This window comes from Bactrocera tryoni, chromosome 2 (genome assembly GCF_016617805.1).
Source record: "Bactrocera tryoni isolate S06 chromosome 2, CSIRO_BtryS06_freeze2, whole genome shotgun sequence".
Classification (NCBI taxonomy): domain Eukaryota; kingdom Metazoa; phylum Arthropoda; class Insecta; order Diptera; family Tephritidae; genus Bactrocera; species Bactrocera tryoni.
This window is the reverse complement of record NC_052500.1, coordinates 1,164,905-1,435,343: the sequence shown is the minus strand read 5'-3', so window position 1 is coordinate 1,435,343 and position 270,439 is coordinate 1,164,905. Positions and strand designations below refer to the sequence as shown.

At 38.7% G+C, this 270,439-nt stretch overlaps 12 protein-coding genes across 22 annotated transcripts; 8 read left to right on the top strand and 4 right to left on the bottom strand.

Moving 5' to 3' along the window:
* Positions 1-6,120: 6,120 nt before the first annotated feature.
* On the top strand, positions 6,121-25,023 carry LOC120768485 (homeobox protein goosecoid). Its single transcript, XM_040095200.1, has 3 exons — positions 6,121-7,404; positions 8,917-9,269; positions 24,412-25,023. Exons 1-3 carry the CDS (start codon positions 6,639-6,641, stop codon positions 24,700-24,702), a joined length of 1,410 nt encoding a protein of 469 aa, XP_039951134.1. The 5' UTR covers positions 6,121-6,638; the 3' UTR covers positions 24,703-25,023.
* A 9,766-nt stretch (positions 25,024-34,789) lies between these two features.
* LOC120767585 (cilia- and flagella-associated protein 251) lies at positions 34,790-35,545 on the top strand. Its single transcript, XM_040093732.1, has one exon. It carries the CDS (start codon positions 34,790-34,792, stop codon positions 35,543-35,545), a length of 756 nt encoding a protein of 251 aa, XP_039949666.1.
* A 4,241-nt stretch (positions 35,546-39,786) lies between these two features.
* Positions 39,787-41,215, top strand: LOC120769552 (WW domain-binding protein 4). The gene is made up of 4 exons (XM_040096600.1): positions 39,787-39,824; positions 39,892-39,964; positions 40,022-40,746; positions 40,840-41,215. Coding segments are annotated over exons 1-4 (1,020 nt in total). The 5' UTR covers positions 39,787-39,822; the 3' UTR covers positions 41,060-41,215.
* A 6,614-nt stretch (positions 41,216-47,829) lies between these two features.
* LOC120768130 (calmodulin-lysine N-methyltransferase) lies at positions 47,830-81,593 on the top strand. 4 transcript variants are annotated; one of them, XM_040094685.1, is made up of 2 exons: positions 47,830-48,398; positions 79,763-81,593. In XM_040094685.1, the coding sequence occupies exon 2, from the start codon at positions 79,912-79,914 to the stop codon at positions 81,139-81,141; it is 1,230 nt and encodes a 409-aa protein (XP_039950619.1). In that variant the 5' UTR covers positions 47,830-48,398; positions 79,763-79,911; the 3' UTR covers positions 81,142-81,593. The 4 variants fall into 4 exon arrangements, with proteins under 4 accessions (XP_039950619.1, XP_039950621.1, XP_039950620.1 ...); XM_040094687.1 differs by lacking the exon at positions 47,830-48,398 and adding an exon at positions 49,656-49,849; XM_040094686.1 differs by lacking the exon at positions 47,830-48,398 and adding an exon at positions 59,601-59,683.
* An 11,949-nt stretch (positions 81,594-93,542) lies between these two features.
* LOC120767584 lies at positions 93,543-111,171 on the top strand. Its single transcript, XM_040093731.1, has 6 exons — positions 93,543-93,885; positions 108,252-108,576; positions 108,740-108,939; positions 109,048-109,303; positions 109,529-110,139; positions 110,259-111,171. The coding sequence occupies exons 1-6, from the start codon at positions 93,543-93,545 to the stop codon at positions 110,525-110,527; spliced, it is 2,004 nt and encodes a 667-aa protein (XP_039949665.1). The 3' UTR covers positions 110,528-111,171.
* Positions 111,172-133,608: 22,437 nt separating this feature from the next.
* On the bottom strand, positions 133,609-135,145 carry LOC120769049 (peroxiredoxin-6-like). The gene is made up of 4 exons (XM_040095899.1): positions 135,063-135,145; positions 133,963-134,337; positions 133,818-133,893; positions 133,609-133,749 (listed from the first exon to the last, which is right to left on the bottom strand). Exons 1-4 carry the CDS (start codon positions 135,143-135,145, stop codon positions 133,621-133,623), a joined length of 663 nt encoding a protein of 220 aa, XP_039951833.1. The 3' UTR covers positions 133,609-133,620.
* A 3,862-nt stretch (positions 135,146-139,007) lies between these two features.
* On the top strand, positions 139,008-140,485 carry LOC120769710 (peroxiredoxin-6-like). The gene is made up of 4 exons (XM_040096849.1): positions 139,008-139,223; positions 139,570-139,944; positions 140,014-140,089; positions 140,158-140,485. Exons 1-4 carry the CDS (start codon positions 139,141-139,143, stop codon positions 140,284-140,286), a joined length of 663 nt encoding a protein of 220 aa, XP_039952783.1. The 5' UTR covers positions 139,008-139,140; the 3' UTR covers positions 140,287-140,485.
* A 388-nt stretch (positions 140,486-140,873) lies between these two features.
* LOC120769709 (rho guanine nucleotide exchange factor 7) lies at positions 140,874-167,896 on the bottom strand. Of its 5 annotated transcripts, XM_040096848.1 has the most exons (12): positions 167,329-167,887; positions 154,774-155,273; positions 154,495-154,695; positions 154,240-154,438; positions 154,076-154,172; positions 153,883-154,007; positions 153,560-153,820; positions 148,801-149,137; positions 148,510-148,746; positions 145,765-146,649; positions 145,672-145,710; positions 140,874-142,795 (listed from the first exon to the last, which is right to left on the bottom strand). In XM_040096848.1, the coding sequence occupies exons 2-12, from the start codon at positions 155,109-155,111 to the stop codon at positions 142,608-142,610; spliced, it is 2,907 nt and encodes a 968-aa protein (XP_039952782.1). In that variant the 5' UTR covers positions 155,112-155,273; positions 167,329-167,887; the 3' UTR covers positions 140,874-142,607. The 5 variants fall into 5 exon arrangements, with proteins under 5 accessions (XP_039952782.1, XP_039952781.1, XP_039952779.1 ...); XM_040096845.1 differs by lacking the exon at positions 140,874-142,795 and having other exon boundaries at positions 143,719-146,649; positions 167,329-167,422; positions 167,853-167,896; XM_040096847.1 differs by lacking the exons at positions 145,672-145,710; positions 145,765-146,649.
* A 286-nt stretch (positions 167,897-168,182) lies between these two features.
* Positions 168,183-169,023, top strand: LOC120769085 (mediator of RNA polymerase II transcription subunit 11). The gene is made up of 3 exons (XM_040095945.1): positions 168,183-168,372; positions 168,427-168,674; positions 168,737-169,023. Exons 1-3 carry the CDS (start codon positions 168,294-168,296, stop codon positions 168,917-168,919), a joined length of 510 nt encoding a protein of 169 aa, XP_039951879.1. The 5' UTR covers positions 168,183-168,293; the 3' UTR covers positions 168,920-169,023.
* Positions 168,946-170,821, bottom strand: LOC120769084 (nuclear fragile X mental retardation-interacting protein 1). Its single transcript, XM_040095944.1, has 3 exons — positions 170,579-170,821; positions 170,263-170,528; positions 168,946-170,198 (listed from the first exon to the last, which is right to left on the bottom strand). The coding sequence occupies exons 1-3, from the start codon at positions 170,771-170,773 to the stop codon at positions 169,025-169,027; spliced, it is 1,635 nt and encodes a 544-aa protein (XP_039951878.1). The 5' UTR covers positions 170,774-170,821; the 3' UTR covers positions 168,946-169,024.
* A 542-nt stretch (positions 170,822-171,363) lies between these two features.
* On the top strand, positions 171,364-173,307 carry LOC120768990 (la protein homolog). Its single transcript, XM_040095824.1, has 4 exons — positions 171,364-171,446; positions 171,509-172,231; positions 172,302-172,625; positions 172,683-173,307. The coding sequence occupies exons 2-4, from the start codon at positions 171,518-171,520 to the stop codon at positions 172,875-172,877; spliced, it is 1,233 nt and encodes a 410-aa protein (XP_039951758.1). The 5' UTR covers positions 171,364-171,446; positions 171,509-171,517; the 3' UTR covers positions 172,878-173,307.
* Positions 173,308-173,404: 97 nt separating this feature from the next.
* On the bottom strand, positions 173,405-255,141 carry LOC120768988 (protein spire). Of its 4 annotated transcripts, none has more exons than XM_040095820.1 (19): positions 254,989-255,141; positions 252,598-253,643; positions 229,708-229,748; positions 206,473-206,590; positions 205,325-205,437; positions 201,567-201,684; positions 201,323-201,399; positions 193,028-193,057; positions 192,523-192,653; positions 192,207-192,318; positions 191,471-191,603; positions 182,083-182,300; positions 180,139-180,376; positions 178,836-178,889; positions 177,337-177,527; positions 176,871-177,275; positions 176,596-176,799; positions 176,211-176,521; positions 173,405-176,155 (listed from the first exon to the last, which is right to left on the bottom strand). In XM_040095820.1, the coding sequence occupies exons 2-19, from the start codon at positions 253,250-253,252 to the stop codon at positions 175,942-175,944; spliced, it is 3,363 nt and encodes a 1,120-aa protein (XP_039951754.1). In that variant the 5' UTR covers positions 253,253-253,643; positions 254,989-255,141; the 3' UTR covers positions 173,405-175,941. The 4 variants fall into 4 exon arrangements, with proteins under 4 accessions (XP_039951754.1, XP_039951755.1, XP_039951757.1 ...); XM_040095821.1 differs by having other exon boundaries at positions 255,012-255,141; XM_040095823.1 differs by lacking the exon at positions 178,836-178,889.
* Between the last annotated feature and the right edge of the window lie 15,298 nt (positions 255,142-270,439).

Here is a 270,439-nt window from a genome sequence, read left to right as displayed (position 1 = left end):
CTATGCAGGGGATGTTTCGCCTTCTCACTTTAGCTCACCTTCGAACGGATGTTCTTAGGCTAACCAGAGGATACTTGGTCAAAGACCGGAAGTCGTGAGCTGCTTGAGTCATATGTAAAAGAATCGTTTCTGGCCACTCCCAAGTGAATGGCGATCAGAGAACTTTCCTCACTTGCGTGAACTTCTACACATGACCCCATCCTCCATTTCAGTCACTTTGGTGGGTATTAATACGGGGGTACAAAGGGAACTATTTTTAAGCCGTTACAAACATTTACTAATAATCAACAGGCTCTACCGTCTAAATTTTGGATTAAAAATATGCTTTTATGCCAATATAGCACAAGTAAATATTACATATGTATAACATTGTACATACATATATACATAAGCTACCACCATTTTGAATTCGCCTGTTTGCTGTTCCGATAGAATTTCTGATTCCGATGTTGGTGTAACAAAAATATTAGCTGGATTTAAGATGTGAATGTGTATGCAAACATAGAACCTATGCTGCAATGCATTGTTAAAAAATAATTGTGTGTATAATGTGCATGGATCAACGGATAAACGTAAGCTGCAGCAGGCTCGACCTTAATGCTCACATACATACATATACATATGTATTTATATCATTGTATATGATGTACTATATATGTATATACCCTCGATTGCGCGGGAAAGTCTATTTACATTTATATACACATATACGTGTGTGCCTGTATGTGTGCATGTTTAGTATTTTATAGGCATATCCCTTATTTGAGCGCCCGTGTTAATAAACACATTTAAAGGCATAAATAGTGGATGTGTTTCGTTTCCGTGTGTTCAGTATGAGGTGAGGCGTAAATTTAGCGGTAAACAAGCGCTGATCTGCCATTGACATTAATCCAATGGTGTATCATGCGGATTTAGTTGAAATCCCTGCCGGCTCAGTTGAAACTCCGGCATTTAGCAATAATAATACGTATAATAGCTAATATATTAACTGCATTAAGCATGATTGTAACTTTGATATTTAGTTACCCTGGACTTACATAATTAATCGTGTGTGCGCTGCGAACAAATTACTTGCGCTGCTTTATGTGAACCCGTTGGGGTATCGGCGGCATAAAAAGTAGCAATAGATCAGCATTGTTTGCCTTATTCGATTTGATCTGGACTGGGGCTTAATTTTGTGTCCGTACATTGAAGCTGACATTAGTGAAGTTGTATAATTACTAGATATGTGGAGGGAAGGCTATTAACAAATATTATTAAATTCTTTTATTAACAATAAAATCCAAAAAACTGTATTTTTTTAGTATTCAAGGATACACAAAGATGTTATTCTGATTTTGATTGCTAAATTTATATAGCAGCTATAAGCTATGGTATAGTGATCAGATCTGAACAATATGTTCGAAAATCGCAGCAATGCCTTGGATAATAAGTGCAAAAATCCATGAAGATACCTTTGACAAAGGGTTTTCGTACAAGGACTTGAGTTTGATCGATCAGTTGTATGACAGCTACATGCTATGGTCTCTGGTCCGATCGTAACAAAATCTGTGGAGGTTATAGCAATGCCTTGAGTAATACTATCTACCAAAAATACCTCGTCAAATGAAAACTTTTGCATACAAGCATGGTTCCGATCTTTCAGTTTTTATGCCAGTTATATGCTATTGTAATCCAATTTGAGCAATTTCAATAGCTTTTGTCAAATATCTTGCAGATACCTCATCAAATAAAAAAGTTTTCCACTTGTGCAAAGTTTCAGACCAATGTCTCAACAACTTTGAGATCAGTTATATTTTCAGACTGATGGACAGATGCTGATCACTTATATATATGCTTAATGGGTCTACAACGTTTTCTTTTTGAGTGTTACAAACATCGTGGCAATCTTGATACCCTGTTCATGGTATACTTATTTTTAGCTAATCAACATACGAGCACATTTATCCATGCGATCGATGATAACTAATCTAATTGTTGTATAAGTTCCTCAGTTATCAAATTATTTTATTTTATTTGCAAGCAAAATGTATTTATAACAAACCTCAAAATATTTCTGGAGAACTATCGTGAATTCATTCCTGAACAGCCAAGTCAGAATTGCCGAATTTTGCCGTAAACAAATTTAAGAATAATTTCAATGCTCTTCGATGTCATTGTGTACCAAATAATTCGTAATCCCACAACAACTATCATATACTTATATAAATGTAATTATTAATATATAGCTCGTAATAAACAAACAAAACGGGTTTACATTACTCATTTCAATTATATAAAATATCTTCAGGCACAAATTTGCATTTGATATATTGAAAAATGAAGTACATATTGTTGTGCATAATGAAACTAAGAGCATCCAAATGCCTTTTCAACTTAATTAATTAGCCCGCAAATACATTATTCAAAACGGAGAAAGATACATACCTACATATATTCTCGGTATCTACATTTTCGGGCGAGGTTGGGTTGAATAAAAAATCTGTTTATTTCATGCATAAGTATAGGAGCGTTGGTATACTGCCATAAATGCAGATAAACATGATATTGGAATGCATCTACAAATTGCCATGGCGACGCTACCCGTTCAGCTTATTAAATATGTAAATGTACACAAACACCAACAAATTAACGATGTACAAAAATGAGGAATAAGTAAATAATGTAAATACCTGTGATGGCATTTTTTAAGATTCTCAAACAATATTTTATTAATAAGTACAGTAAAATGTGTTCTTGATTTTGTTTCAATTTGGACAGGGGGCCTCCACACAAAATTTCCTAGAGCACATACATAGATAAAATTATTTTCTGGCTTTTTGGAAGTATAAATAAGTTAGAAGATAAACATATATGTATATACATATGTATATAGATATTAAAAAAAAAAAAAAATAAGGCAAAAAAAGGACATGAGTAATATAGTTTTATTAAATTTAATGATATATTATTGTACAACTTTTGAAGTATATTAGAACAAATTTTCAATGAAATATTAATATATAAGCCTGTGATGGTGAATCTCCAGAAGCGCTTTGAAAAAAGTGGTGAACATTACAACTCGTTACCGGATCATCAGAAACAAAAAATTGTATATGCATTTTAAAAGTGATGTATTTCTCGAGGTAATCAGAATTTGATCCCCGCTTTGTTTCACGCGAAGTGAAGTGTGGTGTTGGTACACTCTACATTGTAAAAAAAAGGCTTGTTGCCATGGGCTGAGGAAAATTTACCCGTTATATGGAAATTCCAACAAGATAACGATCCAAAGCATACGCCAAAATTGACAAAAAGGTGTTTTGATGAAAATTCCAACAATGATTTGGAGTGGCCATCGTCCAGCCCAGACTTGAACACTATAGAACATCTTTGGGGTAATTTAAAAAAGCTGTAAGTACCAATAATATGCCAAATATGGATGTTCTTTTTGATGAAATTAGGACGACATGGCAAGCAACACCAGTGGTGCCCTGTCAGAGTCTTATAATGCCAATTCGCAATACATGTGAAGCAATGTTAAAGTATAAGCTAAACAGCAAAATACTAACTGAAAAGAAGCAACTTTTGTTATATTATTATTTTTTGCTGATAAAATATTTTCGTTTCTAATTATTATAGTTGTCGCACTCAAATCTTTGATTCCATATGCTGTTGTTGAAATCTTCCTAACAAAAACGAATTTAAAAAAAATTTACCACAACAGTTTAAGTTTAAATAAGTATCAATAAAATGAGTAAAAACATATTAACAATACGGGATTTATTGGAAAACAACATCATTTACTTCAAAATAAGTGGCGTTTCTAATTAGTTGTCAACAGCTGTATTATATGATCCAAATATTTAGTCATCCATTTTAAACATTAAGCAAATCTGCGTGCTTAATTTCACAATGTATTACGAATTCTGTTGAAAATATGATTTTTTTCTCTGGATATTTAAATGTACTAACATTTATAGATTTGTTAAAGAAAGTTAAGACTGTTATGTGTAGAAATTTTAGTGTTCTCCTGCAAATTATTTGTACTTAATGTGCACATGCATAAGTAATACTGCGAATTTCTGCCACGCCAATAATCTACGTTTGCCATCTGCACGAATGTTTTGATATCAATGCCGACTAACTTTCCTTATAGGTTAGAATCAAGGGGCGAAACGTTCAACTTCGGCGGATTCAACGCTTAATATTGTTTATGCATTGCCAAAAAATATAAAAGCATTAATTTAGTCATTATCTACTTAAGACGTGTGGAGCGTATTCCAGATCCGAGCTGGGTATCTTGTGTCTCAAGCAATTTCAGCGCCGGGCCGAGAGGTGCGAACGAGATAAAGTATACTATTAAAATATCTGCATGTATAGCTACACATATACCTACGAATGTGGGCTTTCAGTTTGAATAAATAGCATCCGAAATCGCAATGAGCTGAAGAGAATGTGCATGAACATATATACCCTGCCATTGAGCAATCTTAACTATAGCTTTGTTATTGTTGTCTTGCGCAAGATAATGGCGAGAAGAACGCACGTCGTTCATATAAATATATAAAGATACATTTGTATCTGTAAATGCCGTAAAGAAGTGCTGCTGGCGCCAATACATATCAATTTATAACAAGCACACATACATGCTGACATAAATACCAGTAATATAATATCCAAGCAGTTATTTTCAACGGCTTTGTACTTGTATCTGTTCAGCCGAGCGCATTGTACCGCCCATTATGTGCAACGGTGGCTCCCACGAGAGTGATGTGATTGACAATTTGGTTCGAGGTAAAGTTATCTCACAGATATCACTGCAGAATCTTCATATTAAATACTCGTTGGAGTCAGTGAGCATTTTACTGTGAATGTAAGGCTGTTTGTACTCTTAAGGAATTACTTAAAAGGAATATACATACATATGCTTGCATAGCTATATTTATGCGACATAGAGATATGTTTGCTCGAGTAGGCGTAACCTGCCAAAGCAACCCCAAATAATGTCATGCAAGTCATAAATGAGCTTATGAACATTTGACAGCTGTCGTAAGTGAACCAGTGATGTAGATTACAAATTGAGATTGGATCAAATGTATCATAACCAACGGGAGTGGAGTTAGAGCAAGGCAGTGTGGTTTATTTACACATTAATCCTTTTAATGGAACCAATGCAATTATTATGTCACAAATAATCGCTCGATTTCAAATAATTTAAAATATATAAATTTCTGATGGAAGCAGAAAGAAAGTTGCATTATTCTTTCAACAAACCGCCTAACCAGGCAAACTCAAAAGGCTTGCACCGGCATAGTGACGGCCATACCGGCCAACGAGCTAAAACACTCGTTTCGACATGCTTTTGGACCGCGCAAAAAGCTGTCTTGAAGCAGAAGGAGATTATTTTGAATAAAATAAATTGCTTTTGCCCAAAAAACCATTTGTTCTGTTCTTTTTTTTTTAGGCCTGTTTACTTTGGAACGCACCTTGTATATGAAAAAACCCATTACAATTCTTTATTATGCTTCATATAATTATAATATTAAATCGTCTTTCCCAAACTTCGTGCACTGAAGGATCCACCATAAATTTTAGTTAGAAAAACAATCAATCAGAAATTATGCCTCATTTATAAACTTCACATCACTGTTGCCACTGTGTAATAGGATAATAGTCCGTTTCGAATGAGGGAAAGATAATAACCACCCCTATTTCTTGTTTCCGTGGCGTTCTCTTCAGAGAGTTGCAACAATTTTCCAATATGGTAGCTAACGAATGGGTGTGCCTTAGCGGATTTACTCTCTGTGCTCGAATAAAACAACAACATCGAGCTGCTCTGATTGGTTGCAATGGTTGGCTTTGCTTAAGCGAATGTCAGAAATGCTGTGCTCGAACTGGTTTTGTGTGGAGGATGGCAATATAAAGATGTCGTCCGGTATTAGAAGCCGTTTGACAGGTTTAACATATGAATGAAAGCAGGCGCTTTTATGGTGGCGCGTATGTATAGATGGTTGGCTGCGAGATGCCAGTGTTTGTAACGCCGCCAAAGAACAGATAAAACAGTTTCGAATTTCGAGTCAGAAGGGTTGGTTGACTGAAGATTTACGCGCAATTTTCTGGATTTAATTGAACATTCTTTCATTTTCTAAATTGAAACGCGCGTGTATGTAGACGGTGCAGTGGTGAATCAGTGAATTAACTGTGTCGTTTTATTGAGCGCGTAAGTGCGTGTGCTCTTGTTAATAAAGTGTAAGAGATTACCTGATTACCAGATTAGACCAATGCTGATTATTATATGAAAAAAGTGAATAATTACAACAAAATCAAAAATAACTCAGCTTTTGCTGACAAAAAGTTTTAAAATATAGAAACTGACTCAGTAAATAAGAAGTATACAGATTTTTAGTGTTCGAGTACAAATAAAAACCGCCAAAATTCTGTCCTCATTGTGGAATGCGCCCACCCAGCTGGTCGGTGGATTGGATTCAAAAGGCGCCAAGCATCCAAAATTCAAAATAACAGTGGTCAGTACACCGAGTCCATCACCGACGTCGCCTCCACCAACACCACCCCCATTGTCGTTATCGTTGCCGTTGACATCACATAACGCAACCATTGCCATCAGTAATTCAGGTTTGCTTCATAACAACAACAGCGATATGGTTGAGACGACCACTCCGCCCAGTGGAGTTGCTGTGAAGCGTTATGCCGTCGGCATAGTTGGCTCGGGGAGTCCGCTCAGCGAGCACCAGCTTCAGCATCAACATTATCACCAGCAGCAACAACAACAACAACACCAGTTGCAGCAACAATTTCAACAACAGCCGTCTAACTTACAACATATGAGTCAAAGTCGTCAAAGTTCGCGATCTCCACCGTCAAGTACGCCAAATGCCGCATATTTGACCACCGCAATGCTTTTAAACTCGCAACAATGCGGTTACTTGGGCCAACGATTGCAATCGGTATTGCAACAACAACAACAAAATCAGTTGCAGCAACATCAACATCAACAGCATCAGCAATCGCAATCACAAACTCCCTCTTCCGACGATGGCTCGCAATCAGGCGCCACCATCATTGACGACGAGCGCCCACACAGACCAGCGGCTGGTACGGCTACAGCGGCGGCAGCAGCGGCTTCGCTCTTTACAATTGACAGTATTTTAGGTGGTTCAAGATCTACAGTCAATAGTAATATTATTAACAACAGCAACAACAAAACCAACAATAGTCATATAGTTATCGGTGGCACGAAACGTTCCGATTCCCCCGCCTCACCTAGTTCTAACTCGAGTTCAGCTGCAACAAGTCCTATACGACCGCAAAGGGTTCCTGCCATGTTGCAGCATCCCGGCTTGCATTTAGGTCATCTAGCTGCAGCGGCAGCTAGCGGATTCACCGCCTCTCCATCCGATTTTTTAGGTGAGTATATGAGCTGAGAATAATATTTACTAACTTTATGTTCAGAAATTTATAATCAGATTTGTGCTTCTGTATTTGTTTTATACTAATACCACAAAAAAGTCATATGTAGATGAAGAGAAGAAGTAGAAGAAATAATTGTATGAAAGTGTTTTAGTTATTTTAACGAATATTGTATGTAGATTTGACTACTAACTGTAAGATACGACGTTTTACAAAATATTTACATCAGATTTTAAAACTTAAGAAGCAATATGCATCGATTTTTTTGATGAAGAGCACTTCTCCATCACTTTTATGAAGAAATTCAAATACTAGTCTACATTATGTTGAGCTTCTTGACCAATTCTGTATGTACCTGTAGCAGTACTAAGCTTGCAAGTTTTTTAGCCTCCGAGAATTCTTTTAATCCAACGCAGAATATATAGCCGCAAGAAACAATATGTATATTTGAGTGCGATTGTAAATATGAAAACGCTAGACACATAAAAAGCTTTAGGTCTCAGCTCTCGTCTCTGCTCTGAGTAATGCGGTGATCAATTTACTACGCGTGTAAGTTTGCAGGCATATTTAAATATTCCTTTTAACAGACAACTCTTAAGTAACGCGCTTACAAATATCCTCCGCCCACCAACTCTCATGCCGCACAGGGCAAATTAGAGGGAGGAAAGTGTGAGCTTATAATATATTATGGCATTTGCTCTGGTTTACGCTATTTTTACAGCAATACTTGTACAGGCATTAGCGTACCTATGCAACATAATTCGAAACCTTTCCCGCCCTTTGCATTCGCACTGAAAAGGATTTAAGGACTGAGTTAATAACACGTAAATATGCAATGAACCGCAAAAGATGATTTCAACGATTTTCTATGGGTAAGATGGAATGCTGCTGGGTAGCAGATTTACGTGGAATCGCTGAAGTTTAGAAAAAAAAATATTACGTTTTATATTATTGGCTCTTATGAAGGAATGAATTTATGAAGATGCCACAAATTGTTTTGCATGCTGCCACGAAGAAAGCGTATTAAAATTATCCAGTCAAGGACTTACGCTTACCCAGGCGAAAGAAGGCGTTAGATTTCACTTTTCAAATACAAAGTATGCTTACAACGGCCTACAATTTGAACCAACGCCAAATTATTCAAACGTTAAAAGTGAATGCATTTTCCGTTCAGATTTACATAAACGAACCAAAAAAAACTTTTAAATGTGCGCACAAATTTAATTGTAAAAAGTTTGGCGGAAAAAATTTGTACATAAATGTGAATGCACTTATGGCGATGCTTTTTCGTCGATTCTTTATCCTGCAACTTTTGACGAAAAATATCACGTTACATCGACAGAAGCATAAAAATCTCCACTTTTGTATATTTAAAGTTTCTTCAGTGCTCAAATTTCCTATGCCAGCTCATTTTTGCAACGCATATTTTAATTTGACTGACTACCCATTCCGTATTCATATGCATGCATGTAATATATTTTTTGTGCTTTCTCCTTGACTCTTCCGCAGTTGCTTACCCGAACTTCTATCCGAATTACATGCACGCCGCCGCGGTCGCTCATGTGGCTGCAGCGCAAATGCAGGCACATGTCAGCGGTCACGGTGCCGCGGCGGCCGCATTGGTAGCGCACACACATCCCCACCATGCGCATCACTTGCACCATCCGCATCACCCGCATCATCATGTGGCGCATCATTTGGGTCATGGGCCGCCCCCGAAGCGAAAGCGCCGTCATCGCACCATTTTCACCGAGGAGCAATTGGAGCAGCTGGAGGCGACTTTCGACAAGACACACTATCCCGATGTGGTATTACGTGAGCAGTTGGCGCTGAAAGTGGATCTTAAAGAGGAGCGCGTGGAGGTGAGTTTGAAACTTATATGCTCTACATTCGTTCTCGTACATATCATTTATAAAAGCGTATATTTGTAAGAAATTTTTTGCTTACGAAAACTAATAACTAATACTTTTCCACGCTGCTTACTCTACTCAATACTGAAATTGCTGAGTTTGAATTTTAGTAATTATTGCCCAGCTTTAGACTCGCCCAAATTTCAAAAAGTTTTTATAACTGACTACGAAATATTATTTATAGAGGCCTATTTGTGGATCAATACATTAAGATTTTGTCTTTGGCGGCTTTCTTTGTGGTGTATTGGATGCCAAGCCAGAACCAAACTCATTATTGTGGCTAAGATTGTTTCCAAATGGTCTTCTTTACTTCTCTTAAAAGAAACTGCCACATGTTCAATGTCCATATAGAATTAGATCTACACATAAATCATTCATTAGCACTTTTAGTATTTTGTACCAGATCTGTTCGCTCGAAAATGTCTCCTTTATACGTGAAGAAAAAAGCGGAATTGCTTTGATTTCATAATATTCAAAAAATTTCTAAACTGCCAAATATAAGCCCAAATTCCCAATCGAGCTAGCGATATGTATGTTAGTAAGCACTTAACTTTGAGAGGTTTGTCTGAATCCCCTCATTTAAATGCAGGGAAATAATTTCCGCCGAGGTTTGCTGATTTTTCGCCGCGAAACCAATTGAGTGCAGTCATTTGAGAAAATCACTCTGTTTATTTAGTTGTTCGCTTTAATTGAGAGGCTTCCGACCACGACAACAATTACAATAAAAACAATAATAAGAATAACAATGGCATGCATGCCACAAAGGAGTCGATAGACGCCAAACGTTTACACGCATACACATACATTGCATATACATATATGTGTGTGTATATGTGCATAAATCTGCTCTCGAAATGTGGGAGTGAGCGGACGTAGGACGTGGCACATGGTAAAATGAAAATTATCATTTCACTTAATTTCAATAATGTCGGGATTGTTGGACTTGGCCGTAATTTACAGAGATCGCATTTTGATTTGCAATGTAAACAAAGTCGTTTGCCGGCTGTTGGACGTGGGACCTGGCAGATGGAGTGCCGAGGATGCACAGCATAACCGTCACACACACACACACACAGAAACACCCGAGTGCACCCATACGCCCGCTCTTTAATGCATGCTAATACAGGCGAAAACAAGCTGCGCGGAACACAAAAGTTGCCAAGCAGTCACACAGCGGCGGATAAGTCTGAGAGTGAATTGCGTGTGTAAGATGCGTTAAAAGCGAAAACCGACAGTGATACATACCAACAACATCATCTTGATGCGAACAAGCAAAGTAGCAAAAATTATACCCGCGGGGATAGCTTAACGCCGTGGCAGAACAGGCCATGCGGCTTGCAGGGCGTTCAACCACCCCTGGATGATGTGTTTATTTTAAAACCAAAACCGTAAAAATGTATGCAAACCTTCTGAGTTTTTGCTGTGAGCGCTGTTGTTATTATGCTCATTGTTACTCACCGCCAATTGTTGTTGTTATTTGAAGAAAATCCCACAAATGGATTTGGAATACAAATGAACGTGCAACACTCAACGTTTACCCGTGTTGTTGTTGTGCTATTTGATAGATCCATTAATATAACGATTTGTCAACAAATTAACAAACATGGGTCGCCGAGTTGACAATTCAATTTGTATTATATAACATGAGATACTGTAAGTTTATAACACTGGCATGTGTGTGTGTGTGTACGCAATAATACATATCTACATATTTGTATTTGTTGATTGTGTGTTTAAATGGCATTTAAACACCATACGTTTTAACACCGACCAAATTTTGTGCGGGGTTCGCGGAGGGCTGTGACTCCGGCGTAAGCTCAGCGCTGCATTTGTAGGGATTTGCGCAGAGATTGTAAGCTTCGTTAACAACTAGTTAATGTTAGATAAGCAGTAGCATGCAGCCACAACTTCACACACACACACACACATAGACACGCATACAAACGCATAAGCACACATCGTCGGTGAAAGGGTTTTGTGTGTGCATTTGTTTGGCTTGCACATTCGACTAACTTTTGCTCGCACTGATAAATAGCATGCCAGCAGAGCAGTGGTGGGGGTTTCCTTGACTTCGGTTGGCGTGTCAACACGTTTGTGGACATTTGTGCAGTAATTAGGCTTATTACCTTGAGTGTGGATAAGTTGTGCCAGTATTAGTTGCTTTGTTGTGTGTGTTGTTTATCTAATAGTAATCAGCATATCTACTCATATCTTGATGCGCACACACACTTATATATAAGCAAATGTGTATGTATAGTATGTGGTATTTAAGGATATGCTTAAGTAGACGCCAAAAGGCATTTTATCACTTTCAATTTGTTTTGTAAATTTTGATAGTGTGCGAGTAGTGGGGGTGTGCAGGCAACGGGTGTGGCCCGGAAATCTGTCAAGTGCGAAAGTAATGCCGCCGTTTAATGTTATTTGACCGCAGGCTAAGAGCTTTCGCATTAGCATTTACGGTGCTAGCTTTGTCACTTCGATTCCTTGCTTACAGCCTCGAAGAAGTGGCGGAGTGGGAGAGTGCACTAAAGTGGGTCGTTGTTTGATGAATGTGGCATCGGGATGCGAACTAGTGGTGCGAATGAGATCAAAGCTATTTTAGATGGCGATTACGTAAACCTGGGAACAAACTCAGAATTATTTTATATTTCCAATGATCGCTTATTTTCGGAAAATGATTAAAGTCTTTGTAGATTACTTTGTCATGCTTCTACTCTAGATATTAGATTTCATGTCAGCAACACTTGGTGGTTTATCATTATCTCCAGTGAGGCGGCCGCTATTAGAAACAAGGGTTCCTAGAATTTTTATATTTTTTCGGTGGGTTATATGCTACTTATGGTATAATAGAAATACGACATCGAAGCATTTTTATGTCAACAAAAAGGTATGCGAAACTGCTTCTACTTATAAAATATGCGTATGTATGTTTGTATGTTTGTATAGTTGTAGAAGCTGTATGACTTGGCATTTTCTCACAGTCAATCTTCAAGTGTTAGCTACTGTTTGACTCCCTGCGCTGTCGAAGGGCTGCACAATACCACTAATCTCACAACTGTATTGTTTGCTTTGATCTTCGCGTTTGTGCTCTCTCATACACACATATGTACATACATGTAAGTATGTATGTGTTTAAGTACAAGTACGCAAATGCACACTCTTATGGGTGATCGTGAAGAAACCTTATTTAAATGAAAATAAATCATTTAACTGCTGCAAATTGATATTCCTCTTTCTATCCAATGGCTTTTTCACAATTTTTGTTGTTTTCTTTTTTTAATTATTATAGATGATTTTAGATATTATCACAAATTCAACTAATATTTGATCAGTTCGAGCCCACACAGTAGCACCAATATTTACAATATTTTTCACCTCCTCACTATTCACTTGTTTATACATATGTATGTATGTATATATGTATATGAGCCTATAATAGACACACATACATACATATATACATATAGGCAATACGTATTTCGGTATTGAGTATTTAGGCATAGTTAAATATTTTTGTTTGTCAATGCGAAAGGCATTCCGATTGTCGAGGCTCGTTGGCTGAGAACAAATTGTGTTCACATTCACTCTTTCACTTTTTTCCAAAGACAAATATTTGCAAAGCGCTTCTCTTCGGCACAAACGAGCATGGAGCAGTAATAAGTTAACAACGATTCGACTGTTTTTTATGTTTTCAAGTCAACATTCAAATCACGCCAAACACTTGAACGACAGGATTAGTTGAATTTGAATTCTTATGCTTGATTGCCGACCGATGACTTTCGGATTTCACTTGTCTCTGGTGTTTTCTGTTTTCTGTGTGGCCACAGTGGAGCTGACATATAAATTATGTATGTGTATGCTGGCTTTTTAACGTTTGCTAATAAATCTCAATTACCTTTCGATCTATAACTGACTCAAAACAAAAAAAATTTCGAAAATTGTATCTGGAAATACGTCTACCTTGCAAAGCAACCTAATCTCTTGATGACAAAAGAAGCAATCAACGCTAATAAGTATATTAGCGCTCACACAAATATACATACATACATACATCTATGGGAATCTGTACACACCAAAACCTACAGCAATACGATTAATTAACATATTAAAGTAAATGATGTTTTGTGAAGGTATTCACACAGACCTACAGCGATATATTAACTCAATGTCATATACATACATACATATGTATACATATGTATATGTATGAAGCTTTACAGCTCTCATACATTCGTTTATACATACATATGTATGTATGGATGTATGAACGCGTAAATTACAGTAGCTCGTACTTTAGGTCTTTCGAAGCTCTTGACGTAATTGCTTATACAAGTACTCCAAATCATTTATAAATGCATATACGCACATACACACACACACACATCACACACACAATCCTAAATGCACTTGTATTGAGTGAAGTCACTGCCTATGTGTGACTGCCGTTGCTACTGTTTAGCATAATTTTACTCAAGCAAAAGTGTTGCCACTTGAGCCGAACAGCAAAGAAAGAATCGGCCACGGACCAACAACAACAACAGAGGCATTTCAACCGTCCTTCCAAGCGTGAGGCAGCGAGGTGCTTGGCCAACGCTCGGGCAGGAGCTGCCAGCGGCACGAACGCTGATCACACATGTCGCGACTAGTGTGTGTTAAAAAGATTTGTGCGGCTGTATGCTGATTGGGGCCTAGGCAGTAGTGACACAATGCGCCATGGAATTGACATAAGTGGCAATAATTATTGAAAATCTCCCGTTTAAGTATGCAATGGAACAAATGGTTGGAGCAATGCACAACTATACAGATGGGTAACTTGCTGACAAAAGGGGTACACATACATATGTATGTACATGCATGCATATGCGTATGGCTACCGCTTACGTTTGTCATTTAGCCACTCAATTTGCCTGACGTTGACAGCGAAAATGCCCAGTTAGTGAGTGGCCCGTTAGTGCCAAGTCATTGTGAAGCAGGCGTCGTTGCCATTGTGATGAGGAAATATGCAAATTGCTTTGGAGATTTTTCTTGAGATTGTTGAATATTTGCATATTTGTAGTTGTGCTTTTATGTGAATATGTGGAATTTTACGTTTTCTTATTTACTCATTTTGATTTCACAAATCATTATTATTTTAATTTAAACCTCAAGTATTTTAAAAGTATAAATCCAGAGTGGCGAGAGAAACCAAACTGCTCGCATAATTATCATATAAATGTATTAAATGTGTTTATATGTATGTGTAACGATGAAGGAATATGCTTAGCGAACGCTTTTTGACATGTATTAGTAATACGAGGTAGTATCCATTAACAGTTTTTGATAAGAGACACATTGTAAATACTAAAATTTGGTTGAAGAAATTTAAAAATGGCATATATACGCAAATATATCAATATATACAATTATCTATCTAAATATGTACTTTGGAGCGAGTTGGTTTACAGGAAACCAAATAAGCGGAATTTTTAGGGGTCCTAACAATTAGTTTGTCAGTTTTTGAGATATCCGAATGAAATTTAATACGTAGGTGCATTTTGATAATCTGTTGATCATTTGTCGGAATCAGTTAGATCGTACAACTATAGCATATATCTCCCATACAAGTGATTATTAAAATTGTTTAAGCTTTGCCTTGAAGTCGCAGGGTCGAAAGCGGTTTTATACCCATAGTCTCTTAGGCAAAGTTGTTCAGAATGATCCGTAAAACCTTTCCCTCATACGTGCCTTTATAGAAAAAATCGATGATGTATATATGAATGTACATACGTATGTACGCTTTGATGTATATATGTATGTACATACATAGTATATCTAATAAATAATTTTATGGCTCATGACTGGCATGGAATCGGCTTAAGGATACTGAAAATTGTTGTCACGTTTTTCGACTCAACGCTCTATTTTGTTTTAAAATATTTCTCCCACATAAAATAGGAAATTTTTAACCTAAGTGTAAATTTATGCACTCTGTCTGGAATGCTGGGAACACAAATAGCTAATACAATAACAACATTAACTCACTTTGTCAATGTTTTCCTATGGATTGCACTTGCCGGCGGATCGAATTTGAAAGTATAGTAAATGGCAAAGCTTGATTCGTGGCCTGCTAGTTAAACACTTGAGGGCATAATTTAAAGTTACTCCATAAAAATGTTTATGCGCTGCAAGGAAAACAAACGGCAACAGCCGAAACCTTAAATAACAGCAACTCCCCGAGGAGGCAGGTTAGAAGCACTCACGCATCCACTTGTTCAATGCTTCATACACACAGGTACAAATATATGTATGTATGTATATTTTTCTAATCTTACATCCCATCGGAGTTGCAGAGCTTGTATGTGTGCGAGCGAGGGTGTATTTGTGAAATAGAGTGATCTAAATAAGCGAAATTATGAAAATAATAATTCAGCTGCAAGTGGCATTTATTGTGAAACCGCAATGTGTGGCTCAAGTGCTTTAATAAAACGTAAACACGTTCATACACACATACGTACGCACGTTGGGCGCTCGAAATTGTTGGTGAGGGTGTTAACAGATCTGTCGCTTTAGTGGTGGTTTGTGCATAAAATATGAATGCTCCGTTATGTGTATGTGTGTGTATGTGCGAGAGTGTGAGAAACGCGCGTGTATGCTGTGCGAGATTGAGGTTGTGGACACATTGCCGGCGGCCACTTGTTACGTTATTAAAATCAACGAAAATCTGCTGATTCCAGCTCATTGAAATTTAATTTCATTTAATTCATACAAAAATAAACAATATTTTAATTTGCGCCATAAAAGTAATGAAACAAGGAAATATGAGGGTTTTCACACAGTTGCATATGTTGTAGAAACATTTGTTGTAGAATAAATTCAATTTGTTGAATATAAATATTATATATGTATATACAGATGTTTACTGACATATGCCGAGTAAAAAGTATTGAACAAACATTATGTTTGGTACAACAGCCGACATGGTGGTCCATTTACTTCAATTTCGGTGCTACTTCTATTTATAATTGTGTGCACAAATACACCTTTTCGAGCGCAAACTTCAAAAAGATATCGCCCAAAACCTAAATGCGGCCAGAGAAAGCAATTGCTGCTAATTGTTGTCCTTTTGTCGGCCTACTTAAGCCTTGCTTAGTTGGCTTGAATAAGAAAAAAAAAAACAAGAAAAAAAGGAAAATTATAACAATAAACAAGTGGCATTAGTACGTACATACACATGTACATATACACACAACACACTTAATAGCAACGAAGTAAAAAACAAAATTTTCCGAAGTTGCCCCATAATGCTTAATAAGACACTCACACATACACAAATATACCATATACAATATGACAGTCTATTAAGATTGTGAAAAGATGATTGTGCACTTTGTTAAACATATTAATACCCTTTGTATCGGGACTACCTATCCACATTGAGCCGCAGTTGTGGAGAATGTTTCAATAGGCTGGCGCGTTTAGTCCTTTCAAAACACAAATAAACACACGCTCCTCAGACGATGACATGAATTGAAGATTTGGGGATAAGACGTGTATATGTATATGTATATATGTACATATATATGTATATATATATATATATATATATACATATAGTATATCTTTTATCTTGTATCGAAAACGTTTGCATTTGACAAGATTTATTTACAAAATTTGGTATATATTATTTTCTAAGATAATAATGTAATCTCCGAAGAAATTATTCAGATCGGTTAACTATAACATATAGCTGCCATACAAACTGAATGATCGGAATCAAGGGCTTTTATGGGAAACTTCCTCATTTGACGATATGTCTTCACGAAATTTGGTATGAGTTATTGTTCATAGAAATAATGTAATATCGCAAGAAATTGTTCAGATCGGCTTACTATAGCATATAACGGCCATACAACCCGAACGATGGGAATCAAGGGCTTGTATAGAAGACTTTCTCATTTGACGTGGTATCTTTACGAAATTTGACATGGATTACTGCTTAAGATAATAATATAATCTCCAAAAAAATTGTTCAGATCGGATTACATTAGCATATAGCTTCCATATAAACTGAACACACAGTTAATAAAGGAAATGCACATATGAAGGGTATATTAGCTTCGGTGCAGCCGAAGTTAACGTTTTTTTCTTGTTTTAATTTTTTTTGATTTTTTCGAAAATCGATCTATCGTTAAAGGACATGTATAAAGCTGATCTGCGTATTTTCTGAAAAAGTTTAAAAATTCTGAATTTACATATGTAAATTTATTCATTTTACCTAGTGTCATTGCGGTAGTTTGAGTTTTCTACTTTCAATCACATCAATTTTGCAGTTAAGTTTTCCAGCGTTTTCAATCAGATGAAACCGTTTGAGCTCGGGTCTTGCGCCGAAGTAGCACAGTTGAAGAAGCTTGTAAACATTTTTGTTGTCGTTTATTCGACGTCAGCTTCTAATTAGACCGTACTCCCTGTGTATTTGCGTGCAAGAGGCAGCAATAGTGCTGGAAAATTGCTATTCTCCATATAATTTCTGGGGGAAACTACTTGTTTGCGTCTGAATAGATGGTGGCATGACAGCTGCTGAGATTAGCCAAGCACAAAGTTGTGACAATTTGCAGCCAAAGCGGCAACGCACTGCAACCGACACTAGGCATCCAAAGCACAACCACAGTGTGCACACGAACTCAAACGCGCACACATACACATACACCTGTGCAACCTATGTAACCTGTCGACCTGACTTGTTTGCCTAAAATGCCGAAATATAGTCAAAACATTGGCAGTAATTTTTGCCTCGGCGTTGTTATTGTTGGTGGTTAGCTTTTTGCGCTGCACTCGTTAGATTGGAGGCAGTCATGTATGCATCTACGCTTTACTTGCAACATACATGCAAAGCCACATTCAAGTGAGTATATACATATGTACCCTCATCGCTGCAGCATCGGCAGCAACTTTAATCCATGGCGCCACTTTAGTTTGCACCGGATGCCATTTGGGGCAGAGCTGCTGCCAATATGTGCTGATGTGGCTGAAATTGCCCCACGCCCGTGTGGGAGCTGTAACTAAGTTTGTTTTTCGGCCCAAAATCTCTAGGCTGAAAATCGACGAGGTGTCGAGAGGCAGTTTCACTGAATTTTTATTAAAACAACGTTTCTGTAAAATCGGCAAAAGTGCACGAGTGTCAGAGTTGGTTGGTGTATTCATGGTTAAGTGTGCATGTTGGCGTTGGTGAGCGTATGGTGATTATGTTTGTCTGTTTGCTTGTGGCCTAGGCACATACGTATGTAGGTGTGCAAATGTGTTTGTACGTGTTCGTGTATCGCTATCGAATCCATTGGCTCGTTTTTTGTTGCTGTGTGTGGTTATTGGCGACGGCGCAAGCTGCTTGCTTACTTTTTGCTGTGGCGAGTAGTTAATTAAAAATCAACCGCTGCTGGGTGTGTTTGTTTAATGGATTTCATGCACGTTGCTATTGCTGCCGCCACAGCCTACGCCAGTGTCAGCGGCGCCGACCCGCTTGGCCGCATCACCGCCTTTTCGCATACAAAACTTAGCGGCGCAGAGTATCAGCGATTTATACGCTTTAGAGTTGTAAAATCCGCCTATACACACGCACACATATGTACATATACAGGCATATGAAAATTTGAAACACACACCGATATGTATGCACGCACGCTGCAACATACGAATGCTCGCACATACATACTTATGTACATATGTAGATCGCAACGCTTGCGGCCATTTTGCTCACCATCACTTGCGGTGCGTATTTTGTTCTTAGGGAATTGAGCGCTCAAATTGAACCGTGCCGCAGCGCTGAAGCTCTGAGGTGGTCGTGTTGATTTTGCAGTTTTCGCTGTTAAGTGAATTGTTTAAAAATTCAAATAGCGCCGATGAAACGTGTGGAAAGCGCGGGAAAAATGGCGCAGCTTAAGGCAGGCGGCTCTAAAGCGATTGTCTGAGTCAGCTGAGATTTTTCATGCTTGTCAAATCGCATCGAGGTATTGAGCTTTATGCAAATGGGCTTTCAGTGCGGAGAGCCATTAAAGAGAGTAATATCTGAAGATGTGTTGACTTCTGATATCTTAAATTGCTATGATTATTCTCTATAGAAACCGTTAAGTATGTTTTATATAAAAGTTTACACAAACATTAAGCTCTACAATAATTTCCAGTATTTTTTCCTACGAGTCACATATAAATCATCCTATTTGTATGAAAATATGAAATTGTAAGTTAGAACACTCTGTATTTGCATATATATGTAAGTATGTATGTATATAATAGGGTACATTTTTAATGCACTGTGCTGCACCCGCAACGCCCGTGGCTGCCATAAAGCGCTTAACATTCGTGTTTATTTAATTTGAAAAATTGAGTTTGGATATTTTGCACCACTAAGCCAACATTTTCATAACAATGGCCGCTTACCGCTATTCCAAAACACACTCACACACTTGGTCGCGCCAAACCGTACATGAGCCTCTGTATAAAAATATACGCATGTATGTACCATATGCGGAGAATTAAATATACTAACCCATAGAGGTGTTTAGATATACATACATATGTACATATGTGTAGTATGTGCACATGTTCTGTTTGTGTTACACGTGCTTACACATGTGTGTATGTACATATATTTACACCTATTTACTGACCAGAAGCTTGCGGTTATTAAAATTTTATTCTAGTCAAGCATTTTTTATTATAGCCGTCAATAGCACACAACCGTTACACAGTTACATACGTGTTGATGGCAGAAAGTGTAGCGACATGTTATGGCGAAAAAACAGCGAAAATTCTGTTGATTGGAAAAATTATGAGATTAGTTCGCGGCAGCCAACTGACCTTGCAACGCTGATCCATTTTAATATGCAATTATTACGGAGATTTTTTATATTCTATGTACTTATATATGTGTAAATATTGGTATGTGGAAGATTTACATATTTATGGCTTAGTCGTTTTATTGGCAGATTTTTAGTTTAGCACAGTTTAATTTGAAAAATCAACTGACTTTAAGTATTTAAATATTACCGCTTTTAATTAGCCGCAAATTTTATAATTAATGTTTGCATATATATTTTTTGTGCGTGTTTATTTTATTTGTTTAACTTTGCACTATTTTATGGGAAATTAATGCGGACAAAGTACTTAATAATGTAATACATATAATTAAATTTTTTGCTGTTCGTGGCAAAATATTTACATAGTTAAGAGGCAAAATCCGCGAAAAAATTTAAATGCAACATGGCGTTATATATAAAATAAAGGATATTCGCAAACTAGTCTGTTGGTAGTTGCATTGAGCAATGCGTGATTTATTATAACGGTACTGCCGCGAATGTGGAATATTATACATAATAAAAAATAATTTTGGTAGTCGAAAAAGTCTTTTCTCTTTTATTTCTAATCAAACTTCAACTTAATTTTTTTTTTTATATTGACACTAATAAATAAATAAACAAATTATGTACCATTTTGGTCGACTACTTTTTACCATTTTTCCGCTAGAGACAATATTCCAACTTTAAAACTTTCATCAGTGAAAATCGAAATTTTGAAATTTCCAGAACGAAGCGAGCGAACCATTGCTGTGCTACACGAACTGATAGAGATGATTTTTGTACATAAAATTCAAAATATAGCGAATTTCTTCATTATTTTCACTAATTTTTGAACAGCTGTAACTTTTTTTCAATTTCCTCCCAATTAATTTTTTTTGGTTAAATGGGTGCTCACCTTTCCAACACTAAATGGTATGATACAATGTGATTGGTATCGCTGGAGATATACGACTGCAACAAAATCTATTGATAAAATACGAAAATACTTTTTCGACAACCAAATATATGAAAATATCTATATATGTACATATATACATCTGTGAAAACCAACAAAAAAGTCGCAAAATTTATATTTTTATATGGCTCTTGATGTCTCAAAAATCAACTTCGTCCAGTTTGTAGAAGTTTTCTAAGAGCATGCGTTGCAAGCAAAAAATCACCACCCTACCATTTCCAAAGCTCAAATGACCTGAGGGTCCATCGGTGCCCAACATTTATATGAATAAGTGTATCAGTTTGTGCTTGACTTAATTGTACATACATACATATGTATGTATATATGTATTTGGCAAATACTGCTCAAGTGATTTAATAAATCTGTGCCTCAAATTCACAATGTATAATCATTTAAATTGACAAATGCGAATTGACAGCGTGATTAAGACTTTTGAGAGTCTCCCGTCATTTTATATAATTTGTGGGTGAGACGCGCATGCAACCACACTACGTATTGTAAATATATGTATATACGTAGAACGGAATTGTAATATAACCACCACTATATAGACAACATACCGCCATACTGAAATGAATTCAATCGCTTTGATATCATCAAAGGTTGCCAAGGTGTCGACGGTATTCAGTTATATAGATATGCATGGACATATGTATATACAAGTATATGTACGTTAACACAAGCATTCGCAACGATACGCCTGCGAGGTTGCAAATTGTACAATGGATAAGCGAAAAAACTACTGGATTTCACGGTAAATGTCAAGTTTAATTAGTGATTAGAGCAAAAGAATCGTTATGGTTATAATATTTGTTTTTGCTTTTGTAAAGAAATCTTTTTGTTAGCAATAGTAAAGTTATTGCATTTTTTAAATTCCGCGCGAAGAAGGCTTATATTCTATGGAGGCTCAGTTAACTTTAGTGTGTTGTTTCCATAAAGTCACTCAGCTGCACTTTGATTTGGCATTTCCAAAAATTTATTTTGAAAATTTATTTTGTGAGCACAGAAATGCAGTTCTGCTGATAACAACAATAAACAAAAGTGACAACATCAATAACTATCAACAAGTAACATAAAAATAATAACAGCAGAGCGTCTCTTTTATTTTTCAATTAAAAGTTAGAAAAATACCTGCGAGCATTTTGTTGATTTTAAATTATTTTCTTTATTGTTTCGAACGTGAACAAGCATTAGGTTGTAAGGGTGCAGTTGTGCCCGCCGAAATCAGAGAGCGTGGGACGAGCGGATACCCCGACAGATAACAACGAAAATGGTGGCAAGTAAAGGCTGGACACAGCATCGCTCAATTCACCAAACCGTAGCGTACACTACTACAAAGAAACTGCCAAAATAGACAATACTGCAATATTGTGTATGTATTAGTAGATAACTGTAGAAACGGTCAATGCGCCTGCAACCACCCACCAACGTTTAAGCGAAGTGAAGCTCCACCCACACAGCGGTAAACAGGAGATGGCTTAAGTTCTCTGGCAGCTGGTTATGGAGGAAGATACGCCAGCACCAATCGCCACCGACTGACAATTCTGCACTCTGATGTATCAATGGATGTATTTGTACTGTGTGTGTTTCACCCTTAAGTTATTTACACATCCCTGTTATGTTTAAACAAATACAAATACAAATAACAATGAGAAAATGATTTATTTTTGAAAGGTAAACATGAAGAAAAGTTAATCCAAATTTCAGTGCTTGGAAATTAATTGAATGAGCAAACCTGCTCGACATAAAAAGGCCCAGTTAAATGAGGCAAATCGGGCGGAAACTCTTCCCCACGACACCCCCCACCTTGTGCCCTCCTCGAGTGGAGAGAGCAGAGTGAATTTTCATTTGCCATTTTCTTGAGCTTTCACTTTACTGTTGAGTTGTTTGCTTTTTTGTGCTTGTTTTTCTTGTGCGCTGCCTCCCGGTTGGCCTCTTGTATCGCTTTTGTGTCTTAATTAAAAGACCAATTTGCAACTTCCGCTTGAACGCTTCTAGAAAACTTCCTTCAACGCGGGCGGCTGCACTCGTATTAAGGAAAGCTCTACGTTGCGCATGGTAACTCATGCCCAGGAAGCAGAAAAGTATCCCGCGTAAACGTAAGAACCCAACTCAGCGCCAGCACTAAAGAATACCAGGAGGAAGGAGGCAGTGGCAAAAGCCAATGTAAGAAAAATTAATTACAATTATAATAAACCGCCTAATTAGGCGGGAAGCAAATGAAAGTACGCGAGAAGAAGCTCTAAAGAAAGAAAATTGTAATTTAAATATTACAAAAGTATTTCACGCGCGTAGAGCAGCGACGGCGCTGGCTGCTGGTGGCGGCAATGATGGGAACTGGGAGCAGCAAAAGGTCAAGCTTAGCTGGGCGTAAGCAGGAAATCTGAAGGCGCACACTTTAGCAACGCTTCAAACAGCGCGAACTTGGAGATATGTATGCAACCATATACATACACACATACATACCTCGTATGAAAGGTGGTGCTGTGCGTCAGGGATTCAAAGATAAGGCGACGTGGTTGGAAGCCAAAACAGTGTTAGCGGTTCAGCAGGAAATGGAAATACATAAATACAGTAAACCCAGAAGAGGAAAATAAAATCTGTGTTGCTCTTAAAAATAATATTTTTTGTTCAACGCACATTTATGTCATGAATAGAACGCGAGCGTCACGCGGCATTTATGCATAACCGCAGAGTTCACGTGATTTTTTTCATTTGCTGTTTTGCTTGCTTCCTTCTCCAACATTTGAAGTTTTTTTATTGAAATTTAATTTGAAAAACGGATGAAAGTGTTTTTGAAGCCATACGGATTCTTCAGCAGAATCGTTGTAATGCCATAAACAAATGCTGCCGTTATATATAAATATATATTTTATATAGATATGTGGATGTACTCCAAATCAAGAAAAGCATAAAAAAGACATTTTTTTGTTGGAGTATTTCATTTTTACGCGTTGCATATTTCTTTTAGTTCCGTTAAAGCAGCACAATTTGTTGTAACTTCCGGAATTTTGGTCTTCTGTTTTATGAAATTCCATATGCTGCGTGCTTCGTTGCCATGCGGATATTATTTTCGTATTTATGCGCTTCAATAAAAGACATTCTTTTCATTCGAGCAGCCAGCCAAGTGCAGCCGTTGCTCTGGGTGTTGAGGTTTTCGTAAGCAAATTAAAATATTAAAACGTAAATATTACTACCACACATACATACAGTTATATATATATTTATATTAAGATATTCTACTTAAAAATCTAGCAAATGCTTAAAGATGGTATTGTTTTCTAAGGTTTTCCTTTTAATTTCTTTCCAGGTGTGGTTCAAAAATCGTCGCGCCAAGTGGCGTAAACAGAAGCGCGAGGAACAGGAGCGCCTGCGTAAGTTGCAGGAGGAGCAGTGCGGCGGCGCCAGCAACACGCCGGCAGGGGCCTCGGTCGCCTCGGGTATTGCCTCGGTGAACGCCAACGGCGCGGTAATGGCCGCTGTGGCGAATCTGAAATGTGCCGCCGAGGATTATGCCAGTCAACTTAGTCACCACATTAAAACCGATCCGAATAGCTATAACAGCGATGCGGATGAGTCATCCGACCTGGAGGTGGCATAAAACTCTGTTCACCAGTTATTTGTACATATGTAGATTTCCACATTAATTTCAAAATAGTCTGTACCATATAATTTAGTTGATATCTACTTGGACCAAAATAGTATTTGTAAAGTTTCAAATTTGTGCATTTAGACGTTCCTACACACCGGTGTATATACTTAGATAAAAGCAAAACTGTATGTGAGTAAGTGGCGCATTTGTTTTTTGTCCAAAAAATCAATTTTATAATATAAATTTTGAATAATTTTATGAAACGCGTGTGAATGTCCGTCGCTAATTATGTATTTACTATTGTATATATGTATGTATGTGGTGTGTATGTTTCGGTTGTTATTTTTATCAGTTATTATGTGTTTGTGTTTGTTATAGCGCCTTAAATTATACTAATAAATTTTGTAATGTAAATTATGCATTGAAATGTGAAAAAGTGTGTTGATGTGACTTTTATTTTTTGTAGTAAAGGAAAATTTGTAAAAGTAATTGTTTAGTAGATGAAGGTGTGTGTGTTGCAACTTTTTTTTTATTATAAAGTGTTAAATTAATTGAACAAATGTCTTAGCCCAAATATGCTTAGTAAATATAAATGGAATCAATAAATCATTAATTGTAAGCATTCATTGAATAATGTCGAACTTAATAAAAACTAATATTAATTATAGAAGATTTTGAATTTTAATTATACTTTGCTTGAAGACTCGTGCGCCAACACTCCCTAAACACGGAATACTACCCAAATCTTTTTATACCTAAAGCTCTTCAGGAGACAATAATGGAAAACATTTGGGAACATTTCTGAAACATTTGGGATCATTTCTGAAACGAAAAGTGTGCTCATAAATTTCATTAGATTGTCGGAGGTGTTTAAAACTTGTTTCCCTTCATTGAATGTTAGTTCCCACGATGACGATATCTGCAAAGTTACACTAAATGGCACGCTCAGAGCTGATGTTGTGCCAGTGGCGTTGTTGCTTTCACACCATATTTCTTATATTAATATACTCTTAGCATTGCATCACTATTTTCCGCCGACTTAGCTGTGCTGGCTCACCAGAAAGTTTTCCAACAATGATTTTCTTATAAATTTCGGCTACAGATTTTCGGTTGGATGGTTAATAAATATTTTCTGGAACCTTTAAATTTCACTAATTTAAATAATGTTTTATTGAATTTCTCATTAGTTCGAAAACAGGGGAGCAGTTGATTTTCATTTTAAGGACTCATTTAATAAGATGTTAAAGAAAAATTAAAAAAATAACATGCTGCTCGATGCCCTGCTCCTTTTTTGAGTTATACAACATGTATTCAATATTAAATGTATACAATATTAAGTGAATGAAAGTCTTCAAGAACAAAGTGCAAACATTGAAGAATTTAAAGATTGGCGAGTAAAAGGACATTGGGGCCAACAACAATGGCATGTTGACACCAGAAGTAAATTTGATGTAACTACTGAAAAGAAGCATCCATTTTACGGCAGCTGACCTGTCCTTTAACGTTTGTTGTCTTATCTTTGCATTGTCGCATTGTCACTGGCTATTCGAGTTGTTGAATGTTGATCTCATATCCTTTTTGCTATTAGAAGTTTTATAAATAACAATTTGCATTCGACTTGATTGTCAAAGGATGACCAACACATTGATGCATTTATACAATGGATACTCAGTGCTGCTGCTGATTTCTCTGGCATGTGATGCATCCTTACAAATATCAATTGTCCGATTTTATTAACAATTTGCAAGCCACACAAACACATAAACATATATTTTAATATTTCGCTTAAGGAGTAACCATGTAATGCATTTCAATCAAAAATCATACAATGTATGCATTTTCTATGCTGTCAGTGATGTGCATGTGAGTAGGTCGAGGTGTGTTCTAAACTTTAACTAATATTCTTCTTGCCTGAAGGATCATCCAATTGTCAATTCTTTTATGTTTTATTCTGATGATATATGTATGTACATTTCGCCGAAGTACGATAAAATTTTAAGTGGTATTCATTACTTACTTTGTCTGTAGACGTGTTTTTAAGAGCTTGGCGATTTGGATTTGTTGAAATAAATGGATTAAAGAATTTTTTCTTCAATTCTTGGCAAAAATTAATACTGTAAAGATGCCCCAGTCTCTATATTCGCCAGACCTGGCTCCGTGTGACTTTTTCATATTTCCAAAAATAAAGAGAGCCTTAAAGGCCGTCGTTTTACAAGCAATTCTGACAAAAAAGGGGAACCCTGAAAGAGCTAAAGGCTATACCAAAAATCGAGTTTGAGAAGTCTTTCGACGAAATGTTGACAAAAGTTCATAACATCTAATTGGGACTTTTTGAAGGCGGCAACGTTAAGGTAGACGAATAAATAAATATTTTTTCAAATAAACGAAAATTCACCTTATTCTTGGAACACACCTCATATACAAACATCCGCATATTAGAGAGTCATACTTACGGTAAGTATCAGGGGCGGATATACGGGAGAGTTTCCCCACAAAAGTTAAAAGTTATACATTATTTCCAGTGACCCACAAAAATCATCATGGAACCAGAAGAAGTAATTATATAGTTCCCCTCCCGCCCCAAAATTCTGCCCTGGATCCGCTTCTGGTATATATAGAGATAGATAAATAGCTGAAAGGAAAATGAGCTGTCCAAAATGGTAAGCATTGAAAGTAAGAAATCATTACAAAACCAAGGAAATTAGGAACTTTTAGGAAAATATCTGAAGGTATTTTCAGTTGGGAAGGACCTTTGTCGGCCATTTTGTAGCGGCACTTTTTGCACCCATTCTGTGAAAATCATATAAGTATAAAAAACAAAAAATTACTGTCGTCCAGAATGAACGCAGGGAGTTTTTTGATCTTGACAATTTAAAAATGAAAATCCCGAAATAAGTGAATAATGTTCTTAACAAATTTTATCTGAAAATACTTATATATTATGCACCACTATAAATCTTTATATAAAAAATTACGTGTCACGTTGTTTGTCCGCAATGGACTCCTAAACTACTGAACCGATTTTAGTAAATTTAGCACACTGTGTACAGTTTGAACCAACTTAGGAGATAGGATAGTAAAAACCATTCATAAATAAAAATACAGTGAAATCTCTATTAAATGGACGATGTATTAAGCGGGCAACTCTATTAACTAGACAGAATGGCTGGTAACCAGACAATGAGAATGCAGCCCTAAATTATGAACATATTCAAAATTAAATCTCAAGTACAATCCCTTGGATTCTTATACCTAGAAAAACGTTTTCGCCTTTAGTCGTAAATAAAGTTTTCACTGTATTGAATAGTTTATTATGTGAATAATAGTATAAAATGTATACCACAGCAACACGTGGCCGGATCTAGTACTAATAGTAAGATAAATCTAGATTGAATAAAACGATACGAAAATCATTTTAAAACACAGTTATAATAGTAGTATGCACTGCATATCATTCATTCATTACTTAAGATTTGCTTTTTTGGTGATATCGGCGAATGAAAGAGTGACAACAAACCATAATCAAGCACGACAAAAGACAGCTGTCTTTATGTAAACAAACGCATGCCAATGCGCTGAAGTCTTCGCTTCAGTTGCCTTCCTGCATCTTACTACTGAGAAGCAATTGCAAGGCAGTCCTGGTGATCTAAAATATATCAAGAACATGTTCTCCACTTCGCTCCTTGATTTTTTCCCGGTCGAAGATCTTGGGTCGCATTTTGCATTTGCATTTGCTTTTTGGTAATGTTTACATGGCTTCCTATCGAATTTCCATGTTGTTTGCCTATCTATTTGACAATTCTTTCTTTGTTTGGGTTTTCGCTTCCGAATGGCTTGTTGGCCAAATAAACCGCACTGCATTGAGGGGAGCCACGCACAGTGACAATGAATGCCGAAGTCGATGCCCATTGGATGAATGAACGGTTGGAAGGCCGAATATGGGCAAGGGTGCCTGCTGGCAGTACTTCGGTGGTGGTAGAACATTTCGAATTCTCATTGTCGCTTTTGCTCCGCTCCCGTAGTTGCCGGTCGTGTTATTGTTGTCATGCATTTAATTGTGTGCGTTGGCTATTTGTCAACGTTAATAGTTCATGTAAAAATTTACAAATATTTGCAATCTATTAAAAGTTGATTTTTATGTAATTTGTTGATTTTTTCCTACGTTGAGGGAGGCCTTTGTTGAAATTTAATATGTGCGTGCTTTTCTGTGTGTGTGTGTCTGCGTATACTTTATTAAGCCGGGTATACGGTTTATTGTGGCCAAAGGTGCGTTTTCAACTGCATTTTTTTCATTTAAGCGATTTTTATGTATTTTTAATTAAACCCTTTTTCACATGATCGGCAGCAGTACATACATACATATGTATACACAGCTATATATATATATATATATATATATGTACTCGTTTGTATATGTGTATTGTGGCAATGTGAATACTCCCAACGACACCATGCATTTATATTTTTTAATTAGCGCGCTTAAATGTGGCAAAAAATTATTGAACAAACACAAATATGAATATTTCGTTAATTGCATCTTTCGCTTGAACACCTTTTGGTTGAGCCAAAGGATCCGCGAGTGTCCGCGCTGACGAATGTGGAGTCAACTGCACTGCCGGGCCATGGCGTGCATATGTGCGAATGTGGATTGTTTTCACAAAAGTCACTTAAAATCATATATTTTCGTATATAGCTATCTCGGTACGCATGTACGTGGTTACATATCCGCGCAACGTTTGTATATACATATATATATTTGTGCATACAAAGCATAACATGTACTGAAATGACGTTTTTTCTCGGCGAGTTCGAATACATTTGGAAATGCTGCACGCACATGTCGGTGAATGCATGCTTTTTCTTTTCATATGGTGTATTTAATATTTGCAATTCATTTTTCGCCTTTGATGGCTTTATTTATTGCGCGAAAAATGCAAATAACCCATTCGAAAAAAAATGCACGACCATTCTGTTTCGGTGAAATCCACATATACCAACTACAAATATACAAATGTACTACTATGAGCGAAAAATAGTAAGACTTTGTTCATAATTTTAAAATTCTTCACATATTCTTTAAAATCTATGTGTTCTCTCTCAAAGTAATTCCTCTTGGTCCCAATACCCTTGTGCCAACGTTTTTTCCAATCTTCGAAACAGTTGTTACAGTCAATTTCCCGAATAGTCTTCAACGCTCGTAGCGATTCACGTTTAATGTCTTCAATTGACTCAAAACGGTTTCTCCGAAGCGGTCGTTTTATCTTGCTAAAGAGCCAGAAATCACAAAAAGCTAAATCAGGCGAATACGGCAGATACGGCACGATATTGATTGAATTAATGCAGTATGCTACGGTGCATTAACGTGGTGCAAAAACCAAGAGTTGTCGGTCCATAATTTCGGCCACTCTGTACGAATAGCTTCCCACACAGCATTCCTCGTCGACAGTTTGGTCGGTCGGAAGGAGTGCGGAGTGCACCACACCTCTATAATCGAAGGAAACTGTCAACATAACCTTGATTTTTGATCTGCTTTGACGTGTTTTCTTCTGCTTCGGCTCACCTATGCCACGGTATTCAACCGTCAGATCGTCTGTTTCCGAGTCGTAAGCATAGATCCAAGACTCATCGCTAGTAATAATACTTTTCATGACATCTGGTAGTCGGAAAGCATTGTTTCATAGAGGTGAACGCAGAGATAAAGGCTACGGTGTTTTTGGTAAAAATTAAATGATTTTGGAACCCAAATGATCTTTAATTTTTACTGATCCTTTCTATACTCCAACGATGCAGCAAGATCACTGACTGTTAATCGTCGATTCTCAAGCACCTACTCCTCTATTTCATTGACGTGTTGATCATTTGTTGATGTTGATGGCCGTCCTGGACGTGGTTCGTCGTCAACGCGTTCTCGACCCTCTTCGAATAATTTGTACCAATTAAAATCACTTGCTCGATCACTTAAGGTATTTTCCAATATTCTGAACGTTTCGGCACCAGAAATTTGATTTCGCACACAAAATTTAATAGAATTTTCTTTGTTGAATAATTTCACTTATCGTAAAAATCGTCGAATGAACTTTAGGTACTTCAGAAAGACAAGCTTATACTTAACACCAATGATTATTTTGAAGTGACATTTTGCGCAGATGTCACTGCAGTTATGCCAACCTAGAAAAAATAATTCAACGAACGGATTTTCGCTCCAAATTTAAATTAAAAAGTCTTACTATTTTTTGCCCACAGTTCGGGTGTAAGGAAACGTTAAGCCTGTGCTTAGCCAAGCATTTTGTACTATTGTGGACTCTGAGATATGGTGATGTGGCTGTGAGTTATGAATAATTTTGTCCATTAGGAGATGAATCAGTGCATATAAAACTAATAATTGCGGACATTAACAACATTTCAATATCAAATTTTAAAGTAAATTTTCTAGTTGAGTTCAGAAATCATAAATGATGCAAATGTCTATTTGAAAGTAATGCTTCCTCTACCACTAGCTTTTCCTTACATCTAACTACATAAAAATAAGCTCTAGATATCAGGAATGGTTGGTTTTTCCTTACTTTCTTGAATAGTTAGTTTTTTCTTATAACCATATCATTTTGTAAATAAATCCTATTAACATTTGTGCTTTACTGTAAAAGCTAGAAACGTATAATAATGTAACATCAGCGCTCTACTGTTAAATACCATACATGGAAGGATGCTGGCACGACAATGTATAAGCAAATCGCCTCTGTAAAATTCGCAAAAATAATTGTAGAAGATATTGAAGTTATTTAGATACTCTGCCAGAGAAAATATATATATTTTATTTAAGAGATTAGGCCGCCATAATTGGAATCTATAAAATATTTGATTTCTTTTAACGTTGTTAAAACAAGTAAATGTCGCCGATGGCAGTTTTACATTAAAAATACACAAATCCTACTGTTCAAGCGACAGTATGTATCAGCAGCTATTATACGTATGTATATGTGCGTATATGTGAGAACTGTTATAATCAAGGAACTTGATTTTGACTTCTGAGGTCTAAGTAGATTTATGAACATAAGAGAGACGCATTCTAAGTACAGTAATGATGATAAAATGAAATATTTAGTAATACAAACTAATTTGAAATTTCTTGGCCAAAGGATGTAGGCTATGCACTTTAGCTTTGCATATGACGAAAATAGTAGTTTTCTTTTAATTTTCTTTTTGGGAAATGGCTCAAAATTTAGTAGACAAAATTTTAATAGATTTTAGAATATGGTATCTCAATGCGTTCAACAATATTGGGTAGTCGAAAAAGTCTTTTCGTATTTCTCATCAAACTTCAATTTATTTATTTTTTTTTATAATAATAAATAAATATGTACCACTTCGGTCGACTACTTTTTGCCATTTTGTCGCTAGAGACATTATTCCATCAGTGTAAATCGAAATTGCGAAATATCCAGAACGGAAGCGAGCGAACACGAACTGATATAGCATCGTCTCCGTAAACTCCACAAATTTCATTGGTGGCTTGGGTGGCGTTCTTTCCAAATTAATTTTTTTTGTTAAATGAAGCTTAAAATCTCACCTTTCCAACACTAAATGGTATGACACTATATGATTGGACAAAATACGAAAGGACTTTTTCGACTATCCAATATTATGCTTTAATATAATAAGACATCCAATTAGGAGTCAACCTTTCTTGGATTAATCTATCTTTGAAGCAAATAAATTCCATTGACAACAATTGTAAGAATGTTACTTTCTTTCTGCTATAATATTTAGCAAGACTATTATTGTACGACCATATTTTCGCTGAAGACTGAACATTTTCTATTTCTACATATGTACATATACATATGTATGTACATATGTACTTACATGCATGCATAAGAGCAGTATACACTGGCAAAATGGCTGGGTTAATATTTGATCATATAAAATTCAGTATATAATTTTTATTTGCATAAGTGATTTGGTATGTGCGCTTGTACTCGCCTGTTCGTTCATTTATATATGCACGTCAACTCGTTTTCCTTATTGGCTGTGATAAATTTTGTATTTTACAATCGACTAAAGCATGCAGCTTACCGCAGACGCAGTCAGTCTATGCAACACATAACGGTACATACATATATAGCTACATAAAATATCTCAAATACATGTACGCACGCGTTTATTATGGTTTTAATCTTCAAACACCCTCAGGGTGGAGATTAAAAAATTAATTTGATTTCATATGCACCGACTGTTCGATTGCCGATCGCGTTGGTTGGGGAAACTATGCAAAGATTTTAGACAGTTCCGGTGCCGGGATACGATTAATGCCTGTAAGGAAGCCATGTGTGCAGAGAATGCTTATATTTAACACGCACAACCTCTACGTATATATGCACATATGTACATACATTATTATATGAGTATTGGAGAATTATTTATTATTACGTTCGCATTCGAAATAATAGCTGCCGTACACACACACATACACCTACATACATACATATTATTATGCATAAGCCAGCGAGAAGTATTAATATATTACATACATATGTATGTATCATGCACAAATATGCATATGTATACATGTGTGTATGAATATGAGCGAATTTATACGAAAAACTGATAATCAACAAAATGGCCGAAAGGACATATGTCCATATGTCAATATGTATGAGCGCGACACCAATTTGATAACACTGACTGCCTCTTTATCCAACTACCTAACCGACAGACAGATGACTGCCACTGTTCGGTGGAATTGTCGACTGTGGCAGCAATGGAACAATCAGCAAATGGGGATTATTACCCTTTTACATATGCTGCGTTTGTATGGGTGAGATGTGGATTTGCGCTTGTATATTCAATAGCATTCAGTTTGTAGTATATGTGCATGCATGTGTGTAGTCTATGCATGCACTGTACGTGTGTTTTGCAGTCAACGCAACATAAATCCCATCAAAGGCCAATTTGAATTCTCACCTCAGACAAAGTGCAACGCCACGACTCACAGAGCAGCTGAACGCAAACCGCCAAGCGACGCACAACTGAACGACATTCGATGCCGTTGACAATGGCAGATGCCAAAAACAATGGGGTTTGACTGTTTAACTGGTGCACTAGTGCGAATCCAGCTTACAGCTCACGCTCATACTATTCGGTATTTGCTGCTCATTATTTCGCTACACTTTCCCCGCAGCCTTTCTCCTATCGACCTCTGCTACCGCTCGACTTGCGAACACACCGCATTTCGGTTGTTTTGTCTGGCTTATTTTGCACTTTGTGACATGTAGAAGCCAGCGCGTGGGCTTAAGCCAAATAAGTCTAGTCTTAAGGAACGACCGCTGGCAGTAAAGGATCATCTTTGAGAACTGTTCTTATAGATATTCTTGAGAAGGGGGTGTAGACATGAATGAGACACTGCGAAAAGACGCACAGCAAGCGACAATTGTTTGAGTATCAATTTGTGGGTTAATTGAAATCCTGTTTGCTCGTAATGAGATAGGAGCAAAGCTACAAGTCGTCAATATATTGTATGCGATCCTTTGAAATGGCTTCTTAGCGCAGCGCATGCTTCATATTCTCACATAAGTAGACCATAAGACCACATAATACATGCTAACTAAGAAGGTACACCAAAGAATCCTCTCTTAGACGTTGAAGATTATAAATATACATATGTATATTGTTTTATAATAATTTCGGGAAAATGAGCGAGTGCCCTGTGGAAAAATCGAAGAAGCTGCTTAGTAGCGCTGCAATGCTTGTGATAAGAAGCAAAAACTTCCTCTTCTTAGGAGTTGGTATTACGTTGATATATGTATGTAAACCACGCTGGGGCACCGAAGCATGAATTTTGCGTCATTCGATCGAAAAGCAAAACCGCAGTGGCAATACACCGGGAAAAATTCAATGCAAGTCGAGAGAATAACGGTATAATGTGCAAAACATATGTTGGTATGCGTTAAATCTCTCGAAATAACCAAATTTCTCAAAGTGTATGAAACGCAAACCATTCACCTATTACCTAACTGGTTCACTTCTTTGTTGGACGGTGAATTTTACTATAAAACTGCTGGAAAATATTGTCGGATTGGCAATTGGTACGCGGCTGAGAATGCGTCGTCACCTGAAAGTGTTTCTGCTGCTCGCACTCTTGGTCACTTATGTGACAGCAAAGAAGAAGGAAGAGAAAGAGGAGTCTTCCGAAGAGGAAGAAGAAGAGGGCGAGAAGTATCATAAGGAGGAGCACAAGGAGAAGAAGCATAAAGGAGACAAGGGTCATAAGGAGCATAAGGAATGGGAGGAGGATGAGAAGAAACACCACGAGGAGGAGGACCATGAACATAAATATGGGAATAAGGGTGGGAAGAAGAAGAAATACTATGATGAGGAAGAGGAATATGGTGAAAAGAAGGAGCATGGGGCGCATAAGAAGGGCGGTAAGCATCACCATAAGAAAAAACATAAGAAGGGCCACAAAGAATTGGAATACCACAAGAAATTCAATAAGGACGAGTATAAGAAAGAAAAGAAATTCTACGATGATGAACATAAAGCGGGACATCATAAGAAACACGGTAAGGATCACAAGCATGATTTAGAGGAGGAGGGTGGTCATAAAAAGGGTGAACACTATGAAGCCGGCAAAAAGAAGGAACACAAGAAACACAAAGAACACTATCAAAAGGGACATAAAGATGAAGATGAGAAGAAGTACAAGAAGAAGCACAAACATGGTGAACATCACGAGGAGCACGAGGAGTATGGCAAAAAAGGCGAAAAGAAGGCCAAACACAAGGAGGGTCACAAAAAAGAAAGCAAGAAAGAGAAAGAAAAGAAGAGCAAAAAGGAGGAAGAGAGCAAGCATTGAACGAGATAGAGTTTGGAGATTTGACGACAGCTCTAGTGCTTGAAAATAAAAGCGAGTATTTATGCAGAAGCAGAAGATGTAGGAAACATAGAAATTGTGATCAAACCAAGAGGTAGCAAGCAGTTCTTCATTGGGTGCTTGTGGCTCAGTTGTTTAATAAAATGACAATATTCCTAAATAAAATATAAAAATAACTTCTTTCTAAATAAAAATGCTTTACTTTGATTATTTAGTTTCGTACGGCGAGAGTAAATTCTGAGATATAATAAAAAGTATTTGCTTGATTATCTTTCTTACTCTATAAAGCGAATAAAGTGAATAAAATTGTATATCAAATGTATTGATTTCTTCTTCTTCTTTACTAGCGTCGACACCACTTACGCGATTATAGCCGAGTTAATAACAGAGTGCCAGCCGTTTCTTCTGTTCGCAACGCGGCGTCAATTGGAAATGCTAAGCGAAGAAAGGTCCTTCTCCACCAGGTCTTTCCAACGGAGTCGAGGTCTTCCTCCTCCTCTGCTTCCCTCGGCGGGTGTTGCGTCGAACTGGAGTGTTTTCGTCCATTCTGACGACATGATCTAGCCAGCGCAGCCGCTGTGTCTTGATACGCTGAACTATGTCAATGCCGTCATATACCTCATACAGCTAATCGTTCCATCGAATGCAGAACCTTTCTCTCGAAAACTCCTAAGGCGGATTCATCAGTTGTTGTCATCGTTCATGCTCTGCACCATATAGCAGGACGGGAATAATGAGTTTGGTCTTTGTTTGTCGAGGGAGGACTTTACTTCTCAATTGCCTACTCAGTCCAAAGTAGCATTAATTTTATATTTTATCAGTGTTTTATATTGAATATATGTAGATCATGTATCTATATATCTTATGTATGTATATATTTGCCTAAGCGGTTTTAAAAAGTGTTCCGAAGACTGCTCAACGAAAGTTTAGAGGAAGAAAAATGCAACAGTGTGTAAGGTATAAGGCGCAGTGCACGCCTAGCAGTTATTTAAAGGTTTGTTGGAATGTACTTCAGCCGAGAGATATTCAGTATCGAAACTTCGAAGGAAAAATAAAATTGATCCATTGCCCAACTACAAAGAGCTGAAGTCTGCGCCATTGATGCAAGATGGACATAATAAGTGCACTAAATGCAGTTATGTACAGTTAATGAGTATGCATACACAGACATGTAATAAAGCAGACAAAACGTACGTCCAGCTTCCCTGAGTCATATTGCTGCACCGAAGGCACTGACGTCCCTATAGAAATCACTATATGCATTCATGCTCTCGTGTGTGTGTATGTGTGATTGTAATGTCACTAAATATACATATGCATGTGTTGCATAATATATATTTACATTGTTTCTTACAAACATAGATATTCATATGAAGTTTACCTCACTTTTTCCTGCTGAAGGCTATTGTTTGTTGTTGTTAATGATGTTCTTACTCGCTTTGTAATTACCTTTGTATTTGTTATTCGCTGGCGCATACATGCACACACGTGTAAGTAGCTCTTGCATTTTTACAGCATTTAGCTGATTTGTCGCCTGCTTTCCTGTTGTCTGGCGCTGTTGTTGTGGTTAATGTCCCGTTGTGCGCCGCCCGCTGGGTAGATGTGGTTGGCTGGCAATGAGTGCTCGTGTGTGTGCCATTGTGGCAAGGGCATGGACATAGATTCATACAAACATATGTATATCAAAAAAATGTATGTACGAATGTAATGCGGATAGCCGGAACATTACTCTACAAACATATACATTTTAGTGCCGTTTGTTTGTTTCATTGCTTCACATTTAAAATTAGGAACACGACGGTCGTGAATTAGAATTTAAAATTAGATATAACATATGTACATATGTAAAAACAGTTACTACAAATGTTACTACAAATTCGATAAAGATTAAAAGAATGTTAGATAATTTAAATTTATGCTGAAGAATTTAAGTATTTTCGGCTTCAATTTAAGAAAGCGAATCTGCAGAAATTAAAGAAGGCCGTTGTTGTTATTGTAGTGCGAGTTGACAGTCCTTGTCCGGATGATAATGCGGGTCCGTTTCCGTTTACTTAGCCCGAAATTGTCGGCAGAAACTGAGATTTGTATAGTGATTCTTCAGGACTCAGGCAACGCCTTCAATTAAACCTAATACCTACCTACTTGTCTACAGTATTTAATTAGAGAATTGTTTAATTAGAGCACAGTAAAGCGTCGGCATTTGTATCTTAATTTTAAAGTTTTAAAGGTATGTTTTGAATGAATTGGCGTTTTAACCACCTGATTGACAGACACCCAAACTGGCAAGCTCCTAATCTCAGCTCAACAGCAGCTCACACGACCATCCGTGCCAGCTGCTCTGATTGTCGCCTTTGCCTCCCAATTTGTGGATCAAATTACGTTTGTACTCGTTTAGTGGGAGGACAGGTTGGCCTTTTGCCATACTGTCAAGCCGCTGACGGCTTTCCTCCCTCCCCCTATCGGACCATTCGCATTTATAATTATTACCTCCTGCCCACGTTGCCCGGTTTGGCTGTGCAGAGTTTTTAGCCGCCACAAGTACAGTTACTTACTGGATATGGGGTGGCTTTTTGAAGTAGGTGCGATTGAACTAAAAATACAAAAAGAAAATAAAAACATTTTAAGTGGAAAAAGATTTAAACATGCTGCACATGGAGAAGTAAGTTGAGTTAAGCTTTTTGTAGTATTTGGCGTCTAATAAGGTAAATGGAAATTATGGCTAGCGGTCATTGTCAACAGTTGTTGAGAAATGTCCTTTTATTCCAGAACTGTTCCGATTAAACGTATTCAGAAGCGAATCTTTATTTTAGGTAGCAAAAAATTTAACATAGTTTTGTAGTTTATTAGTAAGGTACTAATTTTTCCTTTTTGATCTATCTCATATCTTATTTATTTAATATTTAGCGTTATTTATTTTTTTGTGTCCGTTTACAGTCACCCGAATAAGTATAGTGTACAAACTAAAAAATGGTATTTTGGGAAGTATACAGGCGATTTTTAAAGTGAGTGAGTTTGTTTTAAATAAATAATCAAAAAAATATTTACCATCCTAACGAGTTTTAATTTAGTTCGTTTGTTGAGCGCACTAAAATTCAAACGATGCGGGAAGAATGACTACAATAATAAAGAAAAATATAAAAATATAAATATGTTCCTTTCTAAAAAATCTCTAAAGTTTATGGTACAAGAAATGACAATCCTCCAAAGGTCCAAACGATCGAAATGGCGTTTTCCAGCAAATTTCCCTTCAACCGTCGAGTTCAGCAGATTTTAAAAGGAGTTCCCAAACGCCTCAGCCTAGTTGCTACCTCGGCACAAAACTGCAAGGACCACTAGAAAAGGCATTCTAGAAATTTCAAGGATGGCTTTCATCAGACAAGACCCAATTTGTTTTGTAACGCATAAAATGAATTAATCTTTGATTTATACTGTTAGACAACGTCTCTTAATAGATTTTTCGGAACGATTTTGTGGAACCATGGATTTTTCAGCAAGGCCGCGATACACTATGGCAGCTGGGAACAAAACGTTTCTATGGACAGATAGCATTCATAGGACATAGGACCCCGGCTTTAACCTCTGGGGAATCCTTTCGCAGCAAGTTTATTCCGGTGGTCGACAATTTGTGAGTGGAAATGGAAAAGAAGAAAATTCGCTGAATCGAAACCGATGATATTGGTTTGATTTTAAATATGAATTTTTTTCGATTTGATTGAATTTTGGATTAATTTTATTTATTTAGTTTTTTTATTTTTTGGTGGAATTTTTTTGATAATTAATTTTTAATTAAATTTTGTTACTTGCGTCCCGGAGTGTCACAAAAACAAGGGGGGGTCCGTCCACCATCTATCCCCACAGGGGGGCGTTCACAAAAAAATTTAACTTTGTTTGTTTTTTTATTTTTTTTTATTAATAAAATTTAAAAATTTCGGCTGTTTTATTTCAAATATTTCTAGTTAATATGTTTTGAGTAGGTGTTACTAATTTTGTCTTTTTTGCAATTAATTAAAAAAAATAAATAAAAAAAAAATTAAAAAATTTATAATAATAATTTTTAGGCATTAATTATTTCCTTGTTATTTATCTTGATAATTTTGTCTGGACACTGCTAAGTAGCCAAGTTAAACACCATTTTTGTACCGAAAAGCTATTACAATTTTTGAACTGCCTTATCAGCATGCTCAGCTGTGGTTTTGACAGTTTCTACAGTGTCAGTGCATTTTGTTTACAAACAATTTTAATATTGATAATTTTTGAGAATGTAATATAAAAATGATATTTATTTTATCTAGAAATGATTTAAAACAATTAATTCTGTTTCTTCTTAGGGCGGACTATTGGAAGTCGAATGAGCGTAAATACTGCGACTTTTGCAAATGTTGGATTAGCGACAACAAAGCGGTTAGTAAAATGATTTGTGCAATAAATTATTATTTTTAAAAATGTACTTAATTTTAGAGCATTGCTTTCCACGAAAGTGGGAAGCGACACAAAATGAACGTCGCCAAGCGCATTACGGACATTAGTCGGAGTAGCGAGAAGGCGGAAAGGGAGAAGCAAAAGATGGATGCCGAAATCCGAAAAATGGAGGAAGCGGCAATGCGTTCATATGCGCAGGATATACATGCAAGTGGAGATTTTACAGCGCGAAGCATAAACGCCGTGCTGGATGCAAGCGTGGGCACTGTGACCGCTTCCACATCAACATCAGCTAAGGTCCGTGCAAAACAAGTGGATCCCGTAAGACTTCCCGGAAATTCTGATGATGAAGACGATGAGGGCAGAACTGTTAGGGTACAAAAAGTTATGCCGGAGAGTGTACCGAATGCATCGCTTTGGGTTGAGGGTGTTTCTGATGAAGGCTACACATATTATTGGAATGTGAAAACAAATGAATCCGTTTGGGAAGCACCGAAAGAAGGCTATCTCTCTTATGCCGAATATCAACGTATAAATGAATTGGCTGTGAAAAAGCAAGAATTGGAAGATGCAAGTGAGGCGAAAAAGTTTCGCGAGAATGTTAATGAGGAAGTAGCCCGCTATAATCGAGAGCGTTTGAAAATGTTCAGAAAACCAGAAACTCCACAAGAAGCTCAAAAGCGACGTGAAGAAAAACAAGCTTACAAAACGGAGGAAGAGGCCAGCGCTCAAACGATTGGTGAATGGCAAGTGGTGGAACAAAAGTAAGTTCCTAAATCAAATAAAAAGACATTGAAAAATACTAACTTTTCTATGCAGAGCTAAACGTTGTTGACAATAAACTTATATCTTTCCAGACCACCTCCTGTACCTATAGATTTGGAGCTACCCAAAGTTGATAACTTTTATATTCCACCGGTGGTGTCCAATGTACCATCGGAGCCACCAGTGAAGCGCTTCAAAGAGAAGGTCATTGAAACCTTGGATCCAACAACTGTAAATGACGTGCCAACTTCTTTCAAGAAACGAAAATTTGCAGCAAAAGCCAACCAACGTCAACGGCTCGACGTGGATTAACTTTTCCTTAGTTTAAATTTAATTAATTAAGAAATATAAAATTCTATCGACTTGTACCCGTAAATAGTATGTCGAACATGCATTTCGACGTCAAATATTCTAAACTGTAGGCGTAATTGTTTACCGATTATTAAAATCAACATATGCAACATGTCAGACACATTTATTTGCTTGTAAATAACGGAATTATCGTCAGCGTCTGGTGAATCATGAGTTGTGTCCTCTGCAAGCGGCTGTAATTATTTGGTCTGTAAATAACATATTTTCAAGTTCATGTGTGTATGTATATATATATATGTATATATATATTATATGTATGTGTCTTTACAAATATACACACAATTTTCTAGGATTTGATTTTTAGAACAATAATGCAAACATATTTACATTTGGTTTAACTTTGGGTGTATTCCTTTTCCTTCTCGTTTATAAAGCTATATGAAACAATTGCTCAACCACAGCAATCACAGTTTCAAATTAGTCAGCAAATGGAGATTTATGCATAGGTGTAGTAAGCATGTATAAGTTTGTCTATATTCTTTTAATGATAACCACTTTTTTCATTTCAAATCAGAAAAAATGAGAAAAAATTGTCTTTTTCCCGGAAAATTGTATGCGCACGTGCGTCCCACATTCATCCGTTGATTTTGGTAAACACATTTCAGACACCCACCTGCTGCCCAGAAAGTTGATCAAAACAAATATCGATATCTGCATTAAAGCGAAAGATCTTTTCGTGACTGATCTGCTTCCGAATAATTGTTTATTATTTCGTGTTGTGAATTCGGACTACACGAATACACGTTACAAATGTACGCGGGAATATCAAAGATACGGTCCACACATACATACATATGTACAAATGAATGCCCATACACAGATCCCGAATATTTAATTACACCACCGTTAAGTGTTTTGTTGTAATATTTAGTTGCAACATTTGCCAAAAGATGATTAAATTTTTGTTCAGATGGTACAATGTATATTATGTGTGTATGTACTTCCAACATAGAACCTTGTAATAATTGAGTCCAAACATAAATTCGTTTCAATTTCAAACTTTTATTACTCGTACATAATTATGTCTGCAGGTTTGTTTATATACATACATATGTATGTATGTTTGTATGTGTGCCTTGGGTCTTAACACCTTGCTGCTATCAGTTAGTGTCACTAAATACTTTCCACGCCTTCGTTTATCTCGTCCGGGATATGCTAGCCGCCTTTTATGTGCCTAAGTATTAATTGAAATTTATTGTTTATTAATTGTAAACTCTTATCTAATCAAGAATTCTACTCTTCTCACTGAGCAAATGTCCACAACATTCCAAACGAATCTCGCTTGTGTACCACATGTGACTATATCTACCTCTGTATGTATGTAGGTGTATCTGCTCGGTGGCAAAGTACAATTTTTAAATTAAAAACGCGCTTAACATATTTTACGTTATCAGGAATATATTTATATATGTATGTACACATACATATGTATTAATTAAAATATTTTTAACCGCGAACGATGCAAAATATTTTTGTTGCCAGAAAAATCACGGAGGCATGACAGTAAACAGGTCCCATCGTTATGCTTTATCATCATATGTATGTATGTACAATGTATTACATTTTAGGCACATTTGCATGTACATATGTACGCCCCTTACTTCTTTCATGTATGTACGCCGATTATTACCAAATGTTCCGCCAGAATCGGGAAGGACCTCTTCGAGCCGTTCGATACCAAAACGAAGTTTTAGACAAGGCGACTCCCTATTTCAATCTACTTTTGGCGACAATATTTGGGGCTGCAGAACTAAATAGAGAAAATACGATCTTATATAAGAATGTACAGCTACTGGCGTCCGCCGATCATCATTGGCCTTAACAACCGCGCCGTTAGTTGTGTTTTCTTCAGAATGGATAGGGCAGCGAAGGAAATCGGTCTGGTGGTGAACGAGTGCAAGACGAAATATCTCCTGTCATTAAACAAACAGTCGTTACACTCGCGACTTGGCTCCCACGTCACTGTTGACAGTCATAACTTCGAAGTCGTAAATAATTTCGTATATCTTGGAACCTCTATTAACAGCAACAACAATGTCAGCCTTGAAACCCAACGCAGAATAACTCTTGCCAACAGATTCTACTTCGGACTAAGTAGGCAATTGATAACTAAAGTCCTCTCTCGACGAACAAAGACCGAGCTCTATAAGTCAATCATTATTCCCGTCCAGCTATATGGTGCAGAGGCATGTACGATGACACAATCTGATGATTCGACGTTACGAGTTTTCGAGAGAAAGGTTCTCCGGAAGATTTATGGTCCTTTGCGCATTGGCCACGGCGAATATCGAATTCGATGGAACGATGAGCTGTATGAGATAGATGACTACATTGACATAGTTAAGCGGATTAAAAGGTAGCGGCTACTCATGTCGTCCGAATGGATGAAAACACTCCAGCCCTGAAAGTATTCAACGCATGTACCCCCCAGGAGAAGCAGAGGAAAAAGAACACCTCCACTCCATTGGAAGGACCAGGCTTCGCTTGGAATCTCCAACGGCGCCAAGCAAGGAAAAGGAGAACGACTGGTGCGCTGTAGTAAACTCAGCTATAACCGCGTAAACAGTGTCTAGACTAATAAAGAAGAAGTATAATTTTGATGAAATTCTCCCGCAGTCCCAGCTAAGTGATACAAAATTTAGAAAATATGATTATTTAAAGTGGATGAACATGAATTTATACAGCTTTTTATGAATTTCATTCTAAACTGTTCCATTGTGGGATATGTGACACTCACACCTTCTCTAATCAGACTCTTCCATTTGCCAGGGTTTGAAAAATAAGCATGAAGTCAACGCTACAAGTTTGTAGTAATTCGAAGCTATTACCAGCTTAAAATTTGCCAGTTACTCTATAGAAGAGAACAGGAACGAGAAATAGGTGAATTGGTTACTGGACTGGATCTGAGTCATTTCTTACCGGTGCATTCCTCAGTAGTGTACACAGATCTGAGACAATACATATGTAAGTGCGTCTGTATGGCAAAAAAATAAGTGTGCCCACCCATTTTACCTATGCACGAACATGTGTGTGTGTGCACATTCCAATACTAATTAAGTTCATTAGAAATTCCGAAACAAGTGAATGATTAATTTAGTCAGCCAAAGGCTGAAACGAAAATCGATGTGATTATCTCATTAAGATCGCAGCTTGTGGTTTGCGGCGGGGGAGCACCCACCCGCGCGCCACTCCCTCAGTTTAGGCATGCAAATGACCGCAAATCGAGAAAATCGAGACAACGAAAAAAATAAACACTCACAGCACAGCAAATAAAAAAGAATAAAAGAATAAAACTAAAAGAAAATCGTCTTGAAAATACGCGCAGTGCGAGCGGACAGCGGGGTAAACAAAGCTTATGGGCAGAAAGAAACGACATCCAGACAGACTGGCAGACAGGCAGCTGGGCGCATACAAATTGCGAAGTGAAACAACTACGATGGCAAACAGTTATATATCTAAAAAGATTCGAGTCAAAAGAAGTTTGTTGGTGAGCTCATGAAATGCAAAAGGTCGAAGAAGACGATGGAGTGCAATAAAATTGCAAAGCAATATAAAATATTTTATAAAATAGATATGGCGACTTTTGTGGAGGTTCTTGGTCATATAATAGTCTGGGTTCGTAGAACCGGCTGCCAATCTAATGAGTTACAACTTGATGGAAGTGGAATTATAGTAGATCTTCCGGAGGTTAGAGGTGTGGAATCAATGACAACGAAAGAAAGGTCCTTCTGAAGCGTTGAAGTTTATGGCACCCTTTAATATGTTACAGGGTTTGTCCGGAAATTAATAACACTGATTTTCTTCCGCCACGTCTGTACTTCGGGGCGTGCGCGCACCGACTGGATTCGGTAGTTCCGAGCAGTTGTCTGCGAGCACCTGGAGAGTCAGGACAAACATTTTCGCGCAACGTGTTTCTGTGAGTGGTGCAAGCCGAATATGCGCGTTCGTTAGAGCAAAGGTACGCGATTAAATTCTGTGTGAAACTCGGTAAATCTGCGACAGAGACATTTGATATGATCAAGCGGGTGTACCCAAATGTTGCTTTAGCAAGAAGTGGTGTATTTCGGTGGCACCAAACCTTTTTGGAGGGGTCGTAAAAAACGGTGCTCATAGTATTTTTTGTCATCAATCCACCATGAATTTGTTCCTCCGTCAACGCCAAGTTTTACGAAGAAGTCCTTAAGAGACTCAAACGATGGGTCAATCGGTTCCGACAAGACATCGCAGCCGATTGGAAATTGCACCACACTGCCTTTCTTGTGAACAGCTACCTAATCAAGGTCGGCACCACAACGCTTCCGCAGCCGGCATACAGCCTAGATGTGGCCCCCTGGACCACAGGTTGTTTCCTTGCCTGAAAAGGTCGATGAAAGGCAAGCATTTTGAGACGAAAGAGGGGATCCAAGCAGCATGCACTTCGGCTCTTAAGGCTATTTCGGAGAATGCCATCCGTGATGCCTTCAATGCTTGGAAATCGCGCTGGCAGCCCTGCCTCGACGCAGAAGGAGCCTATTTTGAAAGTTTTTAAAGAATTGTAGCGATTGGTTCAATAAATTTTTTTAAATCGACTCAGTCCTATTACTTTCCGGACAAACCCTGTAAATATGTTCTTTATATATACTATTTACTTTGCATAGATCAATTTGCACAATGCAGGGTGCATCGCATGGCATGCAGTGGTCACAAAATCGAAGGTCAAAGTTCGAAAATTTCAGATTAAAGTTCAACTTCTCAAATTTACTGCTTTCTTAGTATACATATGTACATACACATGACTCAACGAAAAGGCAAAAAGCTCCGTTGCTAAAAAGGACTGCTGGGTGTTTCTTGTTTTTTAGTATTTATAGATAATTTTAAATTTTAAAGAATTAGGTAACTTTTGTCAATTATAAACAAAATTTTCTAAACAAAGTAGACGCAATTACTGAAATACTAAAGAGTTCTCTTCATATTAAAACTCGCACACTGCTTAGAGTGATCTTTAAAGATATGCGACCAAGTACAAGTTTGTTGCACGGAGGTTAAATGAAATTTTTATTAAAAGCTCAAGATCAAAGCGTTTCGATTGTAACCAAAGCACTTAAGGCTTTGGAAATATAAAGAAATTTATTTAATTTCAAGAATAGATGTGTTATTAAGGGCGTACTCTAGGCTACTCGCACTCATTCTTCTAAACAATTTATGCTGTTAATAATCATATGAATGCTTACTTAAAGTGAGTCATTTTTGGAAGGCAACGGGTTTTTAAACAATTTCGAAATAGCACGAATTGTTTTTTGATCTCCCCATTTTGCCATGTTTGCCAATTCTTTTATTTTAGCCAAAGGGATGAGTGCGTCAACATGCCTTACACTTGCGCTACAAATATAGCACACGCATACATACATACACACCCATATTGGTATATATGCATGAGCGCAAACGTTGCGATATTTATGTGAACACATTTAATATTTAGTTGTAGTATTGTGGTACAAATGTTTATGGCATTTTAATTTATGATTTTTTTGCAGCTGTTGACGTTCTGAATTTCGCTGTGCTTCTTCTTCTTCTTATTCTACGTCTTTTTTTTTTGTTATTGTTTCACAGAGGTGCTGCAATTTGTTGTAGCTAAGCGACATGATTTTTACGAAACATCTCACCTTGAAAATGTGTCGTAACATTTATGATTATTAAATGTTTTCCTAAAATCAGAGACATCTCTATTATAAATGACTGCTGGCAATATTAAATTTGCTTCATCTGCGAAGGTGTATTTGAAGACACACGTATGTACACCTTTCTGCACCTACATCGCAATAATATGTAAGAATTTCGGAAGAAAATACGATTTTTAGATTGGAAAGCACTGATTTTTGTCATAAATGAAAGGTGCTAGAGTTTTAGATTCATTTGATGGACGGTTTCGATGTGATGCTGCCGATTTAACAGTCTTTGGCCGGTTAAAAATACGGGTCCGCTCCCTTTACGTAGATCCGACTGTTGTGGGAACGGATCCGACGATTTCAGTGTTTATTGCAAATCAAATAAATTCATTTAAGCCATTATGTAATGTAATGTAATAAAAAGTAGAAAGTAATAAAATAAAAGAGCCTCCTTCATTTTATCGCCATAAACATCAAATTAAAATTAAAAAACGCGTTTACTAAACAATTAAAAAGCAATGATCCGCAGAAATGTAAATAAAAAACATTCTCTAATAAAAAAAAATTTCTCAATAATTAACACAGCAAGCGAACATATAAGCGCATACGTACCCATATACATACACACTCACTCACACCGGCCATTCATTTCGCTCAATTCGCCCACGCGCTCCGACAACTACGGCCGCTTCCACCGGCCAAGCGCCTCGTCTGTCCGACCCACTGGATTTTTATGAATGAAAAGCTACCAACGCTGCAGTGGGACGAAGCGCCGAGTGCGGGTGAGCGACGTGGGAGCAATGTTCGCTCGCACTAGACGGCAGGCAATGGACGAGCTGAACTGGTCGTATGTAAAAGCGCTCGTGTAAACGAATGGCACGCATCCGGCGCAGAAAGGCAGTGGTGGTGGAGGAGAGGGTGCACCAAAACACGTGGAGCCGCACTGCAGGCAACATCGAACATGTTGCAAGCCAAAGGGCGAACGCAGCAGGCGAGCAATGTAACGCAAACATTGTAACGGTTAAAAAGCTTCGCAAAAATGGTAGCGATACACTGAATTGTCTGGCAGCCAACAAACAGTTCGTTGTGGAAGTTGCGGCGCTGTGGATGTGCGACCAGTAACGAAGAGGCACCTCGACGCGGCTCGGCCATTTACTATCTAATCGTTGGTGCTCGTTGGCTCATAAAATTTGGCGTACGCGCGCGACACGGCGGCCAAGTGCTCGAAAGACACGGACAGGAAGAAAGAGTGACGACTGGTTTCTTCAGTTTAAACAAACAATTAGTCGAATACGTGAATGGGTGTGGGTCCTAAGTGGGGAGAGTGCTGCTGAGTGAAAAAATCGGCATTTTTAAAATAGAAAATGAATGTGACATTTGGTTTACTGCTTAAAGTATTCAAATAAGGCAGTGATGCACTTCACTCAAAACAAAAAAAATCGAAAATTGTATGAAAAACATTGAAAAGTGATATAAATCTAATAAAGTGTAATACATACATACAAATATATGCTTACATATGTATATATATATTCTTAAAATTATATATTTATAAAAATTATACTCTGACAAAAAGTTATTAGTTAATTAGTAAGTAATTACTGCAAAAAGTGTTGGAGGCAACAAAGAGTCAGGTAAATACAGGATTGAATAAAACGTATACATACATATATGCTTGAAATAAAAAAATTAAATATTTACATGATGTTGTGTGCATATTTTATTACGAAACTATTTGTCGTTCAAATTTATTTATTTTTAATGCGCACTTTTGTGTTGTATTATGACCGATTGAAGTCTTATACAAATGTTACCCGCCTTTGTATTGAGCATGAGAAAAATATTGGCCATAAAAAACGCTTTTGAAAGCAGCAAAGGCCATTGGTGCGACCAGTTCATTGCCAAAAATTTGCTGTCATCACATTTTGGCCGCATTGGTGACATGCAAGAAATTGCGACCGCAGCGCTGCGGTGAACTGAAGTTGTCACGCGTGCAATTTCCTCCAACAACAACAACAGTAACAATAATTTTTAAACCATTGGCACTGCCCACTTCCGGTTGACGTATTTGCATACACATACATTTCCTCATAGACCGGATGTTGATGGCACACACGCCGCCGCCAACATAGCTCCACGTGCGCACTCGGCTATACACACGAACGTACATTTGTCATTCATACACATATCTAGCAGAATATAATGCGCCAGTCGACTGCAGTGTGACGCCTGCAATTTAGGACAATAAATACATTTTCTGCACCACAGGAGTCAAGCACAGCCAAACACTGGGTCACGTGACGCCAAACGCTACAAAATGAGCAGATAAACTGAAGCACACACAGCAGCAACAAAAGTCAGAATGTGGAAAGTTGCCATTTTTGGCGGCAACTTAACATTGTTGCTTAAATAAATAAACAAAAACAATAACAAATGAAAAATGAAAAAAATTGAGTTAACCGCAGCTCATTGACATTCTTCACGTAAGTATACATATGTATATATGTACTATGTGGCAACTTAGAAACGTTCAGCGCAAGCAGTTGCAAGGAAAATACGTTGAAGAAGCCCGACAGCGGACGGTAGCGGTGCCGCAAGACGGACAAAAATCGTCTTGGCACAGAGGTCTGCATAAGCACAGTTAGACATACATACATATGTACATGTTGCAGCTATTTTTGAGTATTGGCACTAGCAACGCAGCGCTGTGCTTTTTTGCTTTCTTGCCGAGATCAGAAAAATAATATTTCACGCTAAATAAATTATTATTAAATCAACATTTTCATTTCGGCCACCAACATCACACCAACACTCCGTTGTACATGCAACATGGCGCACCGCCGGCCGTACCACCGCTTTTAAAGCGGCCACAGCTTTTGTGCAGAGGCAGTCCCACGTTAAGCCGCGAACAATCAACAACCAACCGGTGTCCCAACGACAGCCGACCGCCACCAGCTAACGGCCAACAGCAAAGCGACGTCGTTCATAATTTTCCTTTTTCGGTGCTTACGAGAATTGCCAAAGAAAAAGTTTAATTAATTGCGAACGCGTTACAAATAAACTCGAAATCAGCAAGTGGAAAAGAGTACATAAATACACACATACATACTTATTTTGGAGAGCTTACATGCTTTTAAGTAGTGTGTGTGTGTGTGTGTGCGTGAACCGCTCACTTCAGAGTCACGCACAAAACTGCGACCGATTATATCAACAAAAGCAGTAACAATGCTGCACAACTTTTTAGCATTGGGATTTACTGAAAAATGACCCACTTGCTGTTTTGTACTGTGAGCTCACGTGAATGTATGAGTTTGTGCGCGAGTTGTGCTTATTTTCATTGAAACACTTTTAATTTATAAAGTACATGCGTGCGTGTGTGTGTTAGAGTGAGCGATGTAAATTAAAATGAATCGCGGATGTGGAAAATTTTTCAATTGCATGCCGCGCTTGTTTGAGCACAAGCTGAGGGCGTTACATGAAGCGCGTCGAAATCCTTTGCTTTTTGTGGGCGTTTGAATGTGAACTCGAGTTGCTGCAGATCACTTGCCAAGCGTAATTTCAAAAAATATGGATTGTGAAGAGCCAGCATATATGCTGGCTATGTCCAAAGTGTTCTTGTTTGAATTGCCAAAGTCAATAAAAAAGTTGTTTGCCGATAAAGTTTCAGTAGCCAGGATTCCATGTCAAATTACTAACTTTATGGAACGCTTTCCACGTGAACTATTTGTTCTTAATTTATTTCAGGAAACTGTATAGTATCTGAGTGCCTTGAATATCTCTCCGAAGTCTTCGTGGTTTTATAGCGAAAAAGTTTTTAATTTCATGGCTGTGTATAAAAGCCGAATATTTTTCGTAATATTCAAACTTTTGAAAACAGTTTCATTTCATAATGCAAACAGCCATGTAGTCAATAAATAAATGGTCATTAAAACCGTATTAAGTTCATTTATGGCGCGCAATTTATCGCAACGCCAATCAGTAAGCTCATTATTACGCAAAAGTTGCGTATACGCCCGGGAGCATGCCTTTGCTTGTACATACATATATGAGAGTGATTAATTTTCTGTCAATAAATTGTCGACAATTGTTCTTTAATGATGTTGTCGAACATAAACAAATGAAAATAAGCGAATATATGAAATTACTCAAGGACGATTGATATGTCAACATATTGGCTGTAAAAATGCCATATTTCACTTCTTTTTATTGAAAAACACTAATTACTCAATTGCCACTATGATTGTTTGTTTTTCTTGTAATTCGTTATTTTTTAGCGCTGGCGTATGCTTGAACTTCGTGCTCAAAACCAATTTATGCATTTCAGATAAACTTACGAAAAATATGTATAACAAGTAGGGTTTTATACCCTTAATAGATACCTTAAGTTTGCCACGAAGTTTGTTAAGCCCAGGAGGAAAAATTGGAGACCCTATAAAGTATAATAATATAAATACATATATTTTCGTGTTTCTGTTTGTATATACACTATTCTTAGTTTACAGGTTTTTTAGTACAAAAAAATTACGAGTTCGTGGATGGACGTAATCGGACCATTGTCACGCCCACAAATCGCCATTAACCGAAAACCTATAAAGTGTCATAATTATGCCCTAAATTAAGATAGAAAATTCTGATTTACACAAGGGATCGCAAGAGAACTCTTACGGATAGTGTGAAAATGGATGAAATCGGATGAAAACCCTGTCCACTTCCCATATAAAGGTACTGTAAAAACTACTAAAAGCGCGCCAGAAACGTAAAAATATTCCGTCGGGATGGTATGATACGGCTTTATAGGGGCCGGGGTAAAAATTGGACGATGGGAGTGGCAACGCTCACTTTTTGATGAAATCCCATATCTCGGGACCCGGCGATCCGATTTCGACAAAAATTGGTGCACGGCATTAGAGTGAAAATGAGCGAAATCGGACAATAACCACGCCTACTTCCCATACAGCACAATTTTTAATTCCACTTGATTTTCTTACTTCCCCAGTACACAAAAGGAGAAGCAATTAATATAACGGGAGTAAACTTTGCACGAATAATGTATTTATTGTGCACCGCCTTATGACCGGTGAATCGGACCATTACTTCTCTTAGCCCCCATATACTTAATATAAAGAATTTCGAACTTCCGTGTGAGTTCTCCCTATGAAAATAAGAGAGCGTGTTTTACTCATAGCGGTGTATCTTTGTGCCTAAACTAGATAAATTTGAGCGAAAAATTGGCCTAGCCCCCATATAACTAAAATCAGAATTTTTGAACTTCCGGGTGACTGTACTCCTCTTGATTGGTTTTACACCTTAAACTCTTTCCCTGGCTTTGATTCTTGCAAGTTGTAAGAGTATAAAATGTTCGGTTGCACCCGAACTTAGCCCTCCCTTTCTTGTTTGCTATTATTCTATAATTAAAAGTAATGATACAGACTTCGGTTTTATGTTTATTACTTATTACTTAAAGGTAAATTATGATGAATGGCAACTGGCACATCGAGTGAACCTTTTGAAGAAGTATATATTGTAAATTACTTTCACTGGTTTTATTAACATGGCACCGTTAATCAGCATGCAACCAGTACACTTATGCCACAAACTTTCTTAGATTAATATTCACGTTCTTATACTGATTCTTTATTACCTTCGTAATATTTATGGCATTCAACATTGGCACCGCCTAATTCCCGATTCATCACAAAGCAAGTGCAACTACTTCTCAGTTGTAAAAAATGTCATTAATTTGAAGGTTGCACAATGGTATTTTCAGTTAGGTTTGAAGCGTTGCGTGCTAAGCAGTGAATTATTAACTGAGCAACAGAAAAACTCAAACTTCCCTCCATATGTGCAAAAGTATACACAAACGCGCAAGTTGAGCACCGCCGTCATTTCCCCCTCCCCTATTGCACACTGTCACTTACCCTTTTTTATCATGTCGTAACTTTTTCTTCAGGCCACTTGATTTCGCTGTGATTGCAGAAACTCGAATAAATAATTTATTTATTTATGCAAAGGAATAAATGTGATTTCCAATCAAACCAAAAAACTAATGCAATAAGCCACTTGATATACTGCTACACATGCATACATATGTAATTATTATCTACTTTGGGAGTTGCAACGTTTTATATACAAACGTACATACATATGTACATATGTATATTGCATGTGTCTGTAGTCGAAAGTCTGTTTCTGTGTTTGTGTGCTTAGCTGTTTTCAGGTCAAAGTAATCGATTCGACAAGAAAAACTGTCAGCCGTCAGCCGTCAGTTCTGTTGAGGCATAGGAGTGACAGTCAACATCCTCAACTTGTCTATATGCCATACTCCGGTCATTTGTGAAATATTGAGCACCCCTGTCATTGCATTGTTTTTGTTGTGCAGTGATACTTTGATTTCAAACAAAGGCTATTGGGTTCAAGAAAAATTTACACACTGACAGTTATGTATGTGTGTGGCATGAGAATATTATATTCGGTAGTCGAAACAGTCTTTTCGTACCAAAATCATATCATATCAACCAAAATGGTACATATTTGTTTATTTATTTAATAATATGTACATACATATATAAAAAATAAGTTGAAGAAATAGGAAAAGACTTTTTCGACTACCCAATATTAACTTATCTTTTTTATTTCTGTTTATGGTTAGTATATTATAGCCTTCTTTTCCGTTCACCAAATATTTATTTTGTTCTATAGAAGACTATTTGGTTGGCGCAAAATGTTTACTTTTGTTCTATTCAAAAACTGTTTCGCTTTTAACTAATTTGCCAACTTTTTATCGAAGGACATAAAAACCAGTTAAAATTTTGTATATGAAATCCGAATCTCCGTTACATACACAAAAGCTTATTTTTACATGGCAAGCATGAAGCCATTTTGTGGTTGGCAAAACAGAAACTTAGACAACTATTTTCTCTGAAATCAGAGAAACTTTGCGGACAACAAATGCCTGGAACTGTTTATGAAACACAATGAACAAGAAAATTAAGCTGTAATCAAATAAAGCGAGAACTACATAAGAAAGAAGACGCATAAAAACTACAATGAAATGCCTTAATAACGGCCCGAATACACGACGATAAACTTAAAGGAATAGTACACGCACAAAAGTGGGCTTCTTACGGTATTCGGTAACTGTGATTAAAGCAAAAAAGCGGTAACTGGTGTTATTCTCAGAATTATTGATATATCTACATATACTCTCATGTATATAATAAATGTTAAAGAATAAGTCATAATATGAAAATGAGGGAACTTAGTTTTTATCAATACAGAATATGCAGAGAGTGAAATTCTCGAAAGAAATGTCTCCTAGATTTTAAAAAGTGTAAAGAAAATAGAGCTCCTTTAAAGCAAAATAATGACCTGACCGTTAACTGATTTTCGCTTACTGTTCCAAGTTCGATTAAAGCGTGTGCATGGCTTCTTTCCAATAACTACAAAATAGTTTCACTCAATTCTCATGCTTTTCCATTCCGTTCGGCGCCATAACTATGCTTCTCACTAAGTGGACGAACACACGCTGAATTTGCATTTCAACTGTGGTGGTGGGGAGGAAGAAAATAATAAATTGAGCGCATCTGCGAACCAAACGTGTTGAAGAGCAGCGGTCAGTACGAGAGCTCGCAGCAAGTAGTAATCTAAAAGAGTTTTTGCCACTTGCAAGCTTCGTCAATATGGATGATGATCACCAGCGGCTGCTGGAAACACTTTTGGCATCGAGTTGGCAACACTCAACTTTTTTTTTAATTTATCCACACACCCGCATTCGTAATTTGCATCCATAATATTTTTTACTTTGACGCCCGGCATGTGGCACATGCCGTCATCTGTGCGGCTGTCAGTTCAACACAAAAATGCCATCAACATTTCAACGTTTTCCTTCCCGAGTTGCGCACACTTTCACACCCACACACGCACAGTTTTATTTACAGGATACAGTTTGACATACTTTCACGTTGCTTATCATTTGTCAAATGCACTGCTGCTTACATGGATAAATAGTGATTCACAGTTACTTATTCACAGTTATTTATGAAAACACACCGAGATATAGTGCTGCATGCTACTTATGTAACGGTATGCCATAATATTCCGAACTCGATGTGTCGAGAACGTGAAACTATCGTCTGTGGCGCTAACTTTGTGGGTGAGTGAGTGTGGGATGAAGAATTTAAATCACAGTAGAAGCTTGAAAAGTGCTATACTTCAGCTTATGTGAAATAAATGGGCACATCGAAGAAAGATGCATTTTCATTTCAACGCGTTCGTTTTGAAAACTCAAGAATAAAGTGCTAGCGCTTACTCCGTTTCGATAAAATTACACTTTTCTTATAAAAAGCTTATAAAATAACGTCTACAAACCAGTAAACCCAGCCCGCGCGACTTTAAAGATTTGAAAAAACACTACTGCTTATCACATACGATTGCTGACTGACAGACCGACTGTCTGGCAAGTAGTTGGAAGCGCTGACAAACTGCTCACATAACATATAGTACATACTTAAGCTGATGTACACACGTGTCAAGCTCTCTTATGTGGATGCGTGTCGTCGGTTGGCATGAGCCGGGAAGATTTGTACAAATGAATGAGCTGTGAATAAATGAATGGCTGGCTACTTAACTTTCGCCGCTATGTTGCGTTGCGGTGCAATGTGCTGTATATTTTGCACAGTTCATTCAGAAATGTAATATTTCATACCGTTATTTGTACACATATATGGAAAACCAAAAGCATATCAACGTTCGTACAGCGGCGAATATCCTTCCGTACACGCACACACACACTAATATAGGTTAAATGGAATGCATGTGAACTATGCAGGATTCTGTGCTATTATTCGCATTCTCAAATATTCCAACATCAAAGATAGGTGTGGTCTAGCGTTGCCCTGCTGGAAGACGAAGCCCTTTCCCTTAATCAGTTCTGACCGTTTTTTTGCGATTGCTTGCTTAAATATCATCAGTTGTTGACAGTAAAATGTAGAATCAATCGTTCGACCAGGCTGTATCAGCTAATACAGCATAACTTTTCGAGGGGTCAATCCTGGCTTTGCGACCACTGTTGAGCTTTACCACGCTTGGACCATGATGTTTTTAGCACATTATTGTCGTATTTGATCCACTTTCCGTCTCTTGTTACCATTCGCTTCAGAAATTGTTCGATTTAATTTCGTTTCAGCAAAGAATCGCAAATGTTAATTAGGTCCGGTAAATTTTTCACAGACAATTCATGTGGTACCCAAACATCGAGCATCTTTTTGCTTCTTTTAAATGGTTCAAAACCGTTTGATGTTGAAAGTTAAGTTCCTTAGCGATGTCATGGCTGCTTATGTGACGGTCCTGGCCAATCTTTTCCATAATTTCATCGACTTTTTCAACGATAGATCGACCAGAGCGAGATGCATCTATCACATCGAAATTTCCAGAATGGAAGCGAGCGAACAATTGCTGTGCTACACGAACTGATACAGCATCGTCTCCGTAAACTTCACAAATTTCATTGGTGGCTTGCTTGGCATTCTTCCCTTTTTTATACAAAAATTTCAAAATATAGCGAATTTATTAATTATTTTCACTCATTTTTGAACAGCTGTAACCTTTTTTCCAAATTGCCCAAATTCACTTTTTTTTGGTTAAATGAAGCTTAAAACCTCTGTGATTGGTAGCACCAATGTATCTGAAATCAATATTTTATCTACGGCAACAAAACTATGTACTGTATACCAGTGTTATACCCAGCTTGACTAAATATTTTCTACACATAATTGCAAGAATAATAAGAAAAGATGAAGAGAACGCAAAAAATCATGTTGAGTATATAGCATTGTGATTTATTTAACTTTACGCTACCATTATGAGAACACGCCCTTAACCGCACAATTCTAGTACAACACTTATAAAAAGAATAAGCCTTTCATCTTTAGGAAAAAATGTCGAAACAAAAGTTGCAAAGACAATAGTTTGTATTGTCAATAGTCGAAGGACAAGGAAGCAAATTGAGAACTTTTCAATCCATCAAATGTACTCATATGGGCACATGCACTCGTATAAACTTGCGCGGCACTTACTTGGAAAATGAAAATTGTGTTTGTGTGAAATTTTTACCAAAAATATAGTATATGTGAGGATTTACGTGGAAGCGTGCCAGACAGCAAATACACAAACATCGATATCGAGAGGCAATTAAAATCACTTAAAAATGCTGCACCGCATTTGTTCAGCTGGAGACTTCCAATCGATGAGTCAACGCAATGCAGGGGGTAACTGAAATATTCGTTACGTTTTATTAGTGTACGGAGGGAGATCACTTGATGAAACCAAGATAGGCTGCGTTTTCTTATTTAAGAGTACTTGGCAGGCTATGCACACTTAAATGTGTATATTTATTTATATTATACAAAACTGTACTTTCTAGTTTCATACGATAGTTTCATATATACCATTTATAGCATTTCACAGCTTAAATCATATTCTTATCTTTATAAAAAACGATGGTTCAGAAAGGATAGGAAATCTCTACGTAAATTTATTTGAGCGAAAATAAACGAAAGGTGATTTAAACAAAAAATATGCGGTTCCTTCTCGTGGTATTATTCTGACTGCTAGTCACTTATATGACACGCAGAATGCGCCATCTTAATGCGATTCCAATCAGCGAGTGCTACACGCAACGGGCAACCCAAATAACGGATATGTACAAATCCAACACACGCATGTGCTCAGGCATTGTTGATTATAACTGTAAATGCAATGTTTGCAGTTGCATGCTACACGTTTTGCGTGAGAGGCTTAAATAAAAAGTAAATTTGCAATAATTAAGCAAGTTGCAAAAAAATTTCGATTTTCATATTTATTTCTAGTTTTTCTAATATTTTCAACATTGTTTCTTTTCTTAGCACTTCAAGTGTTTTTAAATTAGTATTTATCTTATTTTTCCGTTAATGGATTCACATTTTCGTATGTGTCTGATTTCTTATATTCTAGAAACTTGGAAATTTTGGCAACGAAAACTGTGCGACTGTGTCAAGTGGAAGCTAAGAAAATTCGTGAAGTTTTGAATAAGATAATTGAATTGCTGTTGGAAATATGAAAGAGTCATATATGTAAATGTTTATGCCACATATATTTTTATGGAATTTTAAATTATAACAGCCAACTCATTGCTATGTTTTCCAAAAATATTTAAGCTTTAGATATATGTATGTGTGATTTCCTAAGGGAATAATGCATTTAGTTGAGTTCATAAGACGTAATTACATTAAGACTCATATTTAAGCAATATGTTACCTAATTTTACCTCAGTTAAATCAGTGGCGAAGCGCTTTATGTATAGCAGCATATGACCATGGCGTATACGTAACTTGCATTGCCTTGCCTTTTGACCGTTTGCTGGCATTTGCATTTTATATTAATACTTACAACAATTCATCTTTAATCAGAATTAGCGCTATTTACGTTAGTTTCTTAGAGGATATGTGCGTATCGAATCGTTGACGTATTAATTTAGATTTAATTTACATTATTTTTCCGGTTTCAAGGCGCGCCATAAATTATCAAATAATTAAAGCCATTTGAAAAAGCATTAAAGTTCTATGTACGAAACGTGTGTTTATAATGTTAATGCGAATGAATTATGGCGCATTTTATACACATGGGCATATACTACGTGTATATGTTGAATGTTGCACGCTTCCGCGCATTTCGAACACAAAAAGTTAACGCATCGGTTGCTGGCGCTTCCGACTGATGATTCGATTTGTTCATATAGACATACACACATACTCGCATATATATATAGCATGGCAGCGTATGCCTGGAGCGTGGTCGTACGCGAGTAGCGTGCATTGCTCAGTGTTTACTTCCATGCACATGCGTGTGTGTGTGTGTTTGTGCCGTATGTGTGTGATTAAAGTTCATTTGCTTTTTATATATCCATAATTCTGCGATTTTCCAATTGTTACTCATGTGGATACCGTTGGTCGGCGATGAGCAACAATAGCGAGCTTTATTTACATTCTGTGGGCCAAACAGAAAACCACGAACACCATTCGTTGCTTTCCGTATTCCTGTTCAATTTATTTGCCTTTGATTTTGCTCACTGGCTTTCATTCAACTCGACGCAACAATATAACTCCACGGTGTCACAAGGCCATCAGAGCGAGTGTTCGAGTCGTAAAAATCTCACTTTACTCTTGAGTTTGACAAATTTCTGTGGTTTCCCAAAATTATGACAAATTACGGAAAGCTGCATATTTGAGGAAAATAGAAAGCAAAATTATGAAGTAATAAAGCTGTCATGTGTGGGTGTGTGGGAGAAAAATGTGAATATTCATCGTTGTGTTGTGCCAATAGTGCGGTGGTTTATTATTTTTGAGTCAACAACTTCGAGTGGGAAATTTACGAGTAGCGGTAAAATTTGTTTAGCTTAGTTTGCGGGTGTGCAAACATCACAAAATTGGAAATTACAATAACACAGATGTAAACTAATGCATAGGTTGATAGCGCAGATGCACCAGTGGACATGCCTCTTAAGAAATTGGCTAATACAGAAGTTGGATGTGCTGCTTGTTTGAACAGTTGCTATAGAACAATATGAGGAGAAATACAATTAAAACGGACGTTGGAACTTTCTCCACTTTGAATTAAAAAAAATCAGAAGAAAGTGTTATGATCTAAGTTTAGAACGGAACTAACATACCCTCTGAATCACGACTTGTGAATTTGGAGAAAATTTGATTCTTGTCGTATCGTTTCTTCGCTTCGTCTTCTCGCATACCTCGATGACCTTGTTTCAAATACACAAATCCACTTGCATTGATGGTGTGACTTGATTGTCTAGTAAACAGGTGTATCATGATCTTTATATTTAACAACATGCGCTCATAAGCGCCCATCTGATCCGGTAAAGAGAAAGGTGAGTGAACACAATGCATATATTGGGTAGTCGAAAAAGTCTTTTCGTATTTTGTCAATAGATGTAGTGCTGGAAAGGTGAGATTTTAAGCTACATTTAACGAAAAAATAATCAAATTCGAGTTAAAATTTAAAATTTGATTAGAAATACGCTCAAGACACGTGCGTGCCGTGTTAAATGCAAATTTACTGAAGATCTAGTAAGCAAATACATATGTATATGTAACTTATGTGTTAACATATATACATATGAAAAAGATTATAGAATTTACTTAAATAATTTCGTGTTGAGGTTTTTCTAGTGAATAGAAGCGTGCTGCATATCAAATGCATTAGCACTTGCAACACACAACAACACAAGTGTGTTCTAAGATTTAATGAGAAAATATCAATTCAAATAATGCACTTACTTTCAAAGGCGATGAAGCGCGCCCATACTCACATATCAATGCGCTTGATTGCAAGATTGCTTTCGGCAACACTTTCGTGTAAAAAGATTTGCGTTCGATTCCAAGCATTTCAAAAATCATCCAAGCGAATTTACACAGAATCATGTTAAGCCCGCCGCGCATTGTCCAAATTAAACATGACAGGCAGTGGAAGATGGAAACGGAGAGGAGACAATACTGAAGATGAAGTATAAGCAGAACGCTTTCAAAGAAAATTTGTTCACGAAAGCGATTTATGGCAAAAGTAGAATGTAAATGCTACTTCAGCTCTCATTTCCAAAGGCCGTTAAGCACATTTCACCGCTCGAAGGGGGCGCAGTCAAATCCTTTTGCATAAAAACATAATAAACTAAATACATATAAGCGTACCACAGCGAAATCGCGCAGTAATAAATTGTTAAACAAAACCTAGAGCATGCTTGCTTCTAAGTTGGGAGTGGCTGTTCAGCCTGAGAACACCTCAGCTACCTCCATGCCACAAAGGAACGCTTACGATGCTATTATATTTTATGCCGTAGCATAATGCAAAGTGTTGGAATAAATTAAAGTAGAATTCCCATAAAACCCAGGCAGCAACAACAAGGCTTCCAGCAGAGTAATCGTGCCAGAAATAATTTGCGTGGAAGTTACAATTAGAAAATCAACAAAATTATGGGGCGATAAAAATGCAAATGTCACATAACATGGCATCTGTGCAGGTGTTGGCTCAAGGTCAAATGTCTTTTAAGCATTTTGTTCCATAAAATCATGGTAGTAGAGCTAAATATATAAATGTTGGATATTCGCTTGCGCAATCTTCCTATAATACTCGATTTTCAAGAACGGTTTTGTTGGTTTTCTGTCATACGCAGATAACTTGACTTGACGCCCAAGTAATGAAACTAAGCGTACGAATATTTAATTTTGCCGAGCAAGGGGGAAATGGTAATAGGTGTGCCGCAGGCATACAGCTTAACTCCCACACACACATTTATGAGCAAACATCCTTACACTTGACATATGTATGTGTTCGCACATCAGTATTTTCATAATCGGCTTACATTGTAGCACATATCAACTTCTATACCTACTTACTACATACATACATATGTATATACACATTTTAACAAAACGTGGGACGTTCTTCGTTGGCTTTACTCTTGCGCCGAGTGTTTTCCGAACTTTTACCTATGCAATTCACATACCTAAACATTAGTTGTGGACAAAAAATAATGAATATTTAGAAACTTAGGTTAATATTCAAAAACATTTTATTGTATCAACTGCTGAATTAGGAATCCTCTCAGATCCTGCACTAAACACTTCTAAGTGACTTCAGACGGTTCTGCAACCGTGCTAAGTTCTTAGTTGATTCTTGCAGCGTTTTCATCTGCTGCTACCAACGAATTATTTGAAAAAATTATTTCGGTATCTTTTGTCGGGGAGCAATAATAAGAAATCAATTCGTAAATACTTATGTATTTGGATTTTCGGATTTTCAGTGGTTTTCTACTTGCTATACTTATTTCTTCGAGTACAGTTTGAGTCCTGCGTGTCACAAGTTCTTAAAAACATTTAAACGCAGCGATATTCAAAGTGTTTGCCTCTTCAAGTGTGTGTTTGTGTTTCAAGTATGTTGTAAGACAGCAAATTAAGTAAGCTTAAGTCTGTCAAGTGTTCCGGGGGAACAGTGAGCCTTTGATATGCCTTTGTGTAGCAAATGCGTGTGTGTTTTTGAGTAGAATTTGAACAATCTTAATCGAAATCTGGAAAAAGTGTATTTTTGGGGTGTGTTAATGTATTTTTTGTTTTTGTGAAGGCATGGCTTTACTGGGAAAATACCGTTAGCTTATCTCAATATGGCTTTAATGTGTCAACACGTCAAAACGCCCACTAGTACAATTAACGGATTGAATTATTTGGAAGTTACATACTTATGTATGTGTTTTATGAATGATTTTATTTTAAGTTATTTAAATATATTGTCCTTATGTCTAGAATGTGTTATTGTGACTTCAGTTAATAAAAAGGTTCTGGAAAATACGCCAGAATTCGTTAGGATTACCGACGCTGAAGCTTAGAACCACTCGAGTATTTCATGAGTACTTTAAGCTGTTTTGCCTGTGCATACGTAAGCTGACACATGCCTTTTCAGAAATATTATTATATACATATATACATACATATAGTATATATGTATGTATGTATATATTTTACTATTTGCACACTTTTTGTTGTTTGATATTAAATAAAAGAAAAACGAGATGAAAGTGAAAAATTTGAACTTTGCTCGATATTTACTTTGACTTGCACGGCTTTGCGCTTATTTACCCAAGCTGTGTTATTTGCTCAAGTGTGTGTGTGTATTTTCGTTTATTACATAGAAGTCTCGCACAAATGTGAATGAAGGAAAGGGAAAGGCGCTGTGTTAAATAAACAATAAAGGCAATTTAAATCCGTTATTGTACTTTTGTAATAAATTTCAAATTTATGTCTGTTATCCTGTTTGTGAAAATAAATAATTTCTGCCCCTGTGCGCGTGTGGCTAAGCAAGGCGATAGAAACGCGCCATATATGATACGTATCAGCGCCAACGAAAGATGGATCAATAATTGAATACATGTGTCAATAAAATTATGCCAGCTGTAAATCATGCGTGAAAACTGCTTCACTATTCCCTCAGAGTTTATATTTATTGTGTTTCGAATTCACGACAACGAGACGAATCAGAGCGCGTCAGACCGTCAAACCTCCAAAACACAATTGGCGTGCGAACGCAAACGTAAGAAGTAAGGAAGGGATAAGTGCGGGGGTAATCGTAAAATTCATACTCTTGCTACTGGCCAGAATCAAAGCCGGCGAAATACTTTCAGGTACGAGTACCTAAGGTCTCCTAGTTATATGATAGGGCAAGTTTTCACCGATTTTACACACTTTAGGCACAAAGATGCGCCGTTATTACAAAAAGACGATAGATGTGGTATAAAGTCAACCGGAAGCTCGAAAATCATTCATTATTTATATGGGACTAAGTATAGTAGTACAATTAGTAGTATTATCAGGAAGCAACTCTTTCCGAATTGCAATGATATATCGCACAGAGATTATTATTTTCGTCTTGTGGGCGTGACATTGCCGATTACACTCATTTCGAACTCGTCCTTACTTCTTTGCCAGAGAAAACGTTTAGTAAGTTTCATTACAATATCTTAATTTTTTCTCTAGTTGTCACTTACACGGACGGACAGACAGACAATCGCTCCGATTTCAACTCGTCTCATCTTCCTGATCTTTTCTATATAAATAGCCCGATATCTAACTCGATTACTTTTGGGTGATACAAACAACCGTTAGGTGAACAAAACTATTATACTCTGCGACAACATGTTGCGAGTGTATAAAAAGCCTGAGGACTAGACATTTTGACCTACACACACACACACAGCCATGCATATGATACACCGGCGAGCCCGCTCGAGAGTGTGTGCATGTCGGTTGAGTCAGCGCCAGCGACGTGCTCGAATAAAAATAAATAAATGCAAAAAGAAAATACACATTTGTAAACAAAATTAGAAATCCATAAAGTTTGCGCGGCGGCAGCTGAGGCGGCTTGACGGATGCTACGGTGGGATGGAGGGGTGCGCGGGTGTCGGTAGCACGCTAAATGATTGTCTCGTCGGACAAGCAGGCATATTGTTGCTTTGGTTTGTTTTGATCAAACACACAACGGTAAATACGACACAACAACAAATACAACAAGTGCGATATTTGTATATTTATTTTGGCAAGCAAATCCATCGCCGGGCGATCGAACGGCTGGAAGAGTGTGATTAATAGATGAAAACAAAAACAATGTATAAATAGTTAGCTATTCTGTTGCATTATTTGTTTTCATAATTAATATACATATCCGCAGAATCAACATTTAAAAAATTCCAACTAATTGCTTTAATTCCTCGGTCGCTTAAACAAATTGAAATTCGATTGCAGCTGGACACATAAATGTCTAAGGTTCGGTGTATTCTATATAATCAAGAATTTTTCATTAAATTGTTTTTATTTAGTTTTACTGAGGTTCAAAACCAGACAAATAATATTTCATATATTCAAAGTGTTGTTGCGATTTTATTTTCGAATTTAATGCATTTCTGAACTGATTTAGAGTCTAGAAAAATACTTATGTTCTATTTAAGGCGTCTAATATTCTTGCAGCGAATATCGCCAATCAAGCGGCTGATTGGCTGACAGCGCAACTGCTGTTCAATCGAATAAAAGCTTGCAAATGAATGTGCCACTCAATTGAAGGCTTCGCACATACACACACACACACACATCCGCCCTCTGCTTCCCCATGCCTTCGTGCCATGTATGGCCCATGCAAATGCAGACTAATAATCAGCGCTGTTCGCTTGTTTGTATGCTCGTTACTTTGCCTGCCCTTTGTTGCTTTCATCGAATTTCCTGCTGCCACTTCAGCAATTATTCGCATAGCTCTCAGGTAGCGTGTCGAATGGCACGAAGTTTGCTTCGGTATTGTTGAAGCGTTCGCTGCTCCAAGTTTTGAGTTTTGAGGACATGCTTATGAGCCTAAATGTAGGCAGTGCACTTGAATATGCTTGCGCCTACGAGCAGGTGAACAGTTTAGGCGCGGTGCTTCCAGTCAAACAACTTTTTAACTTTATTATGGCTTGCCAAACAAAAGTTTACTAATTTTATTAAGCGAAAGTTTTAATTATATTAATATTTTCGTGAAAAGTGTGTAAGTCAAGAAGTTAGTGGTTCGTTGTGGAATTATGCCGGTATTTATTGATATTACGATAAAAAACCAGCTTGGGATTTTTACATTATTATTAATTTTTAGTTCATTTAAAGATACATATTATCTTCTTTCTAAACAAAATTTAATTGATGGATTTTTTAGGGATTTCTCACTTTTACAGTTTTTGTAGCAGAATGCCTTTTAAGTGTACAGAATTATCAGCAATGGCTCTAGAATGATTTCTCCCTTTAACAAATTACTTTAAAAAGTGTCCAAGCATCAACTTAATAATTTGGTACAAATATAATTTGGTCAGCAGCAAAAACGCAACGGCGCCGCTCACAAATAGTAAAGAGCATATAAAGTTACTCATACGCCATGTGTAACAAATCGGAGTTCACTTATGACATACTAAGTCATAACCAGATTGTATCCATAAATCTAACAAAAAACACAATAAGCCTGCTCTACCGTGCTTAGGAAGTTACTTTACGAAACTCAATACCTAGGGTAGACCGGGCACTCATTCTTTGGCCTCGCTTAAATGTAGTATGAGAGAAAAATGTATGTAACGGTCAGCCAAGCGCGGGCATTCAACCGTGGATGTATGTTTGCGTGCAAGTAAGTTCGGAAAAATTGCATTATGCGCCTCTGTCGCTATGCCGCATTGAACTCTGAGTCTTTGTCAAATTCCGCAAAAGCGGCGAATAGCGACAAGAGGACAATGGAGAGGCGGCTTGACCTGCAATACCTGAAGTTGGTTGGTAGAAAAAGGCGCACGCAGCCGTTGTGGATATTAAGTGGCAAATTGAGTTACTCGGTCACACTAAGGTACTAAAGTGAAAACGAGCCTCAATATGTTGCCATCGAACAAAATCGATTTTTGAGTGGCACACATTCGGGAGTTGTTGTTGTTGTACAATAGTACAAAGAAGGCAGAAATGCGGAAATTGCAATTTTGTTAGTTTATGGGTAAAAGTCCTTATTGGTTCTAACCTCACAAATGTATGTAAGGACTAAAAATACAACAACAATCATAGTAAGCGGAAGCACCAACGATTTTATTTTTCAACTAAACGGGAACACAATCAAGCGGGCTAAGGAGAGAATGTCAGTTTTTTGGCACATTAAGTGCATTAGTTATTGATGGGCGTGGTGGCCATCGCCTGCTCAGCCTTACAAATATACATATAAAAATTACGAATTATTTCAATCTCGACTTGTAGAAAATTATCGAGCAATACATTTAATGTTCATGTCCAAAAATTATAGTAATTACTAGGCTAGGAGTAGACGTTTTTTCAATCAAAAGTGGCGCAAAGAAGCCAATGGCAGTTAATAAGCCGAAGACAATTTGCATTGTGCAGTAAATCAAAAAAAAAAAACAAAAACTCTTTCAATTCTCATAAATACGCTATGATGTTTCAATATTTTTATGGAAATTTCACAGAACAATAATACCATCCAAACTTAAGTTTCAATAAAAAGAATTCGAAAAAAATTATTTGTTATCATGAAAAATATTTTTTATTTATTTAAACCTTAATTTCATTTACAACATTCCAACGAGTGATTTGTTTACAATTTTTTGCCCTGTGCTTATACATATTATGTTTAAAATATATTAAGTCCCAAACAATTTACTGACCTTAAAGCAATTTGCCAACCCATTAATTATACTTCTTCAGCGAGCAAATCCACAGTACATTTCGTGCATTTCTACAAGGACCATAAATGTGAGTACACATTTCATACTACATGCCACAGACTACGTCTACATAAATGCCCACGCTCACATACATACGTACGTACATGAGTGCATAGATGGATGTGTGCAAAGTGCTGCTGACAGTGCGTGCCCAGATTCAGCTGAAAAATATTAAATACAAAATATAGTAGAAGCACAAAAATATGCAGACACAACAAGCAAGTGAGACTCAAGCAGCACGTCGCTGTTGCCAGACGAAAAAACATCTAAACCAATTATGAAAGCTGTGATTTTGTGTTCTGCACATTTGTTGGTTGTCGTGCCTCAGCACAAGTCACACATGCCGGCGCACACACGCTCGTAAATACACAAATGAGGTTTGTATACAATGCTTTGTTGCACACTCACACACACACACACACTCAGCTTAGTGCTGCGCGTTGCGTTTTTTGCAATAAATATAAATATAAAATTTAATTTGTTGTAAGCTAAGCAGCGGCGTTGCAAAAATAGAAAACTTGACGAGACGAGCGCGAAGGGTGCGAGGTAGAAGGGGCGCGCACTCGGTGGCAAAAGCAACAGCGCCAGCGCTTAGTACGAGCATTTATTTTGCATGGGAGTAGGGCATGCTGACGCCTTTGCCATCCCACAACCCGCCAACCGCCAAGCGCAAAACAAAAATTGCATAATTGAGTGTAAAATGTTGGGTAGAAAGCAGAAAGGGAAATGCAGCCAACTATGCTTATGCAAGGCAATCGCGTATGCATGTGTGTTTGTGTATAATTTGCCACAGATTATGACGCTCGTTTTGTTGTGCGTCTCAGCTCGCTGCGGCATCTTCAAAACTAACTTTTATTCCCAGATTCTTTCTTACGCCCGAGTCTAGACAAGGTTCCAATTGCCAATATGTGGATTGTATGCTTTCCCTTGACAGCGAATGCACTTGCGAAAAGATTAATGTGCCAAGAGTCTAATATGCAGAGATATGTGACAAGCTCTTCGCTAACGTAGATCCCCACAACCGAAAATATTTTCAGACGCTGCAAAACTTGCTCGATTGTTCATACTTGTTTTTGTGATAGAATGTCTCATTTCAATATCTTTCGCTGCTTACGTTTTCTTAATAATTTGCAAAATTATGTGATGAGAGGGCAGAGAGCAACATTTAGGGCATTTTTCATCTTTTTAAATTATTTTTAGACATTTCTTATAAATTTTGAGCCATAAATAATTTCTTAAGCTGCTTTGCACAGTTTACGGGTCGGAATTATTTGTTCTTCGAATGTGTAAAAGCCTATTTTTTTATTTATTATATTTATTTATGCTTCACTCAAGTGCAATGGTCTTTTAATTCTGCTGCTGCTTTAAGACACTAACTTTCGTACTCTCTCGTCGCTCCCAAATAATGTAACACTGGCCGATTTTGATGCTGCTTTCATATGTTGTCTTTAAACGTCTATGACTGTTCCACATTCAACATGTTTTTTACTACAATGCAAATCAGTTGGGATCCTGCTGAGCACTTGCAAATAATCCTGAGTCCTTGACCACTACGAGACACGCCGCATATCAAGCAAAGAGGTTCTTGAAAAACGCACATTGTCAGAAGGCAACAAAAAAGAACAAAAAGATGTGTCCATCATCCGGAAGGAGCTTACATAAATATGTGGCATCGTACACACCGGCTTATTGCTTTGTTGTTGTGCATATGAGGCCGAGTGTTTTGTGTGGCACAGTGCAATCCGGCGAATTCTAAGCAAAAGAACAATGCGGCTGCCTAGTGCCACACATTCGCACATGGCGCTTGCACGAGGCATGAAATCTTTTCATAAACTGTGAAATTGCACTTAAGGGGATTGCGAATTCGGTGCGAGTGTGGCAGCAGTGTAAAGCTTAGCTTGATTGAAATGAACGTATTGCGTTGTGTTTCTTATTTCTATGGACTCATAGGTTTTAGCTTTTTAGAAATCTTTTTATAAAGCTATGTTAATCGCGTAAGCGGTGTCTACGCCAATTAAGAAGAAGAAGAATGTTAAGAAAGAATGCAAAAATTTTGTAGAGTATTATTCGTAAAAGGTGTGAGGGATAATCAATTGCGTAACGTCTCTTGATGATGTTTATTTCCCGCAACGTATTCCTACAATGAGCTCATGGCTTTCTCTCTTGCAAATATTTATAAAAATTTGAAAAAATCAAAGTGATTCAAATTCCATAGTAAAAATTTGTTAATTATAATTAATTACTCTAACAACTTCGCGTTCATGACATTTAGTTTTCAAAAAAAGACCCTGGACCAGTTTTAACATATTTTTCAATAGAACGCTACAAAAGTTTTCAATAAAACTAAAATGGTTTGGCATATAAGGAAATTTTTTATTCTTGCGATAGTAAATTCGATGTCATTACATACAAATGGAAATCGATTTATTTTGCATGGCTACCACGGGCACGGTTGCAGAAGTCCAGACGCTGCAACCAATTTTCGACGGTTTTCAAGCATAAATCGGCCGTTACTGCTGCAACTTTACTTTTGATATTCGTACAAAGCTCATGAATCGTGGGTGGCTTGTTGGCAAAGAAAATACTTGATGTAGCTCCACAGAAAAAAATTTAACAGCGTCAAATCGCACGACTGAGGGGGCCAATTGACTGGGCCATTTTGTGAGATAACACGTTCACCAAACTTGGTTTAAATAAATCTATTGTGACATTCTCTGAATGGCTTGTGGCGCCGTCCTGTGGGAACCACATATTGTCCAAGTCCATATCATCCAATTCGGGCGAAAAATATTCAGTTATCATTGAGAAAATCGTTTTATTTTCGGGATGCAATGATGACTCATGGAGTTCGTGTGTATTGCTGCCTGACCAATAACGCATATTTTACTTATAGACGAAGCCATTTGCCAAAAATGAGCCTCATCGCTGAAGATGATTTTTCGATAAAATTCCGGATCATTTTCAAGTTGTTGCTCAGCCCAATTCACGAATATTCGACGATTCTGGTGGTCAAGCGGCTTCAGTTCTTGCGTTAATTTGATCTTGTAAGGATATAGGTCAAAATCTTTTCACGAAATTCGCCACAAGAACGTCACAGAGATGCCCAGCGCTTGAGAACGTCATGTGAGAGACTGATTTGGGTCTTCCTCAATTGATGCGCTAGCGGCAACAATCTTCTCGACACTATGTACAATTCTTTCTCCCAATTAAAAAATCCGTTACATTAAAATGAGGAGAAAAAAGTTAACAGTTTTTCTTCTATATTTTGACTTTAAGTCATGCCTAATATAAATATTTCTTTTATTAAAGTTTATTCATTAAACAGAATAATTTGAAATATTTAAAGAAATTACAATTCACCGACACATAATAATAGCGAATCTCTATCGCTGGCACATCGCTTGAATTTAATAGCAATATACATGTTACATAAACAAAAACATTATTTGCAGTTATCAAAGGCATAGTTGTCAAAACCTCAAAGTGTGTATTTATGTGTTATTAATCTCTATTTTAAGTGTCCCTAAGTGCAAGGCATTAAAATTATGAGCGCTCACATGGGCGACTATAAAATGTGAATTTCTTAACACAGTGCGCGCTTATGCAGAGATTCACAAATGAGTAAGGCGAAATCGACTCGACAACAGCGAAAGCGTTCTGCATCATTTGAAATAAATTTATGAAATTCTTTTTCCTTTTTTTCGCGCCTCCGACAGTGAGCCATAAATAAATACGGACAAGAGCGCCATTGTATTGAAGTCTGCCGCAGCCCGCAGCTTATTACACATAGTAGCATATGAAAGGGGGGTAGGGACAGCCCTGAATTTTAAACACAAAATCGTAAATAAAAATACAAGCGACAAAATGCGGGACATCAGTGGAGAACAGCAACCAAGCTAGGCGGGTGGAAGGAAACACCGAGACGCAAGTTTAAATATATTATGTCGTTTTGTTGTTGTCTTTATGTGAACAATATATCCATGCTGATATGTATGCGTGTGTGTATAGGATAAGGCACAGCAAAACACACTCATTGAGGCTTCTGTTTTGCGTTTTTTGTGTGAAATTGTTTTCTTTGTGCACACAAATGCGTTTTTGTTAGGCTCATTATAATTGTTGTTATCGGCGCGATTGTTGCTGCTTTAGCTTCTCTTGATTTGTATGTTATTTGTGCGCTGTGTTGGTTTGTGTTATGTTTTTCCTTGGGGTGCTAACAAATTTTTATGAGCTAATTATGCGTTTCATATTTTTTACTTTCCCTAAATTTCGATTCTCGTGTGTGTGTGCATGTGTGTGCTGTGGCTTTTACATACATATATGTTACAGTCAGTCATATTAGCTGTTTGAAGCGGTCGAACCCCGCTAAAATGTTATTTGAGCCACACAACCGGCCATAAATAGCCTTTTACCCTCCAGCTGCGAGACGCTAATGAACCTCACACTCAACGCTCTGTGGCAGCTATGTTCGCGTATGCAGGTTGCAGCAAGAGGGTCCTCATTGTGGTGTGGTTGCATTATTAGCACAATTTACATATATACGAGATGCTGAAAAATATTACGTATACGCCCAGTGTGGTAACCGAAACCACTTCAGTGGGAATTCTAGGCTAGAGGCTCGAATTTGGAGCGTTTTTTGGCAATTGTTAAAAAAGATTTTATGTTTTTACTATCCATTTTTTATGATTTCTTTATTAACGTTTGAAGAGTACATACAATTAATTTAAAAAAATATTGTTTCATTCGAAAAAAATTGTGTCGTCGCCGACGTAATTTATATGCTTGTGGTCTTCTGAAAAATAAAATGGCTATAACTTCGGAAACAATATTAAATGTGAAAAATCCCTTTAGAGATGTATTTTTGAATATCTAAACTACCGAATTATGAAGAAATTTCGATTTTTTTCAAATTTCTAAAGTAAAATACCCCCTTAAAGTGAGCATAAAGTACAATACATTCATAATATTGGTAGTCGAAAAAGTCTTTTCGTGTTTTGTCAATAGATGCCCTTGCAGTCGTACCTCTCCAGTGCTACCAATTACATTGTGCCATGCTATTTAAATTTAGATTCAGAAATTTAGAAGTTAAAAAAAGTTACAGCTGTTCAAAAATAAGTGAAAATAATGAAAAAATATTTCCTTCACTAATTTTACTTGTTTCACTTTTTTAAACTTTTTATTGATAAAAATTACTATATTATATAAAAAGAAAAAATTTTTCCTCCAAGCACTTCAGCATAATATAAAAAAATGCCTTAATTAATTTCTAACAAAATTAAAGTAATTAATGATGCTTTAAAATATTCAAAATTAGACATGGGTTTCAAACAGTTGCATTTTCTTGTAAGAAGACTTGCAAAAGAACTAACAAAAGTGTGTGACGTAAGCAGCTGAGTGGCAGCCAAATGCTGCATAATGCCGGCCAACGATATAAATTGCTCGTAGAAACTAAAAGTAATGAGCGAAAATAAATTAGTATCAAATAAATAAAATATTCGCAAGGAACCAACAAACACATGCACGCAAGTGGATGTGCATCCGTGTAACCACTTGCAGTTTTGTATGTAAGATGACCACCAAGAAATTGCGCTTACTTGACTAATGAAAAAGAGTCAAGAAAATGTAGCACTGAAAGAGCGATGCTTTGAAGAAGATTGATTAACTGTTGACTTATTTCTTATGTTAGATTTAGCTTTGCACGGGCGAGATTAACTCCATGGATCACTAATACTACGAATTTAATAAATTTATTAAAAATATTTTATATAACAAATTTCCCATCCTTCAACCCACTGAACATATCTACTCGTCAAGCAGGTAATACATAATTATACTTTTAAGAAGAAATATGAATAGGTGAACATTGTCAACAGTGCTTAGTACTTTCGGTCAAAAATTGAATCTTTCTTCACTGGGTGCATCTAAGCGAAATTTCTGTTTTTAAAATATGTTTGTATGTATGTACTTGCAAATCTGCCATCAAGCAATAGAATTGTCAACGACAGAATGTCGCAAAGAATTAATCACATCGTGCCAACAGTAGATCGACTGCCAACGCTACGAAATGGCTACAACATTAGCGTCGCTTGCTACAACAGCAACAACAACGCAGCGCAGTGGCAATTTACTCATTCCGTAGTGGAAACTACCGGGCACTAATGTTGTTCATAGCCAACAAATGAAATAGCCAAATTCATTGAAAAAAGCAAACAGAAGCAGCAGCTGTGACAATGTAAGCAGCGTAGAATGCAAAGCAAAAACAAATTTGTGGCAATAATAGAAATGCACAACCAAACACAAGCAACGTCAAATTGGCTCGTTACTTTAAGTGGAATTTCATTGCATAGATAAAATAGCCAAGAAAAATTAGATCTGCAGCGCCAAAGCAAACAACAACACACTCGTAGACATGCCGGCAATTACTGCACAGGTGAAAGTGTAATTGGACATGCGCCTGTGTGGACTATTCACAGACAATTGGGAGATTCTTATTGATTTCGTTGTTGTTGTTGTCGTCGTCGTTGCACTTTTGCTGTTTTAGTCAATGGGCTTGCACTTCTTTGAAATGCAAATTTTCATTCAAATTTAAATTGACCACTACAAACACACATACTTAGGAATATATGTATGTATGTATGTACCTATACTACTGTGATCAAATTGAAAGGTGAATTCTGTCCATTTCATCTCCTTCCAAGTAATCCCCTCCCGCAGCAATACTTTTATGCCAACGAATCACAGTAGTATGTGAATACATTCTTCAAATAACAATTTAGCTTTCATGCCTTTTTTGGATAGGATGCAATTGAAAAATGTTCACAGAAATGAAATCATAGAAAGTGTGACTTTGAAAATAATTTTGGGTATTAAGCTTTAAAAAGTGAATCAAAGTATGTATGTAAGTATGTATACTTGTTTTTAAATTGACAGTAAGTTGGACAGTAGCCTTTGCCAGTAATAATGCAGGTAAGATTGACGTGTCATGTTGCCACATTCACCATTCACAGAGTAAAAAAGTGAAATGTGTAAACTGTCAACAGTTACGAATTCACAACCACACATATGAAATATTTGACAGACACACAGTGTCAAATGGATAGGGTTTATATTAAATGTCAGTGAGGCACAAACACAATTTAAGAGTTCATATGTAAATTTCACCAGACGTTTTGATATCAAATGTGAACGTATGCACATGGGAGAAGACCTCCTTATACACGCATGCACACATACACTTACTGCGCACTAAAATCACTAAAACCGGAGCTATTTTCATGAAGGCATTTCAAATAAATACCCACACATTTGCACACATCTACCCATACTTGCATATGCATGTATTTGATTTGCATTTCTGAAGAGTGTTTAAGAGTTTGGAAGGTGCTTGGTTTAGATTATACAAGTTAATCGATAAAATAAAGGACTGCCCATAAAAATAATTTAAGGTTCTAAGTTTTGTAAATTGAAAATAATTTTTATTCAAAAAGTTGCGTCTACAAAATTGTGTGTGCCTTTGAAGCTAATAATCCAATTGTATAAAAATAAATTCCAAACAAATACACAAACACATCTAAGCATGTAACAAGCAATTGCTTCTAAGGGCATTCGATTTTATGTCAACACATATAGATTTCATGGCACTGTTTGTTCAAGACTTGGGTAAATAAGCCGTGGTGAGATTATACTAGATGTCATGTATACTCGTACGAGTACAAATATATTATAGAATATAAATGCTACGATTGGATAAAATGTGAATTAAAACTGAAAACATAAACGCACCTTCCACATTTCCTACGGTCGTAAAAGTTGGCGAAATTCGCAGGAGTGTTATTGGAAACTACAGTTATGCGCTGACATTAAATATTGCCTGTTGTCTTTCCGCGCCCGCACGCGCACACACATTTGTGCGCCAATCGTCCAGTTGACGTAGCTCGTTTTAATTGTTTATTTGCGTGCGCTTAACGGTTTAATTTGCTTTTGTCCTTTTTCGTGCTGGACTGGAAAACTTCATCAACAGTTGAATGGCTTGCGGTTCGCTTTCGCTTTTATCTACAATGTGTCTAAAAGTAAATGCTTTCGTATTTCGTCTATGTGTGTGTGCCTGTCATGAGTGGGCACACACACTTACGCACCATATCAGCAATCACACGTAACTTCCATCAGAAATTCATTTGAGCGTGGTTGTGTGAGATTTTGCGTGGGTGTGCATTTGGGCAGTTTAATGTCCTTCCGTTAAGCCTTAATTTGAAATCGATAACCATGAGTGTGCATGTGTTATTTTAGTAAGCTGCCATATGTACAGACATATGTGACTGACGTGCCCTCATTAGTACATTGTATATTAACTATGTGGGAAAATGGCCATTTGTGTAGGGGAGAAGGATAGTCATTGACATTTGAACAACATGCGATGTCCTTCAAATATTTTTAGTTAAAATTACACTCATTTGTAGTACAGATTTTGCCACATTAGACTTTTTTTAATTTTTGTTGTGGGTTTGAACCTTAAGCTCTGACGTTGATTAGATTTTTAGTTGTATCCTTGATGATATAACACGATGATGATCGACTATTTTTATTCCAAAAACTTAAAAAAAATATACTTCCCGTGAAATAATATCACACATTTAAAAGAATATGTATTTCGTATAATTAAAGTAATTTTTTTGCAATTTATGATTAATTTGTAAACTAGAAAAATTTATTGTATTTGCTGCTGATATGTGTCAGAAACTTCTTTGAAGGATAATAAGTCTGAATAATGCGGGTGAAAATATACTTTACTGCAATAAATAAAAATTTGATAAATAATAATAGTCTACAAAGTTATTCAACGGTCAATGCACCGTTAGGGATCGCAAAGAAGAGCAACGAAAATGTCGATGACCAAGCAAGTCTTCATTGTCCTTTTGTAAGCGTGCAAATCTTAGCATCCGCAACAATATCGCCCACCAGGTACATATATATTTTCTATTGAGCTGGCATGAGGAAGCTTGAAATATCTGCTTAAAGCTTTCCAATATGCACGAATTTTGGTCAGAGTCATTGGGAAAATAAAATGCACAATATTAGCGAAAGTAAACAGAAGAACTCAATAAAATTTTAGTATTTGCAACTCAGTTACATTAAATAATAAAAATATTGCAGTACAAGAAAAATATTTTATATAAAAGCCGCTGATATCAATTAAATCGTAAGGGGAGATCTAATGTATGATATTTTTAGTCTCCTACATTGTTAATTATCATCAAGCAGTTGGATCGCAAGTACGTTGCTGCTCTATATTTGAATTCAATACGCTCACATAGCTCTAACTATTGCCTTCTATGCGAGTAGCTTGATTTTTAGACTGAGTGGGAACGTTAGAAGCCAATACATCCGGGCAAATGTTAACCTAAGCTGAGTTTTATCGATTTTCATGTGGCCTCTCTATGTACCCCACTTATCAATTGTAAGTTCCAGATAATTTACGAATGGGCTTGTTGATAGCTCCTGACCATATAAGGTCATAAGACTTGTATAGGATATTCAGTGTTAATGCCAATGTTCCATTTGGTGAGTCACTAGTCTGGGAATGGTTTGCAGTTTCCCGGAGGCGGCAGTATAATTGCTACTCGACGCCAGCGCTACAGAGTCATCCCTATAGGTTGCTGTAATTGTGAGTCAGTGTTAATCTTTGGGAGGTCAGTTGCTTAGAGAATGTAAAGCATAGGCGGAAGAACGCTGCCTTAATTAAATTCATCAATGGATGAAAACTTATTCACACCAAACGATGTCACTTCACCTTGTCCCATTTACTAAGTATAAGCCAGTTATTTGTATACTTCGACGCTCAAAGCCTATATTTTATTGAACTTCTGCATCGTGCGTTACCCTGCGTATACGTAACTAAAAAGTAAATTCACTCAACATTAAAAGTTTTCTATAATATATAAAGCAATTTAACCTAATAAAAATAAGTATATAACCGCCACAAGTAGCAAAAAATAGGCACTTATTGAGTATTTGTTTTTAAGTAAAATTAAATATTTTGAGATAATGAAAATCCTTGTCTTGCCCACTGCAACCATTAACTTTCAAATAATACCGCCATAAAATGGCAGTGGCAAGCGCAATGGACTCACCGCCAATGCGGCAATTAAATGCATCCCATCGTGCGAGCTATAAATGCAACTGACGAGCGAGTCTACTTAAGATGTGCGTACATCCCCGGCTTGAGACAATGATCCTTCTCCACCGTTTCTTCATCACAACGAACCGTTTGCTATGACGCTGGTTGAAATATGATGACGACTACTGCGGGAGAAATTGCAGAAAATAAACTAAATTGCTGAGCACATAAAAGTGGAGCAAATCAAATAACAAGAATGAAAATAAAAGAACAACAAAAACCGTTACAACAAGACGAAACGGTAAGGAGCTGCACTACATAACGGCACTTTTGTCGGCGAACTTATAAAGTTTGAATTGCTTTGCTATTTGCTGAATGCAGCCGGAGGTGCAAGGGGCCATCAAGTGTGCAATTTTCAGTATGAATGCGGCAAAACAAAAGCACCATTGACACGATGGATATATGTAGCAACGAGTATAAATTCGTATGTAATTGCACAAGGGTATCGTGGCATGACGTTGTGGCAGCTGTCGATTCTTCTTTTGCTGGTGAAAAGTTTTCTCTCGAGTACGCGCCAACTTTGGTCGTTGCTTGAGTGATTGCAGTTTGATCTACCGCCTCGAGGGATGGGAGCCGATTGCAAAAGTGAAATGTCCGGAATGAACTGTAATAACCGAGCTTATAAGAAAAACGATTGGTTGGCAATCAATATGTGGCAAACAGGGACATTCATTCGTAACAAGTGAGCAAATTAACAATGCAGCTTGAAAGAGCTTATATCGTAGAAAATTGTTGAGTGGAAAGCCGGTTCAATTCAATCCAAACTTCATTACTCTTTATAAATAAAATGTCAAGTTATACGTCTGAAGTCTCTTAAGACAACAGCAGCTCTCAAACAAATGATAATAAATGAAAAGAAAAATGAATGAAGTATGCTAAATCAGAATATGCAACGCCTGCCAACAAATACCAAAAGTTTCCATCTACTTATATGCATACTCGTACAGCCTAAAGTCTGTCGCTTAAAGCGCTTTACTTCCCCATTTCTTACTGCATTGGTTATTCAAGCAGTTATGCGGGTGCTGAAATTTAGAGCTTTGCTTTGATTTCGCTTTAGTGACACACGTACGACAGGTACATACATATGTGCACTCACACATACATACATTCTTACATATGAGAACCTAGCAAAAATATTGATTTTATTGCTCGAATGTGGTACATGTGCCTTCATTCTACGGCGTTGGAATTGTTGGCTTCGTCATCTGATTTTATTCCCAATTTGTTTTATTGGTATTTTGACTGCTACTTTGGCAACTTATCTGCCGATATGTGAAGCAAACTTATCTCTCAGCGTACATACATATATGCATGTACACACAAAACCACTTTAGTGTGGATTTTATTACCTTCTTTGCCTATATGTTAACATACAATAGATGTGTGCTTTTTTCTTTCATTGGCCATCGTGGCAAGCGAACAACTTTACTTGTTTGCAGCGTTGTTAACATAAATCCTCACCTAATGGCCTGCTGAAATGGATACCATTTTGCCTACAGTCGCTCCTATGCATGTATTCATCTGTAGACACGTGTCCATGGCATAGATTTGTCTGCTTAGGCACATGTGCTTCCTCCTTTGTTTTTGTCTTATGGATATTAAGATTTTGCGGTGCGGTACTTAATCTTCCTTAACACAAATGTGATTTAGCACTTAAGCAAACGAATTTGAATTTTGGTGCGGGAAATAGTTATATTTATTTTGGATATTTTATGCGACGAACCATATTTATACAAGCTTTTATATTGCTTATTTTCTGAGAAAGACGTAAAGCTGTTTGATATCTTATAATTTAAAAAATTTTAAGTAGCTTTCGAATGGATGTTTTTAAGGGATATCCGAATTCCTTAAATATTGCGTATCTCAAAAGTTCTAATAAATCCATTCTGTGTGAGAGCGCTTAAGCAGAAATAAATTCTTAGTAACTTTTGTTGTTGCTGGCCACCTTTAACTCGCTGTTAGCATTATTAGGCAACTCACAACAGTGCTTACAAACATACGCACACAATTTGAGTTCGATGTTGTCACTTTAGTATAAAATAATGTAAAAAGTTTGAAGAATAAAAGTTCCACTGAGTTGTCGCAAAGAATAAATTAGTGCAGCGCCCTTATTGTTCTTGATAAGCAATAATTAATGTTTGGCTAACAAAACCTTTCGATTGCTTACTTAATATGAGAAGTGCCCACCCACTTATGTAAGTAAAGCGTCGACAAATAAAACAAGACATAAATTAATATTTTAACACTTCACTGAAATTGTAAGTGAATTTACCTCACATAAGATAACATGAGTAAAATATTTACCATTTCGTCCACTTTATACCCCTTATGAAGTTTAATCACGCTCAAATAATAAAAATTGACGGAGAAATCAAAGTGCTTGGCAGTCACAAGGCCGTCAGCCAATGTTACTAAATATTTTACAACTCCAGCTCATGAAGCTGCTACATTGTCGACATTCACTTGCAACATTCAGCATTCCCAGCCCTCCTTTCACCCGTTTAAAAGCAGCAAAATCCTGAAAACCTGACGTTTTACTTAACAAGCACCAACAACCAAATACGCTGCAGGCGTGCAATATTTCCCTAGATTTCTCACAAATTCCCGTATAATTTCTTCTCGATTTTCGTTTTTGCCGTTGAGCGTCTTTCGCATTTCTCTGCCATATTCTTGGTTTTATGCGCAAAAGCTCCATCAAAAAATAATAAGTTATGAATGAGAAAAGCAATGTGAGGGGCGGGAACACCAAGAATGGCTATAAAATCCACAAGTTTATGGGAGTATTTGGAGAAAATAGTAATTGTGATAAGAATCTTTGATTTTAATTAGAGCGCAATTTATATTCCTAATCGTAAACGCACACAACATAGACTAACATTCATTAGCAATTATTCACTTTAAAAGATCTAAACAAAATATGAAAATATTCTTCTTTAATTATGTAATTTTACAATTCCTGAACCTTAAAACCATAAGCATAAATGTTATGTAACCATTACACTTTTTTCTTACAGATCCAAACTCTCGCCGACCCAGAAGTGTTCGCTGGTCAACATTCAAATCAAAAGTCATAATCAAATCATATCAGAAACAAAACAATCGTAGCCTAGACTAAAACGTCAACGAGTCAAACTCCAGCCGTAATTTGAAATAGAAATAGAAAATGTCGACTTCTGTACAAAATTTCAACAAATCGCCAAGTGTCATTGACTCCACAGCGGTAATGTCGGCCACCGCCGTCGCAGCCAGCTCCGCCATCCAACAGCTCTCGTCGATATCGCTAATGCTCGAGTACGACATTGACAACACGCTGAACACCATCAAAGAGAATGGTGTACATCTCATACAACAACAAGAACGACAAGCGCCACAACAAGCACATCATCAGCAGAAGAATGTGAGCCAGCCACCGAACCTTACAAATGAAGCTTTAAAAGATATCAAACCTGTGCTGCCACCAACACCACCAGCCACGCCTAACTTGGCGAATACAGCGCGCAAACGCTGGAAGATTTTAGCGAAAGTATTGCGCAAAGACTCCGAGGAGACGGTCTCGTCGTCGGGCGAGGAGTTCGGTGAGGAGCAAACGGCGTCGGTGCGTCGTTTCAAGTCATTCGACCTGTTGCGCCAGGACAGCTTCGAAGATCATATGACACTGAACTGCCTGGGCAAACCGGAGAACTGGTACAAGTACAGTGTGCTGCTCGATGGGGAGGGTCAGCAGGAGTTCACCGTTAACATACATCACGTGGAGCGTCAGCTAACAGCCAGTGACCTAATGGGCTTCAATAACACCGGCAATATTTGTGTGTGGCCCTCAGAGGAGGCATTAACCGCTTACGTTCTATCCGACGCCGCTGCGTATAGTGATAAATGGATATTGGAATTGGGTGGCGGATTCACATGCTTAGCTGGGCTTATGCTCTCCAAGTACGCTAAGCCTTATGCGGTGCATCTCACCGATGGCAACGATGTGTCGGTGGAGAATGTAAAGAAGACAGTATGCCTGAACGAGCTCGCCTGCTACACAAAGTGCTCGGTGCTCAAGTGGGAAGATGTGAGTGCGCGTGCTACGGCGGAGGCTGGGAAATTCGATGTCATCCTTTCCGCCGATTGCCTGTTCTTCGATGAAGCGCGCTCGTCGCTCGTGGAGACGATTTGGTATTATATGGCACCCAGAGGTGAGGCGATAATAATGGCGCCAAGACGTGGCAAAACCATGGCGATGTTTGTTGGCGAGTGCACGCGTAGAGGCTTCGCAGTGGAGATAACACAGCGCTATAATGAGACCATATGGAAGCGGCACGAGGAATTGATGATGACGTCCGGCTTGTACGACGAGGACTTACACTATCCTGTGCTTTTGCGTCTGCGTAAGCCCTACATGGGATAGAAGCGAAAAGAAGAATGCGCTGCGAAATATGCAAGTCTTAGGTTTGATTATTAGCAAAACACGTGCAATTGTATACAAAAACCAAAAACAATAACAAAATAGTTCGTAGTCATATTGTAAGGAACCGATTTTGTATTATTCCAATAATTCCAAGCACTAATGACGAAATTATAAATTAGAGATTTGTATTACGACAAATAGTATGTAAATTTTTGTCGCGTCTTTATGCGCGCAAACAAAATGGTAAATGCTTTAAAAGATATAGTACACAGGTTTTATAGCTTTCCCAACTACACCATAGGCAAAAGAGCGGTTGAGTGGCGGTGCCTCGAAACCGGTGTTAAGGGAGTAAGGGGTCTGCCTTGACTGGATATTGTTTAAAAGTGGAAGTGTGTAAACAGTGTTGCCATATTATTAATTAAACTCATATCTCACCGAATTTTTCCAACTAAAATAAGTTGTTATTTTGATTAATGAATTTTTAAGAAATCTATTTTTAAATATTATTATATTATATTTTGTACAAATATTGTTAAACATTTTTATTTTGCCTCCTAACCCTTTTCCGAACTCTTAATTTTTTTATGTCCAATTTTTAGTCGTGACATTTTCACTAACCTATAAAAGGGTTAGCTGAGTCATTAAATGATAAAATGATGTGTCCTTACAAAATTTCCTAAGTCCTAGTATATGTATATGAAAAGTATTATTTTAGAGTTACCATGTACTTTATAATAAATAAAAAACAAATTTATTAGAGAAAATTTAATTTATAATATTATGTGTTATCCAATTACAGAATAAGTAATAATTTGCTAAACTAATACTCAAATGTGGTTACAGATAGTTTCAGAGTTTTCTGGAATTATTCATTATATGGGGTAGTCGAAAAAATATCATAATAATGTCTCCAGCGGAAACATGGCAAAAAGTGGTCTACCAAGTGGTACATATTTGTTTATTTATTTATTATTATAAATAAAAGAAATAAAATAAGTGAAAATTTGGTTAGAAATGTGAAAATGCATTTTCGACTACCCAATATTTGCTTAGATCTGAAAAGTATGCGGATGTTTCAAACTTATTTTTACAGAGAATTTTCTCCATATAATTTTCAAGCATATTTTTTTAAATTTATTTACTTCGCCTTGTTTAGTACATTATTAAGTGAATTTCTGCAGGCATGTAAACATATTTAAAGTGAAACAGTATCCCTAAAAACCCAGCCCAGAAACATGAAATGCGCGTCAACCTGCTCGTTACCAATCCTCAACCATAGTATAAGTATATAGATACCTACATATAAATTAAAATTTAAAAAGTAAACGCAGATATATAAGAGACAATTGAAAAAAAATAGAAATAAGTAAATTAAAATAATAAAAGAGAGGTTCGTATTTCGGTAGTGAAGCGGGTTAAAGTAATGTCTGTGAAAGTATGTGTGTGGTAAATTACCTTGCTCATATACTGCTAAGGGAGAAATGAGGGCTATATAGCCATAAATATTCAATGGAATGTGGTAATCTAAATATTGTTTAAGTTTAGTATTAAAAGAGAGATCTACAAATAAATATATAAATCTGTAAAACCATAAATATATGTGACATGGTCTACGGAAAGGGGGCTTAGGTGTCAAAAAAAGGAGAACAATTAATGAGATTATTTTTAACAGCTTTTCCCAGAAAACTAGTTTTCGCACGTTAGCTCCCTTTTCGTAGACCAGGTCACATATATTGTTCAACTCATTTAAGAAACTGACAACTCAGTAAAGTCAGCCGCAATAGGCGAAAAACGTCCATAGCGTAACAAACACAACTTCTACGAAGCAACGAAAACAAGCAGCTTTGGATAACCACCAACAACAAAAATTCTCGAAAATGCGCCACTGACCTAATCGCGAACAACAGTGACCAACGCGAATGACATACTTGCTGGCGATTGTCGGAATACGCGCCAAGCAACAAAAATAAAAACGCTGAAAGGGAAGCGAAAATCAGTGAATGGAAAGATATGGTGAAACTGTCATTCGAAACGGGGCACAGAGGGGGTTAGGCTAATATAAATGAGACTACAATTGCCAACAAAGTGGTAATGACAAAGAAGATTTGTAGGAGAATGTGCGCAGGACACGTGACTGTCGCATATTTTGCAGTCTGCTGTGGTACATACATACCTGGAAACATACCTACATACAAACATTCGCATAAAAGAGCGAAGAGTAATGCATCAGTGTTTCGCTGGGGGCAATAAGCAAATAAACGCGAGGAAATGAAATATAGGTATGTGCGAATACGAATAACGGTGCTTGGGTTAAGTTGAAAGGAGAAATCGAGAAAATGTGTGAATTTAAAGGCGTTTTGAACGACAAAAAGGATTACATTAGCAATATATAGACAATATACTCGTACTCATACATACATAGATACAAAATGTAAAAATTGTTGTTTTGTTTTTGGTATATAACCGTTTCAACCCCGTGATATAAGTATTATTATCTGTCTTCTTTAAATAAATAAAATAGACATTTATTATGTTTGTAGATGAGAGTATTTCATCTTGTGTAACCTGTGCATTGTTTGAAGCCAGAAGCAGATATTTTTTGCTTCATTGGCGTTCATCTCAAAAATGGAACAACCAGAACAAATAAAACCTAAATTAGGATTTCCGCAGCCCACGCATAGACTTCCCCAACCATACAACTTGTTCTCACATATACGCACAATCACACTTATAATACATATCTACCATACATACAAAGCAATGCTTGTAAAAGACTTATTAGTCTACGCACAACACTCAGTCCACCGACAGCGCTCGTCTCCTCGGCATGTCTCTATTGTCCAATAGCACGAGGACTGGGGCCGCCTGTTCTTAACTGGTGTGCGTGCGCTTTGTTTGCTTACTATCACATTGGAATCTCCAAACAACTTCATTTCCGTGACATAGCAGCTTGTAAGAGCGTTGAAAGCCGTCGTTTGAGCAATTTGTAGAGGATTTCAACACAGGGAACAGGTGTGTTCATTGTGGTGGCGGATGTGTCAACAATGTCAATATATAAATACAAATACGCCATGTAAGTATATACATAGTCTTTGTGGTGGGAGTTCGTGGTAAGAGATGTGAAACACATGTTCAGGCCGCTAACAAGCCCGTTTAAGAGACAGAGTTCTAATAAATCAAAAAGGGCGAATTAGAATGTTTACACGTGAATACTTTGTATTTGTATGTATATACTGCAAATGTGACAATTCACGGTTATATATTTGTAAATCTAATTAATTTTCTTAAATGACGTCATTTAGTGTAAAAATTTTCAGCTTTGCTTTGGCTTTTAAAATTGCATGAATAATTCGTAACGCGACAGAAATAAAAAAAACATATGGAGTAGTTCACATGGAATAATTTGCATAATTTATGAAGACGTTAACAAAAGTAAGCGTGAGCTCATTAAAATGCCGCTAGAACAAACTACACATATAACAGGCGTTAAATAGTGTTCTTTTCAATATACGAAAAAATTACAACAAATCGCTTACTACCCGATTTAAGTCATATTCAAGCAACTTAAGACCATACAATTTTGTAAAATAAATTTTAGCGATAGAAATTGTTTAAAATTTGGAAATTTAATAAATTATTATAAATTAGTGTTTTAATAGAGTATTTCCAAAATAAACATTAAAAAACAAGTCTTGCTCTTACTAATATATAGAGCCACCACTGTAGAATTTGAGTCTATGAATGAAAAGCTCTTTACTGTATTTGTTGGTGCTTATTTTTTCATTTACGACAAGTATGATCTAATAAGCACATTCCAGCTTTCAAACATGTTCGCTTCGAACTGGATAACCCAATCGACAATTGCCACAGAACTTCTTCTTTATTTTTAATTTTGATGGAACATGTGAAGGGTATCTTATAATTTTTAAATCGGAGATTTTAGAAGGAGTTGATTGTCTAAATGTTTTAGGCAATGAGTTTTGGATTTTGAATGTTCAAACTTCTCTTCATTTTAAAACGAGTATCTCAAATATTTAAGATATCTCAATGACACGAGATGAGAAATCTTGACAACTAGAAGTTTGAACTGACCCTATTTCTTATATGTTTTACGATGATTTCTCCATTATCTTATTTGAAGAGACAATTCCCTTCAGACTCACTTCTATTAATAAATTAATTAGTCAATTTAACGAAAGGAAATGGGAAGCGGGAGATCAGCAGAGCGAATTAAATGTGTTTATTTGTAAGATATCATGTTGTTTAATTACTTTTTACACTTGAGCGGCTTCTTCTATATTTGTAATGAATACTCGCATATGCAAATAAATGAATGTAATCATACATATACTCACATAAGGACACATTCATATATACGTATATATTAACAGGCGTACTGTTTGTCTGTTACGAAGGAGCAGCGGAGTGAACTGAGTGGAGGTGAGTACTCCTGACTGATTTTCAAAAGCACTAAAAATATTGAGCATTTATGTGATTGATTTCCATGGTGTAAGCAATTTCTTGCGTAGATTACGCTCCTTTTTTCATACCAGTATATTCTCCATTTCTTTGCGTTGGAGCTCATAAGGTTAAGTGATTTATGATTTCGATTCTGTTGTGGCTAAAACAAATCCATTTTTGCGTAAATTGAATTTTACGACATTTGATTGGCACCCCACTGCTTAAGGCAACACACACACACATGTAAAAAAGAAACAACAACAAGCCAACGAAGTGTGAGCGAGTGCAACCCTTTCGTTGTTAGTTTCAGTTGAAAAACTCGTCTCTGGTCGCCGTCGCCGCCTATAATTCATTGCACTTACAAGCTTTATGACTGTTCATCGGTTCGAGGCATGTACAAATGTATGGACACACATGCCCCCGATCCTCCCCCCGTGTGTACAGTGCACCCTTGACTGGGCTGGTGACCTGCCAAAAATGTCACGAACAACACGAACTCCGACTCGTAAGTGGATCAATGTTACCAAGCGGAAATCTCTCCAGCAGTCGATTCTGGTAAGTAGTACTTCTAGTAGTGCCGTGTATGCTAGCGAATGGTGTTAGGACCTGTAAATTAATTGTTTATGCACTCGTCTATGTATGGGAGAGACACTTGATTGAGTTTAGTGGAAGGGGTTAGCTCAAATAAAATACTGAATAATTTGCATTTCGTTGTTGCCATCATACAACTGGGTGCTCGTAGAGACACTCCTCTAATCCACCCAACCGAACATTATATATACTTGTATGTGCACATGTGTGTATGTCTGTATGTAGTCAATTACTTAGTTTTGTGTCTGCGCTTCGCTTGGGTCGTTGGGTCAGTCGCCGTTTAAGTTGGCGACGGCCACTCTGCTGTGTCATTGCCATTGACAATGGCAGCTAAAAGTTTAATGATGTGCCAAAACATCGCTATACTTATGGGGTTGGGATAGCCATGACCGGGACGGGAATATATTTACAGTTGAAAAATGAAAAGGGAAAATTCTTCTAAAGCGAAATAAAAATGACAATAGAAGTCCATAGAAAGCTTTTTAATGACTATTGAAACAAAGAACTATACAAAAATCTAGACTCGCTTAAAGCATCAGCACTTCTGCCAACTCATTTACGGTTTTCGCATTTGCTCGCTTACTCTTTATTTCTTGGCAGCGTGGAAAGAACGGAGGTGGCGAAGATGAATTTTAAAGTGTCAGCATTGTTGGCATAAAATATGCAACGGATTAAAGCATAATTTCCTCAGGGAAATAAGCGAGAAAGCGCAGCGATGCGCTTACATTTTATTTTCGCCTTTTAATTTCACTTAAATTTTATTACGAACTCATTTAAGAGAATATGTACAAAAAGCAAAGCTGTTTCGGATGGCAGTCACATTTTATTGCTGACCTCTACGAGCTTTTCTATTGAGAACTCGAGACTTTTCTATGAGTGTGGTATAATGGGTATATATAAATGCAAAAATGTGTGACTCAGGGACTTCAGACGATACTTTGCTATATGAGGACGAAGTTATTGTATTGGTTGTTTTAATAGAAATGTCAACTTTATTACGAAAATTCTTGTAAAGAATGTATTTCATGCTATACGCTCAACCTCTGGTCAATATAATCTGTCTACTGAGCATACTATTAGCAACTACATCACCCACCTTGAGACCCCGCATTCATTTTGGATAATATTCCACGAAATAGATCACGACCAGCACGCAGTGAAGAAAATGTAGCAGCCGTAGCTGAGAATGTACACGAAGGCCATGAAGAGTCGATTCGGTGCCATTGGCAGGAACTCGGACTGACGTGTGGAACGACTTGGCGAATTTTACGTCAAGCTTGTCTAACGACATCGTTTCGTTCCGTGGGATCTTGAAAAATTCCAAGAAAATTCGACGTTTTCGAGCCAAATTTTGTTCAGCGATGAGGGCTATTTCTGGCTCAATAAACTTGAAAAATTTCCGCTTTTGGGTCGAAGAGCAACCTGAAGAGTTTCAAAACAACGATTTGGTGTGGTTGGTGGGCCGGTGGAATCATCCGTCCATATTTCTTCAAAATTATTGTAACCGTTATCGCGCCATGATAACCGACAATTTGATGCCTAAAATTGAAGCTCGTAATCTCGCAGACATTTGGTTTCAACAAGACCGAGCCACTTCCCACACATCGCATCAATCAATGGATTTATTGTCGGGCCGGTCGATTGGGCATCAAGATCGTGGGATATCACACCTTTAGACTTTGTTCCTGTGGGGATGTGTAAAGTGTGAAGTTTACGCAGACAATCTCGTATCGACGCCTTGAAGCAAAACATCACGCCAGTCATTCGCCAGTTACCAGTCGAAATGTTCGAATGAGTCATCGAAAATTGGACTCAACGAATGGACCATCTGAGACGTAGGGGCGGCCAACAGCTGAAAGAAACAATCTGCAAAAAGTAAAATGCCACAGAATGTGCTTTCGAATGATAATAAATATTTCTCATTAAATTCGAAGTTTCTGTAATTTTTCTTAAAAAAAGTAAGGAAATGGATCACCCTTTAGATGCAAACATTTGTAAAATATGAATTTGTATAAAATAAAAACTTTAATGTATCAAACATTGATATGCACATATTCTTATGATAAATCGCCTATTTTATAACGACAACTCATCGTGTCGTGTCGTGTCAATCAGTTATCAATTTAAAATTTATTGTTGTTATTGCTAATCACTGTTTATTACTCTGGCGGTAGCAATTATAGTCCCCACCACATTAGTGCTGATTGCATACTGTTTTGTTTATATTGCCAGGTGAGAAATCGAAAACAAGATTTCGCAGCCAAGGCAAGTGAGTTATAAGCAGAATATATTTGTAAACAGTGTTGGTAAGCGTAAATTACTCGTCGTGTGTAGGAGGGCGATTAGTGGATTTATTTGCGTGTATTGACACATATTTCTTGTTTACCTTTCAGCACAAAAGCGCAATGAAAATTATCCCACAAATGCCTGTCGCACACTTCCGACCACGACCACGAGAGCATAGGCGCCCCACTTGACGTGGCCTTCAATGGGGCGATTGTCGAGGCGTGCACGACTGTGTACACAAGGCCAGCGCCGCAAACGCGGCGGCGTAAATAAATATATAATGTGCAAATAGAAGCACGAATGCTTGATGATGGCAAAGCAGGGCAAATATAAATGCCTGTTAATAAAGTGGCACCGGATATTAACGGTAATTTTTGTAGTAGACATCCTTAACGCAAATGCCCCGGCCATTGACGGACCGCTGGAAAGCAAATAAGAATGATTTATGAGTTTTTAGTAGCACTTAATTACACCCAACCAATTCAAAAGCAGTAAAGCACAATCGTAGAAGTGTGCGTGTGGTTTGTACTATTGTTTATATGTATGTATGTTTACATATATTTACTGTGGTGTTTTATTTCTTTATAAAGCTTTTATTTCGTATTTGCGATTCCTTTAAAGTCATTTAGGAAAATAAAGTTTGCGATTATTTTTTTTGAAACAGAAATCAAAATTTATATCGTATTCTACTCTGCTTTGTGCACATTTGAAAGTTGAAGCTAAAATTTTCTTAATCCAAGCTCATGCAGACGAATATCTTTATAATGACATATTCGCATTCAAATTTTTTAATGGATCCTAACAGCCGCTGTCTTACCTTTGAACCTTAATAAATAATTTTGGAAAATGACAGTGCTTTCACTCAATTGGGCAAACTCGAGCCATTTGGTCAACTATTTGCCGTCTGGATGCCATAAAAGGCATCGAAATGAGATAGGAAATAAAGTAAACGAAAGATAAAATAAAATTTAATTAAAATACGACTTAATGACGGAAGAAAAAAAGCAACCGCACAACAAAGGTTTTTTGCTCCTTACAGCTTGTATGATGAGTGAGGGTTTGTATGGAAATTGCAGTGAGTTTTATTCCTGATTTTTCATTCATTTCACATAAGCAAACATAACACTTAATAACTTTACTTCCGTCCAATTTACGGCGCAATCATATCAGCGATAGAACATTACTTGCGTCTTTTTCGATATTTGTCTTTTCACAAGTGCAAATTTCAAATGCAGGAAATATGTTTAAAAACATTTTTACTGTTCCAAATGATGGCATACAGAATTAAATCTGAATGCATAAAAACATTTTTTTCTCACATAAATGCAACTAAGATGACCATAACAAAATATCCTCTATTTATTGCACAATTGCTTTATTGTTACTTTTTAGGATATACATACATGTATGTACTTAGTTGAGCGCCATATTATTGTTACATCACTGCTAGCAGATAAAACGGAAATAACTTATAGCTTTGCCTATCAAGACAATACCAACTTCCAAAAGGTCATAGTGAATTTATCTGTGTGCGAAATACAATATTTTTGCATTTCTAAACATGCTGCAGATTATGTCCTCGTCGTTGCGCAACAAACAAATTATGGCATTTTCATTTGCCATTTATTCCATGCCTGAGTGCGTTTCGTTATCAGTGCTTTGCAGGCTGCAGTTATTTACATAATTGTGTGGAAGGATAAATTTATGCAAGCATACAGCATGCGAGTATGGGAGTGACTCCCATATATCTATATACATATACGTATAAATTATATTATACTATGTGTGAAGCTTTCGTATGCGTTGCAAGTGTAAGTGAAGGAATTGTTTCTACTGACTTATTTGTAAATAATTGCTTGCATGCTTAGAACAAGATGTGCTATATCTAAAAATACATATATGTATATGTATGTATGCAAATAGGCACGGCTTGGGGCTGTCTTTTCGCATTCAACTTTAAAACTTTCGCCAATTTTTATAAGGAATTCTTCTTATTCGATCCACGCAGGCTTAAAATTAATCTTAGATTTTCTTGAAATTCCTTATATAAAAAAAAAATAAAATACATTAATTACATTAGAAAAAAGTAATATGACAATGTTATAAGTAACGAAAAGGTCTATAACTCATTTATACAGATTTTGGTCACATAACCCAAAAAATTTATGTCAAAAATTGAAATAACCAAGATTTGGGTTTTTTATTTTTTTGGTACAGAAATATTTTTTTTACAATAATTGTGATGGAAACTTACCTTCTTATGTCCCAAATACATTGATTTTTTTTGTATTTAAATTTTTTTTGAACTTAATCGCTCTTAAATTATTTTCCTCTTATGTGATATTTCGTTTCTGATTGGTTTCATCCCACTATAATTATACCCTGAGCAGGGTATATTAAGTTTTTCACGAAGTTTGTAACACCTAAAAGGAAGCGTCGGAGACCCTATAAAGTGTATATATAAATGATCAGTATGTGGAGCTGAGTCGGTTTAGCCATGTCCGTCTGTCTGTCTGTCCGTCTGTTTGTATATATACGAACTAGTACCTCAGTTTTTAAGACATCGTTCTGAAAGCTGCTCATTTGTCGGATATCGGACCACTCTAACATGTAGCTGCCATACAAACTGAACGATCGGAATCAAGGGCTTGTATGGAAAACTTTCGCATTTGACGTAGTATTTCCACGCAATTTGATATGGATTAAATTAAGCTAATAATATAATCTGCGAAACAATTATTCAGATCGGATTACTATAGCATATATGTAGCTCCCATAAAAACTGGGCACATAGTTACTAAAATAAATGCACCTGTAAAGGGTATATTAGCTTCGCTTCAGCCGAAGTTAACATTTTTTCTTGATTTTTGTTTTCAAAAAGTCTAAAATTGCTTATTTATATGCGTTTTATTCGCTAATATCGGCCATTTAAGTTTCGTTAGTCCGCTCCCGGTGTTCAACATCATCGCCCCATCCACTTCTGCTCTCACCATTATCCCTCATTAGTATACTGTCATCGGCGCTGAGCACTCATAATTATGTCATTATTGCCACTGAATGGATCTAAATTGATGCCTCTCAACGAATATTGAGTGAATTAGTGGCATATGGCCAGCAATTCATGATTCGACACTCACCCGCTGGCATTGCGCTACTCCATTTCAGCAGTCGATTGGAAGCGTTAAACACCTTGTTACCGATTTGTAAACCATCCAAAAGCAACAGCGAAATTGGCTCAAATTATGTTAAGCTGCTTGTGGTCATTTATCCTAAGCGTGTTTTCACGGCGTTTGCAACTTACTTTCACATTCGCTTTTAGGTTTGGAAATTTATTTCTGTTTTTTGTTTTTCATGTCATAATTCATACTTTATGATTTGCACACATGATTTTTTCGCAATAAATGTTGTCGGTTTGTAAAGTGAGGAAAATTGAAAAATTGCATGAGCGTGTTCAGAAGCCAAGTGTCCATGCATTTGCACCCGTTTTCGTCTCTGTGAAAAAAAGTTTTTTTAACTGCTTTATTCTCACGATTTTAGCTTATTGACGCTTACTATAATTAATGACTGCAGGGAGGAAGTGCTTTAAATTGTTATAATGTTGGTGCATGCTCGAAATTGGCATACATGGCGGTTTGAAACGGATAGAACCGAGTTAAAATGGTTTCAACGAATTTGCTAATTTAATTATCATTACTTCAGCAGAGCTCCTCATTTTAATATGTGTTAGTATTATTACTTCATCTAAGGTGAGTTTGAGCGGTACTCATTTTTATTATTATTTCGATATTAATCTGTTATAATAAATTTAGTAATTTGCTTTGTAAGTTACTTCTATTATTTTGCTCATTGCTATGCATTAACATGTGTGTCTTTTTATGTGTAGCAGAAAATGTTTTGCTGTTACAGAACTTCGGACTATTTGCAACACTTCCACTGGAGACAAACTGAAATTCAGGCAGTATTTTATGCCCCAGCCTACTTTTATAGCCGTCATTATATTAAATGAGTTCCCACTTTGGCAAGCTTTACTGCAAATGACACAACAAAAAATTTGAAATAATTTTAGGAAAAAAAACTGCGCAGCGATTTGTTTAAAAAATTGTATAAGCCCCTCTTTTATGGTATAAAAATAATACTACAGTTCTAAGCAAAGTAACTAGAACTTTTATGAATAACTTTCAAAACGGATTTTCTTTGCCGCAAAAAAACGAGATAATCGGAAATATAAACTCACTGAAACGAGCATTTTCTCTCTACGGCAAGCAGATGTTTTGAGTAAAAGCTCTAGCGCGCTCAGTTGAATTTGTCGTGCCTCTCTGTTTATACCCGAAAGTACTACAACTAGCATTCTGCGCACTCGCATTCAGCCTTGGCAATGACAGAAGGCCGCAAACCGGCAATTGCTGCAGCACAACAAAAACAACAGAAGAAGGTAGTGTAGCACAGTCTCGGCTTTGCCTATCAAGCACTGCCGACAATGACTTTTGGTTGAGCTTGCAGTTGCCACAACCGAACAAAATCAGTTGTTGGCCGCATTGGTGAAAGAGCGGACGCGTTTACGGCTGCGCAAAAGGTGGTAAAAAGCGAACGTTGAAAATCGACAAGAAGTAGTGCAGTCAAAGCCAAAGTGTTAAAAATTAAAATAATTTTAATGAATCGTTTGGTGTCGTGCAGTTCACTCACATATGCTCTCGCGATAAATTCAAGGTCCATCATTCTTTACCCTTAATTGTAGAGCGGACGAAACGCGTTCTTTGTGTTTGTTTTTTACGTTCGCCACTGATTTTACACGTTTGTATGTGTGTAGGCAATAGTCTACTTGCCAGCGTAGAAAGTGTTGCGCTCATTAGGCGCTTCTTTGTGTAAAATCAACAAAGCAATTCTTTCCGATCTCCGCTAAACTTCTTTTTCTCAATTGAAGTCACAGTGGAAGCATTTAACAAAAATAACAAATATATAAATAATGCAAACAAACTGCAAAAAAGCCAACTCGTTGTAAAAGTCTACTAATCGTTGGAAATTTCTGTTCCCAGCTGTGATCGCACCTTTGGCCGAGGGTAAAGATGCGCTTTCGTTCTAGAACCGCATTATTACTGCCCAGCTGCTGGCGACCGTCAATAAAGAGCGGTGAACGCCGGCGAGCTGCTGCTGCTGCCAACAGCAATGCTGGTTACAACATTATACTTGTTGTCCTCCTGCTGCAGGTGCTAATAGGCGTTGCTGCAGCCGGTGCCGTCACAGCCAGCGCTGGCGGAACGAAAGGATTCCAGCGCATGCGGGCAGCGAAGGTAGCGCACGTTCATGGCCTGCAGGCAGTGCCGGAGAGTTTAAGCATCAACAAGTCGCTGACAAAGGACAAGCAAAGCCGATACATCGACGACGCCAATCACTTGGCTGGCAAATACGGTGAGTTCAGTTTGTAAGCAAGATGTCAATGTTTTTTCGAACTGTCAAGTGATAAGTTACCTAATGGTTACTGTCACGAAATATACTAAAAACAAGAAAAAACGTTAACTTCGATTGCACCGAAGCTAAATACCCATCACAGGTGCATTTCTGTTAGTAACTATGTGTTCAGTTTGTATGGAAGCTTGTATGGAAGCTTGAAGAACTTGATTCCGATCGTTCAGTTTGTATGGCAGCTATAAGCTATAGTTAACCGATCTGAACAATTTCTTCGGAAATTACATTGTTGCCTTAGAAAATAATCTAAACCGAATTTCGTGAATATATCTTGTCAAATGTGAAAGTTTTCCATGCAAGCATTTGATTCCGATCGTTGAGTTTGTATGGCAGCTATATGTTATAGTAGTCCGATATCGGCCGTTCCGACAAATGAGCAACTCTTGAAGAGAAAATGAGGTTTGCAAAATTTCAAAACGATATCTTAAAAACTGAGGGACTAGTTCGTATATATACAGACAGACAGACGGACATCGCAAAATCGACCCAGCTCGACATACTGATCATTTATATATATATACTTTATAGGGTCTCCGACGATTCCTTCTGGGTGTTACAAACTTCGTGACAAACGTAATATACCCTGTTCAGGGTATAATAACTAGAGGATTGAGTGGCAATTCGAAGACAGTTGGCACAGCCTCTGGATGCCTATGTTAATGAGTTCTATTTGCAGCCTCTTCATATAAGAAATATGGTCGACAGTTTGATCTTGTTGAACTAGAGGCTCTAACTTTTTAAATTGACGAGAACAAAACAAAATATATATATCTAAATTACAAATAAATAAGCTATGTATTCGAATATTTTTGGATTCGGACAATTTTTCGTCATAAGTTGGTACAACTCCAAGGCATTATTCGTGTCAATTGAAAGATTAAAATGGAATTTTAAATTGAGTTGTTTTGTAATATAGAGAGTAGGAGTGTTTTTGTCTACTTTCGACTATTTTCGGGATAATATTATCTCCCAAATTTAATTGAAATCGGTCAAGTTGAGTAGGAAGGGTATTATAGCTTGAATGGTTTAAGAGCTATGAACAATAAATTAATAAGAAGACCGGGCCGTGCACATTTTTTTAAAAATTGTTGAGCAATAGATGGCCCTCGCAAATACAATTCGTTGTTTTTATCTTCCACTGGAGTTTACTTATAGCATGAGACCATCTACAATATCAACCATCCTTAGGTTGCAAGGATCATGTGAACTAAAAAAAATATCTCAATTTTTACTCAAGTTATCGCTTGCACAAACGAACAGACAGACAGCCACTCGAAATTCAACTCGTCCCGTCATCCTGATCATGTATATGTAAACAACAGACATAACTCCATAGCTATCTATATTAGTGTTATGCCATACAAATAATCGTTAGGTGAACTCTGTAGTATAATAAATACTTCAATATACTAAATAAGATCTGGAAAACCTTTAGTAAAGATTAGATTCGTAATCAAAGGAAAACTCGCTGACATCAACGATTGTCGGTATAAGAGTCCAAGGAATTGTACTTGAGGTTTAATTTTAAATATGTTCGTGCAAATAAATTTCATTGGAAAAAATTACGAATTTAAGGCTGCTTTCTGGTAAGGCTGGTCTGGTTACCAGTCTTTCTGACCAGTTAATAGAGGTGACCGCTTAATATATTGTACTATTCTATCTTCTAAGTTGGTTCAACCTGGACACAGTGTGCTAAATTTACTAAAATCGATTCAGTAGTTTAAGAGTCCATCGCGGACAAACAACGTGACATGTAGTTTTTATATATAAAGATAAGTCGAGGTCATAACTAAGCAACATTGGCTATCTTTAAAATGTATTAAAAAACAAATACATACAAAAGCTACATAAATATAGTAATTATTCGTAAGAATACTTACATTTATACTTAAGCCAACCTACATTAGCCATAACTATATTTTTACAATCTACCAACTCAGCTCCATTATTCGGCCGGGAGTCTATAGTAAAGTTGAGAAACAAAGCAGCTTTTCCCAGATTCTGCGGTGGTCTTTTGAACCCACATCGCCTCACTCCCTTCCTACTCCCATTCTGCCTGCTTAACGGCGTGAGACTCATTGCTCAGCAGAAGAAGTACCTAATTACCAAACGCCGATTACTACTCATTAGCATTATTTATATTTAAACACTAATTAGGCAAAAATCAAACGAAAACGCTCGCTCAAAGAAGACATAGAGAGCAACAAAAAAAAAAAAACTTCCAAAAGCAGAAACAAAAATTAATTATGTAAAAGGCCAGCTTTTCTTTTCCGTAAACAATTGCATATTTGGCGAGCGCTGCTTTGCTTTCTAAACAGCGTCTCTGAAGTTCCGATTTTGAGGCCAAAAGCAAAAGATTTAAGCAACGAACCAGCATCACGATTAACAATTTGTCTGTCGCGCTCTTGCACACGTATGCACGTGTTTGCATGTGTGCAGCGTTGGTGTTGCGTTAAATCTTTGTTCGTGTGTCATTCTTGTGTTTAACGGCAAATTTGAAACAAAACCCTTGAACAATGGAAGAAAAACAATGGACCGCGTGCAGACTTGCAACTTTCAGCGTGAACTTTCGAAGAGGAAAATAATTAATGCAAAGCCGAATGGAAAAACGTCATGTGGCAACGAAACACCTTAAATTAAGAAAGCAACAACAACAGCAACACTGTGTACTATTAGAGGTGACCACAGGCGGATTGTCAGGCAGACAGATGGAAAAGTTTAGAAACTGTCCGTACAATTAATGAGCCGACAATTTCATTTGGCATTTTTACATAGCTTTTGTTGTTGTAGCCATTATATGCTGATCGCTTTTCAAAGTTTTACTTTTCTGCGCTTCTCTGCAGTGGATTTTACGCATGCGTGCGCAGTACGCGTTGGCTTTGTCACTGCTGGAGTTTGAATACAAGCCCATATATTTGTATATGAAGAAATAATAAAAGGGAGCAGTGAAAAAGGGAGCAAGCGGAAGCATTGCGAAGTTCATGCAGAGAGCAAGCAAGTCAGTCGGTCAGTCGACAATGACCATTTACGGCCACATATTTATATAAAAACGTAGGTGCAGAATTGCATTACATATACATTTTATGTATAATAAGAAGCATTTACAAAGACAGTAACTCAAATAGCAACGCCTCAATGAATAGTGTCCATCCAAGCCTGGTAGAATATATGAGGAGTGAATTTGTCCATTGTGGCCCTGAAGTTACACTGTATTAATAGAGTTATGAATTTTCAAACTTTTTATAAAACTCGTGCACACATTTGTATAGCTAAGATCATAATTTCTTGTTTTCGTTCTATCGATGACAAAATCTATATATTGGGTAGTCGAAAAAGTCTTTTCGTATTTCTAATCAAACTTCAAATTATTTTTTTTATATTTATACTAATAAATAAATATACAAATATGTACCGCTGGAGACATTATTCAATCAGTGTAAAACTTTCATCAGTGGAAATCGAAACTTCGAAATTTCCAAAACGGAAGCGAGTGAACCATTGTTGTGCTACACGAAGTGATACAACATCGTCTCCGCAAACTTCACAAAATTTCATTGGTGGCTTGCGTGGCATTCTTCCCTCTTTTATAAAAAAATTTCAAAATATAGCGAGTTTCTTCATTATTTTCACTCATTTTTGAACAGCTGTAACTTTTTTTCAACTTCCCCGAAGTTATTTTTTTTTTTTTTTGGTGAAGCTTAGAATCTCATCTTTCCAAGACTACACTGTAGGACACAATGTGATTGGTAGTACTGGACTGGATACGCCTGCAACGACATCTATTGACAAAATACGAAAAGACTTTTTCGACTACAAAATATAAGTCATGAAAAAATTTTTATGTACACATTTTATTTTTTTATTTATTTATACTAACTAACTAACTAATTCACGATTTTATATTTTTTATCCAGCTGTGAACTGTAGATTGTTAACTAAGATTAGGAGTCTTCCTAAAAGCTTTCGTTTTTCTATTAACTTCTATTGAAATCGCCACTGAGTATATAAATAATGACCAAAAGCAGATATCTAGTGGCCACTAAGGCATTAATATGCAAATGAGGGGAGTACAAGTGCCCTAAATCTGACTGCTTATTTATTAAATGGAAAACTCTCCATTGAAAGTGAACCAGAAATACAAATACAAATGAGGCTAAGATTTCAGTGGCGTTAAGCTTTCAAAACACAACAAAATATTAGGAAACAATATTGTAAAATAAAACGAATTTGAAGTACGGAGATCACTTTTGAACATTTTAAGAATTGAAAACTAAAAGTCACGCAATTGCGAAGACACACATTGTCGCCGAAATGACTTGACAAATCCTGAAAATTACAATAACAAAGAGTTATAAGCCGGGAACTGGCAACCCGGACCATATGTTTTCATTGCTCAACACAATACAAAAATGCAACAACGCTTGAGACGCTTGTGTAATTGCATAGCGCGCGCTTTGTACGGCTGCCTTACCAACTCCCATTATTTTTTATTGTATTTTGTTTGTTTTGCAATCTCTGTTAAGTGTTAAATTTGAATGCTTTTCGTATTAATTAAATTGTGTTGTAGCATGAAAAAGATGAAAAAGTGAAAGTTTGGCCCAGCGATGCGGCAACGCACTGATTACCAGCACAATGGCGCCGACTGCTGGTTGCGCTGGGCGTCGTCTTTGAATTCGGGCGGCATAACAAGATTAGACGGTCTGTTATACTTTCAATGGGCATGTAATAAATCATTTACTTAAGCGCTTATGAATTTTTCGAAGCGCTTTATGATGGATCTTAAACGGTTGCAGCATGTGGCTGAAAGTGAAATTGGGGCACAAATCGAACAAAGCACGAACCGTATTGAATGCGCCAGCTCAAGAAGTGCAAAACATTGGAAGCACACTCGCCCGTCGCTTAAGTCTTTCGTGCGCGCACTGGAGCGATGGCAGCGACGGTGGCGGTGGCGGTGTGGAGCGCTTTGGTCACAGTTAAGAATGAAAGTCTATAAAATTTAATGAACCGCTGCAAAATGCGGTGGTTAAGTGGTTGGCTTTGTTTGTGCATTTGCGGTTGAAGAACAACAGAAGTGCCGCAATTGAATTCGTGCGAGCGGCGAGAAAATTGCGCGAGTTGTTTGGCGTTTTATGTTGGTGTTGAAAGTGCAAATATTTATTTTGCACTAAAATTGTCAAATTAACTACAAACAGTGATTGCGCTTCGCCTTCGTGCATGTGCGTGAGCGCGTGTGTGTGCTTGCCAGCTTTCGCCTCACTTGCGCCACAAGCAACACGCCTATAACGAGACACTACGAGAACGCAACTTGTTCTGGCGCAGTGGCGCGGATTCTAGTCACGTTTTGTTTCAGTGCTGCGGCTTGGCACTGACTTTCTTTTCACATACTTTATTTGGCTGCTTTTCATTTGTGCGCGTATGTATTTTCGTTTTTCCTTTTCGGATTTTTTGCTTGAAGCGCAATATGCCGGCGTGACACCTTCAAAGTCAGCTCCGCCGTCTACGCTAACAGCCTAAACATATTTTACCACACACTGTCAACGCGTTGTTCAAATGACGCTTGCCACATAAATTGTCAACTTAACTGTTTACGGTTGAACGGCTGATTTCTTACTCGTCTGCGTTGCAGAAACTCAGAAACGCAACAAAAAATAGTCAAAAACCAAAGCCGTCTTATTTGCGCCGCGACTACTTCATACCGTTTCACAACCACGACCTTATCTGCACAGACCCACACACATACACACGCAGGCTGCTTGCCACGAGCAGTCATTGACCGTCCAACGCGTCCACTGAGTTCTCAGCGCCAAGCGTACATTTGTGCTTTTGTTGCAACTGTTGTTGTGCTAGGCATTTATTGACATTTTATGTCCCTATTTAGCGCTAAATGCGCACATAAATAATACAACTGAAACATACGAAACGACCTTTTCGGGCGACCGCCACAAGCGCATGCTTTTACAACACTCCAACGGCGCTTACCGTTAAGCCTCGTTTGCATGGTGAGAAACTTTATGACACTACATTTGAGCACTCAAGCCGTTGCGAATGAGTTACCACTCGCTGTGCACATAAAAACACAAGTAAAATAGCAAATCGCCGGCAATTAAATCATATAACTCGAATATATTGACATTGGCAATAAATGCAAATTAAACTCAACCGAATTATATCGGTTTGTGAGTCGTAAACCTCAACAATGATTAAATTAGAGCTTACAACGATTGCGCTCAGTTAGAGATAACTGATTAGTCCAATCATCTAAGCTTAAATTAGGTAAGAATCTCGGAATTCTATATACCCATTTATGTGTCTGTAAATACTTGTATATTGACACCCTAGAGTTGTCTCAAAACCTACATATGGTAGGGTATACCTAGGTGAACTTATTCCGAGGCGAACTTACTATAATGACTGGCCTAGATTGGAATGTGGCGTCATGGATTAGAGAACGGGAATACTGTGCCTTTGAGTGTACTGGAAAGGGACTTACTTCATCAAATCCGCATCTAATCTCGATTTAGAAAGCAGCAGTGATTTGGCTTGGGTGATATCGGTTAGTCGAAAAAGTCTTTTCGTATTTTGTCAATAGATGTCGTTGCAATCGTATATCTCCAGGCCTAACTATCACATTGTGTCATACTATACTCGTATAATGTTAGAAAGGTAATCTCACCTTAAGTGAGCTTCATTTAACCAAGAAAAAATAAAATCGGGGAAATTCGGGAAATTAATGAAGAAATTCGCCATATTTTGAATTTTTTGTATAAAAAAGAAAGAATGCCAAGCAAGCTACCGATGAAATTTGTGAACTTTACGGAGACGACGCCGTATCAATTCATGTAGCACAACAATGGTTCGCTCGCTTCCGTTCTGGAAATTTCGATTTACACTGGTGGAATAATGTCTCTAACGGAAAAATGGCAAAGAGTGGTCGACCATATGATACATATTTGTTTATTTATTTATTAGTATAAATACCATATAAAAAAAGTTGAAGTTTGAATAGAAACACAAAAAGACTATTTCGACTACCATTAATAAGCAAAATCTTCTAATCCCTGAACGTTGAAATTTAAGTTTTAAAAATTTGGTTTGAAGACTTTATCAGTAATTTACCAATTTACTTAAGGAACTTATACACTTATTCTCAAAAATTCGTCACAAAACTCAACAACACCAATATACTTTTATACTTTTTTTCTCAGTGTATCAAGTCGCACAGGCCTCATACAGTTTGTGGATACTTTTTGTCAGTTGTCGGGGATTTTTGCGAAAATTTTGTAATTTGTTTACATTTAATTTAGCTGCTTGCCATTTTCGGTGTGTTTGCATGTGTGCAGGTATGTGTAAATATCATGTTGTACGAATGGGTTGGTGTGTAATGTGGTTGTTTTCGCTATTTTCGCCGAACCTCACTTGACCCATTAACCGCCTGACATTATTGCAAGCTTCCAACTTACTTAGCAGCGTGTTTGACAGCGGCGCTCGCCGTGTTGTTCTTGCTTAATTAAAAAATCTTTAATGCGAGTAATTTGCTGCTGCATTGGCATTTGCGTTGATGGAAACTTTTCCAACTTGTCGAATGTGCGTGCCGATGAAATGGAAAGAACGTTGGTGAACGTCGCTAGCTTGCCGCCAGCGATGTCGGCGAACGTTTCTACTTATTCTTTCCTATTTTTTGGCTACATTTTGTATATCGCGATTTCTTGTTTTGCTAGTTTTTTTGTTCAGATTAAAATTTCGCTTATGAATTTTATTGAACCGGAAGCAATAGTGGAGGTGACTGGTGAAAAATAACAAAGCAAAGTACAAGTTTTATTGCCAAAACTTATATATGTACATATGTGCAATGAAAATCGCACCTAAAAGCGTGGTCACTTAATAAAAATTCTGTTGAGAAAGACGATAGGGTCAATCACAGGTTTAAAAATTCTCATTCTCTTCTAAAAATGTTACCTAAGTGGTGTCTGTTATGAAGTTGGAAGTAAGCTCAGTTGTCAGATTTCAGTCGTAAACTTTTATTGCTTTACATTTTTAGCTGGAATTTTAATATTTTTTGCGAAGTCGTAAGAAATTTTATTAATCCGTGTTTAGCCTTGTTGTAGCATATAATTTTTTTCAGTCTAAACGAAGGAGGAGACCGCCACACAATTCAGTACTGTTAGTAATAATCGCTCTTGGTTTTTTTTTTACTACCTTTATCGTACATATGTGTATGTATGTATACCAGGCGTTTGTATAGAATGGCGCTGATAGACATCACCAGCAATGCTCTCAGATAAAATTAAATTTTTTTATTATCAATAACTAATCTTTTATAAAATATTATTAGCAAACGAAAATTGAGAGTCGAATACTTCAAGCAGAAGCTAGAAAAACTCGCGATCTAAGCACATTGTTGGACACCGTTGTGGCAGAGTGGCGGCAGCCGTGCTTATCAGCGGAGCCAAGAGTATAGCCGTAAATAGCAGCATTAGTAACGCTATTTATTACTGTAATACATATATATGTACGTATGTTTATATACAAGTAGTTAGCACCGTAGCACTTCCGCGCCGTTAGTGGCAGTTGGACGGCCATTAAGTCGCCTGCACAGAGCTCACCAATCCAGTGGTCAACTGAAGTGCGAATGAAACATTTCTTTGCTCTCAAACTCCATTGTTGCCAACCACTTGGCACTTTCGTACATTGATGGATAAAACCAAAATGTTACCCAACGTATGCACCGAAATGTTGAACCACTCTTGGATTGCTGCACTTTCCTCGCCAGCAGCACCAACGAAAATGCTAGGAAAGGGGTGCGGTCTGGTCGATTAAAACGGAAAGGTGCTCTCGTACCATTTATTACGTAATCAAAAAGCATTCGATACTCCACCGCCGCCGGCTTCGCTTCTAACGAAAGTGAGTGCAAAAAAGTATGTTGCCACTTACCACTTACGCCACGAATTGGCTCATCCTCGGCGCAATATTACGGCAATTTGCATTAAATTGCACTTTGCATGCAACAAACAGACGCAAATTGCATTTAATTAAATTCGCATTTGCCTGCCAACTGTGAGTGTTTGTATTTGGCAAACGCTCATGCACACACATACATACATACATACATAAGTATGCATATGTGTACGTAAGTATGTACGTGGGCATATGCAAATGTGTGCTGTTAGTCGCCCAAGAGCGGCTGGTTGCTCTGCGTTGCATTAAAAGGGTTACACACTGCCGTTCTTTTTCTGTCAGCACCGGTAATTGCTGGCCATTTCCTGCCACAGCCGAGCGATAAGCACATTTTAAAAGCCAAGAGCCTGGCCAGCTGTTGCCGAAGCCGCTATCTTACGAATGTTCTGTGCCAAACCGCCTATGTATGAGTGCGTGTGGGCAAACAAATGGTCATTTCAGCATATTTAAATACATACATATGTATATATATACCATATATTGTTAGCTACGGATATTAGCATAATTGCAAACGTATCGGTTTCTCCATGATTTCCTTCGCATATCATTGTCATTAGTGACAATCTGCTCCTTCTTGTTTACCATATGTAATTATACAAGCGATTCGCCGGCGCAAGTAAGAGTGAAAATGTGTGTTTAGCTGGAAATCGCCGCTAAATTGCTGCAGGAAATGGACAAAGAGTGGCGGACCAGTTCGGCGCGAAAGTCTTTTGTTTAATATACTTGTTCTATGTGAGCACTCATACGCAAATATTATACTCAAGTATACATACATACAACCGGGTTTCTGCGCCTGGGAAAATGGCAGTAAGAAAGAACGTAATTCTTGATCAATTTCTATGAGGAAAAACCAAAAGTGATGTGAAAATAAAGGGCTTTAAACTATCCATTGGAAATAATTGCGAAAAATTACACAGTTGGGCTGTAGGGCGGCTGCGGAACGTTTGGATGTTGGCCTTGGTTAGGTAGCTGTTTACAACTTCTAATCGGCTGTGACGTCTTGTTGGACTCGATTGAAATGAATCTCTTGAGAACTTCCACGTAAAACTTGGCGTTGATGGATTGTCCAGGAGAGACTAATTTGTAGTGGACGATGCTTTTAATGTCAAAAATGACAATTAGCATCGTTTTCACTTTGGATTTGCTTATTCTTTCCTTTTTTGGGCGAGAAGACGCTGGTGTGTGTCACTCGGAAGGTTGCCACTTTGTCTCGGGATCATACTCAAAGATTCATCTGGGTAAGCCTGCTTGATCATATCAAACGTCTCTGTCTCAGATTTACCGAGTTTCACACAGAATTTAATCGCGTACCTCTGCTCTAACGAACGCTGCATTTTTGGCTTGCACCACACACAGAAACAGGTTGCGCGAGATTGTTTGTCCTGACTCTCTATGGGTTCGAAGACTAACCGAATCCAGTCGGTGCGCGCATGTTCCGAAGTACAGTCGCGGTCAGTCAGTCCTATTACTTTGCGGACAAGCCCTGTATATTGAAATCAAAGATAAAAGTGCACAGAAATCAAAAGTACATTTCTACCAACGTGAAAATAGCTAAATCATAAGTTATTCTTCTAAGCCGAGAAAATCCAAAACAAAGCTCTACTTATAGAGTTCCAATTGGAATTGATTACTACCTTATTATAATAATTATTATTAATAAACAACAATTCCAACATTTCCAGCATTTAAGCGGCTTTGACTGACCCTAATCCTATCTCATACTTCCTGTTTTCGACAGCTTGTTTTCGTTTTGCACTTGAGTTTTTAAGAGCACTGAGGAATTAATTAATGATTGTAACCTAAATCTAAAATAGGTACAACAACACGTGCAAAGTGCGCACTCAGTTAACTTACAAGAAAATTACATTTCTTCACGAAGTCCAGCAGCTGGCTGAGTACTTTGAGCAGGCGTGTGCTTCGGGGATCTCAATTAGGCTGCCAGTTCCGCCGAATAATGAGAATTAAAATTGTACAATGAAGCGAAACGAAAGCAACGGAAAACGGAGCAGATGGGCAACAAAACACTTAAAAGTGCTAAATAATAGTAAGCCCTTATTGTTGTTGGAACTTGTTGCAAATTTGCGCCTGATTACACATCTACCGATTGCTCGACCGAGGTATGCCAAAGAGGAGAGCGAAGTATACGATGTTCATATCATATGTCTCCGCGTCAACAAGTGTCCTCAGAGCATTAAGTTATCCTAAACGCTATTACAATCGTGCATTTGAGCATTTATTGCTCGGATATATTTGTACAACATAACACCTAAACCTCACATCTACATGCGTTCGTATGTAATAGTTCGGTAATGCACGCTTGCATAGCCAATGGATACTTATATGCTTACGCTTGAATGTATGTAACTAATATTGAATGTTGCCACACGAAACCGCTGAGGCAATAAAACGTGCTGCATCTATAGGCAGCAGTAGCAACAGCAGCAACAACTGTGAAAAATTGCAACAAATACCTCTGATTGTAGATAAAGTAGGCAAACGGTAGTGATGGCACGCGAGAACGTGAGGGTCTTCACAGAATTCCGTAAAGCTTATTGTAACAGCTCACTCCCAGCAGGAAAGCACTGCGCCATATTTTTTTCGAAACTTCATACCTTCCGAATATAGTAGCTAAAATGGTGCAAACAATGTTGGACCAGCTTCTTTATCTAAATTTCACTACTCAACACTTCTACAATTATAAAAAACACACCATTTTGCAGCGACAGCAATTGCGTGCCACTTATTGACTTGGTTTAAGGAAATTCGCCTGCACTTTTTTGACTGTGTCGCTTCAAAGAAAGTAAAATTAGTTTTTAGAGCACACAAATGGCGCCGACATACCGCTACTTGGCTCAGCTGACCTTCAAGCAGATTGAAATAAATGCACTCAATGACAAAGTGACACACATAGAGGGGAACTTCATTGACCCCTTCAACCCACGCTGAGGTTCTGCAGCAACAACAACGAGCAGTGCAATCAACCATAAACTCTCCAATGGCCAACTGACCAAAATCGTACGGGATCAGCAGAATGAGCTCAGCTGCGTCAATTCTCACTAAGCTGTGCGTTTGCTTTTTGTGGAATAATTTGGCATTAGCATGGAAAAGGTCAAGCGCCAGTCGCACAGGGGTCAAGTGTCAAAAGCGTGCATCACAAATTCTGTTGCTTAAGCTGCCAGTACTGCTGCCACAGACTTGTGGCAATGCAATTATGTATTTTTTGTGTTGTGACTCAGAAGCTGTCGTTGCCGAACAGCTGCCGCAATTTTCATTCATCGGTTTGTACTTAGGCAGGCAGCGTCAGCGATGCCATCACTTACATATTTGTTGTCCATTATGCCGAGCGAGGGCAGCGAATTGGGTTAATACACTCGCGTTTAGTCGCATCGGGTGTCGGGTGTTGAGTGTCGAGAACGAGTTCGTGCTGAACGCGCTTAGAATGACTAGCGTGATTGGGTTTACGTTCGAAGGAGAACAGCTGCTGTTGCAACAACACCAATAACAGTGACGTTGGTAATGATTGTAGGAGCGACCAGCAAAAGCTTTGTCGTTTTCACTTTTCGCATTGGATTCACCGACGGCGGGCATTGAGTGGAGTATTTGGGGGGTTTAACTTGTCTTCAATGAGCGCACTGCACGTACGCTGGCTCAATGGCCTTGTTGTAAGTTGCAAGTATTTGACGTTTATTTGATTTGTTGTCAATGCGTTCGGTGCCATGATTATAGCTGACGCTTGACGGTTGCTGTTTGATGGCTTTCGCACCGCAGTGGCCAACTCATAGCACCTGCCTCCATATTGCGATGCCTGGCTCTTGTAAACGATGTGTTGTGAGTATTTACCCCTGATGCCATTGACAATTTGTCAATTCGTTACCCTTTGTTCGAGCTTCTGCGGCTTGCCACAAATAACTATCGGCCACTGAAATTGGAATATTTGTATGTGCTCTATTGATTATTTGGAACTTATACACGAGTGGAATTTTTGTAATACTTGTCTGAGGGGATGTCGGAAAACATATTTAAGGGAAACTTATTCGAATCTTCACTATTTCGATCTAGCACAAATCAAAAACTTTTTAAAAAGCAGATGAAGATGACAACTAAAAAGTGTTGGGATAAAATAGCTATACGCTGTCTTATTTAAATTTCATGTATACCTTCCGTTGGTCGACTTAAACAGAGTTTACCTCAAGGGTCACGAGTATAGCATCCATTTGTTCGAATAAATTTTTTACAATTCAATTAAATCTTCGGCTAATATTTCCAAAGCTGAGCACTAAAAATCTTCCCGCTGATCGTCAACGAAACGCCAACAAAGGCGGTAGCTTTAAATTTAACGAGCTGCACAGCACTTGGCTGGCCCTGGCCGTGCTCCTGTGGGAGTAATTAAAATGTTTGGATTACTATGCAGCCGAAGCATTGAAGTAACCGCAAAAGACACAGGCACACATACGCGCACACACAATGCCACACAACCACGAAAGCCAAAAGCTCACCAACGCAAAATCCCACTGCCCCACAGCCCATGGCAAATAACAGCACTCGAAGTCAAGCAGTGATGCGACTTTGTTCTTGTGCGCATGCGTTGCAGCACCGTTGGGAATATTTATGCATGTGGCATAAGCGCATATATATTTGTGTACGTACGTGTGTGTTTATAGAATAGCAAATAAGAACAACGGCGACAGCTGCAACCAGCGAGATAACGAAGAAGCAGAATGCAAAGAGGAAGAATGGCAGTCAGCATCCGTTTACGAGTGTACGAGATGTTCAAGCTGCCAGAACATGAGCTTGGCTGGTGCGGCATCTTTCCGCCAAACCCGTACTAGTTGCGAGCGGTGCGGGGGCTCTGGTGTGTTGAGCCGCCGTAGTTGTTACAGTAGAGGCAAGTTTACCATAACTAGCACACCTACATATGCACCGCAATCTATTGCTGCGAAGTGAGGGGGACTACTGCGGACACATTTGTTGCAGTTGTCGTTACCGTTGCTCAGCAACGATTCTTGACTGCAGTTACTTTCGCATGCAACCAATAACAACAAGAGTGGCAACTAGTTGTGGAAAATACAGTAAATCCATGCATTTGCACTTAGAATTTGAAGTGTAAGTGTGTTTGTAAATGTGAGGTGCGGCAGTATAACAGACAAAATATAGATATAATTTGGTCTCAGTTTCCTAAATTGCCTACATATTTTTTCATTTACATAATTAAGGTCTCAGTAGGTTCGTTATTTTCTAGTTCTGCTTCAAAATTTCGTTTTTCAATCATTAACAAGCACTAATGCGCTCCAAACGTCAACCAGCCGTCATTTTAATAACTGTAATTACATCTTATTCTCGTTTTATAATTGCAGAGATACGAAGTGTTTCGGGTGAGCCCAATTACAAATCCGTTAATCTAACCTGGGAGGTGGAATTCGTGCCCTCCGCCGATTTGACAACACCGACGACCGCCGATATTGATGCTATCACCAACAGCAGCGCCGAAGTGGAACCGCCGAAAGCGTTTCAGATTTTCTTTTGTGAATTACAGTCATTTGGACCGCATCGTTGTCGCTCCAAATTAGTGAACGAAACTCAACAGCTGGAACCAAACGGTAACGACGACAACAACTACAGCAACAACCATAAAGTCAGTAACAAGAACAATAATGTGGAAGACGAACAGGCGAAAAGCAGGTGAGTGTTAACTATTCTAATATCACATCAACTGGGTCACTGATAAAATCAGCACAGCAAAGCAGAATAGAATACTGCCAACTCTTGACTTAGATAGCGCGTTTTCGCGTTTTTTTCTTCAACCAGTATCATAATGCATTTTTATCCATATTTCTATTATCAGACGGCAGATACGTCATTACGCGGCGCAAATCGAAAATCTCCGCATGGCCACCAAATACAGCTTCCACATCCGACCGCAGGCGAAGCGCAGAAACATGAAAATCACTGGGCGCTCAGAGCTTTTCGGCAACGAAATCGACGACGAAGCGAAGGGCGTGCCACTTGATGGCGGCCAAACTATCATTATACCAACGAAAGGATGTAAGCATTGATTAGCTAATTTGTAGCGCAGATGAAGTGGAAAATTATAGAGATTTTATAAACAAGTAAAATGCTTTCCTTTCTCTGGCGTTGTTTCCACTTTTTCAGTTGCTGCACAAGCTACAAAGTGCTTGCCACAAGCCTCTGAGATCGAAGTGGAAACCGGTCCGTACTTTGGTGGGAAGATTGTTGTCGATGGCGGCAACTGCGGCATAAAGGGTGACCAGAATGATCCCACCGATCGTTATACGATGCGAATCGATCACAAAATGTGCGGTAGTTTAGTAAAACCGGAAACAAATACGGTTGAAACGTTTATAACGGTACAGGAGAAGTTGGGCATCTACACACACAGCACACGAAGGTAAATACGAATAAATAACAAGAATGAACTATTAAACTCACTGAAAGCATAAAACACAAACTTAAAGCCCTTCAAAAATATTCTTTAAAACATTTAAAAATACTAATTCGAAGCAATCTTAAGTAAGATTATTAAACTCGTAGAATCAGTAATACATATATAGCTCGTTAAAACGCGTGCTCTGGTACTAAATTTTGCTATCATCTCCTTAATTTTGTTTCTCAGGTTCGTCGTGGTTTGTAGCTTCCAATCGGGCATGCAGACAGTGCGCGCCAGTTTTACCGTGCCCGGTAGTGACGGCGTAGCCGCCGCTGTTGAAAATGATCCCTTCGAGCCGGACGATCGGCTGGGCCGAGAACAGCGCTATATGCGCTTTGTGGATAAGAGTGCACTAGTTTTGAAGGAGCATGCGCCCCTGGAACCTATAGCGCCCGCAGCGCGCACGCAAAGTTTGGAATCTGACGAAAGCATTGCATTGGTCCAAGAGGTAACCGAGGCCGCCAACGTCAGTTCTGAGCGCAGCGTAGCTAACGAGCTGCTGACCGTCGACGGCAGTGACGTGCCAAACAGTGTGGCCATGTTGGAGGACATTGTGCCCGGCGTTAATGAGCAACATATCAAGCACGAAAATGTAATGCTGAAGCTGCAGGAAGTTGACGAACAACAAGAGCACGATGCCGCTCCTACAGTGCCGGTGATGGCGGCACGTGCGGCCAAGTACGCGAAACTGGTGCGCGAGCAGGCGGTCGCCAATTTGCTGGCAGATGAGGCGAACACCAGCGGAACAATGAGTGTGGAGCAGTGGTATCACTTGCACAATACAGTCGAGGGAAGAGGTGAGTCGCTATTGCTTAAGCATAGATATAAGGACTATATGTTTCTATTTATTTACAAAGTGAAGTCATGACACTTTTACTCAATATTTTTTGTGTTTGTTACCTTCGACTTGTCTCAGGTTTTGCCACAACTTTGGAACGTATTTCGTCGAACGCCGGCAGTATTATCATCACTGTTTCGCTGTGTGTGATAGTTTTGGGTATCTTCGTGTTTGTCGTGTTTCGTGAAGCGCGTCGTCAGCGCTATATTCGCAGCAACATTAAAATGCAGCAGCTGCACTCGTCACGCGCTTCCTCGTCTACGTCGCTGTCAGCCAGCAAGCCGCAACAAGGGAAGCGAACAATGCCACGTGCTCTGCAAGCTCAGCTTCCACAAGGGTCCATGTAGAAGCACTAGGGTGGGTCTTACAATTTTCCAACTATTTAAATAAAGACCGAAGTGGAGGGGTTGCAAATAGTACCATAGTTCTAAACGAGATTAGATTAGTTGAATAGCGTATGCAGAAAGTAAAATATTTTATGGATATATCATATGTCTATGTACGTATGTATTAATTAAAGAGGTAAGAAGTTGCACACAAAGCCGTGAAACCGTTTACCTAACTCCAGCTATGGTCACTCGTCTTGTTAAATGGCAAAATAGCCGGACTAATAATACCGTTGCGGATTTAACTCAAGGTGACTGAGCATAGATATGCAATTTTAAATAAAAAAATATCAAAAATATTTGAACACTTTTTCGAGTAGAAATTTTATTTTAATACTCAATATTTTTATGTCGGACTCGACCGCATTACATTTTATAGAATCTTGCATAAAAATCACATTGAAACTATTAGAAATAAGAATTATAAGCGCTGATCGCAATAAACTCCAAATAAGCACTTGATATTTTACAGTTATTTAAGTTATTTATAAATAAAAATTAATCTCTAGTTTCTTAGCTATTTTATCGAAAATGACGAAACAACAAAAAAGAACGCACTAGACTTTAGTATTTCTGTCCGACTTACATTACTTATAATATTAGAAAATAAGTTAAATAATACAATAATTTTATTTTTTCATAAGCTAAGCTAAATACCAGTTCTATATACTCGTATATAAGTAAAAGATGTATAAATTATAAAATAAATAAATGAATAAATAAATCACCACCACAAATACCTGCGCTTGACTTGCTCTTATTTATATTCTCTCCACGCCACATATTCTTCATTGTTATGTACTATTTTGCTATTTATTCCACTCGTGTAGACGAAATTAGAAGTGAATTGTGTCACCATAAAGGCCACTGTGGCCGCGTATTTGAGTGAGAAAGTTCATTTTCTAGGCCAGCAGCGCTTCTTGACCCTTAAAACGCGCGCTGCAATTCAGTGCACTTCGATGCTCTTGAATTACGCGCGCGCATGCGCAGCATCCCGCCATCGCTGTCTAACCGCCTAACCCACTCAAGCGCCTATGCTCGTTAGCTTGGTTGCTTGTGACGTCAAAGGCCACGCAGCTGTGCATACGTAAGTAGGTGAGTCGGCCGCTGCCACTCATAGGCTTCATAGGCTTCATCGGTTTCATCGGCTTCAGCTTCAGTTTGGCCGACGCGACCCACCGACCGACAATCGCAACGAGAATCGAGGGCGAGCCAGAATCGTGACTCGAACGACTGAGCGTCCAACGCCAGCTGATTGCTGTAAGCCAACCAATATTCTACTTGTTCACTCGCCTACTTATCATTCTAGGGGCGTTGGCCCCTCCTTTTGAATTTAGACTGTGATCTGCACGTTTCGGCATTAATTCGAGTGTGACGCGCAAGTACTTAACTCTCAGCGAAAGCTATTTGAATGCGGCAAAACAGCAACGGAGTTCATAAATATGTTCAAGTGTCGACGGCGATCAGCGACAAGAGAATTTATGCATCATTCAAGACAAAAGGAAAAAAATATTGTGCTGACAGTTATTCTTTGTGGTCAATTTGAGACGGAGACGGAGCCCAGGTATGCCATAGATTTATGACAATCTACGACAAATGCATAAATATTGTACTTTTTACCGCCTTCACCTCCTGCCCCGGTCCACTTGCCCCTCACGGTTTGTGCGCAGTCCAAACAATTGCTGCCTAATTAACGTGGCGTTCATAATTTATTGCAAACAGCGCCACAACCTCGCCAACAACAACACTTTATCAACGGTGGTAAATCAGCAAATATTCACAAGCAACAACAACAAAAGCGGCTGTTTGGTATTTTTATGAAATTGCAGCGCGACTCGGAAAATTCTATGGCCTCCCAGCGACAAAACAATAACAACAACGAGGGAGAATCCAAGCAGAGTCCAAGTGGAAAGGAACGCGCCTATCTGATGGCAACAAATAGACAAAGAAAGCTTCAAATGGCCTGCCTTGACTTCATCTGCGTCATTTTGGTGTGCTTTGACATTGTGCCGCCGCCACACTAACAGGGTTGCCAACGAAATTTTTATTGATAGCAGGCGCAAAAAGGAGGCCAACGATTTAACTTTTGTCTTTTTTTATAGTAGGAGGAAGCATCGAAAGCCGGAGTGCGGGACTTTAATCCGCTAAACCTAACCTACTCCCAACTTAAGACTCTCCCACGGAACCACCAGATAAGGTATTACTTCATGGGAGTGACAAGACATTTTACATACGTCTCCTCTACAGCATGGACGGACAGACGCCTATTCTGCTGTAGCTGTCTTAATATTGTCGTAATGCCGCTTCGCGAACAGCTTTCTTCTTCTCAGAGGGCTAACACACGCGCAGTCAAACTTTCTACCGTTAAACTATAACATAGTGCTGTTTTTAACTTTTCCCTTATGTTAAGAAACCGAGGACAATGAAAAAACGCGTGTTCAGATCCTTCTATTGACTCCGTACACATCGAACATCTATGGGTGGCATACTAGCTCGGACTTCAACATTCATGTGTACCATGGTCATCCGAAATTGAAATTATTAATATCCACAATTAACAACTTTTAATTTGATAAGTATGTACTTACTTTGAAGAAATCGTTTGTGATTTCCATAATTTTTTTGGTGCTTGCGAATTGCCTGGAACACCTTGGCACCTCGGCTGGAGAATGTTGAAGGTTAGGCAGATATTAAGCAACCCAGACCGGCGCATACATACAATTGAAAAGAATGCTGTCGACAGACATCGGAGGCGCTGACGTTGCTGGCCAACCAGAAAATCAGAAAATAAATGTGTATGTAAGCGCCAATGGAAACTGCCAAACTCGCAGAGGTCAACCGCAAGTGGCATTCATACAAAGCGGAGAACAACAGCTTCTACAAGCACAACTACAACAGCAACAATTTGGCAAACGCCGCCGAGTGATGGCACGTACTTTGGCGGGAGGAAAACATGTGTATTCGCGTGTTTTCGCATGTTGTGGCAAGTACAAAGAGTTTCTTGGCTGCCAGCGTTCAGCGGACAGAAGTTAAATGAAAGACGTTAAAGGAAAATTAACGTAAAACATGGCAAAAATTTTATGGCAGCGAAAAGCTTAAGCTTCACAGTGGCAGCGCTAATAAATTATGACGAGAAATCCAAAGGGAACAGAATGCCAAAATGTTATTTAGAATGTGTATGTATGGATGAATGTATGTATGTATGTATGTAAAACTACCTGAATGTTAATGTGCATTGCGGCTCCATTAGTCGTGTCAGTAGCCGGAGTATGTGAATTATGCAACGCCTCAAGGAGTTAGTGACCTCTCATGCGGGCAAAAAAGTTATATATTCTTCTCAAGGCATTTGACGACCTTTATGTGGTTGGGGAATTAGTTGAACTGCTGCCTCCGTGTCATTCTTGGCGCATGAGTGCGGAAACAATTTTCAGCAAAATGTTTATGTTGCATGCAATGCGCAAAATTTTTAGATAATCCATGCAAAACATCCTATACGTTCATTACATAAATAACCAAAGCAATTACTGCAAAATAAATAAGAGATACAAAAACAACTACGACCTCTCCAAACTTTGAAGATTCGCTCATCTTCTGACACTGAATGATGGTCTTAAGCTGGTTCCTTTGCTGTCAGCAAAGCAGCCGTTGCTGATACCCAAATTGATATGTACGTGGCCATCACTTCACATTACTACATCAAGCCGTTAGTAAGCTGTCAGCCTCACATTACATGCGCCTCAACCGGAGCTAGAAGAGTGACTGTTGTTCCTCAGCGGGTTTCGTATGCATATGCAGTTTGAGTGCAAGTGTTTTCAAGCATTTTACTTCCCATTTCTAGTTGTTGCAAAAATATAGCAAGTTCTGCCAGCTCATAGCCGGTAGCAAAGTGGAAGATTTACTTTAATTTATTATTCACTCATTTTTAAGGAAAGGTTTTCATTAACATAATTATACGGTAGTTACCGTGGCAAGCGTAGCCTTCTATTTTGATACGAAGCAGCATCCTTAAATGTATGGGAGGCGCTCCTATGAATTGCTAAGTGATGATTTGAAGGTGATCGCCTTAGAGTTAAGGAGCGTGTAATTAAATGCTGAGTCGTGCTTACATTACAAAGAAGTAGGCAGTGACAACGAAGAGCAAAGGTCGGTGGCAAAAATAGGTTGAATAAGCAAGAAGATATCGGAGGTTTTAGGTGTTTGCGTTGTGAATTAGGGTTGCGCTTAGTCACGGCCTAGTCAGAGCACCTAGTTTGCATTAGAATCAGCCTTGGCATTCACAGCTTTGACAAAATATATGTGTAAAGTGTTCTTTTCTATTATTGAAGTATTTTGTTTTCTTTGAGAATATTAAATAGTCATCTCTAAAAATACCGGGTTTGTATTAAGACTGATTTTCTTCCGCCACGACTGTACTTCCAGAGTTGCGGCGAGTGGAAGTGTGCCAGGAAAATTTGAACATGTCTGAAAGTGATCCCCAATTTTTGAATAACGTAATCACAGGTGACGCCGGCGTCTCCCCGTCCAAATCCAAAGTGAAAACGATGCACGTTGTCTTTTTGACATCAAAAAAATTGTCCATTATGAATTGTTTCCTCCTGGACAATCCGTCAACGCCAAGTTTTACGTGAAAGTCCTCAAGAGAACCAAATGAAGGGTCAATCGGGTCCGACAAAATATCGCAGCCGATTTCTTGTGAACAGCTACCTAACCAAGGCCGGCATCCCAACACTTCCGCAGCCGCTCTACAGCCCAGATGTGGCCCCCGGACTTTTTTGTTTCCTTCACCGAAAAGCGGGATGAAGGGCAAGCATTTATAGCAAGCAGCATGCATCTGGGCTCTCAAGGCTATTCTGTAGAACGCCTTCCGTGACACCTTTTTCATGGAATTGAAGCGATTGGTCCAATAATTTTTTTTAAATCGACTCAATCCATTACTATGGTTTCAGGGGATTCTTATATGCATAAAACTTGTCTGAGGTATGAACTTTAAATATCTGGTTGTGGTCTGTGATTTCGAATCACTTATGGTATGGTATGTACAAACTTCATAATCAACTAAATTTTTAAGAATATCCGCTGCGTTCGGCAGACATTTTCATACTTCTGGTATATTTTACTAAGAAAACCGGGTCGAATAATTAAGACGTTTTACATGCAGTTGTACTAAAGAGTTTTGATATGACTTTTTGACTAAAGCCATTCCGTGGAACTTCAAAGAAAGATATAAAATAAATATAGCTGATTTATAGAGAGAAAACTCGAATAGATGTTATGATGCTGTTACCATTTGAGGTTCCCGAAATTGAGCATGTACGGAAAAAGTAACCAAATAACTTTATGGCTTGATATTCTGAACCTAGAATATAACTCCTTCTTTATTGTTAAAAAGAACGATCACGAAGACAATAAATCTCTTAAAAGCCACAAAGTTTATAACTTCGAACTGAAGAGAGTCAGATGAATCATTCAAGTCAATTGTAGATTACATAAAAGCGTAACAGCAGAAAAAGAGGAAATAAGATTTGTGATTTTAGGTCTCTCTGTTTTGATGCTTAAGTGCGATGCTATTGTTAGGCTATTGTTAGAAGATTGCTGTTTTCAATAAACAACATAATTTTCTAAAGCATTTTTGTTAGTGCTCCTACTTGACGTGATTATTTGTTTTGACTTTTTCTTTACAAAATGTGTTTTCTGTTAATTGGACGCAACGAATGGGCCAATTTTTATTTTATGACCCTCTCGCCATTCATATGATTAAGACCTCGGCGAAGTCAGTCAGTGCCATTGGCATTCAGGCAAGTAAGCAGGCCAAACGCCATTCGACTATTTAATGCCTACTAAAAAGCCAAGCTTAGCCAAGCAAAGTGTTCATTGCTGGAGAACAGACGAAAATAGATTCTGATTTCTTTGCCTTTCGCCAATTTCCCAAGCCCAATAAAAGCGCCATCAGCGCGGAATTGGGTCGAACGAAGCCATCAAAGCTATGAGCTAGTGAGCTGCTCGGGCTTAATCATAGCAATGGCACCCAATACACACACGCACGCACACAGCTGCTTGGCAATAAAGAAGAGTTAACTTTTATGGTCTTAATTTGCTAGACGTCAAATTTGTTGCATTTTTACGACACAAGCGCCCATTGTTTTTGCCCCATTGTGGGTACATTTGCCACCAACGATTTGCTACGTTTTTGCTCTTCAGAACTTTTTCGAAAACAAAAGCCGGTTTGCACTGCTGCTGCATTGTTAATTTGTTGTTTTAATGCTTTTCTGATGCCTTCAGTGGGAACTCCCACATTTTTTACGGACATTATTTCTACAAGTCAGCGCGTAATTATGAGGCATGGCGCAATAAATATGAAGTTATAATGACAAATTTCCAGACAAGTTGCTGGCACGATGAGAATGCCGCAGACGCGGTAAGTGGACATGCTACATGCATATATACTACTTGGGTATGTGTGTGTGGCGAGTGGAAACTGTGGCATGGCGTTATGCTTTGTGTTAGTAGTGATTGTAGTTGTTTTTGTGTCGGTAGTTTTTGTGTTTCTACGGCTTACTTCTTAATTGAATAATAACCGTTAAAGTTGACGACGAACCGGCAAACATATGTAGGCATTCCAGTAGCACGAGCGCACTTTGTGAGTACAAAACAGACGCGCACATACATATCGGCGAGCGTGTGAAGTGTCGTTATTTATTGTACTTCTGCGCCGACTATGCCTAACGGTAAAGCATTTGTAATGTCTGTGAAGGCAACTTTTGCGCGCAACTCACGTGCGCTCTTAATTATGAAGCAGCGTTTCGTTTCTTAATTAATTTTAATTTTTTAATTAACGCACCAAAATGAGCGTTCCATTCCTGGGACTACAAATGTATATATGTGTATGTAAAAATGTGCTAAATTTCTTCAGCAGCATCGTAGCGGCTACGCTGTGCTCCAGTTGTGCAACTAATTTGCTTAGACACGGAGTGCCAACTTTTCTTCGGAAGCAGAAGTCGCTAAACTCTTCAGTGGGTTTCTGTGCCATTTAGCGCAACACTTAACTGTAGGTGGCAAGTTGTCGCAACTTTTTCTTATATTATTACTTATATTTATTAAATAAAACTTTATTTTAGCAAAAATGTACATTTATGATTATTACTTGTTATCTTTTTTTCGTTGAATAACAAAGTAATGTCGGCTGACTTCATCATAGCGCGTAGTCATTTTTTAGCTTGACTGACATACATCAATTGTAGATTAGGTTAGTCTGGCAGGCTACAGAGCCACGCATAGACCAGGTTTGGTTCTTTGTTATAGAAGACGGAGTTCTGTTACGAGATCCATAAGGAGTAGTCATTCTTTGGACGCCTGCGGTTGCTGCTAAATTAATTAGACTTTGTGGCGATACCTCTTCCAGTGCATTTTGGGGCCCCAAAATGCTTAAAGCGTAGCCTTGTCAATACGAGACAAGTGCACCAGAGATGATCCATTGTTTTCCTAGTGACTTGGTCTTGATTTTGAATTTTGTATACTACCGATCAACCATTTGCAGTTCTGCACCCAGGTAGATTGTCGAACCGCCTATTGATTTTTCTTGCCAAGCTTTTGTTCAAATCATCATGGGTTTCCCAATGTTAATTATGTTTTCGGTTGTCAGCCTTGCACTATAGCATCTATGTGGATGCCATACAATTTTACCAGCCAAACTTCTTATAAGGAATCTCTTGCATTTGTGAAGGGTATTCTAGCTTCGCTTTTCTTATTTTACAATATTTTATTGCATTAAGCTTAGAATAAACTTATAGGATTTGTCCGGAAAGTAATAAGACTGACTTTCTTCTTTCGCGACTGTACTTCAGAACGTGCGCGTACCGACTGGATTCGATAGAGGGTGCTCTTAGCTAACGAACGAGCGGTTGGTCAATTGTCTCCCAGCACGTGGAGAGCCAGGACAAACATTTTCGCGCGACGTGTTTCTGTGAGCGGTGCAAGCTGAAAATCCAGCTTTCGTTAGATCTTAGATACGCGATTAAATTCTGTGTGAAACCCGGTAGATTTGCGACAGAGACGTTAGGTATGATCAAGCAGACTTATCCAGATGTGGCTTTAGAAAGAAGTGGTGTGTTTCGGTGGCACCAGGACTTTTTGGAGAGCCGGGAAGAGGTTGCTGATGAAGACTGGAAGAATGAGCAAATCCAAAGTGAAAGACATCAAAGGCCACCATGAATTTGTTTCTCCTGGACAAACCGTCAACGTCCAAGTTTTACGTGGAAGTCCTCAAGAAACTCAAACGACAGCCGACAAACAGCCCAGATGTGGCCCTCCGGACTTTTTTGTTTCCTTGCCTGAAAAGGCCGATGAAAGGTAAGCATTTTGAAACGACAGAGTGGATCCAAGCAGCATGCACCTCGGCTCTCAGGGCTATTCCGTGATGCCTTCAATGCTTGGAAATCTCGCTGGCAGTGCTGCATCGACGCAGAAAGAGTCTATTTTGAAAGTTTTTAAAGAATTGTAACGATTGGTTCAATAATTTTTTTTTAAATTGACTCAGTCCTTTTACTTTCCGAACAAACCTTGTATATATGGTATGGTATATGGATTAGGAGTACTTTTGTATAGCTGTAATAATCAGAATAATTAGTGTGTCTAGACAAAAAGATATATTTTCTTGCTAAAATATTTACAAACATACATACATACATACATAAAGGTAGACAACGTTCGCACAGTCACGGCAAATAAACTAAAGACTTAAGACACAAACCCACATTATTATCTTTCTCTTTCAATTGACCGAGAATATTGAGAAATCAATCTGTTTGCATCGGGCATGATTGAAAAGAAAATCACAGGGAAAAACTCACAGTTAATTCACCCTAAATGTGCCAACAATTTGTACGTCCAGATGAATTTTCCATTCATACCTTTTTATCTTGATTTGAGAACTTAAACATGTGTGTGTATGTATGAATGTGTGGGTAAGAAGGAAACACACACAGCCTGCGAAAGTGCCTGCGGCAATGAACTCAATCTTCGAACAGTCGGTGATTGACGGAAATCAATTCGTTTGCGCAACACGCCTTAATTACACAGACACCAAAGTGCTTAAAGCACAACTAAAACAAAGAAAAACACAACAAAAACAAAGAAGAACACAACAAACCAGCAAAAGACTTGGCCGCTTTCCTTGTGGCTAGAATGACATAAAAGTGAACTCGATTTGCACAAACCAATGCTTAGCTCCCTGTACATAAACGCTTTTGTCTGTATATGTGTATGTGTGCGTTGAGTGGAGTTCGCTAAGTAAAGCAAGAAAGTGGCGACCAGCGTAGCGACTTTGCATGTTAATCCAGAGGAATGCGTGGAATTAGTGCAGTGACAGCTGTAAACGCCAGCTAGCGGACATGCCGCGGCAGTGCCGGACACGCTGGCAAAGCTGGGCACGGCGATTTATGCCGCATCATCAAGTCAGTGTGAGATTTAAATAGCATACAAAGCATTAGCGGACAGCCGTTGGCGCAGTCCAGAGAACATTTCAATAGATTTACGACAATAATAGCAACAACAACAACAGCTGCCACTTGCCATATCTCGAATTGACTCGTCAGCATTAATTTGTGATGGTGCGCAAGAGCTCGTGCAAATGGGTGTGTATATGTGTATATGAACGTGTATCGATAGTCATAAATTGAGACGTATATAAATTGGGATTCAGGTCACTATGTTGTGTGTCGTTCCAGATTCTAACGCCATGACCGCAAGAATGTGTCCAACGAATTGAGCTGTCTCACTTTGGCCAGTTCGATTGGTTTTTGATTGCGAGCACATAAAATTCACTTTTTAAACTTGATACCAAGAATATTTGGCCTCCATCTATATGTAGAATAAAGAATAAATTGTTAATAAAGAAAAGAGCAACGCCGACAAAATCTGTACAAAAAAGGAACCGAAAGAGCGGCTAAAGATTTTCGCACTTGCGCCTTTGGTATCTATTTGACAGAGATTCTGTTCTTATTTGTCTTATTCGATAAGTATGTAAGGTCTACTTATACTTACTGAGATTCTGTTCTTATTTGTCTTATTCGATAAGTAGACCTTACATACTTATCGAATAAGACAAATAAGAACAGAATCTCTGGAACTTTAAGATGCTGCCGAATGACAAATGGTTCCACAAAGAGCCTATTCGGAGCAGAAATTAATCTTCAGGTTTCATACTGATTGTTTGGACTTGCGCCTTTGATATATATTTGACAGAGATTCTGTTCTTATTTGTCTTATTCGATAAGTATGTAAGGTCTAGGAACTTTAAGACGCTGCCGAATGACAAATGGCTCCACAAAGAGTATCTTCGGAGCAGAAATTAATCGTCAGGTTTCATACTGATTGTTTGGATTGTTTCGATTTCATCTATTAAATTTATACATATATGTGTATATATAGGGTAGTCGAAAAAGTAATTTCGTATTTTGTCACTAGATGTCGTTGCAGTCGTATCCAGTCCAGTACTACCAATCATATTGTGTCATGCCATATAGTGATGGAAAGGTGAGAAATTCGCTATATTTTGGCTACAAAAAGAAGCTCGATGCTTGGGTACCACATGAATTGTCTGTGAAAAATGTAATGGACCTAATTAACATCTGCGATTCTTCGCTGAAACGAAATGAAATCGAACCATTTCTGAAGCGAATGGTAACAGGAGACGAAAAGTGGATCAAATAGGACAATAATGTGCGAAAAAGATCATGGTCCAAGCGTGGTGAAGCTCAACAAATGGTCGCAAGGCCAGGATTGACGCCTCGAAAGGTTATGCTGAGTGTTTGGTGGGATTGTAAAGATGTCATACACTATAAGCTGCTACAGCCTGGTCAAACGATTGATTCTACATTTTTCTGTCAACAACTGATGAGATTGAAGCAAGCAATCGAAAAAAAGGCCAAAACTGATGAACAGAAAAGGCTTCGTCTTCCATCAAGACAACTCGGTGACTCGGCAAAAACTGGGAGAGCTTGGCTGAGAAGTTTTGATGCATCCACTATATAGCCCTGACCTTGCACCATCGGACTACCATTTGCTTCGGTCAATGCAGAACTCTTTTAATGAAGTAAAATTCACTTCAAGAGAAGCCTGTGAAAATTACTTCTCGCAGTTTTTCGCCGAGAAACCAGAAAAGCTTTACACTGATGGAATAATGTCTCTGGCGGAAAAATGGCAAAAAGTGGTCGACCAAAATGGTACATGTTTGGTTCATTAAAGCTCATTATAAATATAAAAAAATATGTTGAAGTATGATTAGAAATACGAAAAGACGTTTTCAACTACTAATATATTTCATTACCGACTGGCAATTTTTCACAAATATGCAACAATAATGCCGGTATAGAATTAAACATAGAAGTGGTGAATGACGACTCATAAAATGGTGCATAGATATTCGAAATTATCGAACCTGATTGTCAATCAGATCGGTGTTCGATACGATTTCCTAACACCAAAGTGGTGATTATGTATAGTATATCTATAGACAAATTTCTAAACCAACAATTTTTTTTATCCAAAACTTTCAAAATTGCAAAAATCGCATAAAGCTTGTGAGATTGCTTGAATAATTCAAAACCATTTTCTACTGTCTTTAATGAAGGCGAGTGCACATCGTACGTTCTTTCTTCGGCATATAAGCCCGTTCTACCGACTCGTTTGTTGCTTCCACTTTAGGTTTTCTTTCGCTGCTTGCTTGCCCATACTGATTGCTGCTTATTGCGAACATGACAATAAATTTGCGCTTCGCTTGTCAGAAGCGGCAAAATATTCCAACAAAGTTGTTAACACATTCGTTAGCACATACTAAGCAGAAGCTCGCCAAATGTGCGCCAAACAGAGTAAAAAACAAAATGCATACATTCAGTTGCACTCACACACATGCACATTAGCCAGCAATTTCAATCAGCTTTTGCTATGAGCGTCACTCAGCCATTGTTGAAATGCAAAAAAAAAACAACAACAAAAAACAAAAACGAAGAAGCACAGACATAAGTAACAGAAATGTAAGCGGCTTGTTGTTGTTTTTGACTAGTTGGAACTTGACGTTGCTGTCAAAAGAGCAAAATGCAGCGCGGAAAAAACGCCAACAACAATGTAAGCCCTCGTGCAACAAAGCATTGTACTCGCAACTTTGGATTGCATTGCGTTGCTGCCACACGGCCGCGCGGTCGCGCTGCAGCTCCGTGGCTCTGCGGCTCTGTCACACCGCCACTGCCTTGACACGTTGATTGATATGCGAACATTTGTTTTATGCAATCGCGTAACTCAATCTGTTGCAGTCGTTGGCTACCACCTCGCCGACTTGTACTTTGCTTCTAAGTATGTATGTGTGTGTGTAAGAGTGTTTTATCATATGTATCTAAACAGGTATACGGTGCTCCTAGGTCCAGATGTTGCCACAACTAAATGTTTTCTTTTTCACGTCAAATTTGCCACAAAAAGAACGCTTACACACATGCAGACCCATTGGTGGCACAGGGCATCTGGAGAGGTCTTGAGGCGTAATTTTTGGCTTCACCAGCTTTTTCCTCTTCACATTCGCCGCTGCCGACTTGACGCTCCGTTGGACGCTAGTAAAGGGCTGCAAGAAGCCTACGCTGCCTGCTAGGCTTTGGTGTTGCATGCCACATAAGGTGCCGTAGGTATTGTAACGCAGTCATGTGCTTATTTGCATACAATTTTTTCGCAAACTTTTCAAACTATTTTCATATTTCCTCTTGAATAGTAACGAGAAAAGAGAAATTTGTGGAGGGTTAGTAATTAATCACTCCACCGTTGGCCATTTACAGAATTTGAATATTTGTAATTTTTTGCAAGATTTCACACTTTCTTAACACTACGAGTTGGAAGAATAACTCTCGCTGCCATATTTACTACAACTTTCTGTGAAACCCGCCTCCCATTCTTCTTTGTATCATGCCTTTTTGAGAGAAAATGCGAGATCTCTGCTCACTGATACAGTGAGAAGGTAACAGTTCAAAGTTATGCTTTCTAAGATAACCATTTTCTTCTATAAAAGTTTAATAGAACTGAATATCAAAGGAACTAGGGTGGCTCCATTTGTGAAGCGTAGATGAATGCTATACTCGATTAACAGTTATATGAGACAATTTTGAGCATAAATCGGTTTTTAACACGTGAAATTGTGGAGTTCTGCAGCGCAATATTATGAAGAAGAATAAAAAGACGGAATCAAGCCATGCTTTGTACGCCGCAGGTTTATTATCAACAAAACGCTGGCGGTTTTCTTCAAATGAGAACAATTATCGAAAATTAAGCTTTTCCTCAAATTGATTAAATTAGTCAGTAGTGCCTCTAGCCTTGAGCAGGCCATTAGTAGCGTATCGCCCTAAAAGTGATGTTCCTAATAATATAATGATACTGCTCAGCACATCTTTCGTCTATGAAGGCCGGTGCCGCGAGTACAGAACGAATTAGAAATGGGAAAGACGCCGTTATACTTCCTTTCCTGTTTTCAACTGTACGTGTTACTACACACCTACAGATATTATAATTGCACGTGTATTTGTGTGCTACGCGCATAATAAATACGCTTGCTGCTGTTGCATGCCACATCAGATATGGTCGTTAGTATTTATTGCCGGTAGCCGTCATGTGGGCTGTCTGCCGTTGAGCTGTTTTAAATCTAAGGGCTTCCATAGCACTTTAACACAATTCGAATCTGAGTAGCGCGCGAAATGTTTTGTGTTTCTTCAGCAGAAATGTGCGCATGCGCAATGGCACAGTTTTTCCACTGAGTTGCGCATGCGCCCTAATTTTTTCTGTTTTGTCTTAATCTTTGCCTTGAAGTGTAGCTTGAGCTCTAGCACAAATTACATACAAATACATTTAAATATGTATGTATGTATGTATATATGACGATTTATGTGTTGGATATGTTTTTCAATGCTTAATTGTTCAGAATTTATGTCTGCACATCCGATGTGGCTATTTTATACTGTCTTTGCGTGGTTGCGCTTTTTAGCCTCGTGTTGACTTAATGCTTTTAATGCTGAGAATTGTAGCAAAAAATAGTTACTTTCACTGATAATAATGATCATCGCTTACTGCAGTTATTTAACTGTTTTTTTTTTAATGTTGACCAACTGAAGCTCATCCGCTCCACGCTTAGTACGTGCTGGAAAGTGATGATGTCTATCAGAAATGCTCAAATTTGCGTTTTCATGGCGCAGTATATACGTTTTACGGTATATTATTGGCAAGTAAAAATTAAAATAGAAACCCAAAAAAATTCTCACATATCAGAAATTGCGTGAGACGTACTCACACATATGTACATACGTGCATGAAATAAATGTAAGTACACAAGTGTAATCAATGATCTCGGCTTCAATTATTAATTTTCTCCTTTTCCGCTTTCGTGGCTTAACGCTTTTACCGTCTGAGTTAACTCCAGGAAGTTAACGTTTATTTCGAAATATTCGAAAACGCCGCAGCTGCCAATCACAAACCACAAATGGCACAAATTCGCGACCCGATTTTCACAAAACCAACAAACGGCAGTGGTAAAATTGGGTCATTGGTCAATTAGTGTACTTATGCACATGCGTATGTATTTGCATGACGCACACATTGATAATTTCTAAGTTCCACTAAAACTAAACGCCTGCGCAGGCGCTCAGCGCCGCAGTTAAATTTCACGATTATTACAATATGTTGCAGAAATTATCATAATTGCTGAGCTCGAATTAGGTTGAGGTTTCCTTGCCACTCCACTCAACCGCACTCACACATACGCGCAATGAGAACGAAACGCATGGGCTTGCACGCGTAGCGCAGAGACCTGATATCCGATTACCAACAAAGCCAACAACATCAAATGTTGTGGAGCTGGCACATTTGCGTCTGCGCGCCGCTTTTCGCTAGCTGTACATCAGTCAGCTGTTCTACATTTCGCACACCAGCTGGCCTGTGCCCCGCTCGTCGTCCCCCTCCAGCATTCGTCAATTTCTCTAACAATTCCTCAATGGGTTTCTTGCCACCTTTTGCTGCTTAGCTGCTGGCTTGTTTTCCTTCTCATTCACCAGCAGTTCGAATAACATGGCTTTAGACTTGAATAGCCAATGCGTAGTGTGTATGTGTGTTCGTGCGTGTGCGTGTGAGTCTGAGCTTATTTGCATTTGCGTAATCTGCACTCACTTGGATGACCTATTAGCGGCTCTGGAAAGTGCTGCTGATGCTGAACTGACATAAATCGCTAGACGCAAATGCGAATTCAGAGATTGAAAAATCATGCACCTACCCACATACATATATATACTATGTGCATATGCCTGTAGAATGGCTGGCAAAGTTTGAGTGACGGCAGCAGCTGTTAATAACTGTTATTAGTTAACTTGACACAGCGCTTTACTTATTTGCTGGTGCCACGCACATACTTACAGACTCATCGGGAATCTGCGTTCGCTGGCACATATGTACATATATACATACAAATTTAGAAAATCTACATACATATATACATACATACGTGTGTGCAAAAGAATAACGTTACGGTTTCAATTGGCAGCTAGCCTCCATCTGCTCGTAAACTGTAACATTTCCAATGCCGTTGTATTGATTTTAACTGTTCATATGTACGCACATTTTTCGAAGAAAAAATAATCACCGTAGCAGCTATTCATTGTTGCGGTAAACTAATGATTAGTTGCGGTTGAAGTGTTAGAGAAATCGATTTGCAACTCCAATTATAATATCTTTTGATTTTCTGCACACCTAACGCCACAATTCACATCACTACTGCTCACGAAGAGGCCCACTCCTGCCTGCCTCCCTACCCGAAGTTAAAAAAAGCATGTCCTGAAAGTCCATTAGCCTAGTGAATGGTCACTTGGAGTTCGCAGTTGTTCGAAAATATAGTATAATAATAACAAAAAATTATATAAAATTTAAAAGCTAATTATTAGATCTTTTTGCATTTAGAAATGGTAAATCTGGTGAACAATAAAAAAAATGGTAATAATGATGCTCCCAATTAGTCATACAAATGGGTAATGGTAAAATTTTGATCTTTTTAAATACCAAAAAAATATCTGAAATTATTTTCAAATAATCTTTACAATGAACATATTGGGTAGTCGAAAAAGTCTTTTCGTATTTCTAATCAAACTTCAACTTTTTTTTTATATTTATAATAATAATTCAATAAACTATTTTGTTCGACCACTTTTTGTCATTTTTCTGCAAGAGACATTATTCTATCAGTGTGAAACTGTCATCAATGTTAAATGAAATTTCGAAATTTTCAGGACGGAAGCGAGCGAACCATTGTTGTGCTACACGAACTGATACTGCTTCGTCTCCGTAAACTTCATAAATTTCATTGATGGCTTGCGTGGCATTCTTCCCTTTTTATACAAAAATTTCAAAATATAGCGAATTTCTTCATTATTTTCACTTATTTTGGAACAGCTGTAACTCTTTTCCCCCAAAAAAATGAAGCTTAAAATCTCACCTTTCCAACACTATATGTAGGACTCAATGTGACTGGTAGCATTAAAGATATACGACTGCAACGACATCTATAGACAAAATACGAAAAGACTTTTTCGACTACCCAACCTCCATCTTTCTTTCGTACTCTGACAAAATCAAAATCGTACTCTGTTTCAAAATCTTATTTATAATATTGACTTTTGAGAGTCATTGGTTAATCTTAAGATATATTAATTAAATTTTAATATATATCTTTAGCCAGAATAATTAAATTCGATATTAACCTACTTGTTGCTATTGTAAGTTTAAAACAACATATCCTATAATGACACATCGGTGAATATGTATATTGATGGTACCGTTATATTTTTTGTATGCGGTGGGACAGACGACTATTATACACATCTTCAGTCAAGTTATACGAGAAATTTTTAAATTATACAAAGTTTTAAATATGACCCTAACACATGACTCTACAAAAAAATGTTTTCGGTAATGTCAGGATTAAGGCGGATATATGTAGCTACCAATAGATTTTGAATATTCCAAAACAATATGAACGAAACTTGCATGAATTAAAAAAGAGCAAAACTAAGGGAAATGTGAATAAACTGAAGACTTAAGTCACAAACACCATATCGTCATAAAAAAATAGTAATACAAACCCATCCAATTGGGAAAGCTCTTAGAAGTTTTCACTCAAACTACAGATGAACAAAAACACTCAAAGCTATACCGCATTTAACAACTCTCGAGTTCACGCACACATCTCTTTCTCTATGAGTTATTCTTATTTTAATGATGGACGCGACGGTAGAGGTGCAGAAATGCAGAGAAAAAATAAACACATAAGCTGCTCAGGTGTCGAAATGAAGCATTAAATAGCCAAAACTGCTACCAAAACTCATTTAAGGTCGATCAGGTGCGCTTGTATAAAAATGCACCGGTGGCAATCCTAAAAAAAGTGTAAATTGTATTTCACTAACACTTCAACAAAGCCTTATTTATGATAATTCACTTCCAAAGTGCTGAAAATTTGCTAATAATGACCTTAAGGGTGTATGTTTCTAATTTATTTCGATCATTTAGTCCACAGTGAGCGGAACTGCTCTGGGCCTGCTTCCCAGCTTAACCAGCACCTTAAAGACGCGGAAATATGAATGGTGAAAACAAATACAACTCGAGCAAAAGTGCCGATTAAACTTGCATAGTTTTCCTCATTAAAGCCAGCAAGTTCCCACATAATCACATGCTAGATGCCTTATTGCTTCTACTTTCTATTTGTGTTTGCTAAATACTCACTTAAATAAATAATAATCAGTGGCAGCGGCAGCGGCAGCGGCTGAGTGCCTCACTGACCGGCAATCTTTTCAATTATCTGCAACACTTTCACCGCTCAACGCAAATATTGCGAATAATCGGCAACACGTAGATCAGATGTTTCCATCCAGCGGCAGCAGTGCTAATGACAACATTAAGCGCAGCAAAAACCACATTCTTTAAATGCTGCAATAATAAACATAATGCGTTGGAAACATCAAATACGCGGCCATTGTTATGGTGCGGCGAGCGCAGCGGCAAAGCGGAACGGCACAGCGGCCAGCACAAATGGCCGTGAAGTGATTACAAACAATGAAGTTGCATCATTCGCTACCGTTGCTGCCACAACAGCGTATGGCGTGCCGCGCATTCTTGCCACTACATTGCTGCTACACTTGTTGCCTGATGCAAGCTACACGTTGCAAGAACGGCAGCGAGTCCACGTCAGCGAAATTTTGTTGAAAAACTTCAAAGCGTAGCGGAGGAAGTCTCTTAGAGCGCATGCAAGCAGCGTCGCAACAAACGCTAGAACAGCCGCCGTCTGCTAGCCATCACGCATACCTGCCCATATATATATATATGTGTGTGTGTGTGTGGAGGTGCTTTAATTAGAAGCTGCGATAATTGCGTGAAGAATTACTCAGTATTTATTGCAGCGTAAAATGTCGGTATGGCAGCGCGATTAGGTTATGCTGAAAATGCAGCGTTAAATCATGCTGCAGCCACGGCTCCAGCGAATAGGTGTGCAAGGTCAGTGGCGTGCTGCGAATTCGAAAGCGAAAGCGTTACAAAACCACCGCATTTTATAAGTGTGAGCAGAGGTGTTACAATTAATTTATTGAATTTTAAATTTTGCGAATTGCATATTACGCGTCTCTCCGAATTCAATGGCATTGGCAATGAAAGTGCAAATGTACGAACAGGGTGCTGCGTTTGCATGACTATCCAAACGTTAAATTTTTTGGTACGTGAGCTCAATACAGCAAAGGAGCAGCCATAAGCTCTTGAAAGCTTTCTATGTACTGTTGTCCGAGTATGATATATTTCTGATTATTACCCTGTATTACAAGATTTACCGGCAGAAAAACCGTCTCAATTACGCTTTAATATTTTCATATTATGTACACGCAAGCGTACTCAGTCATATGTAAGTCGTCTATATTTTATGTTTTAATATTTGCACATTGGTGAAATTTCATTTTCATTTCGCCTCACAAATCACTGATGCAATTAGATGCGTGCGCGCATGTGTACCATTATATGGCATCTGTTTTCTGTTTATTTAGCTTGGCGTTTTCAACTCATTTGTTTAATGCATTTTTGATGACCGCAGACTGTTTCAAGTTGCTTTAAAACTGGCTTTCTACTGACCTTTATTTAAGACGCATGTACTTGCCGACCACGCTTGTATAAAATTTACTATTGTTAATCTGAATCTCCTTTATTTTTTTGCCAGCGCAACCTGGGAAAACTCACCAAACGATTTTCAATGGAAGACTTCTACTTTCTTTTTAATTCGTTACTAAAGTAATAAATTACTTTGCGATTCGTTTTCTGTATAATATATAGAGTTTGTCAGGAAAGTATTTGGACTGATTTTCTTTCGCCGTGACTATACTTCGGAACATGTGCGCACCGACTGGATTCGGAAGAGGGCGTTCCTAGCTAACGAACGAGCTGCTGGCCAGTTGTCTCCGAGCTCCTAAAGAGTCAGGACAAGCATTTTCGCGCGACATGTTTCTGTGAGTTCTGCAAGCCGAAAAAGCAGCGTTCGTTACAGCAGAGGTACGCGATTAAATTCTGTGTGAAACTCGGTAAATCTGCGACAGAGGCGTTTGATATGATCAACCAGGCTTACCCAGATGTTGCTTTAGCAAGAAGTGGTGTGTTTCGGTGGCACCAGGCTTTTTGGAAGGGCCCGGAAGAGATCGCTAATGAAGACTGGAAGAATGAGCAAATTCAAAGTGAAAACGATGCGTATTGTCTTTTTTGACATCCGTCAACGCCAAGTTTTACGTGTAAGTCCTCAAGAGACTCAAACGAAGGGTCAATCGGGTCCAACAAGACATCGCAGCCGATTGGAAGTTGCACCACGACTACGCCTCGGCTCACACCGCCTTTCTTGTGAACAGCTGCCTAACCAAGGCCGACATCCCAACACTTCCGCAGCCGCCCTACAGCCCAGATATGGCCCCCGGTCTTTTTTTGTTTCCTTGCTTGAAACGGCCGATGAAAGGCACCCATTTTGAGACGACAAAGGGGATCCAAGCAGCATGTACCTCGGTTCTCAAGACTATTTCGGAGAATGCCTTCAGCGACGCCTTCAATGCTTGGAAATGGCGCTGGCAGCCTTGCCCCGACGAAGAAGGAGCCTATTTGGAAATTTTTAAAGAATTGTAACCATTGGTTCAATACATTGTTTTTAAATCGACTCAGTCCTATTACTTTTCGGACAAAGCCTGTATATGCGTACATACACTATTATAATTTCACTCGTAGAGACGTCTTTTCAACAAACAAACAATACTCGGACTCGATCCTATAGAACACACTAATATGTTATAAGATTTGAAAAACGTTCGGCCTGGTGTCTCGACATTCAATGCACATGCCATTTCATTCCAAACTATAACTTCTGCTATTCGTAACAAAAAGGTACAAAAATGGCTTTGTTTGACTGGGGAACCTTAGATCTCTTCAAGCGAATATCACAAATTTTAACGATATTTTTAGCAGAAGTAGGCGCCTATCCCGAAAGAAAACACAAATATGCTATTCTCCACTCCTTTTGCCTTAAGACGTCTCCCATCTTACACTAGTTGAAATGCGTGTCGTTCAGAAACCCCGCTGGGTTCACCGAGTTCATTGCCCAAAGATTTGTGCGGCGTGCCACAGCTGGATTCGAGCAATTACATTGGCGCATTGCAGTGGCAACCAACTGTCAGCTTAATTTTTGTTATATTTCGCGCAAGGTAATCATATTCTGCTACATGGATTATGATATGTTCACGTACCACGAGTGACAGCCACAACAGATGGATGAATGATTAGCCAATAAACCTACAGCCGCTAAAATAGCGATACGAAATTGTTAAAAAAGTAAAAGTATACCGATTCTACCGAGTTACAGCATTGCACTGCCTTTCATAACATTTGTTGCAACATTGAGTCGCATGACGGCAATGGAATTGCTTTGGCAGCATGAAATGCGCTTCGGAAGCCATTCCCAACCATAAAAAGGAAATGTCCACCGCTTCGTAGTGGGAACGATGTGTGTGTGTGTCTGTGGCGACCGACACAAAGCAATTACTCATGTCCGACACATTCGTCACGCCACAACCAACGGTACGCCGTCTATTTGAACAATCGATTGCACTGCGACTCAGCGCAGGCGGGGCATGGCACGTGGAACAGCCACTAAAGCTTCCTGATTTCCACTGTTCGGATTCTCGCCGCAGTTGATGCGTTATCTGATGCCCAAACTAGTTCTGCAAATCTACAGATCCATATATATATATATATACATATATATGTATAAAACAAATACGCAACAACGTCAAAGTAAGTCTCTGCCACCAACAACATGCAACCGTGGTGGTTCTTCTGGGCAGTCGATGTTCCTGGGTAACAGTGCTGTAGCAGGCAGCGGACGATATAAGAAGTGGTGGGCCAATAGGCAGAGCAGCTTGGTAGCGCCGTTGGTCGTGGCGTGCTGCCTTGCGCAGAGGCAAACTAATTAAAACGGTATTTTTCGTCACCTGCGTCGCACGCGTGTCGCAGCAGCAAACGAATGCCTTGAGCAGTTCTTAGTTATTCATGTGTAGACGTGGGCATGTTTACGTTCACGCGGACGCATGTCTGAAGTTCCACGTTTGCCTGGACTTACGCCACAGATAGGCGATCTTTACATGCGTTTCTGCGTCAAATCGGCGAACAACGGTTGCATTGCAACAAGCTGTCGCACAACAAAACGACAAATGTGCCGCCATACGCATCGCCGCTAATCCACCGCACAGTGTGGTAGTTCACGACTACTGTCTCAATATCGAAATAGAAATATGCTTGCTTCGCTGCATCGGGTCATAATCCACTACAAAATAATAAGAGTCCGTTTCTTACTCTTTCTGCAAGCGTATCTCTCCTTCCTTCCATCAAACGGCGTTGATATTAAAGGTGGTTTGAGTTATAAAAAGAAGTCGACGTTTATTCGAAGTCATTCCAAAAGGATCGAGATCCGCATCGTCGAATTATCGCCGTCATCCTACTGTGCCGTTATATGAAGAGCAGCAGTACGCCTGAGATGAGTCAGTGATTTCGTGGCTTTGAGTCCACAGGCTTATCGAAATGTCTGCAGGTGTCTGTGCAACATTGTTTTCCGGTATCTAAAACAGCTTTAAGGAACGTAATGCGAATCTGGTTGGAGCAACAACTACTCCATATGATTTAACCACTGACTGCCTGCTTACTAGCCCACCTATCAGTTCGTGCGGTCACTTGACTGCGGTCGGGCAGCAGTTTGTTTGACAAAGTGACATTTGTATTCTGCCGCACGCAGCACTCCATATGTGGCATGCAGCATAAACATACAAGCCACGCACTTACCACTTGCCACTTATAAACAACATAAAATGCGATAAAGTATCAAAGAGGAGGCGCTACACAAATGGCGTGCTGCATGCAACATACCCTTGGGGAGCAATACAGAAGGAGCAGACAAACGCATGACAATTGCTGCGAAACAGACATTATTTTGAAATTCTATAGCGACTGTGGTCGCATCGGCAGTCTATATACCATATATACCATGCTTGTATGATCATACAATTGATACATATTGTATATGTATGGGTTTGTGAGAATGTTAGTATTCATTCCGCAGTATAGTTTCGACTGTGGCGTCGTAAAGATAACTGCTAACTGCCACATCACTTGCACTGCCCACTCTATCTTCGAGAACGACCGCAGGCCCAGTGTCCACAGCTTATGACCCTCAGAGTGCGTAAATATGTATTTGAATAAATTATATACATATATAAATCCGTATTTAAAAGTCATAAATTGAATTGTACTCAAAATTTATTATTTGTTTTCTACTTAACAGTAACAATAATTTAAAGATCAAGCACAAAATCATTTTTAAAATGACCAGCACAGAATAAAATAAAAGGGCACCAACTCAACTCCTATGGAGTCAAATTGTAAAATATTTTTTTTTTTAATTTTTTTGCTTTTGGTTTTTGTTTGACTAAAGTTTAGTAATTTTCAGTAGTTCTGACATAATTGACGCCGGACGGCATTGTCACTTTGTCGTAACCTTTTGGGAACAGTTTGTTTGCTTCCTCGTCGGTCACAGTGGGAAGAATCATGACTTTGGTGCCAGGCTGTATTTGAGGAGAACAACAGAAACAGTTAGTAACAAATAAAAGTGAGTAAACGCAGTGACACTTACAGTCCAGTTGGCGGGTGTGGCCACAACCTTCAGCTTGTCAGTCAGTTGCAATGAGTCCAAGCAACGTAAGATCTCACTAGAATATTAAATAGTTTTAGTTGTTTGAATATAAATATATTTATATTGAATTATGCGTGGAACTCACTCAACATTTCGGCCCATGGACATGGGGTAGAACATCGACACACGAACTTTGTGATCGGGGCTGATGATGTAGAGTGCGCGAATGGTTTTGCCGATTTCCGGGTCACGTTTCTGCTCCTCATCCAACATGCCGAAGAGTACAGCCAAATCACGATCAGGGTCTGCAATGATCGGGTAGGGGAATTCTCCGGGAATATCCAGACAATAGGACTTAATATCGTTCACCCAGTCAACGTGTGATTTCAAATCATCCACGGAGTGAGCCAAACACTTGGCATTACGTTTGGCGAATTCTGGCTGATGAACGGCGATGCGTCCCAACTCGGTGGTGCAGACGGGTGTAAAGTCCGAGGGGTGTGAGAATAGAACAACCCAGCTGTGTAAATTTTATATGACATTAAAATAATCAACGAACAAGCTCACATGCAATTCTAAGCTACAAAGCACCACCCTATCACTTCATCCATAAATATTTATATTTGCGTGTATGTGTGCCCGTGCGTTGCCTTTTCAATAAACAAGCCAATTAATACTTTGCAAACAACCTGACACCCTAGGAATATTAAAATACACTTTTCTGTATGTGTATGTGTGATTTACGATTATTTATGGTCACACCTACTTTCGAATAGAACGATAATGGCGGAATGCGAAACTGATATTTGCAACGCTCTATGCAAATAAAAATTGTATAACATCATCTGTACTTAGTAATGAAATGCATAAGTCAAAATTGCACATTAGATCCCCACCAAATTATACTCTCTCCTCACGGCTGAAGTATTTAATTTCAACTGCATCATATAGTTGAAATTTTCAGCTAACCTCTGGCTGGCTCTCAACATGTTTTATGATCATTTATATGTACATACATATGTACATATATATAATTTTATATTTGAATGTCCTTAGGTGGAAAGCGAACAATTTTACTGCGATGTGTACCTGCCCGTGATATAAGTATGAAAATATTGATATCATAAATTGTGCTCTAGCGAGTAATTTTGTCAATTTAAATTCGTGTCAGCGCACCCTTATCAATCTCTGGCTAATCATAACAAAATCAAATTTATTTTCTAAAATTGATAATTTTCGACTTACGAATTTCCTTGCCAATCGTAGAAATTGATGGGTCCCTTGGTGGTTTCAGCTTTGAAATTCGGTACTATGGCTCCTAGACGCATTTTTAAATCTTGTTATTTACGCTTTTTCGTCAAAATTAACACTTTTATTTTGTTTAAGCAAAAGATCGATCACAATTTTTCGATTTTAACTCAAGCACAGTTTTACACTTTCTGATGTCGGCCCCCAGCACTGTTCTGCCTTTTATACACTTCTATTTGTCGATTACTTACACACACACACCCTCGTAAGCGCCTTTACGCTTTATCGTTTGCATTCGATTATGGCAGCTCGCTGGGTGTGTGTCTATACATGGCTGAGTAGGTTTTATGAGCGCGGAGAATTTCATCAAACGTGCAAAACTAACGTCAAGTTGGCGTTTCCTACCGCTCAAGTAAGCAATCGCGACAGACCCATATTTGTGTTTTGTATTTGGTTGCATTTCGCTAGTAGCGTCGTACTTTTGTCAACATTTACCTTCTCAAAAAAGTACAAATAAATATGAAAAAAAAATCTGAGTGTACTAGGCAAATATACAAAAGAGAATATTGTGTTAGAATTTCTAATTAAATATTTAGCGACTAGTTTAGTATATAAAGCTGTTATAGGAAGCCAACCCAATCGAGCTTATTTTAATAAAACACATATAATTTGAAATATCTTTTCAGATATATTAGCTTCTATGGTGAAAAAAGTACCCCCTAATATTTAAAATAATTAAATTTTAGCAAACGTGAAGATTTTACGAGGAATTCCTACGCTGATTATATATGTATATGGAAAGCTCATAACCTAAACCTGCAAGATTCAAGAAACTAGTGGAAAATCATATGATTATATTATATGATTCCATATACCACATCTCGCCCATGCATCACTAAAAGTGACTGACTGGAAATTTAACTGCTCAGAGCAGAGACTGCCAAATGATTTTGAAAGCTTTCACATACTATACATATCCTATTAACTTAATGACTGATGGCCATCATTAGAAGAATTTTTCAGAGGCCAGATCGAACCCAGGCCCACTTCAGCGCGTATTTCAATTTCCCGTCTACTCTTATTGGGTCATCTTGTTCATATTCGTAAAGCAGCACTCTGACGCGCTCCAGAAATTTAGTTTTATGTATAAATATTAAGTAGGCGTAACCACAAAAGAATGAAAATGTGTGTTTATGTAATAAACACTTTGTAAAACAGAGCGTGTGGATCAAATACTCGGGAAAGCGCTCTGATGAACAAAAAGGCATTCAAACTCCCGACCCAAGGTTTCAAAAATGTTTACCAGATGTAAAGATATGTTTATGTATGTGTAAGTATGTAGTATTATATACGTATGTATATGTTTGTGCTCTAAAATATTACTTCGTGATAATAATAAAATTTGATAATAATTTATGTTTTTGTATCTATTTTACCGCTCGCCATTAGTGTTTGGCTGGGCGCTGCTATCAAACACAGCCTAACCAGCAAAACCCGGTTTGTGATGAAATTCGCTTGGAACTCAGAAGGTTATCAGTTTCCAGTGGACATAAACATAAACACAGCCGGGTGGTTATAGTTGAGCCAAGTGATTTGTATTCAAAAGCGCGTGTTCGGTTCTGACAATAAATGACATATGTATGTACATACGTACTGCTACATAAAAATTTATAATTCTGTACTTTGTTTCATTTTTACACAGCACATTTTTTGAAAACAACAATAAAATGATGTATACATATACACAAATATATATACATTTATGTTTATACATAAATATATGTGTAAATAAAACGCAAAATATTTCATTATTCTTCACCAGATGTAATAGACTTATGCCAACGATTTTTCCAGTCCACGAAACAGTTTTCATAAGAATGGTTAGGATGTTATTTAATTTCTTCAGCGAGTTTTGTTTTATCTCTTCGATCGACTCAAAACGGGTTCCATTCCGCTGATTGTTGACCTGTTTGCATGATAAACTCATAAACCAATGTCTCATCCGCAGTTATGAAGCTCTCCATGAGCTAGAACGTGTTTCGTATCAAAAATATCTAACAAGATCATTCGAACGGACTCGCGGGAGATGTCGAGCTCTCTTTCAGCCATTATCTCTCTAACACTTGCTTGACAATTTTTAAGCACCATATCTATCACTTTTTTAATATTTTCGAGACATGTCTTCAACGATCTCTCGACCGTCTTTGAAGTCTTTGTACCAGTCGTGGAATCACCGTGAGCCTTCTCCAACATTTACGACGATTTCACAAACGAAATTTGGTTAGAAATACAGAAGACAAAATTTGGACAAATTCTTTGTTCGATATTTTTATTCATAGTAAAAAACCCAGCGCACTACTGAGGTGTACCGACTTAAGCAGCTGCTGTAAACAAACTCTTTGGCAAATCGACTTTATATAAATATTAAATACGTTTTTTTTAATATCATTTACCCGAGGAATTTAATTACAATTTCCGGGTGCTTTTTTGTCACAATGTGCATGCTTAGAATTAAAACAAGTAAATATGTATATATGCATATGTTTATCAACATAATTGAAAATACTGAAAACCATTGCCACTGCTGATTTTCCGAGAAAATTTACTTGTTCGCTAATTCAGATTGAGGTCGTTAGCTACGAAAATGCTTGTGGTTTACGCACATACCTAGATATTTGTACATTTATGTATGTTGAACTGCTGACATATTAGCCGAGTTATAAACAAGCGATTTCCAGCAATTCAACCCAATACTCGGTTGTAGCCTTCGAAAATGGGCGTAGCTCTCTATAGGAGAGCTGTACAAAATATCACGGATAATAAATTAACTAATATTGAATAATACTGGTATAAAATAAAAATATTATAAATGCAATTATCTTTATCTTATCTATGCGTTTACTGTAGTAATAAAACGAGAATTATTTTTTTCGAAATCGCGAATGTAGAATAATAGGATTATATAGATATGCCCATATTATTATGCATAGTTGCAAAATTCCAAAAGTGACAGGCTCCTAGTGATAATAAAATATTTATGATATGTTATTTTTTATATACATATATTATAGTTTTATGAGCGAAGCCCAGAAGAAGCTTTTGTATATTTTCGCCTGTAACAGATTTATTAAATTTTTGGAAAAAAATCCTTTTTTCATTTAAAGGCTTTCCATCTGGCGGAATCTTGTTAGATAACATGTTAGGATCTTTCCTCTACCTTCAGTCTCAACAACCAAATTAAATGAATCGCATGAAGACTTTTGTTCTCCAGTGTATGCAAAATTCCGCTGATTGTTGACTTATTTGCTTGTTAAACACAAAAAATCGAGAAATTAATACCATTGTCAATGCTTTTTATTGTTGTTACTCTTCTTTTCTACAAGTATTCCCTTTGTAACTCGAAGATCACACTACGCCTAGAAACCGAGCAAATACTTATACTTGTTTACTTCATACATACGCGCTTATAAATATGGATGGAAATCTCCGTAGTATAACGCTGAAGCTACACGGAATTTTAATACAAAATTAGTATGGCATTCAAAAATTCTTACATAGAAGCAAATATTGTGAAATCATGATTTATTTTTTGTTGTACTTAAGAGTTAAAGTGTAGCAATGAAGACACTGGGGGAAGGAAGCCGCGAATTCATCTATCTTTACTACTTAGCCCCTGCCCAACATAATCGTACGTGCTATCGACCCTTCTCGCAATGGAGCAAAGGCTGCTTATCGAAATCATTTCGACTCATTAACACTCTCAGCAGCTGATAAAGTTGACAGCCACTCCTCCACTTATCCCCCGCCATTAAAACCTGTTATCAATGCCCAAGCGCTCAACTGGCTGGCGAATAGCTGGAGCATAACAATAGAATAAGCGATTGTCGTTCAATTAACCGAGCCACAACGAAAGCTGTCGCGTATATAAATACCTTTGCAGCGCGCAGTTGTCATCAGTCTGTGAAAAAGCGTCTTCGTGTCTAAATCGTGTTGTTTTGTGGAAATATCACTTTCGTGAGAAATACCATTTGTACGAGTAAATATATAAAAGATACATACGAACATACATACTAAAATGCGTTTGGGAGCAACTGTGCCGAACTTCAAAGCTGAGACTACCCAGGGTCCAATTAGTTTTTACGATTGGCAAGGAAACTCGTAAGTCTACAATTTTTTGCATTGTTATCCAAATGGAAATAAACTCAATTACACTGAACTGTAAATTGCACTTGGACGACATACGTTATCACAAAATACATATGTACAAACATATGTATGTACATACATTCTTAAGCGACCAAGCGTATAAAATTGCACATGTTAAGATAGCGTAATTAAAGTAAATACAGCTGAAGTTCAATGATAAGAGCGCGTGATAATTAAAAGACATTAAAATAATAAAGATTAATTTTGAAGCGAGTGAATATTTCTAAATTTTAAATCAACTGTTTTTTACATACACAAAGTACTTACTTAAATTTCCATATGCCTGATTATTTCACAGATGGGTCGTCCTATTCTCACACCCCTCGGACTTTACACCCGTCTGCACCACCGAGTTGGGACGCATCGCCGTTCATCAGCCAGAATTCGCCAAACGTAATGCCAAGTGTTTGGCTCACTCCGTTGATGATTTGAAATCACACGTTGACTGGGTGAACGATATTAAGTCCTATTGTCTGGATATTCCCGGAGAATTTCCCTACCCGATCATTGCAGACCCTGATCGTGATTTGGCTGTACTCTTCGGCATGCTGGATGAGGAGCAGAAACGTGACCCGGAAATCGGCAAAACCATTCGCGCACTCTACATCATCAGCCCCGATCACAAAGTTCGTGTGTCGATGTTCTACCCCATGTCCATGGGCCGAAATGTTGAGTGAGTTCCACGCATAATTCAATATTAAAATATTTATATTCAAACAACCAAAACTATTTAATATTCCAGTGAGATCTTACGTTGCTTGGACTCATTGCAACTGACTGACAAGCTGAAGGTTGTGGCCACACCCGCCAACTGGACTGTAAGTGTCACTGCGTTTACTCACTTTTATTTGTTACTAACTGTTTCTGTTGTTCTCCTCAAATACAGCCTGGCACCAAAGTCATGATCCTTCCCACTGTGACCGACGAGGAAGCAAACAAACTGTTCCCAAAAGGTTACGACAAAGTGACAATGCCGTCCGGCGTCAATTATGTTAGAACTACTGAAAATTACTAAACTTTAGTCAAACAAAAACCAAAAGCAAAAAAATTAAAAAAAAAAAATATTTTACAATTTAACTCCATAGGGGTTGAGTTGGTGCCCTTTTATTTTATTCTGTGCTGATCATTTTAAAAATGATTTTGTGCTTGATCTTTAAATTATTGTTACTGTTAAGTAGAAAACAAATAATAAATTTTGAGTACAATTCAATTTAGCTGGTACTGTGTGTTTATATTTTATGCTTACAGAGAAAAGAATGCTGTGTACGAATGGTTTGTAAGTTTGAAATTTGCGACTTGATTTAATAATTTCATTTGTTGGCCAAAATGTTTTTTAAGTTCTGTCGTAATCAACGGATTTCACCTAAACTATATAAGGCCAAGGGATAATGAAAGAAATGATATAAAAGATACCTAGACGTGCTCAGGTGGACTTCCAGTGTAGTTGTGCTAATACAGTATAACATTTGCTTATCAACGAAAACTGTATTTTTTCTTACTAAGTTATTTTTCAAAACTTTTACAAATATGTGTAGAACCTTTAAAAAAAATCGAAATCAGAGGTACACTATCTATATTTTTTCCAACTAACAACACAATTCCTTCGAAATGGAATAGAAAATATTCGCTTTTATTATTTAGTTGTACGCGTGTAGACACTCGCATTAGCATAAATTATTTTTTTGTTATTATTATTATTTTTTGTCAGTATAATATCCATTATTTTGTGCTTACAATTACGTAATGCTCTATTACTGTTTAATTACTTGTTGGTTTGGAAGTAAATAATTGACAATCCAAAAAGGAGATTAATGAGCATTTCTCAACAATACACATTGAAATTACAATAGCAACAAAAGCACTATGCAACAAGTGAATAAATCCTGTTACTTGCCTCAATACACTCTACCGATAATATTGCAAAGCTAAAAATACAATTTTTTTTATTTAATACTTTACTAATTTCCGTTTGAATATAATTCATATTCCTGCGAACACATTTGGCAAGCAATAAAACGCTTCCAATATTCCTTATCAACAAAAATACCATTGACAACAGCTATTGTATGAAAAAACGGTAATCAAATATGCATACCTACAGTAGTTATAAATACAATTAGTTACGGCTTCCATTCTCGTGTATTATTAAAAGCAAAGCAATACGTTATTATATTTGCTTATCTACTAAACTGTATTTTTTTCTTAATGAGCTATTTTTCAGATTCGTAATTACAATTAGCACTGTACTTCGGTTCTGCTTAGTATTTCGGCCTCTCAACTTATTACTTGGCTGTCGAAAAGGTAATGTCGTTGTAATTGCTTTTTTGTTCGATTATAAAAATTAGTTTATTATTACGTATATTAATTAATTAATTTGTTTTCTAGTAGAAGTTTTGTGCGTCTGACTTAATAAGTGATTGGTTAAGTTATTAAAGAAAATTATTCGTTTGAAAATTTGAAAATATTTGAAAACTACAAAGTTAAATTAAATAACCGGATCCGGATGGGTAAAAAACTGCCAGTTAACTAATTTTAGGGCAATTACACTTTTGTGTAATTTTTTAAATTAATCGAATTGCTCTTAAAATTTTTGCTTAGTTACACTATTCGTCGTCAAATAGTATATGTTTAAATTAAACGTTCCACATCCTTGTGTGATTATGCAGATCCGAATAGTTAAGAAATGAGCAAAGCGTTTGTGATGTCATAACCTCTAAACCATCAAGGTCAAAAGTAGTTAACTGTTAACATGAATGATAAGCGTAAACGTGAAAGCAGCATGCTTACTCTGTTGCCAGCAAAGACATACTCAAATAATATTTCTATTTGTGTTTGGAAATTTCTTCGGAAAAGCCACTACTGTTGCTTTCCCAGCGCAGTTAATCTACTATCGACCTACAAAATACTAATAATATAACATTAGTTAAGTCTAGTTCACAACTATTTGTGAATCTCGTGAGACTTCACATAAACTATGCTCAAAAATTAATGAATATTTGTGCTTAATACTTAAGTTAATAAAAACTAGAGCGTGAGCGTTAAATATGACACATTCTATGTATGCAAAGGTCTAAAAACTATGCACTTACCATAAGTGGGCTACTTAAAACACGGAATTACATACAATACATACTTATAAATAAAACATTATTGTTCTTTCATAAAGAAAAATTGCAACAAAATGTCCACGAAATGATGCGTAGGTGCAACCGACACACTCGCTCTTCCCGCTACGTTACCGTCCCACTGACTGAAGGCATACTTTGTCCTTCAGGCATTTACATTCGATCTGCTTATATATGGCACACATGTCTCGGCGCACTCTCACTTGCATAGTCAACATTTCGGCGTATTGCTTACCGCGCTGCCCGCCTCCAAGTGTTGCATCAACAGCTGTTGCAGGCTCGTGCGCAAGGCACGCTCCTCGTTCATTTGTAGCTTCATTTGTGACATTTCCTGCTGCATCTGCCGGATTGCAGTCCACAGTTGGCGCAGAGTCGGTGTCATATCTTCGTTCTCCAAGCCTGCACATATGGTCGGGGTTTGTAGAAAGTGTCGTTTTGATTGTTGTTGTTGTTGACGTTTGTATGTAGATAGATAGTGATGGTTATGGTGATTTTGGTGATGAAGTTGGTTGAGGTGTTCGAAGTGGTAAAAGAAAAGAAAAAACATAGAATATTGTGGAATGGTGTTGCTAGCTGTGATGGATTCAAGGTTCTATTGCTGAACTGTGATTTTGATGGTGCAAATATTCGGAACAAACGATTATCAAAAATATCTTTATAGAAACAACAAACAACTAAATACTTAAATACGAGTACATATGGAAGCAAGGCTTATGTAGACAAAAGGAATTCATTGCAAACGCATCATTCAATATATTACGTAATAAAAGTGATTAGTATACTCGAGAAGAAATATAGAAATATAACTACATACAATACTTTCAAACAATATTTGCTAAATTTTGTTGCTCAGCCTTGGAGGAAAGTGGTCACTCGTAATTAAAAAACAAAAAAAACCAACCCAAAATCCGGTGACTGGACACGGGCGCTGGGCACTCCCAGGCCATAAAACAAGCAACAAATGATTGTTTTGCAAACGAAAATTAGCCAAGGCTGAGTTAGCTGTAAATTCAATCGTGCATTCTTGCAATGCTGCGCACTAAGTATGTAAGATGTAAATGCTGATATGTTTATCGGCAATCATACCAAATAATTGACATACACTACACATTTGTGAATATCGAAAACGCTTCTCATTGTTTATCAACATGTCCTGAAGGGCTAAGCTACACTACTAATCAGAGCGAATGGAAAATGCTTCACTTGTCAACATCTTCCCCACTTTGTTGCTGGGTTTCGTTTGTGGTTATTGTTGTTGCGGTTTGGGTGAGTTACGGCGCTTAAAAAAATATTTTTGATTTCACACTTGAGATCAGGTATTAAAAAATATTCTTCAATTCAGTTTGTATTATGGATTTATTGTTGTTTTTGTTTTTTTGTTTTTGCATTAATTTCAATGTGAAACCTCACACACTGGTTCATGATGACTTAGTATTAGTTACTTAAAAGACTCCAGGCTAACTTAAAGATTAGCAAGTACATTTCAATTGTACATACATTTGTGTTTTGTATTACATACATACAAATTTCAATACACATATACATAATTTTCACTGCAATAACATTTAAAGCATACACGATTTCAATATTATATATTGTTATTTTTGTTTTTGCAAATTCTTATTGTATTCATGGTATACGCCCATTCACTGAGCGGTACAAGACTTAAAAGTAATAAACCTCTTCTTTGATTCGTTTTACGTCTTTGGTAGGAGTTAGTAACAAAATTCTCTAAAAAAAATTATTATAAATATAACAAAATGTGATTCACAGAAAAAATGACTAACGAAAGTACACTAGAAGATGATATTTTATCAAGAACATGCATTCCTCCTCTTCCTTGAACATTTAATTTTCTATATTTTTTTCAATTTTCGGAGGAATACTGCACAGCTGCTTGCCTGTCATACAGAGCACATAGTGCTGCACATAGTCAATAAAAATATCAATATCTATCAATAAAAAATATTGAAAGTCAATCATCTCAATAAATTGTTAAATCATTGGGGCTGAGTTTCTCAGTTGACCGCATTCGCTGCGGCAGAACGAATTATCCTAAAATGTGGCAACTGCGTATAGGTCACTTATGGCAAAGGGCAAGCAATGCGAGCAGCATTTAGAATTAACGGGTATATTCAATTATATTGATACGTATTGTACAATTGTTCAGACAGTCTCAGTTTGGCTATAAAACGTAGATATTTGGCTAGAAATGCATTTTACTAATTTCTCACATTTATTCATTCAGGGGTTTGGAGGTTAAGTTTAACAGAGAGCAGAATATAACTTTTTTTGCACTGTCAACATAATTTAATGCAAAAAAAAAAAAAGATTTTCTTTGAGTATTCAATTTCATTAAAACTGGGATGTTTCGGAAAGCGGTTTTGGAAACCTAACTGAGCTACTAATTTCATTAAATTATTTAAATAATAATTAATTTAATTTAAGAATGAATTATAAAATTTAAGACTGACTCCGGCTTTGTCAAAAGTTCGAACTGATTCTCTTCATACGAAATAATATGAGTAACAACTGCTCCAAGTATACACACATACATACATACATACGTAAATATGTATAATAGATTTCAATTAATGCATGTTTGGAAATTTACATAGTATAAAAATATTATTTATAAATTAAGTGTATTAACTTATTGTATAGGTCATATATTATGTAAGGCATACATTTCATAAATGTAAAAAGTGGATAGCAACTTTAAACTTGAATATTTACAAAACCAAACCGTATGCATATTAAAACACAATATGTGAATAAATATAAGCAAAAATAAAGCTATTGCGATGGCCCGATTCTCTTAATTGTCAATATAATAAAAATATATACATATATATGTATATATATTTTAGTTTAAGTGTATCAAACGTTATAGCTAAATTCAATTTTGTGTCATAAAAGTCAATACAAACTTTTACTTCTGTTCTGCGCATGCGCGAAGCCTCTATCACCGAATAGTATGCCTACAACTAATACTAAGACATACATATACAAAATCTGACTTATCCACTACATACACATTTAGCTAATTTAACTGTAGCGCTTGCACAACAAAAAATTAATTAACTAACGGCTGTGGCTCAGCACAAGAGAAGCAGCACGCAAAATGCAGCAAATTAGAAATGAGCAGCAGCGATATGACAGCGCTGACGGCGCTAGTAAACACGCTGTCAGCAAGCGTGCATTAAGCGTCTCTATGCAGCCACCTAACAATCAATAATTGTTCATTTTGCGCCATTGCTTCATAACAAAATTACCGCAACACCAGCTGCCCGAATGACGTTGGCTGTCGCCGTCTGCGCTGGTGCTCGCCTCATGATCGCCGGCTGTGCAATTTCCCACGCTACTACCGTTGCGCAACAGTGCAGCGCTACAGCCATGCGGTCCGTCCTCGACGTCGTCGCTGTCTCGCCCGTTGTCAACCACATCTTCACCGCCGGCTAATTGCGGTGTGCTGCGTCGCAGTGGTGTCGTTTTATAGCCGGTGGACGGGCCGTAGCCGGACATTATGTATCCGCCGCCGTAGCCGGCGTAACGATGGGAAACCGTCGTCTCAAAGGAACGATTCAAGCGGCGGTCGTAAAGACCTGGCGCTGGTGGACGCTGTTGCTTTTGTAACTGTCGCTGAGGTGGCGGCTCCTGCTCCGTAATCGTTAGAGGTGTTAAGTCGAGTCGTTCCGAATCGCTACGATTGCGCAACGATGTAGACGAAGGCGGTGGAGACCGCTGGTGGGTTTGGTAGCTATTTTTCACGAGCTTAGGAGATGGTTTGTTCTTGCGTGGCAACAGTGGTGTCATAAAAATGTTATCATATCCCGAACCAAAGCCGCTCTTCATGCGATTGAGTGATTTACGGGTTGCGCGCTCCTCTGAGAGTGCACGTTCGTATATTGGCAGACTAGAAGGGCCACTGCCGGCATTTGTGGTGGTGGCGCCAGAAAGTGAATAGCGGTAGCCACCGGCATTCGCACCGCCGCTTACTCCTGTTGTTGTTGCATTCAACGATGAAACTGAACTAGAATATAGATTGAAATAGTTTGGACTCGCCTCCCGCCAAATGTACGAGGAATTCAGGCTGTTTGTGGAATTTTGTTGGTTAGTCGCGCCGCTGTTGCCCGGAAATGGGACGCCTGTATTGCACAGGTGTGGCAGTTGTGGATTTGATGTTGAAAAGGTTTTGCTGGTCTGCAGCTTTCCGCCGCGTATCGGCAAGCAGGGCGTCCACGGTTGCAGTGCTAAATGGGTCGGAACAAAAATGTGTAAAAGAGTGCGGGGAAGAGAGAAAGACAAAGAGAGAAATGAAATCGAAGAACGAAAAAAGGCGAAAACCAACACAATAACTGGAGACAACAGAAGTCAAAACAAGGTGAGACTCTAAAGTGAGTCGACAATTGACAACAAAGCGTAATTAAATAAGCATAAGGTAACCAAAACACCACAAAATCCCAAAACAACAAAAAACACAAAAGTAATATTACATGAGCGGTGGGTTAAACAAACAATATAGTACAATAAGTGAAAATAATTCACGCAGCCGCAATTATTAATAGGAGCAGAGTATTCTGTGGAGATGTTTGAACAGCGGGATAAGTAAGAAGTTAAAAGGTAAACTATTTTTTTCGATAAATATGCACAACATTAATTAATAGTCTAAATTATGTACATTGTTTAAATGGAATTCTGAGTTGAAATGGCAGAGTGGTGCTAGGCAAACTCAGAAGCGAGTTTAGGCTAAAGGAGTCCGCTTTTATTGGAACTGCATTGTATAGATACTTAGAAGAGTAAATAAATCTTAACGGTATACGTAAGCAGTTAATAGCGGTAAAAACATGTTTCCAACATAATCATTTATGGAGAGGCTGGGGTTTACAGGTAACTGTGAGGTGAAATTGCTAGAATTCCATCCAGTGGATTAGGGATCCTGCAGGTATTTTTCATGCTGGATGGATGGATCCTGATTATGATTATTATCAATTAATTTTTCTCTACATGGGCAGTGACAACTGAGTACATTAATAGGACAGAAAATACCATAGGTGGGCAAGTAGGAACATAATGAAACACCAGTATGACAACAACCCAAAATGATGGTCTAGTATATACCGAAACGAAACATGTGATATCAGGGGCATGTAATTGTAATTCCAATGAAACCATAAACGAAAATTTTAAATAAAACCGTAGGCATTTTAAATATATATGTACATTTTCCAATTAATATTAAATTAAAAAAACTAAAATAGCATTTATTCGTTACAACGATTTCGGGCTTCTCTATTTCTTTTTCGGGAGCTCCTGGTTTGTGTGTGTTTTTATTTGTGGATTAGTGTAGACAAATGGGTATTATTAATGTTTTAATACTAGCTTTAATCATATATATGTATGTATACTAAATGGTGGATTAATATTAGTTAACAACTAGTTTCAAATAAAGTAAAAACAGCTTTACTTAGTCTAATCCAATATGTAAAACTAAAGATTATTTTATTTACTAATTAGCGATATTAATTAACTTATGTAATAATTAAGCAATGTATTTAAATAAAACTGTTACTGTTATTCTAATTATCATTACGCCCCTTTGCGAATCATGATTCAATTGTGAAACCACACTTTTCGATACGTTTTTCCAATGAAGAATTTCAATTGCAGTTGTTGTTTTAGTTTTTGTCAAATATTTTAGTAGCGGTATATGTAAATATGTTTTCAATGCAACCAAAGAATATACAAGTGTTTCTGTTTTGTCGAACAAAACTCCAAAAAAAAACTTACGAGCAGTAATTATGAAACCCACATGAAGCAGAAAACGAAAACACGTATGTGAGCACACTGAGAGGAACTGAACACTGCGCAGGCGCCACAGTACTTCACTCAAAGTCTTCACGCACGCACTTTGTGTGCAAAATGGCAAAAAAAAAAAACAAAACGTTTATACAGAGTTCTCCAAACAAACAACAAAACCACAAGCAATAGTGAAATGAGGTGAGAGTTAAAAAAAAATTAACAGATGCACCCACCTCTAAGCAATGTGCAGTATGATTAAGTACTACCAATGAGAAATAAGTGCGAGGGAACAGTGTGTGTGGAGCACTTACCCGAATGTATAGTGTTGCGTGTGGTGTTCTGGTAGGCAGCACAATAGCCTTCAAAAACTCTCAAAACCAGCACATCCTCCTCGAAAGTTGGCTGCGTTCGTCGGCCGCTGCAGTAGCTAGCCAACGCGTTGGCGCTTCCGCTACCGCTGGTGACGCCACTGCCGCTTTGCGTCGTCGCATTTAGTAAATTGGGGCGCAGAGGCGGTGCTGGACGCAGATTCGTTATACTCCAATTAGCTAAAGTTTAAACCAATGTTATAAGAAGCACATGGTATAGGAAAGATCGCTCACCTCTTGTGTTTCCTATCTTTGCGCTTGTGCTTCCCCCCACTGCTGCTAGGTACTGGCTCTTTGAAAAATTGCTCGATGTCGGGGCTAAACTTGATTTGTGGTTTGGTGCCACCGGATGATTTTGTGGATTTGGTTGTGGTGGTGGAAGATGATGATGAGGTGGTGGAGGCTGACTGTGCGTGTATTGATTGTAGCTGAGGTGGTGGTTGAACGACAGGCTCCGTTTGTGTTGTGACGGATGCGACAGGGACGTGCCCATTGACGTTGTCGGCGCCGCTGAGCTTTGGGAGTTTGTGCGCTGCGCCGCCAGCATGCCGAGGTTCGCGGGTGGAGACATCTGAAAAATTAAAACACATTTCGTTTCACATCATACAAGTAAGTGGCAATTTCGCAATTTTGTTAGTTTCCAAACATTTCTGACGCAATTAATACCAACAAAGAAAAATGCTTCAAAAATTTGCTTCAGTTAGTTTTTTTTGTTTTCTCATATTTTTTTTAGTTTATGGTTTTCATAATTAATTTGTTTAGTTTAGTTTTCGCACGGATGCAACCACTGTCACAGCTAGATACATAGCGCAAGCAAGCGAAACGAGCAAATGCGTTGGCGAAGTAGTGTAGTGTGGCAATGGTGAAGATTGTTCATTTTTCTTAGATCGAAACGATTTTCAACTCAGCGTGATTTGGTGGAGTTGGTTGTGATTTTGACTTTGTTTTTGTTTGATGAATGATGAAGACAAGCAGATGACGTGAATTTGAACAAAAAGCAGAATGCATCTTCAAGTTAAGTCAACAGTTAGGGTATTACTCAAGGGAACTGCGCGGTTTGCAGTTATCACTAGCGTTACACAATTGAAACTATTCCTTGATACAAATAATGCTTATAAACTCTGTGCGGATGAGACTTTTCGGATAGATTTATACATTTTAACACTTTTACTATTGATTGGTGAAAATTGCAGTAACACTAGTGAAACTACTTAGTATTGGCCATTAAGCCGTTAATGAAAGCGCTCAACTCGCGCACAAGTCAAATGCCAACCGAAAAGAAATCACAAAATGCTTGTTAATCAAGGTAAACACAATTGAATTCGCACACGCCCATCCACCGCCGCCTTCGCTTACACCTGCCAGCAAAGTGGCAGTTGTCAAGCGGCCGGGGAGGCACGCGTGTTTCAATGAAGATTGCTTGCCTTCTACAACGGAATCGGAGCAGTTCGCGCAATTTAAGTGAGATGAACTGGGATCGCCTGCATTTCCTTCGGCGGCCAATTTAGCACCATCGTCATCTGCCATCTGAAGAGAGTTTAAAGAGTCGCCACGCGTTATGAGACCTTTACAAATTGGGCAATCCAGGGAACTACTTGGACTTGAAACGGTTGAAGTGCTGGATGTGGTTGCAGTAACAGCGCCTGCATTAACAAAGGATGATCGACTTGCACGCTCGCTGTGAGTTACCGAAGATGCTTTATTATCGGTAACACCGCCATCGTCCGCCGAACACAATGGACATTGTACCATGGAAGTGGTTGTTGTGGTGTTGGTACTATTCCCACCACCTGAGTTGGACCTACAGAAACACACACATTCTCGGCATAATGAAGAGTAGGCTGTACCTTCACTAAACCCACTGCCACCACCAGATACACAGCTGGCACAGCTGGAACACCTGGAACAAAGCGAATCCTTGCTGAGCTGAGGTGATTGCAGAGCCTTGGCGATGCCACGCACAACCGCCGTTGGAAGCTTTTCCTTCTTCCACCAATGTGCATACATGCCAGAACGAAATAGAGGACCATCAGTCGCACCTGCTGTTGCTGGTGAGTCGATGTCATCCAGACTTGATGAGAACTGCATATTTGCTTGACTATTCGTCATCATTTGGTGACTTGAACTGCTAGCCACAGAATTAATGGTTGTACTACTGGCGGATATTTGCAACTCAGCGGTTGTTATAGTTGAGATGGGCGCACCTTTGATCGACGCGGTGGTTGACGTTGAGGCATTATGTTGTTGTAAATGGTGGAACGGTTCTATGCTGTCAGTATTATCTATGAGATCTTGGGTAGCTTCGGGTGTGAGGAATTTCGCTCGAAACATGCCACACACATCGAAGCGTGTGAGATCAGAAATATCGTTAGGATCGGAATTGGATGTTTCTGACATCGGTAAATCTTCGCCAACGTAGTAATTTCCATGAGGTGGATCGGGTGAAGTGATGGTGCAACTGCCTGCCATGCCAGAGTCGCTGGAGCGTGGACTTGGACACTGTGAACTCTCACAACATTTGCATTTAGAGCTCGAAGACTCGTTTCTCTCTTTGCGTAATTGTTGCTGGTGGCGATGCGTGCGTTCCATGGGAATGTTGCGATCTAAGTGATTATTGTTATTACTTGGATTTCCATTAGATGAACCACTGTTTTCGCTGGCGATAGGCGACGAGTGTGTTGCTGGAGTGTGTTCGACATGTGCATTGGACATTTGGACATACTGATAACTTATACAACGCCTAATGGAACCAGGACGTTTTTCTTTACTGCTGCCGGAACCACCGCTAGCACGTTGGGGCTCTATATACAATTCAGTGGTGGACTGGCTATTGTGTAAAGCAGCAACGTTCATTGCGTCGTTGTCGGGTTGATTCTTTTTTGTCGCCGCTCCATCCCGCTCCTGAATGCTCTGAGCGCTTTGATTGAAAAGAAACTGTGGCTTGAACATCGAAGGTGGTGATATGATGTCGTCGAAATCCTCCGCCATGCTATATGTATACAGATAAAAGTGGTATGAGAGCACTAAGCTTGAACTTGCTCATGGGAGACGTAGAAGCATACTTTAGGTGCCATACAAATGCATATCAATATTTTCAGTTTTTTAAATATCGTAGGCTGTGACATAGAAGTAATGCATACACGTACTCCCTTAAGCATAAAGATTGACCAAACCAAGTTCTCTTGTACCAATGAAGACTCTCATAAGTGTTTCAGCCAAATCCGTGTTTACGTTAATAATTTCGATGGTTTGAAAAAATATATGAACGAGGTTCTTCAATAATGCATCGAATTGATTTTCGCGTTGGCTTTACAGCAATGAGAGCCTTCATCAGATTATTATGAATTATCACAGGTTTTACGAACGTTTGTCTTCCCAAGCAGCTCTCATCAAAATTATATAATAACTCCGCCTGCATCTTGTCTGGGGCCGTTAAGCACTCCGCCGGCAAGTCTAACGTACTGGAATGAGTAACATCGTCCTCATCACCGTCATCATCATCATCATCGTGGTCACCATAATCATAGTCGGATCTAACATTGTCGCTTTCTAGACTCTGGTGTTTTAGTGCATCAACACTCAAATTGTGTGCCTCCTTACGATCTTGCCAAGTTGGCACATAGACGGCAGTGTTCGAGCTGCGATTGAAGCGATTGCCAACAAATAAGTTCGGCATGCTATGCCGCTCTGGCGGTGAATTGGACACTTGAGCGACGAGCTTTATTTTGGTTTCATCTGACATTTTTGCTAGATTCTCACATGCAACGTATGCACCCCCAAACCGCTCACAAAACACAGAGGAGCCATGCGAGGTTTGGGACGCTTGGTGGTGCAAGCTTTGCTGAAGACTTGTGGTGTCTTCAGATAGCTCCTCCACACAACTGGTAATGCCGCCGTTTGAACATAAATCCAAATGGGCTGTTGTTGTATGGATGATAACACTGTCGGTGGATTTGCGTACCAGCGCTTGCATTGCCTTGGAACCGATGATCAGTGATTCTTTTTGCAGAGCAACCGGTCCAACAGAGCGCTGGCCGCTATCTTCCATGCTATCTGTATCTAATTTTATTAGATTTATCGATGAACAATGGCGCTCCTTTCGCCTTGTAAGCTCCACGCTGTTGGCGGATGCTGCCTCGTCAATCGAATCTCGCCGATTAGCGTGGAATTTTACATATTCAAGGGGGCTGGAATCATGGTCGCTATATTTCTCATAATCCTCGTCTTCGTCACTTTCGGAGTCAGTAGGCAATTCGAAGGCATCCTGCCGCTCCAATTCTGAACGCTCCGACGAGTTGGAATAATCTAAATCCTGATGGCTTGACTTATACATTTTTACCGAAGACTTGAGGGCACGTTTTCTACGCAGGGGTATACTCTTCAAATCGATACTTTGCCGCGCTTGCGGGTAGAGCAGCATTTTTACTAAAGTACTCTTGAGTCGCCCGGTCTTTACTAGTTTGGCAAAATGTGCGCTTAGGTTAGCATAAGGTGCGGTGGGCGGGTAGTTACTCGGAGGCAATGTTATGCGATATGGTTTGCATGGAGGAGCAGCGTAGTACGCGCAGAGCGAGAAACGTGTACTATAACCGCGCGCATCTAAAATATGAGGGTTCTGCGACGTGGTTCAGTTCATTACGTGCGTTTTTATTGGATTTTACGTATTGTTGTTAATTTTGAGTTTCAATTGAATTTTTTGTTATTTTTATTTAAAGTTTATGTTTAAGAATTTGTGAAATCGTCGAATAGTTTTTCAAAACAAAAAGTTAAGTAAAAAGTAAAATTAAAAACTTCAAGAAAATTCCATTATTAATAAAATTGCCTCAAACTCAATTTTTATTTAAAATCATTTGTCTAGCCAGATGAAATCGCTTTTAGTCTAATGTCAACTTTAGACCTGCTACTAATGATACGTTTTGGAGAAGCAGGCTACATTGCAGAGAGTTTGAGGTAACTTTGATTTCGTATTTAAAAGGCTCATCAGAAAACTTACATGTGGTGGAGGTTGAGGTGCATGCCCACTACTACTGCCGCTCATCGATTTATTGCTAAGATTGCTTAGTTGCCGTTTGATACCAATTGGCATAGTTGGGTTTGCAGAAGTCAAGAGCTCGACCCATCTATTCGCTTCGTTGGGCCCTTGGCACACAGCAACGATACGCTCAATCAAGGGTCCATTAATTTCAAAGGCATTTTTCACTGTGTCACTATCGTCGAGACGGTTCACAATGATACCCGTTAGAGGCAGTTTCCCCTTAAAAGATATAAGGTTATTGCTCAGCGAAGAATCGTATATGAATATATTTTGAAATTTACCTCATAAATAAAGGCACTCATTCTTTGACTAACACTGAGTATCAGCAAAGTTTGTGGGAAAAGCACAAAGTACCGATCTCTGTGATCCGGCCCGACAGCAACGCTGCCCATGTGTATTATGTCACCTAAATTTGTTAAGAAGAAAATTTGAGTAAGGAATTTCAGTACCAAAAATAGCATATCGCTTCTGTACCTAAAGTGCTAAGCTCTTGCCCTTGCCAACCGCGAACTGGCCCCGTTAACACCTGCAGCTCGAGTTCCTTCTGTCGCCTCGTAGCTGAACATGCCGCCTTTTAATGATAAAAAAATATTAATTCTTAGTAAAAAAACGTTGCGCTACTTTTAGAGATACTTTACCGCAATATCCTTGTACACGGCAACGCTTCGTTGTGTGTCACCTCGATCCGGATGGCTGCTCTCCATATGTCGCTCGAGTTCCTGAAGCATGGCAGAATATTTATCGAGCCGGCGGAAAGGTTTCGAGAGACCCGTTGTTAAAACCAACAGACCAGGCGAGGCAGCCCCTTGCCGCTCCATATACTTCTCCAATTCGTCTCTGCGAAGCCGAATATAATGTTATTGAAAAGCTGGTTTTTAAGATTCGCTACTCACTTGTGCTTATCGAGTATGACAATGGCCTTCGGGTGGGCTGCACAGTAGGCTTGATGTACCAGTTTCATGTGCGGTGCCTTTGTTAGAAACAATTTACCAACCCGATCATTGCATTCTTCCATCTGTTTGAGTAGTTCATCATGTGTCTTCACGACTTCTACGAAATTACACATCAACTGGGCGTATTCATCGGCGGTGAGACTATAATAGTAGAAATTAAGTAAATATACATGAGAATGAATGAAATATTCAGTTTTGTTTCTTATTTCGCTTTCTTACATTTGCGCCTGCTGTAGTGGTTCGAGAAAATTTTCCAGGAGACCTTGAACCTCGGCAACATGTGCCCGTTCAGAGTCGAGAAGATCTTTCAGCACAACGGAACGGTACTCCTGTATCTCCTCTGGTGGTCGTATCGTTTCTGTGAGCGGCAAAGGTGCCTTGTATTCGTTAACATAGTTGCTGGGAAACCAGCCAGTCTTATCGTTGAGTGTGCCCTCCCACCAGCCGCCCTCTTCGCGCTGAGTGACTGTGATGAGGTCGCCTTTCTTAAAGCACAATTCGTCATTATTGCCGCCCTTAAAGGAGTACTCTGCTTGGACGATGAGTGGCTGCGACATTTTGCTGGCTTTTCTGTTGCAAAAGCTTTCCAAAATTGTGTTACAGCCAGTTCGACGTAAGATACAACGCTTGCGTTGAGTTGAAGCACACCACTTGGGATTCGGGTCAGTTGAATCGTGTCAGCGTAGATGCCCGACTCTATACTTGTCGAGTAATTAGAACTGCAATAAAGAAGATTTCATGAAAACTACACTAAAATGGACAATTTCAAATAAAAAAATTAATTAGGGACTACAATTTAAACTTCACACAACCTTTGAAACGAAAATTCGAAATATTTTACATACATTTATCCCTTTAAAAAAATAAAAAAACACGTAAAATCTTTTTTTTTTAATTTCGAAGAATTCATTGTCCATTTCCATTGACAAATATAAAAATATTATATTTTTCCATGAATTCTCTCCTCACACTTTTTTCTTTTATTATGAACATATGTATGTATGTACATACAAATATACATAAATAAATGTTCTGCATATTTTATTTAATGTGTCACATCACATTGGAGAAGGAAAAATTCCAAGGTTGCCAAGGTCGACGCGTCGGGTAATCGCCATTTTGGCACTGCACTAATGGGGTGACCGTGCCGATCTTAGTTTTTTCGCACCTCGACAAAAAGCACGCTCCACTTGTTGAAAGCCTTTAAGTGCCGTTAATTAAATAGATTAATTCCAACTGATTCAAAAGGAATTCCAAATTATGTTTATTGGTGATTCCTCTAAATCTTACCAGACTATTCATATTAAGCGATAACTCTCTCGTTCGTGAATACTTGAGAAGAAATGTATTTTTTCAGCTTTTCACCACAGCTATTTATATTCTCGTGTATGTACGGCCATTTGCAAATACGAGTATGTTTGTTTGAAGATTTGAATGCAACCGTAAAAGAGCGATTAAATTTTTATCCATTTGTATGGCGCAGATATTTTTTGAGATCATTTTAAAAGACACACGCTGAAGTGAAAATCGCGAGAATTCCAAGGCAGTTTGTCACTGGCTGCTCATGGGCTATATGGGAACCAGAATTTGCTTAGAAACAAACAGAAGAACAACCGATAAAAAATTGTGCTTGTGTGTTTCTTTTTTTATAGTACTTTGGAAAAAAGTTTATTTCTGCGATTTTTAAACTGAACACCAACGAAGGAAATGACATTATTTTTCTTATTTAAAACCCAATTTTGACTAAAAAATATTTAAAAATTACTATTTCATTTATGCAAAATACCATTTTTGAGTACCCAATATAAATGATCAGCATAACAAGCTGAGTCGATTCTGTACGATCCGTCTGTCTGATCATCCATATCCATAAACGAAATAGTCCCTCAATTTTTAATTTTCGAACTGAATTTTTGCATCCGTCTTCTGCTGAATTTGTTGGAACGGGCGATACGGGACCACTACAGTATAGCTGCCATACAAACTGAACAATCGGAATCCAGCGTTTGTATGGACAAATTTTTCATGTAAGAGGATATTTTCATGAAATCCAGCTCCAATTATTATCTAAAGCTGTAATAAAAACTTCAAAGAAATAGTTCAGATCGGATCTCTATAGACTATATCTGCTATATACTATAAACTGAACGATCGGTACCAAGAAACATTGTCTTCCCTATACAAATATGGGGAAAAATTTCGAAAAGAGTGAATCAGTAGTCGACCAACATTTGGTCAAAGAAAATATATTAATCCTAGGCACATTTGTTGGACCTTTTGAATATTCTGCATATTAGTCACAGGCTTTCGCTTTGAATGTATGGACTTCATTGATACCAAAAAATATATATTTTCTTTTCACAACTGTCATATTTTGCTTTATGAACCCCTAAATGACGGCGCACTCCTTTCGATCAACCGCGACAACAGCCAATACAGCTCGCTGAGGCGGAGACATGTCACCGTCACATTCATTATCAGTGAAGTGTGAATATTTCAGGCATTTCTCTCCTATACGCGCACGGGTACCGTGCAATATATGCATATAATTAAATGTGTTTTTTTGTCTTCATCAACTCTATTATTCCCTAGTGCCAATTGGATTAATAACACGGAGTGCATAGAAGACACTTTCTTATGTGGCACGGAGCCATAGTCATAAATCACACTAAACACTTTAAATAAACAAATCAAAAGCAATACATGCACAGGCATATGCAGTATATGTATGACTTGTATATTTATGTATGCATGAATGGAACGCATTGACAAACAAAACATGCGCTGCACATATGTAATTAGCTTAAATGTTTGCTGTTGATGATGGTGCACTCTCTCGCACACAAATGCCACACACACACACACTACACGCCCACTGCTATGCACATGCACAATGCTCGCATTCAGCCGGCTGCGGATGCCAACAATTTCCTCCAAAGGAAACGCTGGTCCGTCCATTCACTTAAAATTGTCTCCTGTTTATTTCCGCTTCTCTTAGTCACTGCACAAGAATGTACCGTTGTGACGCAAATTGCAGAATGATTTTCATTTCTTTTCACTTTTAATTCGATGTTGTTTACAAGTTTGCCATCTTGAAACTTATGTCGCCAAATGAAAGCACTCATAATTAAATTGGAAAACACTGAAACTGATTTTTCCTTCCTACTTTCGGTGATTTATTCATTTTTAATTTATAATTTATTTTTTATTTTTGTTTTTAATGTTTTATTACGCTTTCCGAAATTTGCTTACACTTGAAAATTTTCTCATAACTAAAAAACAAAAGGGTGGTGTGGTTTTATCGCGATATTTATCTCCTTCAAGCTCTTTGCCATTATTTGCTGCGAATAAAAATAGCCAATCGACAAGTTTGCACACAGGCATGTTTGCTTAGTTGTTTTGTTTTCGCGCAAGAAGCGCAGTCGAGCCGCGACAGTTCTGGCAAAGATAAAGCACCACACACACTCCCGATTTGTTGTTGATTTTGGCACTAAAAATATAAATCAACGTCAGAAGCGGGAAGAGAAGCAAACGCTTTGCACCGGGTTGACAGCGAAACAAACAAACAATGATCAACAAAACCGGGAAAATGCTATCCACAAATGTTCATTACACAGCAATAAATTTCAATACTCCATGTTAGGCGGAATTGTAACCACTTCTTTTTAGTGACTTCTGAAATCGTTCGCATTTGACGCTCTTTCATGTAATAAGGAATAATACAATATGAATTTCGTTTGCGTCCCATTAAGAAAATTTTTCGGTTAGAGCTGTGCTGGCTTCACCGCATGAACTGTAATTATGTTGTAAAAATTATTTATGTAACGGGTGATCTAAGTTGAGGTAGCTTTCAGCTTCTTTCAGTAGCTTTTTTTGACAGATCACAGGTGAGTCGTGTCAGGCTGTCAAGGTATTTTTGTTTAGTATTGTTTGGCAGTTTGTCATGGAAAGACGTACACCTGAAGAATGTTTACAAATCGTTCAACTTTATTACGAAAATTCACGTTCTGAAAATAATGTGTTTCGCTTTACTCCACTACTACTGAGCGCACTATTCGCAACACTATCACCCATCGTGAGAGCCAGCATTCATTATTGGATAATATTCGACCGAATAGACCACGTCCAGCACGCAAGGAAGAAAATATAGCAGCCATAGCTGAGAGTGTACACGAAGACTTGGAGCATTTTACGAGATTTTAAATTTAAATCGTACAAAATAAAACTTGTGCAAGAACTGAAGCCGCTCGACCCTTCCGAGCGACATCGCTTTGGTCTATGGGCTCTCGAAAAATTCCAAGAATATTCGACGTTTTCGAACCAAATGCTCAGCCATGAGGCCCATTTTTAGCTTAATGGATACGTAAACAAGCAAAATTGCCGCATTTGGGACGAAGAGCAACTTCAAGAGATTCAAGAGCTGGTATTTCATAAAAAAAAACGGTTGGATTGGTTTATGAACCAGAGGAAATCAAAAATAATGCCGGTGAGAACGTAAAGCCGATTGGCTAACAATATAGTGTGATATCGGATCGTTAGGCATTTTCCTCTGGGAATATGTAAATCCCGCTTCGGTTCAGGCCTTGGAGCAAAATTTCACGTCATTCGCCAGTTACTAGTCGAAATTCTCGAACGAGTCAAAGAAAATTGGACATAACGGATGGACCATCCGGCCGCGGCCAACATTTGAAGAGATAATCTTCAAAAAATAATTCCCAAATAATCTTCCTTCGAATGATAAACATTCCCCATTAAATTTGAAGTTTATGTATCTTGTCATTAAAATATTAGGAAACCTCGAACCCTTTATATATCCACAGTGCACTCAGTTCATAGGACATAAGGGTCTACTTAACCGACACGGGTCCGAATGTAAAAATATCCTTTCAGGTAGGCAACATCTCGGAAATATGTCCACTACAATAACAACAAAGACATACATATATGCATATACATATGTATGTAGCTAATACTTGACCGAACCCTCTCAGGGAATGATACACGACTTAGCCTTTTTTACTGCCGGGTAGTCAACACTCGCCTTGGCTTCGCTGAACGTTTATTGCGCAAATCCGACACGTAATAATTGACTTTGATTGACTGGCTGGCTGATGCCCACAGACATATCGGCAATAGCGCTGAAATTGTGTTGATGATCAAAATGCAGTTATTGTAAGCTCAGTACTTGCGGAACAGCTGGTTGCTTGGCCTTTTACTTTTGGTCAGAGAAATGTTTAAATGGAAAGTTGTGTGAAAAGCGATTTTAATGGACACTAATGCTGCAATTGCTTGTGAAAACCTCAACAAAAGACTTGAACTTTAGGAGCCGTACTAGCACCTGATGATCGGTGGGTTTTTTGGTTGCTCACAAGCGGCAGTGGGGCAGTTGACATGCCATAAAATCTATTTCTGGGACAATATACACTCATATTTATATCCAAATTGATTTTAAAATGTTTCGGGGCTACATGAAACTGTTTTATTTTTGTGGAAGGAGAACGGCGTTTGTTCTAATCGACAAGTAACAAGACAGCTTACTCAAAAATAATACGGCGTCGAGGGCGTATACGTAACGCTGAAGTCTTGCTCTAAGATGATAAGTAAATATGCACTATGTGTAGATATCGAAACCTTAGTGTTGGAAAACACTAACAACTAAAGTTCAAGTAAAATGCTCGTGGTATTTCGAAAATAGCAAAAACAAACAAACTCGACCAACAACATGCGGCAGCAGCCTAATTAATTGCTTAAAGATCTTGTCTTAAAAGATAATTAAAAATCGCAATAAACAAAGTAGCATAGGCCAAGAAGAAGAAGAGAACGATCGAAAGAGCTAGAGGCCGACACAAGAGAGAGCTGCATGTGGCGGTGTTGACAAATGTTTTGAAGCGTTTCCGGTTTATAAAAATAAAACTGTGTGTATATAGTACATACGTATATGTATTTATGTATATACATATATACATATATATATGCATGCATGTAAGTATATGCATAGAATTCTCGCGCACCACTCTTGGCACGCACACAGCCTCAATTAGACTTGTACTTAAGGAATTTTGAATTTTACAAACTGCAAGAGAAATTAAAAATGGTTACAAGGTCACCAGAACCGCAAAAAACACATACGATTCTTCGCACAAATCAGATTTTTCCACTCCGCGTGGAGTTCGTCGATTTTTACATTGCCAGCGGGCTTTCTTGGAACGTGTTGACAGCCACTTTGCGCGATTTATCATTCGCTGAAGTATCCGCACCGCACGCTCAGGCCGAAGTAATGTTCACGATGTATGTTTTCAAGATTAACTATAATTTGTCACTTTGTTTTCAGTAATATACTTGTATGTGGCTATATAAGATCTATAAGCATTTGCGTTGACACTGAAATCTGAGTTCGTTAGTTTTTGCTATAGCGAGTTCAAAATTTCTGCTGTACGGTTTGATGCTCGCGCGTTCACGATTATTTGGAGACTGAGGTGACTGCCACAGCGAGCGTGTTTGTCAACGCCAAAGCGGCTGGTCGCCAACCGTGGCACGCACACAACAGGAGCGCCAACAGCAGCCGAAGAGCAATGCGCTCACGCAGCCTCATCGCATCCCCCAGCGCAGACTGGGCCACCGTTTCAAGCGCTTTGCACACACCCCTCTTTCAAATGATGGCCATTCATTGAGAATTTTCTTCCAAAGCAACTTTTTTCGCAGTTTAAAGAAGTCGCTGGCGATTACCCGGTAGCTTTGCGGTACTTGCAGATGTTCGTTATTGCTTCCATTAGACAAACAAACGCACACAGGTGTGTACACATACAGGTGCATATATGTATGTACATATGTACATATATAAACACATATGCTTTTTTCTCTACAGTCGGTTTGTTGTTGTAGCAAAGTGTTTATTTTTCAGCTTTTCGCCTACTCTTTCTCATCAAGTATGTGTGTGTATGCATGTATTGTATGTTTGTATGTGTCGTCTTCTCATCGTAATTATTAAAAATTGTTTTTAAAAAGCATTTCAAAAAATTTATGTCCTCATAAAAATAATTTTGCTAAGGCGACCGCGCTTATATACATCCATACATTTAAATATAAAACTTTCGTTCTTTTTAGTTTAAGTATTTGTAACGATGGATTTGTGCGGGTCTGTCGCAAATGAAGCGGTGAATCAAAAGTGTGCAGACATTATAATTTCTGGCGTTTACCGTTCCCCTTGCAGCTCAAATGAAGTGCAAAGAAAGAGGATAGGAATAAAGCGTTCATTACTCTTTGTTTCTGGCAGATTAAATATTTATATACATATCTGCGTCAAATAGCAAAAGCAGCCTCTATTTTTCTACCCTGAAAAGCACGAAAAAGAGCTGCCTCTATGGCCCTACGTCTGAAATTGGCATCTCCTAAAAAAAACTAATACGGCTGGTAAATTGACGTTGAGCAATACCAAAAGCTCCATCAGGATAGGGAGGGATCTTTCCGAATCTTTCCGGTGGCATGCAGAACATGTATATTTCTGCCATGGAAATGTTTTCCAGTAGAACCGTAAGCCGTTAGGAGTCAGTTTGAAACTTCCAAAACTTCCTCCTAACTGTCGATTAACGCCAAAGCTCCACCAAGAGTGGGAGCCTATTTATTAAAACAGCATTAAATGTTGTTCCTTTTTTATGGAATGCAATAGCATTTATCCATAATTTGCACTGAACACTAATTAGCACAATGGAAATAGCATTGACTGCTTGTCCTTCACGCTAAATTAATTGCATGCGATTACATCAGATAACCATTGCCAGAGAATTGCATAAAATTACAACAACACACTGCATTCTAGAGCGCACAATCAAGAGCCGCAACGAGATACATTCAACCCACTGATTCTAAAATACGTTAAGAAAATATTTCAGTAGCGATGCAAAAGCGATTCGCAGCCCTCGCAGACAACACCCGAAATTCATAAACTTAATTACACTTTGTAAATTTATAGACGAACAGCACTCGCTTGAATGGCTGCATCAATTATAAGCTTCGATTTACATATGTTCAAATGCTCTTGCAGATCTGCATAGCTCAGTATGTATATATGTATGTATGTGCGTATGATCTATAAATGATGTTTGCATGTAGTTGTATGTGTACATAAAATGAATGGGTTAACTGTTGCTTTCGTAGTGGTTCCGTGGGCAGAATGCAACCGATTAAATGTAAAATAGCTTCCTGAGGTCGCCAAGCAAATGAAGTGCACTTGGAAGACCGGCTAATATACCCACTGAGGATCAACATATGCAATGTGCGTTTTTAGCGGTAATTAGATTGGGTGTTCAGAATTATAACCGTCGTTTAGAAATTAGCTAACCTCCAAATGCGGTAATCGTCCTCACCCGTCTCTCATTAAACTTTTAATGCAGCGCCAGTGGCACATATCCTTCAGTTTTTTTTTTTTTTTTTTGGCTGGTTCTGCATGCGCTTCCGGATACAAGCTGACATATATACACATCCTGCATTTGTAGCTGGCAATCACACGTAAATAGTTGTCATGTAAAGAGCGTGAAAATGTCAACGAATATGAATAATGCTAAGAGCATTGGCGAGAGAACGGCGCAAGCAGAAATTTCGCATTTTTCAAAAAACCTCACAATTATTTTTAATTTTTATATTTTTACACTTTCTCGGAAATAAGGAGGAAGCATGCACATGCAGACAATTTTCACATGCATGAATTTAATTTTTTCTACATACATTTGTATATGATAATAATGACAATGGTGGATAAATATGTAAAGGTACTTATTTGCATCTGCGAATAAATGAAACAAAGCTGTTTAGGAGTAGAAATTAACCATGACTACTCTTTTATCGGTCCTTGGTTTGAATCCCAAAGTGCCGACGGCCAAACTCAAATATTACGATCTATTTTATGCCTCTTAGGCGCTTCAACTGTTCGGTACGATTACACCTCATCTCGAAACATAGCAAACCTTCATGGCACGAGGAACTGATTTTAATATTTACACACTCAACTATTTATGGACCCTTTATTTCTGCTCTTTTCGGCAATGGGTACGAAAATAGAAACTCCAAATTCAGTTTACTTTATTGTAGAGGATAAAACACAATTAATGCAAAAAGTACTCAACTTAAAAATTGAATATGTCGCACCAAGAACACAGCAGAGACGAACAGCACCAGGCGACGACATTCGATTGGCACGATGCCAATCGCCCAGACGCAGACGTCAAAATCAAATTTCCCTCAACTGAGACGACGGGGTATTCTGGCCACGGAGGGGGGAAAAATTGAAAAATACCAGTCTTTATTTGACATCATTTTGGGCGCGATATTTTATGGATGTGGAAAAAATTAATAAATAAAGGAAAATAAATGAGAGCAAAATTATTTGGAATCGATCGTTAAAAATATTGCGAAGTGTGGAATTTTCAATAATATGCCGATTAACTTCGATACAGCTTATAGTCTTCGTTCGTTTGTATGAATATTTTGCGTATAAATAAACAATGCGACACTTGCCCCGGAATTGTTTAAATGTCGCTAAAATTCACTTTGACTCCTTATGAACGTTGCTTATTAATCCAAGTGTTGATTTGATGATGAATTCGAATCAAAGTATTTCGAAAATATTTATAAATAGTGCATAATCAAAGCTGTTGCATTCAAAGCATTGCAGATCAGCGTGTGAAATAATAATAAACAACATTTAGGAGAATAAACACAATTCTATTTGAGTACATTACCCAACAAAGACGAAACGAACAAGTACATAATAAGTGCATACGGACTTGCACAAATAAACAGCAGCAATTAAAGGCATTTGGCTGTAAGATGGCTTTTTTGGTCAGCAAGAACTTCAGACGACGCGTGCTCCAGCAAAATAAGAACGAGACAAACTTACTTTTATACAAACATATATGCCTCGGACAGACCGCATTGGCAAGCTTGCTTCGCAAATGTCAATGCTTGATGTAGTTGGTCCAGGCTATTCCTTTTTAAGCAAAGTAGGGTTTAAGGAATTTACAAATATTGGGCCATACTTGAAGGAAAACCCAAGAAGCTTGCTGTTTTGACGAGGTCGGACCAAAGGGAGAGGGTTGTTAGATGAGTGGGGTTGGTGGGGCATGCAAAGAAGGGTCCAGTGTCATGCGGAGACTCATTGCAGGCAGCACATATATAGGATATGTCAGGCTATATTCTGGATAAGTAGGTGTTTAACCTGCTCCAAGAGCCACTCTCGTTTCTCGAGGCAACTCGTGCGATTGGTGGTGGTTTGACTCCGGGTACGCCATTCACTGGAAGGGAGTCGATGAAGGTGTTGATGGCTCCACTGTAAATGGCGGTCAGTGCTTGTCGGAATTTTGTTGCGTCCGAAGCCTGGTCGGCGTACTGTCTAATGTCGTCGACGTAATTGAGGAATTACCTCTTGATGTTCCTAGGAGGCGGTTCCGCTACAAGCAGGTGGCTGCAGGGGTAATTTTTGCGAAAGCATCCCAGCAAGAACTGCCTGGATGAGTTCATTATGCATTTTTACTGGGAGCACACGGGCTTCGCTATGTAGGTGTTCCATAGGGGACATCAAGAGGCATCCCGTCGTAGTCCGGAACAATTCAGAAGTTATGACCCTTTTGAGGATTAACCCAAATTAGGATTATCATTAAGGTATCGGGTAAGGAAGCAATGACTATTCAAAGTTATTGACATGCTGGCGGATCTACAACCAAATGGTGAGATGCTGATAAAAATACCGTTATCTGCAAATTGAGATGCATACAACAAAATATTTTCGAAAATCTTTTTGAATTTTGAAATTTACTCTTAAAACAAGTGTCGGCGATGAATAAGCACAAAAGTTCATTAATTTTAGCACAAAAATAGAATTTTAATAATTTATCGCGGTTCAAAAGTGCAACCAATTGAAATTGAAATAAAACATAAACAAAATCTTCCAAAGTTGGATTCCTTGTAATAATTGAAAACATTTTCAAATTAGTCATAAATTACAAGAATGAATACACATATACATACATATGTATATACATTCAAATTGAATGCAAATCTTAAAAAAAACTTGCGTTCCCCATGTGGCAGCAGAAAATTTATGTTTCCGTGTTGGGGTCTTGAAGTTTAACGGTATACAATGTCCCAACTTATCGACTGCAATCAAAGGTGGCGCAATACAGCATCCAGACACACTAAAACATTTGTTTGTGCAACCTAAATTTAGTGTGTCCTCTAGAGCGTGTGCAACCGAAGTGTGAAGATCAGCGCTGCTGCTCAAGCTTATGGGATTTAAAATGTGGCAGACATTCATTGAAGCAGGTAGTGCATGCACAAATTATAGACTGTTGGAGGGATGTTATGGAGCTGATATATTTTAAGGCAGCTACAAAACATTTTAATGGTTTAAAGTAAAAATAGAATAAAATTTGTCAAAGCAAATAGTGAGCTACAAAAAGCATATAAATAATAAAGCCTTTCAATGCATGAATGAATGAATGTTCACATTTGTCAAAAGCATCTAGTATGCTCCGAGTTGTGCAGAGTTGAACCGGCGGAGGAGCAACAGTTTGCGGTGAGAGCTATTGGCAACTTAAGAGGTTACACACTTACATATGTATTAATATGTAACTACATGTTTGTATGGCGCACTGTGACTCAATTCGGCTGTCTAGCTCCCTGTGAAAATTGGCGCCATCGTCGGAATAAACATTGTATGTAGACTTAGCGCAGCCAAAGGCACGTATAAACCGCAAGAGTAATTGTGAGACACATGTAGCCATAGATTAGAACACGGTGTGCAGTGATTCACAAGCACTGGGAAGAAAATATTAAAACTACATCAGATATGTTGCAGATAGAGAAGTCAAAAAGCTAACAAAAATTATGTTGGCTGCAGGTGACCGATGTAATAAGAAAGAAAAACTTATTTATGGCGAATATAGTACATATTTTTCTTAAGGTTACTTTATCAGATAAAAGATTACTTGCTCTCATAGTACAACACCGACGGCCCAGACTTATTTATAGTAAGTATAAGTACATATATAACATTTGTATGTTGTATGATTTTTATTGCAGCTTTTCGTGAAATGCCACACGGTTCAATTCTCCTCTTTTATTCTGTTGCAACTCAGACTGCATTTCTTTGAACATACCGTTGATGTTGTTGCGCACTTCTGCAAGCGACCACTTGTCGCCCTCTTTTGTACGCTGCTCTTTTGTGAAAACAGCAGAACAAATAAAAGTAAATAGAAAAAACCTGGAAAATTGCATGAAGTAAAGTGCACCATATAGCTACAACTATGCTATTGTCATCGTTGAAATGCTTGCAATTGTGTCTGTTGGATACTCTTTGGTTGCGAGACAAAAGCAGCTTAGATGACGCATAAAACAAATGAATATATGTATATATGTATGTACATATATGCGCATAGGGTAGGAAACATAACCATGCATTTGTGTACATATTAAATATAAAACTTACACGAAATAAATAAATAAAATTAAAAATACATTTTAATAAGTCAGAATTTGTTTATTATCTAAGCGATATTGGCACTAACAACACAGAAAACAATAAATATTTATGAAGAGTAAATATTTTATATACATACATACATATGATTCTTACAAAGCCAAGAAAATAACATAAATTCGCAGCAGCATTCTAAAAACCATTCACGGAGAGATTTGAAATGTATTTACATTTGTACATACCCATTCTACCTACGTACTAATTATATCAAAATTAAAGTAGCATATGTGGGTACAAACACTTACCATATAATTATACTGTTGCCACTACTCCGAATTTGTTGAACTCACTACAAAGCTATTTTATGGTTGCACCTACAACACCGCCGTTTAACATTAGCTAATAAGAAGTGATATTTTTTATTATTTTTTAAATTAGAAAATGTAATGAGTTGTTAGTAATCCCAACTATTACATTAGGTAACTAATTTTTTTGTGTAGTTAATGCCAACTTTGTTTGTTGTTTCTACTATATATTTATTAAACACAATTTATTAAAAACAGCAATGTTCACAGGTTTATTCTTCCTCAATATAACATTGGAGACGGCGGCAGCGCAGTCAACAGCGGCAGTGACATTAGCTCGAAAAAGAATTGAATTGAAGGCAGCGACGTTGACGACGAAAGCAACAACAGAAAAATTTATTGAGCAGAGGAAAATTGACTATGTATTATTTTGTATGTTGATACTCTTTAAACACTAACAACGGCCCGTATACCAATCTGCACTTCTTCGTGACAATTTCCATAAAATAATTAACATGTTTTACCGATTTTTATAATGTTTAAAAGCGAAAAAAGTGATTGAAATGACACACCAAGAAATCTGCTCGAAAATAACTCGACTGCCGAAAATGACTAACTGAGTTGCCAACTTCGATACTGATACACACATTACAGTGGAGACTAAAACTGACGTTCGTATGGGGCTGAATTATTAAAATGTTGTTACACGACGTGGAAACCTTATATAATATACATTCTATTTTAGTCTTACATGCAAAATATTGTATTACATATTAAAAATAAATTTCATTAAAATTTATTGTTCTTATTACGCCTAATCGCAGCCGCCTCGTATAATAAAGAAACAGCACTGTCAAGTTTGGAGATAAATGTCAAATTGAACAGCTGAGCCAGTTTGTTGAGACGCTATACAAAACTTTTATAATTGTAAATTGTTCACAATATTTATTAATAATAAAGTAGAAATGGCACATAATCCCTTAGATAAAATACACGCATTAGATGAAATAGAACAAGAAATTATAACGTGTCTACAAAGTGCAGGTTTTATTTAAATTATATACCTTATACATTCACATTTAACAATTTTCTTTTCAGGTCAGGCGTTGCAGGAACTCAGCAAGGAAAAATCCTCGCAGAAAAGTGCTGAAACCCAAACGCAACAATTTATCAAATCTTTATCCAATGTAGAATCAAAGTTAAGCGAGCAAATAAATTATTTAACACAAGTCTCCACGGGACAGCCGCATGAAGGTTCTGGATATGCCTCTGCTAAAGTTCTACAAATGGCATGGCATAGAATACAACATGCACGCTCTAGAGTGCGTGAGCTAGAAGAATCTAAAGTAAGGTCTTTTAAAGTGTATGTTCGTAGTTCATCGAGATATAAATATGTATATATTTTTAGGCGAAATATACCCATGCTGCTCGACAACAACAGCAACAGCGGCAACAACAACATGCACAGCAGTTAGCGCAGCAACAGCAACAAATGGCTCAGCAACAGCTTCAGCAAAGTCACGACAATTCTATTAATCCAGGAATGTCTAACGCTGGAGCAACACAAATGGGGCAACAAGCTGCAAATTAAGGCCGCTTAATAAATCATTACATTACTTCGTTCTAAGCACTTATTATAAGAATTTATTAAAAATAAAACTTAGTTTGCATTATTTTGTACAACTTCACTAATAAGTCAGTTTAACTTTTTTTCGCCTATACCGAAAAAGTTATTTTCGCAAACATAACGCACGCATTGTAATAGCACATTTCGTTCGTGCCGAATGTCCGGCTCTAGTAGTTTTTCCAACAATGTGTTTTGTTTCCGCAAACGTGCTTTTCGATAATCTAGCCCAGATTGTTGCTTATTAATTCTAGTTACTTGATCCGCTTTTTTAATTCTGTTAGTGGATTGCTGATTATTATCATTACTTGCTCCATTATTTCTTCGCACATTTTGTTGTGAAGATTTCGTACAGATCGGCAGATCAGTTGAGCGAGCTATTGGCGCTTCCTCCGGTGCTTCATCATCTGAACAGAGTAAATCTGCATTTTGTGGCTTCAAGCTTTGAACAGTATCAACCGAATTATCGCTAACATTTTCGCTTTTTTCTGTTACGATGACGGTTTCTTCAGTTGTATCGGAATTAGTCACTATATCGATGTTTTCCAAAGGCTTATGGCAGTTTACCCTCGCGAAATTTCCTGATTCTGTGTCTTCTAATTTTTCAACATTCAGCGATTTTACTGGGAGTAGAGGTGGAGATTTTCCTATAGGATTTATTAACAGTCCATTATCCCTCGCACATGTATCAGTACCAATTGTCTTATTTAATTTGTCGTCAATTAAATTATCTGTGTCATTATCATCCATTTCATTATTGCTGTAGTCATTCTCAGAATCTTCATCCGATCCATACATTCCAAGTAGGCTGCTCAATATGTTCGTTTCTTTCGGTTTTTTCGGCTTAACGTGGTGATAATTGGCCAATTTACTTGTTCCTTTAAACATCATAATATCATCGCAACTTATATCGTTTTCTTGGATATTTTCTTCCACAACTGCATTTCTTGCTGATTTTATATTTGCTATGACATCATTTTGCTTTTTCTCCTCGAGTTTTTTAACTTCTTCCTTTTTACGGCGTTTATTATTATTGCGTTTCCTTTTTTCAATACCATTCTGACCTTTTAGTTTTTGTTGCTGATTGTGTTTTATTTGATTCGTTTCAGAGCAAAGACTTTTTTGCGCCCGTTTACGATCCTCTTGCTTTCCAAACCGACTATTATGGGCTTCAAGACGTTCACCACGCTTCTCACGCTGCTCCCTAGCACGTTGCCTCATTAAAGAGTTTTCTAATGTGGGATATCTACAAAATAAATAAATTTTATTACGAAAAACTATTTATTAATTTTAGTGCACAATATTCTCACTTTCTTTTCCGTTCTTCACGCCAAGCAGCAATTTCCTCAGGCGAGCTTAGCTTTTTGAATTTGTCAAATAAACCAGAACTGTGAAGTGTTGCAACGTGTTTGTCCATTACTGATGGATGTCCTCGATAGTTACAATTATCTACTGGACATTTCTCATGTTGTAATTTGTGTAGTCGTAGATCATCATTGGACTGTAACTCCATGTCGCAAGCTTCGCAATATTCAGGCTCAACAGCTTCGGTTTGCGCAGCCTCTACTTTAATAAACTATTGAAAGCTGTTATTTTTTCAAAACTTAAATAAAATTTTAAACTCACTTTATTTTTATTTGCCGTTTGAAGGTATTTTGAAGGGTATGTGGGTCCCCGCTTTCCATACATTGGCGGTGGCTGATGGCGTGCATGTAAGGTCATTCCAGATGGAGTGAGAAAGTGAGGCCTCACTGTTAAAGGTGATTCCATTTTTTTATGAAAATTCGGGGAAGGTAAAACAAATTTTTGCGAATTATCCATCTTTTACACATGAATATAATTTTATATTATACGATCGACGTCCGCGTGTTTTTGTTTACAAAATAGTCAATGACATATTAACATATGTATGTATTGCCAACAATTTACTCGCGGTGAAAGATGCCAGAGTAAAAAGCAAATTAAATTAAGCAGAGTACACAGATTCCAGCAAGTCGTAGCGATTTTATTAAGACTTTAAAAATATTTAAGATTTTGAGATTTTAAAATATTTATTTTTAAATTATTGCGTCCAGAATTGTATATGTGTGAGTGAAGTTCATTAGTGTCTTGCACGCAAACGTTCAAATAAATCACTGCAATCAATTATTTTATATTTTCCCACACAGCGGTCGGTTGTCATGTTTCAGCAAAAGACGATTTTCTTTTATTAACGGTCGTTGCTGCTATATTGAAAAAAGGAAATAGGAAAAGTTATAGGAAGACGGTTAGTAACAAAAACAGAACCAATTTAGACACGAAAATCTTTTCATGAATTTTTTTTTCGTCATTTGCCAATACTGGGTGAGTTATAGCTGTCAATACGAATGGCAAATCTAGCTGTCATTTCCTTGACATTTCTTTATAATAGCTTTTAGCGGTGATTTGTCTGGAAACGTGTGTTTTACTCACACGTGTTTGAATAAGTTTTCATTAAGTTTTTCATATATTTCAAGTAAATTTGTTAAATCTTGAATGCATTACATATTCATTTAATGCAAAAAATTACATTTTTAGGTTGACATAATGGCTGATGTTGCTGATATTCCCGTTGAAGAGGTGAAAAATGGTGCGTCCGAAAAAGCCGAAGAAGTAGCGACTGAAAATCCTGCAGATGAAATCAAAAAAGATTCCGCAGCGGAAATTAAAGAAGACAGCACAGAGGAAAAAAGCGATGTTGCAGAAGAAACCAAGAAGGATAGTTCCGAAGATGAAAACGCTGGTGACGTGCAACTGAGCAAACAAGAGCGGGGTATTATACGTCAAGTGGAATATTACTTCAGTGACGCTAATTTGCGTCGTGATAAATTTTTGTTGGAGCAGATCTCCAAGGATGAAGAGGGCTGGGTACCTCTTTCCGTCTTATTAACATTTAAACGTTTATCATCTTTGAGTACCGATCCGAATGTGATCATTGATTCCCTTATAAAGTCTGATGAAGGTTTACTCGAAATTAGTGAAGATAAGGAAAAGCTTCGCCGTCATCCCGAACGTCCTATTCCAGAGCACAATGAGGAACAACGTAAAGAAGTGCAATCGCGAACTGCATATGCTAAAGGTTTTCCATTGGAAACCACCATGTCGGAGTTGATTGATTTCTTTGCACCTTATGAAAAGGTGTTGCACATTACCATGCGCAAATACCTAGATAAACCCACCAAAACATATAAATTCAAAGGCAGCGTATTTGTAACATTTGCGAAGAAAGAACAAGCTCAAGAGTTCATCGAGAAGGAGAAGGTAAACAAACAAAATATAACACTAATATTCATTGAATAATATAATTATCTATATATATATTCATTTGCAGGTACTATATAAGGAACGTGAACTTTTACGCAAATGGCAAGATAAGTTTTATGAAGACAAAAAAGAAGAGACAAAGTCTAAATCAAAGAAGGGCAAAGCCAAAGTAGAGGAAGAAAAGTTGCAACTGCCTAAAGGAACTGTTGTGTACTTCGAAAATTGTACAGATGTTGTTACCCGCGAGTTATTGCGTGAGGCTGTAGAAAAGGTTGAAGGCAACTGGGAAATTGCTTATATTGATTATAGCAAAGGCGACAAAACAGGTCATATCCGCTTTTCTGACGAAAATAATGGATCTCAGTTCCTCGAGAAATTGACTGAAAATAAGGTAAGTTTGTGATTTGATGAAAAAAAAATTTCACGAAATTTAACTCTCTGATTGTAGTTGAAATTGAGCGATGACTTGGAGCTGGTATTGCGTACGCTCTCGGAAGAAGAAGAGAAGACATATTTGGCTAAGGCTGTTGAACAAATGAAAAGTCGACGAAACCACCACAACAAAAATAAGTTCGGTCACGGCAACCGCAAACGTCGCGGCGGACACGAGCATCGCAATGACGAAAAGAAAAGGCGATCTTAAGCAAACTTTTGCAAAAGAAATAATGCAAATCTTTTTTAACAACTGGCTAAAATGGTCATCTAAATGTTATATTTATGTGCATAATTATATGTAAAGACTAAGTAATAGAAGTAACCTTAAGTCACTTGAGTATATGAGACGTACGAAATTCATGACGCATTCACATTTTCCACTTTTAAGAATCCGAATATAGGAATTCGTCTTTTTTTTTTAACACTGTGTGCATTGTGAATGTTGGTGCATATTTTTTAAGAGTGTTAACTGAAATTATTTGAAAATAGATTTAGATTTAAAGAAAATCAATAACAAAAAATAGTATAAAGAATATTTTTATCAAAATATATGCGTAAAAATTGAATACATCTTAATGTATTTAACGACTGGCTCGAATTGGCCAATATTAATAAATACAAAACGTTTCACAAAACTATATTAGCTTTTCATTTTGTATCGTGTAGCAAGAAAAACAAAAAAAACTTACTAGTAACCTGGTTCGTGCCTACCCGCAGGAACTAAAACCAATTGTGTTTTAATTGTTGATCTTTTTATTTTGATTTCTTTAGTTTAAATCTATTTTGGTGCTGCTGCTCTTGTAAACACTTAATCCTTGGGGATACTTTATAAAATTAGTTTGTATAATGTCTATACACGCATATATATATATGTGTGTGTGCTTGTATGTGTTCGACGCTTGCTTGCGCGTATGTATGTGTTCAAATAATACATAAATGAATTAATAGCAACAAGTGCATTTCCGCTGGATATTGGTTTGGCTTTCCACCGCATCTTAGCACATCAGTTTACAGATGCACAAGGGTCCTATTAACTATACAACGATATACTGTACATATGCATCAATTCATGCTGTTGAAAGCAGAACATAATTTTATAATTTACTTTTTCTTTAACATTGGATAAACTAGCAGTGGAGTGCGTTACAATGCTTAATCGTTCGCTTCAGAATTGGGCGCTTGCAGGGCAACAAATCTCGCTTCGGAAACAAGGCGTCGGCGTTTGGTAAAATTTACGGTGGAAATAGGTAGACAAGTGTGTTGAAAATATTGCAAAATAAGTAAAAATGATTTTAGCTATGATGACATGTGAAATTTTAGCTATAACTATGGTTGTATGTTTGTAGGCTTGCGAAGTTACATATCTGAATATTCTATTACACGCATACATTTCCGAAACGAGCTTTGTAGCCTCCACAAGAGCCCACTGTGTTTGCTGCAAATCTTCCATACAATTGTTGTTTATTTTTTTGTAATTTTTCTTTGTACATTTGTGGCTTATTAGCTTTTATTATATGTATATAGCTTATATAGTTGTGTGTGTTGCTAATATTTTTACAAATAATATCTTATCCTTGAAGCCGTGGCGCTTTACCAAATTGAATCGATACTTAAAACGTAAAATGTGCTCCAAAACAACAAAAAATATATGCAATCGAAAGCAGGGTTAAGACCACTATGAACTATAATTATCATAAATTACATAAGTATATAGAAATTACTAACTAAAATTAAGCAGATTGACAAAATATATTAATGTATGTGTGTGTGTTGGTTCTAAACTATAGCGTATGTATGTACGTTTGTATACAAGTATAAATATGTTAAAGTTAATGGTAATGTTTATATTAATAGTAATGGGGACATTGGTCCATTTGCAATCATCATTATTATGTATATGTATTTGTATGTGTATGTGTGCTAACGCAGCATATTAAATTATGCGATCAAAATTGTAAAGTGTATAGTACAAATTATGTTTAAATTGTTTAGTTGTGAAAACGGTAAATATGCATTGACCTTTTTGTTACGTTTAAAACTAAATTGTTAATATTTTAATAGTACAGTTATTGGTAAGTGTTCGTAGCATTATCACGTGTGTATGTATGTATACAAACATTAGTTTTATTTGCAGAACAGATGTCATGTCAAAATAAGGAAAACAGAACAAAGGAAAATTATAAACTTAGCGTTAAATATATGTAATTCTCAATATGATTGAAAATGCAAGAACAAAACAAAAACAAAAAAGAAAAAAAAAAAACACACAAAGAAAGTCCGAACAACTTATAGAAATCAGTTGTTTTTGTACAAGTTCTCACACAACCATATTCATGATTTTTCATGTTTGGGGGGCAATGAAAATCGCGCGTAAAAAATATTAATTAGAAGAATTATAATTAGAAAGGTGGAAGGAGTACTCCTCCGTATCACAAAATGAAATATTTATAAAAAAGAAACGTTGTCGGTGTGTGACCGCAACGGAAGAGAAACTTCCAGCAGCGCCGCGCCTAAATTCTATAATTCTATGAAGTAAAACAAGAAAGAAAGCTTTGCAAACGAATTTGAATAAATAAATAAAACTAACTAAAAGAAACTTGGCGATCGTATCAAACTTTAAAGCAAATTTACGCAGAATCTTCGTTCCAAACAGTTAATACCCTAAGACATCCACTTATATGCAAGGCATTCAACAGCTTGCCTTATGTTGCGCCTTGCCGAGCTGCGTACTCTGCGAAGCTTTAAGCGGTTTCGGGGAGCGACTCCTCCAAGAACGCTTGCGCGAAACTCAAATCAAAAGCAAACTATTCACATATCAGCGCGCTAACTGTAGGTTTACACATACATATGTACCTTTTTCGAACATCAATAAGTTTCTTATTTTTTACAATGTAATGGTGGGGTGCATTCTTGGAACATAATAATTTTTATCAAACATTGCAACACGGAGCGCTGCCTCCGCCTTTTGTTATTGTTGTTTAAAAACTTAGTTCGAACATTTCAATAAATTGCTTAGTTGTTTTTTATTTACAAACAGTGGTGCACACTTTCCTGTACGGCGTGTGTAGGCGTCGGCTCAGAAAGTGTTCGTATGTCTATGTAAAATTACGCTTTCAAGGGAAGAGTGGTTTGGAAGTGCAGTAGGATCTAGTTATCATCAACCGCGTGTGCACCAACAACAACAGCGTTTATTTCAACGTCAGCTGTTTTCGGCGGTCACGGCCTGTTCGCGTTACGCATGGCCGGCTCGTTGCCGCGCCTGGGGCTCCTTTTCACTTGTAGACCGGGGAGAGGTCGAGCGTGAGGTTTTGCAGAGCCCGATTGCGCGCTGAGGAGCGCGTCTGCTTGGATGAGCGCGTGATCTCCATGACAAGACCCTTGCAGTCGTTGCAAACGGTGACCAGCTCACCGCGCATATTCTCCTTCTGCTCCTGACTGAGTTGAGTGCCCGAAGCGGAGAGTGTGAAGGCTCGCGAAAATTTCGTTCTGCAAACATACATATTACAATAAAATGTGGCATTTAATTGTGCTTGTTACTCACTTCCGGTCCAAAGTGCTGCTGTTGGAATGCGCGCGCGCAGGACTGTTGGCAGGCAAACTGCGCGGTCCCTCCATGCTGCGTGACATTATGTTGATGTGTTTGTTATTATTGGCGTACATATTACTGTTAGAGCCATTTGCCAGATTACTGTTATAAGAAGACGTCACTGCGGAAGCATCGTCCGCCTCGATGGCTTGTCCAGTGGCACAGGTACCCGATCGCGTGGCCATGATGTGGCTCGTTCCAGGTGTACTGGTGTTGGATCTTTGGTGTTTTGGCGATGATGGAGCGCTACCCACCGTGTTGCGAGTCTGTAATGGTTTATTTATAAGCAATTTGTTCTAAGGGTTGGGGCTCTTGCGCTGTCCAGACGACAGTTGCTTACCTTACGCTCTGACTCGGAACGCAACAGACGCTCAATTAACGATTTTGGGAATGTCTCGTCCAATATGTTACCTGTCGAAGACGAGTGTGTATGGTGAGCGTGATGCGATGGTGATGGCGTGCTGGAGCCAGCCGGACTGGCAAGCAATGAGGGTGAAATCAAGACAAGCGGCACATTGCGGAAATGCTCCGTTGGTATTCTCATCTGCATTAAAACATTACAATGTACATTATAAATAAATCTCATAGAAGCAAAGATGACGGTGCTTTCTTTACCTTCGTATAGCATTTGGAACAGACCGTGCGTTGGCACAATTTGCATTGTATGCCCCAAGGCCCGAATATGGAGAAACGTGTACGTAGGCACAGGAAGCAGACTTTGCGCTTTTCGACATCCTCCTTGACACGCACACCCACAGGCAGTCCTTCCAGCTCGGCCTTCGTCATCACCGAACGTATGTGCACGATCTCCTCCAGCGTCAACGAGAGACGATCGTCACCGCGTTCGATCCAAGTTTTCTCATCAAGAAAGGACCTGCTCCATGGGCCAACCGAGGATGACGAACGGCTGCAACCGCTGCTCTCGCCACCGGCACGTGTACTATGGCTGCCTCCGCCTGTACCAGGGCTTTGGGAGCGCTTCAGATGTTGTTGTTGCTTTTGATTATAATTGTTGTGTAGCTGAAGCGATCAACCAATGTACGGTTAAGTAATGGAAAACACAAATATTTGCGCTGCTTACCTGTTTGGTTGTGCCTGCAACTGCGTCTGCGCCATCGCCTGGAGCAGCGACAGAACTCACATCCGACTGCCTTGATTCGGGCCTCGATGGCGGCATGGAATGAGTCTCGTCGAAGTTGCTCTGGCAGCCGACGATTGTGTGGCGACGTAACGAGGCGCGCCGCGACTCGCATTGTGTGGCGAGATCGTAAGCTGTCAAAAGGCAATAAGAAATCGGATCAAATACAGTTATTAGTAGGAAGGGCGATAATGCGAGGCTTTCGTGTGAGTAAAGTAAGCTTTAAAAGTGTGAGTAATGTAAATCAAAGTTTAAGTACCATAATGAATATACTATATAATGGTCTCAAAAACTACAGTGAGCTACAACTGAATTGGAAAACATGCTTTTGTGAATGTTTCTTGATTAGTGTTTAGTTATAGAGAGGTTAGAGAGAGCTGAAATGACATTTTTTTGATCTAAATGAGGGAAAATGATTAATGGATGTAGGCAGGGGCGGATCCTAAGTAGAATTTTGGGGGGGCGGGAACTGCATAATTTTGTACTTGCAACTCAAAGAACTTTTCTTCGCGGAGTGTCACTTATGATGAAAATGATATACATATATGTACATATAATAACTTTTAACCGTGGATCCGCCCCTGGATGTAGGTTTCGGAAAGCCTGCTGGTATCTGCAAAAGCTCAGTCAACGAGCATGTAAGAAACGAAAAATATAAAAATAAATAAGCGCCAGTTTTTGGACATTTGATTCCAACCTACAATTCAATTTGATTTTTAAGAATATTATTAAGTATTTTCATAGAAAAACCAAATTCCTTTTGGAAGTTCACACAAAATAGAGATGCTTTATATACAATTACACGAGGGCACCATGCAATCAAATCGAAATCGGGTGATATTAAGTAAAAATGAAATGGAAATAACACAGAGAAACAAAAAAAAAAAACAATAACGACGACAGATGTGCAAGTGAGTTCAATTGCGTTTCTTTCCTTTTCTATAGGACCAAATTACAAGAACTACTCTCGCAGAATATGTGTGAATTCACAAAAAGACCGGTGAACTTTATTTACAGAGCAAGGTTTGTCCAAAGCATATTTGCATAATTTCGTTGTGGCATTTTACGAATGAAGAGAATGAATGGCATGGCAATAACTGGTAAAACAAATACACACATCTGTATGTACTATATGTATATATGTAAATGCATGAATTTTTATGCAAACACGTGTACAGAAATAGGCTTAAAATAGATATATGTAGATATGTACATACATATGTATACGATTCACAGGCGATATTGCTTAGGAATATTATAAAAGTCAATTTAAACTATTTGTGTATATATTCACGCATAAGAGTAGAGTTTAGTGTTTTTATTGAAGCTTTGTTTGAGTATGTATGTATGTATTTCAAGCGTAAATGATTTGAACGCTGCCGAGCAGATGAATGAATTATAGATAGAACGAAATAGAGAAGAAGAAATATAATCATATTTACATTCCAGCGCGTTGTCGAAGAACCTATGGTACTCATCCTCGGTGTACGAGTCCTCTGCACAAATGTTTCGTTGCATACATTACGGCGCGTTTGGGTGGATTTTACAGTAAAATATTCCATTTAGGCAATTTTTGCGATTTCAATTATTTTCAATTTGCATTTACATTATTTAAAGCGCATTTGATTGTAAAGAGGAGAACACATTGGAAATGTTTTTTAGTGGCTTTGTCTTGAGAGAGGAAAACGCTCAAAATATTTTAACTTTTAGAGTTCTTGAATTAAACTATTTCAGCATTTCTAACGGATAATGCTCGAACAAAAAGGCAACTTCATTAAGTTAAAGAGTCGGGAAAGGTCTTAAGGGAGGCGGTTCTACGTTCACCTTCCAATAACGGCATAAACTAACATGCACAACTACTAATTTATATACATTACAAACTTAAGGAATATTTTTACAGTATTTTATTTCTTCTTAGTACTAAATTATTGCATAACAAATACTTATTCGAGTTTTTTGGTGTTTCTACTGACTAATGGGAGGCTCTTGGTCAAGTTGTTGAGCTGGGTCCAATCAACACTACTGGAAATTTCATTACGTTTAAGAATTGCTGAACTTTTACAAATACTAGATGTTGAGCTCTTAACCTTCACCGCCATTTTTTTAGTAAGCGAATTATATTTTTTTTTATAAAATCGCGCTATCGAGCAAAAAGAGCATATCTCCAATTCCTCTTTTAGGTGATTTGTTTTTGTTCTTTGTGCTCATAATAACAACAAATGAAGTATAATAAATAATTATGGTGTACATTGCATTTTAGTTCAAATAAAAACCAATCAAATACCTTTAAACATACCGAAAGCAAAAACAACAAATTATTATTATTATTTTTTCAATAAAACACATTAACCAATATTCATAAGTTAAAAGTGTAAATCCAACGCAAAAAAGTGGGAGAAAAGAAAAGTAGAAACAATAATAAAAATCCATTAGATGAAAATAAAATAAAATAAACAAAACATTATGTAAAACCAAACTAATATAAAGCAAATAAGTAATACATATGCCAATCAATCAATCATACAACAAATATAATTACAGGATAATTCAGCAGCGTGAGTGGTATACAGAACCGCGGCGCGCTCCCAAAAGTATGCTGCACTCGAACAAGTGCCTAGAACAATGCTGATTTGCCCTTATGGTTTACTTACCGACCACACACGGAATACCAAGCTCAATGTGAATTTTATCATACACCACATACACACACATATATATAATTATAACCGAATCACCAAAACTTACTTGTTCGTCGTAGCACCCGTGAAGTCAGCGCTGACGGCAACTGCGTTGTTGGTCCGTGTGCTTTCACGTTGGCATTGGGCACGGCGCTCGCTGGCCCACCATAGCCAGCACCCAGCGTCATGTAGCCGCCGATCGGGTAGGGAGGCATTTGTGGCTGCGAGCAGATCCCGACATGTGCGCTGTGACAGTTGCCATATCTGACAGTTGACGACGGCTCATCAAAGAAATTGTCATCGTCCTGCGTGTGGAGAGAGGAACAAATATGAAATATAAATATTAAAACTAGCTTTTAGAAATTCCTATATGAGTAATCCTTAGCTAAATGAGAGTTTTTGTTGTCTGGCGATGAAGTGTAGTGAAATGGAAGGACATTCACCCAAGGATAATCATAAGTTCTGCATAGTGAAGTGAGTATATTGTATTTGATTTCAATTGGGCGTTGTCATGCGCCACTGCGAGCAACGGTGGGCTAGTGGGTGTGTGTGACAGACGTACATAAATGAGAAATTTTTTTCGATTGTAAATATATTTGAATGGCTTCGCATTGCGATGAATTTTCGGTAAAAAAATATTTGCAAGAAATAATGAGCTTAATTAATTAATTGTAGACAAATGTATCTGGCGACCGGTGGGTGGTTTGAAGAAAATTCAAGTTTAGCTCAGTTCCTGCAGAGCTGAAATAAAGGGCTACCTACCAGCCGTCATGTGCCTATTAGGCAGCAGGATGCAGCTTTTTTTCAATTTTTGAGGTTGTGTTTATTTTTGAAACTAGATAATATAAATAAACTTAAAAATATATTACAGTGGACCACAGCCATTCAGTCAGCTTTTGTTTTGAAGGAAAATCACGTCTCCCATAATTAATTTCAAACTGTCACTGCGCATTATTTGCGCGGTCAATGCCAAAGACTTTCGATTTGACCGCTTAGCATAGACCTCCACTTCCTATCACTGCCATTCGATGCTTTCTTTCTTTAGGCAGTTGCCTCCAATAATTTCCCAAAGCCGCAAAGTGGTGGCCGTTGACAGTTTCAACTGAAAGCGATAGCCAATTAAGCGTGTGCTTTGGTTTTGGGTCATGGATTGTACATATGTACTTACTATGTATATGGCTGTGTGCATATGTATGTATATAAGTTCGTAAGTACGTAAGAAAGGGATTTAATGTGTTTTCTCTGGTTTTTGGAGGCAAAAGTAATTGCTCAGCTTTTACCTGTATATACATATTTGCATTGAGGGCCTTTGGACTCAACTTGCAGTGAATTTTGCGCAGATTTTCTTGAAATGTTTATCGAAGTTGATTGCTGTTTGGCGATTTTTTTGCGATTTTCTTTGAGTTTGGCAGTGAGTTTACTTCCACATGTGCAGCAAGTAGTATTGCGTGCAGGACCACTGGCAGGCGCACGAGGTCAACTGCAATTTTACAAAAGTCAACGTAAAGTATGTACACAGTGAGCTGTTTTTGTGGTATATTTGGCGTTGAAGTGGGTCAGCACTTAGCCAAGCCAGAAGCGAGGCGAATTATTAGCTAATTTATGTCACGAATCCATCATTATTCTGCAACTCCACGCTGTGCCGTTATTTCACATATATGTATGTACATATGAGTGTATGTATGTGGGAGTATGCATGTGTTTGCATGCCTGTGCGTGGGAGCGCAGCCCTTCAAGTGGCAACGAGACAGTGTTCACCTGCGCACATGCCTATGGAAGGCGTCTCAAAGCAACCAACTACTGGTTCAAACGAAAATTCAAGCCTTGCAGATTAAGCCAAACCGCCTTTCAAACTATACAATTTCAGCGTTGCATAATCGCCGGTTCCCGCTGAAATATTTATTATCAAATAATGTGGCCTACTGCCACCGCATAATGGCGTAGGAGTACTAGCAGAACGAGCAAGCATTTGGGTAAGTGTATAACTGTGTATTTGTATGTGTGTGTGTACCTGCAACAGCGAGAAATCCACTTTGATTAGCCGCTGCTTGGAGCGCGGCGTCAGATGCGGTTCCACGTTCTCCGTTAATTTCAGTGCATTCACCGTTGCATGTGCTGGCGCTGTTGTTGTTGCTGCTGCTGCGGATTTTAATGTTGCAGACGATGATGAATGGTTCAATGTTGTTGCTGACGTTGTTGTTGTCATTAGTGTTGTGGTTGGTGGGAGCACTGCAAATAAAAGCAAAAGTTAACAAATTTAGCAATTATCGCATATCTGACACAGACAAATCACGAAGGAGAAACGCTGAAATCAATTATGGTTAAATATACAGCTTCTAATGTTTTTCCTGAACTGTAAAAATGAAAAGACGTAACTTCTCGCTTACAAGAACTTGATTTTGATCGGTGAGCACCTGTATACTATAGTAAAACAGCTGATTCCGATCATTCGATTTGTCTGGAAGCTTTATGCCACCACAGTGGTTCCGATAAATGAGCAGATTCTTGGAGAAAAAAAAGATGTGTGCAAAATTTCAGAGCTATATGTCAAAACCTGAGGGACTAGTTAGCGTATATACAGACAGACGGACATGGATAAATCGACTAAGCTCGTTATCCTGATCATGTATATATACCTATATTTTGCGACGTTTCCTTCAGGGTATAAAAAGTGCTGGAAATCCCTTTGTGACAAACAGCCGAACGATTTCCTATTCGGCTTGCACTTCTGCTCTCTGAGAGCACTCACCAACAAATCGGCATAAGGGAACTGTAGGACGGCATTTCAAGCTCCTTGCGTACAGCTGCAACCGAAACCATTGGTTTTTGGAAAAAGAAAAAGAACAGCTGGTACAGAAGGCTGCCTACCTCGCAACGTTACGATCGACCACAACACGTGCGGGATGGGATAGATACCGAGAGCTGAAGAGGGAAGCGAGACGCATTTGCAGAGAGAAAGAGAGGAGCCGAAATGCATGAGTATAAGAGCTTGACAAGCTAGCCGACAAGGGTAATGCTCGAAAATTTTACGACAAAATGCGGCGACTAACAGAAGGTTTCAAGACCGGAGCATACTCTTGTAGAACCCCCAGAGGTGATCTAGTAACCAATGCATGGAGCATACAAAAATTATAGAGGGAACACTTCTCCAGCCTGCTGAGCGGCAGTGAAAGCATAACACCAGGAGATGTCGAACTCGATTCCCCAATCTATGACGATGGAGCAGACGTTCCATTGCCCGACCATGAAGAAGTTCGAATAGCAATTACCCCCTGAAGAACAACAAAGCGGCGGGGGCCGATGGATTGCCGGCCGAGCTATTCAAACACGGCAGCGAAGAAGCTGATGCTTCTTTGTAAAATATGTTTGGACTAAAGCCCAACGTCAACAAACTGACCTTAAAACTGTGGATTTAGGCCTGGCAAATCAACAACTGACTAGATATTCACCATGTGCCAAATCTTGGAAAAGACCTGTGAAAAGAGGATCGACACACACCACCACTTTGTCGATATTAAAGCTGCTTTGGAATGCGCAAAAGGAGTTGCCTCTATGCCGCTACATCTGAATTTTGTAATCCGGAAAAACTGATACGACTGTGTAAACTGAGGTTGAGCAATACCAAAAGTTCCATCTGGACAGGCGACTCCATATCGTGCGACTTCTTCAATCTCCTGCTGGAGAAAATTATATTAGAGTCTACAACTGCCGTTGGCCTCAACATCCGCGTCGTTAGAGCTGGTTTCTCCAGAATGGATAAGGAAGCAAAGCAAATGGGTCTGATAGTGAACGAGGACAAGACGAAATATCAATATCAGCTTCAAATTAACTCATTTAAAGGGTTTCTTCAAAATCAAGTTTTAAACAATTTTATTATTCTTCGTTAATGCCATAATTTTTTAAAAAAGCTACTTGCAACATCAAGAGGTTCAGTGTCAAGGCTTCTAAAAAGCAATTCCCGTTTTAATGACCAGCTCAGTCAGAAAATGCGGCACTCAAGAACATAAATTTCGTAATAAAAAGTGCGTGAGGCAACCCAAACAAAAACAAAAAAGTGTAACAAAATAACGATTTGTTCAGTTAATTTAACAGTATATGCAAGCATATTGGTGTGTTGGTACATAAGTATGTACACACGTCTATTAATCCAAGAAGGCAACACAATTTCTTGTAAAACAAAAAGAAAAACTGTTTTCGAACCCGTTTCACACAGTGTCAAACAAACATATTCACACTAAATAACAGTTTTTTCTTCAAGAATATATGTACATACGGGTAAGCGCTATTTATGCCACTAGGCAAAAAAGAAACAGAAAGGAAGTAATAAGAAAAGGGACTGGTATTAGGAGCAATAATATGCGCAGACAGCGGTCACACATGCGTGCAACATTCATAAGCATTATTCAAAGTTGGCAAAGCTATTGGACAGCGTGACACAAACTGATCACAAAGCAAGCGGCGGAGAAAACAAAACCGTAATGTAAGGGAATATTAGTCGGCGCCTAATTAAAGAGCTCGAATAGCGCACAGGTAGTGTGTAGTATGTATGTCAGTCTCTGTCAAGAAGTGAATAACCCACATTAATTAAAAATCGATACGCATTCGCGGCATCCACAAATCATCCGTCCCATCGACGGCCACAAAGCTTACGAAAGCACACACACATACACACAGATTAGCACATAGGAAGCAAGCATTTAGCGCAAAATTCAACTAAAAGTGTCAATTGAAAAGTTCTAAAGAAATATTGAGGAATCGTGTTGTTGCACTTACGCGCGATTACTTAGCATGCCTCACTCAGTCCCTGCAGCGCACTGCTTAAGCGCTTAAAAGCTTACACGAGCACAATGCGGTAACATGCAATTTTAATGATTTGGACTAACACTTTGCCCACAGCAACTTGCAACACAAAGCCGCATTCGAAACTACGTGAGGAAAGTGAAGGGGGCTGAAGGCGGATAGCGCTTTTTATAGTAAAAGGCATATTCACCTACTTATTGACGTACAAATATACATATATACAAGTGTAGATATGTATATAATTGTGGCCACAGTTAACTGTTCAAGCACTGAGTGCGCACTTGGTAGAGGTGTGTTAGTTTATTTGGCCCCATGCCATGGAAACCAAGAATATGGGTCACATGGACTTGCCACACTCATAGCTTTTGTTTTATGCTCGATAGGATGTATTTACCAGAGTATTTACCATGTACTCGAGCACTTATGTAGGTGTGTACGTATGTGCCTGCATGTAAAGTGATGCATGTGTGTGTTCTTTAGCGCTGCCACCGGACTCATTGTTGCACGCAATCCTTCGTAGGTAACGTTGCATGCCCCACCGCCTAAGAAATCGACAACTGGGAAGCTTACCTTCGCAGGGCTCACCGCTTAAATTCCGACAATAAAATGAATAGTTAAGAAAATAAGAAAGCTCTCAAACTGTGCGCATTGAAAGAAGTGCATTGCCCCGGTTATTGCAGAGAGGTGTATTGGACATTGAGGGGTAGCAACACACGGCACTCTCAACTATAATGCAGCGACAAAACCAGGTCACTTAGTGAACAGTCCACCTGCAGCCGGCCGTAAGCCTTACCTGAACGGGGCTTCGGCGTTGGCGGATTACCGCGCGGCGCTGCCCTAGGCGGCGGCTGTGGCCCATCCGCCTCCTGCTGCTGCTGTTGTTTTTGCGTTTCTTGCGCGCTGCTACCACAGTACAAAGCGTCACTGGCCACGTCCACCGCCTCCACCTCCTTGGCTTCCGTTGCTGTGTGATTTAAATCGGCGCCAGCGGAAGCGGACATGGTCGCTGTGTTGGCTGCAACAAAGCCGCTGGTTGTTGTCATCTTTGGTGCTCTGCTGCTACTTTTGTGCGTTGCTGCTTTTGTTGTTGTTGCGCTTGTGCTGTTGTTGCTGCTGCTGGATTTGCTGTTCTTAGGCTGCAAGCTTTTCGGTTTTGTTTGTTGTTGCTGATGTTGTTGCTGTTGCTGCTGATGCTGCTTTTTGACATTTGGCACTTTAGCACTCATTGGAAATGGAACACATTTAATTACTTGATTTATTGCACTTGTTGTGGACACCGTTATAGAACGCTCTACCCATTTCAATTAGCATTAGCTTAGGCGAATATTTTCTTCAACGTTTAACTGTTAATTTCACTATTATTTATTGCACTTTTTCTATTATAAACACTAGCATTTTCCTTCAACTCAATTATCGAGCGCCTTGCCACAACTCACAGCCGTCCTGTCCTTTCACTGCAAATTTGAAACGAGTATTAATCGCTTTATCACATGTTCGTGCGCCTCGTCACTTTACGCTGTGTCACACTGGGGTGTTTCATTGCCACAATGTTCCGGTGGCACGTTTGTTGCAAGCTTCCCTTACGCGCTCGCAGACTTGTATGCCGCTCGCGAGCATGAGCGCTTTCCGCTTGCTATCGATCCAAAGCTGAAACACACAGCGGGGACCGGTGAGTGTCAACGCGAATTGGCGAAGTGCACAAACGAAGGATATAACACTTTGCTGGGGCGGAGTGGAGCGCCGCGTGGGAGGTGTGCCGTCTGCTTTATGAGCTGCTCGTTTGAGCATTAAGAGTTGCGATTAAGTTAAGAGTTGTGGCAATAATAATGCACAACAGCAATGATGATAACACTAAGTGGTTGTAGTAAACAAATTGCCACGGCGAGAGTGTCATTGCGAAGGATGCTAAAACATGTCTATATATGTGTGTGTGTGTGTGTATGAATGCAACTCGAGTGCAACGCAGCGAACAGAGTGAGAATACTCGAATTTAAGACTACGAGTACCGAATGAAACTTTCACTGAATAAAGGTTTGGCCTTCCCGTTTGATAATTGAATTTTAATTTTCTCAGTGCATAGTTCAAGGCGCACGAACCGTTCTTACTGTTTGGTATATTTAAGACCACAATAAATTGCTTTTTGGAAAGTTTAGCAAATTGGAGAGCTAAGACTGTTCTTTAAAGACTGTTCATCTCATCAACCTATAATTTTTGAGACCATTTTAATATTAAATAAATTGAGTTAGCCCATCGGAGGTACTTTGCTTGGCGCTCGGAAGTACATATGTAGCTACATAAATACTCTACATAAATAGATTTTGGATACATGTACAGGCGTTAAGTTATTTTTACGCCTTTCTACACTTTACCACCCACAATTGCATGCAACCTCTGCAACCAGAATGTAGCTCAGTTGGTTGGTTGCTATCGACTTACTGATTATGGCATGCCAAATGTAGGGGGAGCCACCTTTGTTGTTGGGTGTCTTGTGCGGTTTAAGGTCACTTTCGCAATGAAAAAGGCTTTTCACATTTATAAATTATGCGAAGACCTTTAGGAGTGTCCTTTCCTGCCACTTGACGCGACCTCCCTCATTTAAGAAAGTGTCATATGCTTCGGTGCAGATGCAAGGAACACGTTTGCTTGCGCCACATTTAATGTTGACCATCACTTGCCTCACTCACCGCTGGGTGACGCACACCCTCATATGCGCAAATTAGTGCTCATATACATATATACTTATGCATTCATCACTATATGAAAATATTGTACATGGCACCAAGTACACGCCACACAGCGTGTATAACACCTCTCCCGTTAGCACTGGCGTTCGCGTCACGTTACTACTTATTTTGTTGATATTTTAGATTCGCCACACGCCACCACGTTAATCACGTTTCCGTTTCACGCACCATTTCGCAGAAAGTCCGACACCAAACTGAAATTCGTGTTCGTGTTGCAGCCAACCAAAAGCCATCGGGAGCAACTTGCAGCTATTGTTGCCGTTCCATTTTCACCTCGTTGACGTTTATGCTCACCATAACGAATGGTGGTTGTTCAACGCGCTCTGTTGCTTGTGCTTGAGCGCACAGTTGTAGAACTTGGCCCCGCTCCACAGACGGTTGTACGAACCCACAATGAACTCGATAGACGTTAAAAGAGGGGCCAGTAAATTACAATGGAGCGCAGACCTTACTAACTGTTATATGACTTTTTTGTCTCACACATAAAAGGTTCATATGATTACAATTCTAAATGGGATTTTATTTACAGTAAGGTTTAAAGAGAAGCTCACTAAAGTGTTAGAGACCAATCATTACTTCAACTAACGTCTCTATGTGGAACAGTCGCATGTTTGGTATGCACTCAAGAAGTGGCCACTGGGTACAGTGAGAGCAAGTTTTCAGCATAAAATGCCACTTTGTTCCGACTGTTATTGCGCAAGCGCACTGCCACAGCTCACAAAAGTACCGCAGAAAGCTCAGCGGTAGGGGTTGCGGAGTAGTAGCAATTTCAAGCTTGTGGCATGCAACACGGAGCTTAATATTGACGTCACATTTTAAAGCTTTGCAAGAAATTAAAATGCATTTACGCTGAAGCGATTTATGTAGGTGAGCGAGTTCGTGACGTCAGCGATAAAGTGATAATTGACTCTATTGCAACCAGTAAATCACACAGTGGATATACTCGTATGTGTACCCTGAAGAAAACTTAGTTTTACACTGTCCCATATCTCTATCCTAATACACATTGCATATGTCCGTGTGACAGTTCGCTCTGTGGGTAAGTGTTGGCATGAAGTTAATGTGTTAATTACATTTCTAATTATTATCGTTTATTTGATTGTGCAACCATTATATTAACCAGCCGGTGATTATACGCTGGCATTATGCTAATGGAACAATCCATTTATTTTCCATTCAATGTGATTGAAAATTTCCGCAGATATAACGAACGCGCGCATAAAAATAAGGAAATAAGGAACTACAAGTTAGGAAAGTAACATAGTCAATCCTTTACCTGAGCTGCATTATTAACCTTGACGGCGAGTGGCAAGTTTCTTAAAGAAAGTCGGTTAAAGAGGGTACACTCATGCTTAAAAATATTCCCTATCCACTACTCTTCGTATACAAAAATTAATTCACGCTTGAGTGACATTGGAGTATTTGCTTTGACTTGTACTTTCAGTTATTGCATTTTTGAATTTCTATTGACATTTGTCGGTCAGTTATTTCGGTCAGAGAAGCTTGACGGTCAGCAGAATTGTTGTGGTACAAACATATATGCGTGCCATCGATAACATTTAAGAGTAGTGAATATTATTAAAACTAAACTATCTTTATTTACTATAATTACAAAGAAAAAAATAAAAAACACCGAAATAGAAATCACCGCAGTTCTCATACAAGTATAGGTCCAATCTTTTTCCCAATAACAACTATATATCAGTATATCACTATTGCTTCAATAACATCTTCACTAATTCGTTTGTTTTTAATCTTACCTGGATTTTTTTCGGACTGATATTTCCAAGCCAAAAACTTCCTACACACTGAGACAAAATGTTAATTTAATATAATAATACCTCTTAATTGTACACACACTCCAAATGTCTCCAACTACGAAATTTCACCACACGAAAAAACTTAACGTTCAGCTAAATGCCGTTGCTTCATTTATGGCCGACACTTCGTAAGTGACAAGTTGTTATCACAAATCAAACTATTGTTTAGCGAAGGGAATTGCAATCTGCTAGTAAACATAGCTATATGAACACATACTAATGCAAGCGCTATACAAATGGTTACAAACGCAGCACAAAGCTTTCGAAAGCTTCGCGTGAAAACTTGTGTTTAGCTGAAGTCGCTGCTGTGCAGCGGAGAGAAAGAAATTGTTAACAAAGACCTATTCATGCACATACACATTCGAAACAGTGAAACCTATTGCAACGCGCCTAAAAATATGCAAAAAAATGGAGGCGGTTCTAAAATTTTTTATGGTTAAATGGACGTAGTTGCCACGCAGCTCACCGCATACAGTATAAAAGCAAGCAGCCACATCAATTAGGGAAAAATATATATGTAAGTGTCCAAAAGATCAGACCTCGAAAAGTACTGATTAAGAGTAGTTGCAGTCAGGTTCAGGTACCGCGTACACCAACAACTGGAATTAAAATCTATGCGAAGTTTGTTAAAAGTGCAAATCTGATCTCAATGAGGGCAAACACTCCCAGCATCTTTCTCAAGCAGAGAGAGTATAAGAATGTTTGGAAAACTTGTGGTTCCCACTATGCAAATAAACACCAAAAGATGCATAACTAGAAAACCTCACCTCTTTTCTATCTAAGCTTCCCAATTGAATGGCTTCAATCCTCAGAAACCCCGTGCGAGTTCACTGTTTGAAGCAATGCAAATTTCTGACATTTCCTTAATCTTTCTCACCAGCAACAGTAAATCCTTCACTTGCTACACTGTTTTTGTCAGCTGACAAATCGTACAACAGCGCCAATACGCTGATCAAAGCGGTGCGCGCTCCACGCCACTTTGCAATTCTAAATCATGCTAAACATTGCCCAAGTTTGGAGCCGCCAATCGTGCCACTTTGTGGCCATATCAGCAGTGGTCAGCAGCCAGCACACGACACACACATGCAAACTTATGTAAAAACATTGCAATATCGTTATGCAGTTGTAACCACTGTGGCGTTCAATAGAACATAATGGAATGGTGCAGGTTGACATGCGCAGTGATGCTTCGCAAGCGATCGACCGCAACCGCATTGCATTGCTGCAGTACACTGCGAGATTGGACCATGTCTGGCATTTGCTGAACAAACGAGGGATTGGCGCGCCTAAATACGAGTAGTCAAATGAAATTCAAATTGCTTGCAACAAAGCCGTAGCGAGCATGGTGCGAGGAGCTGCGCTGTCGAGTGAAGTTGGACAATCAGCCGTCCCCTGTCAGCATGTGGCATATTTTATGCTGCTCGAATATGTCTTACCAAGTAATGCACTTTTTGTTGCAGAAGGCTTGAAATTGCTACTTCTGAGCACAGTCCCAGTTTCCGTGGAAGTGTAAAAATGGTCGAATTCTGAGTCAGTCGTTTTGTTTTCCATTCGTGTCTATTTTTGTCTATTGTAGATTTTGTCATGTGCTTGTGGTTCTTATTCGGTATTAGATTAGATATGTATGCATTACACCATGTTCCGATCAAAAATTTAAAGTGATTACATTACATTTAATATTTTAACTAATGGAAATGGAACGGCTCACTGCCGTTGGTGATTTATAAAACAGCTGTTTTTAACATAAAAAAATCACATCGTTTAACATTTTCTCTCTCTTTATAATGTCTAAATTATAATGCGATAAATTTCCCTACTGACAAACAGATGGCGCTAAATCAGTATTACACAGGGAGATTTAAGGTAGATCAGTTTCAAATCTGCTCATTGGCGAGGTTAACAAGTAAGATTTTTGTATGGTGAAATCGTGTTAAATTTCGGAGATTAATGAGATAATCAACAGCCTAAATCTCGTAAGTAGGTGTCTTTCGGAACATGATATTATAGGTATTTATGCAATTTGATTTTGACTTACATCTATCCTTGAGTCGGGGCGGTGTTGGCGGTTGTATGTGCTTCAGTGTTTGTCCCTTTCGTATCGAGTCCATGAGTTGTTCGCGCGGCGATGGTGTGCGTTTAATGGGTGGCGGTAGTTTACGTTCGGACGCCTGCAATGACAGTAAAGGTCAGATATTGAAAAAACTTTCGAAAATTTAGCTAGTAGCATAGACAAACGGGATGGTACGTATATATGTACATACATATATATGAAATGAATTTATACACTTTTTTTAATTTTATCTCTACACTAAACATGGCTTATAAGAGTATAACTTGGTTTTGCTTTAACAAAAGACCTTAAATTAATGGAAAAAGCGCCTTTTCACCGTTAGATGGTTGTTTGCAGTTGTTTCTTCGCAGATAAATTACAATCTTAGTAGGAAAGCTTTCCATTTGAGAAGGTTTCACTGCTACTCTTTCGCCAGTGCGATTATTGGCAATTACCACAGGAACGTGCAATGGAAATTGCCAACTTAACACTTTTCCAAAAACCAACAGCAAAGTTGAAACAAAGCAAAGAGATTGGCAAACTTTTTTGAAGGCAAAACTTCTCCAAAGCACTCAGCGCTTATAAAACCAATAAAATCCTAAAACCACAACTTTGCCGAAATGAGCAATGAAACTTTGTGCGGTGCACGCGAGAAGCTGAGATGATCGTCATTATTCGGGGAAAGGGTATTGTATGTATGCTTAAGTGTGGTGGGACATACCTTTTTGAGCGGCGGCCGTGATCTGATGAACTCCAATATCATGGCGTGGGCATCTTTCTTCACGCGTGGAGGAATATCACCGTTCACCATCACTTTGCGCAGCTGGTACTTTCTATGAATAGTAGAAATATATAAATATAAGTATATGATATTAAATAAATCAAATATAAAGTTAATGTTACAAAGTGCGATATTAAGGCAAAGAAATTGTTGCGGAGAGGGAGGGGTATAAGAGGAATAATGACATATCGCATTCTCACGAGTAGTGAGTTTTGCTATATATTCTGCATAAAATCTTGATTAAGTCATATCTTACTTGGATCGTATGTCCTCCATGAGTATCTCATACGGTGTCAACTCGTACTCGATGGGTGTGCGGGAATAATTGTTTTTCTTCAGACGAACACCGCGCCGCAGCTCATCGATCACCTGGACCCAGAAACGTGCCTGAAAGTTAAAGATGCATTCATAAGAAAATAATACGAAAGAAGAACGTAGTCTAAATAAAAACTATGAACAACTAAGATTTAAGAAAAATGGCATGCGGAAAGAATTGTAACAGGAGGATCAAAACATGGCTGTCTAACGAAGATGACAAGAATTTTGATAAATATAGGAAATAAGTCCATATCGTATCTTAGAATTTGATATATATACACCTTCTAAAATCTAACGTCTAATGGACTAATATCTCAAAATATCCGATTTTAAAGTTGCACATGCAAATATTGTTATGTGTGTTATGAGTTTTTCATGCAATATAATTTCTTTTGCAACAAATCTTTGTAAAAAGCTACAAAAGGGAATAAGTTGGAACATACTTGCAGGGCCCTCCAAATTTCCAGTTCATGCTTTAGTTTTAAAAAGAGGGAAAAGATGTTTGGAATTATTCCGAATTAATTTTCAAACGAGAGATTGGTAAGAATATATATCTCAATTTCAATGCTCTTATAACCTTATGCACAAAATTATTATAAGAGCATTCCCACACAAGATTTAGCACATTTTTACACTAGATCGGAAAAATCAAAGAATAGATAGGTATGTACATATGTGTAATGACAAACATTGATAAATCCAAACAATTTTGGACTGTAGCAAGAACCTAGACAAACAGATGGTGCGTCTCCGAGATCAAAGAATATCGATGCAACATGTAAAAATACAACAAAAACATCTGCAACTCACAATTTTATTGCTAAAATGGTATTTTGCCAACAGAGCTATAATAGCGTGTAAAGGAGGATTGCAAAGCATAATCGATTTGCCGTTATAAACATAGGCTGTATAAACAGCAATACAATAAATCTGAAGCAATGCAAAAGAAACATGATAATTGCATAATTTTGCACTTGCAGCATTGATCTTCGCTGCCGACGCATGCCCCAACAGACAGAAGCACACATAATCGCTATCTGGCAGTTATCCGCTCCTCTTGCGGCCTGCTTTGCTTGTTGCCTTTGGCTTTCGTTCGAACTCTGCGCAGTTGCCATTGAAATTTAAGAAATCGCAGCAGCAATTGCCGCCGAATAAATGAAATTGAAATCGTCACATTAATTAATGTCACGAAAACATACAAACGCACGGCACACGCCTACTTTTTGCGCCGCGGCGTGCAGGAGTCCGCACCCAACGGACTTGGCCATCACAGCTGCCGTTGCACCGATGCAGTGCCGCAGCAGTGTAGCGCACAGCGACTTTCACTTGCAACACGCTGATTATTGTGCGCTGCAAGTGCGATCAATGTCGCTGCGACTGTCATGCTAGTTGTTGTTGTTGCTGCTGCTGCTGTTTTTCATTTTTTGCCAGCGGCATTGTTTGCATTGCCGCACTCGCACGCAGATCCTTTCATTGGCGATAAATTTATGAAAAATTGTGCTGTCTTGCATTTTTTCACTTTTGCTTATTTATTTATTTACTTATTTTTACTTGCTTTTTAGCACTACGAGGCGACTAAAACAACGCAGTGTGGTGGCGTATTATGACTGCGGGCGAGAGTGAAAAATTTATTCCCGCTTGCAATTAATAAAACGTTGCAACATATTGTCTCGCTTTGCATTTCGGCGTGTTATTAATGATTTCGCCTTGGTGTAAGAGACATGTAAACAACTTTAATACCAAAAGAGAAGTAAATGTTACTTTGATACATGTCACGGATTCGCACAATGACTTCTACGACAAATAACGCGACAGTTTATATCAGCACAAGGCTTATATATCACTATTCAAGGACATTTTGCGTTAAACGCCCTTTTTTTCTAAAATAAGGAACCAATAATCATAAAATATATGGTACCAAGGTAAAGAAGAAACGGCTTCGTCAGAATATTCATAATTCCATATTCGATTAGTTGGACTTGTAAATATCAGCACATGGTTTCGAATATACATATTTCGACACATTTTATTAATCCGCTCTGTTGAATGTCAAGTTAATTTACGTGCAGTTGCACAAAATGCATCGAGTATCTAATTTGTCATCGCCTCGGTAAGCGACGAAACAATTGGTTTAATTTTCACCCTTTGGAGACCGTTCACCACTGACAGGTGTTTATTTATTATTATCTTGGGTATTTTCGTTTGTTTCAATGAGGTTGAAGATACAGCGGGAACGGCGGTTGCCAACGAACGTGTGCGTGAGACCGGTTAATTTTCCTGACGTGCGTTCGTTCCAATTTCTCGTTTGTGTTTGGTCGTTTTTGTTTGTTATTTCAATAATCTCAACTGCATAATATTACCGTAATTTGCATAATTCTTATGCAACACCAAAAAAAGTGTCAAAAAATTCGATTGAACTCGTTGGTGGCGACGTTCAACTTACAAACGACCGTCACTGATTGCGTAGGCGCTTGAAGCCAGATTTTGTAGCGGAATTCTTTTGAGTGACATTGTGTTGGTTTCTTTGATTTGTTTGATTATGCATGTACTACAAATAGGGCTATTTTCGATTTTGAAATCAATTGGTGATATACAGTAGGTATTTTGAGGCCCAGTGTAACACAAATTTTGAGATTGAGAAATGAAAAAATAAATATGTATGCATTAATACGTGTTCACTTAGGAAACTCACGGCAACGTTGAACTTTACAAGAGTCCTACTTCCTCTTCGTTTCTTATCACAGCACGGCATTAGAGTTCAAGAGTGAAAAAACATCTATAAATATGTTACATACTTCCTTACACTTGTACTGCAATTAAATTTTTTTGCGGCAACCGATAAAAAGCTTTGAAATGTGCGTCTAGCGATTACGACAATTCCATTTCAAATCAATGCAGATTGCATGTTAATATCCAAAAGCTGTGTTTTTATTATTTTTGTTGTTTTTTGCTGTTGGACCCGACGCTGTGCTTGCAGTAATATGATGCAATGCAATTCAATGATGATTTAACATGGCAGCCGACAACATTTAACGAACCAAATCTGCCAAAATGTGAAAATATGTAAAGCAGCCAGCAATAAGCAACAACAACTGGCACATGCACGTACATATACTCGTAAATACGGCAGAAGGTGCATGTGTACAACGAGTTGTATTAGCATAAATAACAACATAACAGCCAACAGCTTAGGCTTGTTCCTACCCCTGTTGCTGTTGCTGTTTTTGGCGATTATGTTGTTTATTGAAGGTGGAAAATTAATGAAAAAGTTCAAAGCAGAGGCAATTTTACAAAATCTGTACATTCGTTGCAGCTAACACGAAGCCAGCCAGCAGCAGTAGCAGCACAACAAAACTAACAGGCAAAGTACTGAAATCCATGTAATACTGGCGAAACGCAACGATACGCACCGAAGACACTGCACGAAAACAGTGCAAATTGTTCCAATAAATTGGGGCAACAACAAAGAATTACAGCTTCCGCAAAGCGAAAATCTGCATAGCATGTGGGCAACCGGCGAGTCACTCATGCATATGCAACAGGAAAAAATGTCTTGCACACGTTTCCTCTGCAGACAACATAACAGATAGTATGGTGGAGCGGCCGTTGTTGAGTCGTAATTGCTGATATTTACTAGCTTAAAAGTGATTGAAAATTTGTAAAAGAAAATGTTGTTGTAATTGGGCTGAGGCCTAACGAGCGCGACGAGGGTACCGCAGTTGTTGAATATTGCTGCTGAAGTGCAGCAACCGTGGCTGAAAGATATTACAACGGTACAATAGTTTACGGTCGCACCTTGGCTCACCCGCCTCCACCGGAAGGTGTTCGAATTGGTATGTTCATAGCGGTATTAGACAAACAGTAGTCGATTAAAGTCACAATAGTGACAACCACCTCCAGCACAGTAGCAGTGGCTTTCAGTTTATGCGTTGGCGTGAATAGTTTCAACACATTACAACGCTTCGTTGGTTGACCGGTTGACTGCTTAACTGAGTGACTAACTGATGGGCCGGCTGGTTGACTGGGCGCTACCCAACGCAGCAAGACGGTTGTCGCAATCACTAAATCTTAAAATGGAAGAAATAGTCTGATTTTTTCGCGTAACTTGGTCACTCACCTCAAGGTGATAAACATTTTGCGATATATAGCAGGGCAAAGAGTCCAAAGAGTCAAAATATATTTGCTGAGTACGCAAATGATTCCGAAAACGTTCCTTAATATTAGCATTTGAGTGGTTTCAAAAGTATCATTCGTTGCAGCAATAAACCTTTTACAGAGCATACCACTGTATTTTTAACTTTAAAATATGTATTTCACGAATTATAAAATATAATATAATATAGGTACATATAATAACTTAATTTCAATTTTGTCTTTTTAAACTTATTTTGTCTTTACAAACATCTTCTCTTTAATTTTAGGCGGAAACCAATGAGAACAGCTGACTGATTGAAGAGTTGCATCTGAAAAGTTCAACACAAAGCGGATACTGACTAGAACAGGTGATTAACGCGGCACAGTTGCATTATAAAAGTCTACACTAAACATTAGCACATTAAAGTATTTTAATGTATATATGTAAGCAGCAAAAATTTTTTTCACTACTATTTCTTTAAAAAAATTCTAAATCTATTTCTAAAAGCTTGTTTTTGCAAAATATTTATGTTAACCTTAGTTGATTTAATTATTGGTACTCAACTTTTTATCAGAATGCAACTCTGCTATCCACGGAAATATTCAAAGGATGGCGCTATTGTCAACTGTCAGTTTCCTTCCTTGCGTGCTTTAAAATCAGCTGTTAAAATTCGGTGCTAATTCGTGAATTCGCGGTTTCAAGTTAAATATTAGTTCGATATGTTTAATCGGTGAATAATTTTATAATTTTGTGCTCTATAACCAAAATTGTTTAAATAAAAAGTGTGCAGTGATTAATGGGTAAATTTTTATGCATTCAGTGTGTGCGGTAAAGAGAAGTATAAATGTAGTGTAAAAATGTGTGTGAAAATCAAATTGTGTATGACAAATGTGTTTATGCAAGTTGGGAATCAATATCCATTTCCTGTTATAAACTATGCTATTTGAGGTAAGCTATTTGCAAACATTATATTCTATAAAAAACCGTAGTTTCTTAAAAACGCCAAGTAGGGGCATGTGTTCAATAGAGAGGGCGTCCATTGTGTTATTTTGCTAGTTCTCATAGCGGACATCTTAGTGCAGTGGCAAAAAAGTGCATCACCATTTCGGAAGGCCTATCTACAAAATACTGCATAGTATTGCATATGTGCCCTTCAATGCAGTTATATCTCCAAATTGAAGATATATCTAGGCCTGTGTACTCTCAACTTATAATTATCACTGGTTTACTCTTTACGTTTCTGAGCCGATTATAGCAATATTTAAATGTAAACGTTAGCACAGACTAATGCAGTGACTCCAGCAGCCAGCCAATGCCCCAAGGCTGCTTTATCAAATGCATTGAAAACGCTTAAAAGAGAATTTGAGAACTTGTTTTGCTGAATGCCATTCACATTTTGAAGGTATGAAATTTTATAAATAGTTTATTTATTAATTGAACAATGCAAAATCGGCTCGCAATTAATTATGCCTCTTTACTTAGTGACACGTACTATATTTCAATTGTACATTATTTTATGATGTCTGTGTAATGTTTTCAAATTGATACTTTAGACTAACACAAAACATAAGCATAAACAAGGTGAGACAATGAAAACCGAGTAGCAACTCACGATTGAGCAAATAAACGGTGAATTTCAATTGTCATCGAATGTTTATTATTTTTTAGACGAAAAACGAAATTACTTGTGAGTTCAAATGAAGTTGGAAGTATAAACACATAAATACATTTACAATCATTATGCCGCAGCAAATGACATTGGCAAGGCCGTTTAACTATAAATTGCTGCGACTATTTACCCAGATTTTTGGCGCTTGATAAGAGCCCGAAGCGAGTTCGTGTAGGAGAGCGGCATTTGCTTCATTTAAATTTCTGATTTTATTTATTCTCTTTTTTATGTGCTTCAATATATCTATATCTGAAGCACATGACGCGAAAAGACACTGATAAATGCGACTGAAAATAGAGCGTCAATTGAAGGAAATCATAAAGTGATAAGCAGTAAATGAGATATGAATTATGAACCGTAAAGTAGCAATCGAAGAAGTTATCGCTGAATTTATTGCGAAATGGAGGCGAAAAGGGCAATTTGGACTTTGCACAAATAAGTTCATAGAAGTACTACAATTTTAACAAATTGTTAGAAGAAGTTAGTGTACATAACTAACTGAGGGTACTACTACTGAATGCAACAAATTTTATTTATTAATGGTTTTTACTAAAGACTTCTTATGCTGATAAGCAAGGCTGCTAACACATTTTCATGAACTTGATGGGCGCTCACCAGTGTTCCGATGGTAATTTGAAGAGTAAAGTGGGAATAATAAACGGCCTTCAAGTGAGCTTTATACTAGTGTAAACCGTTTTTATTATGATCGAATAATACTGTGCAATTAGCATGAGTGAAGGTTTTCTGCGCATTTACCATTAAATAATTGAATAAAAATGTTATTTCAACATTAAAAACAATCAAGAAAATAATAATACTTGGTCCAAAATAATAGTGATAGTAAACGAGTTACATAAAAATGTATAAACATGTTTTTACATATTTTCATGTAAAGACACATGTATGTACACATACTACATATGTATATACATACATATATGCATGCATGTATATTTGTGCTCTTGGTTGTGTTAGAAAGTAGTTTCTTGATTACAACTTCCGTTACTCCACATCGATCATTTCTTTGATCTCAAAGTTTTTGCGCTCTTTTTTGGGGACAATAAGATTGTGAACGAAAATACATGTAGACATAACTGCCTGCGTAAGTCTTCGCGAGGGAGTCTACAAATTCGTTTGTCGTATTTCTAATCTAATGAGTTGTCACTTGCAGTTGTTAACCAAAACGAATTGCCAACAAATGATTTGAAAAGAAAGCGCTTACACACATTATATAACGAAATGAGTTTTCAGGCGTTTAACCACCGCGTTATGACCGTCACAAAAAATAAGCGAGGATCATTAAAGCCGGCATTAAAGCGAGCACATAATTGTCGTGTGAAGGGTCGTGCACACACACCTGGCTCCATTTGTGCATACGTAAGTACATAAAACATGTGCATAACATGTTATTTGGAAAAGTCTGGCAACGTTGCCACACAAAGCTTAGCAGCAATGCAATGCATTTACTTATTTGTTCGGTAAAATGAAAGCATTGCGTAGCTAACTTTTAAATTGTTTTGAAAACAATCTTGTTTTCCATGTTTTCATTTCAATTAGAGCGGACATAATGGCTCAAACTGAATTAATTATTGTAATACCTGCCCTTTCGGTCGAATATCAAAATGTATCGAGGTGCGGCATTTGCTTCTAATATAATATATCGATGTGTAAGTGCTCTCTATTTAACCACTCTCGTTTTGCTTTTTGTGAGAACCGTGGCAATTAATCATTGTGACACCTTACGCACCGCACAACGCGGCTCAGTTGAGGACTGTTGAGATAACATTGTTTATATGTGTTTATCACATATCTATATCTGCGCTTTGATTGGTTATGCAACAGAGCTAAACAACTCCAACACAAGTGGTGTTCATTACCCATAGTCCATCATATAGCTTGTAATGAATCTACACTCGCACACACACAGTCCGGTATGCGTGTTGGCAAATTCAGCTTTGTTGGGTTCAGCTAATTCAATTAGAGGGCATAATCACAGTGAATTAGCCCTAAACAGCGTGCTGTGTTTAACATTAGCTCTTTGAAACAACAGTACAAATAAGTGCGCAGAATTCGTAGCAGCGAAGGGTGTGTCTACTTTCGATGGAAAGTTTTTAACTGATATTTCGAATTAAAAACTTCTCTTACATACATATTGAGCAGTCGAAAAAGTCTTTTCGTATTTTGTCAATAGATGTGCTCCAGTGCTACCAGTCACATTGTGTCATACCATATAGTGTTGGAAAGGTGAGATCTTAAGCTTTAACAAAAAAAAATTAATTTCGGGGAAGTTGAAAAAAAGTTACAGCTGTTCAAAAATTAGTGAAAATAATGAAGAAAGTCGCTGTCTCTTGAAATTTTTGTATAAAAAAGGAAAAAATGCCACGCAAGCCACCAATGAAATTTGTGAAGTTTACGGAGACTATGCTGTATGTATCAGTTCGTGTGGCACAACATTGGTTCGGTCGCTTCCGTTCTGGAACTATCGAAATTTCGATTTACACAGAAGAAACTTTTGCACTGATGGAATAATGTTTCTGGCGGAAATATGCCAAAAAGTGGTCGACCAAAATGTTACACATTTGTTTATTTATTTATTACTATAAATATAAAAAACAATAAGTTGAAGTTTGTTTAGAAATACGAAAAGACTTTTTCGACCTCTCAATATATCCTAAGAAGATCTAGTTTTATTTTAAATTTAGACCTATGCTTTGAATATTTTTACAAACTGGAAAAGTATATGGACAATTAGACCATTTCTAATTATTTTTTCCTTAGTATTTGTTATTTTATTTTTCGTTTCCAATGGGTTTCAATCTACTATGAATTTCTTAATTTTTTATAATTTCAAATGGAAACGATTATGCTTACTAAACGACAGTTAGATTTCTTCCAGCAAGCGTTCTTTGTCTAGCATGCATACTTAAGACTTACCCAATCGTTGAAGCCCAGTTTGGCCAGTTCCTGTTTTGATGTTTGTGAACCGGCTTCTAAATGGAGATTGTCGGCACCTTTGAAAAGACAAGACGACACAGAAATATATATGTATAACCAATAATATAAATATCTAAGTATAATCTAAGTTTTTGTATGTAACTTTCCATGTTATCAAATTTGTGTGACTATAGATTATAAGGCATTTTGTGCGACAATGAAATCATGACTTGTTTGCACTCACCATCGTTCAAGACCTGCTGCAGGAATATCCGAAGCTCGATTGTTTCCGTAACCAGCGCACGACAGACCGCCTTGTAATGCTCCTCAGGTACAGTGGGCTTAACGTGATTTTTACAGGCCTATAATAAAATGGACACAACAATTTAGCGTAAATAAAAAGGCTAAAGTGAATTACTAGACATTTGAGAACAATCGATTTGTAAAGTTTGAAGTGGAGCGCTAACAAGTTAAATAATTCGCATTGAAAAATATATATAAAAAATATATAATTATATATGTAACATATAGGTACATACATACATAAGAGTATGTATTCGAGTATGTAAATACAGATATGGACTGGAATTGCCGCACTTGAGCGACGCCGTTGACTGTCAAGTGCCAAATACTTGTTTACATTGTCGGCGGATTGTGCGAAAGATAAACTTACAACAACAACAATGATTGCTTAGTGCTAGAGCATGCATGTGCATGCGCTTATGCACGAATAAAGCTGTTGCATAGTTGGAAAATTTTCACGCCTCGCTGTTACCTGATAGCTGAAAAAGCCGCAAAACGCGCAGCAACTGCACAATTAACAGCAAAGCGTGAAAAAGGCAATGCAAAATGCCAACTACGTGTGAAAATTCATTAAAGAAAATTGTTACAGTTTTCATATTTGTTTTGTCATATCGGCTGCCGCCGCGATTGAGTCACCGCTGGTGTTACGCCTGACCGCTGCGCTGCCGACGTGTGTTTCCTGCGCATTATTTTCCACAAATGTTTTTTTTTTATTTTTTCTTTCCCTGCCTTTCAAACATTTCGCTTTGTACGTTTTGTGCCTGTTTCTTTCTTTCGTCTTCGTTTTCCATCGATCACCTCCGGTCTTCGACAGCCTTTGATCACATTCTAATGTGAATATCACACGCTTCAATGCCACAGCAGCGCTTACCTCGCGCCTGCTTTCTTCGTTGGCAACGGTATATTTATGCTCGTTGCAGCCATCGCCGGTTAGCAGCCATTTGTCGCACTTGCCACACAGCGGAACAGCGACAATAACAATTCTTAATATTCATTTGAATGTGGAAATTGTTATTATCGTTTGCGGTGAAGGTGCCAAGCTGCGCGTGCGGCGGCGGCGACGGCGGCATGCAGCGGGGCGGCAGCTAATGCCAGCGAGTGGGTTATGCAACCTTGTTTATGGTGATTTGATATCTGGGATGCAATGTTGCCGTTTTGTTATATCCGCTAGATACGTACCACAAGCGCACAAACACCCGAGTGCACCTTAATACGCTTACATATACATACATAAGTGTGTGTATGTGTGTAGATTCGCTCGCGCATTAGCGCTTGCCAGCAGCTCACTCAGCCAGTTGTGCAGCCGCAAAAATTGTGTTGTACAAGCGCATTATGTCTGAACTGGTTATTAATATGGCGAGTTATTAGAAGCATTGGCTATTTGAAATTTTTATTACCGTTAAATTGCGAGAAAAATTAAATAGCACTGCTGTTGGCTCACTCAGTTTGCTATTTACGAGCAAAGATTTGGTATATAGCCACATATATGTTCATATGTACATACATATTTAGCTACAAATAAGCTCCCAGTTGACTTCATTCTATTTATTTCAATAAAAGCTGGTTGGAATATACATATACATATATGATATATATTGTATTTGATACATATTTTCCGGGGCGAAATGTGCAAGTGTGTGTTAATTGTGAATATCTGAAAAACTATGAAATGTATTTACAAACCTACTCTACATATTGATGCACCTTACTCTACGGAACTCAATGTTAGGCGGATGGCCAAGTTTATTTCGTCGGTTTGTCTTTGCGATTTCAGACTTTCCGCACTTTCCGTTCACGAACAAATGTTTTTGGCACCTGACACTTGACTTCTACAGTCACATACACATACAAACGAATGTAGAAAGAAACATTGCGACTTTTATTATCCATTTGTAATCCACAAATAATGTGGAAAACTGGTCTGACCAGAAAATAACGAGGCGAGAAGTGTGCCAATATTTATTTGACAGAAGTCTTCTGTTGAAAAAAGCACAGCTGCTTTTCCAGTTTTTGCCAGGAGCACCTTTCACCTTTGTCTTTCATTTGTTGGCACTTCGCCATATAAATATTGTACGCTAAGAATGCACGTGCGTGTATATGTGTGTGTGTTGCCATAAATTCCAACAACAATAAACATGGCAAAGCGTTGCATAGCTACCAGCGTTTTTGCATAACTTTGCTGCCGCAATCGACGAGTGCGATAGCGACTCACACATTCACGCACATGCGCATGTATAAGTAGAATGTGTTCATTTGGATGCACGAGTACGTTGGTGGCCATTTCTAACCGCCTTTTGTGGCATGTTGCACGTTTTCTATAACTGTTAGCGTATGAATGCATGTGCCACATGTTATAGTGCACATGTTGAACGATTTGGCTCGCCGTGTGCTAGACTTATTGCGGTGCGGCAAGTGCAGAAGCAAAGCTATAGCAAAAGTAGCAACAATAGCCAATCGCCACTGCGCCCAGACGCCGCCAATATTGCTCAGCTTGAGCTGTCTGCATGAGAGGCCCAACCAATCGACTGCCTGCCACATTGTCGGGCATTAGAATATTGGCCATTTGTTTATAACGCACTGACAGCTGACGTATTTTATTAGCCCATTGTTGCCAGAGGCCCCCACAATGCACGTGGACGTTTGTGGGGAACTACGCAATAAGTATATGTGAGTCCGTGCGTGTATAAGTAGGAATCTAAATGCATTATACAGCGAGTTGGCGCTTAAACTAGATGGGTGGTAGGAGAAGCTTACAATTCGTAGGCTTGCAGCACGTAACCTCGTAATTCTCACTTTTGTGGAGAAATTTATATTAATGCCTGTGAGAGTCCAACAAGTGGCGCGTGTAATTGATAGAACAAGATCTTGGTTTGATTCCAAATTCCGAGCCGCAGCAAACAATATTTATTTGCCAGCTAATGCCAGTTGCTTTCGTCTAGTTTTTAAACTTTCCTAAAGATCTCCATTTGTCGCATGACTACAAAAGCTTCGCAAATATTTATATTTCCAAAAGTGTTGAGTGCGCTTTATTTCCCATCAATTTTCAGAGTTATGAAACGAATGTGTTGCAACACAAACAATGCGTTGTCAGATAATTGGTCTAGTGGCCCTAAATGCCGTAATCTGATTGTCAATCCGTAACTGTGCATTTGTCAAAGTGAAGTACGAAGCGAAATAAACACAAATTACGAAATAAGAAGTAAGCAAATTAAAGCAAACCAGCGGGCACACCTTAATCCACTTCAATGGACACTCGATCTGGAGCCGACAGCAGGCATTGCAGCAAAGCCGCAGCGACTAGCGATTGCAACGATAACAATGGCATTAAAATATTATAACGGTCCGGCAATTATGCTCGTTAAATGCAGTTTGTAATTGAATACAAGCAATTTTGTGCCAGAAAGTGTGGGAACAAACCGAAAAGATTGAAGCGTCGATGACAGACCCTAGTGGTTAAGCAGAGGAGTGGTCACTCATAACTAGGCGAACTGATTTAGATTATTGCAGCTCGTAACAGAGCTTTACAGCATAATCTTAGAGCGCTCTGGGATTGATCATTGTTTATTACGTATTAACACATTAGTGATCCTACGAGTCCAGCCAATACTTTCTTGTGGAATATTGTTCTCATACAAAGTAAGATTGAGCTTACAAACTAATTTTGTTTGCTGAAGTTTTGCAGTATTTTTCCAAACTTACCTCAAGCACAAAATCAAATTCTTTGGTTTCATTCCACTTCTCATCATCGCCCTCATCATCCCAACGTTGGTGGCCCTCATCAATGCCCTCATCGATGCAGTCATCATCGTTTTCTGAAAACCAGAGAAATTTTAATTTATTTGAATTCTTAAACAGTAAAACATAACAGTATAATTCGTGTTGTGGTTGCTTTAAAAATGAAATATTTAAATATGGAGATCCAAATGCAAAATGTGTTATTCATTCGCGACGACAAAGACAAAGTCGGCTAGTAAGGCAAAGCCTGTGTATTTTGCAATGCAAACCTATTTCTCCACTTCTACCACGCTGCCTCAATGCTGAGCGCTTTGTGCCACTTGGCGTCGATCAAAGCGAAGTTCACGAAGCAGGGCACCAGTCACACGCGTCCTTGAAAAATCAGACCCACACTTAAATCTTGGTCGGACAACGGCTGATGCAGCGCCGCGAACTACAACACCAACACAACAAACACACGGACAGACAGGAAATGATATTCGGTTCGAAGTGAGACTGAATTACGAACCGCCGATCGGCGATCGCCAACTACAGACCGCAGATCGCGAGTCGCAGATAACGGACAGATGGTGACATGACGCTTGCGGTTGCCCGCAAAACCAAAATTTACAACAGCAACATGCGCATTCAAAACAAAAATCGAAACATAACGCAAAAAAGTGTAACAACTGAATTAATGCACCAACAACAACAACAGCAACGCCAAAAACAACGAACACGAAAATGAGAACAAACGAGAGCTAAAAAGACGGCGTAAAAAACATTGTTGTTCACCGATTCGCATTTTGCGCTGATTTCGTGAAAAAATAAACCAAAAAAATGGAAAAAATATATAGAAATATATATATGAGCAAATAAATGAGGGAATGAACCGAGCGGTGCTGACTGGTTGGATTCGTCACTCGCCTCTGGTGGGCAGCTGAGCACGTGTTGACAATAATTTCAAATTTATTTATGTATTTTAAGCTGGCGTTTGTTCAGCTATTTCTCAAAGTACTGTGGGACGCTTGCAGAAAACAATATGTGACTGACGTAATGGGCTCAAAAGTTGGGAATAAGAGCTAATCTTCGAGCCTATGCTTAAAAGTCTAAGGATTAAATTTATGCTGTACCTTCTGCTGTCATGAAAGCGATCAGTTCCTCCAGCTCATGTGACATTTGACACTGTTCATCCACTGTCAGGTTGTAGTCCAAGGCGGTGTACACGATCACTGCGACTTTGCGTAGGATCTGAAACAAAAAAATTTCTTCAATCAGTAACTTGCAATTTTAAAACTTTGTATACATATAAACAGTTAGGCAATTAAAATCAAAAAGTGACGAGCGAATAACTGATGTAATGAAATTTAACAAAACTATAATGCAGAAAATTTGAAACTTGTATTCGGCGTCTGACCGATCGCACGCGATCGCTTGTAGGCGCATCTTCAGGCATTCGCCATTCTTCGGCATTGATTGTAATTTAATTTATTTGCTATTATTTTGCGGACTCGAAGTCGTGCTGTAGCAAAGATATGCAGATGCGAGTCACCGAAGCGGCGCCGAACGGCAGAGACAAGTGGTTTTGGCATCTCAAAAAAGAAGAAGACAACCCGCAATGTAGGCAACGAAATAAAAGGCTTTGCACGTCGGCGGGTAGCAGGCAGGTGTGCGAGTAACTTTCGCTTTTCATTACGGTTTGTTAATGAAATAGGCTTGAATAGGCTTGAATAGGCTTTATGCTGGGGGCTTTTGGCCTTTGTAACGGCACAGTGTGAGTGTAACTGCTTAAGCACTAACACTACATTTTCGAGTATCGAATCTTCAACCGTGGTTACAAGTGCTCACCTCTTTCAATGCGCAGCCAAATGTCCATGCACGCATACGCGCACACATACAGTCAACGGCAGTTAACAATCAAACTTTTCGTTTAATAACTTTATATTTTCCGATTTTATGAGCACGTCTCGCTTTTGCTCGTGTCAATGGCAGCACTCGTAACGGAATTAATAGCATTGACTGTGGCATTGTGACATCATCACAGGTGCCTCGGGCTGTGTGCTGCACGCTCAAGTGAAGAGGATGCTGCGCAGCCGCCCACACGGCTCAAGCATTGCGCGCCACAGGCTGACGGGCTTGCTGGCGGCGTTTGCATTAGCACCTTGATACGCTGATCAAAGTCACACGCTCATGCAAATACATACCCAGGCACATGCCTCATCTTTGTAATTTTGTTTTGATTTATCGTTAATTGTTGCTGTTACTGTTGCAAATGTTTGTGGAATTCGAATTAACCACTTGTTGCCACATCACTTGGCATCGCCGCTTAATGCTGTGACCTTTCCGTTGCATTTTCTCTGAAAGCAGTGTTATTGTTTTGTAGTTGTTGTTGTTGCCATTGCGCCGGCTATGTTGCGCGCATTGCATTCGCAGCGTTGAACCCAATTGGCGCAATGTCAAAAGCATTCGCCGCGTTGCACCGTTATTTAAGCGCGTTGTTGTTGTTGCTGCATTGGCTCTTTTCACAATATATGCATGTGTCTGTATGTATGCATGCATGTGTGCGTGTTTATGCCGCGGTGTGAATTTTTGAGTGCCGTTCAACTCGGCGCAACAAAGGCGAGCGCAAGCGCCTTTTTCACTCTCTTTCCCCCCCTAGTTTGCTTTTCTGTTGTCTTTGCTATTTTTAACCTGTGTGCGAAATCGGCATTCGCTAATTTTATTTGCTCGTTTTGCGGCTGGAAAAAGTTGTTAGTTGCGCGTTTAAAATTTCAAAAATGCCGTTTTCAAAGCGCGAAACAATTAATGTGGCAACATTAAAGTTACAACATTTTTATTATTGTAAAGCACTTCACATTGCCGCCATGTCTCCGAGTCTCTACTTTCGACGGCATTGCATTGTCGTTTGCCGCGGTGCCAGCCAACAAATCGTTGACGAGTGAATCACGAATGTCAGCGGCGTGGGAGTTTTCCGGAGATTATGCGAAAATCGGCCAACCGTAAGTGGAGTAACTACAAAATAATGCTTGCCATCAACGAAATTTTCGAAATGACACCGCGCAGGCGCATAAGTGCTTACATAACGCTCTGTTTGCATATGCTAAGTAGGTTACTGTCAAGTGGCGAGCGTTGAGACGACAACGCAAAGCGGCAAAGGGGCAAATAAACACGAACGATTGTAATAAAAAATATGTGAGAAAATCTGGCGGTATCGAAATTTAATTGATATTCACTATAATTGCACCAAACGCAATTTGACTTGTTGGGTTAAGCCCAAGCGCCTGCTCTCTCTCTAAGAAGCGCTCACAGCATTGCTGCATATTTTCGCTCGCTCGCTGGTCGATATGATTCGTGTAGCATGAAGCTTGAAGGCTCACCGCTATTCATGAGTCATAACCATTCGACTTGTCTTTTAAATGAACTTCTTTCGCTCTATTAACTACTTCACCAAAGGTTCTGGAGGTTATCCATGGTACCATACTCGACCCTGTTAATGTACTCGGATTAAGTTGTCAATGCGACGGAGAAAAGGAGACCCACGAGTAACTAAACACATTGCTTTCGTTCCCCAGAAGAGAAGATTGGATCAGTGATTCAGTGAATCCCAAACTTTTGATGGGAACGAATATTACATTACGTCACTGTAACCAAACATTCTTTGTGGGGAGGGAGAAATGTGATCTTGTTACATGCGCCACTTCATTAGTGTTTTTAATTACGACTCGCAGAATATCTACACAAATTAGTTGCATGGGACATAAATTGAATTTTTTGCATTTTTCGCACACTTTCTAGACACTTCGGGCCAACTGTTGGCAACTGTTGATTTCACGATTGACAAAGACCCCATCGGCAGTTTAAGGAGTGAGCGGCTATCATTGCGACTGTTTGCAAGTTCGCCGCGGGCGCTGGCATCGTTGCAGATGGGTCTGGGAGTGTAGCAATCGCGTGAAAATCACTGTTGCCACACGCAAAGGAAGTGCGCTGGTTGTGCTTTCCGCTCCAGTTGGAGCGCGATGTGGCAAGTAGCTGTCGACCAGGCGCAAAAACGAAAAGAAACCGCAATCACCAAACGCTCGCGGCACTTAACATGAACCAATCGTAAAATGCGTTGTCCAGTTTACTGTTGTTTTTGTTGTTGCAGAAGACATTTGTGGCAAGTTCGTAGCAGCCAGCACGTCAGTTAAGTGTGTATTGCGGCAACTACTCGCCTAACAGGGATGGCTCTGTTGATCGCTTGCCGTGTGCAACGCAAATAAAAGCGGTGGCGAAACAACAACAAACTTAACCCTTCGGCGTGCTTAGTATTGCATTGCAGTTTCGCGGTTCAGCTGGCATTCGCGTTTGCATTCTTAGCAACCATTTTCCCAGCATTTCCTGACCACTGCAAAGCCTGGGAAATTGCGCGACGATCATTAAGACCTGAGGAGAGCGCAGTCGCACTCACATTCGGCAATCGGACAGCAGCGGCTGCTAAGCGCTCGCGGAACGCAGCGGTTCAATGTGCTTAACCTCGGCGGTGAACTCACGCCGCACGCTTTATGTGGAAACTTTGTGTCGATTTCAGCTTGTTTGCTCCTTTCTTGACGGTGTGTGTGTGCGCTGGTACGCCAATGAGTGGCTGAGCCAGTGAGTTTCGGCCATACAACTTGCGACGCAGCGGTGGGTGGGGGTGTGGCATGTCGCGCAGACAATGCAAACAACCAGTGGCTTTTCCACGAAACCATTCATATGCATAGAAGTCCTATGCAGCGCGACAGCCTTATTGCAACATAACACGCGCGGCTATTAAATTCAATGAGGTTGGCTGTTGTCGCTGCTGGATGACTAATATTATGTAGAAAGCAACAAAAAGGGTTCTCGATTAATGTTCTGGTATAAAATTGATGGTAATATTAGAATGAAATTAAAAGCTCGACAGCTCTTTTTCAAGAACTCGCTTCTTTCTCCAAGTATGATAAAAGGCCACTCCCGTCTTTATTGAAAGCAATACTACACATAAACCACAAATATTATTTCAAAATTACTAGATTTGGCAAGTTTTGGGTAACTTTAGTTTTACTTCCGCTAATTGCGGTAGTTGCCTCACCGTTTTAGCCATGCGACTGCGCTTCAGCTATGTCTCTCAACCAACCTGCTGAATAGCGCAGCAACACACAAGAGTATTTCGAAAAAATTCGGTTATCTGCGATCAGCTTATGACATTTGCCAACACCTAGCCTTATCAGCATCGGAAAGAGAAATTCGCCGTCACCATAAATTGTGTGAATCAGCAGCGCGTCGCACAGCAGCCAACTCAACAACTCAACCTAGTTCACATTGGGTGGATGCGCACGAACAGGCGGGTGCGGGCTGGCACAAGCGCACACTCATACACAGGCGCCCACTTCCATGAATACGCGAACTTTGTGAACTGTCACCGAAATAAAATGTGGCATGCAATATGATAAATGTGTCACAGACTGCTAAGCACAAGCGGTAAGTATGTGTATGTGTGTATGTAAATGCCGATGCGTTGTGAAGCGTCGCTGATGATTATGCATTGCTCGCGACTGATAAACACGACGTAGGCAATTGCGCATGCGCGCACTCTTTCAAAGGCATTTCGCAACGTTTTGTGTGCGCGCGGCGTTCTGAGCGCCACAAGTGAATGACAAGATAATAAAATATGGAAATCATGATAAAATAAACGAATTTGGACAACTTCACTTTCGCCAACTGAAATTCGTTTGGACTAGCATGGAGCCTGTGGGCCTGGGAAGACACCGTAAAAAACCAGCATCTCCGAAATGACACATTATTTATGCCTGCGGCCTGCCTTTGTGCTATGTGCACCTGAAAATTTGAATAGCTGAATGCTTCTGCAGATAGACACTCGCCAATGTATACATATTGCAGCGCAGTAAATATTTGCAAACAAACGCGCGGCTGAGCCCACGAGCAACTTGTGTGTGCAACACGACAGCAACGGCAACAGCTACGTTGCTGAAGTTGGCATAATCGCAAGTGACAACATTTGCAGCGCTGCCGCCGATTTGGGTCAAACATGAGCTTGCGCATGCGCGCACCTACACACATAGAGTACATAGAAAAATACCTGATGTGAGTTTGATGACTAAAAGCATTAATGCACCAGCAGGCGCGCAACCAGAGGTAGCAACCCTCTTGGAAAAAATATTTTTTTGGAAATGAAATATTTTCCGAAATTTATCAATTCTCTAAAGCTTCTCCTTAAATACATTAGATATATTCCTTATCGATTGATATTTCTTCACAAAAGTTTCGATTTTTCAGTAAAACAAATTCAGTTTTGTGATCTCTGGGCTCAGACGAAAAGTTTTGGGTAAGAGGTGCCAATTTTCCTACAGCGCTTTACAGTTAGACAAGCGCAAGCGCAATATGCCTCATTTACATGCATGAAAAGCGGTAAGCATGCATAGGCTTATGCGCAAAGACAATAGAGGAGAGTCTGCGAAGATTGCCGAAAAAACCGAAATGATGACATTAGAGGCATGACAAAGCGCTTATGCTTTATGCTGCCTAAACACACACGCCGCGCGCAGAATCATAATAATATTGTTTTGAGACAGCAAAAAGTGCAAAAAAAAGAAACGAAAATACGCCTGCAATACCAACAACAAGCAAGTGGCTGAGGCAAAATGAAAAATTCGTGAAATCGTTAAGAAAATCTGAAAAGCGCTGTTACATTTACATGCAACATGCTTTGTTGCCGCCATCGCCGTCACAGCGATTCCAAATATTTTGTGCGCATGTTGCATGTAGCGGCTCCTCCACGCCATTGTTGCACTCTTGCAAACAACATAGCGAGATGCCAATTGTTGTGGTAGTTGCTCGCCGCCGTTGCAACTGCGCATGCGCAAAGCAAGCGTTCACCGCCAGGCAGCGAATGCACCAGCAAATAACAGTCTGAAAATTTAGCGTTTCTGGCAGTTTCCCAAGAGATTCGAATCGTTGTTCGGCTGTGCTCTGCGCACGGCTGCATAACGAGCCCCACACTCACTGCTACCCCAAAACAACAACAATATAACTGACAATATTGGCGCTGCTGGTGTCGCCTAGAGCTGCATATGCATACACACGCACGCAGGTTCCCAACAAGCGTTGAAAGGCGATTTCTCCTACCTTTGAGCAGTTTGCAGTGCCCCAGTTGATATCCGTTATTATCCGATGTTAGTTCCATATACAATCTTCGTAGAACCACATTTGATGCTGTGGTCTTCATAAATTGAAAAATTATATTATTAAAAACAAAGGTTGAACTGTGATTATGACGTGGGAGACTGAAGAAGTGCTCGAATGCCCGTTTTATACTGAAAACTGTATCGAGTTTAAAGTTTATTGGGTTGGCGCTGGCCGCGACAAGGTTTCTTGCACCGAGTTGTCATTCTCTAGTCCTCTGCTACTTAACTATGCGCAGCATTTTTTCTACGAATCTCCTTATTGCGAACTGCAGAGGGAGCAGAATACATGGCAATTCGATGGCAAAGTGCAAGTCGCTTGCCTGAACGGACTGCACTTTAAATTATTGAACCCTTAGTAATAAAAGCAGGGTCATACTGAATACTGAATTTACAATACTGAAAATTCTATCAACTCAGTTTTATTTTTGTCGTACTTTGTCGTCAAGTTTCATCTGCTCGCACTAACTAAACCGCACTCAGCTGATGGTTTGTCTGCCAGTCGGCTTCTTTTTTTAACCAGGACCATCTTGTGACGATTTTCGAAAATTAAATTTTTTACTCGGGGCTTTGTTGTATTCACATTTCGGCATTTTAAAATTGATTTTGTCCTAAAAAGCTTTCATTTGCTTTTTGTAATTTTATTTTGACTGAGAAGTTACTAAAATATGATTTGTGGAGAATCCATACTAAAAGCGCTCAATGAAAGCTTAGTGAAAGTTGTCAAGATAAGTAAGACGACAATAGACTGCCTTAAGCTTTTCGAACAAATGACTTTGTTAATAATGCAAGAAATCTTCACGTTTCTTAAATACAGGTATTAAAGAAGCTACAAAGAGTAAACAAAGAGGAAATTAGAAAAATTATGAATAAGACAAAAAACTAATTTCATTATATTATCAATTAATACGATTTGCAACGAGGAGCCGCTTTATGTCTAATTTGAAGCACGGCACATCCACGAGTCATGACAAAAAAAATAACAAAAACTGGGACATCGTTGGGTGAAGTTAATGGGTTACTTAGTGTTGCATTGCACAGCGGAAATTTGATTGTGAAAGTAAACATGAAAATCAATTATTTATTATTTCCACTTCAGAAGCTGTTTATAAGCGAGTAAAGAGCAAAGAGTTAACGCTTCTCTTTGGAGAAACCTTGGAAGTATTGAACGTGATGCGAGCAAATCGTCAAGTTACAAACTATAACCTTGAAAGTCGTTTGTTGAACAAACAATTCAAGTCGAACTGTGGCACCGATGATTTTGCAACATTTTTGAGTGTTCCAAATATATTACAAAACAAAGATATCGTTTTTTTTAATGCACAAGGAGCTCTTAGAAATTAGAAAGGCAGCTCACTTGTGCATTGGTAGCGGCCATAGTACCGTTAGATTGGGCATAAACTGAAAATTAATAATAACAAATTAAGAATTTGAGGCTTTGCCACTTGATCATCGAGAACAAATCAGCTTTGGGCCAACACAATGCAACATTACAATGCAAAATAGCGAAATCGGTGGGAAAAAAGAAACGCTCGGTATTGTGTGCCAAACGGCTCGTTTTCGGCAGCGTGTGACTTCAAAGTTGAACTCAAGCAAGGAAACTATGAACAACAATAACAGCAACAACGCTGGGACAGTATGTGGCAGTTTCGATGGCTGCTGGGCTGCCACACAAAAGATGATATCGCAGAATCTTAATTGGGTAATTGGCTCAAGTACCGTAGTAGACGCTAGCAATAAGAAGAAATGAGAAACTTGACTTGATGGCGGCAAAGAAAGAAAGGTAAAGTCAAGAACATTTCAGCAGAACACGCCAAATGGACGAACGGTGCTTATTGTTGTGGCAGCTATCGCGGCTGCACAATCATAAGAAGGAAGAGAAATGAAACTTGTTTGCTGCATTGCAGACAAACGAAAGGCAACTAGACAACAACAACGAGTCGCACAATCGCAAAAGTTCGTAGAATAAATGCCAGTTCAACAACAACAACAAAAAAACAAACAGTCGCAAAAGACCGCCAAACAACAAGAAAATAAAAAACACACCATAATTTTGGTGTACTATTACAACAATACTAGAACACTCAGTCAGTCGCGCATGTGCAGCGCACAATGAATGTGGGAAAGGAGCTGTAGCCGTTACAATAAGGGCAATTGAGCCATTCAGGGAGCCGTGAAAGCATTGATGGCGGCGCGCAACATTCATTCATTTATTCTCTTGAAACATGCAACATGTGGCAAGTGTGGCTGAGCGAGTTTGCAGCTAAATAAAGACAATCGAAATAGGTTCGGAAAAATACGTTGCAGCAGAACAGGCGATGCGCGTTGCAAGTATTGCGGCATCAGCAGCCAACACAAATGGCGGCGACCAGTTTCTAGAACGTGTGTATTCTAATGTTTGCCATTCAACCGCTTTGTTTCGGTGAATGTGCCAACAGTCTGCCGCCTGGCGATTGCATAGCAAAACCGTTCCAAGCTGCCACTTGCCACACAGGTTGCTTATGCACAATCTTTGACGTATTTGTGAGAAGCATCCTGCTCATAAAGTTTTGGCCGAATACGAGCGGGTTCGTGGACTCTTCGAGTAGATGATAGGCGACATGCGCTGCGGTTTGTGGTTTTGTAATATTACTCTCAACACTTTAATTGCATTTATTTCATATTTTTAGCTTTCCATGCTATTTTACAGTGGGGACGATAGAAGGCGGAGCGAGAGCTTTCATGCAATCCAGGTGAAAGATTGTCGGCTTAAACGGGTAACGCGCTATTAAATTGTTGGTTTTTGTTCTTGTTGTTGTTGTTACCAAGTATTTGCATTTGGCAGCGGCGGGCGCACCAGTACCACACTTACACCGTCAATCGGCCGATTACAGCGAAACCTGCTAACTAAGCCAAGTCCATCGGCGATTGTTGCCGGCTAGTCGAAGCGACTGGCTCCACTGCGCCTAGCCTATTTTTCTTTCATTCTTGCCACTCGTTCGTTTTGCGTTGCTTTTGTAGATCTCTTGCAGCGATTCCAACGGGAACCGTTGTTTTGACCGTTGTGCGCATGCGCCAACTCCCCGCCACATGCAACAGCGCATGATTTTTAATCGATGTGTGTGTGTGTATGCATTGCCGTGAATGGCATCGAAATCAATTCGAAAATGATGCCGTAATTGCTGTTTTTATAGTTTGCGCTTAAAACGTTGTTGTTATTGTTGGCTCTACTGCTTTTAATGTTGGTGCGGCGAAGTGTGCGCGTTGCTGCTTCAAAAAAAGTGCTGTTTTTCACCGCAGTTCCAGTCACGATTCTGGCATCTGCCACACAGACGCGCCACTTATTCATGCCGCCGTGTGTGTGTGTTTGCACCAATGTGTATCTAAGTTCGTACTAAATATGTAAATGCCTGCCACACACCCTCGTTGTGGCACATTCTATTTGCGCGTACTCTTTGTTTGCGCATTTATTAGCTGCGCAGCTTTGCAACCGAAGTCAATAGAAATCTGAATTGATCCGATGTTTCCACGGCTCGGCAGTTGGCAAGTCAGCGCTTCGAGTTGACGTGTTGCATGAGTTGCTGCCTATGGTGAAACTTCTGACATCTACACATACATACATAGGTGCGTGCAACATTGTACAGTTAGTTGCTCATCAACTTATGAGTTCGCACGCAAGTGTGTGTATGTATGTAGGGGCAATTGTGCGAAGACGGTATGTGTGTGGCTTGTCGCGTGTCGCTAGACGAGTGCGAGTCTTCAAGTCTCGCCCGGTGGCACCGACTTTTTACAAGCCCGGCTCCATGATCAGCGTTACGATGCTTGGAAGCCGATATACATACATATGTGTGTTTGCGTATATGTTGAAATATCAGCTTTATTTGCGTTTGTGTGTGTGTGGCCAACATAAATCTGGCTACTTGGTGAAAGAACTTGTCTCGGCGTGCCACAGTTTTTCACCTGACTTTATTTGCGAAAATGCAAGCGACCAGCTTCACAGCCGCTTCCCGGTCTGCGCTGCCTGCCGAGGCTTGCATGGCGGTCTTGGCTCTACTTGGCATGCTTCGGTTGGCCACCTCGTTGCACCGACTTGTCTTAATCGATTTATTTATGTCTGTATTACCAAGAACTGTGTCTCTGCAGCAAAGCCCATTTCTATGCGGCGCGAGTGTGTGTGCGTGCGTTTTCGTTAGCGACACTTTTTCCTAGCGAGTTTGCGTTAGCCGCGACTATTTTGCCTTTTCAATTAAAAAGCGCCTTTTGCCATGTCTTGCTTTATGATGGTTGTGGCTTCTTAAGATCGGTCAATATGAGCACTCTTTAGTGTTACAACTGCTGCCATATCTCGTTAGAGTGTGGCAAAAGGCCAAGGCGGTGCGACAAGTACCGTTGCTAATCCATTTCACCACGGCACTGCGGCGTTGTTGCCGAGTTTGAGTGCAAACAGGTTTCGCCAATTGATAAGCGAGTTCTACAAGCCAATGCGCACACCTAGAAATATATGTATGTACACACAAACATATACATATACGTATATAAAATAGTCTCAACTTCTCTTCCTCATTTCGAATCAATTTCTGCACAAGCGATAAGCGGTAAACAGGCTTATTCGGTCATTATGCCAAACCCAAGAAAGCTTTCTGGTTAAGCGCGGAGTGCCTCTCACCAGCAGACAACCGAAAATGATGTCGATTTTGGCGTTTCGAAATTGTGTGCCATTATCAGATAGGTGGGCCCTACGGATAGGTTAACGAATGCCCAATAAATATTTGGAAATGCTTGAATTTTTTTTGTTTCTATTTTGTGGGTATTCATTTGGAGTCTTTTCTTCTATTTGCTATTCAAAAGGTAAAGAATCGAAACGAAATGCAAATATTTGCGTTTTTGGTAAGGCGTGAGAACCTGAACTGACAGCACCCAGCGTCAGCGGCGGCGGCGGCTTCGAAGCGCTTAATCAGCGCCTGTCTTTCTCGCTACTTTACATGTGGAGCTGTCAATCCAATCAAGTCAATAGACGAGAAGGTGATCGATTGGACAGCAGAACGAGTACCAGCAACAACAATGAACGCTAACGCTTGTGAAACCTGAAGCTATTTATATATTGAATATATATTTGCTGCCTCTGTGTATAGGTAATGACGTAGCTTCTTCTTTCTTTTCTATTGCACTCAATCATCTTAGGATAATATTTACAATAGCAATACTATCTCAAAGCGAATTTCAAATTGACGTATTGTCGAAATTTCAGCTTCTTTTCTTTTTTCTTCTCTCTTTGCTTTTGTGTGCTTAGTTCTTTATTCTTGCCACAATGCGAGGGCATTTCGGTTGCATGCTTGAGCTGCAGAGCGAGAAAAGCTTTGCGCTTGCGCGACTTTGTACCAGTCAACCGACAGCAGCACCGTCGTTGCTTCATACACGAACTCGATCGATTGCTCCGTCCGTCAGTCAGCCGTTTGAATTACAACAAACTGCATTTAGCACCAGAGAGAGCTGTTCTACAGCAAAAGTGCTTGAATCGGCGCTCGATGACAGTGCAGACAAACAATTTGGCGTTTGAGGAACTGATTGCTGATCTGACTGATGGGCGATAGTTGGCGAACACAATGCGCGTTTATTAGCAATTTTATACCCGAATAACGGTAAATTGGTCCAGTAAAGAACTAACTTACTTTGAAAATTTTTAAAGAGCGTTGATGAAAGGTACTTAAACTAAATGTTTCTAGGTAGATCCCACTTTTCGACCTGTAGATTTATTTATTTCATAATAATTTCGTCGTCGCTTGCTGTCATTGATCTGGCAAACGAATGCATTTTGTGCTTTCATTTGTCGATCGCTTCCGCTCATTCTGACAGGCAGTTCCACTTCGATGGAATGCAGTCATGTGATGTCATTAATGACACTACTTTTTGCTTGCGCTAACAATTTTTTCACAGCTGAGTGCTCACATGGGGTTCTTCAGGCGGCCGAGTCAATAAACTTGCATGCCACTGAAGAGATCTATTGGGGATATGGCGAAATAGTGACTGCAGCGGTTTACTATATTTGTTTCATACTTTTGTTTATCGTCTCTCTCATATACACGGACAGGTTTTATGACGACGAGAATATTTTCAAAATATTTTGCTTATCTCAGCCTAAGTTATTATTTACGCATAATCAAAAACTGAAAGCTGCCAGCAGATGGCAAATAAATAAAGTTGAAACCTGAAAAAACTCCCAATATTGTCACAGCTTTTGTCAACAAGATTGTAATTTAGGAAAAATAGACTCTTTACTCATGGACATTAAGTGCTCGTACATAAATATTACACAAACTCATTTCTTACATAAAAACCCAAGATATAAGATATTATGTTTGTTTGTCCCAGATTTCTTATCTGTTGAGTTTATTTGAGAGTTGCAACTTCAACGAATATGTAAATTAATTAGGGAAGTATAATCTAAATATGGCATTAGAAGTACCAACTGACATATGTTAACATGGTATACACATGTATGGTGTTTTAACTATTTTGAAAGAATTCTCATCACTACAATACCCTAATAGCACATTTACAGAAAGCTTACGTAAGTACCTTTGGAGCCTGTGTATAGGGACCAAGTATATTTGCCTGAAAATGGAAAAAATAATGAAACTAAACTACTAAAAACTTCCCGAATTTCAAACGTGTTTCATCATGCGAAGCATTCTGATTCAGATTTATGAAAATGTATTAAAAATATGGCAACTCTAAATGTATTTGCGTTACTGAAATTACGGCGATTAAGTGCACATCGCTCATTACTTACATACAGACGCTTCAAACAGAGCAAACATATCCAAATCCACAATTATTAAATGGTAAATGCTGTCCATTAAGAAAACAAAAACAGCAACAACGCATGTGTTTGCACATACAAACGTGGCTAAGTAAAATAGAGTTGTAACTGCCTTTATTGAAGCTGGCAAATTGTCTTGTCTGTCTGTAGGTTCGGTTGGCTGTTCGTTCGTTGACTTGTTTGCTTTAACCGAATCGCTGAACTACATTTCGAAGAAAATCTACTATGACCCATTTACCGTTAAGTAGTGCTGAGCATGCGCAGCTGAAAGCATATTCACGGATCCACAGATTCACATGCAGAAACACTCAAAAGCGCATTAGGAAAACTGAAAAATCGCGCATTTGAAATAAAAAGCGAAATAAAAGCCAGCGTTGTTGGCATTAAAAGTGAAGAACAAGTTATTAATACTAAAAGGAAAATCGCAACAATTTGCCCTGCTAGATGTCGCATTGTTGTTGTGGTTGTATTGTCGTAAACGGTGGTCAACAAGCGGTGGACTGCAGTTGACACAATTCCTGTAATACGCTTTAGGAACAATAGAGACATAAAGGGTGTCCACGTAGGGGTCTTTGTAATCGCGTGTTGTGGCAACTTAGGGCCCCTGAAGAAGCATACATATAAGTTAAAGAATGGAAGGAAATGGGCTTATAGTTTATTTGGGGCTTTGGAATCCTTTGTGGTTCACTCGGTCTTTGATAATGATAAACGATTTTTGTCAGCCGGAATTGGAGACTTTGTTTTAAAAAAGCTTTTGGTTTCAAAGGAAGAATCTGCTAAGAAATAGATCGATTATGCCAACTGGGTAACTCGGAGCTGTAACTTGGCACCGTTAAACTCTGTCTTCACGCACCTCTAAGGGAGAACGAGATTAAGATTGACATGATGTCCAGATGTTGTTTGAAATTTTTTATCTTTTCTTTAAACGGAAGATTATGTATTTGCAAATTTCTTTGTGGATCACACTGTTTACCTATGGTTTTTTCTAATGAAATTTGTGTCATGTGTACATAAATAATAATAACAACAACAACATAAATAGTAAAAAATCGAACTGCTTTGTAAAGTTATTTCTGCGCTCTTCTTGGCAATTTGAAGTGTGATATTTGTTGTTGTTCGCAATTCGAAGCTAAGAACTTTTTTCATTTACTTTTCGAAATATCAAAACAACGTGTTGTCACAAACAAGTGGCATAAATGCAATCAGGCGGAAGTGCTCTAAATTTGGGTATGTCTGAAGGTTCTTGAAAATACATATATGTGGGGATTATACCCACGCACTTACGTAGGAGTTTTTCCTTTATTTAAATAATGTTCACGTTTGTAATTTGCCACCGTTCCGCACGTTGGAATACAAAAGTTTTATTTTATAATACCGATGAATTTTACAAAAACGATTCACTAATACTTTACAAAATTTTAAAGGAGAAAAAGAAGTTGGTAGTTGAGTTTTTTAACAAGAATTACGCAGACAGATTCGTCACATGCGCACGGCTACGCATTTACTCGACAAGTGTTGTTTGTTGTTCGAAACTTGCGAAGTAGAGCTTTACGTGAAAAAGGGTTTCAGCGTTACTCAACCCCACATATATGCTGGGTACATATCTACATTTACTACGTCTACAGTCGGAGAACACCAAGCTGTTTATATTTGCATATCTAATGGATATCTTAAATATTTTAGAACAAATAAGAATTATGCCAAGAATTTAACGCAAGGGTCGGAGCCTTTCCACAGTTTCTAGAAAAAGTTGATTTTAATATTTTGTTTTAGAATTTCGTTAACTCAAAAGGCAATATGTTGAAAAATTAAATTCTTCAAATTTTCTATGGAACGATCTTTATGAAATATGAGCTTTATTTTTCATGAAAAATTTTAGTAATTTACTTAACTTTGAGACTCACTTTTGCGCTGCCACTTTGAAAACAAGAACACAAGCAACAACTCAGTTGCACTCAACCCTTTCCTAAGACTCTATAAGAATTGAAAAGTGTGTGTGTGTGTGGCACATACCCACATGTGTGTGTTTATGTGTTGTTAGCATAGTAGAAAGCTTTGTGCTTAGGATCATATTTTCCACTTGATGTTGTTGCTGTTGTTGATTTAGTCTTTGACACCTTCTCCGCTTTCATTAAGCGCTTGAACTCTAGCACCTCAATGGAATTGTTGCTCAGTTTTTTTCCCAACTTTTTCCGTCGCTTTCGGCCCGACGGCCATTCATTAAGTGTTGAATACTTTGCACCTCGATAAATTTGAATATGTGGGTGTGCGTGTGTGCAGTGAGTCTCAAATTACTTCAATATGTGCATATGTGCACAAAAACTTGAGTGGGGCCTTTGTTGTTGCTATTGTTGTGGTAAACGAGCAAGACAAATTCTTGATATTCTTTATGGCTCTTTTCCAAACGCCCTTTTGTTATTTGTTGTTATTTGTTGTTCTTTATTCGCCGTTTATGAACACTTTTTCATCGCCCCCCACTTGCGGGCGGCTAACAGTGCTCGGCCATCCAACATTCCTCTTAATTTCCGCGCCATCATTCACAAAGTGGATGCCACAAAGTAATTTCAATTTGTTTGTTGTCGTTGTTAGTGCCTTTTAGTTGCGACTCGTAGGTGCTGCCAACCGAAGAGATATTCATTTGCATACATATTTATGTGTGTGTGCCCTTGTGTTTGGACTTTTTTTCGTTTTGACTTTCACAGTAATGCATTTTTAAGAGCGAACAAAAAATCACAAGTATGTAGTTATAATATAATGAAGCAGCAGCAACAATAACAAAGCAATGTAAATAAAGAGTAAATGAAGACACGAAGCATGAATTTCACATTCACGGCAATGGCTTCCTTTCTACGACCTTTGCCAGCCCGGTTGGTCCCCTTGTTATTCTCCGCTGGAATTATGGATTTTTTCGCTTTGCCATTTCGCTTTGCTTTTAGTTTTTTGTGCGCTAAAGCTGCAGAAATGAGGTTCATTAAACAATACTTATGGGAAAATCATAAAAAATTAATGGTGAACAACATTAAATTATGCATAAAATTGCATATGTAGTCACATGTGTGCCCAAAGGCCTCGTACCTGTGTCTTAAACATTGTTGGTGTTCCATTAATATTCATATTTATGCTTAGCTACATTAGTATGTATGTGTGTGTGTATGACTGAGTTGTATGTGTGAAAAGAACGGTTAACTGGGAAAAATGTGTCGGTGAGAACCTTTCTAGGACAATGCTTTGCAAGGTTCACAAGCGAAAAGAGCAACAATTTATGTCTTCGAAGGTTCTTGGGGAAAAATTCTTCGAAAAAACAATGGGCCATAAATAAGAACACGATGAATTGGATAATTGACTAGAAGAGAGATGATAACTGCGTATGTAGGTGCTCCCCTTTAAGATGAATTTATTATAATAATTGGCATAATTTCTACAATTTTCCTTCGAGTTTTGTTCTCTGAGGAAGTGTTCTTTTAAGAAATTCTGCTTTTAATTAATTCAAATAAGGCCAAATAGCTGAACCGGCCAACTTTTTACCGTATAATAACTGAATTATAAATGTTTCAGATTTTCTGTATCAAAATGAAGAAAGCTCGAGACATCTAGCCAGATCCTTTCTATATTTCCATACACTTCTTCGCAAAAAATGATTTTTTGGAGGATAGGTGTTGCTGTAAAATGTAATTTTAAGAGAAAAAAATAGAGAGAGAAAGAGAGATACAAAAGTCAATATTCACGTTTCATTGCTCCGACTCCGCTTTCATTTAACTACCGTTACTGTAGCAATTACCGTGGAAAAACGTAATAAATTTACGGTTCATTATCTCAAGGTTATGATGAAATTGGAAATGCTTCAACAGGAAGTTGTTCCAAAAAGCACAATTATCGACGCGAATAACAAAAATTTAAAGGCGTGCTAGGGTTAATATAATTATTAGGGCAAGGCCGCTGCGCCCTTTGCGCTCAATCAATTTCCATAAGGAAAAATGTTAATGACTTTATTTACAATATTTTTACAGTTCATTAAACAATTGTAATTGTAAAATTAAAGATTTTTATATTTGGCAAGTTTAAGCCAAGCAATTAAAGTAAATTATATGGAACTGAAATTAGCTTTACAGTTATGCGCTGTAAGCGTGGCGCTTGGTAGGCATTCCACAGCTGGCGAACTCAAATAATAAAATTTTTTTTGTTAAGTCGCAATAGAGCAAACTGCATCGATAACTTTGCGTCTTTTGGCAAAAAATGTCGGAAGCGAGGATCACCTCTTGAGCCTGCGGCAACCTTGTAGTGACATCTCAACAATGTTTTTGAGAACCATTGGCTGTGAAATGTGAAAGCAAAAAATATTTCGATAAAACTCGCTCTGATTTTATCAGTTAAGAACGCTTTAAGTTCTATGCAACATTAAGGTGTGTGTTTGTTTATAGTTTGTTGTTGTATTCTGGATAGAATGCAACCCTCGGCGAGTAATTTTAGTCGCAATCCAAATTCACTACCGTCAGCTTCATATAAAGCTTTTGTATATAGTATACATACATACTTATATAGAATGGGTCTGCCCTAATGCGCGTAGTTTATCACAAGTATGACTGTACGAAATATTGTGATTCTTAGAAATACGTTTGTGCGTGTGGCGCCTTTAAATAAAATAGAATTAATAATTTAGCGATTATTGTAATTGCAGTGCCTGTTTTTAACGCTTGCACCATGAATCATGGCTGGCTTGTGCAGCAAGCTTTCAATAACTGTTGATTAATATGAGTATGCTTACTATACAAGATACGCAGGGTACTTTCTGACACCCTCTTTTTCGATAAGTAAAGTATATATGTACCTACATATATACATACAAATGTGAACATATAAAATGCAAGTGGTGATTTATATTTACCGATGACAGAATTCTTCTCCGCGTTATTTTTAAAATCCCTTTATTGGCAAGCAAAATTGTAAATTACAATGAAGTGGTAATTATTAAAACCGCAGAAAAATATATATTCACTGCAATTTCATCACGGCATGTGAGGCATTTCCTTTATATGGTTGGAAGTACCCAGTAGGGCAATGCATTTGAATCGATCAGGAGGTTATCTCTTAGAGATTTTTTAGAGTTATTCCCTTAATAGTAAAAGCAAAAGGTAAGAAAAAAGTTGAGACAGCGGGAGTGTCAGATTCTCAAAGCTATATGCTTTTGCAGGTTTTCACTTTATTAACAGTATTTTCCTAGTAAATCCATAACTGAACTATTTGCAACTAGTTTGGCGCTGATTCCAACGACATCACCTTAGAAGTTTATAAATCGAAAACTCTTGAAAACATTCCTAACGAGACTGCTTAGACACATGCATAAACACAAGCGTACATCTATATATCTGTCGGCTGAATGTCAAACACCAACTGATGAGTTCGAGTGATTTCCTTTAAGCCAGTGCATTACATCACTTGATCGAAAGAGTGAAAAAGGAAAATCCGTATTTCGATCCGACGACGCAGATGTAATGGAAAACACTCTTGCTCGCCACATTGCCACAAATCACCAACGACAGTAGCGAAAAGGAAATTGCAGCAAAATCGCTTACGTTTGTGGCTGTTGATGGCTGGCTGGTGCCTCGAGGCCGATGAGGCAACCAACTACCGAACGGCAGGCAAGCGTCGTTCCAACTGCCGTCTGTGATTGTTGCCCGTGTGCCTTTAGTTGTGTGTCTGTATGTTTCTGAGGTATGCATTCGTCATTGTGCCACCGTTTAATGCGTGCAGCGATTCCAATTTCCATGTTGCCATAATATTTCGAATTGCATAATAATGGATTAGGAAGGGAAAATAATTATGGAAAAATCATCTGATATCCACACAGCCAAATATACACACGCACACACACTAATCCATCAATTTGTACGTGTGTGTTTGTATTGGCACGAATACGCATCGCTGCGGTTAGTTCCGTCTTCAAGCGCCGTTAGTATGTTGGCTGAGTGACTGATTGATTGACTGACTTATTGCTTGTGGGCCGATAAGTAGGTAGCTGGTATAAAGAGGGCCCAATTGGCTGCCAAGCGCGCTTGGCTTCGATTGGCGCTTGCGTTTTGCTTTTGCTTTTGCTGTCTGTCATCATCGCTTTACCGATTACGTAAGATTGGTGACGACGCAGTGACGCACCACCACCACCAGCATGCATACACCGCAAATGCCACATGTTGCATGCCACACAAGCGTCGCCGTCGCACCAGAAATGCAACGTTGCATTGTTAATTCGCTTTTGTCAATTCGATTCCGCATCTGATCGACTTTAACGAGCATACAAATGTCTATGCAAATGTGTACATACGGCTGTACATATGTATTACGACTCATACTGTGCTATTATATAGCACATACACATGCACATATGAACCTTAATTAGCTTTACGCGAAAATTCCATTTGTCGGAAGCCGTCAAATAAAGCAGACGGCTTTTGGTAACAACAACAACCTATCACTCTGAACAAACAGAAAGGCTGAATTGATTTATTTCTTTTTTATGTCATAACTTGATAACATTTTACTGCAAAGAACCTCTAATCTCCCACAAATATTACGTCAAAAGTATACTATATAATATTTATGAAAAAACGTTAACTCCGGTTGGAATGAAGCTGTAATACCCTTCACAAATACAGGGATTTCAGAAGAAGGCGAGAACTTGATTCTTATCGTTCGGTTTGTATGATAGCTATACGCTATAATGGTCCGAAACCGGCAGTTAAAATGAGCAATTTAATGGTGGGAAAAGGACGTGTACGGCGGAGGCCGACGTATTGCCCGCCGAGCTTTTCAAATACGACGGCGAAGAACTGATAACGAGCATGCATCCGCTTCTTTGTAGAATATGATCGCACGAAAGCATGCTCGACGATTGGAATTTAAGTGTGTTCTGCCCAATCCATAAAAGAGAGACTCCACAATCTGCGCCAACTACCGTCAGATAAGCCTCCTCAACACCGCATATGAAGTTCTATCAAGCGTATTGCATGAAAGACTAAAGCCCATCGTCAACAAATTTGTTGGACCTTATCTTTGTGGCTTTAGGCCTGGAAAATCAACAATTGACCGGATATTCACCATCCGCCAAACATTAGAAAAGGATCGACTCACACCACCAAAAAGGAGCTGCCTTTACACCGCGATATCTGAATTTGGTATCCCCGCAAAACAAGCATGGCTGTCTTAACTGAGCAATACCAACACCTCAGTAAGGATCGGGAAGGACCTCACAGCGCCATTTGATACCAAACGAGGTTTCAGACAAGGCGACTCCCTATCACGCGACTTCTTCAATCTACGCTTGGAGAAAATAATTCGCGCTGCAGAGAGAGAAAGCATCATCTTCAATAAGAGTGTACAGCTACTGGCATATGCCGATGATATTGACATCATTGACCTCAGCAACCAATTAGTTCTGCTTTCGCCAGACTGGTTAAGGAAGCGAAGCAAATGGGTTTGGTAGTGAACAAGGGTAAGACGAAATATCTCCTGTTATCAAACAAACAATCGTCGCACTCACGACTTGGCTCCCACGTCACTGTTGACAGTCATAACTTCAAAGTCGTAGATAATTTCGTCTATCTTGGAAACAGTATTAACAGCAATAACAATGTCAGCCTCGAAATCCAACGCAGAATAACTTTTGCCAATAATTGGGAAGTAAAGTCCTCTCTCGTCGAACAAAAACCAAACTCTACATGACACTCAATATTCCCGTCCTGCTATATGGTGCAGAGGCATGGACGATGACATGCCTCGAGTCGACGTTACGAGTTTTCGAGAGAAAGGTTCTGCGTAAGATCATAAATCCAAATTACAAAAGGAGGAAATGCCTGGCACGCAGTTGTTAACTCGGCCATAACTGCTTAAGCGGTGTCTACGCCGGTGACGAAGAAGAAGAATCGACGTTTCCTTCTCGGTATTACAAATTTCATGGCAAACTTAATATACCTTCTTAAGGGTACCAAAATAGAGTTCAAACCACTCGAGGAAGATATGCAAACATCTATCTGATTTTTAATGCAAAATTTTTGAAAAAATCGTAACCCTATACATGTGTAAATTCAATTTCCCCCTCTTTCCTGTCAGAGAACTTTCGTTTTTCTGATAATAAAACAATTACAGCATTCTACATAAGCCGCCCAGCCATGAAACAACTACAAAGGTCATTGTCAACAGTAGAAACTAAAGCAATAACAAAAACATGAAAAATGCCAACAATTAATTAAGGCAAATTAATTGGCATTTATTAGCAATTGCAGACATTTCCTTCATACTAAATGTGTCGTTGAGCAATTTGTAATTCGCTACTAATTATACTCGTACAAACGAACTGTGTATATATGCATGTGTGTATGTGTGTGTGTAGCGGCTGTTGGAATATTGCAAATGCAAAAATGCAAAACTGGCGAATGAACAGAATAGAAATTGCAATAAAATTCTATTCCGACACTGACTGCTTGCCAACCTCAGCGCTGAGCCATGCTATTATTGTTGTTGCTGCTAAGCGGTGATACTTGTCACGCACTGTAGTTAAAGGCAATAACAACACGGAAAATGAAATGAATTCACTAAAATAAGCAGCCAAGCTAGACGGACTAGTACGAATGCACGCGGCCTTACTTCTGACACATACACACACACACACATACTTAAAAATATATACATATGTGCACACGCGAGTAGAAATAATGGAGCTTGCGCATAAACACACGTACGAGAATTCCTCAACGCAGAGCCCTATTTATGACAAATGCCTCTTTGTGGCAAAACTTTTCAAAGCCAAGAACACGCTGCTGCAGCAGCAGAGACCGCAGAGGCAGTGGCGGCAGCAGCAGCGATGCTCGCAAAGCATTTCCCCTTTCATTGTTCTTTACTATGTATGTGTGCAACAGCAACCGCGTTTCATATTTCAAACTTGGAAATCCGAGCGGCTGCTTGCGGTGACAAAAACAAAAGCAAGAGTAGAAGCTACCCGCCAGTTGTGCAACCGAGCGGAACAACACCGGCAGCCGCTTGACTCATGCAACAGTCCACGGTCGGCACCCACACGCACGCCACAATCCACAGTTTCGCTTAATGGGGCAGGTAATTGAACTATTGCGCACTTGCAACCGTGCAACCGAGCAGCCGGGCAGCTAAATTGTTGTACATACACGACGGCAGCGACGTTTAGGCCACCAATAAATGGCGGCGAGCGTGCTTTTGTTTCGACTCTAATTTAGTTTTCCATGTTTGTGGTTTCTATTGCCAATTATTTAATAAAAGTCTATTGTGAGCTCGTAAAACTAAGTGATGCAATTGTTGTTAAGCAAAAAATTGGCGCAACAATTGCGGCGGAGGGGACGGTAGGCATATGTGGAGCTGCTTTTGCTGAAAACATGAAAATTAAAAACCAAAAAACAAAAAGAACGCGACATTTTCATTGTTAAGGTCGCAGACAATGGCGTTTTTAGTGAACGAGCAATATTGCGAATTAAGCATTACACCATTCATGCACTTGTTTATGTCGCAATTTAAAAATAATATTTGTTTTCTTTACAAACTATTTAACGTCAAAAATTGAAGATTGTTGTCAAATATACATAATAACCAATATATAACCATTTTATAACCAAAACTCAAATTTTGTTTCAATATTAGTAGTTTCTATTTTTTCCTTCGCCTGAAAACTTATGAAAAGTGATGTTACGTTATTTTTCATTTTAGGTGAATATACATATGTATATATGTGACCTGGTCTACGGAAAGGGGACTTAGGTGTCATTTTCACTTTTTAGTTGATTCGGATGGAAGATGAGATGCTTTTTCACGTGATAGAATCCTCACGTGATAGAATTTTCGCACGTTAGCTCCCTTTTCGTAGACCAGGTCACATATGTATATGTATGTATATCCAATGATTTCGATGTCTAACTGCAAATAAATATGTATTTATGTGTGTTTAATATTGCCATATATGTATGTATATTCGTTCGTTGCACCCAGTTTCGTATACACTAAACAAGCTTCCCACATATTGCCACTCAAAATGCTTATCTGCGAGTCAAATCCGTTTGTCAACGCTAGATGGCGCTGCACTTGAGATTTCAATACTTCCGTGTTCACGAACTCGTAGTATTAGATTAATCTCAAAATTATACTTCAACAAAAACTGCAAGGTAATGTAATGTAACAACAACTAAACTAAATGTAACTTTAACAAAAACAGTAAATAGTGTCCATTATAGTTTTATAATCATTTTCTACTATTTACAAAACCCGCATTTGACTTTCAAAATGAAAATTTTGAAAAAAACCCTTGCAATATTTGTAAGAAATGCTCAATGGCGTTGATTAAATTAAATTTTCTCACTCACCTTTTTATGTGAAGCCACCAGAAGCGCGTGATTATCATCACCTACAAAGAGAGAGAGAAAAAAAATTAACTCAATGAAAAAGAGAAAAGTCATAAAAGTCTTCAACGAGATTATCATCTCAAAAATTAAGTGAAGCAAAATTAAACAGCTTAAGCAAATATTTGGTTGCAAAATCAGTCATCAACAATGCACTCGAAGTTGCGCCCAGACAGCCTTCAAAAGCGTGGTAAATCAGCGGCACAACAACAACCACAAATTGAAGTAGTGCTTCTCCTCGAGAGGCGACGATGAGTTTGTTATTCAAATTTAAACATATCTTCTTGAGATTAAGCAGTGCCCAATGACATTTACGAGATCACGACAAATGCGCGAAGCGTGATGTGATGCAGGAAGAAAAAAGCACACCGCACGCCGCGTGCTCACATGCACAACCGAACATATATAACAGTGTCGATGCATGCCCGCGTCGCTTGCGGGGTTAGAGGAGTTGGCGGCGCCTCATTTTTGTGAGTTAGCAGGCATTTTTTACTCGTAAGCGTAGAGGGGTGAGCGTGTGTGTGGCCCACATATTTCAAGTTGCAAATGGGTTTTCAAAAAAGTATACAATTTATTAAATACATAGAAACATGGATGAACACATGCCTATGTAGCACTGTACCTGCGCGTGCGTGTGTGTGTGCTAATGCAAATCGGCGGCAATGGCGCTGGTAATGAGTGGTATTGGATTGCTGAGTTCGCTGAACCGTTCGAGCGCTTATTTGCCATACCATACGCACACATACACAAACACACGCACAGAGTCCATGCGCAAATACAAATACTATAAATTGTTAAAATATGCAATGCTAATGCTTCAAGTCAGTGTTAAAAGTCAGCTGGAGTGCCGAAGCGCTCGCTGATCGCGGCCAACACTCGCAGTGTCGCAGTGTGTTTTTGTTTTTGCTGATAATTGAAATGTTAAGCGACACCGAGTGCGCCCGTCAACCTGCGCACCTAAGCCGCTGGTGGTGAATATTCGCATTTGATGACGATAAATCATCATCGGCGGTTGAGGGCGCAGGTGGCGGTGACGGTGGCGCAGAGTGCCATCTTGTTCGAACAGCTTTCAAATCAAATAATTGTTAGAAATATTCAATTGACTGCAGGAATGTTGGCTGCTGACTTCTGTTTATATATTCATGCTTTGAATTTTTTGGGCCGTTGAAATTCAAATTATGTCACGGGGAAGCTTATGACATCAGCGTGTGGTCGACCGATGCGCGAGTTTGCCTAAAACGCGTAAATCACCAGCAATAGCAAAAAATTCATTAAAAATTGGCGTCGTACCGAAAAAGCGAATTAAACCAATAATTTATAAGCTTCCACCCGCAGCGGTAACATCATTATTATTAATACTATTATTACGTGATACTAAAGCAGCAGTCAAGCAGGCAAAAACAAACAAATTTGTATCTAATATGTATATATGTGTGTGTTTCTCCAAAATGTCTACGGCGAACGCCAAACAGCTTTTGGGTACAAAACGACCGTTAAATGTCAATTAAGTATTTCAGCAAATTAAATTCGGCTTGCGTGTTCCACATGCCACAACTTGTGCAGCAACAAATTTCGCAGAACGCGCCAAGAGTCAAGAGCCAATAATTTGATTAGAAAATATTCGCACACAACCGGGAGTACATGGAAATATAGGTAAGTATATGCTTTGCTGTGCGGCAGTCGCAAAGTCTGTAGCCTCCACGGCCAAAAGAGACCGTGATGGCATCATTAAACTCAATCTGTAACGCTCCCTGACCGTCCCCAAAAGCCGTCGCTATTTTATATGCTCGCGCGTGTGTGTGCGCCCATTTATTGCGTGTGCGCTTGTGGGAGGTTCTTCAGAAAGCCGTTATTATTAAATAAAATAAATATTCGCAAACGCAAATGACATCATGCGAATGCCGCAAACGCCCAGCCATATTGTTGTTGCTTTGTGTGCGCTCACGCTTGAGCAGCTGCTTTATTCAATTAGTAAGAGTATCTAGTTTAATTAAATTTTGAGCGCGCAATTCTGCATGCCGCGGCAATGCAACAATGGAAAAGCGAATGCTCGACATTGAAAATCGCACATGGCCGGCTACTCCCCTTCACTGCAAAGGTTGCGACCGCAAAACAGAGAATAAGAACTTCGACTAAACGCGCAAAATAAGTAATAAACTGTGAACTGGGTTAAAATTTCGGCATAAGCACTTTGTTGGTAGTTTCAAAAAAATATGATAAAAAAAATTTGAAAATTTCAGAAAAATAAAAAATAAAGTTTTCATCAATATTCGTCTAATGAGCGCTACCCAGTTTACTCGTCTCACTTATGTCTTATCTCTTTTGACCCGGAGTGGAAGATTTTATACACATACACTAATTTCCATCTTTAACCGGGTCAATTATAGCAATTACTTAAGCATGTGGATTCCACAAGTAAGCATGCTTACTAACCAAAGTAATGATGGTCTTTTGGTTTGCTGGCCGAGTAGCGTTGCGATCTTCTAAGCGTAGTTAATTTGTGGGCTATGTTGTGTTAGAAGGTCTCTCTAGATTAAACATAGACATTAAGTAGCGGTTACTAAAACTATGTAAATTTATGTATGAAGCAGCTACGCACAGTGTGTGCTTATAGTGAACATATATATATTCTATATTTGCTCAGATCATGCTTTTATTGTGGGGTAATTAATAAATAAAGAAATAAAGAAAGTAGACTAAGACTTCGGACTTCAATTGCGTGAGAAACCTGCTCATTTGTTTTCGAGTGTCGTAAAAACGCAATAAAAATATTTTCAACCGACATTTGCATAAAAAATGCGACTATGAAATTTCGCCGAAGCCAGTGGCTGACGTGTGACCCGGAAACCACTTTCAACGCCACTTAGTGAGACGTAAATAGAGTGCAAACTAACTATATTATTGTTGTTAGTGTATTTTTTCTCTAATAAACTCAAGCAATTAATTCAACAAGTTGGCAAACATAATTAGTTTTATTAATTGGCTGTTGTTGGCATTTGGTGGCATGAATGATTGGCGGTAATTAAAGCCATTAACGGTAAGAGTCAATATGCGGCGCTGAACCCCGCCTTGTAAGAGTCTTACAGTAGCGACGCCGGCGACTTTGGCAGCAAATACGATAACGGTAGATAAAAGTAAATGTAAAAAAATAAAAATTAAAAAAGGAAATCGTTAAATGAAACATTAAACATAACAACAACAACAAGGTAAGCGCACTACCTGTGGGCGTTCGGGAGCCCGTGCAAATATCGCAGCACTAAGCATACGAGTGCAACAAAGAAAAGGCACCTGCTGCCACTTCCTCGCTGGCAATGTTGCACCTGCCGAGCGCGCCCGCCGAAACGAAGGCGTTTCGCCCAGTTTTTCCAATGGACTTGTCGATTCCAACTCCTCTCGCTGCATTTTGGGTGATAGGGGGCCTATGCTACTATTTGCCTTTATTTCACCAGCAGCCTCCCCTCCCGCAACGGGTACAACGGTAAATTAAAAACTGCATGGCGTGGTCAATTACGATCCATAGTTTATGGTGTGCAGTGGTGTCCGCGTGCCTAACGGCACATAATGCGTCAATTTGATGGACTGGCGGGTTGGCAGTCAGTTAGCATTATTGTTGAGTATTCAGACCCCCGCCACCACCTCTGTTTATTGGCTCTCAATTGCTTATCGATAACCGTTAGCGACTAGCGCCAACAAAAACAACAACTAACACTTATAGTATGCTGCTGTCCTCAGCCATTGCCAACTATCTCCGAAGGCTAACGAGCGAACGGTGCATTACAACAACAACAAAAACACTGCTTAATAAGCCACAGCTGCACAAACACCAGTGAACGCCACGATTACCGTTGCTACTAGCTGCATTGCTAATATGCATTTTGTTGTTGCTGCTCTTGTTGTTGTTTTTGTTATTATTGGCAACTAGTTGCCGAGTATTTAGTCGGTAGTCAATCAGCTGGCTTAACAGCGCCTTTGCAGTTTTTTACTCAATTTTCAATTAGTTTCTTGTGCATTTGTTTTTTGCAAAAGTTTATTTTGTTGTTGTTGCCGTTTTTTGCTCTTACATTAATTCTGCGCTTTTCAGCTTTATTATTTACGCTCACAAATCGACAAGCGAGTAAATATTGAGTGCCAGCAAAAAAATGCACGGACGACTTTATTCACGCGAACACACACACACGCGTGGAAATGTGTATGTGTGTGTGCATAAACAATTGACGCTAATAAATATTGATATTTAATTAAAGCCAAATGACTAGAAAGTGGCCGGAGCGGCCGAAAGGAGACTGCCTCGAGCACGGTCCGCGCTGAGCCGCCAACCTGTTTGGGCGCGATCTGCGGCGCTGCGCCGCGCTGTGGAGCTGCGGAACTGATACAATTTCGTAAACGCCAATGTGCGGGTTTTAACTTTACTTCATTTGGTGAAATGGAAACAAGAAATGAGAAATGTCGAGTAAAATGTACCGTTTAACGAGTGAGGGAAATATTTATTAGAGTCCGATGCGGAGACATTTATGTGCACACACACATTTGAATATCCAAATGAGAATGTACATATGTGTTGCATGGGTGGGTATGGCACTGAATTGAAATAAAAGTTCCAGTTTCCGGCATTTGAGGAAGCATTTAAGCAGAATATGTACATACTCTTGAATAACCTCAATTTCATATACAGAAAAGTAATATGACTGATTTTCTTCCGCCGCGACTGTACTTCGGAACGTGCGCGCACTGACAGGATTTGGTAGAAAGCATTCCTAGCAAACGTATGAGCGGCTGGTCAGTGGTCTCCTAGCACCTGGAGAGTTAGGACAAAAAATTTCGCAAGACGTGTTTCGGTGAGTAGTGCAAGCCGAAAATGCAGACAAAGAGGCAATCTTCCGAGTGGCACACGTCGGCGTCTCCTCGCCCAAACAAGGAAAGAATAAGCAAATCCAAAGTGAAAACGATGCCATTGTCTTTTGTGATATCAAAGGCATAGTTCACCATGAATTTGTTCTTCCGTCAATGCTAAGTTTTACGTGGAAGTCCTTAAGAGACTCAAACAAAGGAGCAATCGGGTCCGAAAAGACATCGCAGACAACGCCCCGGCTCACACTGTCTTTCTTGTGAACAGCTATCTAACTAAAGCCGGCCCAACGCTTCCACAGCCGCCTTACGGCCCAGATGAAGTCCCCCGGATTTCCGTGACGCCTTCAATGCTTGGAAATCGCGCCGGCAGCGCTGCATCGAAGCAGAAGGATCCTATTTTGAAAGTTTTTAAAGAATTGAAATTAATTGGTTCAATAAATTTTTTTAAATCGATTCATTTCTATTACTTTCCGGGCAAACCCTGTAGATACCGTTATAATGTTTGCGTGAACTCATACGCAGTTGCAGTGGCGACAATGTTGTGAATCATTCACCATAGTTTTCCAATTAACCGCCATCTAAGTTGAAAACAAATTTATGTGAAGCGATTTCTGAGCCTCTAAGCCCTTTTCGAGCTGCGATATTTGAAAGAAAAGTCCTTGGTACGTGCTTAATCTAGCACTTTAATGTAGCTCTTCAAAACTACACACGTCTACACGGCACTTCGAGGGTTTGATAAGCAGCAGTTTAAAATAAACGCAGGCACTTATTAATAAATAATGACAGCAAATCACAAAAACAGCAATCAGCACAAATACATGCAGAAATGCGATGTATATGTAGGTGTGTATGTGTGCGAGTGCATTAAAATATATTGACAAAGAATACGTGCGTGCCTGAGCGACGCTCGGCAACACGCACACACAAGCACACGCATCTACATATGTATATATGTAAATATATCAGTGTGTGTGTGTGTGCGTGAAGCTTTGTTTTGATGGGGGGCTTTGTGTGCGCTAACCGGCGTTGCGCCTTCGTCTAGCCTAGTGCCAGTTTAGAGCGTGACCAAACCGCTTTGCATGTGTGCATTAGTGAAACACACACACATGTACTCATAATGTATATTTAGCATTTAGTAGCCATTCATTGCGAGAGATTAGAATTAAAAAATTTCAAAAACAAATTAGACATTTGCGTAAACACAGAAGCCGAGGCTCTGGGCGCGCGGCTTCACGCTGCTGCTGTTATTACTAAACGCTTACAACAATTCTAACAACCTTGACCAAATTGTGAAATGAACTTGTAATGCTTTAAGCTGCAGCTTTGTTTATTTTCGGCTTTTGTCTGCTATTTTGAAGAGTGGGAATCGTTGTTGCACAGAACTGAGTTTTGAAACAAATATTTTTTTCGTCTCGCATTGCCTGCGGAAGAGCCCACTAGTAAATAAATTGAAAGCTGTGCATGTGTGCGTGTTTTATGCGTCACAAGGTGAGTGATAAGGAACTTATCAGAGTTGACTTTGTGTGATAACGGAACTTTAGAACGTTAGAAATGAAAGAATAGAGCAGAAGTGATTTGCTGCGAAAATTGTCTGTTGCGTTGTTATAAAAGCATTGGAAATTGATAGGATTAAAGAACATTATTATATATTTTTATAGACATGACAAACTACCATAAAAATTTGGGAAAATCCATGGTGGTAAAGCTTATTATTTAGAACAGGGCGAGGAAATTTTGGCTTTGGGTTCGGTTTCATTTCGAATTTTGACTATAATTTCATTATTCTTTATACCCTGAACGGGATCTGAGATCCTATAAGGTGTATTAAATGATCAACGAGACAGGCCGAGTCGATTTAGCCATGCCCGTCTATCCGTTCATCCGTCTGTATATGTGCGAACTAATCCCTTAGTTTTTTAGATATCGATCTGAAATTTTGCACCCGTCCTTTTCGCACCAAGAAGCTGCTCATTTGTCGGAACGGATATCGACATCGGATTACTATAGCATATAGTTGCCATATAAACTGGCCAATCAAAATCAAGACAAAGATCTTTTCATTCCCTTTTATTCACATGCACCTGTGAAAGGTATTAAAGTTTTGGCTCAGCCAAAAATAACGTTTTTTCTTGTTTCATATTCCATAACGGCCTTTCAGCTTTTTACAATTTGTCGCGATTTCCATTCGAGTAAAGCCAGGCCTCTCTTTAACAACTACAACATTAGAATTCCTCTACTGCAAATGTGAGGCAACGATTATTAAAATTGCAGATCTTGGTTCGTCAACTCTCTAACCCTAAAAACACAGGCAAATAACCAATTAGATATCCATATTCTAAATCTTACTGCGATTTCTAAATTAATGACTAGAGTAGCTTGCTAGACTCCAGTATACCCTCGTCTCTTAGGACGATTCAATAAAGAGGAAATAGCACAGTGGTATTTAAATTAAAACAAGATTCAAACACAGTGCGCAACTGTCTAATGTGACCTAAATCTAAAGCCTAGAGCCCAGGGGGTTAGCCGGCTATTAATTAAACGAGTATCCCGCAAGCAGATATGAAATTGATATATCGGAGGCGAGTACCTTTTTAGCGCAAGTTAAGCTTAACAATTACTCGCGAATGAGGCATGAACGGTGTTTTCTTCATTCATTTTGGGGTAAAAGGTCGTCATAATGTTGTTGTTGTGGGAAAATTTCTCACATTTGTGGCGCTCAACAGGTTTGCCTCAAATCTAATGTTTATTTGCCGTTTTTTCTTATTTATTTGCAGAAGTCGTTTGCAGCACATGATACAATTGTTATTGTTGTTGGCATTCGCACGCGTTTCACTCGTTGCGCGACGGCACCGCTCCCAACGCGGCCCTGTGCGCTACTTCTAATCAATGGAGCAGTGCAAACAAAGCGAAAGAGGCTTTTTAAGGCAGTCAAGTACATTTGTACACATGTATGTATGTATGTACACATGTAAGTATGTATGTTTGCGTTGATAATTTCATTTTTAAACTACCGTTATTTCTCATATTTTTTTAAAATATTTTTTGCAAAAAGGCGCTCCTAAGCCAAGAGGCTTTGCCGAATTGCGCTTTGTTGTGAACTGCCAATTGGTGTGCGTGTGTGTGTGTGTTGTTTGCCTCGTTTGCTTTAATTTGTTTATTGACTTCGACTTCTTTTGTGCGCCATTGTGTACAGCTTTGTTGTCTCTTTTATTGCACCTTCGTTAGCAAATTATTATTGGAGTCTTAATGTTGCTGCAGTGGCTTCATTTTTGACGTGTTGACGCGTTGACGTCTCTCTTTCGTCGGCGCCTCCGTCATTAATGAGCAAAATAAGCCGAGCGACGGCGCTGGTGTGATGATCTGCCAAACAGCTGAGCATGCGAAATTGTTACCGAATTTCGTTAACTGCTTGTTGTAGTTGTTGTTGTGTGTTGCAGGCTATCATTATGCGAGTTGTTGGGAATTCGATCATGTTTTTTCACCGTCTCGTTGACCGCGACGTTGTTGCCTTTGCTTATTTGCATTTCTTGTAAAACAATACCAAGTACATATGTATGTATATATGTATGTATGTATGTATGTGCATGACTGTTGTTTACTATTATACATATTAATTTGCTGTCGGCGTTTTTTCATTCAATTTCGAGTTTCATTGCTGCTCGTATTTCATGCTAAACGATGGCGTTTAGCTGATGAGCGCGATAAATTTGGTTAATGGCGTTTTTAACGATGTAAATGGCTATGAATCGTGCATTTGTGTGTGTGGCATAGCCAAGTGCAAATATTGTTGACATGAATGGCGAAATTAGTGAATGATTGAAGTTGGAGTTTTTTCTTAAATTACTTCATTTAATGACTTTTCTGTTGGATTTAAGAGCAGATCGTTGAGGAATTCTGCACCGTTTTGTTGCAGAAAATAATATTAATTAGAGAGACGTGATTATCAATTCTCAAAACACACAGTTTGACTTCAATAAAAACACATGAAAATCGTTCTGTACATATGAAGATATGGATGTATGAAGAAATATATTTTAAAAACTTCGCCTTGAAGACTCAAAAGTTCGCCTATCACGTCGCGTGGGCAGCTGTTTAAAGTAATTAGTTATCGTTGCGGATATAAAATGACACTCAAACAAAGCATAAGAGATAAGCAATTATCTAATAGTATACACGTGTTTGGTGAAAAATAATAGAACGCAATAAATTGCTTGTATGTCGATGGTATAAGGTATAGACAAAAATACCGTCTAAAACTTAGTAGACCAGTGTAGATACCTTTTTGACACAAAAAAAAAAATAACAATAGTAGGATAAAACCCATCAAAAACGAAATACAATATAAAATAACAAAATAATAGAAGAAATAATTTGTGGGCGATGTGCGATCGGGAAAAGGAAAGAGAGTGCGTGGGTGAATTTTTAGGGGTTAAAAACGATTTGTATCGATTTCCGGCAAAACTACAAGTTCTATAGAAATGCTGTAGGTAATGAAAATATCTATAACTTTTGTATACAGACTTCTGTCACATAACCTCAAAATTAATATGGAAAATTCAAATATCCAAGTTTTTTGGGTTTTTGTATTTTTTCTTATACACATCTTTAATTAGTTTTTCTCTTATAAAATTTCTCAGATCGCTGATAAAAAATTTTTCCTTTGATGACTGACATTTTATCTTTCATTTCCGATGGGTTTCAACCCACTATGGATTTCTTTATTTTTTATAATTTTCAAGATTTCAGTTTTTTATAATTTATAGCAAAAATTTCGCTTTTGAAAATTAAAAAAATGTCGCTTGGCATAAAAACGATAAATTAACCAATTTTTTGCGACCTGAATCAATGTACAAATACAATTTGGCGGTTTGAGTTGAACTCTGGACAAATGAGAGCTCCTCATAATACAGCAGACAATATCAAAATAAAATTTACAGTTGCTGTTATTCTACCCATAGCTGCTTGCGTCGACAAGTGAAAGAACAAGGTAGCTTATCTGAGAATTGTGGCTTTGGTAGAGTATTATATAGACTCTCAGATAAAATATGGACTACTAAATTTAAAAACTGACGTTATTCTGCAAAAACCAGTTGGATTTATTTTGTGAAAAGTAACTTCACGTGTACTCCGGCACTCAAACCGACCTGTGAAAATAGCGAAATTCATGAAGCAAATAAGTAATTTTTCGTCGAGCACCGTTAAGGCCCTTATTTACATAACATTTGCTAAAAATGTAGTCAATATACTAATTAATCGGCAAATAACGGCCTGCGGATTTTCCGCGCATGTGGCCGTGTGTGTATGTGAGCACTTGCCGCTGTTTGCCCAGTGACAAGAAAGTCAAATATTGTTGAATCACTTGAGTTGCGAGTGTTTGCTCGGGTGAGAAGTGCCGCGATCACGACGATGTTGCTTCTAGATTGCCAGGCAAATATAACTTTGATCGGCAAATACACACACGCACACATTTGCTTGGACATGTAAGCATACAAAGACAGTTTCAGCCTTATCTTATCAGCTGTATTGCTTCTTCCACTAATTACACTCTCTCCACGATCGCTCTGCGACTCTCTTCAGTTAATTAATGAATAATTCATTTGCGGCGTTCGGCGATCGGCAACAGTTTATTGACTTCAGTTTTCATTTCAACGATTATCTGAAGAAAGATGAGCAACCAGATTGCCAATAGATAATCGTGGAGTAAACGAGGTGGGTCAGATGCCTGAACTGACACCTAAGTTAGTAGCATCGAAGCGATGATGGATACTCACACACTCATGTAGTAATATCAGAGAGTATCATACATAAGCCATGGTTGCAGTCCCTCTATAAAAAAATCTAAAAGCCTTTTGGTGTTCGCTAACTCGCTCTTAATCTCATCGCTTAATTGTGTTAAGTAATCGGCGCTGTTGTTTACGGTGTCCTCATTTGCCACTTCGCACTCTACATTTATTGTTCAATTGTCATTACTTCGAATGTAATAACCAGAGTTTTATGCAATTGTTGTTTTGATTCACATTTTATTATTATTATTATTGTTGTTATTGTTCTAAAGTGATAAGCAAAGTTCTTCAAAACACGAATAATTGCAAAAAGTTGTAATATAAAACATTTATTACACACACATGCAAATGACAACCGGTAAGACTTCAGTGAGGAAACAACCCAGCAAGCATTTATGTGGCGTCAAAAGAGTAAAGATGGTTTTAGAGTAAAGTTAAAGGAACATAGAAAAAGTGTTTTTCGCTAATACGCAGAATAGCTTTCTACAAAATCGAAGACGATGACGCCTGTAAAGTTTAGATATTTTTTTAAATATCTTATTAAGTACATGAATATAGTATATTTGAGAAATATTTGGACCACTTTGATCAATCAAAACTAATCAGTGTTTTCTTTTTCCTGAAAATGAGCATTTACCCAAAAAGGTTCATTTCATGTCAAATACTACAAAATTAGTGTTAAATAGTTGGTATTTTATATAGCTTTAGGAAAAGGGAAAAGTTTTGGAACATATAGACTAGGTTAGATAATTTTTGAAAACCAAAACAAAAACCATTGTAGAAGAAATCTAAGTGAAACGAAAGACAAAATAACCAATATTGAAAGAAAAATAATTTACGGGCGATTTGTGATTGGGAGGAGGAAGGAGAGAGGCGTGGTTGAATTTTGGAGGGTTAAAAACGGCTTATCTCAATTTCGGGAAAACTACTAGTTTTACAAAACAATGTTATATGACAAGATAGGTAATGAGAGGTCTTTAACTTTTGTATGTGAATTTTTTTCACATAACCTCAAAATTTCTGTGAAAATTTCATATAACTAACTATTTGAGCTTTTTTTTGCACAAAATTTTTTTTCCGAAATTTGATAAAACAAACATACTTTGTTTTTTGTTTTATTTAAAATATTTTTTTTTCTTTATATTTACCTAATTCCAAAAAACCCTAATTTTTAAACAAAAATTCTCACATCAAAGTATCTATTTTTCTACAAGAATTTAAAAAGTCTTCGCTGAAATCTCTATTCTTGATTATATAAAATTATATTGTATAAAAGTGGCCACCACTGTAAGAATTAAAAACTTGGAAATATTGCTTATTATTGACTCGAGAACCATTGACCTTGGACATATTTCATAATACAAATTCTTTGTTGAAGATTAACATTTTTTGTAAAGTATTTTTAATATGCTGTTTAATACTCTTTTAAATTACCATTTTATGGCACTTATTGATTACAAAAATGTTTCGCAATCTCCTAAGCAAAGCGGGTATTATTTAGAGCTTTTAGTGGAAACCCATCATTTTTAACTATTTTTCAGTTTTTCTGTAAACATAACTACACAACTTACGAATGGAGACTTGGCACGCCACCAATAATATTACACTTTATTTTGTGTTGGCAATAAAACCGAAGCAAATTGTGAGTTTCAGTGGTGATGCAATGCAAAAAACGAACGCAAAACGCATGGAAAACGCTTGTGAGCCTGGCATGCCGGCAATCGAAGTGCCTTAAATATGAAAATACGCGATCTTGTAGGAGTGTTTGCGCGCGAATGATATTATATATTTATATATATATATGTACATTTTTAACAAATACTAACATATTTCTACCTATATATGTAGGTATATGTTCATGTGTTCACATGTGCTCATATTTATTTCAAAAATCCGAAGCAAGTTCCTATAACAACTATTTGAATGCTTTGAATTCCGTCCAATGCTCAGAAAAAACTTATGTGTGTTTGTGGATATGTACATATATATGTGTATTTACAGCAAGCTTTTTTGTCTCGTTCGCCATCAGGAATTTATTGCTTTGGCTTACGGCCAGCTGTGTTAGGAAAAGCCAACGGACACTTCGCTTGTTTTGCAAAGTGTTTGCTCATTTCGATATTTTTATTGGCGCGACATTTGCATTAGAAGTTTTGCAATTCTCCCTCGTTAAAATTCAATTACGCGTTGTTGAATGCAACACACCGGCTATTCTAATGGCACTCAGCAAAAAGACAAAGAAGTTAGCAAATCAAAAGCCAGTTTTGGACAACTTTTAATCGCTTGGCAACGCGCTGCTTCACACTTCGCAACAAATCGACTATACTACAGCGGCTTCAAAAGCGTTCCAACAACACCAAATCATAAAATTTCTATGCAACAACAAAAAGGGCGCCTTCATGCCATTGACACAAGCGGAAACGTGTGTGTCTTTTGTCATACAAATTATTCGCTACCGCTTGTAGTTCTGCCTAATGTTACATAACGGTTTCCTTATGAGGCAACAAAGTGCTCAAACGCGACAACACGTTCTTTGCTGGCATTTCTGTTGTCTTTATTTGCATTTCTTTTGAATTTGCGAAAGAATCCCACGGTGTTTATGTAATGACCAATTCTGCGGCTATTTAAAATGAGCCAAACCCAGAAATATTTACATACACAACAACAAAGGCAGAAAAAACAAGAAACACAGGGAAACCGAACACAAAAAGAAAAGAAATAAAGCGCGACTTTCTTCAGAAAAGATACATATAAAATGATTTGGCAGCGAGCGCGACGCCCTAACGAAAGCGGCAGCAGCAGGTAGAGAACACCGCAAAGAATCGCCGCGAAGAGCGAGAGCAAAGACGACGGGTTAATGGCACAGGTGAGTCGGTCGAACAAATCTTTACCATTTCACATGCGAAGCGTGTCGATTTGGCGAAGTGCGGGGAAATTGTGAATGCCGGTGCGTGGCGTGGCCGGCAACAGGTGGGCGCACCCAGCAATCAGCCGCGCGCCGGCGCAACTTTCGATGTCGGCAGCGCGGCGAACCCGACCACAGCCACGGCGGAGCGTTGCGACCGCGCTCAAGTGTGCAAAGCTAAGTAGAGTTGCTGGCGCATATATGAGTAAGAACTCACATGTACGCGTCTGTGTATGAGTGTGGCGCAGCGGCTTTTGTGGCAAGCGAACAAGCCGAGTGGGGTGCGCACTTTTGCTTTCATTTCTCGCTTTCTTTGCGCTAATGGCTATTTGGCTGCTCTTATGTGTGTTTGTTATTGAAAAAATAAAAATAACAATTTTAAGATTTTTTTCCAAAGGCGGAGCACAAGCGAAATCAAAGAATTCAAATGGCAGCGAACTCGTTTATCACCTCATATGAATATTGTCTGCCGTTAACAGGCTTGCCTGCAGCGCAATTTGGCAAATGGCCAGAAATTACGACTTTTCGGCGAAACGTACCACAAGTGCGCCAACGCCGAAAGAGACGCGCGAGATAAATTGCAAACTGAACGACCGTAAATAAATATGCATACCAAAGAAGGTACACAAAAATCCACGAGCGGCATTAAAAGTGAAAGATGTGCGCAGGCGCGCCGCCGCCTTTATCAGCTCTACTATATAACGGCGCATTTGTATGCAAGCATTTAAATATTTTTACGCACACATACATGCACACACGGTAGGTGCAGCAGCAATCATTGTAGTCGACGGTGCATCGGTTGTTGCTGTTGTTTCACTTAATTTGCTTATCTGTGTTCACTGGATGCTGAAGTTGTTGCTGTGGCGTTGTTGTTGCAGGCAGTGGTGACAGCAAGGAAAGTGCGAGTGGGCAAGCGTGCGCATTTCTCAGCCACACACTGACCGTTAACTGGGTCAAATTGGTTGCACTTGCTGCACTTGCTACAACAACGCCAACCAGTTTTATTAGTCGGTCCGTTGATCACCACCACTAACTGCCGGATGCTGACGCACTGTGGTTGGCGTTTATTGAAACTCAAATAATTTTTAGATACACACCGTCCGCCACAGGAAGAGAAGAATAAAGACGGCTGCGAAAAAGGGGGATCGTAAAAGGTAACCTATACCGAAACTCATAATGGAAGTCTTCGGTAACAAAAAATATTAGAGGATATTCCATAATAGCATTTTTTATTGAACCACATTGGCTATTAACTCGCTAACTTCGGTCTTTTGAGTTTAAGTCGTGTCTCTAACTTTTAAAATTGCAGAATTCTTTGATTCTCCTATTTCATTTCAAGCTATGCAATGGAGAATTTAGGTATCTCACTAAATTAGCGTAACACATCTCTATTCTATGACATTTGCTTGTTCGAATCGCCACTATTGGAGACTTAGAGTATATAAAACGAAAGTGGCAATTATTGAAGTCTTTGTTGGCTGAAGTGGACACTTGGTCCAGAGCAGTCGCGAACTTCAGTGAGATATTAATGAGCTTGTGAAGCATACTTATTTTTTCAACAACAACAAGCAACCAGCTTCAGCGGTATTCTTGCCACTTTCTTTATGAAAAGTAAAAGTAGCCGCACACTTTTATTCCTACCAAATTCCTTACACATACATACCTTGTATATAAATGCACAAAGGCAGTTCGGGGTTTCGCTTTCTGTTGCCTGTCATTTGCCTCAGTTTTCTCTGCAGCTCATCCCGTCTTAACATTCTCGTTTCACGTTTTCACCTCGAAATCGCTTGTTGCATTGTCAGCATAATCACATTTTTCTCTACTCTTTAAGTAGGAAGTATGCCTTTTTGTTGTTGTAAAGTTTCCATTTATTAATTATTATAGAATTCCTAATTAATTTTGCGCCCGAAGCCACGAGGCGGGTTTCTGTTTCGCTTCAAATTTCGATATATGCAAATTAGAGCGCGGCGAGAGAGCTTCTGCGCGTCATAAAAGTGTCAACTGCGCGGAAGAAATCATAAAGAAATTGACTTAATGTTTGAAATGCATTAAAAAATGAGGCCACAGCCCAGCTCGTTGGCTCGAAAGTGATAAAGAGATGTGCGTATGTCTGTAAACACACAAACAAATATGCCGTGAAATGTCGCTTTGTTGAAGAGATTCGCAAATTAAACGTTCAAATATGCGCCAACAACAAGAGAGTGAGGTGAAAAGAATATTAAAGGATACTGAAAAGAAAAGCGGGACAGATTATTATATATTGGAACGTGGATCTGCTCTAGATCCGTGGTTCTATCCTGGGATCTGGGATAATTATTCAATGAATGTTCTTTACAAAAACAATATTGGCTTCAACCGATAAATTCTCATTTTCTCAATACTCAAGCCGCGTCTCTACTACCGTATAGATATCCAGCATACTGGATGAATTCTTGCATGTTATTACAAAACCTTATATTTTATTAGTGTCGAGTTTGGGATTGAGTTTCTATGTGCCTATAAAACAATTTTGAATAAGTGATTCCTCGTTGATAGAAAGCAAGAGTCGCCATCTCCATTAGCATTCTGCCATTGGCTTCTTATCTGCTGGCCCTCTCCTCCAGAAATAAAACTTGTAAAGCAAAAAGAATTTTTAGCACAAATTTATCCTTAGCTGGAGCAAAGCGCGGAGCAGAGAAAGACGCAGTTGCCGATCAAATGATAATAAGAAAGCAAATAGAGATACGCTTGCCGAAAAGCAGAAGCAAAAAGCTCAGCAATTTCGCTGTAGAAATCAGGTTGAATAAATAAATCCACCATTGCGCTGAGCATAGAAACAACAACAACAAGAAGTTGTGTGATTTCATTTAATGATATTTCATTCTCCGATTCTGTGTCTCGAATTTCACGCTTGGCGGCCGGCGATACGCGTTGCGCACGGAATTATTCACCAAAACAAAGCACAGATTGACGCGTACGGCTGCCAGAATGAAAAGCGCTGAGGGCCGCCGCTGTGTAGCAATTAGGTGCGCACTGTTAACAACATTAATGGCAACAGCAAAGCAGCAACAACTGCTGCTGGCTGATCAAGACTTGATTTTGTATTTTTTATTGTTAATTTCTCTTCTATTGCGTTTTTTTCGAATTTATTTGTAATTATTTGGCTTTGTTGTAGTCGTGATTTTCGAAATATAAACCGTTTAAACCTTTTTGCCGCGTCAATTTGTACACACCGGCAATTGATGACTTGCCTTTTTTCACCTAAGTCGGTCGGTGGTTCGTTGTGTTGCCACAAGTTGAAAAGCGAAAACACAACAACAACAAAGCAAGAAACTTGTTTATTTACTAAAATTCAATCTTAAACAATTGCATTGTTGTTGTTGTTGTCCCTTGTTGCGCACCCCGAGTATGTACGCTTTGGCGATTTTATTAGTTTATGGTCATTAAGTTTATGTTTAAATAATTGCAGATGTACTTACAAACAAGCAACAAACAGTCGCGCTTACACGTGCACACACGTACACACGTACACACAAGTAGCCGCTCGAATATTTGGCTTGTTGATGGCGCTTTCAGTCGCCTAACGGCCTTGCGCCCAGTGACCAGCTTCGATCGCCGCACTCATAGGCTCACATGCCTACACCTGGCATTTGCATAGCGCTGCGCATGCGCTTGTCACTGAATGAAGCGCTGAGGTAACGCATGTGATGCGCATCGCGCTCCGCGTACACACATACACACAGCGAAACGCTCGCTGTCCATTTACCGGTTAATGAAATGCCTGCAACTTTGCTTTCCACCTTTGGCGCTTTTCTCCCGTTTTTATCGCCTTTATTTTAGTTGGATTTTCGTCGCTGCATGCAAGGCGCTCTAACGGCTTTGCTGGGCAATAAAAAGCCAATTGTTACCAATTATAAAAGAAATTTTTATGCCATGTTACGACCGCATTAAATTTTTGTTCAGTTTCTGAATGAAAACCAAAGAGGCTTCATGTTGTCGCCCTAGCATTTTCATTCAAATTCAACTCAAACAAAAAATGCTTTTCTCGCCTTCAAGATGTAGAAAATGTGTGTGAATGCCCCACTAGGCTAGTTCCCAAGCAGAATTTTTTTGAAACCGAAAAGTGCGCCTCCAACTTTTTTAAACGACTTATTGTCAAAATAACGGTAATCATTATCAAATAGTTAAGAGCGAAACTAAAAATCGATTTATTTTTAAAACATATGCACAAATGTTCTATAAAATTGCTTCATTTTATGTTTTCCACTCACTCTATTACTTTGACTACAAACAGCAGACAATGTGAACGTTATCCGGCGTGAAAAGGGGGATTCTTGCTAGTTCCATAATTTTTTTTGGCGATTTCTTCGCACTTCAATCACGGCAATAAAGAAATAAAGTAAAGACATAAACAGAACTGAGCGATGAATGTCAACGCGCACAGAAAGATATGAAAAAAGCTGACAGTCACTTCCAGTAGAGATAATCAGCGAACTTCATTGAAAATGTTCAGGAAAATAAATTTTCAGTAAAGTAAAGCAAATAATTCGGCAATATTACTTATTGCCTAGACAGCTGATAGCAAAAACTGCTTATGAGCCAATTACAATAACACACATACGTGAAGGTCAAAGTCGAACGAGGAACGAATTCATTCAATTTGCCGATGGAAGCAACAGCTCATTTGTTGGCAGATTAAAGGCTCTAAAGCGCCCACATACGCACATCAATCAGCAATTAATTAAAAGGGAACAAACCACAAAAGTTACGACTCATGGCTTAGAGATAAGTAAATATTAAAGAAGCACAAATAAGCTCAGCGACATGACTTAATGGTCATGACAGCCAGAAACACACGAACTCCCGAACTGTGATAAATTTATTAAACGATTAAAGAGCGCGCTATTAAATAACAGTCATCTAGGCAGCATGGCCCACACGCTGCAGTATGACGCAGAATTTTGATGGCGAACGAAGAGCGAAGTGCACGGCAACTTCCCAGCTGAACTGACTAAGCTGCATGCCCATGCAAGAAGCAGAGCGCCATGAGTGTGTGTGTCTGCGTTTATGTGCGTGAATGAATGTGGGCGTATGTACTAGTAAACTACTCACGTACATATGTATGTATGTATGTACAGACACAAAAATACTATATATGTGCACTACTTGCACGCACGAAGCGCCGCGTGACCAGCGCGCATGACAGTTGACCTTCAAAAGAAAATTCTGCAGCCATATTGGTTTTACCCCCAGCTGGCAGCATCGCACTGCTGCTTGACGTGTCGCGTGAACTGTTGCTCGACACTACTGCTTGGCGGCGCCACTCGCTGGCAGCTTGCGGGACCTGCTGAGCGCCGGTGCACACATTGGTACGCCATGACGAAAACTACCATGGCGGCCACTGCGACTTCCGTCGGCCATTGTGCCTGGAAGTGCTTTTCAAAAAGAGGAAAATGCAGAAATTCCGTTAAATGGAACAGCATTATTCGGCACGACAGCGCCTACTGTCGTCGTTGCTGAGCGCCTGGTCGAGGCGCCACAATGCGCAACGCGCGTCTTGTAACCTCAAAAATCGATGACTTGCGCGTTGCACAGTGAGCACACAGTTGGGGATGCCGCAACAGCTGGTTGCTGTTATTGTTGCAGTGGAATTTTATGGTCGCGACAATGCGACACAGAGGGCCGCTGCTCTTTTGTTGCTGTCAATGCAGCTGCTGGTGCTCATTGGGAAGGGCGTTTAAATTAATATTCCTGGTTTCACGAATACTTGGCAACTCTAAGCAGGCGTTGTGTGTGCTTCAATTTGCTCATGTAGTTTCCATTAGTGAACAAATCGTTAATGGCGAAAGAATCAATGAAGTTGCAAGCGTTGCACATAGGCAGCCAGGAGTCGACAGGAGGTAGAATACACGTTGCAAGGCAAAACTTTCATTTGCCACACGATAGCAAATGTCACGCGTTATCGGCAAATGCACACTGTGTCCGTAGTTTCAAGGCAAAACAGAATATTCTACTTCAGTCAAAAGCAAGTGGGAGAAGACTTTTTTCGTAAATAACTTAAGGGGTCTACAATGGAGCAAATTGTCGAAGAAGCTTTTTAGTCGAGTCGAAAATACAGCTAACGGACAATTTTATTTAAATAAATAAGAAATATATATGGTATTGTGTTGCAAGGGTCAATATTCACCTTTGATTTATTTTAGCGGAAATGGGTGGTTCAGCTTTTCTTGCTGGGCACCAACTAACCTCGAAGAAGGCAAAACAGTCAATAATATTGGTAATGGGAATGCAGTTAACATGAAATCACAAATTCAAATATCTCTGCTCTGATGTAATTGTAATGCGTTTGTGAGCAGGAAAATTAAAAACCACTTAAGCCCAAGGCCGTCCACCGCGGCACATGAATACACGCGTAAAGCGCAACACAACTATTTGAGGAATCGGCAAACAAAGTGAGCAACAAGTGCCTAAGAGGCCGATGTAATTAATCAACATTGATTATAGTATTTGTAACAAAAAGGCCAGCGGCTTCCGGTCGCATCTTAAGAAGTTGAAAATGATTTCTCAACGCACAATTTTCACAAATATTGAAAAGACTTTGAAATTACGCGCAGCGTCAACCAAAAAATTGTAAAATATTCCATTAAAAATTCTAGCACACCAATAAAGCAAGACTGCGGTGCCTTAAGGCACAAGTAAAAAGTACAAATCATTTTTTAATAAGCTAAAAAGAAAGGTGTTAAAAAGTAAAAATTGTGAAACTCCCACCAAGCTCTGTGCAGGGTTGCACGCCACAAGACTTTCCATGCGGTAATAAATCAAAACGCTCAACCTTTAAGCGATGCACTTAGCACACACACACATACATACATCCGAGCTTATGGTATTAGTACGAGCACAGGGAAACTTCAAATGAACAGCGGCGTATGAGTCTTCTGGCTGTTGTCGGTTGTTTCTTTTGTTGGGCTTTCAAAGTGCGGCAGAACAAAGAACGGCCGAAACTGTTGGGTTTTCTCAGGGTCTCGCACTAAGTGAAGTAACAATAAACGTTTTTGAAGTGCATTGCGGCTGTGCCGTGAACACAAACTGCTGTGAGATAGTCACTGCTGTTTGGATCTGCTCGTCTGAAATTAACAGGTGTAATGGAATTAGTTTTGGGAGTGGATAAACGAGTACAAATATCATCGGTGAGCGCAAGAAAGTGTTGTTGTAAGTGCGGAGTTAGCAAAATTTCGTGCTTGAGCATCAGACCTGATATCTCCCAAGCCATTGGCGATCCAAGTTTATATAAAAGGCACACTCGCTGCCATAGTTTTACACTTGTACATGTACAGTACACACACACAAACACCTACAAATATAAAAGCGCATTGATTTTTTTCTATTTCCTCAAAGAAAAGAGAAAACCGTGGACGTTAATGCGACTTGTTTTTGGGCAGACATAATGAGCCCACCGAATTTCGTTTTTCCGGTTCATATTTTCGCATAAATTTCACAACAAACACATATCCGCTGCACACTCACACAGACACACGCGCGCACAAAAACAATTACAATGAAATTGTGAAAACAAAAAAAACACTTTTGAGCAGCTAATGAAGCTTCAATTCAACGCTGAAATTATAACACAAATGATGCACACCATCAAATGTATCGACAGCAACAACAACAACTGAGCAACTGAAATTACTAAAATCCACAAAGCGAAAGTGAAGGTTTTCTTGGCAGCCGAAGTACCTGTAGACCTGTAACTAGAAACGGTACTTACATACCTCAAACTTGTTGCTTTCATTTTCACTCGGAAAGCCAAAGACGGAAAACGCATGTCCAATTAAACCGCCGACTAGCTAACAAGTGCCCAGCACACCTCAGAAAAAGCCAGCAAGAACGCTCCATAACTAACCTATGCTACTTAGCCGCCAGCCGCAGCGGCCCACAAGCTCCAGCGTCCGCGCTTGGCATACCGTTAAGTCAACAATTGATAAGCGACAGCCAACAAGTGGCGCGAGCGTACAACAACAACAATGCGCACAATGGCAGCGCGAGTGGTTAGCCAGCCGGTCAACCTTTTCCGCTTCTCAGTACACAAATTGGCCAGCGGACAACAACAACAGCAATAACAACCACAAATAAGAGATAAATGCAGAACAACCAACAACAACAACAACCAACCAACCACAATGTACGAATAATGTTTTCACACATGCGCGGCCAGTTGTCGGTGCGGTTATTGTTGTTGTCACCATTGACCACGCTAGCTTAGGCCGCGCCGTGCAAGCTCACTTGTGCAACTGCAGTCTGGCGGATTAGCGCTGCTTAGCTGTCGCCGCGGCCTTTGCTGCTGCGGTTTCTACACACACACACATATACACACGTGTATGTGAAAAGCAGACGGTGTTTGTTGTTGTTGGTTTCTCTTTCGTATGGCTATAGAGCCAAGAGTATTTGTTTGCTTTGCTGAGGTGTCTGGGTCAGTAGTAACAAATTGTTGCTGCTTGACTTGTTGTTGTTGGCTTTTGGCATGCTGCTGCTTGTTCGCCAGTTGTTGGGGTGCTGAAGAAACTAATGACCTTAGCCACCACACAACACCGTTTCGTGTGCCCCAAACAAGCAAATGAATTTGGCACCCAAAACACACAAATCCACACACACACACACATACACCGAAAAACAAAAAACGAATTGGGAGAAATAAAAATTCCGAAAGATGGTGAAGCTGGCAGCTGGCAATTGGCATTGGTATGTTATCAAAATTTCATGCATCACGCGGTGCCAGAAAACTCTCTCTTTTCAAGTCAATCGCATCCAGCAATAAGGTGTCTTTCTAAACCAATACAACCACAACCACACAATCACGCTGCAAATGGGCGGTCATAGAAACAATAAAATATTGTTGACCTGTTATGGTGGAAAGTAAACGAATAAATCTAAAAAGCATTCGTCATTAGATTCGAATGAGCTTGAGATTTACAGAGCTTTCCATATTCTGCACTTAAGGGTGGATATGCACTCCACCTTTATTCCATGGACTTTGTTTGGTTCCAAAGAATTCGCCTGAAACGAGGTTAGGTCTCGAGATCTAAAGTACAGCTAAGAAAACCTCTCAAAGTACGATCGGAAACATTTTCGGATTATGTTAGTACAAGAAGACTCCACCGTGACCTTAGCTCTATCGTGCCCTCATTTTCGGATTGACATTTTCTTACTTCTTAGTTCTACTAAATTCTTAAAGAGATTCAAGGAGATGAAATCACCGAACAGAATTATATAAATATAAAGAAACTTATTGCCAGATTCAAGACACTTTGTCAGTGGCACCAAATATTAATAACTAATACTTACCATGCGTCTCCGTGACCGCCTCGTGTTCCTCAGAAGCTTTTTTGTTCTGCTGCTGTTGCTGTATTTTCTGCTCCCTCTCCTTGCGTTCCTCATCGGACCACGAGCAATGCACTGCACCGTCGCGATGCAAGTTCAAATTCTCAATACCCTCTGGTATCTCCAGATCGTTGAAGATGTGCCTCTGCCCAGCAGCAGCCACCTGCCGATAGAGCACCATGAATTGGTACAGCAGCGCCCAGGCCTGCTCCTCGGACAGCGGTGACTTGAATGAATCCAAAATTTCCTTCAACGTCACACAGTTCTCCGGATTCGTGCAGAGACAAACGGGCGGTGGCATCGGCACCACTGCGTCTGTCGATCCCGTAGTGGCGTTTAGTGCGGTGCTACTGCTGCCATTGCATTTGCCATGAAGCGATTGCTCGCCCTGGTTGCTGTCCGGCGACGTCGAAAGGAAGCCCTCCTCCGTATCGGAGTTGATGGTGAGTATGGGCGCCAGCTTCTTATTTACATCCAGTCCAGCGTGGAGCTTCATGGTGACCGCATCCGTGTACGTCTCAGCCAGGCGGCTGTCCATGGAGACACCTCCACCGCCGCCACTGTCGTCCACTTTCTGGCTGTTCTTATTGGCGTTATTACTATTATTTTCCTCAGTCATAGTTGTGATATCGAAGCACTTTACTTTTGTTTCAAGTAATTGTGTTTAGTTGGATTTTACATATAAATGGTGAATCGTCGTTCGTTCGATACGTAATCGCTGGGTCGCTCGAGACGGTTCACTTTCAAAGCACACAAATTTTTTTCCTGTACGCAGACACACATATATAATTTCTTAGCACAAAATTTTACACTAACACTTGTGGTCAGGTTTCTCACAAACATTTTACTTTAGCTTCAATGACATTCTCTAATTTCGGTGTAATCGTGGGTCTACTACGTCAGTCAGACCGCCCGACTTTGCATTTAAATGGGTTGTCGCGGTTGTTGTTGTATTGCTTATGTCTATTGTTGTCGTATGATGGTCGATTTTGCATAGAATTTATGCACCGCTTCACGAATAAAAGAGAACAAACAAAAATTTTCACAAAAATCAGACACAAAATCAAATCGAGTTTGGAAATAAAAATGGAATTTTCGTAAAAAATATTTATGCAGTTATTTTTCTGTTCACTGAACACAAAAAGCAATCGAAATTGTTTCCAAAAAATTACTACACAAAAACACTGCGATAAAGTAGTTGCGCAAGGTTTGTAGTTGTTGTTGGTTTTAATGTAGTTAATAATTTTACAATAGCCAGTTTGTCAATTTAGATTAGTTTTTCGTCTTTGCCGTTGCCTTGCTGTTGTTTCGGTGTTGTTTTAGTGTTCTGCTTCCATTGGAATATTTATGAAGTCCGTTAGTTGGCGAATGATTCACGATGGGACGCGTGAATGACGCCCGCAAACCCTCAACGTCGTTATCTATTGCGAACGCCCCTAGTTAATGAAGGTTGGGTGCGCAGAATTTTCAAATGCGAAATTTCGCAGCAAAAGCGACTACACTTGATTAAAATACATATGTATGTAATTATAGAAATATTGGCGAGCAAAAAATCGCAAAATTGTGAAAATAAAATGTGAAGAGAACAAAAACTTTGAAATATTTAAAATCTAATTATTTTGAGTTTGAAATCAAAAATAAAGAAATAAATGCAAAATTCGAAAAATTTCGTAAAAAATTTGATTTTCTTAAAAAAAACTTTATTTTCTTAAAAAAATTATTTTCTTATAGAAATGCTTTATGCATTTATGTAATTTACCCGACAACACACATTTATTTTCATAATTTAGTTTTGCCATAAAATTTTCAGCTTTAAACAATTTTGCTTTAAATTTATCGATTTTCCTTGAGCATGTCCTTGTTGCGTCGCAATGTCCTTAAGAACGTGGTGAGGTTTGCATTGAGCTGTCAGTGCTTGGCGTCACTTTTGAGATTGCCAGCGATAATGTTTAATATTTGCAATGGAAACACCAAGTGTCAGAAACGGAGAAAAATCCGTTGTAAGGCAAAGAAAACCAACCACAAATAACAAACAAAGCATTCATGCCACATATCCTGACAGCTGTGGCGACTGCACACTCATATCCGCAAACGAGCGGACACACGTACGCGAAGGTATATAGTATCCTTGGGCAACCTTGAATCGCTTGAGCTTGTCAATTTCGCACTAAGCCACACACTTTCCGCCTGCGCGTATTTGTAGCTATTTCACTTTTGTAATTTTAAACACTTTTCGTGAATTTAAATTCCCTTTGCAATATTTGCTCACGTTTCGAACTCGCAACTTTAAATTTTAACGTACATAAATATGCGCGTGTGTGTTTGATTTGATTCACCGATTGCATAAACGCTTACTTTGAGACTTTCCTCGAACGTACTTTCTATAATTAAATTCTGATTTGCCTTATCTCGAGCACAAATTTATTTATTTGTTATTTTCGCCTGATTTCTTCAACACTTCAATGAATCAATCCAAATCGCTTAGCGACTCCGCTACACTTGTTTAATTCCACAATGACCGTTTGCTACTAACGTGCCTTCAGCGAGTTACTAGTCGTGCAGTGCGGCAAACGATTTGTTCGCTCGCAAAAGAGCGGCGCCGCGGAGCGTACGCGAGCGCAAAGCTAACGAAACTTGAGCAAGTCTCTCGGTGGTCTGGCCAGCTCAACGAAGAATATGCTGACAGAGGCAGGTAAACAAATAATACTCGTATTTATGGTTTTGTTTTGATTCCGATATTCCAGCCGGCTGCGGCAGTAATTCGTTCAAGTACTGCTTTGTTTTAAAGCGTGAGTGCGTACATTTAAATTGCATGGCGCTCGGAAAGGGAAATTAGCTAATATTAAATCATAATCTGTTGTATTGCTTTTTTATTGGAGAAATAATTTCGGGTGGCAATTTTTGCAAATGGAGATGGGTCCATTATAAAATTGTAATGATTAAAATACATATCTTCCGAAAGCGAACTAATCCCTCACTTTTTGAGATATCGATCTGAAATATTACGCACGTCGCTTTGTCCATGAAAAGGGCTTTGTCAGTAGACTTAATTTTCAGCCGGGAAGATTACGCAGGAAATTTTCAACTCGCTACTAGTACTAACAACTGTTCAACTTCAAGTTCTTCGATGAAATAATCAACGAAACGCGATGTTTGGAATTGGATGGATGGAATTGATGCTTTCAGAGTTACAAATAAATGTTACATTGAGGAATATGTACATACATATGTACCTTGTACATGTACCGGGTTTGTTCGGAAAGTAATAGGACTGATTTTCTTCCACCGCGCCTGTACTTCAGAGCGTGCGCGCACCGACTGGATTCGGTAGAGGGAAGAGGTTGCTGATGAAGACCGTGCTGGGAGACCTGCGACTTCGACAAACACCAACAATGTGAATCGTGAAAGGAAATTTTGCACTCAGATCGTCGACTAAATATTCGTTTAATTACTCATTACGTGGTCCTCAAGAGACTCAAACGAAGGGTCAATCGAGTCCGACAAGACATCGCAGTCGATTGGAAGTTGCACCACGACAACGCTCCGGCTCACACCGTCTTTCTTGTGAACAGCTACCTAGCCAGGGCAGGCATCCCAACGCCCCCCGGACTTTTTTTGTTTCCTTGCCGATGAAAGGTAAGCATTTTGAGACGACAGACCGGATCCAAGCAGCATGCACTTCGGCTCTCAAGGCTATTTCGGAGAATGCCTTCGACGCAGAAGGAGCCTGTTTTGAAAGTTTTTAAAAAATTGTAACGATTGCTTCAATAATTTTTTTTTAAACCGACTCAGTACTATTACACACCGGACAAACTCTGGATGAAACTTTGAATTTGAGAATGTGATATGAAAGAAAATGTAAAAAATTGTCGCACTAAAGTTGTCATCTCGTGTCACTCGTGTGATCGCAATGAGTGACACCAAAAGAGAATTTACCGATAATGAGAGTTCCCGCCTGAACGCCGCCTTATTAAGCGATGGGAAGGACTTTGAATATTCGTATTCTGCCGTTACTACAACAACAACTTTCAATATTCGAATGGAAAGTCACATGTAATTTAATCCGTTGTGTAATCGTCGCAAGTTGAGCTCAGACTGGCAAAGAGCCCATATTTGGGGTAATTAGGGCCAGTTTATAACTTTTCGGTGTCTGTGTGTGTACTTGTATATAAATTAATCTTGTGTAAAGCACAGGAAATTACTCTTAAAGCTCAAATCTCTCAAATTTTAAGACGGTGAACTGCAGTGCACTTCCTTCTTTGATTAATCACACACCCCTTATTATTCAAACCCACTTCAGCGCGGGCAATTAGATTTAATTGACTGCCTTCGAATTGATTACAGTCAATAGATTCCCTGAAACCCATTAATCATCTATTCCCCAATGCATACTTTCACGGCAACTCCAAGAACAACTTGTCATTCGGAATAAATCAGTAAAGAATAAAGGACGTACCAAGGCACAGGCAATGGCGATTGCCTCAAATCCGTGTCAACTAGAAACCCTGCAACAACCGTACAAGTACACAATATTAATTTCTAATGATGATGCATGATCGCCAGCGGTGGCACGTTAGCGAGTCACCAACGAGCTGAAGTCAACTTAGCGAAAAAATTAGTTATGAACAATGTGGCAAGCGCGTGTTGCACACGTTGCAAGTATTGCATTAGAGAAATAAATTGGTAGAAGAAGACTTGAAGTGATGCATAAGTCTGCACCGCGCAGCGAAATTATCGACAACTGCCACATGCCAGCATAGCGCCAATTGTGTCGCCGCTGCACAACGCCAACAATGCCATCATCATCTCTGGGGAGACATTAGAAATTGCCGCTGATGATGCTGCTGCTGTTGGCGAAACACGGCGGCATGTTGCACGCTCGGCTGTCATTAAGCTATGCTCATTGCTGTTACCTTTTTTATTGATGTTGTTGTTGGTTTTGCCGCTGGCGACGTCAACTTATTATTAATTTATGCATTTGCCAACTGCACGTGCGCGTCTAAGCGACAGCCCAAGTAGCGCCGTGACCAAAGCTCTTGCCCGAAGACGCACGACAAATGTCTGTTTTTGTTGTTTTATTCTGGTACAGCCGATGGCACTGGCAGTGATGAAAAGCTAGTTAAGCGCAATCTCTCAGATGAAGATGAGTGCCAACAGCTTGCAACAAAGTACATGTTGCACATACAAATACGGGAAATTGGGAATCTGCCACGCTTTACCGTTAATGAATAAATGGTTGCGCCGTAATTGAATGCCGATCTTTATCGGCGCAGCTGCTTACATAAAACGGTTTATTATTAAGAAAATAAAAGTCTTGAAACCTAAACAGAAAAGAGCATTTTGCAGGACTTGCCTGGGGAGCCGAAGCTTCTTTCCGCTTTTAGTAATTTCATAACTGATTTTTTATAATTTACGGCATCTCCGGTGCACTACGGACTACACCAACAAATACACTTACTGTCATATTAAACATAGCACAAGTGGACATTGCGGGCTGGTGTATTGCTACGAAGTGCGCTCTAAGGCTCAAGAATTGCTGAAGGGAAGGTAGGAGGGGAGCTCTCCGTCAATCTTAGTTTTAGGCCACCGGACCACTGTAGTGTTTTTAGGCAGAAGTGGCTGCTATCAAAGTGGCGGTAAACGGAGCATTCACTTTGACAGCATAGCGGCAATATAAGCACCGAGCTCGCTAACTGTGCGCTCAAAGGTAGTCAAGCTCTTCATCATCAGGCTCGTTAGGGTGCCTGGTCAGAGCGGAACTGCAAACCCGATGAGCTAGCCAGAGGGGCACCTTTGTCGCGCTTACATCGGAATGGGACCGACAGTTGGATCTCCATTGGCGTCTAACGTTATAGCACTGGACCAATGACGACGACTGTAAAACCTCACTTTGCTCAAAATTCTGAAAACTTCACCGGGTAACGCAATGCTTAAAATTTAGAGAACAAGGCAACGCACAATGGGTAACGAAACCGAAATTAGTCAGCAACAGCGGTGAGCGCGAGCTCGGCTGCGTCACACAAGTGCAGCGATGCGCAACGCTGCTACAAATTGGGGCGAATGAACGAACCCAAAATCAACAAAAAAACAACAACAACGCAGACAAAGAGCGATTTAACTTTTGGAATCATTTGTTGAGCCCTAACAGCGGCTCAATTTTGTTTATTGTATGTGTGTAGGTGGTTGTTGACAGCTAAGCCCATGACGAGGTGTGTGTGGCTGTGTGTGTGTGCGGTATTAACGCTTGGTGAAGTTTTGCCGACTGATATTGGTTCAGAGGAAAAAACTGTATCACATTGTTTACCCCCCTCCGCCAGGTAAGGCTTTGGTAACACATGTTTCAAAGCTCTTATGACGCTGCAAAGGCAACAACAAACAGAAATCAGTGTGCGTATACAGCGTGTTTGCCGTTGAGTCCTCTTTTGTTGTGCCACAATGTTGATTCTCAGGCCCGACGCAGCGCTCGGCATGCGGATATGTGAAGCAGATAGAATGTAACTGCGTTGTTGTTGCTGTGTGGCTTGGCGGCCTATATGTTGCACACCTCTAGAACGGAAGTGCATTTCCGCTCGCTGGGGAGCACAGCTTGAACGGCTGAAGCTCCGAACACGGGCTCTGTGTTGCAATGATGCTCTGCTAAATCTGTACAATTTTACGCAGATGACTTGGGAATTTATTGGCTCTAAATAGTTATACTAAATATATGTATGTATATACGTAGTAATGTAAGTCTACAGATTATTGCCTTTGGTATTGGCAGAACGCTGTGTTAGCTTCTAAAGGAACTCGCTTTGTACAGATATTTGTTCGATTCGCCACTCTCCAAATTGTGCCAGATAATATATCATAAGCAGTGTTTAGTTTTGAATAACGTGAATTGCATGCGCGAAGGACAATTCTTCGGCGCACCAACGCCAGCCTTTTACTTTTCCCAGTTGTTCTGAAGCTGTCAGCCAGCGTCAAGCTAATCCATATTTGGCAAGCGAACAGCATCTGTTGCATGCTGACCCAGTACTGAGCCCAAAAAAATAAAAACATAAAAATATGCCAACACCGTCTCCGGTCTTTGGCGAGGAGCGCTGAAAGCAACGGAGCAAAAAGTGCAAAATTTATGCTCGAAAATAAAGGAAAAAGCTCGCAAAACACAGCTCAACAACGCTTAATTTGTTTCACGCTTTGTTGCACACTACACTTGCGGATTTGAGGGAACAAAAAGAAGAAAACTTTAGTTTAAATTAAACATGAAAATACATACATACATACAAACACACACTCACACACACACCCACATGCAAGTGTGTTGCACACCATTTTTCGACATGCAAATGTCTTGTTATGGTTTTTGTTCGACATTTTCTGAGCAGCGCCGCTTTATTTACATGTTGCGCACCTATACCTACGAAGACAGTGCCAGCGCTGAAGTTGCACCGTGCCTCACGGGTCTGCGTGTGTTGGGTGTCCGCGCCGCTGATGAGGAAATCGCCGTTTGCCGATTGTAAAAGGGCATAAAACTCCAACAGCACCGGCCTGCGAATATTTTATGGCGCTTGTTGTTGTTGCTTGTTGTGTGTGTGTGTGTATGAATATGCGTATGTTGTTGTCGTGCATTAATCTTGTTGAGCCACAAACGTAATTAGAGTCGAAAAACGTGAGCGCATTAAAATGAAAAACCTATTTTTGTGCGTCGCTCAGAGCATGAAGCTTATTAAAAGACCTAGAATCATAAATATTATATGTATGGATATAGCTAATTTATAATAACGGTAAGTGCCACGAAATATTTCTTCATTTGAATATATTCGTGGTTCTTTTAAAATGTGGACTGGCAACTCCAACCGCTAACAAATATACAAGTAAATGATGATTGAAGTCTCTTTCGCAAGGGCTACACACAAAGCCGTTGAGGTTAAACCGAAGTGAGCAGTGAAAAAATTACCACATCATCATCACTGATTTAAAAGATGTAAGAATCTGACTTGGAGGTGTTGAAAGTGAATAAAAACAACTTTTGGGTCCTTTACTAAGTAATTTCGTATTTTTAGTGTAATTTAAATACGGGTTTGCGATCTTACGAACAAGAGATTGATTCCACGCTCATGAAATGTTGGACCCTTGCAGGTAAAAAAACTGGTACAAGTGGTTTTTGACCTTACTGATTTGAGGCGAAGGGTCCGAAGGAGCAAAGCCTGGAGAATATGGTCTTCAAGCTGCAAAAACTTTTGGCGAGTCATCAAATTTGTGTGAGTTCGGACACTGCACCTTTTTTATTGGCCAATTCTCGTCTTTCTATTTGAGTGCATCACTCAATTTGTCCAGCTGATCACAATTCTCTTCAGAATTAATCTTGGTATTGCTAAGCAAAAGTTCAAAATAAACGATGCCTTTTAAATTCCGCCAAACAGACAGCATAAGCGTTTTTTTTTGTGACAATCGGCTTTCGAAGTAGTTTGAGCTGGTTCATCCGTTTAAGACATGATCTTCTGTGCTTTAAGTTCTTGTAAACAACACACCTTTCGTCATCAGTAACAAAGCGTTTCAAAAATGGATATCTACTTTGATGTTTCACATGATTCACGAATTTCGTTCTATAAGAACACGAGGAACCTATAAACCAAGCTCGAAGTTATTCCTAGTAATTCCACGTGCTTGTGAATGACCGTGAATTTTGTAAACCAATTTTGACACACGCGTATGGTCAATGGATGGAGTCATGTGTAGAAGCTCATGCAATTGAGGAAAGTGTTCTGATCGCCATTCACTTAGGAATAGCCAGAAACTGTTATTTTATATATGGCTCAAACAAAGGATCTCCTGTCATAAAACAAACAGTCGTCGCACTCGCGACTAGGAATCTACGTCACTGCTGACAGTAATCACTTCGAGGTCGTAGAAAATTTCGTCTATTTTGGAACCAGCATCAACACTAACAACAACGTCAGCCTCGAAGCCCAACGCTGAATATCTCTTGCCAACAGGTGCTACTTAGGACTAAGTAGGCAATTGAGAAGTAAAGTCCTCTCTCGACGAACAAAAACAAAACTCTAAAAGCCACTTATTATTCCCGTCCTGCTATATATTGCAGAGGCATGGACAATTCGCTGGAATGATGAGCTGTATGAGATATACGACGACATTGACATAGTTCAGCGAATTAAAAGACAGCGGCTAGGTCATGTCGTTCGAATGGACGAAAACCCACCGGGAGAAGCAGAGGAAGACCTCCACTCAGTTGGAATCCACCTGGTCTTTCCAGGTGCTTCGCTTGAATCTCCAAGTCTACAGTAAGGCTTTTCAAATAATAAAAATAATGGCAAAGTGGTTAAGTGTGAAGTTAGCTGCGAAAGAAAATTATGAGTTCAGCTATTTTCATCAAAAGAAATTACTTAGAGTACGACACAATATATTTGCAAGAGCTTTAAGTGAGAAACTCAATGTTTAGTTTAAGTTTAGGTTTATTTTGCATGTCTTACTATTCAACAGGCGGATATGGCGCAGATGATTTCTACAACAAAAGCGCTGTCATCATGCCACACGGGACTATCAACCCTGCGGTTGCAGACGTAAAACCAGCGGCTAATAACTACTCACCACTCATAAATGCAAAGTCAATAATTCCGTACTTTCCCGAAACGCCACTTACAGTATAACAGTATTTAAATAACAGTTAACGGTAATTGCTTACACTTTTACTCTCGTGCGCAGATATGTGCCCATATATGCATGTGCGGCTTAGCATGCCACAAATTGGCCAGAAATAAAAGAAAATCATTCGCTTAGACTTGCACTTGCGGCTCATTTACATTTCCCATGTTTGTTTTTGCTTTCATTTTCATTTTCATTTCTAGTAAAGTTTAATTTGGAAAGCGATAAATAAATTTATTACGTAAAGAAAAAGAAAACTTCAAATTTTCCGCCTACAACATCGGTCATACACACACATCCACACGTATACACTCTGCGCTTATAAATGCCTCCACACATGCGCATATGGCAGCACTCACACACACGAACATACTTACCTACAAGTCTTCATTGAAATTTCTTTATGAGCATTGTATAATAGCCAGCTGTGAGTTGTTGTTGTTGCTGCTGCTGTTGTTGAAGTAATTATAATAGCAAGTTAAATAATTGCCGATTAAAATTTTAATTAACTAATTTGTGCGCTTTAAGCAGCCAAAGTCAGAGGCAGCGATAAAACCGCAGCCGAAGCCAGGTCACAGTGGCGCAGTGTATGAAAGAAATGAATATGTAAATGTATGTGAGTGTGTGCTCAGTGGCACCGGCTGGTTGTGGTGCTGAAATGATTAACTGTACAGAGCCAATTCGCAATGGCAGCCACACAATGTTGCATTGTTCGGCTTCTGCCAAGAGCACATATTCGTACATATGTTTTACAGCACTCTTATATTACAAAGCCATATGCTTATATGTGTATGAGTGCTCTAAGCGCAGTGGTAGCTGCGCTCGATGAAATTTGATTTTGTAACTCGGTCCATTCATAGTTTGCGGCAAATGCGCAACCGAATTTAGCGGCTCATTCGCCTTGTGGGTGAATTTGTGGCCGGGCCGTTGGTCATTTCGTCGCACTGTGGTGCAGAGATGTTTTGGAAATATATTAAGCAAAGTTTATTCGTATTTCAAACTTCAACTTATTTTTCTTATATATATGATAAACTTTAATGAACCAAATATGTACCATTTTTGTCGACCACTTTTTGCCATTTTTCCACTAGAGACATTATTCCATTGGTGCAAAACTTTTCTGGTTTCTCGGAGAAAAACTGCGACAAGTAATTTATACAGGCTTCTCTTGAAGCCAACTTTACTCCATTAAGGGAGATCTGCATTGACCGAAACAAATGATAGTCCGATGGTGTAAGGTCAGGGCTATATTGTGGATGCATCAAAACTTCCCAGACAAGCTCTCTCAGTCTTTGCCGAGCCACCAAAAATATGTTTGGTTTAGCGTTGTCCTGATGGAAGACGAAGCTCTTTCTGTTGATCAGTTCTGGGCATTATTTTCGATTGCTTGCTACAGTCTCATCAGTTGTTGACAATAAAATGTAGAGTCAATCGTTCGACCAGGCTGGAACTGCTCATAGTGGATAATTCCTTTCCAATCCCAAACACTTAGCATAACCTTTCGAGGCGTCAATCCTGAATTTGCGACTATTTGTTGAGCTTCACCACGCTGGACCATGATTTTTTCGCACTTTATTATCGTATTTGATCCACTTTTCGTCTCCTGTTACCATTCGCTTCAGAAATGGCTTGATTTCATTTCGTTTTAGCACAGAAATTTTAATTCGGTCCATTAAAATTTTCACAGACAATTCGGTGGTACCCAAACATCGAGCTGTTTTTTGCAGCCAGCCTTTTTTAAATGGTTCAAAACCGTTTGATGATGAATGCTAAAGTCCTTAGCAATGTCATGGCTGCTTATGTGACGATGATGGTCAATCTTTTCCATAATTTCATCGACTTTTTCAACGATAGATCGACCAGAGCGAGGTGCATCTTTCACATCGAAGTTTCCAGAACGGAAGCGAACAACCCATTGTTGTGTTACACGCAATGATACAGCATTGTCTCCCTAAACTTCACAAATTTCATTGGTGGCATTCTTTTCCCTTTTATATAAAAAATTTCAAAAAATAGCGAATTTCTTCATTATTTGCACTTATTTGTGAACAGCTTTAACTTTTTTTCAACTTCCCCGAAATTAATTTTTTTTGGTGAAGCTTAAGATCTCACCTTTCCAACACTATATGGTATGACACAATGTAATTGGTAACACTGGAGATATACGACTGCAACGACATCTATTCACAAAATACGAAAGACTACCCAATATACTTTGTGGGGGGTAGAAATATGCAACAAACAAAAATTGTTAGTAAAATTAAGATTTTTTGTCATTTTAATCCCACTATTGGTGGCCTATGCAATCCGTTGCGGATTTCTTCAGTTTCATGTTTTGTTTGTCATCCATCGCAATGTGTGCGCTTGAAGGTTTGAAAGATTGTGATTTCGAATATTTCCTTCGTTTGTCGATTTTAATTTTCTGGGTTTGGACTTAATAACTTTTTCCGTTATCCATGGCAGCTACTGGAAGTTAATTTAGCAAACAAATTTTACATTTTTCTCATTGTCATCTTCGCCAAAAACAAAAAGCATCACATTTTTAAGGTCAGCCCATAACTCGCCTTTCATTTCCTTTTCGCGCTCGACGCCTGCTCCCCGTACATATGAGGCTGGCTTTAGCAACGTTCACTTCTTTCGCGTAACTGCGGAATTGCACAAATAGCACTGTTGCATAAGCGAAATTTAATCGCATCGCCAACCTATTTTCGGCCCCTTCGCGGCTCACAGATCCCCCAGTCGACTTGCCGATTTGCAATTATTACACGCTCGTAATATTTCGCCATTAGCACGTGATCCAATTTTATGCGTAAATGCAGGCGCGAGAACGCGAATAAGTCCAACACACTTGTGCGATGGCAAGCGCCACTCTTAGCACTTGCTGCACGACGCGCAGGCGCACTCAATCGGTTCATTAGGGCCAGATGACGCTGGGCTGACCTCAAAAGCGGACGTGCGCTATTGTGTGCCTTCAGACGAGAAATTAATTTTTCTCGCTTATTTTGCTTTTGCGCTTCTGCTTGATTGCCGACGCCACTTGCAACGTGCCACAAACACACACCTGGCGCTGTCTGTTGCACACAAAGAGCGACACTTTCAAGACGTGGAAGGCAGCGCGTCTTCTAACAAAGCAATTAATATTCTTTGCTTTCTACAACAAACTTGAGAAAAGGGCAAAAAAGAGACATGTGCGTCCGTGGCGGGAAATTCAATTTGCCAAACAATCACCGGAAAATTGACTTTTGCTAATTTTCTTAGAAAGTTGCCATTCAATAATGCATGTGTGTGTCGCTTGTTGCTCTGCCATTTGTATGAGTGATTGTGTCGTCATAAATTCTGAACTATTTGTTTCCATTGCAAAAAAGTCTGAAATGTCCGCTGCAAGCACTTGTTGCAGATACAAACTCGTACGGACATAAATATTTGCGTCCATTAGCTTTTACAGCCACTTCCTCCTGGCGCTGCGGCTCCCCAGTAAATGGAACGGAATTATTGAGTGCTTTGCGTTTACTGCGCGATGATTGAAAGGTCTGTGATACTTCCTGTTTAACGGTAAAAACCGGTTTATCTTATCCATTTATACAATTCGTTTGCACTCTTCGCTTTTAGGGGGGGTAGTATTCGCTTCATCGCTAATGTCCGGTCGTTTCTGTCCGCTGAAGTAATCTAATGTCAATAATACTTTGGGAAGCTAACTAACTATTCTGGAAATTGGCTTTTATAATTGTGATTAAAAATGAATTCTGTCGAAATTGAGGAAAGCTCCCGAGAAGAAGGAAAGCTTACAAATCACTCAACATAAATCTGAAATAGTAAAAGCATCGAATAATGAAGTTATTAGCCAAAGAGTAAAGAATAATTCGTGCTTGCGTGTGGGCTCATTAAGCTACTCTCACCTGCTGCTAAAACTCCTAAAACTGCAGGCAAGATGTGAAAGCAATGTTATTATACTAAGAATTTATAGAATCAAGTTATAAACATACCCCCGATCAGCTTATAATTGTGTAATTACTCATTAATTGCCGCTGTAAGTCTGAGTTGTTGAACTGCAACTAATTGTCCATACACATTGTGCCACAAACTCGAGTTTCATCACACACAAAAATTAGGAAAATTTTATTCAAATCAATGTATAAGATTATCTTGCAACCTACGTATTATGGATGATAATTTTATTCTTCATAAATTATAGAGTGCCGATTGATGGAGTGAAATTTGGCGTGTGATATTAAATAAATTACTAACATTCTGCAGAGTGGCTCTAAATTTCTCCAAAACATTCGATATTTCACCATATTTTGCTAAATTTTGTATTTCTCGAAACCTCAATGCGGGCAATCATCATTTGGAGATTAATTTCTTATTTTTTGCGCTTTACTCGCTTCAAACGAATGAAATTAGCCTCCAAATAACGCAAAAGCAGCACCAACAATAACAATATCATATAGAAGTAAGTAAGCCAACTGTGGGAACTCAATAAAAGATAACAAAAGTGAATTATCATTGCGCGGAATGCGCGACTCAGCAATTGGCCTCAGTCATTGCGGTGCGTACGCTTTTCGGGGGCAGCTGCGGTAAAGGCGAAAAAAGCCAAAAACGAGAAACTGGAGCGCTCAAAGAGTTGAACAAACCCAGCAAAATCGTCAAAACGAATCACTGAGCACAATGCAGAAAAACAGTTATATCACAAATTGCTCACGCATATACTCCTGTATGTGTGTGTGTGTCAGTGTATATGCCACGGCAACAATTGTGCTTGCCGACAATGTCACACGTGTTATTGGTACTCTGTTTTTGGTAGTTGTTGTTGTTGTTGTACTTTTTTAATTGTCCATAGTCATTCCATAGCTGATTTGATGACCAGTAATAAGCGCTGACGTCCGCGCATTCATCAATGGGAAATTTTCCGCCTAGAATTACAAAATCCGCCATTAGCAACCACAAAGAGATGTAATGAGATGATGAGAACAAAACAAAAAAATTATGATAAAACATTAAAAATTTCGGCAGTTAGTGACGGCCTACCAGTTTGCCGTCCTTTGACGCCTGCTCTAATTTTAGTGGAAACTTTATTAACTATCATATACCATATATGAGAGAGTATTTATTTTTGAGCTTGGTACTATGAAACCTATTTTAAAACCTCTAAGAAAGTGAATCCAGGTATGAGCTCTTAATCTAAAGGAAAAGTTCTCAGCCTACTAGTTTTCTATTTAGACTGTAAGAGACCATTTTGTAAAGCATTCGGTTTCCTACAAAAGCTATGAAACGAAAATGTGTTCAAGTAGTTGGAAGCGAGATATAATTTTTCTATCAGATGTCTATAAACAAATATTTTAGAGTACGAAGCGAAAAACCATTAATTTTTGACTCACCCTAACACATAGATATATTTATATTTAGTTATTGTATTTTTATATTTCACAATCTAATCGATATATTCAGTATTTTTATTTCAATATCAAGCAATTACTTAAACTATTTGTACCCATATCTTTCCATTCATGATTTTCATTTTTTTATTCTTCATAAATGCTTTTCCCAAATCTGGCAGCACACTTTTCCTACTTTTCTCTTGCTACTCATCGAAAAAGAATTTCTCTACGAGTTTTGCCCAATTTGAGAGCGTTCTAGTTGTGGCTCTTCCCCTGCCGTTTGCCAGCCACCTGCGTTCACTCGTCTTCAGCTTCGTCTTAGTCGTCAGCTTCAGCTTTTAGTGTGTCGCGTTGTTTTTGTGGTTAATTTCGAAATGTCTGCAATCAAGTAAAGTCATGGTTGATAGCACAGCAGATCTCTTGTCATTGTTGTTGTTGCAAGCACTTGTTGCAAACTGCTTGACAAAGTGTCGAGACATTTGACGCACATCGACTGTGACGCGAATTCACTCGCTAGCGTGCGAGCATCTGTGTCATGTGGTTTTGAAGCTTCTAATAAAAGCAAAGCTGCTCTAGAATTTCACCGAATGAGTTCATTTAGTAAGATTTTTTTTTTAATTTTCACGCTTGTGAAATAAGCAAACGAGCGTTTGGCTTCTGTTCGGCAAGAATTCGACAACTGATCACCCACAAATGTCAGTGGGTATGTGCACACATCCGCTTTGGGAGTGTGTTGCAAGCGTTTGATTCAATCATCACAACAGAGATTCGATCGAATTAAGTAAATCTGCTGCGCTCAGGCAGCTCCGAATTGGCTGAACTCGCTTTTCATACACACACGAACGAATGCACTGGCCCAATGGTTGGCTGTGGCTGTGGTTCTGGGCAAGAGGCGAGGCTCGTTGCGCTATTTTGGATTTGCACTCGATATTCAACCTCTGCCCACGGTGGTAACAATGACAATTACAACAACACTCAAATAACGTCCGCAATCACAGCAGCCGACACCGGCGGCCATAAAATGCCAAAAGCGGCAGGTTACCATTGAATCGAGGTGCGCCACTTTGCATTCGGCCGATTCGCTTTTACAAGTACACACACACACACCCAAGCGGTCGTCGCTCATGCTCGGGTGGGTGAAGTTTTATGGGAAAATGTGTGAAGTACATTAACACTCGCCGGCGCTGAGCTTAACTGCATTTGAACTTTTCGCGCACTTATGGCAGTGCTGCCGGCCTTTTCGACTTCTGGCTGCTGGCGTTCGTTTCCATATTAGCAAAGTAAAATAAAATTAAATGTATGTTTTTAGAATATCTGCTTGTAAAACGCTTTGTTGTTGAATTTGTCGGAGTCAGCAGCGATTGTTGTAAATAATTAATTATGAGAAACTACGTTAGGGTGCTCCCAAAGCGTTCCAAAGAACAAAGAGTAAAGTAAAAAAATTTGAACTTATTAAGTCTTTGAGTTTGGGGAGTCGAGTGCTAGGAAGTTCATTGCAACTCAGTTGAGCCGACTCACTTCCCGATCGAAACACAGTCAGCTGGTAAGGAGTCGAATGATACCGAACTAATGTTTATCAAATATTTGGACTTTAGAAGGCCTAGTGCGATACCATCAGATCCTAAAGTCTCCTCGCCCTATTCGCTCACCTCTGACCCACCACGTGCTTCATCAGTATGAAAAATTGTATCTGTGTAACCTCCGAGATATCGTCAAGAAGCTATCGACCGACTGTCATGTCTGCCCATTAAGCAGGGATCTGTTAGTAAGTACTCCTACTAGATTTCTTATATCATTCCTTTTAAATAGGTATATGCGAACCATATTCCTGCCTATTGCCATCGAGACTTAGCTAAGTTTATAACATATTCTTCGATTAAATATCTGCAAGATCCAGAGGCATATAAATAACCTCTTTCGGAGCGTGAACCAATCGCGTCCGACAAGACAGCGCAGCCGACTCACACCGCCTTTCTTGTGAACAGCTACCTAACCAAGGCTGGGATCCCAATGCTTCCGCGGCCGCCCTACAGTCCAGATGTGGCTCCCGGACCTTGCCTGAAAAGGCCAGTGAAAGGCAAGCATTTTGAAACGACAGAGAGGATCCAAGCAGCATGCACCTCGGCTCTCAAGGCTATTCCAGAGAATGCCTTCCGTAACACCTTCAATGCTGGGAAATCGCGCTGGCAGCGCTGCATCACCGCAGAAAGAGTCTATTTTGAAAGTTTTTAAAGAATTGTAACGATTGGTAAATTTTTTTAAATCGACTCAGTCCTATTACTTTTTGGACAAAGCCTGTAATTATAGAGTGATGCCTGTCCAGACAAGTTCATCTGCTTTACAGTTTCCAGGAATAGCACTATGTAGTGGAACCCATTGCAAGTTTATCGTGAAATAGGGTGTTAGATTCCCTAATAGATCGAGGAAGTCTCTCATTAACTTTGAGGAAACCCTTAGAGTTATTAACAGCCTTAACAAATACTCTGTGAAAACTCGAGACTACATTATTTGGCATAGTTTGGGGTAATCTTTCCCGAAATTCATTATTAATTTAGTTTTTAATCGCATTAAAGTTTGAGCAACTTACAAAAAGTATTAAAGCCAATCTAAGTCCTCTGAATATATAAATTATTGTTCACACACACACACATAAACACCGCAACGTGTAATAGTATTTATGTTCAACAAAGCACCCAAATTGCTGGCAAACGGAAGCCAATAAACAGTTACTTGTCTACTTGACTGCAATTATGGTGATCTATTGCGATTGGGCCGTAGAATGACGAGTG

Bases quoted from the DNA above. Each gene is read 5' to 3' on its own strand.
- LOC120768485 (XM_040095200.1), top strand. From the start codon at position 6,639: ATGGTTGAGACGACCACTCCGCCCAGTGGAGTTGCTGTGAAGCGTTAT. The intron at 7,405-8,916 runs GTGAGTATATGA...ACTCTTCCGCAG, and splicing joins CTCTCCATCCGATTTTTTAG to TTGCTTACCCGAACTTCTAT. The intron at 9,270-24,411 runs GTGAGTTTGAAA...ATTTCTTTCCAG, and splicing joins TTAAAGAGGAGCGCGTGGAG to GTGTGGTTCAAAAATCGTCG.
- LOC120767585 (XM_040093732.1), top strand. From the start codon at position 34,790: ATGCGTCGTCACCTGAAAGTGTTTCTGCTGCTCGCACTCTTGGTCACT.
- LOC120769552 (XM_040096600.1), top strand. The intron at 39,965-40,021 runs GTTAGTAAAATG...ACTTAATTTTAG, and splicing joins GGATTAGCGACAACAAAGCG to AGCATTGCTTTCCACGAAAG. The intron at 40,747-40,839 runs GTAAGTTCCTAA...ATATCTTTCCAG, and splicing joins TGGCAAGTGGTGGAACAAAA to ACCACCTCCTGTACCTATAG.
- LOC120768130 (XM_040094685.1), top strand. From the start codon at position 79,912: ATGTCGACTTCTGTACAAAATTTCAACAAATCGCCAAGTGTCATTGAC.
- LOC120767584 (XM_040093731.1), top strand. From the start codon at position 93,543: ATGCGCTTTCGTTCTAGAACCGCATTATTACTGCCCAGCTGCTGGCGA. The intron at 108,577-108,739 runs GTGAGTGTTAAC...TTCTATTATCAG, and splicing joins GACGAACAGGCGAAAAGCAG to ACGGCAGATACGTCATTACG. The intron at 110,140-110,258 runs GTGAGTCGCTAT...GACTTGTCTCAG, and splicing joins CAATACAGTCGAGGGAAGAG to GTTTTGCCACAACTTTGGAA.
- LOC120769049 (XM_040095899.1), bottom strand. From the start codon at position 135,145: ATGCGTCTAGGAGCCATAGTACCGAATTTCAAAGCTGAAACCACCAAG. The intron at 134,338-135,062 runs GTAAGTCGAAAA...AAATTTACACAG, and splicing joins TACGATTGGCAAGGAAATTC to CTGGGTTGTTCTATTCTCAC. The intron at 133,894-133,962 runs GTGAGTTCCACG...TTAATATTCTAG, and splicing joins TCCATGGGCCGAAATGTTGA to TGAGATCTTACGTTGCTTGG.
- LOC120769710 (XM_040096849.1), top strand. From the start codon at position 139,141: ATGCGTTTGGGAGCAACTGTGCCGAACTTCAAAGCTGAGACTACCCAG. The intron at 139,224-139,569 runs GTAAGTCTACAA...ATTATTTCACAG, and splicing joins TACGATTGGCAAGGAAACTC to ATGGGTCGTCCTATTCTCAC. The intron at 139,945-140,013 runs GTGAGTTCCACG...TTAATATTCCAG, and splicing joins TCCATGGGCCGAAATGTTGA to TGAGATCTTACGTTGCTTGG.
- LOC120769709 (XM_040096848.1), bottom strand. From the start codon at position 155,111: ATGTCGCAGCCACTCATCGTCCAAGCAGAGTACTCCTTTAAGGGCGGC. The intron at 154,173-154,239 runs GTAAAGTATCTC...TATCATTAAAAG, and splicing joins CCGTGTACAAGGATATTGCG to GCGGCATGTTCAGCTACGAG. The intron at 142,796-145,671 runs GTAATTTTGTTA...CCATATGTGCAG, and splicing joins TTCGGGCAGCTGGTGTTGCG to GCTTGGAGAACGAAGATATG.
- LOC120769085 (XM_040095945.1), top strand. From the start codon at position 168,294: ATGGCACATAATCCCTTAGATAAAATACACGCATTAGATGAAATAGAA. The intron at 168,373-168,426 runs GTTTTATTTAAA...TTTTCTTTTCAG, and splicing joins AACGTGTCTACAAAGTGCAG to GTCAGGCGTTGCAGGAACTC. The intron at 168,675-168,736 runs GTAAGGTCTTTT...ATATATTTTTAG, and splicing joins GTGAGCTAGAAGAATCTAAA to GCGAAATATACCCATGCTGC.
- LOC120769084 (XM_040095944.1), bottom strand. From the start codon at position 170,773: ATGGATAATTCGCAAAAATTTGTTTTACCTTCCCCGAATTTTCATAAA. The intron at 170,529-170,578 runs GTGAGTTTAAAA...AGCTTTCAATAG, and splicing joins AAACGGCAAATAAAAATAAA to TTTATTAAAGTAGAGGCTGC. The intron at 170,199-170,262 runs GTGAGAATATTG...TTTATTTTGTAG, and splicing joins CGTGAAGAACGGAAAAGAAA to ATATCCCACATTAGAAAACT.
- LOC120768990 (XM_040095824.1), top strand. From the start codon at position 171,518: ATGGCTGATGTTGCTGATATTCCCGTTGAAGAGGTGAAAAATGGTGCG. The intron at 172,232-172,301 runs GTAAACAAACAA...ATTCATTTGCAG, and splicing joins AGTTCATCGAGAAGGAGAAG to GTACTATATAAGGAACGTGA. The intron at 172,626-172,682 runs GTAAGTTTGTGA...CTCTGATTGTAG, and splicing joins AGAAATTGACTGAAAATAAG to TTGAAATTGAGCGATGACTT.
- LOC120768988 (XM_040095820.1), bottom strand. From the start codon at position 253,252: ATGACTGAGGAAAATAATAGTAATAACGCCAATAAGAACAGCCAGAAA. The intron at 205,438-206,472 runs GTACAGCATAAA...TCTGGTTTTCAG, and splicing joins CGCTTTCATGACAGCAGAAG to AAAACGATGATGACTGCATC. The intron at 178,890-180,138 runs GTAAGTTTTGGT...ACATTTGTGCAG, and splicing joins ACGGGTGCTACGACGAACAA to AGGACTCGTACACCGAGGAT.